At 35.1% G+C, this 288,358-nt stretch overlaps 1 long non-coding RNA gene across 1 annotated transcript; it reads right to left on the bottom strand.

Annotated features, from left to right (window-relative positions):
- Positions 1-264,798: 264,798 nt before the first annotated feature.
- On the bottom strand, positions 264,799-267,278 carry LOC135451147 (uncharacterized). The gene is made up of 3 exons (XR_010441239.1): positions 267,107-267,278; positions 266,868-267,017; positions 264,799-266,119 (listed from the first exon to the last, which is right to left on the bottom strand). It is a non-coding gene; the product is annotated as an uncharacterized LOC135451147 (long non-coding RNA).
- Between the last annotated feature and the right edge of the window lie 21,080 nt (positions 267,279-288,358).

The following is a 288,358-nucleotide window of genomic DNA, read 5'->3' as shown; positions in this document are numbered from 1 at the left end:
AATGAGTTCTTTGAGTTGCTTTCCACCTTTTCATAAATACAACAGCATACACACATGCACAGAGGTGTGCATGCAGACAAAAAACCCCAACCCGTATGAACTCTTTGTTATTTAAATATGGTGACTCCTATATGGTTCTGAACAAGTATTTTTGTATTTTCTAGATGTTTTAAACTACTGTTTGAATTACTTAGTGTTCTTCCACATAATATGAATTTACTTTTGGTAAATTGTAATTCAGTAAGTAAGCATACCTCAATTAGCTTCAATGTTCACATTCACTTAGTTAATCAAATGAATCTTATATATATTTGCTATAAAATGGAATTTAATTACATGACATCAAGTTTTCAGAATTCATAATAGTAATAAAATAATATATTTGAACAAGGAGAGTTTTTAAAAAATGCAACAACATTGGCAGAAACCAAAACCTTTTTTACAAAAAATATAATTTAAATGGAAAAGACCCACTTAAAATAACTGAGAGGAAGAAATTACCCTCAAAAAATTTTCCATCCTCAGGATTATCCACTACAATAAACTGAGGGTGTATGTGCTCAAGCTTCTTTGAATCCTTTAGGTAAATATAAAGGCAATTTGGCTAAAGATTTAAAGAAAATGCTTAAAAAGGCTTCCTAGGAAGGTAGTCCATTCTCCAAGCCTGCCAGTGTTTAAGAAACATTTGAACAATGCACTTAAAACCATTGCTTTACCTTTTGGTCAGCCCTGAGGTGGTCAGGCAGTTGGATGATCATGGCACATCTCTCCTTGCTGAAATGGTCTATTCTGTCTCATTCTAAGGAGATATTTTGTGTTGCATTAATCAGAATATAGAAAAATTATCACTAGTGATGCCATAAATGCTATATGTTTTAATTAGAAACGTTTTGCTTGCCTTTGAAAAACAACACAAAATACCGAAAAGAAAAAAACTGAGCAGTCTTGCACATTGTTTTTACTGAAGAACTTGAAAGAAAACTGAGATACAAATAGATGCAAATGTTCAAACCAGGCCTGTCATTATTTTCTATCAGACATCTCATTAACTTTGACAATATAACACGCTGCTGAATACTGAGAAACCTGTTATATTTGACTACCACAGATGTCTCTGTAGGTGTCTGTGAAGAACACCCATCAAATCGTCTTTGAGTATTGAACAACGTTTAAGATAACAATTTTTAATTTTAAAAAAATTATTATGTTTATTAATATCAGCATTGTATGATTATAAACTGTTGTTTTAGCATGAAGAATCATTCTTCACATCACACAACTGAGTAAATAAGTGTCATTAACTAATTTTCGGATAATGGGTATATCTGGGCTGTAAAAACCATAGTGAGAATGGCCCTGAACTCAACTCCACTGTAACTCACTTATGAATATTTAAATTCAGAGGAACTCCTGTCTTTAACACATCCTCTGTTGTTCCAGAAATTGAAAGTAAGGTATTCTCAGGTGATCAAAACTCACATCAATCAAAACTTATAGCTCAAGGCAAGCACTTTGAATAAGCCATATAACAAAACAGAATTCTTATTTTTTCAGTAACTAATAAATATATATACATATTCAAATTATACCAGACCTTAAAAAAATCACCCCCTCCTAATTATTCAGCAATGGTTATGATATAGAACAAAATTCAACAACTTTTTTTGCTTTTTTATCCTGCTGAGAACTCTCATCAATGTGGTCTCTCTGTGGGCTGTAGTTTCCTTTAGGACAGACCCACCTACTACAGAATTGGTTGTAGAGTGGATATCTGCTCCTCCATGGTTGTCCATGGGCTACAGGGGACTAAGAGCTTCACCATGGTCTTCTCCAAGGGATGGATGTGAATGTCTGCTCTGATGTCTGGAGAACATTTGATTTCCTTCTTTTCTCACCTTGATGTCTGCTGGGATTTTTCTCACACATCTTTCTTAGACCTCTCTCTCACATACACCACTCAAAATTTCATTTTACCCTTTTTAAAATGTGGTCTCACAAAAGTGCCACCAGCACTGCTGATAGGCTCAGCTTTTGACAGCAGCAGGTTTATTTTGGAGATGCTTAAATTGGTTCTGTCAGACATGGAGGCAGCTCCTGGTGTCTTCTCACAGGAGGCACTTCTGGAGTCATTCTGGAGTCACTGCCCACTACAAAAACCTTACCACAAAAAGCCAATGCAATATTATTCATTGTTATATTTATAATCAACGATTTGGAAAAAAAAAAAAAAACACAAAAGACCTACCTGCACTTCTAAATATTCCATTATGTGATTTCAAACAATTTCTCTATAAAATTTTAATTTGTTATTATCTCTGTGTGAGTCTTGAAGATTGTGATGATGTAGTGTGTTGATCCTGGCTGGATGCCAGGCATCCACCAAAGCTGCTCTTTCACTCCCCTCCACAAGTGGATGGGGGAGAAAAAATAAAATTAAAAGTTCATGAGTTGAGGTGAAAGCAGGGAGTAATGACTCATTGATTACCATAATGGGCAACAGACTTGGTTCAGAGATACTAATTGTAGTTGTTACTTAACAAAATCAGAGTAGGATAATGAGAAATTACATGATCTTAAGAACACTTTCCCACCACCTTTCCTTCTTTCTTAGGCACTATCTTCTCTGCAGCAACTTAGGGAGATGGAGAATGGGGTTTACGGTCAGTTCACCACACATTGTTCTTGCTGCTGCTCAGGGAGAAGAATCCCTCCCCTGCTCCACTGTGGGGTCCTTCCTGTGGGAGTTATTCTTCACAAACTACTGCAACATGAGTCCATCCCACAGACAACAGTTATCCGTGAACTGCTCCAACATGGATCACTCTTCCACAGGATGCAGTCCTTCAAGCCTGCCCTAGTGTGGGTCCTCCACAGAGTCACAAGTTCTATCAGGGAAACTGCTCCAGACTGGGCTCCTCTCTGTAGGCATCTGCAGGTCCCTGCCGGGACCCTGCTCCACCACAGGCTTCTCACAGGTTCACAGCCTCCTCTCAGCCACTCACCTGCTCCAACATGGGCTCCTCCACGGACTGCAGGCAGATCTCTGTATCCCCAGGGCCCTCCATGGGCTGGGGGTTCATCCCTGTATCCCCAGGGACCTCCATGGGCTGGGCGTGGGTCTCTGTATCCCCAGGGCCCTCCATGGGCTGGGGGTGGATCTCTGTGTCCCCAGGGACCTCCATGGGCTGGGGGTGGATCTCTGTGTCCCCAGGGACCTACATGGGCTGGGGGTCCCAGCTGCCTCACCATGGGCTGGCTGCACCAGGGGCTGCAGGGGAATCTCAGCTCTGGCACCTTCAGCACCTCCTGCTCCTCATCTGCACTGACCTTGGTGTCTGCAGGGCTGCTCCTCTCACACTCTCACCCTACTCTTCTGTGGTGGCAATTACAACTGCACAACACCTTATTTTCCTTCTTAAATATGTTATCACAGTAGTGTTGCCACCATTCCTGATTGGCCCAGCCTTGGCCAGCATCACGTTCATCTTTGGAGCTGTCAGGGATTGGTTCTGTCAGACATGGAGGAAGATTGTGGCAGCTTCTTACAGATGCCACCCCTGTGGCCCCCCACTGTCAAAATCTGGCCACATAAACCCAACACAAATAACAATATTTCAGAACTAATCTTCTTACAGTCTTTCCCAGGGGCCTTGTACAATTGGGCTCCTGGAAGTGTGACAGATCAGGTTCCTGCAGAAGTAGATAAAATGGCTTCCTGAACATTTGAATGATTGTGGAATACTATCTCTTCAATATCCATGAGAAAATGGTACTATTATAAAATTACTTTCCTTGCTTCAGGTTAGATTGACATCTAATGCATGTGATCTATGTAAGCCAACTTTTTCTGTAAACATAACAAAAAGAAAAAAAATCAGTTTCCAGTACTCACCTCAGGATTCTACAAGAGAGGGAAATCAGACAGAAAGTGTTACCAGTGCAAAACATTGGATGTTAGAGATAAAAATTAGGAAGTAAGATGTACAAGTAACTCATTCATGCATAGAGATAATAAGAAAACTAAGGTAGAAATGATGCAATTACACATTGTATTTCTTTTCTACAAGTAATAAGACTGAGTAATCTGAATGGTTAAATAATCTATAATTTTACAGTTTACTGGATTCCTCAGTAGCAAGCTAAAGATCTTGGATTAGGTGATTTGGGTATATGATGTGCTATAAAACCTTGGATAACTTTCATTTTGATTGTTCAACTGTTAAAAACCCACATAAATTCTGAAGTTATCTTGACAATTACAGTGTAAGAGCTGGGAATATTGGCTTCAGTTTTAGAAAAATCCTCATATTTAGGGAATGCATTCATGTTAGAGCATTTAAAACACATTTTTCTCCATATTAAGAATGGAAAAGATAAAAAAAAAAAAAGTACTCTATTATTTCCAGCACTGTTGAAACTGTGGATAGAGCAGCAAAAAGGAATTAAGCTGCTTGGACAATTTCAGTGGATGCCTCATTTGCTGTTTTGCTGGAAAAAGTGATACTTTCACAAACAAAATAGTAGCATAAGAATCTAATATGAAAATTGTTTTTCAGGTTCAAAATCCTAATTTTAAAGAGCTGATGCAGTTTTGATACAAAAGTGGAATTCATTCAGACAACAGAGTTTCATAAAACTCTTTCCATGGTATTTCTTTTTCAAATTTAAGTCTCAGAACTATAACAAAGTTAGCTTTCATCGTGTTGGTTCTTATAAATCACCATTTAACACACGTAGCTCTTCTTTTGCAAAGGCATTTACATACTGCTGTTGTGAACTCCTCTCCCAGAGTTCAACTTAATTCTTCATAATTTAAAAAGCCATGACTTTATAAAAGCTTATGAAGTACATGCAAAGCCTACCAAATATGTTTTTGAAAATTTTCCATTTTAAGCTAGGTCCACTGCCTTGTTTGCACAGTAGAACTGCTCATTTAAAGTAAATGTAAGTGATTTTAAGGCATTTATCATTTGAAGCTTCACTACAGATATATCTGAATATTAAACAAGATGTCTTATGACAGTTTCTGTTGACTCTTTAATATGCCTAGGAAATAGAATGAGAAAAAGAAAAGTGGTAAATTAATTTACCAGAATTTTAAAAACTATTACAATACAATGCCAAATAAGAGATGTTTATTTAAAGTGGAAAAGGCTCTGATAGTACGTGAAATGTAAAGTATAGACAGCACTATGTAAAGAGAAAACAATTATTTGATTAGAGAAGAGGCAGCCACCTGGAGGTTTAAGGGTGCAATGTTGAGACTGACTTGATGTACCTGCTAGTTTGTGACCTTAGTATAGGAAGTAGGAAAGTATGAAGGCAATTTTCTAAGTTAGAGAGTTAAGACACAATCTTGACATGAGAAATAATCAAATCCACAAAGAACTGGATAACCTAAGGTAACAAGAAAAAGATATTTGAAACCTAAGGGATTTTAAACAACCTTGCACTCATAGTGATAAGTGAAAAGAGTCCAAATCAAGGATTCTTAAACTATAAATAATTGTAAGGTAAAACATGTTAAATTATCACTACATGAACAGAAACCATCAAAATGTAAAGCTGAAAATAAAGAATGGCATTTAGAAAATTATGAATTAGACATATACTCTCTCACATGTATAAAATGATGCAGATGCTTCATCTGGAATATTTTATTCCAGGGTCAGAAGATGTCAACTTCAAACCAAAGAATAAGAAGAGACTCCTTTGGCCAATCAAGGAAATATAAAACCTGCCACATAATATAAAGGAAGCACAGTTTTTGTAACTCAGCATAATAAAGATGGAATGAACTGTGTTGTTAGTTTGGGTTTTGGGTATGTGTTTGGGGTTTTTTAATTTATTGGGGGTTTTATAGGGTTTTTTCTTTTTTTGGTTGGTTTGGTTTGCGTTTTTTCTTTATCTTTGTTCTTTTCTGTAAAAACTGAAAAGATGAATATTAAAAGAAATTCCATTTTTTTTCATTAAGAACTCTGATCTAAAGACAATCTTATTTTGATTGTGAAGGCTTGTGCAGCTGTGACACACTTTCTTGTGAATGCAGTTTATGGATTTAACAGGTTAGATACTTCTTTTTCATATATTTTTTCCTTGTTAGCACAACAGACCTCTAGACGACCCATTTTTTTCCCCTCTTATTTTTACACACAGTTTATATGCAAGCATCTCATTAAGACTGGTCTAAACTGTCCTATTTTCTTCTGAATGTTTATAGTGTAGTAATAGTCAAGGTTGTTCTCAAATATGTCATTCTGCCTACTTAATTGTTTGAGACAGTCTTTCCTCATTATCTTCTTGGCCTTAAGATCCAAAAGCAGTGACTGGAAACTGTTCAAAAAACTGTTCATTCCATTTATCCTGCAAAGACAGCACAACCATAAGTTATAGCTGAAAGGCAAAATCTTGTTCAGCAAAAAGACAAATTAGGGTGAAAACAAGTATCAGCAGTGAAGGAAACTCCAGTTAAACTTATAAAAGTTTATAGAAATCCCTGAGGGTGTTTTAGTTCCCAAGGAAATGTAGGAATCTTATGTTCACTTGTTTGCTCTTTGTAATTTTTGCATACCCCTAGATCACTGGTTGTTTTCTACATATATCAAGTTATTTAATGAGTTTACATGTCTCACTATTTTTATTTCATTTACATTAAAAACTTCTTTTTGTTTGAAATCAGGCCTTACTGAAATGAAGATGATAGATGTGTGCATGAGATAAAAAAAAAGGTGGGATTTGGTTTTTGAGTTTGTTTTGTTTTGTTTGTTTTGGAATCCTATTTTAGTTGCAAATTGCATGGATTAAAATATTCAAGATTTGGAAATAAACTTTTAATCTGTTTTATCATATTAATTATGTTTATTAATATCAATCTACTCAATGACTATTTTAACAGCTCACTTGGTAACATATGAAAAATTGCAATTACACTTTCTTAAAATTTCTTACAACACCTAAGCAAAAAGTTTTCCGTACACAATACTGTATAAGCTAAAAAAAAAAAAATGTAGAAGAAGCACTTTTTAAAGGCATTGCTCTTTTAATGAGAGGAATTTCTCACAACATTCCTAAATTGACTTTTGCTGAGTATATAGTGTTCCAGCTTTAAGAGAATGGATGGGGATCATGGAGGCATTCAGGTGCTCCCTCAAGCAGTGCACTTCGTTCTTCAGGCCAGCTTTTCCCCAGTGCCTCCTGTCTCTTCCTCCTCTGGGATTGCACTGGAGCACTATGAGAAATGAGGTTTTCTTTGAGTCTTTGATTCAGCATGTCTATTGGCATCTATACTGAATTAAACCCAGGTCCCACTTGACTGATACCAGCATTATATTATTCTGTATCCCTTAGAACAATTAAGCCTACATGCTACTGACTAAAAAGTATCTACAACATCAAGTGATTCCCATAATATTCAAATGAAAATACTGATGAATAACTGGTTCTCTCCAAAACAAAACCTGGGCCACTTGAAATTACATTTCTTTCTGGTAAGATAAAATAGATAAATCTAATCTTGGCTCACATGGTGTGATTTCTGAGGCTGTTCTGTGCTGGGCCAGAGGCTGGAGTCTGTTGATTTTAGTGGGTCCTTTCCAACTCAGTGTAATTTACCATTCTGTGAAACTTGACTTTGCTCCTCTAGAATGATTTCAGGATACCTTACACTTTTGAACAACATTAGATGCCCTCATGCCATACCTATGTCATATAACACATATTCTTGACCTCATTCTATGAAATTAGGATGTAATACGAAATACCTGTAAGTCTTTCTCAGAAAGACAGCATCAGCTGCTGAATAGATTATCCCTGAGCAATGGGATCATGAGACAAATATGTTTGTCCGTGAAAAAGTGGGTAGCATTGGAGATTTAGCCTGGATGGCAAAGTGCTAGCTGTTTTGAACTTCCTTTTCTTGTATACTGTTCTGTTTCTATGTGGAACAACCTCACAGAGCAATGCACATCATCTCCAAGTCTTTGTAAAGGCCACGTACCTTCTGCATCTAAATATTTCCTAAAGCTTCTTCTGGACTAAGATCACTGATTCATGTGTGTGTAAAACTGTCCAGGGAGATATGGACACAGTGGCTTCACCACTACAGCTTAGAAAAAAGGTAGATAGAAAAGAAAGAAAATACTGTAATACAGGATAAATCTTATGGATAGCTCTTTTCTTCCAGATAGTCCCAGAAAAATGTCTAGATTGTTATTGATACTATGGATTTGTGGTAGGGCTTTGCATCTTTTCTGTGGATGACGGAGGAATGGAAATTTCCAGAAAAACAAGTGAGCATGGGAGTAATCAATCTTGCCTAATTTTTTCTTTTATTTATTGTAGTTCTTCTACATTCTATCCATAATCAAAAGAAAGAAACATACAGTTGAATGGAATACTTAGTTCCATCTAAAAAAACTGAGACAGAAAGGATGAATTAACTGAGAGAGGCAACATATTTTCATTAAATGTGAAGAGAGGTTTGATGACTGTTTATGCTACATGTCTGATTTCTAAAACAAAATATCTGAAGCTATGTAAAATGAACCCCATCAAAGGTTAGTTTTCATCTCTTTCCCTCAGTAATTAAGGGAGAGAGATTTACTTGTATTGATTCTATCCAAGATAGCTGAACATTTATTTCTTTTGAGTATATATGTAATTATACAACTTCTTTGCATCAGGAGTATGCAAAGTTTGCATGCTTAAGGACAAGAGGATCACTTCTACCTAATCTGCCTTTTTTTTATATTAAAGTAGGTGACCAAAATCACCCTTCAGGCAGAAGAAAAACATCACACAGTTTATAACACAAGCTATACACAGACTGAGAATAGGGCTTTTAATTTAATCATTGAAACTTTTTCACATTTTACTCTTCAGAAATTTTTCTTTCAGAGACAATTTATTTGTTTAAACACTGCCGTTAATTCAGACATTTTGGTACTTGTATAGGGAAAAATGTGTAAATAAGGATTCCATGGATATATTCACTAAGTAAACACAACCCTGTTTATGTATTTTTGTATAAATCTGTAGCAATCATCTCTTTTCAAAAACAAAAAATTGACTGTGGCCAAAGACATCAGAATGAATAACAGTAAAAATCATACATATATATGAGATTTTACTCAACGCAGTAAATTTATTTCAAATAGTCAAAGAAAAATGCAATTTTTTTAAAAACTTCTTGCAAAGAAGACTAATGCAATGAATTTAAAAGTTCCTTGCTTCCTAGCTATAGTTAAAAATAAGTTTAAATTCGACTTACAAAAGTACTACATTCATTCAATATTCATTGGTTACGTCTAAAGGCAAATATAGACTCTCATTATATTTTTAATGGATTGTGTTTTAACATAGGCATGAATTCTCTAGTCTTCTGTATTTTGTGTGGTAATTTATTATTCTGCAGTTAAAACAAAAATGTTTCCAAATGAACTTTTCACTTTCCCCAAAATCCATGGCACTATGTTACACCTGCACTTCTTTTTATAATTTGTTGCATAATTATTTGTCTTAGTAGAACTGAAAAGAACTACATATTAGCATTTCAAATTGTTTTTTCTCTGTGTTGCACTGTGAAAATATGTGTATTACATGCAAGGAGGGATAGACAGAGGCCATATGCTTCAGCATTTTGAGAGTTGGTGCCGACATTTTGTACAGGCACAAACAGCTTGTCCAGTATGTTAATGTAACAAGTATTTTAAAATTAACAAATAAAACCGACAAACAAACAAACAAACAAACAAACAAAACCAATAACTCCTCTCAGAAATAAAGACATCCAAAATTTACAATCATGTTCTTCTTTATAATATAAAATGCGGACAAAATCACTGAGTCTAAACTTGAGAAATACTTTATTTCCCTTCTAACAAAAAAATATGTAAACCTGAAGTTTGTGAGAGTGATTAATTTTGCAAAAGCCACAATATTCCAAACTACAATTTACAGAATCCTTTATGAACCAATAGCACAAAGAATGATAGCAAAAAGAATATGGAAGTCAAAACAAATCATAAATCCTTATCCACTTATGCTCCATATGAATAAAGAATAATGATACATATTGCATTAAAGCTTCTTTTCATTACACAGACAGCTATTTTTTAAAATTAACTTTACCTCCCTAATTATCTTATGTTTCTTAAGCATAAATATATGTAAGAAAAATCTGGTGCTAAACTGAAAAGCAATGTGTCATATAAATGCCACTATGATACATCAGTGTTCAAAGAAAATGCCATGAGATGTCAGTTTTAGGCATCAGTCTGTTATCTTTTGATCAACACACAGTAGTAACTTTCAAAATAACTATTAGAGATTTGCCATTCATTATACTGTATGCCCATTATGCTATTATAAAGTCAAAGGACTATGGTGCAGAAAAAAGAAGGGAGACAAAAAAGAATATTTACAAACTGCACCAAACTTGGGACTGTTCATAGAGGAGTGAGGTTTTTGCATTTGGCAAAGACCATTTACAAGGATGTTTTCAGTAATACGTTCATGCTAAAATATTTCTAAGAGTTGCTATTCTTGGAATAATTTTAGTCTAATTAAACCAGTTACTTAAATCTTTTTCTTTCTTCTGTATGTTTGAGATATGTTTGCTTATGTTCTGTCACATAGAAGATTTCAGTGTGCTTCAAATCCCTGTGTGACTCAGTAATGAAGTAGTGTATAACCTCTGCACTCACCCTTTGTACAGGGGCAAAATTTACCTCGTATACTTAAAGAATTATTAAATGCTGATGGCACGATGGAAATTAATTTCATATCAGGGCTTTTGGTGAAGACATTGATATCAGGTGAAGAAGGAATTTTACTTTGTGAAAATGACCTTTGACACTGCAATATTATCTGCACTGGTTTATTACGAGAAATAAACAAAGCTGCCTCAGGCAACAGTGTAATCAGTTGCTGCTTTCTTATTCCAGACTGAGCTGTGTTCTTCAATTTATTCCTTGCTTCTTTTGTTGTGTTTGAAGAGGGAATTATATTCTCCAGGTTGATGTAGGATGCGTTTTGCTTTATTCAAAGATGTATAATTTATCAACTCACAATTCCTCACCTGTAAACTATGCACATACATACTCATACATTTTATATGTGCATGTGTGAAGACATCTTTTTAATATATCAATGTAAAATAGGAATAATGCATACAAACAAACTTGCTTAGCTTTTTAATTAATATTAAAGCCAGATGTGCCTTTGTAATTTACTTTGTTGAAGAGGAAGAGAACTTTTTTCCTTTAAGGGACATTAATTTTTTTGCCTTTCCAGATAGAAAAACCCACTTCAAATCTAATGTGGAGATAATTTAATCACTTTTTTCCCCACTCTTTTTAATTAATATGTTTATATTAAATTCAGAAGTAGTAGCTCATATAAAATGTAGATTTCCGTAAATATATTTGTATACAAATTAATATGCTTGTGCAAAAATAAAAATTAAATTAACTTATTGGAGAATACAGAAGTATTGATAATTACATGGTTTCTATGACCCAAACAGCCTCATATTACAGCAGAAACCTCCTTGACTCTTGCCTCTTTGTATTGTACTTTCAGTAAGTCAAAGTCCTGCACAAGGACAAAGTCTAGGCATTGTGAGAATTTTTCCAGTTGCTTAATAGAGCATTTCATTCTTCTTCTTGGTTGAGTGCTCTACAAGAGACTCCTACTAGGATATCTGCCTTGTTGGCCTTCCCCCTGACTCTTACCCATAGGACTCAACCCTCTCATCATTGTCTTTGAGCTCTAGACACTCAAATGTTGGTTGTTGTGTTTACAGTTACATCATCAGTTATATGTAATCACTGTCTAGGGTGTGTGTATCTCATTTATTTCATTAAGCTAATAGAGAAATTAAAAAATTATTCTTGTTGTCAATGCAAAAATGGACACATGTAAACCTCCATCTATCAGTTTCAGCATTGGATGTGCTGAAAACTAGAGCAAAATAAAGTTTGTTAGTGAACATAGATGAAAAGAGCAAATACAGATCTAGTTCAACAAGGTTTAGTTGATGTCCTTTTTTCTTATCCTCTGAAACTTGCAGGGCATTACAGGATAGCTCTTTGGTTTTGACAGAGTTTAAACCAATGTCCACTCATTGAAGATGAGTTTTCTAAAGATCTATAGCAAAGCAAATGTTTACAGCTGCTCCAGGAGTGTTTTCTGTGTCTATTTCAAATCCTGTAAACAAGAAATAGAATGTATTCCAGATTCTCATGAAGAGTGATGAGATCGACCAACTCCTAACCACTCTTTCATTAAAACAGCTTGTGAATATCAAATAGGATTGCCAAAATCATTCAGCAGTGAAATGTTTTTATTAGTGCTTTTAGAAGTCCAAATTGCTTCATTTCCTCAGAGGAAAAAAAAAAATAAAAAAGAAAGTGGCATAACATTCTAAGAGGAATGAAGAATGAAGTATATTTATGGATAATATACAAAACTGAAAATCAGGAAGTGCCATGCACACAAGTTTGAATCCATAATTTTATCTGATGGTAACAGATATAGAGGAATAAAACATGACCAATAATAATTTTTTAAATTAAAATCATATATTAGCTAGCTGACCAAGAAGTTTTAATTTCATATTTAAAAGACAACAAAAAAGACTTGGGAAAAGATATCTATTTTTTTCTAATGTATAACAGACTTACTATTAGTATATTTAGATTAATACTGACAAAGATTATTCTTTGTAGCAGAAGAAAAGGAAGCCACAACATTTTGAATTTTGGTAAGAGCATTTAGAATGATTTTTAATCATTATGATGTTAAGATTTTATTTTCAGATAATTCTGTTCCTCTTTCTAGGGCTTTTTTTATTTTCATAAATCTAAAGGGACTGAAATAGGGTTGAGATTTAAATTTTTAAATGTTATGAATCATACAGTTTTTTCTCACTATAAGACAGATTAAGTCTACACCATCTAACATTCTTTTAGACTTTATTTAGGTGGTGTTTCTTAGTAATGTGTAAAGCTATTGTTCGTAAGACCACAGAATTATGAAGCTTTATTTAGCTTCCTTTTAATAACCTCCAAAATTATTTGAATACAATATTGAAAAGGTCAATATAATTTAAAGCTAAGGAACACCTTAAATAAAAATCATATTCTGATTGATAGCATCATTGTTCAGCTTGAGCTGGTTAAATACCCAAAGTTGCCATCTCCTCATGATGTTTGCAGTACAAACATACTCTAATGGATTATTCCAATCTCTAAAATAATGGTCAGTATTGCCAAATACATAGGAATATACCCCTTTTTCAAAAATATGACAATGGAGGCTGACATGAAATATCACTTTTTAGATGTTGAGAATCTGATGAGTTTATCCACAACACACTGTACAGTGCCTCCACTATTAACAAAGCAATCTGGGAACAATTGAGAAATCTGTTAAAGCAAGGTTGATTAATTGAAATATGTGGCAATAAATGTCCCTGTTGCATTGCAATCATGCTGTTCTATATTACATAAAAGATTACTTCCAAATAATCTCTGTGTTACAGGCATCCATTTAGTATGTAATATCCATTATGAACTTTTGTTATACACTAGAGAGTTCTACAGCGTGCTGAAATTTTAGAGGAAAAAATATAATATTGCCTTTTTTCCCTGGGAGAAATCATTTATTAGTTGCAAAAATGTTCAGTGGCAAAATAGTCTGATCTGAGAGATAAACTGAGATGGGTACCTAGAGATGAGAATACCCAGAAGTGAAAGCAGCAGTGGGCCACTTAAAATTCAAGAACTCAGACATGGCTTCAGTTGTGTGTCATGTGGGGGAATATGCTTCTTCATGAAACTCAAGTTGCTTCAGGACTCGAGTGATACCTATGACGGATGCCTAAAACCACCATTTGAGTCCTGGTTTTGTCTAAACTGTGCAAAACAAATTAGTTCCAGTATACAGTATCACTGCGGCCAGTAACTGATCATGGCCTTTGCACTAATTTTGTAACCACTCAGGGCTGAAATTGGTTTTGTGGAATCTGTGTCAGTTTTTTTTTACCTGACTGCTGCTTTGTTTTACTTAGTTTATCTGCTGCAACTTTTTTTTTTCTGTTCAGATATTTGTGGCTAATTTCTTTTCCATATAATTGGGTCCTAAAACCATGTTTTTTTAAAGAAAGGAGAAAATGGGCCAGCACTTCACACCAGTGACTAAATTAAATGACTCTTGGGCCACATGGATTGTATTTCAGGTTTGGTTTTTAATCTATGAAAATGTGAACAGTAGGTAAAGATGCATAAGTTAAACTTCAGCTACAGGATATTCTGTACAAAACAAAAATGGTGCCTGGAGGCTGTGAAAGCAAATCAGAAGAGAAGACCTCAGACTCTGCAGAGATGATTGGATGAGCAGTAGTCATCAGGAAATCAGGTGACCTATAGAGAATATAAAACCCAGTAAAAATCAACAGCCAGGGTCCCTCTTCATAGGCACCCATCTTGACCTCTCACCACTACTGCATATTAAAGCATATTAAATCATCCTCTCAGTCTCCTCCAGGCTGAACAAGGCAAGCGACCTCAGCTGTTCCTCATATGGGTTCCCTTCTGGACCCCTCACCATCTTCACAAACCTCTTTTGGATGGTCTCTAAAAGCTTTATGTCTTTCTTATATTGTAGCACCCAAAACTGCCCACTGGACTCAAGATGAGGACGCACCAGTGAGGGAAGAGTGGAACAATCACCTCCCTCAGCTGGCAATGTTAGAAGTAAGTGCTTGCTTTATATGAAAGGAATGTTTGCCGTTCATCCATAAAGACGATACAGAGAGTGAAAGAAATAAATCCCAAAAGTACTGACATGCACATATTCCACCCACACAAACACACACCCTCTTGCCCAGCCCTGGGAGGTTCCTCCTGCAGAAGACGTGGCTACTCCAGCTTTGTGCTGCTCCTGATCCTGTGCCAGCACTCCCACCGCAGAGGAGGTGCCCTGAAGGTGCCTCCACACCCCTGTGTGGGGTCCCTGGATGCTGCCCCTGCACTGCCAGACTCCTGTCAGGTGCAGCCTGCTCCTGGTGCCCCACGGGAGAGCTGCGCTGCTTGGCTGCAATGGGAATCTCCTGCCCTTCCCTATGAAAGCAGAATTTTTCCTAATGATACAAGTTTTACCAGATTTTTTTGTCCCACTCTAAAGGGGCATTTCTAGACAAAACCACAAAAAATGAACACGGTTCTATACAGAACCACCCCCCCCTACACTTCAGCTTTTTGATTCCTGAAACAAGAATTGAAAATAAATTGCTTGAAGCATATTCTTGACTTCAATTCAGACCTTAAGAAAAATTGCCTGCTACCAACTTCAGTTCATTAATCATCAGGCAATTTTCTCGGTAAATAGCAGGCAGATGATGTTTAACTTGCTTTAGTAAAAATAAAAAATATAACTTGGGTGAAAATAAAAGTGCCTTTTTCTTTATTCCTAGCTACTGTGGCACTAATGATTTAGATCTAGAAATCATCTTCATTATAGTTACCAGAGACTTCAGCTGAAAAAAAGACTTTGAAACAACCCTTATTAAATGAATTTAGCTTTTTCTTTATTGCATATTGTCTACAAATGTAAATTATGTTTTGAAATGTGGGAGACTGGATTGCACTTAGATAGGTTAATGCTCAAGGGCACGAAATAGTTCTTAGAATTTGAAATCTATTTGCAGTTATTCAAGAACTAATTTGGGAAAATAATGTCTGGTCTGTGACTAGTCACTGGATGTGTTTAATGTTAATGGTTTACTGCTGGGACTATTTAAATGGTCACCTTTCACATAATATTGTCTTAGTTCTCTGATGGAAGCCTTTAATCTTTATAAATGAAGAAAAAATTAATCAAAGAACCCTTGGGACTAGAAGGGGTTGGACTAGGGAGTGATACCTATGTAAAAAACACTGATTGCAAGGGATTATGTTCTACAAGATAGTTTAGAAAATTTAATAATATTTTCTTGTATTCTCTCTTCTCCTATCACAAACAAAACTATATTTTCTATAGCTACCTAAAATATTATCAAAATTAAATACAACTATGTTCCTCTCTGATGGAAAGAAAGATCAAAGGAGGGAGATTTTGCGACTTTTTTCATTCATGGAGAACATTTAGGTTGTTCTGACCTTCAACTCATATTAAAAAATATACAAACAAAGACATATTTTAAAAAAATCATTATAGAAACTATTATAGTTGGCATAAAATCATAAAATCATATAATTACTTGGGTTGGAAGGGACCTTAAAGATCCTCTAATTCTAAACCCCCTGCCATGAGCAGGATACTTTCCACCAGACTAGATTGCTCAGAGACTCATCCAACCTGGTTTCATCCCCCTCTGAGAAACAGGGCATCCACAATTTCTCTGGGTAACCAGTTCCAATGTCTCACCATCATCACAATAAATAATTTTTTGGTAATATCTACTCTAAACCTACTCTCTCACTTAAAAGCAATTCCAGTCCTTGTCCTGTTACTACGTGCCCTTGTAAATAGTCTCTCTTCTTTCTTGTAGGCTTCTCTATGAACTAAATGGAAAAATATTAATGTAACCCCTACAAGATTAGGATTTCACCCTTTTATATGTCTTGTGAGCATGAATGATACAAGAAAACTTTTCACTTTTCACAGTGACATCTTCAAATAAGTAGCATGTTTTTTAAAAATGTGGAGTTACAGTCAGACACACAGAACAATAAAATAATGCAATGGAAATATCTAGGACTAAAACTCTAGACTGAGCCTTAGAAAACTGGATTATTACTTCTAATTTTGACATAGGTTTCTTGCCAAATGTTACTCAGTCCTCAAAGACTGTGCTCACAAAAGGTCATACAGTTGTAATGTAATTGTTACCATTATTCTTCTTCTGAAATATTAACCTCAAGTTAATACCTGATCTCTTCATATGTTTAAGAATAGACTCTTAAAAATCAGAAAAGCTGTAGAAAATTTTGAGAAAAAACACCTTTAGTCCAAGACCTCTTTTCCTCAGGGAAAGGACTTGCATGTCTCACTCTGGTGAGGACTGTGGCAGTTGCTGCACTTTATCAGTGATGGAGGTATTTCATCTCAGAATCAAAGACAATGGAGAGCTGATTCTGACTAGGTACCTTGGCATTGCAGAAATAAAAAAAATAATTGGTTAAGTATTATAATTTAGTTTAAAGCTATTTTAAATTCCTGGTTGGAAGTATTTTGGATGCATTAAATTAGGTTTTACTAGATAAAGAATTGGACTACACTCAGAGCTTCAAATTTGTTTGCATAGGAAAGAATTTACTTTTCACCCAAAGAACTGAAAGGAAGATAATGTCTTTAAAGCTGTTGTTGCAGTTTCTTTTCATAGGAATTGTGCATCATGTAAAATCCCTGCTGTCTAAATATTCATTTAAGAATCAGCATGAAATCCACATATGATGCAAAACAAAGGTTTTCCAAACACTGGTGGCAAAAGTCTGCACAGGTCTTTGCAAGCAGACAGAGCTGTTAGAATTACTAATCAATTCACACTCTAAAAAATATTCAGCATCTAAAAACATATTTAAATCAAATAGAAATCCTTTCATAAATCTGCTAGCTAAACATATGTAATTAGTTTCCATGAAAAAAACACTGCAAAATTAATTTTAATGAAGGAATTGCAGCCGCTAAAATGACATGACTGCATTGGCTGCTTAAGCTAATCTGGCATTGAGTCTAAGGCTTACAAAGTCAACATAACTTTTAGGACATTGTGCTTACTTAACCACATTGTTTGAATGACCTGCTTCAGAAGCAGCTAAGTCAAGATTTATTAGACAATTTCAACAAAGTATACAGAAATATCTCAAAGTATTGCTTACAAGCTTAAATGTGGAGAGAAGAAGCAAACATTTCCACAGACACTACCTTCACCTGAGGAAATTTTTAAATAATGGCTGCATGGCATTTTGGTATAAATTATGCCCTTGTGTGCTGTCAAACAATATTGATGATGTCTTTTTTTAACTTATGCTAAACTATTTTTGCCTTCTATATTGCTGAACTATTTTCTTTTCAGTCTGACTAAATGAATAGTGCATTTTATACATGAGTTTTTTGTATGTGAGTTATCATACTTGATATTGAAACACTGTGTCATTAATATAGTATAAAGAGATTGGTTTGCCCTTGATTTTCTTGCTGCATAGATGGTTTTTGGAAAAAGGAGAAAAGCTGTTTCTAAACTCTCTTTCCCTTCAAAATAAAAGAAATATAATTACATCAAATATTCTCTATTGTATTGTTTTAATTTATTATTTCTATCTTTTAAATTAAAATATTCTTTTAAGACTTTAAAGAAATGTATAAGAATAACAAAATTAATATAAAAGACCTAAAGCAGTATACTAAGAATTTTCATTATACTTCTTGATTGATCTTCAGGCTCTTTGAAAAGCATGAAGAACAAAAGGATTTTAATCCAGTCAGTGGCCTTGTACATTAAATGTATGACACCATAATAGAGTCACCTTGAATCAATAATAAAAACTGCCTCAAAGCATTAAGGAAAACACTCCAAAATTTAATGTCAGCATCTCAGTCAAGTAAAACATTTCAGCAGGTGGAGATAGACTTTTTGGAAATGCAAAAACTGCTGTTAATACTACAACTACTATTATTACTATTGCTGCTGTTGTTGAGTGATAAAGATGTTTTAGGTTCTTTAATACAGGTAGTATGGTGTTCTGGTAAAGTGGTGAAATTATCCAATCTGAGCCATTTGCATCCTATTTACTATATAAATTCTGGACTCTTACTCCAAAGAAAGTACTTAATCTTTCACTTCCTTTGAAAGAATTAGATTAGTGTTCATCACCCACAGGAGCTTTCTCTTTTACTAGCACAGTATGCCACATTAAAAAACATTGTTTTATGTGGCCTCCTCAGTCATTCATATAACCTCTGGTATGGTAACTACAGTGGCTGTTCATGAAGAAAAATAAACTGCAGAGTAACTTCACTGATATTCTTGATTGCATCTGTATGCAGTGAAGAAATCCTCACCACAGGACCAGGCAGGTTTTCTCAGAGTAATAACAAATATACCAGGAAGCAGCCATGATCTGATAAATGCTTCACAGAAAAATCAGTTCTTGGAACAAAATTTGGAAGGTCAGAATTGATCAAGTCTATTCATCATGGTGACTAGTTTGTTTATATCTAACCACAACACTTTATGATGTGGGCTCTATTGACAATCTGACACTGTTGACCAGTATCTTTTAATGCAAAGTATAAGTTTGCCGAGAATTGAGATATTCAGCTTCAGTGATGTGTATCTCTCTTTTCTCCATCCCCACCTGTGCCACTGCTATTTAACTAGATGGAACCTAGGAAAAGAACAGAAAGGTATTTTAAGGATCAACATTAAAGTAGTTGTAAATAACACTCCAGATATCAGGAAGAATTTTTATTCCAAATCCATGTCTCTGTCCGAAATGTGATGCTATTTATTATTGTACACTATACTCTAGACCCAAGTGATATGATTACATGGCAGGTGCACTGTACTAAACACTTTTGACTATAATCAATTTGAATTAAGCTTTATGTGGCCAAATGCAAAGCCCATTAATTTAATAACTTTCTCACAACTAAATAAAAAACCTGCAAACAAATGAACAAAGAAAATTCCAAACACCTGCTTGGAAAAGGAGAAAATTCAGCCCTATAGTAGGCCATCTTTAAGAATTTATTTAAGTCATGTGAGGCAGTCTTGGAAGTCATTATGAGGCCCATGGAACAAACAAAGCAAGCAAAGCTACCAAAACCAAAACCAAACTTCTGCCAGCATTTTGTCCTTTTCTCCCTTTGATTTCCAATATTGGCACTGTATTTTTTCCTGCTTCCATGAAGGGCAAGAATACTCTCCAGTTCTCTTTTGGATCATTAATCTGAAGATTAGATTATAGTGTTTATAGTCCTTCTACCTCTTCAAATCCATTCTGATTAATAAAATTTCACAGTTTATTTCACACCTTTTGGACTATCATGAATGAACGACACTCAAGCTATTCTTAGGATACAGGAAAATGTAATAAAGTTAACACAGCAGGGCCGAAATTAGGCTAACAAGGTCATTATAAGTTCTCTTAGAGTTACACATAGGGGAACTTCCCTCCTGCTACAGGCAAGCCAAGCTTCTGACCATTATTTGGGATATTCTCAGATTTGTTACTCAGATAGCAGATATCTTCTAGAATTTTACTGCTTGTATTAAAACACTTACATGAGTAATGACTTAGTAGTGCCTAGAATCACATTCTTAAGGAAGATATAAGCTCATAAATGCCATTGTATTACTTCTGGCCAGATTTTGTTATGTAATTCTTGGTTTGAAAAAGGTTGGTGTCTAATTCTAGATCACATTAACTTATAAATGTTAGCTCTTGTGACTGTGAAGGTTCTTACAATATCCAAGCCCATTTTAGTCTTTAGCTACTGTGAGTAATGATTTCCAGATTTATCTGCATTTATGTCACAATTGTAAAGGTTGTTGTCTTGGAGTTAGTCTCATGGATACCATCAAGTAACAAAAGAATTTCTGAATCAGCATATTAAGTGCTATGTTCACAGGAAGTGACTATATAGTCACAGTCACAATTTCTTTCCAGCAACAAAAATTTAAAAAAAAATCCACACAAATAAACTCAAACCAAACAAACAAACAAACAAAAGTGGTTGAACCAATAGAATCGTATCCCTTTATTTTCCACAATCTCACTACAAATTCCAATCCTTTGCTTACTTAGCTTTTGCTCTTACAACTAAGACTATTTAATGGGAGGTTATCACTCAACACCTGCAATTATAGGTGCAAATGCAAACACTGCTTCTCTATTTACACCTTACTTCCCACTTCTCCAATCTGTCTAAACTTCATAGCCAAATTTCCTCCTCCTCTCCCTCCCTTTTATCTCAATCAACTGATTTTCATCCCTAATTCTTCTCCCTTTTTGGCAGCAAATACAGGTTTCCTTTTCCCACATACTAACATCTCCATCATTCTAGATCTCCTACACTTCACTTTTGACCCTTGACATATTTTCATGTCTTGCCCTATTTTTTTCTGGTATAAGCAGCCACAATTTTTCAAAAATAGCCCTAATCCACTTCTCATTTTCTTACCCACAATGAACAACTTTTCAAAATTTTTTTTACTTCCTACACGGTTTTAAACAGCTGCCTTTGGAAAGCAAAACTTTTTCCTTCTGTTCAGTTGTTTGTAGTTTATTTAATTGTTTTTACTTCAGTGCTTTCATCTCTTGGTTAAATTTCTATCTTCTTGATGTGTCATTGTAGATATAGAATAATATAAATTAAGTCAGAATTGATAATTGGTAAAACTTCATAGTCTTCAATGTACACATATGTCACATAAATATAGAGTCTCCCAGCAGTGCTGCTCCATAGTGCATTAATTTCTACTGCTACATTCTATTTGTGGAACTTAGATTGCTGATTTTTTTCACTGAGTTTTGTCTTTCCCTTCTATTTACCTCTTTGTTTCTACTGGCCAATTGTTTAGGAGGTCTGAAGTACCTCCTAAACAATTAGTACCCAAGGCAGATAATTTGATCACTAGTGATTTAGAAGAGCTATGGGGAAGCTGGCTAGCACAGTCAGAAGTGCTTACCAGGAAAGGCTTTTCTGATCCTCATTTTCACTGGAAGTAAAAAGTTAATGTAGCATCAGCCAGTTATGATGTTAACAGCTGTACACTTGACTGCGTGCAGGCTGGCATACTGGGAAGGGCAGAAAATATACAAGCACTGAGAATATCTCTAATTCCTTAGTAAGCTCTGCCAATTATCCACCACTACCACCCCTTGTCCTCCACTGCCTGGGTGTCTTCAAAGGTTTTGTTTTAGCGCTGCTGCAGAACTAAAATGTGCATTTTCTGTTTGTCTGGCCTGTGTGAAATTTACTCTAAGAGGTGTTTAATCAATAGCTTGAACTACATGAGAAATAAACCCTACCTTTTATAATGCTCAAGATTCTGCTCAGTTGAAATATCTGAAAGAATAATGACAGATACTTGTAGTAATGTATCTCATTCTGTCTTTTCAGCAGAAAGGATAAAATTTTACATAACTCGTGAAATTTGGATTGTTGCTACTTTCTTATTATTTAGCAATAAGACTTTGAAATGCAGAAGGGATACTTACCTGTTTTTTTCTTTCTTCCTTAGAACCTGACAAACCCACAATACACAAAGGTTTTCATAAGTAGCATTATGAGAAGTATGTGTAAAATGCACTGTGAATGGCAAACTTGGTTTATAAGACAGGGTGGCATTTTTATATTTGCTAAGTCTTGGTTTTACTAGACATGCAATCTTTCTAACATACAAAAGTCTGCAGGGGTATCTGAGAATATATATCAACACTAAGTAGCTCTTACACTTTATGGTACCATAAATGTAAAAGCAGTACTATTACACTTGAGAGTTACTTGCTTTGGTACAGCACTACACAGGAATTAAATAACATAGAGCAAATAAGCAAAGTGATTGTACAAAAAAATGCAATAAACTTGATTTATTCTGTGAAAGTGAAAAAAGCCTAAGGGCTTTTTTCCTTCTTTGCTTATATTAGGTAGGTCCACATTACTGAGCTTCAATAACATCTTGGCTTCATCTTCTGTTACATGGACCATGTAAGGTTCCCTGTGGTGAGTGAGAGAATCCAGAGTGAATAAGGTGATGATAAGATCTTGACATAAATTTTTGAGGGTATTTGTTTGACACTACCAAGAGGATCTAGGGTATATGTGTAATAATTGTGAGTTCAAGTACACAGTGTGAAACCCTTACACCATCAACCTTTCTATGATTCTGTGGATGCATAGAGGAAGAAGGCATGTATGCATGTAAAAGAAATTATTTAAGTACAGAAATAAGTGGAGAAGCCTCTTGGCATAATAAAATATGTTTCAAATTCCTTAGTTTTTGATTTCTGAAGCCGTTATTGGAGGATCCCCCTGATGTATGTGAGATAAATATGCCTTGATGATAGATTAACGGCCAATTTCCTTTTTCTAACTATAGGAGAACAGGAGTAGATAAAATACCTGAAATTTAGTGGTTGAATTCAAAACAGACAAATCAAACCTCATGTGCTTAAATTAGCTGTTTTTTCTTCACTTTGCTGTGTCAGAAGCCTTGTAACTCTGAACCACAGGAACAGCGTGCACAAAGCCCTGTTGTCCTACTGTAGCCTTGATAAATACAAGAAAAAGTTAGACTTCAGTAACGTGAAGGACACATTTACAAGAATACATCAACAACATCAACATTACCTGCTAATGTAAAACCAATTGACAATTATGTCCTTGTTCTGTTGATTCATTAAGTAGTTCAGAGGCTTCCAAAACTTCACTTTAAAAAAAATCTGCATGACATGGCAATAATTGACAGTTTTTAAAGAAGGAAAAGAAAAATGACAATATTATTATCTGAATAAATGAGATATAAAATAATCTAGATAAGATGCTCAACTGGTTTAAAAGCAAAGGGAATGCAGAATGCACAAGTGGTTTTTTGGGTTTTTTTTCACTGCTTTAATCTGAATGTCATTCACTTCAAATTAGAAAATCATTTGAGGCATTGGAGTGTTTGTACAAGTTTGTTTTTCATTAGGTCACTAATTTCAGATGAAATCTAAAGAAAATGTAGTGGCCTTAATGTTATTCAGTGTGATTTCAACTGGGCAATAGTTTAATAATCAATAATTTACACAGTGTACTAATGTACAATATTAAATGTCACTGTAATGGCAAGTTAAATTTAATTTACTTTTCCTGCATGGCCTGCATTGTGGATGCAATTGGGGTTACCTTCAGTTATTTTCCAGTCACTTATATTTTCCATTTTTATTCCTGCCCTTTCTTTTTCCATAAAGCCTTTTATCCTGTCTTAAAACCTCATTTATTACCTAATTGATTAATCAGATCCACAATGCATTAAAACCCTGAAAAAAGGAAACCTAGTCCAAATACTGTGCAAGTTTTCCAAATAAGATGAAATCCATTGCCTGATTTAGGCATAATTGGGCTTGGGTACAAACCAGTCCATAACTTTGTAACTAGACAGTGTTATCACAAGAATTTATAAAAATAAGAAACTTGACAAAGGAGAAATCTTCACTTCAAGGTAAGTTTAAAATCTAATAGCTATCAAATCAAAGTAAGGTATAAGAAATGGGTTTTATTATTATTTCAGTCTTTGATATCACTCCAAATCCTGAAAAATGGTGGATATTTAAAGTTAAAATTAAAATGCACTCTAACTATTCTTTAATTGAAAAAAGACCAAAATTTTCAATCCTTGCTTTACATACAAATATTGCAAGTGCTTCTCGCTGTGTTGAGATGTGGGAGTATGTGTATTTATATATACATATATATCTGTGTATATGTATGCATGAGGAATGCCAAGCTGAATTTCCTTGGTGAACAAAATCTGATTCTCCCAATGAGTAGAGGAACAGGAGGAATATATTCAGAAGGTGGAGAACATGGGAAGATTGCTATTGAGGTCTGAAAATCATAACATTAAAGGGGTTAATTTTTTACTAGAATATCAGACGGGAACATACTAGTAAAATTTAAAGGCATATGGGATGCTGGCTTAGCTTCTAAAGTGAATTTTTCAGAAAACAGGAGCTCTTACGTCGAAGTACATCAGCATTTTCTTTGTACACTGCGGTAAAAATAATAATGGCATGAAAAGTTAGATTCTTTCAGTGCATCAAGTTTTAAATCTCACAAGGGCAAAGACATTAAACTGTCAGTGTAAGTGGGGGAAAAAAAAGAAGTTAAAAAATAGAAATTCACAAAATGTGTTGTATAACTAAGAAAGGAAAATACAAGTCTGATTTCATAATATTGTTTCACAGAGATTTCCATCTTAGAATTTATTCCCCCTTTTAGTGTTGTCTTGAAATGGTATTTTATTTATAAACCACTCATCTACATATGCAATATTTTTTGTTGACAAGTCAGCTTCTCTCAGTCCTACCTTGTTGCTGTATCTGATTTCACACATAGAAGTAACAGAGCATCTGGGACATTGGGAGAGAAACACTGAACATCTTGGACAAGGGGTTACCCATCTTTAAAAATGTGACATTTACTATGTGATTGTGTGACTGCTATAGTAATGTAGTAACTCACTGAATACTTGACATGTACAAAACTGCTATTCTGTAACACAGATTTGTATGGTTTTTTCTGATGAGATATTTCACGGTAAAGGGAATGATTTTTAATTAAGCAATTCACAGTCTTCTGAAGTTGCATAATAGTTTTCAGATGAAGGCATCTATTTGTCATTTGGCTCTATAAGGGTTTTTTAATATAGCTTGTATTTACCCCAGCTCCCAGACTTAATCGGTTTGTTAAAGTATTGGCATGATGTTTTGGAGAAATACCTCAATTTTAACAGAAAATTTCAAAGAACACTGAAAATGTTTTTGCTTACCTTTGGTTGTTGTTCCTTCGGTCAGAGTTTTGCCACACAGGCTTGTCAGTATCAGTATCTTATTTTTCACTCAAAACCTCAAAAGATAGTGTTAATTGAAGCAATCCAACCACTGGGTTGTTGTTACTAGAAACACACAACATCTCCTAGAAATAACAGTTTGCTTAAAAAACTTAATGGTGAAAAGTTGTAACCATAATGTCTATCTACAACTTTTTGAAATAAAATTTTCAGGAAAAGAATTAACCTGCTCTCAGCTTTAATCATATAAATTATATTTCAGCATATCTGAAGCCCATTTCTGTGCATTTTTTTCCTTGTTAATGTATTTTTGTTTGTTATTAGAACTAATATTTAACAGGTTTTAACAATGGCTTTTCAAGTTTCATACTTTTTGTGCATTAAAAATTTTGAAGTGTACTGGTGCTCAGGCCAATCTTCACATAATTATCAAAGTGCAGCCTAGCAGGACATTACTTGTGCTGAAAGGTTGGTTAAATTTATATGCTATGTAGTTTCCTCATCATGGGATCTTTCCACAGCAAAAGTAGATAATATTTTAAGCACTATTTTGAATTGCATTTCAGCTCTTACCTTTTTAAGTTTTCATTTTATTAATAAATTTAAGTACTTAAGAAATTAAAAAATGAAGAGTTGTGAAGACTAGAGAGCAACAGTCCATGTATTCCACGTTTACTTTATTATTAATCATTCATAGAAATGAGAAGACTGCAACACATGCCAGTATTACTCAATCAATTTTTTAAAAAAAAATAATAAATAAATACCTTTGTTGATCCTTCACTCATTAGAGAAATTTCCTTACTGCTTTCCTATTTTCAGGTTTAGAGAAACAATTGCAGAATGCATGCTTTATAGTATTGATGAAAAAGGTGAGATAATTGGAGTGTTGAAATCCAGGGCTATAAGCATATCATGTCTCAAGAGTCTTGACTAGAAGTATGCTCCTTTTCTTTCTTTCAGGTACTCTGGTACCACATTATATACCTTTATATTAGGCTGGGGATGATAAAAGGAATTTCAATTGATGTAAGCCTATTTAAGTAGTTCTAAAGTCCACTGTTTGCGAAGAGTATTTAAAATATTTTAAAATATTTTAAGCTCATAGAGATTTTTGTCTCCTAGAAGATTATTTATTCAGTCATATATCATCCACTACAATTTAAGGTCGTCTTCAAGGTAAAAATACAAAAGTCATATATTAATATATTATTATATATTAATTTAAAATTATTAATATATATTAATAATTTGAAAATGTGTCAGTGAAATGATGCAATATTTAATATTGTAGATGTATTATTAATGATTTATATTTAACCTAACAGATACTTGCATCACATGTAAAACTTAAGCATTTAAACATAATGAAAAAAAGCAAACATACACAAAGAGAATTTCCCGCAGAAGAAAAAGAAGAAAAATTCTCTGTATTGAAAAGAAAATTCTGCTTATCTTGTTGAAAGTTTTGTTTTCCTTCTCTTTATGTTTTTTCTGGCATAGTTGCAATATACTAGGTGGGATTTAAGCACTTATATACATATTTAGGTTCCAGAAAATCTCTGTGAAAATAAACAGCACTTGTTTAATTTTGAAGTACTCTGAAGTCAAGACCTATGCTCTGTGTTTGTGCAAAATTTCTGTGTTTTCAGTACTTCTTTTTCCCCCTTAAGTTATACTTTAGCTTCAGTAGTCCAACATTGAGTTGATCTCCCAGTATGCACACACTCCAAGAAGAACTATGACTAACCATAGTTACACACTCTTGCTTTTTAAAAAGCTGATGATGATTCTTGCTCTTTTTATGGAATATCTTCATGGGCCAAATATCCACTTAGAGAGTGACAGACCTGTAAGAGTCCAAATTTGCATGACATTATTCTATAATCATCAGCCTGTGAACTTCTCTGTCATTATGTCACTCTACATTTCTATTGCAGCTATGAAACACTGAAAAATAAAATAAAAATACCTCATGGCAAAAGACAGTGCAGAGAAAGGGACTTGTCTCAGTAATTCAGAAATGAAGCCTAGGAGCAGCAAAGAGCAGGTCTTGACTTTCAGTCACTATTTCCAAGACACTTAATAGATACTGATTTATTTTCTATGCTCATAATTATTGTAGTGTAGATGTAATTTATTTCTTTATCTATTTCTGCAGATTTTAATGTTTCAACCTCTCCAGCTTCACAGCTACAAGGTATCTTCAGCATATTGCTCAGTGTATTTTGTCCCTGTTAACAAGACCTATAGCAGTGTCCAGCAGAAATCCATTTCTTGACTTTACCAGAGACATTGGAACAGAACAGGCCATTGGATACAATCGATGCCTCAGTTAATATGCAAAAGGACTAGCTCATGCTCTGAGAAAAAGTTTTAGCACAAACATGCAGCTGATACTTCGGGACTGTACAGAAATATGTACTTACTAGCAACAATGCATAGTTATCCATAAACAGAGCTCATTGTGAGACAAAATCCAGCTGTCCATCTCTGTCAAAACCAAAACCTTTCTGGCTTTGTGTATAACTCCATTTTCACACCCCTAAGCCTTCAATTTCAATTCATCCTGACAATTTAAAATTAGTTTATTATCCTTACAAACGTTAAAAACATCTACAAAAAACATTCCTCTGTATTTAATAGGAAAAGACAAACATTTCACAGAGCAGTTGATCTCATATTAGTTTCTCCTAAGTAAAGAATATTAAAATCAACTTGAGGTACTTAGTTTAGATGGCTATTTTGAAGGAGTATTCTGGTTCAGAATTTTAAACAAGCAAAGCAATTTTCATGTGTAACTACAGTTTTCCCCTGCTGATAATACATTTAACTAAATTTTTGAGTCATATATTCCTTGTGTTTTAGGTAGTTCCACTTGGCAGATTGGACAGCAATTTTTTTTTTATATGTTGTGTTATATTTTTGTAGGTTTTAGGCTCCTGACTTCGGTTTTGATATTCAGAAGTCAAATACTTGCTGCACTTATATTGAAACCTTACCTTTAGAACCAAATTTTAGGATGGTTCCTATTCGGATCTTAAATTAATAATTATTAAGATCTTATAGCTGTAATTACAGATTGGTTTTTTACATATCAGCATAACTATTCCCCTGGTTGTGAAGTTTAAAGTCCAGGCTAGATGTTCCAGACTGGATGATCATGGTTAAAAACTGCATGATTTTGAGGCTCAGAATGCTGATAACACTGATAACACTTTTCACAACTAGGATGATTTAATTAAGGTAAATAAGTACAGGATTAAGTCCAAGATTTTCAAAGGTTTTGGCTGATTATACAGTTGAGTATGCTGTGAAGCTTCAACTCTATCTGGAAGGAGTTGTTTGCTTTCCTTGAAGCAACAAATATTGTAAAGCTGTAAATACCACTACTATGATAAAAATCCTCATCTTAGAAATTCAGTTATTCTACTAATATAGGTTATTTTAATAACTCTAAGCTCCAAAGTCTACAAAATCCTTATGTTGGACATTTTTCAAATCCAAGATATTTTTTCAAATCCAAGAAAAGACACACAGAGATCTTGTGTACACCTACATTGTTAAATCTGTTGGATCAACACAGAATCTGAAAGTATTTAGGTATTTATTAACCATACAAAGATTAGACATAAAGTTTGAGTTGATTGCAAGTGAGCTGATTGCAAGAAAGTTAATTGTGAATTTTAGGTCCTGACTTAAAACCTTTATTCTGTAGTCTTGTATTTTAGGTGAAGAGAAGATGCAAAGGGTTGTGGAAAATTTTTGGGTTGAAAAGCTCTCGGAGTTCTAGACTTCTACGAAGCGTTTCTAATAGGAGTCACTAAAAAAATAAAATATTTAATTAATATTAAAGAAATACATTCTTCCATGGAAAAAAATCCCATAAGAACTATATTTCATTAAATACTGTCTGAAGAGGAAATCCCAATCAACCAAAGAAACCTAACTCTGACCTAAAAGCCATATTTTAGAGATGGTTATAGAAAGTTTCATATTATTTCCAAAGAGACTGGATTTTTTCATAATACAATACTGACTTACCATTTAATTAAAAGCCAGTGTTAAGTTTTCACAGAATTTGGTATTTGGCTGACATAGACGACCTGACAGCATAAGCAATGAATGTGCTTTGTATAGGGAAACTGAAACCTCCACAGTGTGTGTTTTTGTATGCTGAAATGGGATTGCTTCAAACAGTCAGACTGTGGGGAAGCTGAACCATTTGGCTCATCTCATATCTGCTTCAGCATTATTCCGTGCTTTCTGCTCAGACTCTTACTGTGAGCCAAATGGTTGCTGTGTCAGGTCCAAGCACAAACATTTTCTCTTCAGGACACTTCAGCTGCCGATCCAGCACAGAGGAGTTGTTCCATTCTCTTCCCTTGTGGGCACACTGATGCCAGAGGAGGGCTGAGAGAGGAGCTGGTCCATGTTAATTGTCCACTGAGCACGTGTTCCCAGCACAAATGAAAACAGCAGCCAGCTCCTGCTCCTTCTGCAGCATGGCCCTTCCTGTAGCAGCCTCATGGGGTGGGCAGTGCTGGCAACATGAGCAGTGATAGACACAAAGAGACCTGCAACACTTATTCATCATAAATTTATAAATGAAGAATGAAAAGACAAGGAAAGGAAAAAAATACATACAACTGAAGGGGAAAACTTGTGTCATTTTAAGTATTCCTTGATAGTTCCTCTTTTCCTAATTATTTTTTATCATAGAATAGTTTGGGTCCAAAAGGACCCAAGTCATCTATTCCAACATCACCTGCTGTAATTAGGGACATCTTTGGCTGGACCAGATTGTTCAGACCCCATTCCATCCTAACCTTGAATGTTTCTTGATGCAGGGCATTTGTGTTTGGACTATCTCAGCTCCTGATTGAAACTTAAGCTGCCTTATTAAAAACTGCTATTAATAAAAAACATTTTAATTTAAAGCTGCTGTATATAAGTTTCTCATATTTGATACACTTGAAAGTCCTTATTGTATCCCTTTCACTGTCACTAAAAAAGCAAAATAGCCTTTAATCTTACCAACAGATATCAGAAAAGAGGACTGTTTGTGGATCAAACACCTGCAGACAAAATCTAGGAGCTGCAACCAATTAATTTGACTGGTGTTTCCTTTGCATCCTTTAGTTTGTTGGTAATCAGAAGCTTTCTCTTATATCTCCCAAGAATTATTAATTTTCTTGTCAGATATTTGTGCTGCAACAACTCTGATTAATGTAGATTCCAAAAAGAGTGTTTGATAAGTAATCATAAGTCTTCCCTACTTTGATGTCCAAAACCCATGGTATAAGGGATTCATATTCATGTTAGGAATTTATATTAATTTTCAAAATGCAGTCCAGTATTTATCACTAGTCACAAAAAACCCCACAATTATAGGTGCTACAGAGACACCCTTCATTCCAAGAAAAGCTAAGAACATTTGTGCTTATGTTGGCATTTTGCCTGAAAAGTGAGAGAGTGAATTTATCAAAGGCTATGTCCTGGCCAAGCACAGAGATGTAATTGAGGAGGAGTGTTTAGACAACATAATCTGCCACTTTCCTTCTGGTGGTTGTAAAGGTAGAGCAAGGTGTTAATCATAAATAGCCTGTTAACATACAGCAACCTTTTTACAGAATCCCATGTGAATTTGTGAAGGATCTGACCTGACGTTTTCTCTGAAAATTACCATTCAGCTATGAAAATAATTTTAGATGGCAGCCTTCTGACTGCCACAGGCTCTCAGAGGAGCACGAACTGGATCCAGATTTCCATGCCAGTTTGGAATTATCTCACCACTGGTGCCTAGCTGTAAACCTCTAGAGGAACTGGCTGTGTGCCTGCTTGCAGTCCCAATGAGAAGTTTGTGTTCATAAATTCAAAATGCTAACTCTCACAGCTCGCTGGAATTACCACAGCCACCTCATTTTAAGTTAGAAAATTCTTACTAATTCTGAGTTTCTATGTACTTGGACAATTAAGTACATCTCCTAATGACGCAGCCAATTGTGAAGATCTGGCAGTTTTCTAAATGGTATTTCCAAATTGTCAGGATTACCAGAAAGGGCATGGCTGGGGAATGCCTGGATTTTAAAAAGAGCAGGTATGAAATTTGTAAAGATACTGTTTCAGAGATTTGAAAAGAGAGGGCTATGGAACAAGAGGACTTTGAAACCAGACCTTTGAGTTGTCTATGTACCTCTACTTAAAAGGAATAGGGAGAGATAGACATCGTTTGCTCATGAATCCCCTAGGCCTAAGGTAGAAGTCTAAAACAACTCTGCTAATTTGCATTCTTAAATTTCTTATTTCTTTTGGCTGACTTTCAACAGATGTGGATACATCTTGTAGACTGCAGGTGCAATGACTCCCGCCAGTGCAGCTACAAGCCTTCCCTGGGATTCTGCTGAGTAACTGAGTAACAGGTGCCTGTAACACCACAGCCACCTGATTTTTCCAACAGCAGATTTTAGCCAGGCTCTGAAAGCTGGCACTGGAGATTGCTACAAGGCTATCATGATCCCAGTCCTTTTATAAAAAGCAGCCAATGGGAATTTTAGAGTTTGATGTACTCTAGTATAATTTATATACATTTAGCCATATCTTTATTTGCACATTTTGTGGTTATTAGCTTTATTTAATTAGATTCATTGTGAAAAACCCAAACTGATGCCTACTGAACAGTGTTATGGGGCAGCTCTTAATAGGGTGCAGTCAGAAACCATTCTGCCAAAACCTTATTGTATGGCTTGGTATCATAAAATGTTCAAGTACTAAATAAAAATAATGCCTTCATTTTATTTAATGTTCTATTCTAACAGTTTCATTCAAATATTACATGTTAACTATTTTCTGGGTAATTGTCCATATTCAAGACAGAGACACCAAAATTTTCCTTTTTTTAAAATTTGATTTTACCTGCAAAAATACAACCTTGGCAAGGTACTTCATATAGTCAATCCTTGAAACAAAAGAATGGTATAAAGCTTCACAGGTATCTTTTTTTAAAATGCAAAATAAATGTCATTCCAGAATATTGATTAGCCTCAGAAAAATACATGCAAGGGCATGCTGTTATTCTCTCTCCCCTTAAATAGTTAAAGCAGCTGCAGAAGACACTTATTTTGAACAGTTAAATGGATGCAAAGTGAATTTTGATTCACTGAATTACTGTATATCAGTAGGGCACAACAAATCTTTTGAAGCCAAAGAGGTAGTTTTGAACAGCAATTTATTTTAATATATTGAGTATTTTAATAGAGAAAAGGTTACTTTATCCACCTGACACTGCAATAACTATTTGCACAGAAAACAGAGATAATACAATGGTACTTTTTTGATATTAACATGAGGGGAGGAAAAGGTGTAAAGAGTAATAAATTAAATATCAGCAGTGCCTGCCACAGTATTACTTAAAAGAGTAGTCACGTCCCTCTCACTTTTTTCTTTGGCTTTCAGTGTCCTTCCTGCAACAGCTGTGAGTGATGGTAGTACCAAGACTACTACTTTACTTTCTTTCCTGTTTGATACTTGCTATGCAATCTATAGGGATTTATTGATGTGTGAAATAGGGTGTCAGATCACCTTAGAGGAAGAATATGAAAATGGAGACGGACTTAAACAACTGTTGTGTATAATCCTGCATGCATACTGTGAAGTTCTTTGTGCACCTCTTAGACTGAGGTCTCAAAAAACCCATTTTCTGCTTAGCAGCCTAAGGAATCATTACTATAAAAGAGCTTTCCTTCTATTTCTCTCAGGCTTTTTTCTTACAGGGTGCACATTTGTTCTTATCCTTTTTTTGGCTTGCTGAAGTCTCAGGCTATCCAAGAAATGACCACTTCTCCTTAACCCTGTCAGAAAAGTTAGTAAGCTTTGCTAAATCTGTCAGAAAAGCACATCCTCATCCTGACAGAGAACCTTTTTCTCAAGGGAACCTTCTTCAGCTTTAGTCTGTGGTGCACTTGTAGAAAATGGTATATAAAAATGCCTGTGAAGATAAGTCAGTGGCACAAAATTTATTCTTCAAAACCTTCAGCCTTGAAATATAATTATGCAATTATTCTTCTCTGAACCTAATATTTTTATATACATTTGCATGTCTGTAAATACAGTTTGTATGTGCTATATTTCTCAGTTTTTTTCACTGCTGTCTGATATATTGTTTGAATTACTCTCTCTGCAGTGAGGAAGAATATTTCCTTATGATTTTGAAAGAGAGAGACAGAAGAGAAAAGTTAGGATACCAAAGTCTCACAGTAAATATTATGGGGGTTCAATCATTAATATGGGAAAAAGAAAAAAAAAAGAATATGCCTTATTTAATTTTCTAATAAAAACTTCCTGAACTATGGCAAGTTCCATGCTTGTTTTCCTTCCGACCTCAAAATATTTGTCAATTCATGTGTTCAGATTTCCCACATCATCACACTATGGATGGTATCACTGAATACGCTCTACTACTTTTTTACTCTTCCAGGAAGGCAGAAGTAGTCATCTTCAGCATTCTGATATATATATACACCTACATAGTCTCAAAATTTGGAAGAGATGACAGAAATAGAATTAAGAATTTATGAATTGTTCCAGCACCCTTTCTAATTGTTTTTTGCTTACATAGGACTAATATATAAGAGCCACATATGGTCCTGGTCAGGTTACAATATGTGTTACAGTTATATAAGTAATGATCTGACATTACATCACTTAATTTTATGTATAGACATAGGCATAACTTTAAGCAGTGTTTAAGTAAATAGTGGGAACATGTGCCAATGTCCTTTTAGTATCTTCCCATTCCAATATGACCATCTGCATACCATATTTAAGAACAGCTTTTAAAACAATTGCAATTTTTTAAAATTGAATATAATAACAGTGAAAATCTCTTGATTTTGAGAGGTGAAGGAGAAAGGAAGAAACAGACTGCTTGCTTTCAATACAACCTAGAGAAATTCTGCCTGGTGCTTTTGCATGGCTGCTGAGTTACTGGGAGGTAACTATCCCATTGCCTTCATGCCATTTGAATAGGAAGAAAGAGAAGAAACCAAAGGGGTAGTGAAAAAGATAAAGAGAACAATTTATCTTTACTGGATTTCTTTTTAGTTATTATTATTTTAAATTTAAATAAACAGACTTACGACTTAAAATGACAATGAATTAAATTCCACAACCAAGCCACCTCTCATTTTCTGAGAATAAATGGGATTGCTGTGGAAATGTGTAAAATGACATCTCCAAAATATGAGCTATAGAAGAAATAAATACAATTTTCCAATTGTGTTTTATTTTGTAAAATAAAAAAAAAATTCAGATTTAAAGAAATTTTAAGACACTATATTTATAGGAGTAATTTTATTTATAAAACTGTGATCTTCATATAATGCTTTGTATATGGTCAACACTTGGACAAATGCAGTCCTGAGAAAAGATACGGGAGGGGGTTTTGCAGAAATTGTGTGGAAAACAGGATTGATAACTTAGGCAGATAGGTGCATTTCACTATCTTCCACTTCGAGAAAGCTGTTTGTTTCAGGTTTTGGAGTTTGTTTTTCTTGTGTTTTGTGTTGCCTTTTTTCATCTAACAATCCAAATTATATTTTGAGGGCACTAATAAATTAAAAAAAAAATCCTCTGTCTACTCTTTTGGTATGCTGGAAAAAAAAAAATCCCTAACATCCGTAACATTTCCAAAATAACCATTCCTAATGGAATTGTAAGATGTATATCTGTATAGCTACTAACACTGAGAATCTCAGACAGGTGTCCAGGGTATGGGGATGAGACATTCAGGGATGCACTGGTTTTTTTTAATTACTGAAGAGTGAGTTATATAGAGAACTGTAAAGGCTCAAACCCCAATATAAAGCATTGCCCTGGATAAAAGCAAACATTGAAAAATTCTGTTTACAAACAGATTATACTTTTTCCTTTGCATCCGAAATAGACTCCTTCTAAAATCCGTATGAGAATTAATCCTGGCCAGTGCCAGTTCTCTCCCTATCATACCTGGAAAACTCTTGGAAGAAGACTGAATGCCCCAATGAATTCCATGCCAGAAACAGATAAAATATTCCTGTTCCCTGTTCCATAAATAAGCATTATAAACTAGTGTATGCAAATTTCCAGGAGTAACTCCCTTACTAATAGTATAGACCCAATTAAAGATGTTGAAATTAATGAAAAATGCAAACATAGGCACTCAGAAAAATGTCTACTTGCTAACCACTGCTGCTGTGTTGTACCAGATAGTCCCAGTATCTCTTAACAGCAGCTGACTAGAACAGCCTGTATTTCCAAAACTTTAAAAGTCTAATTTAAAAAAAAAAATTTCCCAAGGCTTAGAGCTTATTTCACCTTCTGTGAAACTTTGTTAGGGCTTGGTTGGAGTGAGTAGGAATGGTGTTTTTTGGTTTTTTTTAAGATTTTTTCCCCATAAAAATGTCCAAGACAACCAAAAATCATACTTTATATTGTTTTGTCTTGGTTCAGTTGCCAGGAATAAAGTGACTACCTGAGTCCTCCTGATCATTTTCTGCTTAATACCCAGAAAGACCTTTATATTCTCCCCATCCACTTTTGAGAATTAGCCTGCTAAAAAGTGAGTCTGCTAAAAGCAATAATTCAAAGGCAAAGGTTTGATGGTTAGGGCATTGCCATATCATTTGACAGATATTTAGTAAGAACAGCAAATTGTTCATTTGTACCCAGAAAACTAACCCTTAGCTAGATTGTCTTTGACCTCTTGTGGCGCAGTTCCCATCTCCTGCGGTGTCCTGGCAACACAGGCCTCCTGAAATTTCTTTGTAGATTGTGAGCTGATCATGCAGGAATTGAAATGGTGATGCCAGGCATACACTTTGCATGTTCTAATGAGTTTTGCTCTATTCCTCAGGCCAGCTGGCTGTGCAAGCTTTAGATAATGTACAGAAGCCAAAAAAGCTCAGATTAATAAAAAAATAGCTGCAACTCAAACCAGACGTATTTTAAGGATTTTTAAGGCTTCAAAAGCCTGTAAAGATAATTTTCACCTAGTGAATATGAATAGCAAAACCAAAACTAGGGACTTGTATAAATACTGCATAGCTTTCCCTTACTTTGGGAGCATTTCATGCAAATAAAATTAAAAGGCTTTCTCACTTGGCCTAGCAGAGCTCAGGCTAGGTGTTAAGCAGAGCTGCAGTTTACTCTCAGTTCCCTCATCCTGAAGCAAGAGTAGTGGGTTGCAGTATGATAATGAGTAAACTGAATTAAAAAGATTGCATTTGATTACATTTGGTAGTAATAGGCATAGGAAGTACATAAAAAGGAGCTATAGATTTTTTTTCCCAAGAGCATTGGAGGCTGAAATGGGCTATATCTTGCACTTGCACATGTAAAGCCTTTTTTCTGCTGTTGAGTATAAAGAAATATCATTAATTTAACATGTAAAAGTTGCTCTCAAAGGTAATGCTAGAAAGTCAGCCAATTTTTTACAGCTCTGGGGACTTTCTGACCCACCAAAAGGCCAAAACCATGCAAGTTTATGTGCCACACCAGTGAGACATAGTACTGGAAGTTTCCTCCTGAGATTATTTTCACATAACTCTAGCTAGACACAAGCCTAACAGCATGAGGACATGTCACCTTTTTTTTTTATTGTAGTAAACACAGACATATTTTGTCTGGTCCTTGAAGGTATCTAAGAAATCAAAAATATCTTAGATCATCAGTGTATGTCCATAGAAATAGAATTAACAATAGTAAAGGTGATATTTTAAATGCCTTAAAATTCTCCACCCCATTCTGTGGACTCCCTGCTGCCCCTACCCACAACTGAAAGTGAGCCCCTTTTAGGGCAAGGAGAGCATGTAGACATGACATTTTATCCTACTTATGGAAAAACATAAAATCGTAAAAAATGTGAGCTTCTCAAAGTCAAGCAATCAGTGTGATTGCCTTGTTGGATTTCATACCATTTTTTGCCAATTCTAGCACTGTCATTTGAGTGTCATTTGGCTTTCCCAGGACAATCAATGATGAGCCTTTGAGTCAGCCTAAATGGACTTGCCTCAAGGTACACATACCAGGAACACACAGAGGTAATTCAGCCTGTATGGAACTCTGATTGCTCAGAAAATGTTAGGGGAAAATGCAGCTGTTCTGAAACAGCCACCTCTGAAAACTATTCACAGCAGTCTAGCATCACATTAAACTTTTCTCCTAGGATGTCTGTTGCATCAGTGTTTTTGTCAGAATGGAAAACTCAGTTTATGGGTTAAATGCATTTTTATAAGTACTCAGTGATATGAAAACATGTAATTCTCTGTAGTGTAAGCTGGCTGTGCCCTGGGGGCAAGGTACTGCCTGCAGTGGATGCTTGGTTCAGCAGGGAAGGTGCTCCTGACAAGGGGGCAGGGCAGGCACTGAGAGGCAGCTGGGAGAGGAGCTCCAAGCCCTGAGCATGGAGCACATTTGTCGTGAGAAGCCAATCTCACCTGTCAGGGTGCAGATCAGTGAAGTGCATGGACAGACACACATGTGATTGCAGCACAGCTGAATTGCAGCTCAGGTATGGGCTAAGGGTGACAGGTTTGCTTAGAAAGAGCTCCTAAGGAAAATAAGGCCTTGATGAGGCTCCCAATTTTCATCACAATGCTGAAGTACCTCCTCAGGGAGGGAGGGAGGGAGGGAGGGAGGGAGGAAGGAAGGAAGGAAGGAAGGAAGGAAGGAAGGAAGGAAGGAAGGAAGGAAGGAAGGAAGGAAGGAAGGAAGGAAGGAAGGAAGGAAGGAAGGAAGGAAGGAAGGAAGGAAGGAAGGAAGGAAGGAAGGAAGGAAGGAAGGAAGGAAGGAAGGAAGGAAGGAAGGAAGGAAATTTCAGTCATTGGAGCAGGTATTTCCCTGCAGCCTGTGGAGAGTATTTCCTCAAGGAACTGTGACCCAAAGAAACACTATGCTGAATCAAATTGTCTTGACAGGAGCTGTAGCCCACAGGGGATCCCTGTTTGAGCTGGTAATTTTCCCAAGGGTTTTGGCCAGTGGTGAGAACCTACACTGGAGCAGATGAAAAAAACAAGGAGGAAGGAGCACCAGAGAGGAACTTTTAGGGACCAACCTTAAACCATATTCTCCATTTATCCTGCCCCTCTCAGGAGAAGGTAGGTAAAAGAGTGAAGGAGTAAAGATGAGCACCGAAAAAATGTGGTAGTTAGAGATGTTCTCCCAATTTAGTCTTCACTGTCCAAATCTATTTCAATGGAAAAAAATTAAATTAATTCCTCATGTTGAGGAATTAATTTAATTTCTAAATTATTATTAATTATTAAAATAATTCCTCATGTTGAGTGTCTTTTTCCTGTGACACTAGTTAGTGAATGATCTGCCATTCTGTATCTTGACCTATAAACTTCCTCTCTCAGTCATTCTATTGAGAGTGAGGAGTGAGAAAGTGACTTGGTGACCATCTGGCAGCTAGTAAAAATCATGGTGTCATTTAATTAAAAATTTATAGAATCAGAATGATTTGGAAGGAACCTTTAAAAATCACCTAGTCCTGTCATGGGCAGGAATATTTCCAGTAGCTCAGGTTGCTCAAAGCACTGTCCAGTGTGACTTTAAATACTTGTAAATGCTGGGTCATCCACAACTACTCTAGACAGCCTATTCCACTGTCTTATTACTCTTGCTGTAAAAAAATTCCTTATGTTCAAATGAAGCTTGCTGTCTTTACTTTAAAAGCCCTATTCTGTCTTTTCATTACATACCTTTACAGAAATTTTCTGCATTTCTTAGACACTCCCTTTAAGTATTGAAAGTCTGAAAGTAAGTCTTTGAGGTCCTCTTCCCCAGGATGAACTACCACAGCTCTCTCAGCCTTTCTCTGTTAGAAAGATGTGGCAGCCCTCTGGTCATACTCGTGGTTCTGCTCTGGATCTCCTTTAGCATGTCCATGTCTTTTCTGTACAGAGCTTCCAGAGCTGGATGCAGCACTTCTGGTGGTGTGTCTCAAGAGCAGAGTAGAGGGAGAGCACCTCCCTCATGGCATCTCCTTCTCAGGAAGCTGCAGAGAGAAATGAGGTCATTCATCAGCCTCCTTGTCCTCTTGGAGCTGGACAAACTCCAAGTCCTTAGCTACTCCTCATAGGACTTTCCTTCTCCTTGGTCTTGTTGGACTTCATGACATTTACATGAACCTATTTCTCTAGCCTGTCAAGGTCCCTCTGCATGGCATCTCTTCCCTCAAACCTACCAACTGTTCCAATCTGTTGCTGTCTACAGACTTTCTGAGCATTTACTTGGACCCACTGCCTATGTCACTGATGAAAATATTTAATAGCTTTGGTCTCAGTATGGAGCCTTGTGAGATACCACTCACTGCTAGAGTTCAGTCTGGACATTGAGCAAGTAATTGCAGGTCTTCTGAAATGGTCATCCAGTAAATATTTCATTGATCTGGAATCATATTTAGACAGATAGAATGCCATGACCATTTTGAAATTCATGTTTCTTGACATTTGTTTTGTGCATAAAATGTTCTTGACCTTTCCATCTATGTTAGAAAATCTAGGCCTAAAGATTTTATTGTGCTTTCTGTGCACAGCTGGAGTCACTACTGAGATTGAAACACCCATACTTTAAAGGAAAATAAAATAAAATTACAGTTCTGTGTTTCTTATTTCTTCCAGTATAGAAATGTGACACATTGGGGCTTACTGTAATACTAACAAGAGAATTGTGATGGGTTGACCTAGTCTGGTCTATTGCTACCCTTCTCAGCAGGATGCAGGGAATAAAATAAGATGGAAAAAAAACCTTGTGAGTTAAGATAAAGACACTTCAATAAAGCAAAAGCAGACATCAAGTGTGAAAGCAAAGGAAAGCAAAACATTTATTCTCTAGATTTATTCTCTGCTTCCCATAGGCAGGTGATGTCCGTCTGCTTCCCAGGAAATAGCACTTCAGTACCCATAGCAGTTTTGCTGGAAGATAACCAACACAATGACTAATGCTGCCCATTCCACACAGCAACACTCACCACCACTCATCTGATTTTTTTTCTGAGACAACGCATGATATGGAATATCTCTTTGGTCAGTTTGGGTCAGCTGTCCTACCTATGTCTCCTCCCAAAACTTGCTCACTCCCAGGGTACTGGTGAGGGGGGAATGTTGGAGAGATGGCTTCGTGCTGTGCCAACACTGCTTAGCAGGACGCAAAACACTGGTATGTTACCAACACTTTTCTAACTACCAATTCAAAGCACAGCACTATGAGGGATGCTCTGGGGAAAATTAAAACCTCATAATTAAATCATCTCAGCCAGACCAAACAGAAGATTTCAGCCAGGCATAGTAGCATTTTCCATTTCTGATCTTGTGCAGAAAACTGAGATGCAAAACAAAATAATAATATGATCAAATTTTATGTGTTTTATTTTTCTCTTCATAAACAACTTTTGAAATGCCAGTGCTTTACCCCAAACCTTTTTCAAAATTTGACTGTTTTCCAAGAACTCCTCAAAACACATATTTTATCTATTTACTTTTTACCAGACATTCACAACTTATCTGCCAGCTGAAGACTTAGAGATGACTTATTTCTTTTTACTTTGGTCCATAGACTGCTGTATTTCAACTTTGATCCATAGGCTGCTCTGTTTCAACTGTAGCAATATTTGGTATTGTGCTTCAAGAATATAGATATTCAAGAATGCTTCAAGAGCAGATATTACTTTTGACTTAAATCAGATGTACAAGATTTGTTTAAGATACATAAATTTAAAGAAAAATTTAACTCTCTTCATAATTTCTTCTTCAGCAGTAAGTCGACGATTCATTCATTCACCTCTATTATACATTGGATAAAGAGCTGGTTTATCTTTGGTTGTTATAATGCAGTTTGCTTGTGCAGTTGAGGAATTACAATCAGGGAGAGAAAGAAATGATTGACATGAATACATCTCATTATTCTGCTGAGAACTTGTTTTGACATATCAGTCAATGTAAATCATCAGTGTTACAGTATCACTGATTACAATTTACTTCTCTTTGATCACATCAGCAATGTCTTGTCAAGATAACATATAACATGTATTTTCCAGAAGATCTTAACTGTTTTAATAATGTGTCTCACCTCCTCCTACTGAAAACCATACAGACCACCTAACTGTAATTTGGGTTACTAACTGAAGTGTATTGCAAGAAAAAGTAAGTTTAGTTATCCTTTTGAAAGCTATTTGCTTACTTAATCTGAAATCTGGAAATAAGTGAAAACCCAGAATAATCCAATATGCCTTTGGGCTATCTAAATGCTAATAACCTGGAAGACCCAGTAAGTTTGCAGATGACACACACCTGAAGGATGGGATGCCATCCAAAGGGACGTGGACAAGCTCAAGAAGTGGGCTCTTTTGAGCCCTTCAAGTATTCAAGGCAAGGTTCGGTGATGCTTTGAAGATGTCCCTGCTCATTGCAGGATGTTTGGAATAGATGACCTCTAAAGGCTCCTTCCTATCCAAACTTTTCAGATTCTATTATTCTACAAAAATGACAGGTGTAGGTACAGTGTTGCACACTCAAGGTCTTGGCCATGAAATACCTGCTAGGTCAGAGTGGGATAAAATGAATGAGATTCCAGGGTTCTGCATGGGCAAGAGTGAATCAATGTTTAAGACAAACAATCATGTAAAAATTACCTTTCTGCCTTGCTCACAGTTTTCCAGAAAAGCGCTTACTCTGCATCAGCTTGAAATTATGGAATGCATTAACTTTCAGGGCTAAAGGAAAAAGAATTTTTAATTCCCTATTATTTCTAGATTTTTTCTAGGAGCCAGAACACTTAAGTAAGCATTATAGCAAGAACCGGAGTGTCAGGCAACCTCCATGACCTATCGTTGTGTTCTTTGCCTTACCATGAACCAGGCACCACAGAAGTGTGATGTATGACCCCTCACAGAATATGTGTCCATGACTGAGAAATCTGTATGGGAATAGGATAATTAGAGCTATGGATTTGAAAATCAGGAGACTGAAATGGAATTTGATCCTTATCATACTCCTGAGGCAATAGATCTTACAACTGAGATACTGGATTTTAAGGAAAATAATTGATATTTGAAAGGATCAAGAAAAACAATATGTATTTTTGAGAACAGTGATAGACATTCACTCTGTTTTGAGCAACAGGTCCACAGCTGTTCTATAGTCTATACATCTCTTCTTCAAAAAAACTTCCAGCATTTCCGAAACAGATCAGAAATACACCCATACTTATTTTTTATTCTGGGCTAACTTTAGACAGTGAACAGGATTTTACTTGGGATTTCCCTCATGCTATGTATTGTAGCTTTCATTAAGAATTCTGGACACATATGACTTAAAGTTGAAGCATGTATCATGGCGAGTACATTTAAAAGGCCTTGAACTGTTTTTTGCATATGATCCATTTTGAGAGAAAATGGGAAAATAACAGCTTATTACTGTACTTCCAACTGCAGAGCTGAAGGAAGAGTTCTAAAAATATTAAGCTTGAGCTATAAGTTTTTTTATAAGTTTTATAAGTTTTTCGATCAAATCCATTCTATGGAATCTGGAGATGGGGAATTCAGTAAAATTTGTTATGTTTTATAGCTCAGGCTATTATATTTTGAGGTTCCAAATAGAATGAGAATCACAGGAATATTTATCATAAGTGGAAGATTATTCTTCTACCACAAATAAAATTAATACAATAATTGAGTTTAGATTTTTTATGACAAATGATATGTCTTCACCCTCTCCCAAATGGTAACCCATATCAACTCAAGGCTAACCAGGGCTGATAACAAGGCAGAGTGTTTTTCCAAACTTTGCTAAGTTTTGAAATAAAAAATACTAATTTTAAAAAATCCTGTATTTTTATGAGATATACACAAGGGTGTGTCTAGGGGGGGTTTGGAGTTTTTTGGTTTTGGTTTGTTTTTTTTTTTTTGAGATTTCTTACATAAACAAAAGAGAAACACAAATTCAAAACTATCAGAAATACCATTATTATGTCATTCATTTGAAATCTGAGATGTCATCCTAGGAGATTTTTGTGTTACACACTTTATCACTTATCTAATTTGTGTTATTTTCTTTTGAGCATATTCTGGTATAAGAAAAACCTGTTTTGTAGTCTTGCTCTTATTAAATCTTACACCAGTTGAATTTTCCACTGCACCATTCCATGTTTTCAGTTATATTACATCCAGATTATTGTATTGGGGAAAAGGAAACACATCCTATGCCCAGAGCCGAAAATTAGACTAATTAAAAATTTACTAATCCATATGGTCTAATTACTGCAAAAATGTCTCATTAATTGCTCTATTCTCATTTCAATACATAACTCTCAATTATGTTTGGATGTTATCCTCAACCTTCCTCTACTCCTTTAGTAAGCTGAAGGTATATTTTTAAAAAGTCAGCACCATCCTGAGGACTTTTCTGGAATGAAGCACATGATGTTGGGATGGCTTTCTCCTCAGTACCAGGTTTGTTTAGGGTTATCTGAATGTTTGCTGAGACAACATGTTTCCCTTCTCTTGCTATCCTGATAGTTCTTGAAAAATGTAAATACACACCTCCATCCCATCACTCCTCTGACCAACCATGCTAGAGGAAGAATAAATCCACTGAACTGGCCTGTTTAAGGAGGAGTTAGGACATGAAGAAACCATTCAAATAGAAAAAGTGAGACAAGCTGCAATTTTCCTCAATCTGGTTTATGACTCCTTAGATATTAGGATTTCAAGAATCTTTAAATACCTAGTAATGAAAATAAAGTGGATTTATTTCTTTCAATAAACAACATAACCAGTTCTTTTAAAGAAAAGTAGTAATCTTTAATGCAATAGCATTAGTGTAAAATTGGAAGTCTTTCATTTTGCTTCTGAAAAACACATTTAAGTCTGTAGAAGATAATGTTACCTGCTGGTTTATTGACTTAATTAAATGGTGCTGTTTTAATGGATGAACAGAAAACCTCTTGGCGTTTCCTTGAATGTTATTTTTCTGATTTATTAGGAAGCAATTTGTGAAAAACTATTAGCATTTTATTAAATGAATGTCTTTCAAAGTTCCTATCTTCCCTTCTACCACTTCCATTACTTTTTTTTTTTATTTTATTTTACTTTTTACCCTTTAAATGATGAGTAAAAACAAGCTCTAAAAAATGGGAGGTGGAAGGGTTGAGAAACAAAAAACCCACTGAATCACCTAAATAATCTCCTAACATGAAGATTCATTCCAAGAAATATCTGAGGGTAACAAGAAAAATTTTATGTCTTTGGGATGCCATTTCATTGTTCAAGTCTCACTAACACACCAAGTCTTGTACATGGCAATCTCCACAAGCCAAAATGCACAGGTGAGCAATGCACAACTATTGCCTTTTGGTCACTGTTCACATGAAAGAAAGGTTTGTTTCCTCTATGTCTTCTTTTTTAATCACTTTTCTCAAAACAAAAATTACTCCAATATTTGTTGATATGGAGAAGACAGGTTTCTATTCCTGTTTTGTATATATATGCAGACCAAAGAGACCTATGTTTGAATGTGACAGCCTGGTCAGAGAGTAAGAAAAAATGGGATTCGTTTTCTCACAGTGGACTTGTGAGACTTTTTAGGGAGTTGTAGAGAAATAACTTGTTAGTATAAACAGCCTGCAGGTGGTGTTTTCCTACTCTGTTTTACTGTCCTTCTCAAGGACTGTTTCTGAGAAAGATGTTTTTGTTAATTAGCCAATCAAGTAGAATGTATTGAACCTATCTGTAAAAGAAGAGAATTTTTGCATTAAAGTTTTTGTTCTGCAAACCAGCCTTCTGGTGAATTTGTGTCATTTCTTGCTCAACGGTGACACCTATGCAAAGAGGAAATGGATGGACTGCTAACAACTGAAAAGTTACTCTACTATGTAAAAAATAAAATGCCATTAATTCCTAATTTGGTAATCTTATGAAATCTCAACAACTACTTTCTCCCCAAGTACCTTTACAATGGTGCATTACTGTGCTGCGCCTGAAACAACCAGCAGCCCTGGTAACCCAGTCAACCAGGACAAGGGACAGTAGACCACAACATAACATCATGGAAATGTGAGGAGAAAAATAAGCGCTTTGCATTGTGCTGAAACTCCTTTTTTTTCATTTAAAACTGTCCTATGTATGCTGTCCTATGTACCTGAGAAGTAGTTTTAATCCTTTTTTGCCCTGAAAAGTTTCTGCCCTGGTCAAGCTGTTTTCCACTTGAGCTGACACAGAAGAACAGGCCATTTCATTTCTCCAGCTTTCTTGGAAGCCCTGTTTAGGCACTGAAAAGATGCTAGAAGGTCATCTTTCAGCTTTCTCAAAGATAAACAGATACACTTCTCTTAGCCTGCCTTCCCAGGAGAGGTATCCAATCCTCTGAACATCTTCATGGGCCTATTAAGTCCAACAAGTCCATGTACTCCTTTTTTCAGGGGCCCCAGACCTGGATGTAGTATTTCAGATGGGGTCTCATTACAGTAAAGCAGATTTATAGTCTCATTCTCTATATTGATGCAGAAGGGTTATTAGCTGGTTTTGTTTCTGTTAGATTTGCCAATATGTGCCACAGAAGTGAGGTTGTTTGGTAAAAAGGAGCTTACTGAACTAATCTGAACTAATATTAGCAACACTAGTAAAATTTTTTTTGAAGCTGTATTTATTTGAAAATTTGTCTGTCTTTACAGTTAGCAAAATTCCCATAATTAATATTATTAAATATGTAGTTTATTTTTATTCCTACTATACCCAAATTATTTCTTGTCAAGATAAATCAGGCCATTGAAATCTGGTGATACATTTAAATTTTGTCTTGAGATATTATTCAGTGAATCAAAAGCCTGATGATTAGAATTAAACCCTCAAAATTAAAAAATTATCTCTTCTATTACACTTTATATAATGGGACCAACTTTCCAATCTATCGGAATTGCTTCTAGCAATTGTAGCACACCTGACATTTAAGGACTTAAAATTATATCAGACTGCTTTTTCACACAATAAGAAAAGAAATCAAATTATCTTTAAAACGTCTTTGTTCCTTTATATAGAATTATCTTTCACATTATTGCCGTATTGCCTTCCATTTGAAATCCCTCTGTTGAGGCATTAGATGTATTTCTCTTCTTTCTGGTCATTTGCTCTCTTGAAGCTTTAACAGCTTAGAGAAATTTCTTTCTCTGAGATCTAATCAAAAACACAATAATGAAGCTTAAGCTCTAAAAAATTATAGAGATGGAAAAGAGAGCAAGGTCTTTAACCCATGTCTCCATCAGTTCACCTAGGTTGTTCTTTTCCCTTGCAAAGCCTCAAAGAGTGCTCTTTCAAACCTAAATTTGACAGTCTTCCACCTGGCTTCTTTCTCGTATTGTGAACAAAAGCTATGGGATAACTTTTGTACTCCCTTCAAAAACTCAATTGCTTGCTAAATTGTTTTCTAGGCATCAAGTCAAAATTCTTTTAGATTTGAGTTATATGCAGGAATAAAGCTTTCCTGAAAGTCATTTGAGTGATGCTAGAAACTTCATGCAAACAAAGCAAATACCAAAGAATTATTTATCCCTGAGGATTTTGTAGTCTCATTTAGTCTCATTTCTCCAAGTCAGGAGCAAATCTTTCTACTTCTACAATAATAAATCACCACATTTATGGGTGTTCGCTAACTCAGCAATGGAAATTAGTCCTTATTGCTATCCTAACAAAAATATTTCCTGTTTATGAGTTTTTATATGATGACTCATATTTACCAAAATATGGTAATTAGTGGACTATTCCAGATGTGAACCTCGCATACATAATTAATTAATACCTTATTTGTGCATCTTGACCAAAGAATTACTAACCCTTGTCTTCTCATGCCTGCATAATGCAACAGTTCCTACCTAGCGTTATTTAAAAAAGCATACATAGCATATTCTGTGCATGGAAATTGCAGGAAAAGTTGAACGGAATTAGAAAATTTTAATTATATATTGGATTGTTTACATTCCAGATTCTTAAATTTTTGACTCTAGAGATTTAAAGATTCTGGAAAGAATGACATGAGAAATGTGAACATAGTTTTCAAATCAGGCAAGAGTATCAGCCAATGATAATGTCTAGTAAGTAATATGACTGATGTACATTTCAATCAAAATCCCAAGTCAAATAATTTGTGGACAAATCTGAAAGAGCCATATTAAAGTTTTGAAAACTCCTCAGTTCATAAACTTACAGGGTATATCAATGGTAAGTCCTGATCAGCCAGTGCATAGTGATCACAAGAACACAAATCTTTGAAAATACCTCAGCATAGTTATGCAGAAACAATAGGAACAACACCACAGGGAGAAAAATGTTAACCAAACCAATCTTAGTAGATGTTATTCCTTTATCCTAATTTTGAATGTGTAAAGGTTGCATCAATTCCTTTCTTATATCTGGGCTCTTCCAGTAAAAAATACAGGAGGTTTCAAAAGATAGTTTATTCTTACAGTATAAGATATCTATTTTATTATTATATTAGCCATCCTCTAGAGATGCCATTTTCTTTCTGTTGACTACTGAGGCAGCATAAAATATTAGATTAGACTCTGTAAGGCATTTCAGAGGGCCAAATTTATGGGAAATTAATTCTGCCTCTTGGGTATAAAACATACACCACAAAATACCTAGAAGAAAGGCTATAATGAAAATGGGTTGGACAACAGAAGGAGTCTATTGAAGAGCAATTATTTAGAAAGGCAAGGGGGAGAAAGAAGTAAACTAAAACAACCCACCCAAAAAGAAACCAAACCACAACTTCCTGCACTGTCCCATCACCACCAGTAAATCCTAAAATATTTGATGATATTCTCAGATTTTTTTTCCTTCTTCTTCAATCAGTTGTACTGATTAAAAAATTGAGGCATCTAAGCTTCAAATCACATAAGCATAGAATCGTTCAGATTTGAAATGACTTGTGAATGTCTGATTTCTGCTTAGATTAAAGTCAGCTCAGAGATCAGACCATGCTGCTCTGATATTTTAGGTCTTGAAAACCTTGAAGGACAGACATTTCTGGGCAACCTGTGGCATCTGCCTGGCTCTCTGAAGAGCCACTGGGGTAAAAATATAAAGATATCAGTTCTGTGTGGTGGTAGTATGCAGTGCTAAAGTATGGTAAATAGTTTTTATTTAATTTATGTATATTCAAAAATGAAGGCTTTTTCTGGCTTGAGTAAACTAAAAAACAATATATTTCCTAAGATTTTAAGTCAATGACCATAATTACAAATCAAGGCCTGCTCTTTTCAAGGTGAAGTGGAAAAAAAAAAAAGGTAATTTGAAGAAAATGTCATTTTAGAGCAGAAAAATAAATCATGTAGATGTAGAAATATAAAAAGCTTCTTCTGGCACAAGAAAGGAACTGACTGATTTTATACCAAGTAAGATAAAAGTTGTTAAGCGAAATGTGATTCAATGAGAGAATTTAGGAAAAAACATGAAAAAGCTTTTATTTTTTTCTCTATTCAGGATGTGTTTATATTTTTCCTTTTGTATTGCTTATTCAGTTTTCAATTTATTCAAAATGAGTAAAAAATAGAGGCACATTATATTTATATCTAAATTGGTATTAGGCTAAAATAGGTTAATTATGAAGAGATATGAGTGGAGAATCCTTTTGCATACATAAATGTTATTAATATAATAGAACCAGTATATAGAATATAGCAGATAAAAATTCATCTGAATGTCAACAATCACATATTTTAATGCATATGATACTTCTCTGAGAAATTCTTACCTTGATTAATCTTATATTTAAAATTTAAAAATAAATTAAATGGCATCACAGCTAAAATCTAATGAAGCCATAATTATAATAATTGAGCATATTTCTTTGCTGGAAAGTTAAACCATATTTCTTTGACCACATTGTAAAGATTTCCTTTGAATAGACTTCCTTCTCTTTCAAGTTCATGTATTGAATTTCCCACTGTCCCTGCTGCCTACAAACAAGCAACTGCCTTTCTCTGAACTCACACATTATCGCTATTTAATGCATAGTGTTTAAATAATTCTCTCAATTCTCAATTTGTAATGAAAACTACAAGGACATAAAAATGAATAAAAAACCCACCATAAATCTGTCAGAGCTCATTTTTCCTATAAATTAGACATAACTAATGATGGCATAACTAATGCTTGGTGTAGAATAAAGTTTACTATTTTAAAGTCATTATAATTCTTACAATTTTAATTGAAAACTGTGGAAATGAAGTGGAAAATGCATACAGAATGATTAATGAAAAAAGTACAATTGTTAGATATATATTATGTGGAATATTTAACTGCTTCACACTCATCTCCCTCACAGTATGTCATTGCCAGTTTGGGAGATAAGCAGGGGAATAGTCAATATTAATGACATCCAATCATATATATCATGCTGCAATTTCATTTCAAGTCATAAAGAAAGTGTAGAAGTTTTAAAAAGTACCTTTTGATTAGAACCTCTTTGGAATTGTGCCATTTTTAGATAATTCTTCTGCAATGGGTTCTTGCCATAATACCTATGATTATAACAATAATTAAGAGTTTTGAGTTCATAATAATGCCAAGAGTAAGTTAGCTGATATTAGGCAGCAGTAGAACAATAGCTCTATTTAACCTCCATGACCAAGCCTGGAAATAAAAGCATCTCAAGTTATGAATAGAAATCCGTATGTAGCATATTTTTAATTGTATGTATTGATTCTGAAAAACAGATTTTGCATGGGGATATATTAGCTATTTAGTTTTGATAACACTAATAATAATAGCAATACTGTAACATCAGTCATAGCAAATGTCTGAAGAGTTTTAGCTGTAAGGATAACCAAATATGTGAGAAGATGGATCAACATCTTTGAAATCACTGAGAACTGTAAGACAGTAGTGCCCATATAAATAGCTTCAGTCTGATTTTGTCAATATTTGCTCTTTACAAAGACCAAAAAAACCTCATTAACTTTCTCCAATAATTTGTCAAATAGATTAGCTCAATGTCCTTCCCTTGAGCCACAAGCTTTTCCACTTTGTTTTGTGACTTCTGGGGCAAGGGGAAATAAGAGAAATGCTTGTTGGGACCTGACCACCAGGCAAGATCAACACACACAATACCATCTCCTTTAACCTACCCATGAATTTGTGAGCCTGAAGAATCAGTCCTTCTCTCTGGGTTGCAGGAGTCATGTTCTGAAGGCTCCTTTGACTGGGACTATAATTTAAGCGATTGGCAACTCATGCTCTGTCTGTGTTTCTAATTGAATTCTGTGCTGATAGTCGGTTAATCTTGGCTGGAAAAGACCTAATACAGGGGGTCTTTCAGGAGACTTAAAAATGTGAGTACTTAATTTCCAGGTCCGAAATTACTTCAGGGTAGATGTAGATACTCAAGTAGGTATCTCTTCAAAGGTAATTGTTCTACTAAGGGTTCCAGTCATATAATTTAAAGTGACAAAGTAATATCAAAGTCTTAATCAGCCAAGAAGTTTAGAAAAGGATTTTCTAAATTATTTTATTGGAGTATGTCTATATTCACCTGTGCTGGACTGCACTTGTTTAAATTTTAATTTAACCTTGTTGAAGTGAGTCTGGCTGGGGTGGAGTTCCTTTCCCTGCAGCAGTCCTTTCTCAGTGCTGTGCTTTGCACTGATAGCTGGAAAGGCATTATTAATAAGCACACCAGTGCTTTGGCTGCTGCTGGGCAGCTCTGGCACAGCATCTACAACATTTCCCCTCAGCAGTAGGTTGGAGATGGGCAAAACCTTGGGAGAGGACACAGCTGGGACAGCTGATCCAAATTACCAAAGGGATATTCCAAAGGAATATTAACCAAAGGGACACTGGTCAGCAGCAAAAGCTAAGAAAAAAGAGTGGGGAACCATCATTATGGTGTTTGTCTTCCACAGCAACCACTGTGTGTTCTGAAGTCCTGCTTCCAAGAAGTGCCCAAACATCAACTCTTAATGAGAATTAAAGTACAATAAAAATACAATCTTCTGTTTTTCTTTGCTTCTTTGTGCAGCCCTTTCTTTCACTTTTTAAAACTGCCATTATCTTGGCCCACAAGTTTTTTTCCATCTGTTTTTCTTCTCTCCTATCTTACTGTGGAAGGGAATGAGAGAGACTTGGTGGTCAGCAAACCTTCAACCAAGGTCAACCCACCACATCTGGCTTTTACACACAAGTTATTTCAACTTTGTTTTTATTTTGGGGTTTGTTGTAGGGATGGTGATTTTTTCATTTATATAGCTAAATTTTTGAAAAGCCTTTAATACCACATAAAGCTGTGCCTGGAACAGTGTTCCGGATACTAGAAACCTTGGTATCATCACCTTAATAATTTGCAAAAATTATATCATTAGTACTTACTATTTTTTCATAAATATTCTACTTCAATACTGAAAATTACACAGATCCCTCAGTCTGATACTGAGGGATCAGTATCAAAATATTTGACAATGACTTTTTGTAAACTAGGACTATAATATCTTTGGTTTTGATTAGTCACTTGGTACTGCAGTGCTACTACTTTTTCAAGCTATGATAGATTAGTAAGCAATGACCCTTTTGGAAACACTTTGAAAAAGAAGATAGCATTTAACTATAATTTGGTTAATAAAATTACCAACTGAGCCAGTGAAAATGTCAATTGTGAAAAGGAGCACATGAAAGGTTTTTGTAGCAGTCACAGTATTAGCTGAGACTGAGATAGATAGAAAGCATGGAATAAATTTCCTTATGAATTTGTGTTGAATATCTGTTACTTCCCCAGGAAGCTTATCCAGTTATTACTGTAAAATAAAATCTACCAACTTTCTTCTTACCAGCAAAAATTGTGTATGCAGTAAGCTTTAATTAAGTTGCTAAGGTTTTATGAAACCATTTTTTTCTTTCTTTTTAATTCTCCTTATGCACTCCACAAACCCCAGAGGAAAACAAGTGTTTATAGAGATGAATCCCCTGTAGAGAGTGTCAGCTGTCACACTCACAGGCTTCCCTTCCTTTAATGAGACCATAAAATCTTTTCTGCTGCAGAAAGCCTTGCTTACATAAACTAGTTATTTTCTGAATGGGACTTTTGTAAAGGTTCTCAGTTGGTCAGATAGACATTAAAGTTTCTTAGAGGGGCTTAATGGGTGTTTAAGTATGATCCCAACATTAGATTTCAAATTTTTTTTTCTTGCTAATACAAAAGATTCTTGTTTATTACAAAAAAATTCTTCCGATCTGTTGATTTAAGGACTCATCTCAGAAGGTTTAAAATGCCTATTGTACAATTCAAAATGTCATAATTTTAATTTTCATAATCTAGCTATTTTCTGGATCGCAGTTAGAAGTGTACAAAAATCAGTATTTATCTTTAGAATGTTACCAGTGACTACTCATTAACTAATCCTTTTTCATGACTTACATTGTTTTATGTTTCTCCTTGATAATTATATATATGACTTAAAAACCCAACCAAGAAAAAATAAGGCACCACCATTTCAGTAGTAAGGATCAAGGATGTGGTTTGTCTGTGAATGAAGGCTAAATTTTTTCCAGAACACTTTATATGTCATAAAAAAGATTAAGTAATTTTTCAGTTTGGATGGATATCCTATTAGAAAGCATGATAAGAAAAGACTTGGTATATCTCTGATGAAATCTTTCCATTGTAGATGTCTTAGAAAACCCTTGGACAAGAGATGAAGTTCGGCTCATCTAACTCTGACTGCAGTATCTATGGCTGCATCTGACACAGTCATCTAGAAGGCTGTTATGCTCTGTGGAGAGCGATAAGTGTTTCTACTGCACAATCCATTTTTTCTTGTAAGAAAAAAACAAGTGAACCATCCATCTCAAAATTCCTGTTTGTCTCCATCTCCTGTGATAGACACTACAGCACACGTGCTTCTGCTATAGGTGCTGGAAGCTCAGTGGCTGATTTTTGCATGCAGCTGTTTTATATCATATAGGATTTCAGTTGTTTTACATTGTATTGGATTTCATAATTTATAAACTTTAATGCGGAAAATTCAAAATAATGTGCATGGTGAAAATATTTTTATTGCCTTTACAAGAATGATTGCAAATCATATTTTAGTGCTCAATAAAAATACACCAAAGATATTTCTTTGAAAAGTAGAGAAAAATTCTTAGCTATATAAAAATTAAAAAAAAAAACAAACAAACAAATAAAAACCAAACAGAACTGAATAAAGCATTCCATAAATTCATGACACCATGGTCTTTTTCCAGTTCTGATGTGTAGTATTTATAGATCATATTCGAATTTTAAAAAATAGAACCCACTGATAACTGACCATGATTTCAGGAATGATCATGAATATTGAAAGTTCTTAATGTGAGAAAAAGACTGAATATATTGCTTTGCCTCTAACTGTGAGAAAAAGTGATTGCTGAGAGTGAAGGATAATGAATTAAACTAGTATCAGTGACAGCATAGGAAAGATAAATTTGAAATAGTCCTTGAACTTGTGTTTGCTTTCTTTTTGCTATTTATTTTATTTTTATGGCAGAACTATGAAACTTCCAGGTAGAAATTTGTAGAAAATTTCTATTGGAGTTAGCTTGCTTTCCCACCCATATCCACACCCACTTCCTAGTCATAAATCTCCTTGCCTCAGAATGTCATATAGACAAACACTAAGAAAGAAAACCTAAAACATGATGGATACATCATCTGTTTCAATTATCTGGATGCAAACTTCTCTTCAGTTGCTGGTAGAGATTCCCATGAAACTAAGATATACTAGGCAAGAACTTCTGTGTAACTTGTTCTATAATTTTCTTAATGCTTCCACTGCTGGCAACTGTCATGAATAGAAGACTAAAATATAAGGACAGTTTTTCTAATTTAGTATTGTACTCATTATCTTATGAAAAGCAAACAAACAAAAAAATTGCAAGTGAACTCCTACTGTGAAGTGTAGAGGTGCAAGTCAGTGAAGAAGATATTTCTCTACTTCCAAAATCTCCATCCAGATCTTAAGTGTTACTGAAAAAAAATTCCAAATGTTCTACAGAATCTATTATTTAGCATCTAGTAAACTAAGAATCCACAACATTTTGCAAAATATAACTTCTGTGTTATACGTGTGAAAATTCTTTGTTATATAAGGACAAAACTCAATAAGGACAAAACTCGCTTGTCCTAGAGTTACAATTGTGATGCAGCCGAATATAAGGATGTGCATATTTTTATAGCCAGGGCATTTAGTCACCAATTCCCTGAGTGATCCAAAAACTCCCCAGCTAGTTTCTGCTTAGATGAGAAAATGGACAGGCTTAAGAACTGCTAGGACTTAAATCCAAGCAGACTTCACAATAAACTGTTTGACTAGTAATTGCATGAGGCCTCCAGGTGGTTCTTTGTACAATCCCCATGTACCTTCCTTCCTGCTGTGCACGGATCAACAGATAATTAGTACTGCTTAACTGTGTTCTTTAATATCTTAGAAAATCTGCAGAAAACCTGGTCGTCCAGGAGACTTCCATAGTAATTTCTACCATACAATTGGCCAAATTATACAAATGTAATTTTGTTTTAAATATGCAGTAGAAGGGTGTTCCTGAAGATAAAGGATTGTCATGTAAATCAGCTATTTTTAATGCAGTTTAGACAGATTATGTTTTGTACATATCCTAAGACAACAATAATTCATGCATGCTATCATAATTGGACAGGTTTTGTGGGTTTTGTTCAACATCTACTCATCTTCTGACTGAATAAACACATGATGCTGATTTACTTTTGAAATATTGTTATTAGGAGTTTTTTCTTCTGTATGTTATTGTTGACTGGGAAAGTCAAATCTGCATGAACTTGTCTCCCTCCTAGGAACCCTCTAGTGCTCATTTGAATTTTGTGTTCTTTGTGATCCTATTATCTAGTCCTATCCTTGCAATGAAGATCCTTTGCTTCCCCTCCTGTTTTATGTTCTTCTTTGCTTCTCCCTCTTGTTTCATGATCTTTGCTTTCCTCTGTTCTTCTAATCATTGATTCTAACTGAAGATTTTATAAAAATTTTGTAGGAAAGACAGAATTGCAGTTGTTGTCTTCAGGACAAAGATAAACCTTCTCCTGGCTTAAACTTATTTTGAGTTAATTTTCAATAGTACTGCACAAACACACTCAATCATTTGTTAGAGGATAAAAATTAAATAAATACTTAATACGCAAGACTGCATTTAATTGAGGGAATTATTTTTTCTCAGATAGTTTATCATGCAACAAGGTTTTAAAAAATCTATCAGCAACATAATCTAAGATCAGCATTTTCAGTCTGAAATGGACATATTTTCCCTGTCAGGAATTTCAGTTTGGTTTAGGAAGAAAAAAATCACTGTTTATTTCAACATCAGAATGATGTGTTCTCTTTCCTTTGTGCTAAAATCTCTCTCTCTGAAAATTTCTCATTCTTCTCAAAGAATGCCAGAACTGCAGTTTTCACACAAATAACCTTTTCCTTACACCTTCAGGGCCATAGACATTAAAGCAGAGGAGCTATTGAGGGTTTTATGCTTAATCAGAACACTTTCTTCTCACTGAGATTATCAACTTCAATCTCCAGAGAGTAAGAGAATTGATCACCTGCTTAAGAGATGAAGGAAATAGCAAGAAATATAAAGTCATCTGGGTTTTTCTGAAAAGGTACCTTTCCATTCATTCTCTTTCTCTGAAAAGGCAAAAAGGAAAGACTGACAAGTAGACAACCTAAGTATGCATCATAAAACCTTGTCGAGATTGACCCAAATATATTTAATGGATATAAATTTACTTCTTCAGATGACAGCCAGAGCCTAGGTTATTTTATGTCTGTAGAGCTTGAAGAGGAAGTATGTGAAATATACTTTCCGTATTTGAAAACTGCATCCTTTTACCCCATTTACTTATGATTATGTTCAGCTCTAAGCTTTATTGCTCTATTGTTGCATGAAGTTGTATATAAGAACAAGCATAAAATCATACTGTACTTTGCTTTTTAATGAAATGAACATCCAATAAATGCTTAAGGACACTTCAGATGAGTAAAGCTCTCATGGTTGTGCTTAGGTGCTTGAAGACATGTGTTAGCTGCATTATAATAACTTTCTGTAAGAAGAGAACCTTAGACCTAATTTTACTGTTCCTTGGAAGTGAAGTTCTTGGTCATTGCAAGCTTATGCATACATTCTTATTCTTTACATTGTTAAAGAGGTGATAACCATAGTGTATTGAATACTGCTTGAACATTAGCTAACCAAAGTTCATGACCTACAATGTAATAATTTAAATTGTGAGTGCAATGGATTTCTCTCTGTCCTAAATACAGATTGTGCCTTCCTATTTTGGCAAAACAAACAAAAAAAAGTTATTTTAGATAAAACAAAAAGAAAATGAAAAAAAAAGTTCCAGTAAGCAAAACAAAAATCAAACCAAACAAAACTAAATCATTTTAATCTTTCTTTCCAGCAGTTTCACAAGAACCAAATAGAATCTTGTATAATGTCCTTTTTATTAATTATCTAAGTCATCCCTTTATATAAACTCTTATAATCTATAATAAAAAATTAAACTAATATCAGTTCATAGTGGAGGAAGTTAACTGAACCATATTTGACCCCTTCTCTATGGAAATTCATTCATTTACAATTACTTCAATATCTCAGCTACCACAGCTTCCTTCAGATTTCTTTTTCCCCCTAAACCTACAGACCTTACTGCTTACTGTTAATGTGTTTCACAGCACAAATATTCCCATGGAACCCTGTTATTATTCCTGCTAATTCCCCACTTGCAAACAGCAGAGTGCTCAAAGGATGGATGCTGCTCCCCTTGGCACAAATCTATTATTCTACATAGACATGAAAAACCATGCTGTCCTTTGCTACTCCGATAAGAGCTATCTGCTGATCAGACTACTGCAGGTCAGGTGTGTCCTTATTCAGTAAGTTACCAGAACAAGGTAATCCCCTGGCAACTAATGACCCAAAAGATATATTCTCTGAAATTTGTACTTTCATTTAGGTAAATCTGTTATATGTGTTAGTCACTGCAGGACCTGTTTGGTGGCTTGTTTTCTTCTCTGCCAAGCCACATGAGAGCAAGAAGATAAGGAATATGGGAAGTGTATCTTCAGGTGAGAATCAAAACCCAGCCTGTCAAGACAGCTGTAACTGTGAATGCAGTCTACCTCAAAGATAGTTTAGTAGCTGAATAGCAGTAAGTGACTTGAAAATAACACCTAGCAGATAATGGTACATGAGCTTGAAAAGTATCCCATCAAACTGTGGGAAATTTTGAAGAAATTTAGGTAGAATACAGAGCCCAAGAAACCTAAATTAATTCTTCACAAACAGAGGCAGATCAAACAATAACTTCTGCAGTAGGACCTCAGCTCCACCCCACTAGGACTGAAAATAAAAAACTCCTTCTGCATGCCTAGAAACTGTCAGCAAATTTATCAGGAGCCATGTCATTGCCAAGGGTTGGAGAGAACTCATTCATTTTGTGCTACTCATCCAAAATGCAACAGGCAGCACCAGGATTTGACCTACAGCATGAACTTGATTCAGGATTGCAGTAATAGCTCAGGTAACAAAAGTTGCTGAGGTTTATAGCTGACTCTGAGGTCCCTAAAACTATTCAAGGTCAGGTTGGATGGGGCTCTCAGCAACCTGATCTAGTAGAAAATGTCCCTGCTCATGGCAGGGGGGATTCTACTAGACATCTGAATATAAGAAAAATTCATTCTGGTGATGACTTGAAGGAATGTGCATAAGATAAGTATGCACACTGGAGTATTACTCTTAAAAAAAAAGTGTCAGAAAGGAGCTAAGTTCTTAAAATTTATTTTTTCTACATGGAAATTAACATGTAAATTAGAACCACTTCTCCCCTGAAAAAAAAGAAAAAGACCCAAAAAGCTAAAGCATCCCACAATGTTCATTGTTAATTAATTTGACACAAGTTAGTTACATTTTTTATGAGACTGTTATACTGTTGTACAATGCAACTGTCAAGGACCAATCTGACCCTGAAAATACAATGAACTCTCAATAGTTTCAAACCTTCCTCACAAAGCTGTTCTTTTCTGTGTCCTCTTAAAACTCAGCTTCTCTTGTGCTAATTAGAGGGTGGGAGGGTTAACAAGACTGTGTTTTTCCTATAGTGCTTCTACATGCTCTTAAAGACTTGCAAAACATTTTAATTTAAATCCAGGATTTTTTCCCTCAGATTTCTTCTAACAGCTACAACTATTTTTAGGTATTATACTGAAGACTGTTATTTCTGTGAACATTTCAGCCTTTTTAGTAATGTATATACAGCTGTGATCTACACATTGACACTGGTTACAGATACACACCATGAAGCATGAAGCATTGCTGAAAGACAATAAAAATTGCTGTGCCAGTTTGTTTGTTCTTTAAACTTTTGAGTCTCTCCAGATGGAGAGTGTTTCTTATGACTGCATGTTGCAAAATAAAATAAAATCAAAAAAAGCTAACTTCTGAAAAAATCTGTTAAAATAGGACAATTAAATATAAAAATATATTTTGCATATTTTGGAAACACTATATGTATTTTTCTAGAGAGGATAGAATTTTAGTGAGAGACTCATAAAATCTAGAAAGAGTTTTCGGAGTACATACTTTGCGACAGGAATAATTGCTTTGTGAAGTCATCTTTCACAGATCTTTTCACAGCTTTTTATTTTAGTGTTCCCTTAAAAAATGACTAGTAGGTACCTCTACAATTTCAAAATATATATCAAAGGGTACTGGAAAAAAGTATAGTTTCACCATCATTTGAGACTTGGTGAAATACAATGTAGGTGGTGGGTGAGAATGCAAAAAAATCTACTAGGATGTCTTCACTTTCCTCAAGAGCTTTTAAAGCTCTATTGGAACAGTTACTAGCTGTTGGATCTTCTTATTAGATATTATAAGTGAAGATTCAGAAATACCTTGGTTCCTAATAAATTCTGTGCTGTTGACCACAGCAGGTGTTCTGCAACTATTTTTAGCCACCTGTAAGGGCATAGTTTAAACACATCTTAGTACTTTCTTCACAGCCTTCACATGGACAATACTTTATTAATAATGACAGCGATGCCATACAAAGGAATTTTATATGACCAAATGTTGTGAAGAGACTGATGTTTCAGTGAAGGTTTCTCTTGAGTGTCTGGAGTTGAAAGATTTCACTGTATCCCCTCACTAAAATTGCCTATGCCTCAGCAGAATATTACTAACTTTAATATGACAATGTCACATCCTGAACTTTTGGAGAGGGAATGACACTTGAGACAGGGAGTGAAAGATTATTTCTACTTCATTCATGCTGTTGAAGCAAAGACTGTGGTCCTGGAAAGTGAAAGGATATGAGCACAGAAAAATCATACTTGGGACTGAGAGAATTCAGTGTGACATGGCAAAAAAATGTTTCCATGGCTATTCTGGTAGTGATGACACTAATTTTTATAGTCTTTTTACTCTGCAGTACTGAATGAGGGGTCTGATTTGGTCACATAATATGATTCACCAAGATTTTCTGATCTACAGAAAGGAGTAATGTCTAAAGGCATCTAGTCTAAACCAAGTGGAATTATTGATATGCCAAAGATGATGTTCTTAGTTCATTGACTGTAGAAATATGTAGCTAAATGTACAAATTTAGGTAAAGTATTTTAGATATATTTTAATTTAAAGACATGAATGAAGTGAAAGTAAAGTGATAGCTATCTACAAAATAATGTGTATATATGTAACCCATCTCTGTGGAAGCATTAGAATTTTTTCTCTAAGAATATTTTTTTCTGTGAAAAATTAATTTTAAATGTATAGAATCCTTTAGCTTGAAATACAATAGCCTAAATTAATTCTTTTTCTTGTATTATTTTGTGGAAAATCTGTTTGCTTGTTGGTTTGGGCTTTTTTTTTATGTTCATAGCTTAGTAGTGTTTTTGGCTCATCATCCAGGGAGGCTTTTTCATGTATTTCAAAAGCCTAACAGTAAAAACCTTGCCAAACATTCTCTTAACTATGGTCACTGCTGTTGATGTGCCAAGGCACCCAGCCAGTACAAGTCCCAATTATTTTTCTTCCCCAGGCAATAAACATTTTCACTAGCCTCCCTACTCTCTTCCAATTCATACAGTGAGCCATGCAAACCCATCAAAGGTGAAGTGAAGGAAATGCTCACCAATTGCAGGCATTTGTCCAGGCAGTTGATAGCAGAGGCAGAGCCTGGACACAGCCAAGTAACACTACACAAAATCAAGCCCACTTTTAACTCATTGCCTTCCTCTCATAAGACACAAAAGCTGAGTCTCTTGGTGAGATAAAGACTTGGGTGCAGGATGGTCAAAGATCGGGAAATGTAAAATGAATGAGCGGAGGATCAAGAGGAAGGGAAGAGGAAGGAAGGAAGGAAGGAAGGAAGGAAGGAAGGAAGGAAGGAAGGAAGGAAGGAAGGAAGGAAGGATGGTTTTAACTAAGAAAGCCCTAATTTATCTAATTTCATGTCATTATCTGCCAACAGATTTCTCTGTTTAGATGAATTAGCAACTGAATCTTGGAGCTTACTGATGATTAGAGGGATCAAGGACCTCTTCTATGAGAAAATAGGTATCAATAAACTTTAATTTGACTTTTTGAGGGACATCTCAAAAAAAAGTTAAGGTTGTGAGAGCAGACTGTTTTGCAGTTTGGTCTGTTTCTCTGTGGTCTTGATTCCTTTTTTTTCCAAAATGACTTGTAATTAAAAGTTTCTTTTCATTGATTTAAATGGAATATATTAAGTTCTCTGACCCTTTCCTTTATTAATAAAGCCTATTATAAGAAATAAAATGTCCGTATTAATTGACTTATTTACTATTTTGCAGGGAAAAAACCCCAAACATTCCTCTCTTTGCAAATTACCCACAGTTCAACATACTTTTGGTAAAAGATTTTCTTTTTTTTCTTTTTTTTTTTTTTTTTTTTTTTTTTGTTTCATGGAAAGATCTCTAATTCACTATGCAGAAATTGGCTTTATTATTGCCAGGATCCACTACCAAATTTTTTGTTTTATTTATTGTTTAAATAAGATCTAAGATGGGCAGTTTGACTTAATCTTTTCATATATTTAAAGAAAATGAGTCCTTATAGGCAAAATATTTGGCTTTAGAAATTTAAAATTAATGTTTTTCTTTGTAATATTTAAAAGTTTTCATGGCTTCTCTTTAAGACAGACCGATATACTCTGTCCTTATAGGAAGGTAAAATACTAAATTTCTGTTAATCAAAAAGACCAGGATGTGAGCAAAGCATTTAGACCATTTTTGCTGCTATTTTCATTAAAAGCATGGGTTTTTTACCTTTTCACATTTTTTTTCCTAATATCCTTTTGGATTCTCATGTACTGCTAAATATGTAGCAGTGCAAGCACTAGGAAATAGAATGTTAAGAAAAGGTGAAGTCCAACTACTTGGAAACTGTGCTGTTAATTAACAACTACAAGGACAATGTGTGCAAATTGAAATGGGTCCCAGGCTTCTTACCTTGGAAAAGTCCCATGAAGTACAGATGTGAAGGGAACACATCTATTATGGATTCAGGTAGACAAAATTGTTGTGCCTGATACAACTGTCCAGAATATAGATGAATTCTATTCACTTCATTCTGCTCATAAAATGCTTTGCTATGTTGACATTTGGAACCCCGGAGGATAGCCACACTTCAGTGAGCTGATGTTAGATATTGGTTCAGCTGTATCAGTTCTGCCGGAACCTATTTACTAGCTAACAAAATCTAAATTACATTTGGAAGCTTATTTGAAGAAAGCAATCCTTGTGCTTCATTGCCCTAGTTTAATGCACTGCTGATTCACTACACTTGTCTATCCATGTAATTCTTTAGAGAAACTTATTTTTAGCAACCACCAACAAAAGTATACAAAAGAAAATCAAAATTTTTTTCTGTTTTCTATTAGAAGTGTTACTCATGTAATAGAAATTAAAATATTAGCACTGCTTTCATTATATGAACCCATTAAAATTTCACTTGAAAATTTAAAACATACCCTGCCTGCCTGACAGCTGCTGCTTTGGAGGAGCACAGGTGTCCCAGAAGTCCCATGTCACTTCTGCCAGTCATTTGTGAAAGACTGATATCCTATGCTCACTCAAAAATAGATAAATTCAGATTTTAAGGAAATGGGTCAAGCTTTTGCTCAGAGAAAGATTGAGGAGGTTTAGTTAGCTGACACTTCAGTTGGTAAACTAAATAGCTCTTCTGTCTCCACTGACCATAAAGACTAGATTTCAAATAGCTATCCATTAGCTCATTTGCATGTGTTTACATTTACATTGCTAAGTTATATGATAAAAGCTGATCTGCACACCAACACATAAATCCAAAGAGACAATGGCAGACGGGGGGGGCAAACAATACCTTGCCCTGGCTAGGACAGGCCCAGCACAGGAAAACCATCACAAGTCCAGAGGAGGACAGGGCTCCAATATCAGGGAGAACCTCAAATTAAAATCTCAGAGGAAAGAGCACCATATACTGGCTGAACACCATGTACTGGCTCTTCCCAGGGCCGTCTCAGACAATTCAGTCCAAGTGTGAAACCCATCAAGATAAGTCAACACTAAAGCTCCTGTAAAACTGACTGTGAGTGAGGCGGGGGTGCTGTCAGGGGATATGGGATGCAAAGGAGGAACAAATAAGGACTGAAATGCCAGGGACTTCTTCTGGGATTCTTCAGGAAGGAAATAAAAGAGAGAAAAGGAAATAATTTAGGTGATTTGGACAGGAAAAAAGATGGGGAAATGGAGGAATAAGACCATTATAGGGGCTTGTCAGAAACAAAAAAAAGTACATGTTTTCCCTGTTCTTGTTCATCAGTGTCTGTACAGTTTTGCATTTCTGACTCCTAGCCTGGGTGAGCTCTGTGTGCAGCAACTTGTTGGGGGCTTTGGGTCACAAGGTGTTCATGGTGCTGCATCTAGAACTAGAGTGAGTGTCTGGGTATTGTGGGCCCTGGGTAAGTGACTGAACAGACCAGGGTAAGTTAAACCAGGTGCCAGACACCAGGGTTGGACAGGCATTCTATTTTTTGCAAGAGTAGGAGTCTCAGTTAACACGCCTCTATCTGAAATTTCTGTTTAATCAATGAAGATACTTGGGAAAATTAAGAATAAGACACAAGGATAAGCTTAAAAAGCAGGCTGAATCATTACCAAAGGAGAAAAGCCCTGCTTTTCCATCTCTTCAAGCATCAGATATGCTGAGTTCACAAAAGTCTGTGAGCACCAACAGGCAATTTCTGGTCAGCCATTAAACTGAAAATATGAAGTCTTTGCTTGCAGTAGTTAGGAGGTAAACTTGAAAAAATGTTGTGTAACTTACAGGATTCATTGAATAAGAGAAATAACAAAATGTCCCTTCAACAATCTTGACATAATTCTTTAAATTTCAGAAAAAATTTAAGTAATTTTAATTAAGAAATGACTAACCAAATTAGTGTCTTGTAATTCATATCCTAATAGCAGGAATCAGATGCTCCTAAATCTTGATGAGTGTTATTGTCAGTGCCTGGAGCTACCACAGATAGACAGTGTATATTAATACCACATTCACTTAAATTGGATACCAGCACTGTCTGCCACAGGGACCACCTAAGGCAAAAAGCTTACTTACATACCCCTATTTCTATAAATATTTATGTAGTCATATACTTGCTCTGTGTTATTTAGTAGCTCACACAAGGAGGGAGACATTTCACTTTATTAATGTCCTCCTTTCATCTGGGATAGTATTCATTTTCCTCATAGTAGCTGGTACAATGCTGTGTTTCTTGGCTTTAGGATGAGAAGAATGTTGATGACACCCTGATGTTTTGGTTGTTGCTAAGCAGTGATTACCCTCAGTCAAGGATTTTTCAGTGCCTCTGCTAGTGAGGACTCGCACAAAAATCTGGGAGGGAGCATGGCAAGGACAGATGATACAAACTGGCAAAATGTATATTCCTTACTATGGAACATCATGCCCAACACAGAAATTGTGGGAATTACCCAGAAGGAGGCACATAACTTTTTGGAAATGAGCTGGGTATTGGTCAGTGGGTTGTGAGCAATGGTATTGTTCATCACTATTTCTTTTGAGTTCTGTTACTCTGTCCCCATCTCCTTATCATGACTATTATTATTATAATAATTATTATTGATAAAATGTTTAGTATTAATGATACATAGTATTAGTAATAATATCATTATAATAATTATTATTATAACTAATTTTTTGTTCAGTTGTTAAGCTGTTCTTATCTCAACCCACAAAGTTTATCTTTTCTTTCCAATTCTTTTCCCAGTTTGTTGGGTGTTACTTAGTTGTCATTTGGGGTTAAACTTAACAATTAAGAAAACCAATAAGATATTGTAGAAATCAAATATTTCTTAACTAGAAACAGACTCACAGAATCAGAAAATTGTTTGTGTTGAAGGTGATGCTCATCAATCACCTAGTGCAACCTCCTGACCATGGGCAGGGACAGCTCCTACTAGACCAGATTGCTCTCAGCCCCATCCAAACTGGCCTTGAACACTTCAGGGACAGGGCACCCACAGTTTCTCTGGGCAACCTGTAAGCACTGTTCCAATGTCTCACAAACCTCACAGTAACAGATCTTCCTTATGTCCAGGCTGAACCTACTCTCTTTCAGTTCAAAACCACTGCCTTTGTTCTATCACTATAGGCCTTTATGACTTCTGTCTCCATCTGTCAGCCAAACAAACACACAAGCTATACCTCCAATACAAAGTTCGAGTTAGTCCCCAACACCAAGAGAGGATTTTTAACAGTGTAAACTTCCCAGTACCTCAGAGCTGCTATTTTCTCTGGAGTCCACTCAAAGATTTCCACATTCTTAAATATGTCAACATAATGTCAAAAAGTCTTTAAATTGACTTAAATACTTCTTGCCAAGGATTTCACTTCACCTGGCTAGAGAAAACATGCATTTTAGAAAGGAAGATTTTAAGCTTTGTTCATAAAAGTCCACTTGCAGTCATTGTGAACTCAGGCTTTTGTTTGTTTGTTAAACCCCACAAATTGATAGGAAAGTTCAAAAATTTTAAGAAGCATGTACAGAACTGAAATATCATTTCAGGAAATTGTATTAAACATGGATTCAAGTGAGGACAGGGGTTGCATACTTTCCTTTTTGTCTGAAAAGTGAAGCCCAAATTATAAGATAAAGTTTTCTGTAGATGCATCTGTGATAAACTGCTTATAACCTTGGATATGTTATGCAAAAAGAGAACACAAATTTTTGTCAAAATCCATGTTAGGGAAGTTAATTAGGTAATGTCCCCGCACTGCTACTGAAATGCAAAGCAGCATGTAAATTCAGAGCATTATTTTTATTTGCATTATTATATTACTCTTTTATCAGGTGCTTTTTCAGCAAAATTTGTCAAACTTTTGTTTAGACACATGCCCAAGAAATCTTTGAAACAAGCTGTTATACGTTTGAAGTACATAATTAAGATTAAACATTACAGATGACAAAACAGGGTGGTAAAATCTGCACTTCTCACATAGATTTCAGAGTTTGCTTATAAAAGCCATATATAATTTTCCATATGCTGTTGTGACACTTAAAGTGAAGGCAAAAATCACACAGAGAGCTTTGGGATTTGTTGATCAAAGCAATTGCTTCCAGTTTGAAATGCATAATGAGACAACCCTTTAACTGTAACTCACCACATGATTGGAAAAGGAAGTGTAATGAGGAACAAAGATCCACAGCAAATTCCTTTAGATTGGATAGAGAAGCACGCCCATGCCCCAGTGCTTCTGTAATGGCAAGCCACAGAATCACCCACTTCCTCAGGATTAGCCTTGGAAAGACTATCTAAAATCAGAGTGAATCACCTAGAAGTTCATGTTATTAGAGGCGAAAAGTACTATAAAATGCATACTAAGTAAATACACTGTGTGAAATGCAGGCATATTGAAGTTGTGAACACTTAGAAGCCTCTTATGAGAGACTTCCCACATGTCACATATCAAAGAGTCAAAAATCCCTCAACCCATAGAGATATAAGCAAATAAAAAATTATGTTCTACTGCATGTTTTGATTTCTCTTCTCAGCTTATTAAAGATTAATTTGTGTAGTTAAACTTTGCTTACATGAACCATTTAACTACAAAATCTCATCTGAAATAGTCATAATTTTATTCATTTTAGTAAATGTAACCATGATTGCCACATACTTCACAGTCTGAAGACTTGTTTATAATGCATTCAATAATAAAATTATGCTACTATGAAAAATTTTAACTCCTTACAGTTAATTAAATATTACTCAGCATGTTTTACACAAAATCCAGAAATCTGTAAATATAAAATTAGTTCATAAAATTTGGGGGGGGAGGTGTATTAAATTTCAATCTATAGCCTGAAATAACTGCATCTTGTGTAAGAAAGCCAAATTTTGAATTTGTTTTGTTTAATGAGAATGATCGTTGTGCTATGGGTCTTGTAATACAGCAATAATTCAAGATGTGTAGTCAACAATTTTAATTTTACTCCTTTGTCACCACAGAAGACAATTATGACTGTAAATATATGTAGAGAAATAGACAAGTATTAATAGTTTTAGAACACTATTGAATAGTTCAATATATTGGATGTTTTCATTCTCTATAAATCCATAAGCCATAATAATTAATCATTACATTCACAAAGTGATCAATGTCATTAGTCTGATAATAAATCTAAACAGTCTAGGCACAGTGTATGTTAACAAGATGACTGTCTCAGACAGTTCACAATTAAAATCAACTTAGAATATAATTTTGGAGAATATAATAACATGGCACAAAGTACAGACGTATCACCTCATGAAATGAGTCCCATTGTAGTGGTTAACCTTGGCTGGCATTCTGACCCTCCTCTCTCCCCCAGTTACTCTCTTCCTCCCTATCCTTGAAAAGGTAGGGAGAAAATAGGAGGGATGATGATAAGGATGAGGAAATGCTGACCTATTTCTAATCATCACAAATGGAGCAAATTCAGGGAAAATTAATTAATTAATTGCCAGTTAAAAAAAAAGGAAGGATATAGGGTAGGATAAATTTGTGGTTATTTTGCTAACACTTTTCTCTGCCTCTCTTTTCTTCTCCCAGTTTTGCCATGCTTCAGCACAGGGTCCTTGACAGAGATTGCAGTCCTTCAGGAGCAGACTTCTCCAGTGTGGGTGCCTCACAGTGCAGAGCTACAATTCTGGCCAGAAAACTGACTTCAGCATGTGCTTCTCTCCACAAGCTGCAGGTCTTGCCAGGATCCTGCTCTGGTGTGGGATCCTCACTGGGCTGAAGGATGGATTGGTACTCCACTGTGGTCCTCTAACTGGGGCAGGGGCACAACCTGCTTTGCCATTGTCTTCTCCACAGACTTTAGGGAATCTCTGCTTCCATACCCAGAGCACCTCCTCCTCCTTCTTCTTCACTGATCTTGGTGTTTGCTGAGCTGTGGGAGCTCAGCACATCACTTTGGATGTTCAGAGTTACCGAGAGAACCCTTGGGGGACTCAGAGGTCCTGGAATGTTGCCAAAAGCACCTGGTGGCTTGACTTTGACCCTTCTAGGGCTGTGCCACCTGTGTGTGGGGATATGGGAATCACTCGGGTTTGAATGGTGTAGGGATGACATATTTACAGGGTGAAATGTAGATTTTAGGGTTTTGGTACAGGGGGGTAATGGAGACAAGATGGAGGAATCAGGGCCTGCCTCGTGGTTCTTCTTTCTTCTTCTTGTCATCCATCTTCTGTGGTGACGTTGGCACTTGTGGATTGGTTCATGGTGAAGGTGCACTTACTAACATAGGTGAAAGGTATTGAGGAGAAAAGGTAAATATGCTGCACATAGTTTTTACTATAAAAAGACACGACCGCCCTGTGGGTGGGCAGAGTGCTTTGGCTCCCTTGCTGGTCAGATTCCAGCTGGGCAGAGAGAAAAACTCTGTAGATAAGAAATAATACGTAAGTCCGAAGACCGAATAACTGAAGAGTCCAGTCTCGTCCTTTGAAGCGCAGGCTGCCCCAGAACCATCCTACACTTGTCTGGCAGAGACAGACAGCCGGCCGGACACTGAGCTGCTCCTCTCACATTTCCCTCCTCTCTCACAGCTGCTCCACAGTGGTTTTTTAAGCTTTCTTAAATATGTTATGCCAGAAGAACTTACAACATTGTTGGTTGTCTCTGGCCAGCAGTGGATCCCTCTTGAAGCCAGTTCAAACTGTCTTGGTGTAACGTGGCAGCAGCTCCTGTTCTCGCAGGAGCCACCCCTCCAATCTGCCCCTCTTCCAAAACCTTGCCACATAAAAGCAGCAGACTTCATTCTATCCATATATAAGGTGCTAAACTCCCAGGTCATGTTTCTGTTTGACTACTAAAATGTAATAATGATTTTCTTGTCTTTGGGAAGAGGCTCAGTAAGCCAGCTTATCTTGTAAAGGCACAAAATGTAAATGCGGACATAGTATTGATCCACTGGGAACTTAGGAAGCAAATTCATTCAATATGTAACATATGTAATGTGTTTAACCATGTTGGAAGAAGTATTTTAAAATCATTATTTTTAACTAAATTTGGAGAATTTTTTTGTCTTAGAGATATTATAACTAAGGGCCTAATTGTGCTGGCAATTTTCCTGTGAGGTTCAGCATGACTATCAAAAGTGTTCTCCTGTTTCTGAAACTATAAAATAAAAACTGTCTAAACACAGGGGAAGTAAAGTTGGGGCTTGGCTTGGTGTGGTTTTATATAACCCTCCTTGAGATATCTAAAGGTACAAAGTTTCTAATGAACTCAGGTTTGTTTTGAATCTCTGGCAATGGGTTACATGTTTATGATCCTCAAAATTCAGTTTTTATTAATTTCATTAAGACATAATAAAGTCTTAAGTAACTTAATCTAACTTAGAAATTAGTCTAACAAAAATGTCATTTGAACAACAAGATTGATTGATGTATAGTTCAATAACCTATTTTTAAATTAATGATCTGTGGATGATGAATTTTGTGATTCAAATGCTTGATGGAAAACCTATAAATATTTTATTTCTGTTCTTACATGTTTAGTATAGAAACTTTTCATTGGTCCTTGCTGTTTTCTTGGATACTCTTCTGTTCCCTGATAAAATATATTTCCACAACTTATTATAGTAATGCATAAAAGCTATTATTGATAAACTCATGTTTATGAAACCATCCCATTAGCCTACAGAAATGAAAAAATGTGTTTCATGTACATCATACTTCCAGCCAGCATATAGGAGAAAAAGAGTCTTAAAATTTTCCTCTTTTTTCTTTTGTTTGTAGCTATTTGCATTAAAGAGGAACACTTCAAATAATAAAAAAATTCCAACAACATTGACAAAAACCCCAAACCAAACAAAATACCCTCACCAACACACACAAAAAAATCTATTCTTTGCTAGTAATTACTGAGATTCGTTAATTTCCAGGCAACAAGAGCACAATAGGAAAAAAAATATAATTATATCCCACTACAACTGTGGTTTTTCATCTTTTGTTTTGCAACCAATTGTGGAAATTTTGATTATTTGTATTTACTATCATAGCACAATAAGAAATGTGAAGATTTGAAGGAATAAAAGGCATCTATTAGCACTACATTACCTCAAGTGAAGTTCTGTGATTTCCTTTGACTGGCTGTATAATGTTTGGCTAAGGAAGATTAGCATAATTGATTCTAACTCCCTTGCTGTATTAATAAATTATGGAGCAGAAAAAACCTAATTATTAATGAATGATTACTGAAAATCATCAGGTAACTTGTCTGAAATTGCAATATCCCTGTACTTTAATTGCAATATTCTTCTTTAAGAATATGATTTTAGAGAGAAAAAAATCCAAGTACAGGGCATATTGCACAAATATATCAAGAAGTTTCTAAACACTCTGAAAATTCTGTCCTTGTGAAACATTCAGATTGGAAATTCAGCTCTATCACTCCCCCTTCCCAGCTGGACAGGGGAGAAAAAATAAGATGGAAAACGATTTGTAGGTTTTGACAGAGCAGTCTACTAAAGTAAAAGCAAAACTTTGTGCCTGCACAAATAGGAAAAAAAAAAACAAACTCTGCTTCCCATCAGCAATCAACATCCAGACACTTCCCAGGAAGCAGTTTCAGAATGTGCAGTGTTTGAAATAACGAGTTCACCCCTCTCATTATTGTCTTAGCTTTTATATCTTGCCTTCCCCCAGCTCCTTGTTGAGGAGGAATTTTGGAGAGACAGCGCTGATCCTGTGTCAGCCCTGCTCAGCTGTAGCCAAAGCACTGGGCTGTTACCAATGCAAAGCTCTGTGAGAGCTGCTAAGGACAACGAGCTCCATCCCAGCCAGACCCAATACAGGGAGGCACACAGCTTTTAGGGAGGAGAATCTCATGTATTCCCATTGGTGATATGGTGGAAGACTGAAATTGCCTTGGTAACACTATTGGAAACACCAAATCTGGGTATGGATATAGAAAATAAATATAGGAAAACTGAGACCAGTGAAAAAAATTTAGGCTTTGACACATTGTTGATTGAGAGGTAGCAAGGGTCAGAAAGAGAAAGGATCAAGGCATGTGGGCAAAGAACAAGCATGGAAAAACAAAGAGAAGAGGAAGTAAAAATGGCTGGTGAACTGTAAGCAAGCACATTTTTCTGTTTGAACCCTGCCCCTGATCACAGCAATGTATCCTATATTTTTATTAAATCATGTTGCAAACTGAGGTTTTGTGTGATTTCAGTCATGATATGCATGAAGAGAGGTTTAGGTGTTGGCAACTGGAAATACTGACTGATACAGCCATCTGCTGTATGTATGTGTAATTTGCTAACAAATGACCAGATAATGAACAGGAGACCCACATCTGAAAAAACCCAGCCCTTGATCCAATGACTTTATAAATTATCTGGGTTTTGGGCATGGACATTAAGTAGACTTTAATAATGTCATCCAGATATTTCATGGATCTTTGTCATTGGCTGCCAAATTTGGATAGTTTGTGGTGACAGGAACTGTGCAACCACCAGTGACCCATAGTCCTAATCCGCTGCAAAGACAAACAGCCCTGTGCTGCTGGGTTCATATTCACCTGAGAGCAATTGGTGGTTTTTTGGGTGCTGTTAACCCCCATCACTGCTCTGTGACGAGCCAAGCCAATGCTCTCTCTGTGTATGCACGCACATGTGTTTGAGTATCTGCCTCTGCAGTGTGGGCTCCAATTTGCTGCTTGTCAGACTTGGAAAAGGACCCATCAACAGTCACTTCTTCCTCTAGGAAGGGTGCTAGGGTGGACTGGATTTGATGTAAATAGAATAGGAGGAAGAAAAAACCCTGTGTTCTGAATTTCACTGGGAATCGGCAGTTCCTTAGCATAAATTCTCTGTCTTCTGTGAAGTTATCCTACTTTGAATCACTAGTTCAGTAATTAAAAAAAAAGACATTCAGTTCTAATCTTGACTTTGATACAGTTGCATGCCTGTGTGTGTATATGTAAATAGAGATAGAGAAAAATTAATTTAGAATTCTAAAAATTATATTTATTCATGAAGATTCCTGAGCAGTTTCATACATTTTTTTATCATTACTATCAGAAATTCCCAAATATCTGAGATCTCATAAAACACCATTACTTTCATATTTTCATTTACATTTGTCATATTAATATGTTTTACATATTAATATTTTGTCATATTATCGTGTAAGTTGCCAAAGAAAGGCCATCAAGTTGCATTCTACTGTGAATTACAAAAGGGGATCTGAACCTCTATTATTAAAATGGTCATCCATTTTTTATCCAATTTCCTCACTATCTTTTAACTACTTTTTCTTTATTCATTCCTGGAACATGATCAGACGATACTGCTGAATGAATATTATTCCAGACTTTACATATGAAAAAAAATTTAAAATAATTCAATTCAAGGGGTGTAAGTGGAGTAAAGGGACAGTGGAAAGTAATGACCTCTTTATAGAAGTTACTTTCATCACAGATATTGAAAGGAGAGACTATAAAATTGAAGTCCTACTATTAAGAATATTGCACTTCCCACTTAAATATTTGCAAAATTATATTGGTGTTTGAAATATTATGGGAGTATAAGGAAAGAACTAGCCCATTCACTGATTCTGATTTGAATTTAATCTTGAAAAAATAGCTATCATACTTCACAATTACCAATCCCTGTTTCTTCATTTCTGTAATATAACTTCTAAAATTAATATAATAAAATAAATAATTTCAAGAAATTTTAATTCTGTTGCTGTGAGTATCCAAATGCTCATTAAAAATTAGCACTTCATTTAATTCCTGTTACATGCACATACTCAGTATGCTGTCATGGGTTAGAATGTGGTGGTATAACTCTGGCTGATGCCACATGCCCAGCAAAGCCTCTCTGTCACTCCCCCTTCTCAAACAGACAGAGATAACATAAAAAAGAAGCTGATGAGCCAAGATAAACACAGCAAGAGGTCACTCATCATCCTTCATACTGTCATAGGGATAACAGACTGGGGAAAATAAATTGAATTGATTAGCAATCGAATCAGAGTATTAAAATGAGAAATGAAATCAAATCTTTACAACACCTTACCCCCACAACTCCCTTCTACCTGATCTTAGCTTTATTCCTACTTCTCTCTGTCCTCACTCCCAGCAGAGCACAGGGATGGGAAATGAGGCTTGTGATCAGCTCATCACCCATTGTCTATTTTACTCTGCTGCTGCTTCCTCCTCTGTGTGAGGACTACTTTCTCTGTTCCAGAGAGGGCTCACACCCACGGGAGACAGTCCTCCATGAACTTTTCCAATGTGGGTTGCTCCCACACTATAGTTTACAAAGAGCTTCTCAGGTGACCACCCCTCCATGCTGCTAAAACCTTGCCACACTAACCTACTACCTATCTTTTAAAGTGTATTTGATACCAGATATGCAATGATGTAGATTTATTTATAGATAATTATTTTATTTATCCCTTTTCCAGCAGCACTCTGAATTCCCATGTACTAACGCAGTAGAGAATTGTCAAAAATAGGTATCTGCTTGATACTGATACAAGAAAAAGCTTTGAAGTAAGAAGAAAATTCATGCTTTTGTTTCCTCCTATTTCACGTCATTATGTTGGTAATTTTCTACATAAATTAGGGACAAGATATATTCTATTAGCAGCTGGGAGGAGCCCCACAGTCACTAGCCCTTCTTGTTACAGGTGACTTCAACTCACTAGATGTCTGCTAGAAATTCCATACAGCAGACAGACAACAGTCTAGGAGGCTAAACATCTTCCTAAAATGTTGGAAAATTATCTCCTTGAAAGCAATATCTTTAATTATCAATTTAACTTGTGGAACCAAATAATTTTTTATGCAAAGTTCTCTTTACAAATATTTATAGAATATAGATGTTATGTTAGTGCCACAGGCAAAAGTCTGCATTATTCCCGGCACCCAACACAATGCGCAAAAGGATTTCAAAAGATTGATAGAAAGCCTAAATTTTTAAGAATAAGCAGGAGAACCAGTTTTGTTTGCCTTCATTGCCTTTGGTTATTTTTTGTGATACTTTTATGCAGATCAGTTAGAATTAAACTACTTAATGTTGTCATTGGCAAAATATTTAAGTGGAACTAGAAAAGAATGTTTAAAGCTGGAGACAGAAAAACATTTTTTCAATGTTTTGTTAAGCCCGACTTTAATGATATTCAGGATTGAAGAGAATTTAGGATCAATATTGATTTCCAAAAAATAATTTCATTAGATGACAATAATTATAGTCAAATTGCAACCACCTAAACTCTTAATTACAACCCATAAAAAATATAAATGTATCAGATAAAAATTAGCAAATCTTTATTAGAACCCAAGTCTTCCACTTAAAAAAGGATTTGTGCCTTTTGCATACCAAAGAATCCTGCCTAATGCCAATCAGGTCAACTGATTAGGGAAATTTTTTCCTCCACTTCACAGCTCTTCCTAAAATGGATCTCAACAGTGGAGTTGAATGGATATCCTAATTTACTAGTACCACTTTAGAGAACTGTTAGAATAACACTCTCTATCACTTTGACTTCTGTATTGGAAAATACAAAATATTTCAATTTAAATTATAGTGCTTGTAGTGAAAGTAAACTAGACAAGCTCCTCCATACCGCTGCAGCCAGTGCTGTCCTGGGATTTGTTCTGTCATTTGTTCTTGTTCCTTGATAATGTTAGGTTAGGAAGCTTCTTTTCTTGTTTTTCTAGTCACTCTTTTGCCTCATTAGTATTTCTTTATAAACTATTGGATTCATTAACTTCATTACAGAATGTAAAAACCTGCTTCTTGTATACAACATGAAATTTAACATGAATGGTGTACTTCCACTTCACATTCTTTCCAAGTTAATATGGTGCCAGAACTGTCTCAGTCTAATTTTTTATGAATAAGTTTGGCTCAATATAAAAAACATACTCTTTGATATAGGGTCATCTATTTATAAGTCCATCCTTTCTCAGTTTATCTGTCCAGATGTTTATTTTCTTGTTTTATTTTTGTAGTGATGAAAATATTCAATGTCATCAGATCAGTTTCCCACTGACTCTTTCAATAACATTTGAAAATTGTCAAGTGAGGTTAAAATTTTAAAGAATATCTGTCTTAATTTATGTCATCTGGTGTTCAATGGCTTTTTGTGGTTAGTTTTCTTCAGGAACTGTTAAAATCTCTAAATTACTGAAGGTAAGCATATATATTTACATTGATGCTAAGTGGGCCTCTACTTGTGTATACATAGGCTTACAGGCATATAATACAGAAAAAGTTTCAAAAAACAAGTGAAAAATTAAGAGTGTGATATTACTTAGTAAGATGATGCTTAGAAGAGACGGCTATTTAATTGCATTATATATATATATATATATATATATATATATATATACACACACACACACACATATAAAGGGCTTTGGCCTTTAGAGGACCTTGCTGCTTTCTAATACAGCATGTTTTCTGCCCTCATCCCCAGATGCCACACACCCTTCTCTGAGAGCTTGGGAATATCATTCCCCACTGAAGATTATCATCACAATAAAGAATCTTATTTCAGTGTGCATTTTCTTTTCTGTTTGGTTTGTGTTTGGAGCTAGGATATTTTCTGGTTTATTTTTTATTTTTTTTGTAAAATAATACCGGCACCATCAGCACGCTTCTGTTGCACATGAATGTCTTTAAAACTCTTTATGTCTAAAACAGTAGGAAAAAAATAAAACAAAGTAAAATATTCTAAGCAAAAAACCAAGTTGTTTATCCTACTTATTTATTAGCTTATTTATTGTTCTCTTACATATGAAGTGGCATATTTCCAAAAAAATCTTAAAACTGGCCCTAAGCAATGTGGCATAAAGCTGCTTGATCAAGAACAGGGATCAATTCACGACCTTTTATTTAGCAAGCTTGTCTAGCAGGACCCTTACCCTTATGCCACTACCAAAACTGTTGACGTTGCTTTACTGCCAACTCAATTCTCACAATCTCTGCTTCTCATTCCAAGGTGATCTGGAAAGCGATAGCTCTGCAGAAGACGTGCACTGGTTCCAAACGCACTTCCTCAGTGGAAGATAAGCTTTCACCTTATTCTGAAAACAATGATTGAATACAGGAGAAAAAATTGCCCACACTGCCATTATTTAGGATACATTCTGCACAACTAGATAGGACTGTCATGCAACACAGGGAATATAATTTCATTCCCAATAAACAAATTAATACCTACAAGTACATTTTGGCAAGCAGATACAAATTACTCTACTCACTTCTGTACTATAAACACCTAGAAATGAGAAAACTTACAAAATTCCCTCCATCAGGCAGGCTAGATGGGAATATTCCCAAAGTGATTAATTCATGACTCCTGATCCATGTCAAATCTACTACTACATATATTGTATTAAAAAGTTTTAAAAAAGAAATGGTGGAGTGGGGGGGAGGGGGGGTTGGCATTCTTTTTCTTCTTGCTTTTGAATGTTTATTTTATCTTGAGTTACAGTGGCCGCGACACAGCAAATTGTTATGTCTACTTTCTTCAATTTTCATTTAACTATTAATTGGATTTGGTTCAAATGTTTTAATCCTCTTTGTCTAAACAATGTTTTAATTTTACCGTAATATTTTAAAATATTTTTATGCTTTTATGCATATAAATATATCTAATGATAAAAATAAACAGAGAGAAATATAATTCTGCTGAAAATTAAATATCTTCATATAAATGTATATAATTTAAAAAAACTAGATAATTTTAACTTTTTTGGATTAAATAGAAATAATCTTTATGACATCCAATATGATTATCCTTCAAAAAGTGTATACATTATTTCTAGACATTGAGCAAGATAATTTTTAAGTTTCAAATACCTCTTGATTCTGTATCATTTTGAAACAAATAGAACTATTGAATTTTGGGAAGAAATCAATATAATATTTTTAATTGCTTAAAATCTCAGATTTATTTCTTTTACTTTTTACATGCAATTACTTAATCTAGAATGTGAACATGTTTTTCATAAAGGTGGCTTGCTGTCCTTCAGTGAGGCAATGGCTGTTCTAAGACTTCCATGTAAGGAGAAAAGGTAAAATCTATTTAAAATTTACAGCTGAGCATCTTTCTATAGATAGACTAAAAGACAAATACATTTTCAGAAGATGCCATCTATTATGTTACCTGCTCCTAAGATCATAATCTCTTAGCAGTGGGTTTTGTCTCTGTGCATTTGCAGATGCATAGAGATATGCTCCAAACAATTTATGAAGCTGTGGTCCTTTAGAATTCCTGAAATAATTGACAAGAGGTAAAATATTTATTCTTTTTTCCCCTATAAATCAACCAAAATGTACTTAGTACTGGAGACACATACAAAAAAAAAAGGCTATCTAGATAGACTAGCGGCAAGATAAGATAGAAAAGTGAGCGAAACTTTAGTCAAGTTGTAGCTTCCATATATAATTATAGAAGAACTCACAGAAAATTATATAAAACAAAATAAATTATAAAATAACATCTTAAGTACTAGAAGATAACAAATCCCTGACAACATTTTCAATTTAGCATATTTCTTATGGCAAAATTTAGTGGGGTAAGTTCCATAAGTTTATCAAATATTCAAAGCATTTAAGCACATGAATAATTAAATAGTATCAAAACCCACATAAAATAATTAAATAAATGTAAGAAAATATGTCAGTATTTTCAAACTTTCATGCTTACATTTGCGTCCCTCTATCCTTATTATGTCCTTAAGTAAGAATCTAGGAATCTAGGCCAGAAAAAAAAAAAAAAAAACAAACAAAACAGAAAAATTAAGCCCATAGAAGTATTCAGTTAAACTAAAGGGCATCTAACCTTAATCAGATAAACTTTCACTGAATTCAAAAGGAGTGTCTTAATTATTCTAAAAGTCAAGTTCTTTAACTAATGAATTGCAATTAGTTGTTTGTTTGGTTGGTTGATTGGTTTTCTGTTTGGGTTTTCTTTCGTTTTTCTTTTCCTGTTTTTCACGTTCATTCACTAATAAGACATTCAAAATACACTATCATTTGACTTCATGTATTTCTCTTTCTCTCCCTGTTTTTGTCTATTCCTATGCTCTGCATACTTTTTAATTTTCTTTACAGACATGCTTATAATAACCCCATGCTTATAACCCTTGCAATATAATTTTATTATACCAAAAGTTTCTGTATGCATATTAAAGTAAAATTCATAGGAATTTGAATATTAATAACATAAAGCATCTTATTTTATTGTATAAAAACTGTAAAATCTGAGTAGTTAACTAATATTATCTGTACAAAGAGGTCATATAAAGCTGAATGCTATACTCCACATCTGAAGTGTTTGGGATTTTGAAACTATTTAAATGAACTTGTTAATCATAACGGAAAATCTTTTAGCAGCAATATATTGTCTTAAAAAGCATACGTGATGCAATTGAAACAGTAGTTCCAGTAATATTTAACACTTCTTTATAAAAGAGACTTCCATTAGAATTGCATGTTTATTTTCTCATTCATTTTAAAAATTTTGTAATTTTCCAGTCATTTTCTTGTAACTACATTTTGGTTTTTTCTGCATAAAGACAAACACTTTAATGTTCAGTCCATGCAGAATCAAATGTAGAGGTAGGTACATTAAAATAAAGTGATGGGTTGCATACACTGAAATATCACTTCCCTTCAATGACATTTTGATTTTCTTGAATCAGTAGACCATGAAAGTTCATTTTGACACATACTAGCTCAAAATAAAATCTCCTCCAGCTCTGCAATATTTTTTTTTAAGCATTTAGGCTACTCAAAAGAAAGAGCTCATGCTCTCATTCTATTTTGATGAAAAAAACCCAATTTTGTGCTGAACCACAGGAGGCATAGTGGGACCCAAGCGTCAAACACTATTGGAAATAAGTGATTTGAATTCTTATATGGGAAGGGGCATGTGCAATACAGAAACAGGTCCTAAAAAATTGAAAATGGAAGAAAACTGCTTGAGCTTGAGTACATAATAAGAAATCCACTGAAGTTTGTCATATTCAGTGTCAGCAGGGGGAAAAATAATTTGTTTTTCCAGCTTCAGGATGGTTGGTGGGAAGGAACAGTTGTTGCTCCAAAAAGATGCAAAGACAGTGAGAGGAAGAGCTACGTTGCTTAATTTAAGGTTGTCAAAGGGGACACCTTATCAGTGGTGTATGACAGAATTGAGATAAATAAAGTCATTGAATATTTGGAATCTTTTTATTTATATTGATTTAATTAAATCTTAAAACAAAACTTTGTTTTCTACAGTTATTTTCCAGCAGTAAAACTTGTAATGAAAAGTTTTAATGAGAAGAACAACTCAAGCGAAAACACACAAAGAAAGAAACTCCTTCTGTTATCAGCAAGAAATATTAATATTTTCAATTCTAAAAGGAACCAAACATGTGTTTGAGTTAAATGGTACTGATGAATCAGGATTTAATTATTCATGATTAAATTTGTAATGAGCTTTGTCCTCAGCAAGGAAGTCAAAGGAATTTTGAATGGCTTAGACTCTAGGATTTAGCCTGCAATAATCCATGCTTCCATTTACTAGCCAAAATGAGCCTGACACAAATTACAGAACTTCATGAGCAGAACTGGGGCCTGACAGTTAGGACCCTTGCATTCCAGCTTATAAAAGAAATTCATACCCCTGTAACAGAAGTTTGTTCCATGTACAGAGGTGAAAAAAACAATCAAGTATCGAAACAGGACGACTCCCGTGGCAGGGAGAAATGATGAGGAGGACTCTAGTTTATCAGAGGGCTAATTAATTACTTTACTATACTATATCATTCTATATTATATTACACTATGTTATATTGCATCTAAGCTGAATCTGACAAGTACTCAACTGCACACACTTCCCAGAATCTCATGACTGTCTGCCACCAGTCCCAACACACACACACACACACACACACTTGGCCCTGACAGGCCAAGGAAACAAAACACCATCACTTTGGGTAAACAATCTCCATATTGCATTCTACTTTTGCACAATACAGGAGCAGTAAATTAGACGAGAATTGTTTTCCCTTTCTCTGAGATTCAGAGAATGTGAATCTCAGAAATATTCTTGGGAAGAATTGTGCCTTGCTTTTCTCTGTGAGGAGAAAGGTGGCTACAGTCAAGGTTTTTCATCAGATTTCTGTAGTAATTCCCTAAGGGTATTTTAATAAATCAAATTTTGCTCATTCCAGAACCTGGAGAGCAAAATTAGTAAATGATGACTACAGAAGAACTGGTAAGATTAATTTTCTTAAGCAGATGTCTAGTTTTTAAAGAGTTTAAAACTGTCTAAAAACTAATGGAAAATATACCAAATTCTTGTTTTGTTCCGTGTTTAAGTTTTACCATTCTGAGATTATGGATTGGGTTTTTTGCAAAAACATTAGAGTGAATCTGCAGCTTCCACAGCTTTTCCATGCATCACAAAAGTAATGATTTTCCTTCATAATGTGATGGGCAATTTTAGGTTATAAAAGTTGTTTCCAAAGTCTCTTCAAAATGTCAGCATGAACACAAGGATGTAGCATTTTCTGAATCACATTGTCCAGTTTTTCTTCTTATGAAAGAGCAGAAAACCAAAAAGCAATATGTAAAAAGCATAACCAACAAAATTAGAAAAGAATCAGAAGCTACATGTAACATCTAGGTTCTTGTGCTGGCTCATCCAGCATGATCATGTGCTTGTTGGGAATGTATTAGGTCAGTTTGATTGCTATTTATTTTTCTCCAAATCTCCAAAATACAATGCCATTTTAAAGATTTGTCATGGTCCTTTTTCCTGGCCAGACATCATAATATCAAAAAATCTCCTGGTACCATGTAATTCAGTTAAAAAGATGTCAACTGTGGAACATGGTAAAGAAACTGGGGCGCAGTATGAGAGAATTGAGAACACAATCTGACATCTCAGAAACATTTGCACTTCATTGCAGTTTCAATTAACAAATATCATCACTACTGAAGGTGCTCCAGGTTGATCCAGGTTTATACAACAATTAAGCTGTGTAAATTTTCCAGTCCTTAGTGGTATTTGGTTTGTATTAGAATATAGACTTTCAGTGATGTCTAGATGTTTGCATTCACAATTAATAAATGCTCCCTACATCAAAAGTACTTTAAAATCATAAATCACATTATTTTTAAAAAGAAATACATACATACATATATTTATTAAAATTAAAGTTCTTCCACTAATTTTTGCATTGCAACAGAACTCTAAAGTTGCCACCTCCAATATTTGCAAAACTATAATTCATCTCTTAGAATGTGCATCTCTTTGTGCACAGTGGGGAGAAGGACCACCATAAAATCTGTGATCCAATACAGCAGTTAAATTACACCAAGGTTCAGACTGTTTTTTCTTGGGACTGTCCCATCTTACAGGAGAATCAGTGTATTCTAAAGAGATATCAAGAGTATCAGGACAAAAAATATCACTGAAAAGGTATTCTTTCAGCTTATGTAATTTATGAATAATTAAGGTAAATCCTATAAAGTGCCGCAGACAAGTAACAGAGCACATCCTATATTCTCATTCCAGATCTTTTCCAGTTCTGAAATTTTCCAAACTACTGTGATTTACATCTAATGATTAAGCTATTATTTTTCTAGGCTAGCAGCAAAATAACCAAAACAATGTGAATATTCAGATTTATATATTGAAAGGGAGGCTGTTTTGATACTGCAAATGAGAGTCATCTTATCTAGTTTAAACCAGCAAAACTACAGGAATTTTACATTATATTGTCATATAAATGACTGTGGAAGGATATGAAGAGCTTATTTAGGACAGTTCATCTGTCCTAATTTCTTTTAGGACAAACAGAATCATCATCTTAAAATGCAGCCCTGAGGACTAATTTAGGATGGACATTTCATTGCATCTAAATTTCAACAAAGCCTCAAAGGCAATGCATAAGACCAAATATCATGTTCACTTTATGTGTGCTGAAGAAATATGCTTTCTATGTGGAGCCAAGAACTTACTGATAACCTTGCAAAGTTGCAGCAATTCAGTCACAATAGGTTAAGATTTAGTCCAAATTATGCAACTAATAGAGCTTATTCCAAAGTAACAGAATTGATATGCACACATTTTCTTTCTTCTATGTTTCTTTCTTTCTTCCCTCTTTCTTTCTCTCACTCTTCCACTCTTTCCAGTTTCTTATGTATTGTAAGGTCAGGGACACTAGGCTCCTTTGATAAGAATGGGGTGGAGACTGCAGGAGGTCAGCACTACCTTGAGGTCTTTGATGACAAAAGTCTGAGCAGAGGTTGTTCTCTTGGATTCATTCAGAATACTTTCTAAGTTTTTTAACACAAATGACCTGCTGGTTTAGAGTTTGTCAGACTCAAAAAGCTGTACTCATTAATGAGCAGAGACTAATCATTTGTTTTCAAATATGCCTCAAATAGATCTCAAATCTCCAGTATAACCTCATGCCTGTATTTCCAAGGCCTCTGTCATCTCATGCTTGTTCTCCTTAGTCTCATTGTTGAAATCTCATTTCATGTTGTAGTGTGTTTTTAAGTTTCTCAGTTTGCTCCCCCATTTTACGTATTGTATCCCCCTGTTCTTTGTAAATGGTTCCTCCCTCCCCAGTTTTCCCACCACTGCTCCTCTGGCAGTTGGTTTCCGTAGCAACCCCTGCTTTCAATCAGTCATGTCATATAATTCCTCCTCCCCTGTTCTCCCCTATAAGTAAATGTTTTCTCCTCCCTGGGCCCAGTCAATCACCCCCCTCTCCTCCCAGCATTCGAGAACCTTCTTCTCTCTGGGGATGGTGATTGGCTGTGGTCCCGGGGCCCCTCCCTTACTTTGTATTTATTGGTTACCAATGTATGTCAGTTATGTTCAGCACCTCCCTTTGAGTTTCCCTATTGGTTAGCTAGGCTCCCCTCCCTTCTCCTCCCCTTCCCTTTAAAACCCTGTTTCTCCCCCTGTTCAGGGCCATTTTGCTGTGGATGTCTCCACCATCTGTTGGTCACCTCCATCAATAAACCGACGTTTTCACCCCCAGCGAGTGGTCGCCTCCTATCTTGTCCACAGTGCGCAATTCCGAGCTTGCATCCAGCCCAGCCTGAGGCCGAGACGCCGAGGGGGGCTGGCATTCCTATGCGTAGGGGCGTCGGCCTTCTCACCCCTGCTGCTAGCCGGACCTAGGGCCGCATACGCCCTCGCGCAATTTCAATGTCCCTTAACCCCCTTTTTTGCTCTCTGCTGGACCTGCTCCAGGAGTTCCATGTCTGTCTTGTACTGAGCAGTCCAGAACTGGACGCAGCAGTCCAGATGTGGCCTCATCAGGACTGAGTGGCAGCTCAAGGTCACCTCCCTTGACCTGCTGAAAATGTTCTTCCTCATGCCACCCAGGATACGTCTGGCCTTCTTGGACATAAGTGTTCACTGCTGGGTCATGGATAGCTTCTTATCCACCAGGTCCTTCTCTGCAGAGCTGCTTTTCAGGTCAGCTCTCAGCCTGTGCTGTTGCATGGGGTTTTTCTTCCCAAAGCACAGGACTCTGTATTTACCTTTGCTGAATTTCAGACAGTTCTTCTCTGCTCATCTCTCTCCAACTTGTCCAGGTACTTCTGAAGGGCTGCTCAGCCCCCTGGGGTATCAGCCACTCATCCCAGCTTTGTGTCATCAGTGAACTTGCTGAGGAGGTCTCTGTTCCTTCACCCAAGTCATTGATGCATAAGTTAAAGAATACTGGGCCCAGTATTCAACCTGGTAGGGGACACCACTAGTAACTGGCCTCCAAATGGACCCTGTGTCACTGATTACAACCCTCTGGGATAACAATCTGTTAGAAGATGCATGCATCTATAAAGACTGATGAAGTGCTTTAATAAATGCTTGTTTGAGGTGGCATCCCTTGTTCAGCGTCAAAATTGTTTTACGATTCAAGCAGTGATTACATTAGCAAATAGTGTGGTTCACTGGGGGAGCTATAGAGAAGAGCATTAGAAACTTAACCTATACATTATATGCATTCACAACCATTTTCTTAGGAGTGCTTGTAGTGTATTCACAGTAATGGTAAAGTTCACAGATGCCCTAAAAAGGTGCATTTTTCAGAATAGTTAAATTTTGAAGGAATCTGAAGCATGTAGTAAGAAAACATTGCATAAGCCACAGCACAAGAAAAGACACATAGCTGGTGCCAACTGGGAAATTTGCTTCAGAATTTGCACTCTTGGTAAAACTAAAACAGTAATATTGACCTACTCTGAAGTCTTGGGCAGATAAAATCTGCAATGGTATAATTGCTTGTATTTACATAGGGCTCCTTTTCTTTTTCTGACACATTCCCCCTGCAGTCCCCTGGCTTTCATAAGTTATTTCTTATTTTGAGAGACCACTCCATTGCAACCATATTTTTCTCTGTTGTCAAACAAAACTCACAATCTTTCATAAATTATTATGTATGTTTTGAAAGAAATCTCTTAGATTTCTTTTTAATTTTTCTTAGATTTTTTCATATTCATCAACCATTTTCCATTCATTTAATTTTAATTAATACAGTGAATTTTATATGCCTATTTCTGTCTTCATTTCTAGTCATTAGAGACTCCATAATTTAAAATAAAGAAATAAAATAAATAAATAAATGTACATTATAGGAGAAAAAAATTCTAGAGATTTTTAACAAGAAGCTCATTTAGACTCTACAGCAATTTATCTGAAATACTGTATATCAAATTGCTATCATTTTAAAATCCATTCAGGTACTGCTATTATGTAATGCCACCAGGATATTTTACTATCAAAAAATTTAGACTAATTTTATACAATATAGAATGACTAAATGGAGTAAGATGATTCTGAAGTAGTTATTAACACACTTTCTACAGTAATGAACATCCTTGTGGCTTGTTCTCTGTAGAATTAATCTTGCAATTTCATTCTAATCCAAAGAAATTAATTTTATTATTATCATTGTTCTACATCATGTATGTAAGGTAAATATTTGGTCTTTGTGGTTTACCCCTAGAATCACAGAATCACAGAATGATGAAATCCATCTGGTTGGCTAAGTCACCTAAGATCATCAAGTACAGCCATTAACTACAGAGGAAAAGAGATCCTCCATGACCTTTATTCTGTCTTCACTTTTCCTTTATGCACAATTTGTGTTTCTGATCTAATACATAATGCTATGTGATTTCTCTGGCTTGATGAATCAGGACTTTGGAAATCAAATATATCTGGTATTAGGTAGCATTTTTGTTTTATTTAATTTTTTTTCTATTTAGTTCTTGTGTTTGCCTGCAGGAAGCCAGGAGCTGATTTTGTTAGTAATGGAAAACTCCCACTCTTTTTTCAGCTACTTATTGCCAATCTGAGATAAAGTAATCAAAATAAGTTTGTTTTTTAAACTTTCTGTAATTGACAAAAATTGAGTTTCAATTTCTGGGGGGAAAAAAGAAAAGCATGTTTATGGGAAGTGGAAGCTAGCAGTGGAATTCTGAGGTATAGTTTAATTCTGACTACAGGCTTTCATTTATGATTTTACACTATGGTCCTAATAGTTCCTCATTAATAGGTATATTTTTTAATGAAACTGTAGTATTGCAGTATGACATCTCAGTTTTTAACAGTATGGATCATGATTCACTAAAGTATAACATCACTGGAATAAAACAGTGATTTTTCACACTAGAAATGGATATACTAAATGCTTAAAGATTGAAGTTATCTCTTATATAAATTTAGCAGCTAGAAATTAACAAATAACCCCACCAAAATCAGCACAATGTGACTTAACAACTGTTCCCTGGAACATGCTTTGTGGGCTATAGATACAGAAATCATCCTGTAAAATATTAAGAAAAAACCCCAAAAACATATTTATTGCACTTATTTTCTTGGAAGAGGAAATATTTCCTGCATTAAATAATACACATAGTAATTTAATTACTTCTACCTATGTGCAAGCACTAAAGCATAAGGGGAGAACAGGTAGGGAACAAAGAGTGTAGAGTTGAAAGGAAAATAATTACTTCAGGAATGGAAACACAGGCCAAAATGAGGATTTCTTCCAGTGAACATATATATTGAGCTTATGTGGCAAGCTTTTCACATCAGGAAGACCACAGGGTAATGGAAAGAGACCTGATGCTGGCCAAAGCTGAGCCCATCAGCAATGAGGACAGTGCCTTTTTGATAACATATTTAAGAAGAGGGAAAAATTGCTACAAAACAGCAATTGGAATAAGAGTGGGAATCTGCAAACCCCAAGGTCAGAGAAGATGGAGGGGCAGGAGCTGCTCCAGCTGCAGAAGCAGAGGTTACCCTGCAACCCAGGGTGAAGACCACGGTGAGGCAAGATGTCCTGCAGACCCTGGAGGTCCATGGTGGAACACATCCACATGCAGCCCACAGAAGACCCAGAACGCAGCAGGTGGATGTCCCTGAAGGAGGCAATGAGTCCGCAGGGAGGCTGTGCTGAAGCAGTCAGGACGCCTCAAGAGGAGCTCAGGCTGGAACAGGCTCCTGGAAGGACCTGTGACCCTGTGGAGGACCCATACTGGAGCAGTCCATTCCTGAGGGATTACAGCCCATGGAAAGGACTTACAATGGAGAATTTCCTTGAATACTGTCACTTGCAGAAGGCTCCATGGTGAAGCATGGAAGAGTGTAAAGAAGGAGCAGCAGAGACAATGTGTGATCGAGTGACTGTAACCCCATTCTTTCTTCCCATGCACTGCTCAGAGGGAGGAGGTAGTTAGGACAGAGTGGGAGAACAGGACTGAGAAAGGGGCAGGAGGAAGCTGTTCTAATATTTATGGCTCATGACTGTATTCTGATTTGGTTTCTAAAAATTCAATAAATTTCCTCAAGATGAATCTGTTTTGCCCATAACAGTAACTGGTGAATTATCTCTTCCAGTGCTTATCTTGATGCACAAGACTTTTGTTGTGTTATTCTCTCCCCTGCCTGTAGTGTGTTGTTAAGTTTTTTGTACTACTCCCCCATTTTATGTATTGTATTCCCCTGTTTAATGTAAATGGTTCTGCCCTCCCCCAGTTTAGCCCTGCCAGTTATGTTATCCCCATGGCAACTCCCGCCATTGGAGTTGTCAGTTCTTTTGGTTATATAATTTCCCCTCCCTCTCCTTCCCTTATAAGTAAACTTTTCCTCCTCCCTGGGCACAGTCAATCACCCCCCACTCCTCTCAGTTTTCTAGAACCTTCTTCTCACTGGGGGTTGTGGTCGGCTGTGGTCCCGGGGCCCCTCCCTTACTTTGTGTTTATTGGTTTCCCTATAATGTCAGTTATGTTAAGTTCATCCCCTCACCCTTCCCGATTGGTTCCCTGTAAATCCCACCCATATACACCCCCTTCCTTTATAATCTTGTTTCACCCTCCATTCCTGGCCACTTTCCTGGTTGGTTTCTCCATGTTGGTTCCCCTGAAACAACAATAAACCGACATTAACCCCCGGTGAAGTGTCCTGCTCCATTCCTCGTCTCACCAGCAGCGAGAGCCTGTCTGCAGCCAGCACAGCCCGAGGCCCTCAGACGCCGAGGGGTGCTGGCAAGGAATTGCAGCTGGGCATTGGCCCTTGCCCTCAGCTAGCCGGACACTGACCCTTCGGGCCATGTACTCCTCGCCGCACCTGCCTAGCTAAAGAGGTGAGTGTTAGAGCAGCTTTGGTGGGAACCTTGTGTCCAGCCAGTGTCAAATGATCACAGCACACAGAAATGCTTGCAGACTAGAAAAAAGCCCAGGAGAACCCTGACACTATGTGTGGTTAGAAGAATAGAATAATTTAGGTGGAATAGCTTACAGGACTCAAGTTCTGTGATGGAAGGATCAAAGCCCTTCAAGATAGATATTAAGAAAGATGATGATGAGATTTCCCTCTTTGTGAAGGAGCAGTTCAGATCTAGGTAGCTCCACTGTGAGATGTATGACCTGCAGGTTGAGAGCTTGTGGGTCAGTGTCAGAGGATGAGCAGTATTGGAACAGGTTTTACAGCATCTTCTGTGAGCCAGAGAGAAGTTTGATAAGAGGATCCATGTTTGCCCCTGAAAGAATTTCCTACCAAGGTCATTGACATAGAGACCAAGAAAAAAAGGAGGATAAATAAGAGAAACCTGCAGCTACTTATTCCAATTAGCATTTTGCTTGTCTTTCCTGACCAATGAGTAAACTTATGAGTTTTGTAAGAATGTATAAAAAGCATGCATACTATAATAAAAACAGCTTGAAGCCTTCTGAAAATGGAGTGTGTTGCTTTGTATTGTCTCTGTCTCAACTATGACACAGTATGAGTGATGTTGTGGTAGGAGTTTGTTCTGGACCACTCAACCAGCATGAGAAAGAAGAAAAAGGTTCATGAATATGTAAAGGAATTCTCTGTGTCCCACAGCTAGGATTTAATGGGGGACCTTAGACCCCCTGACAGCTGCTGAATATATTAAGGTAGTATGGGAAGGTGGAAGCAGTGAGTTTTGTTTCAGTTGCCAAATGGAACTAGTGAGAGGATACACAGCTGGATCTGCTATTTACTAAAAAAGGAAGAACTGGTTGGGAATCTGACAGTCAGTGGCAACCTCTTCTGCAATTGTCATGAAACAGTGGAGTTTGATCTTCTCACAGGAGCAAGGAAGAAGCATAGCAAAGACCCCAGACTCCAGATCAAGAGATTTTAGTTTATTCAGGAAAATTTACAGGTGGGTTCCTAGAGGCTTGGTCTGAAGGGCAAGGGAGTTCAAGAGAGCTGTCATGTCTTTAAGGACAGAATCTTCCAAGTGCAAGAAATATCCATCACAATACTTGGCAAACAATATGTCAGGAGATCAGCAGAGAGTAAGCAGGAAGTTCATGACAGCTTTGAAGTAAAAGAACAGTACAGAGTAAATGAAAGTAGTTCAAAGGAGGTTCAAAGGAGGAATTTTGAAATTTACTACGCAGACAAGCTGAAAACAATTGAAAATTTTAGGATGATGCTAGGAAAAATAGCTCAGCTGGAGCTGAGATTTGTAAGGAATGTGAAGGGCAAGATGAAGAGCTGAGTTTGTAGTGAAAAAGAAGGAAAATGTGGATCCTTTGCTGAATGAGGTGAGGGATTTTGTGACAGTAGACACAGTTAGAGATGAAATTATTTGTATCTTTGTCTTCACCAAAAAAATCTTCCAGTCCACATGCAAGTGAAGTTTTGAAGGCAGAAGACAAGTACCAGCAGTAGATATTGATTGACACAAGAACTGCTTGAGAGAATTGGATAGCTACATGTCTTTGGGAAGTGACAGGCTGCCACTTACAAGTGCTGGGAGAGGTGGGTAATGTCTTTGTGAGGCCATTCTCTCATTTTTGAAAACTCATGAAGACTGAGGAAGTCCTTCATGAATGAAGAAATTGCCACAACTTTCACAAAAAGGCCAAAAGGCCATTTGGTATTCTAGTGGCTCATTAGTCATGGTTCTGTGCCTGGGAAAATCATGAAGCAAGCTCTTTCAGGAAATTCTTCTAGACACACAAAGGAGATGAAGACAATTCTGACAGTATGATTTTACTGAGTATGAATCAAAACACTGCCACAGTGAAGTGGACTGAAAACTGTCTGAGTAGCTGAAGAAGAAGCAGAAGAGTGTGATCAGAGCAACTGGAAGCCAGTTACTAGTGTTGTACAAGGTTCATTAATCTTTAACATCTTTGTTAATAAGCTGGATGATGAGGTAGACGGTACCCTCAGGAACTTTGCAGTGACAAAACACTGGAAGGATTTAATACACTGCGATTCAGAAGATTTTTGACAGCCTAGAGAAATGGACCAACAGCCACGTCAGGAAACTAACAAAGGGGAATGCAGGGTCCTTCCTACCCCTGGTCAGGAATGACCCCATGCAGCAATTTATGCTGAAGGCCAACAGGATTTAAAGCAGCTTTGCAAAAAGGAATTTGTGTCCTGGTAGACAGAAAGTTGTCAAAGAAAGTTGAAAGCATCATGGACTTCATTAGGAATACCACTGATTTCAGGTCAAGTGTGTGAGCCTATTGTATTTCTAGATCTTGCATCTAGTTTTGTTGTCCCTTCTCAAAACAAGAATGATAGTGATAAACCCAGGTAAGTGTTGGATAGAGCTACCTAATCAGCCATGACTGAAGAACTTGCCCTTTGAATAGTGGCCAAGGAACTGGGGCTGGTTTAGCCTGCAGAAGAGGCAGTTGCAGGAGTCCCTAACAGCCCCTGGGTACTTGCAGGGCGAAAAACTGAAGAGTACTTGTGCTAGTTTTGGATGGGATACAGTTGTTTTCTTCACACTGGCTGGTATGGGGCTGTGTTTTGGATTTATGCTGAAGACAGTGATGACAGTAAAAAAACCTGATGACAGGTTTTTGTTATTGCTGAGGTGGATTTGCATAGAACCAAAGTCTTTTCTGCTTTTTGTCATACTGGCAAGAGGGCAGGAGATGCACCCGGACTTGGGAGGAGGCACAGCTGGGACAAGTGACTCAAACTGACCTAAGGAATATTCTTTGGCATCAAATGGCAGCACACTCAGTATATAAATCAGGGGAAAGAAGGAAAAAGGAAGGGGCTTTTGGAATTATGGTGTTTGTTGTGCAATGTCACCATTACACATGATGGGGCCCTGCTTTCCTGAATACCTGTGTACCCATGGGAAGCACAGAATTAACTCCTTGTTTTGCTTTGCTTGCATGCATGTTTGGGTTTCCCTTGGATTGTCTTTATCTCAATCCATGAGTTTTTAGCCTTTACCATTCTGATATTCTCCCCAGTCTCAAGGGGGTACTTGGTTACTGGCTGGGGTAAAACCATGACAGTAGTGCAGGAGAAAGGGTGAAAAACAATAGGAATAAACTGAGATGCAAGAAGTTCATTCATGCTCAAGATAAGGTAAAAACCTTTTGTCAAGCCTCCTTTGTGTACACTCCATCCGTGAAGGTTTTCAAGGACTTTATCAAGGCCTGAGCAATGTGGTCTTACTGGAAAACTGACCTTAATTTGAGCGGGAGTTTGGATTAGAGGCGTTTTAAATTCCTTCTAGACTGAACTATTCATGCTCCCATGATTCTGGGAAAGCAGAACTCAACAACTGCAAGCATTTACAGGCTTGTGTCAGTCTGGAACTAGAAAGCCTTGAACACGTGGTGCAGCTAACTCACAAGAGAATAAAGCAGGAGTGAGAAGGATGTAGGATAAAAGGCTATAGCACCCCTTTTATTGTTTTGATTTTTTATTCAATTTAAAAGTCTTGGAGAGAGTGTGCAGTGACAGCAGAATTGGCTCCTAGGTTAGGATTTAAAATATTAGGCTGAACTTCCACTCCAGTCTTGTAGCCATGAAAGCAAATAATTTTTGCAGGAAGTATAGTTTGGCCAGTCTTAGCATCCTTCGAAATTCTGGAATGTTTTTCCCTCAGAGCCTGGAGAAAAGGCATGCATTATGTAGGGGAAGGAAAAAATATCTCATCAAAGATTGATTTGTCTTTCCCAGAAACATCTGTAATCTACATTGAGCTGCAGAGTGATTTGTCCTAACACTATGATTTTTGATTGTGGGATGCTTTTGCAAGCAGACATTAAAGAGGCTGGGCTCTTCATGGAGTTCATGGAGCTGGTTAACAAGAACCAAACAGTAAGTTTCATTTATGCAGTTTGAGGAAACAAAAAAGAATAACGCAGAAATACTAGACTGCATTGCCTGGAAATAGAAGTGGTTTCTTAAATTATGCAAAATTCCTAAGCAAATATAAATGTGGAGATCAAATAAATGTTAAAGAACGCAGGATTAGGAAATGTTCTTTTTAGTATTCTGCATCTTCCATTAACTTCTAACTTTAAAAGATCAATTATTTTTTCTTAAATGCATCAATTTTGAGACCTTACACATTTTACTTTCCCTTTGTGAATGCTGTGCATAATTTGATGAAGGAAAACAGCTGTGTCCATATTATTGTTAACTCTTCATAGGTTGTCTCCTGGCCTTCATGATTCTTAAAAGTGTCATTCCTGATGGAGCTTCAAAATATTGATAATTCTTCACCAGCTAAAAGTTCCATTTCATACAAAAATTTCATCATAAACATGAGCAATCCAGAGAACAAGAATGTTTATACAGTTTTTTAAGTAAATTTATTCAAAATTAAATAGGTTATTTGCTCTTAAACAACTCAGTATGAGATGGTATTCCCTTGATAAGTAATTTACTGTGAATCATTCAGTGACCTACATAATAAGCTTGTCTTCATATACAGCAGCCTATTTTCCTTTTCAGAATATATCATTTTCCTTTTCTGAATATATGTCAGTCTTCAATATTAACTACAAGGACCAGGATATAGTTAAAACTAAAAAAGACACTCAGGGTATGGTTAAAACTAAAGAAGACACTACAGGGTAGTCTTCTGTGGAACTGGTTAAAAAAGTGTTTCTCAAAATTCTTCTTACTGCAAAATGCATTTTCTTCTAAGACAAATACATATTTCCTCTTTTAGCTATGTTTTATTAAATTGCCTGATATCTTCTTAAATCTTCCTATTTCTGAAACTCTATTGCTTAAAACTTTTCACTGGTCTTACTGAGATGCATGAAATAATATGAAAATATCAAGTTTAATTTTAAAATAAGCCAAGAGCAGGTTTCAAAATTGTTTGGGTTTATTTAGATATTAAATATTTTTATAAATTATTATTCTGAATCTACGTTTGAATCTAGTAAAATTCAGTTGATTTTTTGAGAAGAAAAACAATTAAATTTTCAACTTTGGAATAAAAACATAATTAGCACTTGAAATTCCCTTTGAAACTATAATTTCAAAATCTTTTCAGATCTAGTCTAACGGCTGTTAAGTGGGAGTCAAGAATTGCCATGTGATTAATTTACATTGAGGCTCCTTTGTAATCATTTGAAAGAGTGCTTTTTATCTATCTATTTTATACATCTAATACAAAATGAAATTGACTGTTTATGAGAAACGTCTCTTTAACTCTATTGACCATAATGGACAAGTAGAGTGAATAACTTAGAGACAGAGGTTTTCACTTGGTCAAATTGAATTGTTGCTGCTTCCTCACCATATAATCCTGACAAAATTGCTTCATGTTTCCTTCAGCTAAGGTACAGATTTCATCACTGCTTCATTATAATGTTCTTATTAAAAGCTTTCTTTTATTTGGATGGAAAGGCAGTAAAACTACATCATTCGCTTAATGGAGAAGTTTCCAATCTTTTCAGAAATTTGAGGGGAGATAGAAAACACATTACACTTCTAAAAGGTCATCAGGATCCTCTGCAATTAAAATGCAGACCTTTATAATAGGTAATGTGGGAAAATTCTGAACATGATCTCACTGTGTTCATAGGTGTTTTAAGTGCATTAAACGACGTTTTTGGCATTTAGCAATAGCTATGGTTAATGATTGCCTTTATGCATAGTGTTTTTCATTCATATAAAATTCTCAGACCTTTGTCCTGTCAGGCAGCCTCAGGAATGGATTATTCACAGTTTCTAAGAATAACGTTAATTACCCTTACTGGGAACATTTGTTTACCTGAACTCGTCTTATTTCAATTTTTAAAAATTTCTATTCTCATTTGAATGGTACTCCTTTAACATTGTCATTAGATCTTTACTTTTAAAACCATGCAACTTGTGTACTCTTTAATGTTACATAATTTTAGAAATCAAATGTTTGTAGCACAAGGCAGCTATTGTACATTTTCTATGCAAACAGTGGAGAGAAGTAGAGACATCTAGAGAAAATAACTTCTCTCTCACCTGATTATTTAAAGAAGAAATTGTCACCTAAAAATACCTTTCATTCCTTCAAAAATGACAAAAAATGAATTAAAGGAACTTTCCTTTACTAAATGAATGTATATTACTTCATATCATTACATAATTTCATAATGTAATTTAATAATCAGACAGCAGATAGAGCCTCGATTTAGTAGCAGTGAATTGCCTAGAGGCCTTATTGATTATTTATCATAAATCAGAAGCTGGCTTTGTACAATGAGTGCCAACAAAAAATCGTTTTCTTTTTTATGATCGTCATCATTCAATTCTATTTTTTAAATAGAGAGGTGTGGTATTTTATCAGCTATTACATAAGTTGTCTGGTTTCTGTGAATAACATAAGTAGGGAATTTTGTCTAATTTTTATTGTCTAGTTTGTTATAAAATCATAGAATGGTTTGAGTTGGAAAAGACCTTAAAGATCATCTAGTCCCATCCCAGTCATGGAAAGGGATGTCTTTCACTATATGGAGTTGCTCACAGACCCATCCCACCCGGTTTTGAGCACTTTATTGGTTAAGTAAGAAATTATTTTTATTTTCTTTGGAGAAAACTAAAATTCACCTCCAGGGAAAAAAAAAAAAAAAAAAGGAGAATAAAAGAATGGCTCTACATAAATATAGTTTGTTTTTTTTTAAAGTTAAGTAAAACCCCCACCCACAAACAACAGCTTTTTCTTGGAAGTGCCATTACTCAAGGGGAGAAACCTATTGCTCCTTAAGAGAGGAATAAAGGGGAAACACCTGTGGGAATCAGCCCTACAGAGCAAGGTTAGTTAAGGAGGGGGAGGAGGTGCACTGGGTGCTGAGCAGAGATTCCCCTCCAGCCTGTGGATGAGGCCCCGCTGGAGCTGGTTCCTCCCTGCAGGCTGTGGAATGGAGACATATTTCCCACAGAGCCTAGATATGGTCTAAGGAACCATGCATGAAAAAGCCAGACTGGAGGATGTTCCTGACAAAAACTGCAGCTCATGCAGAGGACGCATGGGAAAGCAGAGGAATGGAATGAAGAGGAAGTAGTGAAAGAGAGGAACTGTTATGAATTTAAAGTAACCTCCATTCCACTTTTCCTGCTGCCATTTGGAAGGTTAGAGGAAGAGGTAGAGAAGTTGGAAACGAAGCAGTGATGTTCAGACTGAGGAGTTGGGGGAAAAGAAGTTGCTTAATTTTTTTTAGAATTTCTTTCTCACCATCCTAATCCACTTTAAATTAAATTACTCTTCTTTTATTTGAGTCTGTTTTGTCTAGGGTGGTAACTGGGAACTGACCTTCCCATCTTTTAACTTGAACAGTGAGCTTTTCTATGGGATTTTTCTTCCCTGCATCCCATCAGCGTTTGTCTGTAATTCTCTTTCCGGACTCTGAGATGAGAATTTTAGTAAGTTTCAAAAGAAATAATATAAAACCAGCTCCCAGGGAAAGAACATTTGTTGCAACGTGAATACAGAAAATGGCTAGAAATTGAAAATTACATAAATAAGAATATCTAAGGAACTAACTGGGCTGTCATTGACATCACTAATATAAAAACATAAACTGTACTACTATGCAAACATTTAGAATTCACAAGTGTGTTTAGGTGTACTTTTGAAAGCTACAATAAGAAGAACCCAAGAAAACACTTTCTAACATTTCTGAGATTTCAGAATCAAACTGTTCCTAATACTGAAGTCTTGTTATATAATTTATGCATGCAATAGAAGAAAAAAATCCTGTTATGAAGTGTTTCTCAGCCTGAGAAAATTTTTTCTACTTCTACTACACCCAGGAAACTCAATAAAGGATCCTCACCTTAGAATATAGCCTGGGAGAAAGAAGAATCTTGTTCCCTGAAGTTTCGGTACCTGTGTTGTAATTAATCCAAGCTAATTTTAGCTATACAAAAAAAATATGCAGCAAGTTCAAATACATTGCAGTAGCTGGTGAGAAGAGGTAGGCATCTTCAGAGGACAGTATAAAAGATTTATCTTGGCTTAGTGTAAATTGTCTATATGAGATAATTATCTGTGCTGCCATTCATTATGGAATGACTGACATACAACCACTATCTGTTTTTAAGATGTATCGAGGCAGCACAGCTGAAATGTTAGCATGCAGTTCTACAGACATGAGAAATTTCTTAACTCACTCAGAGGTTAAGTGCAATAAAGTTGGTAATGACAAATTTTTCTGCAGTTTGTTGTAACAGCTATATCCCATCCCTTGGGCTGAAAGAATTACTGTTTTTCCTTGCCCATTCCGTCCTTTTCCTCGCCCATTTAGTCCTTTTCTTTGTTTTTCTGGTGAGACTAGAGTATGAGTTCATAGCACTTTTATGGTAATCATTTCCGGAAGAACTGCTAATGTTTGGAACATTTTCTTAACTCAAAATATCTTTCCTTAATTTATCATGCGGCTCCAGCTGTCAGCATGTTACAATGAGCACTTCCTATTATTATACCAAGCTCCTTTGTCTGCAAAATACAGCTTTTAAAAACCAAGTAACCAATACTGCATAGGTGATTATGGGAGCCATTGTGATCACATATGAACAGAGTAGGAACAGCTGGTCAAATAATGTAGATCATAATATACAAATATCCTCACTAATACACAGCAGGGAGTTAATTGTGCTGTGTGAACCATTATTGTCCATTGTTCCCGAGTACACAGATTGCAACCAGCGATCCAAAAAAGTCTATGAATTCTGGATATTTTTGAAGTTAGTACGAATAATTATTTGCCTAAAATTTGTTCATAGGATGTCAGTCATAATTCGCCATTATCTCTCATTCTTTATTATCTTATGAAGTATAGTGCAGTGTGAACCAATCTGAGAGAAAAAACAATACATACATGATGAGCAATCATACACTAAAAATAACAAATAGTGACTAATAAATGTAAGCAGCTGTGAATGGACCTTATGCAAATACATATGAACAACAAATACATTCACTGACTTGCAATAGTTTGCAAGCAATTCATAGATGGAGAAAAAAGGGCAAAATTGTAATTAATAGTATTTATAATAAATAATTTACTTGGCTATAATTTGGCAATTGCCATTGCAGTTCATAACCATTTTTTATTGAGATCTGCATATTTTGCTCTTTTTATCTTTCATAAATTAGTCCTCTAAGTCTAAGACTCAGTTGAAAGTCCATCAATTTCTAAAGTGATATAAAAAATCTCATTCCACTTGAAATATTCATTCTCTCTTGAAGCATTAGTTTATTATAGTTGTGATTATCTACATTTCTAAAGGATTACCTTTTATATTTATAAAATTTAAATATATGAAGTACAATAACTTGTTCATTTTCCTTTTCAGTGACAGGCTTACAGACAAGTGAGATAATATCTATGCAAAGTGTTGTGGGTTTTGGGCATAATTTTTTTCTGGCATTTACTTTCTGCTGTAAAATGGTAAAATTAATTGAATGTGATTAAAATATACTCACAGGCCTCATTTACCTTCATTTTTTTGAGAGAAGCTCCTGATCTTACTTAGAAATGTCATTTTGTGCTTGGCTAGAAAAATCTATAATAATATATTTTTTTTATTTTGCAGGTATTCAATTTCAGGAATTAAAAGTGTTTGATTGCCATAAATTCAAGAACATATCTAATGTCTTTTATTTTCTGAAAAGCTAAGGTAGACATCCCCTATGCATTAAAAGGTACAAAATATAAAACTGTTGGGCTAAAACTGAAACCACTTGCCTATTCCCTAACTAATCATAATACAGAATATATTTTAGAGAGAAACCAAAAACTTGCATCTGCAGAAAACTGTGTAAGATTTTAGAATTAAAAATAAAAGAACTGGTGTTTTGATTAAAAACATATTTGTAAATACAAATCCATGCTGTTGTAAAATCCAAACCAAACAGCTTGATATGCAGAGTCTTTGTCAAAAAACATATGGAGTCAGTTCATGGAGACCAAGATATGAATCGTCTCAAGATATTTGGTGGATTCTACAGATAGACATCTAGCTCTGACTTGGTCATCACACTCCTTGTTTCAAAGCAACTGGAAAGATAAAACAGTAAGCAGCCAATTATTTATCTGGCCAACTTCAGGATGAGAGTAATTATTCTCTAAAGCTACTCTATTTCCTCTATTGACTATAGAAGAAATTAGCTGATTGAGTAATTCAGAACTAGATCTCTAGAGCAAGGACAACACTGGTTTAGATAAGGCTATGGAACAAACTGGTAATTCAATAATTATCATGAAATTCACCAATCCTTCTACAAAGTTTCATACTTACTTTTGCTCAAATACTCTCTGAAAGGGTGCTTGAAAATAAATAGCACCAGTACTAAACAGCTGTATACAGCAATGCATATAACAATCCTTCATTAAACAATAACAATAAAAATAGCTACACATGGTTTTCCCTAGAAGAAGAATTAAGGAAGGAATTGACTTCAGATGCCAAATCTGTCATGATTAAGACAATTCTGTACTGCTGAGTTTAACATGGTCCCAAAGGCAGGTTAAAGCCTGCATGAAGCTAGTGGGCTCTTGGCTTATTGTATCTTGTCCTTCTATAGAATAGTCTATATGGAGAAGTACACATTTGCCATGGCAAATCATCCAGTTCTGGTTCCCTAGATACCCAGTTTAGGGAAACTTTGGCAATCACATTCTCTACAGTTAGATTTAAATTTAATGTAAATAAAAACAGAATCATTACTTCAGGTCATCTTAGAAGGAGTAATAGAAAAGAGACATGAATAAAAAGCTATGAAGAAATGAGAAGTAACATGGCTGATAACATTAATCAGTTTTTGCATATGCATGTTTATATTTGGATAATTTGTCTTTCTGTTTTTCTATCTTTAATTCTTACCTTATATATTATGAAATACACCCTTTTTAAAATAAAGGACAGTGTCATTTCAAAACAGAAGATTGGGTTTTGCTCTTCCTCGCCCTTCCTCATTTGCTGTCCAGAATAAATGGTTCTCACATAATGCACAGCCACTCAATATTTTTGTTTGATTCTCATTGCTCAAGGTATGGCCTCAAGCCAAATTATTGCAGGCTTTTCAAGTGCTACTGTGAGGGCAGAGTTATTGATTTTGTTACAGACTTTCTTATAGCGATCCCCACTAATGTATGTCAGCACTTCACAAACAATTTATCTTCACAACAATCCAGTCAGGAGTTTGGAAGAGAAGGGCAGGTGGTGGTAACAAATTTTGTTCTCACCTTGGTACAAAATTGAAGCATATTGTGTCTTTCATTTTTGTGCAGTAACTAATGTGAAGTACTCAAAAACATATTTAAAAAAATGAAATTCCTCTTTATAATTCTTCTTATGTTCACGCACAGTATCACTTGAGTTTAGATGTTTTAGTTTTAAAAGCAAAGCCATTTTTCATTTCAATTAAAATGTCAGGTTCTACAAAGTATTTAAAGAGTGTGATGTTATGGTAGTTATGAAATATAATTCCAAATTAAAAGAAGCCTAAGGGAGAGCTAAAGACTTGAGAGAGATGAATAAAAAACAATAAAGAAGTAGGCAAAAAAATCCCTACCTATGCAAAATGGAGAGGAAGCATTCACTTAAGCAACTTTGAAGTTTACTTTGGCAATGCAAAAGGAGCTATAAATCTATTCTTGGTGTTCTATGGTGCCTTTCCTAAATAGATGACTGTAATAATAATTTGACTATAAAAGATCTGAATTGTTTTTCCCTTGAAGTCTGTCTGTCTCATACTTTCTACATTACATTATTCCCTGTACATATTATTTGTGTTTGAGCAATCTGGGGACTATTAAAAAACAAAAAACAAAAAACAAACAAAAAAAAAAACACAAAACAAAACAAAAAAAACCAACAACAACAACAAAAAAACAGAAACAGAAATTAAAATTAAATTGGCATGTTTTATTTAAAGATAATTTGATTTCCAGGAAAACATAAATTTTCATAGATAACATTGAATTGTGGACTAAAAAGTTCTCCAATTAAAATATACTTAGAGAATGTTCTTTAAAACAGGAAGTGTTGCACAGCACCCTCAAATGACAGAAAAAGGACTTCATGTCACAAGTTGTGATTTTAGCTGAAAAGTATTTTTTCTTCACTGAGGAAATGTAGATAAAGCTCAGGTTTGCTCTGGGTATATTAGTTAAATCAAGCTCAGGTTTACTTTTGAGTACTGAGGCAGAGTATGGAGTGTTGTATAGGCTTGCCATTGGTGGGACCTAAGGTAACAAGTTTCCTTTTTTTTTAGCATGATGCATCTGGGACTGCCTTCTATGTGTACATTGGTATTGCACTTGAATCTACACCAGATTAATTTCTCACTGATCAGCTCTCATCCATCAATTTAGCTGTGCACTTAGTAAGAGCTAGTCACCTCACTGGACTACTTCCATGACGTTGCAGCTCAGATTTGTGGCTGTAGGTCTTGATTATGTGACCACTCTGCCAAAAACTGACAGCTAACACCACCATCCAGGTCCAGCTTTAAAACACTGCCTCAATTTTACATCCAAAACATGGGTGAAATAACAAAAATTTCTTCACTCATAACCATTAAGATCATTGGCAAGAATTTTGGTCTAATTTTCACAAGGTTTGTAGCTTCACCCAAGTGAAATGTTTTAAAGAAAGAAAATATGAATAAGGTAATGGAACAAGTCAGAGTACAATATCTAAAATAACTACAGTTAGCTTCTTTGTCTGAAAATGTGGCACCTTCAAGGTTTGGCAGGACTTTGTCACTTTGTCTTGTTGCAATAAATCAAAAACAACAGTAAGGATAATAACAATAATAATAATAATAAACTATCCAAAGTCTAATCTAAGGAAAAAAAAAATCACTGTGTGTGATCAACGGGTTCTACTGAATGGCGCAATGTATTGTTTCTTTCTGCTTCTTTTGCTGGTCATCCTTTTAAGCTTTGCCATATTCCTTGATACTTGTTGTTCTGATTCTCGGTTTTCTTGGTGACTACTCCAAGCTCTGCTCTACAGTCATGCCAAGAGCTGCTCACACTGCTCTCTCCTATATCTAATCACAAGAGCACTGCTAAAGTCCTACCCAAAAAAAGTTATTTCTATTACAGACAATCAACTCCAGTCTACTGTGGATAGAGGATTCTCAAACATTTTCTCCTGTCTCCTACATTGTAAAAAAAAAAAAAAATTCAGCAGCTGCTTCTGTCTCTTCTTTACACAAAATCTAATGCCCTCTTCCTGTACTTTCTGGGCTGCAATTTGTGCTAGCCTTGTGGAAGTTTGAGCCTTACTTTAGAAAGAACACTTACCCCAGGGAGTGTTACCCATAGTTAGATAATCCAAAAAGCATGTTAAAATAAAAACTTTTTCATTTTCACGTTTATTCCATAACTATCTTGCAATAATTTTCTCTCATACATAACAGAACATTATATTGTTATTTTTTATTTAGTGCCCCTTTCCACTTTATGTCAACAGTATACTGTCCTTTCTTGGAGCTCTTTCCCCTTTGGATTTCCTTGGAGAGGTAGAATGTCAGAGTTTTACTTGCATTTTATTGATTACATATCAAGTGTATGAATGCTTAATGGATATTATTCAGCAGGGTCCTTCATTTAAAATGTTGCTGAGAGAAAAATTGCTCACAATACTTTGCTGTGAGCAAGGTGGCTGTTTGCCTGAGCAGTTCCCACACAAGTCTCTTAGGGGTGTGTGTGAGCATGTAAAACATGAGAACATGTATGTTTCATATAATTTTGGTCTTTTTAGTATAGCAAAAAAAACCCCCAAACCCTTTAATTTTTGTTTCTCTGATGAAATCTGGCATCAAATCACTAGGTTAAGATACAAAGCTGTTCAATATGACAGTAATATTTTTTATTAAATTCCCTCATTCTTTTAATCAAAAGCTTTTTAAAGCTTTTAAAAGCTTTTAAAGCTTTCCTCTGTTTTCAGCAAAATATAACCAGGCCCACAGTGTCAGACTACTCCAATATGAAACCTTGTATTTCTTCATTTCTAAGTAGAATGGCAAAGACCACCTTTTAAAACAATTTTAAAGTGAAAATGTAAAACATGAATTTTTCATATTTTCTTCAAACCTATAAAACCTCTTGTCCTTTGCATTTAGATTATAGCTTGCTATTATCAAGACAAAGCAATTTTCAAGGGTGAAGTCTTAACACTAAAATAAAGCTCTGTCTGGAAGCATGGAGACCTCCTTAATCACAGAGATCACCAATCTCCATAATAACGATACTAAAATGTAGGAACAATTTGTTTTCTCATACTCATTACAAAATCTACATTGCTACAATCTTTTCTTCTCAAGAAAGTACAAGTCATTGCATTATAAGCATCATTTTTCTGCAACACTTCAAATGCAAACATACTATAAGCCATTTTTAATTGAACGAGATTTCCTTAACTTTTGTATTTGTCAGAAATATATGTTGAAGATTACTCTTAGTATTTTCAAATAGGAATATGTTCTCACATCACTGTAAGTCACTATGAGCAGTATAAGAAAAACATTCACATTTTGTGTGTGTGCGTTGTTAGGGGATGAGCATTTGCAGACTGTGTGATGTGATATTATAATATTTTTGTTGCAATAGTTTAGTAAAGATGAATCCTCAATTCTGGTACTTTTCTTTTTTCTCTTCAGCTCTGTTTATCTCTTCAGTATAATATTTTCATTTTACGACACTTTTGTATAGTAGTTATCATTCTCTTCTCTGTTAATACTATTAAAAATATTTTCTTACGTTTTCTCCCACTAAGAGCAACAGTATCTCTTTCTCCATGTATCCTTTAGTGTCTACTGATGTTTTTTAAACCCAGACAGGAAAAAAAGTCTTAATCTGGAGGAACTCCCATTTTATGCCTTGACAAGGTGGTGATTTGTCATTCTTTCAGTCAGTAAGGTGATGAATATACTACAGAAGATTATTTTCAGACATTTGGTCTCCAGAGGTGTTGGAATGCCATCTTACCCACTAAAAAATTCTGTTCAAGTTTCCAATGGAGCAAATTGCTTTCTTAAATTCCTTTATTGTTCCATTATTCTCACTTCAATATTTCCTTCTCAGTGACACTCCCTCCTCTTCTCTCAGTACTGTGGTTACAAACAGTGTCCTGTCAGCAGCTGTCCCATGAGGCTCCCAGGCTATGGGGTTCCATTGATCTCCTGAAACTTCTGCTGTTGGACTTAGTCAGGGGACTCCTAACAGGAGCAGACAGACACAGAGCCAGAAACAGGGATGGAGATGGGGACAGAAACTGCATACAAAGCTATGGCTCCTGCTTGAAGTTCATCCAGGTGTCAGGTTTAGTTTGTTCAGCAGCTTTGCAGAAGATATTAGGAAAGAATTTTTTACTGTGAGGGTGGTGCAGCACCAAGACAGCTTTCCCAGAAAAGCTGTGGATACCCAGTCCCTGGAAGCGCTCAAGAGCAGGTCGGATAGGGCTTTGAGCAACCTGGCTTAGTGAAAGGTGTTCCTGTTCATGGCAGAGAGTTTAGGACTAGGTGATCTAAAGCTCCTTTCCAAACCAAACAATCCTATTGTCGGAATCCTGAATGTTGAGAATTTTAAACTTTCTGTGCTATGAGTCTGTGTTTACCTCTTGTCCTATTACAATGGGTCCTGCTATGAGTCTGTCCCCATTTTCTTTATAAGACAGCACTTATTATTGAAAGGTCACAATGAGGTCTCCCTGGAGCCTTCTGTTCTCGTAAACAGCTCCAGCTCTCTCAGACCTTCTTCACAGGAGGGTGTTACTGATCATTTTTGTGGTTCTCCTCCAGAACTGCTCCAACAGGTTCACGTCCCCCGTGCTGAGCTTGTCTCAGAGCTGGATATGGTACTTCATGTAGGGTTTGATCAGAGGGGAACACTGCAGCAGAATCACCCCCCGTGGTTTGCCGGCCATGTGTCTTTTGATGCAGACCAAAATAAAATTGGCTTTCTGGGCTCTAAGCACATATTGCCTCTTTATATCCAATTTTTCATTCACCTGAACCCCCATGTCCTTCCTGGCAAGGATGTGCGCCATTCCTTCATTATTCTTCTTATATTGACACAGGGGATTGCCCTGGTCCAGGTGAAGTACCTTAAACTTAGCCTTGTTTAACCTCATGAGGTTCACATAAACTCATTTCTTGAGTCCTTCTGGATGATAATATTAATAATAACAACAAAAATGTTTTATATATTTTATAACTATATTATAATTGTGACTGTTTGGGCCCTCATAGCTTCAGCCAAATAACCAAAATTCTTATGAGAAAAACAAAAACAATAATCTACATTATTTCAATGCAGATATTTACACAACAGTAGTGACTCTAAGGTGCTGCATAGCTGTTTTAGTTGACGAGGGCAAATACATTGAACAAAACCTGTAAGAGTGTACCTCCCACACAGTTATCTCCAGTATGTTCAGTAATTCACAGTGAAATCCACTGTAGCATTTCCCATAGATTTATTACAGCAACGTTTTGCCCAGTGTGCACATTCCAGTGATCTATTCCCTGAATAAATTTCTCAAGTAATTATTTTTACTTTTCCATTTTGTTCTTTAAAATATTATTCAGTTTTAGAATGCTTGTTTGCTCTGAAAAAATTTAACAAGTAAAAATAGCTTTTGTAAAGACAAAAATCTGTCTACTTCAGTTGAATAATGATTCATATGTATATCCATCTGTGTCTGCCTATGTAGCTAATAGGCAACATCTTATAGTCTAATTCAAATGCATTGTTGTATATCCATTTACGGCAAAACTGAAAAAAGAAATTGTTTTATGTCAGAAATGTAGGCATCTTGCTTAAGCATGTTTGTCCTGTGGAATTATTCATTAAGTATTTGCAATATGTTGGAGACATTACATTCTTTTTTATTTATGCAATACATGTCATTAGTAGATGAACTTGCAGATTTTCTGCCTGGCTCCAATTACTTCACTTTGATAACATAATTAACGATATATATGTCAGCAGATATGGCAAATTAGGATAGTATACAGCAAAAATAAATCTGGATTATCTTAATAAGGAAGCTTACTTTTTTCCTGTTGTTTCTTATATTGCCTGATTCCATCCCAACCAGTTTGAAATACTTTATTCAATTTTAAACCATTATTATGCTTTTATACAATTTTATGCATTTTCGTGCCAGTTTCACACACTTTGTTCAATTTCTAGCCAAATATATAAATTGATAAATGCAATATTTCCTATGCAATATAATGGAAGAGTTACTGTTTTGACAACTGCATACATTTCATGAATAAACATTACCTTGAATATTAGTGAAGTATTACACGCTGTTAGCCTTCTGGAATAACACGCCATCAAACTAAGAACACCAGTTAGGTTTGTAGACACTACAGTCAACCAACAGAAGTAGACAGACATTCGCCTCACTTGCAGAAATGACTGTCTCACAATGGAAAGGAAGTGTGTCATGAAGAGTATTTTTCTAATGATTTATACGTGTTATTTAAGTGAACACAAAATAAAGCTCTGCCGCAAAAGTCTTACCAGTTCTCTCCATAATCAAAAAACTGTGTCTTGAGCTCAAAGACAATTATCAATCATGTTTCATATCTATCAATGTCATAGGATTGAGTGTATAATTGTTGTAATGGCCACTGTGTTGTCAGATCACTTAGAAGTAAAAAAAAAAATTAAAAGAGATACTACAATAAAAATTATTAAAACTTTTTCTCCCTTAAGCTACAAAAGCATTTACAAAAATGTTAAATGTAGAGTTAAATTAGTTAAACCTGAACTATTTGAAAAGTCAAGAATAAGAATCCAAATCCTGCCAACTCCACCAGTATGAGAATTACCAGTAAAATGGATGGTTAAACTTCATCAGAGAGTTACTTGGCTGTATAGAAAGTGTACTGACTTTTAGACCATCTTTCAAATGTTCATACAGACTAGCCTCAAACAGATGAAATTATAGGAACATAATTGTGATGAAAAAGGCTGGAACAAATGAAGTCTGTTTATGAATTAAAAGTGTATATTCTCTTCAACAAGCAGACGTCAAAACAATCATTATTTAACACACTCACTACAATACCTGTAGGCAAAAAGAGATTCACAAATAACATCTTCAAGAAAAATAATCTTGTTATCAAGGGTGACCTCATTTAACATACTTACATTTTTCTCAGCTATTGGATTAATTAGTAATTAGAATGTGTATTATGGAGGGTGTCTTTCTTTTCCTTCTTGAAAGATACAAGACTCATACTAATTACATGCAGAGAGGGAATGCGTGTTTGTTTTTCTTCAGTATAATTTTAGAATTACCTATTGATTGCAAAATATCTTATTCCAATAGCAAGTCATCACAGAATCAGCACATTAAGAAAAAACTCTCCTTTCTAATTGCTTGGTTTGTAAAATACACTGTGCACAACAAGGAGACTAACAAAAACAGATGTACTCTGTCAGCCAAAGGGGAAATATCTGCATAACAAGTTAGCCCAGGAGAGGCTTACTTTAGCATAGAAATGCAATCACTAATGTACATTATCATTCTTCATCACTCTGTTCTCTGCTTAGTGTTTTTGCTTTCATCTTCCAAAATCCTGTGTGCTACTAGAATTGGTATGTAGCATTTTTAGAACACTATATGACACTTCAAATACTTAATGGATCACCCAAATGAGAGATGAGGGGGCTGATATATGCTTTTTAAAGCAGATCCTAACACCTGGGATTTGCCCAACAAAATGTGGAGGCATGTCTGGAGCAGCATAAGCAGATGTAGAAGTCAGCTTTCATCTCTCCAGATGAATTGCAATAAAGGGCAGGGTAGATATTCAATAAAGTGCCACAGAGGCTCTTACAACCTGCCCATGAAGGCAATGGTAATGCAGGTTCTTGTTAACGGATCCCTTGGGGTGGATTGGAACAAAACATTGAATGATCAGTGTTTAGAAATACATATACATCTATATAGTTATGTAGGGCGCTTTTTTAGAATAATTTGGTTGCAATGGGAAGGAGGTATGTAGCCATTTTTGTTAATATTTAGAGAAATAAAGCAATATAAAAACATAAAAAGGACAGTTCCAAAATTGTAAAAGGAAGGGAGAGGGAGAGGGAGAGGGAGAGGGAGAGGGAGAGGGAGAGGGAGAGGGAGAGGGAGAGGGAGAGGGAGAGGGAGAAGGGGAACAAGGCCAAGACTTGACTGATGCAATTTCCATGTCCATTGGTTGAAGTGAAGGTCACACTCTTGATCTGTTAGATACATATGTATCTAAGGAATTTGAAAAAAAATTAAAGGAAAGGCAGAAAGGAACTGCATAGTACTTGTAGAATACTTCAGTTAGGACAATGAAGTTGTATTGGTTCCTTTGCTCTCCTTCTTCCATTTCTTCTCCCTCTCTACTTCTCATCCCTCTTCCTCCTATCATTCTTCACTTCTTTTTTCCTTCTCTCTCTCCCGTGAATTATGAAAGTTATAATGCATCCAAACAAGTGAAAAATTAGGGCCAAGGTCCTCTAGAAAAATACTTTTTGAACATTTTATTTGCATGTTTCCTGAGTCTGAAGATGACAGTTGAAGCAAAATGTAATACTTGAAATTTGTTTAGATTATTTACATACTTTTACATTATTCATCTACTTTAGCATAGGTGAGAAAGTGAGGGGACAGTAAGAAGAGGGGTAGAAAAAATGAAAAGAAAGCAGTATTAATAAAGTACTGCATGTTTGCATTTCCATAAATGCTTGGTGTCGCAAAACTTTTCTAAGAAAGGAAGAATTCCTGCTTATGAGGAGCAGCTTAGGGAGCTGGGGTTATTTAGTCTGCAAAAAGAAAGGCTTGTGCAGAACTTACTGCTCTCTATACCTTAAAGAGTGGTAGAGAAGTGGAGGTTGGTCTCTCCCAAGTAACAAGCAATAGCTCAAAAGGAAACAGCTTCAAGTTGTGCCAGGAGAGGTTTAAATTGGATATCAGGGAAAATTTATTCACTGAAAGAGCCATCATGCAGAGGAACAAGCTGTCCGGGGAAGTTGTTAAGCCACCATCCCTGGAGGCATTTAAAAAATAGATGTGGTGCTTAGGGATGTGGTTTAGTAGTGAACTTGGCAATGTTAGGTTAATGGATGGACTCGATGATATTAAGAGGAATCTGCAACTGACATGAATCCGCAAGTTCTGAAACAATATGAAATTTTCATTTAAGTTGTTAAAATGATTGCAGCCTGTTAGGGAGTGATGAATCCATCTTATGAAAAGGCCAAGAAAACCTCTGGCAGGAGGCTGGCCAGTTTGCTGAGATGGGCTCTAGCATGAAGGACTCAGAGGATGGAGTCCAGACTTTAAAAAGTATGCAAGGACCATAATGGATTTCTAATTTTTTCTAGAGCATCAAATAGCAAAATTTACCTTAGTTAGCCATCTTAGTTGGTGAATATTCCTCTACAATGGGATCTGGTGATATTAACTGCATCTAAGTTCTAATTAACTGCATTTCTATCTACTTTGTTGAATATATAAGCTTTGCTGTGTGTTGGTTCATTTCTTTACAAGAAACAGCTAAAATTCATACTCTAATATAAAAAGAGTAGTTGCTAAATGTATGCTAAATGTGACTATCTTGTTTTAGACATTTTGTTTTATAAAGCCTAGCAGTCAGCTCCTTTCCTTTATTCAGCTGTTTTTTCTTCCAAAACTTTTTGAAGAGATGTTAGAAGGGTTGTGAAGCAGATAATGCACTTCCCATTGACTTAATTGTGAACCTTGAGTAACTATTGCAAACATAAGCGTATTAGTGGAAGACTAAATATATTTATATCATATTCCTCTCTAAATTTCTGCCAATATTTCCATGACTGTTTTTTCTGTTGCTCTTTCCGGAGTCTTGTTTACTCCCTCTAACATGTTTCACATGCCTTCATCTCTATATTTTGTCTATATATATGTGTCTATATTTTCTGATAATTTCCATTTACCCTTTCTCACTTCTATCTCATGTTTCAGCCTAAATTAGTTTCAGGAATCTATGATAATTTTGAATCTTTTGCACATTTCATCCCCCAAAGCTTCATTTAAGCCATGCAAATTAATCCCTTATTTAGGGAATATAAGTCAGAAGTTTAGGTGTCTCGGGATTTCTCTTTAATGAAAAGGAAAAATGCATGTCTAGCCTACATGAAAGGAGAATCAATTTCTGTTGTTCTGATGCCTCTGTAGCATGGGAAATGTGGCAATATTTTTATCTCAAAGAACAGAGGTTAATGTTTTGATTTGCATGGGAAGATCAAGGTGCTTTGTACATTTTATCCAGATATTTGATTTAGCAAATTATCAGAATTGAAATTAGGGTATTAAAGATTGTTTCTTATTTTGCTTTATGCAAATCACCTTTGAAATCTGAAAGAAATGGAGAAAGAATACACCAGTGATAAACACGTAATTAAAATTATTATTTGCTGTAATATTAGGGAATTATTTCAATGGCAGAATTATCATGTGCATGTAGTTAATCTTTTCTGTTTTGTGTAGTAAAAAGCACTCAATGCCTGTGTATTTGTCTTTGTTCTATTCTATTGTGATTTTTCCTCACAGAAGCCCTGATCCAATGACAAGTTTAATAGAAGTGTTCCTGTGACTTCAAAGGATTGACTCAAAGGGAGAGCAAAAAGCCAGCTGAAAATTCTGTGAATAAAAGTACATTATCTTCTCAACATGACCAGCATGAATGTGTCACAGAGAAAGACCATGAATAACTTATGATTCACTGGAAGCAAGAAGAGCAGACTTTGAACTCTACTAATTGCATTTTGTCGAAGTTTGCACTTAGCAGCTATTAAACTTGCAATTGCAGATTTACTTTTCAGGTGTTATTAGATGTGTGAAGATTCACCATTCTTCAAATAACAGAATAAACCCATCAGACTTTAGTACTTATAGCATGTTCATTTCTATAATGCATTATAGTGAGATATATATGTAGAAAAGCAGTAATGTGAAATAAGTTGTTGCAAATGAATGGAAGGAAGAAAAATATATGCAAAAGTTACATTACATGGCTTCATAAGAAGAGAGGGCTACAAAAATATTTTGCCTGTTGTACAGTTCTTTTCAGTTTTCTAATAAGTTGAAATAAAATGAAACCTTCTGCCTTTGAGGAGAAATATATCAGGAAGTTAAAGCATGGAAAATCATGTGCAGATATCAGATGTATCTGCTTTGAATGTTAGAACTTTCTGTTAGAAGATCAAGGTTGATATTTAGATTTGCTCCATATTTTTATCTCAACACTAATAAAATAAATTGCAAAGTTCTTCCCTCAGTTTTGTAAATACGTTTAGCAAAATAGCATCTTAACAATGTCCACATTGGTTTAGACCGTTGCGGACTGTGAGACACAAGATACTTCTATGGATGCTTCTATAAAATGAAAATATTTTTTCCTATAATAGTACATATTTGAATGTTTCTTTTAAAAATATTTTGAAGTCCTTTGGGGGAAAAAAAGTCTTATCCTCCACAGAACTCAAGATCTTTTTCTTTCTGTAAGAGCTTCTTACCCATATTTATAAAAAAAAAACAAAACTCTCCAACCAAGGAAACTTTCTCAGGCGTCAGAAGAGGGTCAGAGAAGAGAAGGGAGAGAGGAGAAAGGAAAACAAGTGGAATGGTAGGGGAAAGGAAAATAAAAGTACTAAATTGTCAGGCTTCCCTCAGGCACATGAGACAAGTATGTATTTACTTCAGAGATGTTCTTACTGAAAGTTTTTAACACCAGATCATTTTCATCATAGATGTGGCTGTTTAGTTACCTTCTAAGTTTGGATCCCCAGCAGGACTGCAAAGAAATAACTGTCAGCCTGGCAAAGAGTCTGTTTGAATCTCAGCATACAAATAAGCATATTATGCTTTTTGTGTGCAAGCCCTTGACACCTGCTTTTTTTTCTGCTATGTGTGATAGATATTTTATGCACAATGTGAATCTCTGCATCATATACAGCTTTATGCTGTCTGTAAAGTGCCCACTGGTATCACTGCTAAGTGCTCTATATATAAAAAGAATGAAGAATATGCAGCCGAACACCTGAAAATTAAGTAGTAAAAGTTAAATTCACTGATAACCTCTTAACACAGTTATTCTAAACCATCTCTTGAGGTAGTTATTGAAATCCATAGAAAATATTTCCATTCAATGTCAGTGCACATATATTTATCTTCTCTTTCTCACACCTTCTTTCAAGCTTACTTAATAAACTTTCCCCTCCCTTTTGGAGCAAATTTTTAAAAATTGAAAATTTATTTGAATTAAGGGATTAAAAAAAATCAATAATATATTTTATTAGTATTTCACAGTTGAACTGAAAATACCCACTACTGCAATGGTCATTTGAAGCTTTAGATAAATACAGTTTTGGTGCAAATATGTTTGCTGGTGTCTTTCAAACAAAACCCAAAAATAAAGGATGTGCTACCTGAGTACCTAAATTGCATAATGACTCTTATATTAAGCAGGACACAGCCAAGAGCAAGGTACTAGAAACTCTGCAATAAAACATAAAACTATACACAAAGTCTCTCTTGTCAGAGGAGAAACCAGCCTCATTCAAATCCTTCTGTCTACAACTGCTGTAAAAATTGATGCTGAGGGAAAAGAATAAATTTCAATAAGACCTGAGTTTTATTTTCTTAAATGTATTTGGAGTCCTCAGCCTATTTCTCCTCAGTGTATTTCTCTTCTATTTTTTGTCCCAGTTTCACCCTGACCAAATCTCAGCAGAAACAACATGACAAAGTGCTCCTTAGATGACCTTTACCTGTCATTTCATAGAATCATTTCATTTTTCTGGCCTCAACGTGCTTCCTACTTCTTTCAGGTAGTGTTCAAGAATTCTTCTTGTATTTGAAAAGACAGCCTTTCCCCCCTCCCCAAAAAAAAAAATGATCATAATGATTTTTATATATCACAATTATTTTTTCCTTATTTTGCCTCTTTACTAGATTCTGTGGAATCACTTGTTGGTATCCTGATTACTGAGAATTTTAGACTTTCTGAGCTGACAGGCACTGACCCACAAGAGAACACTGCGTTTGACAAGACGCCATGGAGAATGCTTGCTAAATTGAATGATAGAACTGGGATTTTGGTTTGTAGTTGGAATAGAAGTGTGAAATATCACATGGCGAAGGACTTTGAGCTTAAGGTTTTAGAGTATAATAATATATATAAAGCTAAGATGGAGGTTTTAGGGTGGTTTCTAGTCCTTCTTCTTAACCTTCACCATCACGGGTTTGGGTGCTATTGTGTAATTGGATAGAAAAGTCATCATTGCTGAGGACTATTGGGTTATTTAACCCAATAACCAACGGGTGGTTGGTTATTGGGTTAAAAACAACAAAAAATTAGGTAAAATTTCTTAATTGGACAGTTTATCCTTAAAAGATTTTGTAGAGACAGAGATATGGCTCAATTTTGTAGATTTTTAGAGTGAAGTGCTGTAGAATTCACACTTAGTAAGACTGTAACATAGATAAGAACTAATAAACACCTGAGTCCAAACAAGAAAGACCGTCTCGAGTATTTAATTATGACTTTGACAGAGGAAAAAAGAAGGGAAGAATCAACAATTACCTATTTAATTTTTTTCAGTCTTTTAAAGTTCTAGTAGATTTTTTTGAGCCATAAGTACTATATCAGCACTTGCTACTTGATATCAAGGCCAATTTAGATGATAAAGAAATGATGACTATTGGTGGACTTATGGTGTTTTTCAGTCCTAAGGTCTACAAGGACATTACTACCAGCTTCTGAATACATTAACCTTAACCTTTGCCAAAATAAATTAAGGATTAATGGGATCCATGACAAAGTATGCCACTAGATTCTTCTGTTTGAGTGTTTTGATCTGCTTAGGATAAAATTTGCAAGGTCCTGTAACAGTTCCTTCCAAGTGAGTCCTGCATACAGCCCTGTAGCCTAGGAAATATGCTGCTGCTTTTGCTTGTAAGAGACTGAGTGCTGAGGTAATCACAGATGCCTCAAGATTTATAGGATTTATCTGAACCTGACCTGCCTGGAACTTTATTAGGCTTCTTTAAATATAACAACTGTTATCTCACAATCAGATGGCTAATAGTTACATAGAGTCACTAAAAAGTCACTAAAAGTGATGAAAACCTATTAGTTTTAGCTTTTATTTAGCTGTGTACAAAAGAATATTTACGAAAATATTACACCAGTAATATAAGAAGCCACCATTGCTGAAAACTTTAAAGGGCTTATTTAATTTTCCTTGGTTATCTAACTTGTCGCTTTGGCTGAACTAGATGTATTTTTAGATGCTTCTTTTGTATTTAATATTAATAAACAACTTTATGATTTAGAGCATGCATATATACACTTTCTAGGAACAAATTATCTTACTGTCCTGTATCTTTACAGGGTTACCCAGAATATGTTAATTTGCAGTAGAAGACAGTCTGTTAATAAAACTGAAAAAACAAAAGACAGAGACTTGGAGAAGTATAATCAGCTTCCAGCTGCTTTTCAAACTAAACTATATGAAATTCAATATATGTAATCATTTCAAATATCCTCTTTTTTATTAAATTACATTCAAAGATAGATAACTGGGGCTCTTCTCAGCATGACTTGAATGAAACATTCCTAGAAATCAAGGTAGGCTTCCACTCTTTTCGTGGTTAATTGCTCAATAAAGCATGAGGATACTTGTTTAAGTGGAAGTCAATAGACTGGAGCGATTGATCCTACTCCTGAACCAGATAAATCTGTTGGTGAAAAGTAGTGAATTTAACTTCACAGACTCTGCTTCTAGACCAATACCTTTGCTTCACCTGTTGAAAAATCTCAGTAATTTGTAACTTTGGTTGGATTAAGCACCAAAAGCCTGTCAAAAGTAAATTGAGAGAACTGAGCCATCCACAGGCAGACATTCCTTTCAGGAGCATATTAATGTCCAATGAAGTGTTTTTGTTAAAATCTGTGAAAGAATCCTGTAAGAAATAATTATGAAACACAGATTAATTAAATCTGGATGAACTGTTAAGAAATAATGCTAGAATTAATATGCAAAAAGCAAGATACTTTTATTTCTAATGTTTCTTAATAATCTTAGAGACAAAAATGGTTCTTGCTATTTTGTTATGAACATTAAATTGTGATGTAAAAATAATAACAGGTTAATTTTGTCAGGATTCAAATTTTTAATTAAAAGCACTTTATTTAGATGGCTTTTGTGTAACCATAAAAAGCACTTAAATATTCTGTCCCAAATCTACGTAATTGTATGAATTGAGCTGATACATACACTCATATAAAAAAGAAAACTATTAAAAAATCTAAAACAGTTGGATAATTACATATCTTGCCATTACATAACATTATTGGCATATCATATGCTTCAGTAATGAATAATTACAAGTCATCATACATTAACTAATCAAAATCAGGATGGAAACAGTTTAATTTAAATATGATTGGATGCCACTGGTGTTGCACATTTTCCTATCAATTTGAGACTTAACAGCAAAAAACTAATGACCTTTGATGTTTATCATGTGGAGATTGGCAATGAAGACAAAATGGTAAGTTTTACTTTAAAAAGGAAGATGTCTGCAATGCTTTATAGAATTTCAGGGAACTAATTTCATTGCTTACTATACCCAATTCTTTTCACTTTCTGTTCACCTGTTCTCCATGGAAAAGATAATTTACTGAGGCAGAAGTCAAGAGGAAAAAAGAGTAAATTAAGCAAGAAAGGAATTAATTGGTATGTAGATAATGAACCAAGGCCCGCTAATGCATTTTTTTATAAGGGCAATAAGATAAACTGTGGCTGAAAGAAGAAACTCATAATGAAAATGCTAGAAATGAATAGAAATCTTACTCATTTATAAAGATGTATTTTAACCTTAGACAAAAAGAAGCCTATTTAATTCAGCTCTGTTAAGTCTTAATTCAAATTCACTTTGAATGTCTTTCTGCTTTATCGGCATGCAATTTGGCATGTATGTCTCAATAATTCTCCTGAAGCTATTTGGAGATTCATATAGACAAAAAGCAAAAGGTTAAGGTTTAAGGTTTTCTTTGACATATTCTCATTCTTGAGTTTTGCTTATTGCTCACTGTGCTTGTCATCAACCCTAGAGTTTTCTTTCCAGCTATCTTGATGCTAAATAAAGAAGCATAGGCATTTTAAAGTGTGATTCAGCCAACCAGTTTTAGACATCTGCATTAAGATGAAACAAAGTATTGTGTATCTGTCTTTTTCTTATCCTTACAATTACTAAGTCCTTTGTATTTAAAAAGAGGCATTTTTAAGTACAAAATTAAAATTCAGAGTATATACCAAGTATGTATAAAATATGAAGCATAAATTTAATCAATCTTATTGATTGCATTCTTTGTGTAGTTATTTTAAAAATAATTGTGTTTTGTCTTAGAACTGGCTTTTATTTTCAAGAAAATATTGTTCAACAAAAGGAAAAAAATAAAGACTAAGCTATATGAATGGAAGGAGAAATAGAGAGTGGTGTATGCAGACTGCTCTGGGATGGAAAAACATGTTTAAATCAAAGAATCTACTTAAGGGGTTATTCAAAGGAGCTTTAACTTACAAAAGACAGTTAAATTAATTCAGAAAGGACTTTACTACCTGAATTTAAATGTCCACCTCTTTATGATCTTAGTTTCTAAAGATGTTGTTGAGTTGTTGCCCAAGCAAAAAACCTGAATTATCTACTTTTCTTGTCAAAGAATTAGATTTCCAGTTTTGAGAGACTGGGCTGCTAATGAATAATGCCTCAAACTATTCATCCATTGGTCAGGTGCCAATTTTGCACAAACACCCACAGGAAAGGAGGTGAGTTTTGGGTTTTTAAATGGCTAGTTAGCATTAGACAGAGAGTGTGAACTGTCTGGAGGCTACAAGACCAGAAGGTGCTTCTTGCCATGCTAATTACCCTCCTTTACCCAACTGCTCAGTTCTAAAAATCCCCTTTCTCCATCTCAGGGGAAGGTCTGCTGGGGCATTCCTGTCTCAGCTGTGCTGACTGAAGGGGCAGCTCTCATGTCTTTAGAGCGTGTCATAAACCATCAAAGTGCCCCCAGACTCATTCCTGAGGCTTTCCACCAGGGGACTAAGAGTTCCATCCCTGTCTAGGGGCAGTACCTGAGCATTCCAGCAGAGACTCCAGAGATTTATTATAGTTTGTGCTTTGTGGGCTTTTTCTCCCACCTCCAACAGACCATGGCTTTGACCAAGGAGCATCTAAGCTGCAACAATCAAGTCTAATCTCTGTGGGTGGTGGTTACAAATCTTTCTAGTCTGAACCTTTCTCTCTCTTTCTTTCTTTTCCTTGTTGTATGTTTTCTTAAGTGTTATTTTTATGCTTTCACATTACTATATTACTATAGATAATAATAACCCCAATGGCTGCAAATATCCATTGCAGCCAAATTGTTCTGAAATAAACCATAAACCATATATATATATATATATATATATATATATATTTACAAACACCAATTATTCACTCTAATCCACTCCAAGGGATCTGTGAACAAGAGTCTGGGCTACCTTTGCCTTTTGGGGTGAACCATAACATCAGTTCATCAGTTCTCATGGCTTACAGTCTTCACTATTGCCCTATGGCTGAGTACATGTTTTTAGACTTTATAAATGATGGAAAGAATGAGTACTTCCAGAATTTAAATACCTCATCCTAAAGTGATCAGGTAAAATAGATCAGTGGATTCTGGAATATAGCTATTAGCTAATTAGGAGGTTTACAGTAAAAAGAAATATTTTCTCTGACCATTTATTTATATCTTTTAAATTGGCCTTTTAAGGGAGGTAGCATAATTAGTTCCAACATAAATATTAAAAGAGTTGATGCTTTGATTAGACAAACTTCACCTGGATGTTTTAATATCTGCTTTAAGAGATGGCCATAGGCATCCATGTTTTGACAGTACTGGAGCCTACTTCATAGTTAAGCTGCTATCATTTTCCTGTCAGCTCCCAGGTCTAACAGAACTGCCCTTTCCATTCTGACAGGATTTGTACAACACACTGCCAGAGAAGGATAAAATCAACAAAAAAGACGATCACGCTGCATGAATGAATTTGTAATCACTCTACAATTAGTGAAGAAATAGGAAAATGCAGTTTCCATTATTCTCTAACAGGCTGCCTTGGATGAGTCATCAAAGAAATATTTGAGAAATCTTTTAAGTCAAATGATCAAATAATGAAAATTATGACAAGTGCTTTTTCTGACAGTATATTTAAATACAATTAATTAAGTCTAATTTATATAGCACATATCAGTGCATAAATAATAAATAACACTGCATGAGCACTAGAGAATCTTGAAACACTGTCTTTTCTCTTTATGCATTTGCCACAAATTTTGAACATGATTTTTCAAACATTTAAGCACATGAGATCTTATTTTCTGCGATCAATGCAAGTCAAAAATTATAAAGTCTTAAGCACACCAAATAAGCACTTTTGCAGAATGTTCTCAGACATTCAGTTTTTCACTTAATTGAAGGAGCCTCAGTGAACTTCATTGACAAAAACTTCACAGACACTGATGTTTTCTCTGATGAATATTAAACTCCTCTATCTTCTCTTATGATTTAAGTCATACTTATTTGTAATCTGACTTTAAAACAGAATGTCCATTTTCTCTTTGTGAAGAGGAATATGCTAAATTACAGAAGTGAACAATTGCAAAAGAATGAGAAAAAACAGCAAAATATCCATATCATAAAACCTTTTAAATATGTACTTGTTTGAGTTTCTCATTTCTCCATTCTATTAAGGTCCTGGGGTTATTAGTTGTTTTCCTAGGTTTAAAGAAAGAGCAATTTGTACTGTTACCAGTCCTATGGAAGAGAGTCATACCCATGTTTCTTAAAGATTCTTCTTCACTTTCTTGGTTTTTCATGTGAGAAATATTCTTTGAATGAGGTCTGAGATAACTTTAAGTGTTAAATATTTCTTTGTACATTTGCCTGCTTTTGTAATTTGTTTTATCTAGCATGACATGTTTTATTCACAACAAAGACACTATTTTACAAAGCTCTTTTTTGAGAATAGAGTAGAATGAAACGGAATGGAGTAGAGTGGAATAGAGCAGGATAGAATAGAATACTGCAATAACTCAGTAGAGACATTTGTATTTACCAATCAGTTGATTTAATTCTACTTTGAAGTTTTTCACCTATTTGTTTTTTGCCCAAGAAAATGTAGCACTTTTTTCAACACCATATATCTTACATACATACAGATGTACATACAGATTTAGTCCATTTTTGACTTTGTAATTTACATGGTTTCAGTAGTACGATTTTAATACAATTATTGTATTTTAATACACTATTGTTTCCACTTTTTTTTAATGCTTCCTGTTTAAGGAGAAATTCTGAGTATTTAGTAAGCAGTTCACTACATATTATGTGTATCCTATTACTTATATTTTATGATAGACTTATATACAGACTCTTCAATGATTTGTAAGGAACAAAGAGTTGAACCATTTGCAGAGTCATCCATTGAGAGTACAAGTTTCTAGTGAGCCCAGCTGGGAACAACCAATAGATATTGTCTATTTTAGAAAGCCTGTTAATCTCAAAGCCAATGTATAGAATGCTCAGAGTCAGATACTAAAGTCAATCCAGAGCTGCATAAATATTCTTTTAACCTAAATATAACATTAATTATAAAAATCCAAACAAAAATATTGTTTTAGGGAGCAACCATCTTTAGCAAACTATTGTGTGATATATTCTTTGAAAAGCCTCTGTTTCTGGGAGAAAAACAGTAAGTGAGCCGAATAATCTACCATGGCTGTAAAAATCAATGTTACTTTTGATACAGATTGACATTCCTCCATGATTAGTTATATGTCATTTTAATCAAAACTCAAGTATTAAGTAGAACTTGTCTGATCTTTGACAGCTTTAAAAAGTAGATGAACTCAGAGAAAATAGCTGAAGGATGATTTACAGAAGTTTCTGGGCCTTGGAAATACACTCAGTTGGCCGCCTTAGCTGTCTAGCACACCACAACCAACTCATGAGTAGGCCATATCTGTGGCATTTAATGATCACAAAATATATTTAGTGTTATTGTTTCCACATGTTGTCTAGATACATTTTGTTCATCTTCTAAGGTATTATTTACTTCATTTGACTTTTCTTCTCTTTCAAGCTATCATGTAAATAAACCACAGAACTCTATTTTTAACAGACACTTAAAACAATTTCACAACATATGCATAACAAATTCCTTTTATTTTCTTCAGAAAAATGTACCTTTTATCCCTCAAATTTCTCAGGTCAAGGAAGAGATGTAACAGGAAACAGAGTCTTTGAAGTCAGACTAGAAAGATCAGAAGTAGATTGATCTGTAAGAGAAAGCAAGGGAGGAAAATAAGAAGAAAAATAAGTGGCAAGTACTCTGTAAAGTCATTCACAGTAAGCTTATAATGTATAGAACAAGTTCTAAAGAGATTTGAGATTCAGTTTTAAAATGAAATCTTGTCTCAGTTGATCAGGTAAGATGTCTGTCACAGTTACAGAAAGAAACTGTCACCTTCTTTTAACAAAAAGGATTTGTCAAGTTTTCAAATGGTTTTATATCCTTAAAAAGAAACAATTATGAGCCAAATAAGAATTCCTGTACAATTCTAATGTCACCTGCATTAGAATTCTTATGATCAGGAAGAATGATGATTTTTACACATGTAAAAATTAATGTCAATGAATTTTCCATCAACACTCAAGGCAGATTCAGAAATGAGATGTGAACAAAGAAATGAGCCATACTGCCTAAAATATATCTCAAGTTTAAAATTAGTTTATTTTAGGCTTTATTCTATATCACATTTACTACAGTTTTAGCAGAGAACAATTTATTTGAATTTAAGAAGTTCTAAAGGACTAAATGTGCTGCATAGTAAAAAACAAAATTGTGAATATAGGATAATACATCTCCTATGTGCTGTACCCTTCTAAAGTTCAGGATAAACTAAAATTAATAATAATATTTTCTAATAATATGTTAGGTTTTGGTTTGTTTTATTTTTCTTGGTTTTGGGATCAGTTTCTCTTTTGTTTTCTTGTTTTGGTTGTTTTTTTTTGTTTTTTTTCAGAAAAACCTACCTTTCTACTGTAAAACATCACACAGTAGTGAGCTATATTATATTTTTTCAGACCAATTGAGACAATAGAATACAAAAACTGTGACATTATATAAATCAGACAACTAAATACCAAGGAAAGCTATTCTTATTTATAGTATATTTGAAAAAAATATTTTTCCTTTCTCTCATACACATAGAGATAAAATCTGGTTCCCTTAACTTCTCCTTATAGCTGAGATACTCAATAGATCTAGTAGACCTCTTTTTAAACTATCCAGAATCTTTGGTCAAACATTGATTCATATCAAAGGCTACAGCTGAGAGACTCGGGAATTTGGAATGGTTGGCATGAATTTCCTACCTGATGTAGGCAATTACAATTATCTGAGCAATACACACATGGATTGCCCAGCTGAAATAGAGTTAAATTTATTTTGATGTAGAGGATCCAGACTCCTATTATTATAGGCAAGGTGTAAGTTTTCCTCGTTAACTCATCATTCCTAAAACTATGAATAATTAAACCAGGAAACTGACCAACAAATATAGCTCATCGGATCAAAGGACAATTAAGGCTGGAAGTGCCATCTTCACATAAATGGAAAATTGAAAAAAAAAAAATGTTACTAGGTCACCTAGTCCAATTATCAGCTCAAAATAGGCATAATATCAAATATCAAAGCCAGATCCAGCTTTAAAGATTATCAGAATAATCAACCACACACAATGATAATTACGGTATTTCCAGTGATGGATATTCCAAAGTCTGTGTAGGAAATTTGTTTCAGTCTTTGACTACTTGCATTACGATTTTTGATCCTAATATCTAACTGGAAGTTTTTTTTGTCTTGAGACTGAAAATTAAAAAACAAAGCAGGAAAAAAAAAAAAAACAGACCCCACAAAAAAAACCCAGAAAAAAACCAAAAACCTGCAAAGCATGATCAAAAAAAACCCAAACCCTGCATCCTTAGGGTTCTACAGTATTGGTTGTGACTCACCTCACAGTAAAATTTCATCATCTCTGTGTCATTTTCATAGCGCACTCAGCATGTAGAGAAAAGTTTCTATGGCTCAGATGTGTGAGAGTTTTTAAATTGAGTGAAAATTCTTTCCAAAGATTTGTAATAATATGGGATCAATTACATCTGTAATCTACATTCACAAATACACCAGGAATAAAATACGTTCTTTCTTTGAATCAAAAGTACATGTGGCTGGCATATCCTTTTCAGCTAATAAATTTGGTTGTCAGTATTCAATATGTGTATTATTGGAGTGAAAACATAACATTCTTTTAAAATGGAAAAAACAATGTAAACATTTCTTAAAAATTTAGCTGTTTCCTGACAGGAATATTATATAGATATAGGGGAAAACAATTATGTTTAATTATTCTGTATATTGTGGAAGATACATTTCACTGGCCCCAGTTAAGTGCTTGATACATGAGAGGTTGTGAACTGTTATAATTTTTTCCACCATGAATGTTTAGGTTGCCATTAAATCCACATCAGTGCCTGATGCTTCACCACATACGTAGGTTAATTAAAGGAAATGTAGAGTTAGAAAAGATGTTCTAGGTCATTAAGTTGACTGGTGTTGCAAGAAGCCAGATTTCATAGGTGTTTTTTAGTAACAGGGTTAAGCTATTTTGCAGGGTGGTAAGAGTCATGGTTTTTCAAATGTTTTTAAAATTTTCAGTGACTTTCCTCTGCTAGTCTGATTACAAGTCTGTTCCTGTACTTCCCTGTCCAAATGGTTAAAATCTTTTGCTAATTTATAACCTTAATATACTTAATTCTATTCTATATGCATTAGTTTTTGAGCCCAACTTGTCTTTATTAGTTAGTTGTTATCTTTCTGTGCCATTTTCCATGGTACGTTTTAGAGATCGTCTTTCTTCTCAGTACTCATTTTGACAGAATAAACCATCCAAGCTCTTTCATTCTACATAAGATGAATTCTCTTCACCCTCTTAACTGTCCAAGGATCTCTCCTCTGTTCTTTCCTTTGTTTGCATTGATCCTTTTTGAAATTTTATGTGAATGGTAAACAAGTTTATAAAGTAGCTTTAATATTTCCTTGCCTCTGTTAAGCAGGTTGTCCTGGTAAATTTTCACGCTGCTTTGTCATCTTAATGTTTAATGATTGTTTTGTATACATACTCTCTTTAAAAATTTCCCCTTGATATAATTTTCTTTGGGTTTTTCCTTCTCAGTTGTACTTTGTTTTGCATTTGTGGGGTTTTTTGATTGGTTGGTGTGGTTCAAGTGGGGGTTTTTGGCTTTGTTTTTGTTTGTTTGTTTTCAGTTTCAGGAAATTATTTTTTTAAAACCTTTAGTTTTATATATATTACTCATCAAGACTGTGGTCTTTCAAATTCCATCTCAAATTATTTTAGTAGGCAGATGATCAAACATTCCTTTAACTGTAACCTTGTACATAAGCTCTGTTTGAAGCCTTCTGAAGGAAGATTTCTATTTTAACATTTTTTCTGTAGATTGATTTTTTTCTTTCTAGAATAAGGAAACTCTGTCCCAGGTTGCAATATTGTAACAATCAGAGTAATAAAGATGAATTCCAATGCTTACTAAATATATACAAAATGATACTAATATTTCAAGTTAAAAATATTTAAGTATTACATCTCAAGTAGGCTGTCTTGAATTGGAAGAAAACTCCCCCCCCCCAAAAAAAAAACAAAACTGTGTGAAGAATATTATCTTCCAAAGGCATGATTCAGAAAAGAGTAATATACAATGCTTATTCTAAGAAAGCATTTTCATAGCATGTTCTACAGCCCTAGCAAAAATTACTTGAAATTTTATTTAATGAGTAGGGAAGTCCAATTATTTCAAAAACTTGTGATGAAAAATATCAAATAATTAATTAGTTTTTTGATCAGAGTGAAGAGCACTCATCAAAGTCTAACAGATAACATGGGGTGAACATAGGGGTATCATGACTGAAAATTTAGGCACCAGATATACACCATCATAGGAAATAAGGAGTTGGTGTAAATGACAAATAAGAAATGATGGATGGTAATCATCTGTAAAAGGCAATGATGACAAGCAATTTGTGTTTGATATATAAAGAGGAACTGAATTGAGTGTTCCTCCAACCTTTTGGCTGAGATTCTCACAGAGACGGATGCCTTAGGGCCTTTTCACAGATTTCACTACCAATTTATTTTAGTGCACGGCAACACTTGATACGTTGCATTCATTTCTCTTATGTCCAGTAAGTTTATAATGGTGTTGCTGCATATGCCACTTGAATTTCTTGTATGAAATGAAAGCTATTCAAACAGTGCGCTAGACACTTTAAAAGTCATGTCACCTTTATTGCTGGGGTTTTTAAAATTTTTTGTTTGCAGAGTATTTAGTGGAATGTAATAATCAATTCCTTGTTTGTGTTTGCATTTAGCCTTTACAATTGGCTCTAAGAATCATCTTCATGCAATAATAACTTCTGAAATTTCCATTATAATTTTGTCAGCTTAATTTGTTAAGTGAAGTGAACTTAAGTTCACTTGTCTTCGAGTACCAATTTTCACCTAGTCCTTGGGTTTCTGCCTAAAGTTGTTTTGACCACTTTTAGTCACTTTTAACTTTAGGACGCTATTAAGAGAATCCTTTTTTTCTGGAACAAAGAATACCATTAAGAATCTACAACTTCAGAAAAATGGAAATCACAAGGTAGCCTCAGTAATGTCAGCATTACTACAGCATGAAGTATGAGTGTCTGGAGATAATACAACATCTTCATGACCATATGAGAAAGAAAAACATTTAGGAGCTTGGAAAAGGGGGAGCTATTAATATGCTGAATCATTATATAATTGCTAAAAGTCCTAATATTTTGTACTTTGCTACTTCAAATAAAAAATAAATTCCTTGGAGACAAAATTTGTTTGACATAGATATTTTATTCCTTTCAGGAATAAAAAAAAATAATCACAAACTCCTTGGCTTTTGCAGCCAGGAATGTGTTGTTTCTGACAAAAATAGTTATGATGTCATAAGGATTTTTTTGCTTCAGATACATTGAGGTGCATAAAAATTTTTCATTTCAGAAACTAATGAACGAATCAAGAGTTAGGGATTTTGTAAATACAGGTTTTTTTTTTGCTCCAGATAGTAATGGATCTAAGCAAAAATTCTTGGGTCTGCCTGAATTTTGTAGACATGAGCTGTGATTATATGTATATTTAATGTGAAATAATAATCTCAGTATTTATTAGGATGATAGGGAGTCCTTTTTACAACAAATACACACACAAACACAGTGTTAAGATTGCTAAAATCTTTGACAGAAAATGACAGCATTATCTGGCATTGTGTGTGTGTGTAAAAATATATTGCATTTCTTGCCAATGATGCTTTTTTTTCAAACATCGTGTTAGGACACGCCTAAGGCTTTGTCCTTGTCTGTCTCTTCCCCTCATCTTACTTCCTCTAAGATGTTTTACTGAAAATTTGGTCATTGATCATCACATATATGGACGCCATCCTCCTTCAAATGACATCTCACATGTTTTTCTATGTTTTGATTAGTGTTACACCTTTGTACACAATTAGCTTTTTATTTGTTGCTAAAACAAATGAAATACATCTTTGCTAGATGAAATATCATTGACTTCTCTGTGTACTTACTAAATATTTAAGAAATGTGAAGCCTGATCAATATTTTACTTGTATACCTCTGTGACTATTTTACAGCCCATTCCATTTCCCAATAAATATTCACTCATTAACTGTATTATATTTAAAGATGTTTAGAATGTGTTTTTCATGCAATTGAGGGTGTTTATATGATTAATTTTGAAAAACCTCATAAGCATTTTTCTCAACAATGCACTTGTTAGGATTAATGTTTATTTGCAAACATCTAAACTTAGATATTGTTGTAGTTGTAGTGGAAAACTTAAATTATGAAACCAAAACCATGACACATATCATTGACAGAGGTATCTTACCTCTGTTTCAGTTTGCATCTTAATTTTTGAGCCTGTTTGAACCAAAGGACAGCAGGGAAGTATTGTCCAGGGCACTGCACTACTGACCATTACCCTGGTGTCCAAAAATTCTTCTGCTTTAGAATAAAATGAATAGTTGTCTGTATTGACTAAAAGGCTGCACTCGGCTTGCCTGCGGAGAGTCTGCTTCCAGTTTAGGTGACCAAGTGCCAGTGAAGGCAGCTGGAAGGTAAGAAACTTCCTGTGGGAGACTTCTGCCTTCTGGAATAAAGATTGCATGTTCAAAAAATTATTTAGAAGACCATAAATGCTAGTAAATGTTTGTGAAAGAGTGAATAAATTGAGCTCTAGACCACTGCTGCTTCTTATGGATACACGTGTGTGTATGTATGTGTCTGTGTGTATGACAGAGAATAATATCTCTGTAGAAAAAAATATCTCTGTAATTAAATACATTTTCTAGGCTTAAGAGGAAAATTTTGTGGCTAACACTTAAGACCTTTTATCTTCTCCATCTTTTAAGCCTTGTTATTTTTCTGGTGTTATCATTCAAATCAAAATTTACTTCAAAATATGGAAAATTACAGTTTTTCTTACTATATTTAAAAACAGCCTTATGTGTCTTTACCTCCTTTGATACTAACATTCCCCTAAATATATTTTTCTGTATATACATTATGTCGATTGTCTTCTTTAAGAAAGAGACCTAGACCTAGAAGGAGGCTCAATATAAGTGCAGAATAAATGTGAACTCAACTTCCTAATCCAGGATACATTTGCATTTGACATAAAATTTCTGAGGATACATAACTTTCTATAAAATGTCTCTAATTATCTCAAAGTAAAAGTACACAATAATATGAGATTTACCTGCAAAACAAAAATTCAGACATTACAAATAAAATGTAGCTATTATAATTGTAATAGAAGATTATAATAGAAGATTTTATTTTGTTGAGAACAATAGTTTAGATTTTGATTAAGAAATAATAATGGAATGAGATTTTTTTTATATAAAATAAAGTGCATGAGTTATGGGCATTTCAGATAAATTTTCAACATGATAAAATCCATTGGTGAAGCAGAATACAGTTTTGCAACTTCTTTCAAGGACAGAAGGAGTCAAGTAAAAATTCTTATTGTTAGGAATTTAGTTAAACCTAATATTGTGGGACATAAAGAGAAACCAAAACAGATTTGGATTTGGTGCCTACAGTGTCATATCAAGTAAATGTATGGTGCTAGCCTAATAATCAATGCCACATCCAGTGGGAAGCAGCAAGAAGTGCAAGGCCAGTGCTTTGTAATGACTCTATAATACTTCAAGGACATAACACTGCGGGAACATTCATTACATTTTGCATAAAAGTCATCCTTTCCTCTTACTGCTTCTTGCATCTGTTAAATTAAAACTGCAAGACTTAAAGGCCACTAGTGATGCATGTCACACGATCATAAGCCCATTTTGAGTTGGGAAGACTTCCAGGGAAGTTTCCTGAGGTCATTATCAGATGTTTTATATACCTGTGTATAAAGAACTGAGTAACAGATACCGGTTTTTGTCGAAGGTGTTCCTGCTGTTCCTGCCCAAATGGCACAGAATGTCTTACATCCCCACACAAGACAGGCATGTCCAAAAGGTACAGTATTGAACCTCTTTTTTGCCAGGACTCCATGTGAGATGCCTCAAATAGGCACACTATTTTATTCAAAACCTAAAGTTCGGCAATATTATGAGGGCTATACTGAAGTGGTTTTTGGGGTTTTTTTTACAGTGTGAAAACACTGTTATGTGCTCTATTCTCCAATGAGTTTCCTCTGGGCTTGTTGCAGTTTTTAAGACTGTAAGGGCTACTGAGACAGGGGATTATATAGAATGTAAAGACACATTCTATAGAATGTAAAGACTTCTGTCTGTGTTTGAGGTCTTGGCAACTAGACTCTTGAAGGGAGCTGTGTAGAAATGGCTGAAAATAGAGTTAAGGGAGAGAGTTAACAGTTAAGGATAAGGGATGATCCAAGATCTTGTACTCAAAATCACAGGTTTATTTACAATGTAGATCTACTCAGGTATTTCTTTGCATAATACTTTGTGATCAAACAGCTTTTAAATGTTGACATTAAGATATGATACTAAGGGGGAAAAAAAGGTTTTAAAGACAAAAGTAACTCCAGACATAAAATATAAATATATATATATATGAGTGTGTATATATATATATATATATATATATATATCAACAGCACTCTGTAAGGATGCAGTGTTTGAAGTAGGAATTGCTGCAAAGAGAGAATAGAGAGCTTGGTAACTTCATTTATTTATGTAAGGGAGGCTCCAAGGACTGACTCCCCCACTAGCACTGTGTTAATAAGAGCACAAACACAGACTGGACAAGCAATATGCCTACTCAGGACTTTCAGGAGCCTTTCTCAGAGATACACATGATATGAAATACAAGAATTCTGTACTTAAGCACCAACCTAATATTTACAGATTTAAAAAGTTCAGATCAGGTTTTAAGGCATGTAGTAGAATCTTAAACCTTATAGTAATTTTCATAGCTATTTAATCTGTCAGTGTAATAGTAGCCTTTCTTAAGCATGCTGGATACCATTCTCTGTAAGTGCTGTTAGCAGGCCCTATGGGTTTTTTCAGGAGTAAGGAAAATGGCATAATTAACTTCACACCAATGCCCAGTGGTCCCAGAGAGTAAAACTGGGGAACACATATCTTCTAAGACATCCTTAAGTGGGAAAAAAATATTCTTTACCACAATTTAGTGACTGGTGAACTATAAAAAATGCTCTTGAAATCTTTATTCTATTCTGATAGCATAGAAATCTACTGGAATCTTACTTTACACTGACTGGCACTAATAGACACTGTCCATTGCCTATGAAGTTTTAACTTTAAAAATTGGAGGAGAATGAACCAAGGAAAGAAACAAACAGAATATCTGTGTCAATATTTTCGTTTTGAGACACACTAACCTGAAACTATTTTTTTTTACAAGGAAAGAGGAGGGAAAATGGTAGTTTCAAATGAAACAAGAGTGTAGGGAAATTAAATATTTTGTTTATTTTGTAATTTAAAAAATTGTCTCTTTTCCAGTGTCTTTTCCAGTCTCTTTTTCATAATTTGTATTAGAAAGATTTTCTAAATCTCCTAGATAAAGAAGAACTAGTCCTCAGAAAGAACTAGTCATTAACTGTATTAATTAGTTGTGGAGAGCTTTAATGTGGAGAGCTTTATTAATAGTTGGTTAGCTGAGAAAGGCCATGCTGACATATTGCCACTGGTCAAGCTGAGAAATCAGCAGTCAGCAAGCTGAAAGGAGATGTCAGCAGCTTGCAATCATGCCTTGTGCAATGGAGAAAGGGAGTAAGATTAGTCCTGATATCTCTAAGATATGTAGAACGTATCAAAGTGGACCATAGAATGAAAGTAGGGTAATGCTGATTTACTAACATCTGAGCTCAAATTTGCTGAGAAGTTAATTACGAACTGTATTTACCCGCTGTGCGATCAATTAAATTGGCCTGTGTGATCAAATGATTCCTGTCTCTTCGTCGCAAAAGTTAGCTATGTTCAATGTGTGCTCTGAGATGCTGAAGTTCATGGTTTAAAAGATGACCTTGTTTGCAGATCTCCTGCTTTTAAGCGAGAAGTCAGTCTATTTAGTTATATTACTAAGGTTCTCGAATAGCTCAAATACTCCATGAGGTCCATCGTGCCTGCTCATTTTGTGCTGAGGTCGATTGTCCTCTGCAGTGCCTATTTCTGTTGACAACTCTATTAGGTTAAAGAGGTTGCCGACTTTTTCAGTGCTTGAAATCTGATGAATCATAGAATATCCTGATTTGGAGGGGCCCTAATCATCGTGACCATGAGACAGTCTGTATTTAACGGAGAAAAATGTTGACTTCGGAGTCAATGGAGATTCTATCCACTGTGGGTATCTAATGCCCGTTTTGTTATTGTGGATTATGGGTATCAGCTGTTTGGGTTGTCTTTACAGGAGGGTTGTTGTCTTGTTTAGGTTGGTTTCTTATGTTTGGGGTTTTCCCATGAAAATTCATGTCTTTAGAAATTCTGGTAGTATACCCGCCAAATTCACCTAGAGTTACTGCACAGCCTAAGATTTATTAAGAGCTTTGTCTTTAGCAGTGAAATCACATTTTTGCTAAAATTTCCTTAGTATAGTTTTCTAGGTGATAGACTCCAGTACTAATTTAGGTATTACAGCATCTTAGATATCTTAATGTAGTCACACATGACATGACATGAAGATTTCTATTGATCATGATGAGGATTTGAAAACCTAGTTCAAATATATGTACTTATTTTTATAAGTTTATTTGGGTATGAGGTCTGGTGCTGAATCCTCCCAAAAAATTAACAAACACACAAAAAATTCCTAAAGAAACCCAGCACATTCAAATCATTAACAAACAACAATCCCACTTAAATTTTATGCTACATTTGAATTATTTTCTATGAATAGAGCTAAAATTACTTATTTCCTTTGTTACATCTTTTTGTGAATACAATTACAAAGTCTAAACAAAATAATATCACATGATAACTGCAGAAGCAGACCCTGAGTTTCCTGAAATCAGTGTAATTTCTCTTTGATAATGTAACTAATTTTCTCAAGAGTGTGTTGCAATTTGTTAACACACTGATTTATTTTCGATTTATTTTCCTTAAGGGAAAGCTCCAGTTTTCAGTTCTGGTAATTTGTCACATAGCCACTACAAGAATAACACCTATAAATTTTCTGAGAGACCTTCTCAGTCTAAGCACAGAAAAGTCATTTAGCAACCATAACTTACACTCAGAGGAGCTGCTATGTCAAAAAAATGCCACAGGTACTTCTCTGAAATACCTGGCTAACAACTCTCCCTAATGGTTGTACAGCATGTAAACAAAAGTGCTCCTGCATACTACATGTTTGTGACAACATAATGCTACATTGTCTCTTGCAATGCTTTGTCATTTCTTTTATTCTTTTGTTTTCCCAGAAATTCAAAAGGTTCAACTGACTTGCCTCATTTCAAAGCAGAAATAAAGGAAAAAATGAGAAATTCTCTCTGTGGAAATCCACATTTTTATGCAGTTTGTGGTAAGAGATGCTAAAACAAAACATATCTTCTTAATGTTGATGTTTATATCCTTCTTCATAAATTATTATCCTTTCAAAATAAAGGTAAACTGAAATCATTATACTGAGATTATACCCTGAAATCAATATAATGAGAGTAATTTATTTCCTTGTGAATCTGCCCTTCAAGCTATCTTTTGTATTGTTGTCTTGCTGCTTTAAAGAAGTAGATAGATGACTATTCTAATAAGAATGTAAACTAATGAAAGCTAAATTAATAAAAATGAAAGGTCTTCTTTTTAGCACTCATTTTTTCCTGATAAAAGTAACAAAATGACAAATGTGATGATTCCCATTCTTTTGGGATTATATTGGAAAGCAAGGAAATTGGTGTGAAAAAATTGAAGAAAGATGTTTCTGCTTGTGATGGGTTGACCCCAGCTGGCAGTCAAACCCCAATACAGGCACTCTCTCTCCCCCTTCCTCCCTGATGCGCTCCAAAAGTCTATGGGAAAAAATAGGAAAGGGAGGGAAAGAAAAAGAAAAAAAAAAAAAGAGAAAACTCATTGGTTGAGATAAAGACAGTTCAATAGAGGAAAGGCAAACCAGCAAAGCAAAAGAAATCACTCATTCCTTCCCATCAATGCCCAGCCTTTGTCTAAACCATTTCCAGCTTGGAAGACACCTCCCTTTACCTGTTTCTTCTTTCTTTACTATTATTGATGAGGGTGATGTTGTGTGGTGTGAATATCCCTTTGGTCAGTTTGGGTCATTTTTGCATGCTGTGTTCTCTCCCAGCCTTTCGCTTACCCTTATTATCAGGACAGAAAGACTGAATGAAAAAGGACACTCAGCCATTAAGTAACTCTTAATGGCTTCCAAAGTTGAGTCATGGTGAAGAGAAAGATACCCTCAGCCCCTGAAACCCAGAAAAACCCATATTCACCATTTATATATGGTCACCAAGTTGGTGTCTGCCATACACTGGACAAATGCAAAAAAACTCCAGGACAAATGTGCATGGATGAAACATGTCCCCATGTCCACAAGCTGGACAAACCACCTGCATCAACAGCTCTTGGTGTTAGTAAGTATGTGGGTATATAAGACAGTGTGTGAGAGTATCCTGAAATAGAATTATCTTCCTCTTATGTTGTGCTTTGCGTAACTGTTGCAAAATAATATCCTACATAAAGACTGAAATAACTTTAGTCAAAATTATGGTGCTCAATAGCAATTGATGCTGTGCTTCCAAATTGTAAGCAAAGAACTGAAAGGATCATAAGAAGTCTTCTGTTACAAAGGTTTTCCAAAGTAGATGTCCCTTTTCTGATACTGATAACTTGTGTAGGTCATTTGATTAAAAAACACTAGAAGAGATGCTATTCTATATTGAGAGATTAAAAAGCAATTAAAATATTTATCATAATTCCCCATATTCTCCTGTGAGTGCTCATGAAGCTTATCCATTACCTTCACCTCCATAGCAATTATCAGTTTGACACTTCTTCCTCAGGCAGAAGGTGAAACTGCATTTACAAATTTCCTGTTCAATAAACAGGAATAGAACAGCTATTTTACATGGTTTGGTTTTTTTCCCCTTCTTGCAAAATACTCATCCTGTTTTCAAGAATAACATTTTTTAGTAAGTAATCATTTAAATTTTTCTTTTAATCTAGTAATGATGCTATCAGCAAGGCTGAACCCAAATGGTTTTAAAGTTAGATATATCTTCTACTGCTTGAAGAAATGCACCCATAACAACTGTAAATAGAACAGTTTTTTCCTGTTCAGTTCTTAGACTGTTCAGGAAACACTCATCCACACTTAGTAGGAGACAATATATTCACATTCTGAAAATCTGCATGGAAATTCAGATTTATCTAATCAAAGCAGGAAAAGAAGTCCTGAAGTAATAAAATTTCTTTGTTGACACAAATGCTCTACATCTTAGTAGATGTAGATAAAGTAGATATAAATTATGGGTATCATGGTAACAACACTCAAACCCCCCACAAAGTTAATATTGCAAACTGAACTTTCAAATTGAAAAGGAAAAATGCAACAGAGCTTGTGATTTATCCAAGATGACTCGTCACATGTATGGTAAGCTTTTTGCTCAGAATTCACTTGTATTATATCAGAGATGTACAGTTCACTCTTGCTCATGAAATATGATCAAAGTATTTCCACACAAACAGATGGTCCAGCTGTCTCCATTTCTAATGCTTGTCTTTCCCTGTCTCATCTCAGCCCAGAAACCAGAATTGAAGAAAAATTCACCTGGCCACTCAGGATAGTAATAGGGTTAGTTACGCATAAAAAGAATTCATAAGCAATTTCATATTTCATGGCAGCTATAAATGCTACAACAAAATAATGTCAGAGAAAATTTGTAGGACTGACAATTTTATCTCAGGAGAGTTGCCCTCTTTATATTCAAAATATTGTGATGGATAAAGCAGGGAATACCACTTCTGTGAATGAAATCAAGGATTTGTTACTACCCTAAATAAAGTATAAGCAACCTAAGAAACCTCTAATTTTTTCTAAGTTACTAGTGTTCCAGTTATACTCTACTGCTCTAACTTAATTAATACAGAAAAGTCATTATAACACATTTAAAATTCATACCCAGTAAAATTTACTAGTACTTTCATCTTTGCTTCAATACTATTGCAACCCTTTCAGTGTCCTCTGATAAGATGGACTTTGTCTTCCTTGTGCAGAGAGATGATTTCTGTGTTATGAAGAGCCCCAAGTCTACACAAGTTTGACATTGGAGGATTGTTTCATCCTCATTCTTATAGTCTGACTGCGATTATTTCTACAACTTTTCCAACTACAACCTTCCTGATGGTCATTGGGATCAAGATAAATTTCAAAGGTTGTCCAAAAGTGTCCCCCAACCTCAACAGACATTGGGGCTATCAGTTACTATGACAATTTTGCTTGGCCAGGCCTTTATTCTGTGTAGTATTCCTTGAACTGAAGGTGAAGCAGGATGGAAAACAGTTATTTCAGTGCTAGGCAGTTGTTAACAGCAGGGTAAAACACATTTTGTCCGAAGTGAACTTTGACTAATCCTGAGACTCTCCATAGTAAAATCAATATGAAGCCTCTCTCCTTGCAATAAAAAACTAAATAGGTAAGTAATATTTCACAAGTTATAAGCCCATGCATAATTCTTCACTCCTGGACTTAAATCTGGAAGGAGAACAGCAGTTTTCTTGGTGAAGAAGCCTAATTTGGAGCAGAGAACAGATTGAATCAGAACCTCAGATGTGCTGACAACAAGGATGCTAATCAATCTGAACCGCTTGAATTAGTACAATTTGTTCTTAACTACAAAAACAATGTATACTTTTTGTCTATGGCATGAAGAGCATTTAAAAAGCTGCTATCTCAAAATATTTAAGCTGAGATTTTTTCAGAAGATTTTTTTTAATGCAAAAGCTGCCCCTTGTTAATTGTCAAGTCCTTTTGTTCACAACATGTGGGGACTAAAGTAATTATAACATGAAAACAGAAAAAAAAATAAGAAAGGAAATCCATTTAATTATTCAATTTCCCTTTATTGAGAAAAAGTAAATAATAATTTAAAATAATGTAGGAAATTAAATATATATTAGTGACAGTCAGACAGAATGATAATAAAGTTCCTACAAACTCATTACTTAAATAATTGGGAAGAAAATCCCATAATAAAAAACTCAGATCAAGATAATCAAGAGTCAGAAACATAAGTATTTTTTCCAGTTGTTAAAAATAATGCTTCAAAACCTCATATCACAATATATCAAGCTTCTTTCATGTTTTTATGGGCTGAGAATTCTTATATCCTTGTTTGGTAATCACTGTCACTTACAGTAGCAGATGTTTGATTTCAGGAGGCAATTTGTTAAATTCTGAGTAGCAAATTACAGTCGTACCGTGCAGCTTGTTAAATGATTAGTATAATCATATACTTATTCTTAGATGTTTCACCTTTTGGAAGAGGTGAAATGTTTTGAATCTATTTTTTAACATGGACATGTAAAGCTGTAACACAGCATAATGAACAGATCAAGCTTATTTTCAAATTATTAGTGATCAATTAATTTCCTAGTCAATGTGATCATGTAAACATTTCTGAACTTTACAGTAAAATACTTCAAAAACGTATATTTATTGCAGGAATGTTGATAAAAATCCCAAGTATTTCTGGAACCATGCTTTATGAAACATGAGTAACTAAAAATAACTGAATAACTGTTTTCTTTAGGAGAATAACTGAAGATAAAAATACATATGTAAAAGTATGACACGTCTGTCCAAATATATCTTTTTTGCAGGTAAAAGACAAGAGGGCTAAGAGGTACCTATGCATCAGGTTTGTAGACACCAATGAATAATCTAGATATTTTCTTATAAGAGCTTCATGGACACATTCATGTAGTTCTAGCAGCTAATTCCTAAAACTGTAGAGCGTGTATTTCTCATCGGAAGTGGCATTTCTTTCTCTCCAGAACCTGTAGGATTCCAGCCCTTCTTAGAACATTAGTGACATAGAAACAGAAAAAAGAGTTTGAAATCATAGGAGATCATTTGAATTTCCTGGCAATACCAACTGTGTTAATTGCATTATTTTTAAAGAGCACAGGGAAAAAATAAGTGCAAATGCACAGAAAGTAGAACTGCTAATCTTCACACAGTGAAACAAATAAATAAATATAACAGACTTATAGCCTTTATCTTGGAGTACCAGTTGCTTTTAAACTCATACCTTCATGTTCCTATTCATTTCCTTTGCATGTATGCATGTATTAGAAGGAGAGGCATAGATATTAGTAAGATTGTGAGAACAGATTTCATAAAAGTAGTATCTTATAAAGCCAATTTAAAAATATTTTAAAAAAATTAGGATTTTATACTTGATTCTTTATCTGGTTCATGTCCCCATGATGTGTAAAATCAATTACTCTGAGCATGAGAGTAACTTATCTCATGTGCCTATTATTAAAATTATTGCACGGTAACTAAAACATGACTTAGAAAAAGTTTATTTCCAGTTTAACTTAAACAAGAAAAAGGCTTAACTACCCTCCCTCCCCATGATTCAACTCACATATATGACTTTCAGCGATGTAAAATTAAAATCTGATGATAATTATGAAGCAGAGGAACAAATCCATCTACAAATTAAAAAATCAGTCAGTCTTGTCAAGTCAGGGAAATCAAAAGAGCATTGAAAATAGAATATCATGTATCTTGCAATAAAATAAGAACAAATATTAATAAAACACATTGATTACAAGACAAAACAACTTAATTGTATGCATTTCATTCTATAAAGAGAAAAATTATTTACTTAGGAAATCAATTGTACTGCTCTTGAGACAAATGCTTGTTGTGACTTAATCAACTTTCAAGTTCTGCACTTCTAATTAGAATTTCCCCAGAACATTCAGAAACATCCTGTGAGCATTCTGTATATCATAATCTTCAAAATTTTTTTTCTCTTTGTAATCTGCTCTGGAAGGCTGCAGAGAGTTTGTGCAGCTATACCATAGAAAAAATTCTAAAAAAATCCCACTTAATTACTAGATATAAGATCAATTTTAAACAAAAAATGTTTGTTTCATCCAAAACTTGCACTTCTCGTAAGTGGGTGAAGCATATGCAGTTTTCACAGAAAAGTAAAGTCAAAAACAGAAGAACATCCTCCTAAAATCCCTCTTATCATCTGTTTTGCAAACTTCCAAATATGTTCAAACTATTTTGCTATGTTTTGTTTTGCTATTATGCACCATATAAGAAAAAAAAACAGCAAAACTTTACTATGTATGTATTGAAATTTCCTTTTTGAGTAATGGCAGAGTACCTATTGAGAGAATCGACAAATCCTTGCTTGATTTTTTTCCCAAAAGAGAAACATCCAGTTAAAGGTTTTTTTCCCTTTGTCTCATCTTGGGGATACTATGATTGCCAAACTCATGTAGGCTATTCAATTTTCATGTTATTATAGAGCATAATTACCTCATTAAAATATAAAAATCTCGACTGAAGTTAAATTAGTAGAACTGTTCTGTTCTCTTTAATTTTTATGTTACTGGTGTTCTTGTGCCAGTGTTCTTGCAGGGCCTTATTTGTCTGAGCTTTGGGTTTGTTTGCTGGGTTTTTTTATTAATTTTTTTGTTTTTCTGATATTTAAACCTCACCTGCTTCACTTCCTTTTGTTATGAATTTTTTTCCAAATGCCATATAGCATGTAAGTCATAATAGATATTTTTACAAAGAGTTTATTGTTTTAAACATTTCATTTTCCTTAGGACCATATTGAAAACCTTTTTGAAACAAAAATAAGTAAATAAACATAATAAGTATAATTATTCATAAAGCTCCTAAACCAGTAGTGGGCATGCCCCAGCACTTAAAAGTTTTTCTGAACTGTCGTTTTTAATTAAAAGTATTTCAAATGGCCCAGAATTACTCAACTTTACTTTCAGATTTGGGGATTCACAGACACAGTGTGCATCACAAACAAAGGTATTCATTGGGTCATGGCACAATCAGTTTATAGAGGACATTCATATACAAGCACCTGCTTTCCTATAAGGTCTTCTATGCTTTATTTTACCAGTCTGTGACTTTATATGGTAATGTCAGTGAGGGCAGATGGAATTATGTCAAACAATGAATTAAAAATGTAATTTATCTGACTACTGATCAAGAAATATTTAACATATACATATTATAAGAAATATACTTCTAAAGAAAAATATGCATTTCAAATCTCAGAGATTTGTAGTTCTCAAGACTTTCACTAGTAAAGCCAAGCTGTCATGAGAAGAGCATTTGCAAATTAAGCAATGTTGGCAAATTATCAGAATTTTCCTCCTTCATAACACAATAGTGTTTCTTTTGTGATTACACCTTAATGAACCTTCCTTGGTATTATTATCTATTTACTCCTCTACTATTATTCTTCATCAATCCACTCTTTCCTAAGTCACATTTTTCCAAATCTGTATTTTCAATATCTCTCTCTCTCTAGTCTCTTGTTTATTTTGGTGCTTTTTTGTTTGGGCTTTTTTGGTTTTTTTTTAACTCACACAACACAATCCAAGAAAAAGAGCAGGGTAACATCTGGTAGCATGTCGAATACTCTATTTAGTAACAGTAGAGAAAGAAAAATATATGTTTCTAAAGATACTGTAAATCCCCAAATTCTTTATAATGCACAAAAGTATCTGTCTTCAAGTTAATGTATTTCACTGAAGTCTCTGTAGAACCACACAAACTTAAAATCTATATAAGTTCAGTATGATTGCACTAACTAATAGAAAAAATAATCACATACAGCAACAGAGCAGAAATTCTCAATAACTGGACTAATTAAAAAATAAAAATAAAAAAGCCTCTACCAGTAGAAGAAGTCAAGAGTCGGGAGAATTTAGGAGGTTTAGGAGGTTATAGTTTGGGAGAACATTTTGTACCCCTTTTGAATTTCCTTCACTTCAATTCTACTAGCAGTTGCTCTTCACAACATGCTTTCAGCCAACACAGATGCAGATCAGTCATTTGTGCATTCTTAAGTTGTCAGAAAGGTCATGAAACTGTAACCAGTATTCCAAGCTGGTTTTGACAGGAACATATTTTTCAGTATTGATTGTTCACATTATTAAGATCTTTTGGATACCTCTTCCTTTGGTCTTAATGTAGGTCCCTTCCAGTTACAGGGGAGATAAAAGAGGTTTAGGAATGGCATGCTAGTTTAATACTCCAAGTATTCCTTACAGTTTTTTTGAAATGATTACCAATGACTTTGATCACCTTAAAACTCACCAGATATAATATTAATAATGCTGGCCTGCTTTGCTATTAAAAACTCCAATTTAAAAATTTCTATGTTCAAAATACTGAATATCCCAGTTTATTGCAGGAAGGAAATTTTGTGATTATATGCTCCTCTTTAGTTCCAAGAAATTAGATCCAAAGAGTTTTTGCAGAATAAAATATGCTAAGAAAATTGGCTGATTATTGCAATAAAATGAAAGCAATTTTATAGCACAACTAAAGAGATAAATTCTTTATGTGTTTATAGAAGGTTAGGGGGAGAGTTAAGTTTTCTTTTCTAGCCAAATCCCCCAGTGATATGGTACTCTGAATAGACCCTTGCTCACCACCCACATGAAAGTTCCCTATAACAATTTTAGCAGTGATGATTAAAGGTAAATTCTGCCCCTAGCTAATTTGATTGCTTACTACCAAGATAAGGAATGTAGTGGAGGGATGGATCTGATAACACTCACCATTTCCATTTTTCAGTTAAATAACTAACTTCCCACAAAGAATATTAGTATTCCTCAAGCCATAAATATTCAGGTATCTGTCTATCCATGAAAAATCCCAGACATCAGATCTTGAAAGCAGGGAGAGATTTAAAAAATATCTAGTATGGGACTACCACAGAGCCAACTACAACCCAAACAGGCAGTGGGCTGTGGCCAAACAGGGCAATGCAGAGAGAACCTGAACCACACCTGATCCTTGGCAGGGGTCATGAATCAACAGACAACTGAAGAGCAATATCTGCAAGTGCTTGAGAGATGTAGCAGGTTATCCATCTATTTGGTTGGCAGCCTTTGCTGATATCTGGCCTTGAAGCCCACCCAGTCACACAACACTGTCAAGCTGCTGTACAACAAGTGGAGAGAGGCAGGGAGGGCAGGGGTGTCAGATGCCTGCCCAGAGCTTTACATGGACACATGAACAGTGCTGTGTCTCCTCCACATGGAGGCTGTGCTATTTCCATTCATGGATGTGGTGACTTGGACAGGTCTCAGATAATTATATCTGTGTGTGTCTGTATGTGTGTGGTTGTAAAACTTTCACCGCTTCTCTGTTGCTTAGTCCACTTAATAAATTTGGTTTAGTAGTACCACATTATTTGGTGTTCCCTTTCCCCAAGTCAGAATAAACTATCACACATATTCCCACTGCCCTGCCTTCAGCTTCTGGGAGTTGCTGTACACTACTGCAATAAATAAGACAGTCCTACAGTTAATTTAGGATGAAACTAGAACTCTTAATGAAATGTTGTCCTATTATCGATTTAATTTAGGCTTAGAGACAGTTTTATACCTGCTGTATAAATGAGTTATACAAATTCCTGGGTTTCTCTGGATAGTTTGACGCATGGCATATCTTCCATTTCTTCAATATCATTCCAGTCAAGTTGGAATGCAGCCTCCCTTTGTGTCAGCATTGTTTTGCTCTGGCAGCCAGAGAAGACTAAGAATTAATAGACATCTCCCACAGATGACCTCCATTTTTAAAAACAAATGTAAATGAAGCAGAATATTGGACTTGTTCATCCTCAGGTCACTTTAGTTATGTCCTCAAATATTCATGATTAAGATGAAAATAGGTTTACATGTGTTAGCATCAACAGGACACTTTCAGTTGGATACTCTGATACTTTGTATGAATTAGGCCATCAGATTTCCCAGGATTAATTCCAGTTTCACACACAATAACTGTGAATGAACTATTTCATGTCAATCATCGGACTTACTGGTGTTTCAAGATGATGTTTGACAACGGGAAGGGAAGATATCCTGATCATTTTCAAGAAGGAGAAGTAAGAGAATTTTAAAAACTACAGGCTGGTCAGTTTATTTTAAATTAACAAATTATTCTGGGAATTATATTCAGATATTTCAAGGACAAAAAGGTGTTTGGGAGAAGTCACCATGAATTTACCAAAGGCAAACTGTGCTAGACCAAGCGGATTTCCTTCAATGGTGAAACAAATGGTTTAGTGGAGAAAGAAAGAAAAGTGGATATCGTCAACTTTGACTTTACCCAGACTTCTGATATGAACACCCATCCTTGCATCAGCCCTGGAGACACACTGATGAGAGATGTCCTGGCCAGATGCACTAGTAACTTAAGTGTGGAGCTGGCTAAATATTTTTGCTCATATAATTCTGATTAGTGGTATAGAATCCTACTGATGACAAGTTATTAACCACCCTAAGAGACTCATATTGATTAACTTTTTATTCATGAGCTGGACAATGGGATGCAATGCACTCCCAGGAAACCTGTGGTTCATACTACAAGGTGGGAGGATGGCTATCTGTCAAAGTTGGGGTGTTGAGGAAGTTGAGTTTCTTATGATTTAAGGGAAAATCTTATTCATCTACCTAATGAGAAGTAGTTTTCCTGGAGGTGCATAGGAAATGGACTAGAAGCAAGAAAGTCAATTTTCATCATTCTAATTGGATATAAGGGGGAAAAAACACATCTTTGATAGCCAGATACTGCCCAGGGAGGATGTGGATATTCTTTCCATGGAAATACTTTAAATTTTACCTTAATCAACCTTGTATAACCTCTATGCCACCCCTGCTTTGATCAGAATATCAGAGTGATGTACCAAATGACCTGCAGATGTTTCTATCTACCTAAATTATCTTATGACTCTGTGATGGTTTTATATAAAACAGCTTTAAGGGGCAAGGAAAGATGCTTTAATTTTTTGACCATTACCAGTCTTTCATAACTTATGGGAAATTATAACTGAATAAAGCTGCCTTTCTTGTAACTTTGTTATTTAGATTTCTCTTCTTGCTTTCAGTGCTAACAGAAACAAAACCATAGTCAAATTTTTGCTTTCTTTCTGCTTTCCATATGGTACAACTGGGCTAATACTTTTCTTTCAAAAGGTAAGTGAAGGTACATTCTTGCAAACGCTGTTAATTGTCTGTTCAACTTTTTTATTACCTTTACTATTCTAGTGACTTTTTCTCCTGATTCCTTCTTAAAGTTTTGTAGTGCTGGCACAAAAACCAGCCAAAACACTTGAATGAAAATTGTACTGTAGTCCAATAAAAGGATAATGCTTTCCTTTTGTTGCTGTTTTTCTACTATAAACTCAAAAACAGGAATATGGTTACTTTTAGACAGGATATTTGCCTGACAGGTGAAGATATATGAGTTACAAAATCTGTTTCAAGATCTTTTTGGGTATTTTAATCGTATTGAAATATAATTAGATACAGAGTCACCAGGACTGTTCTGTAGTTCCTATTCCAGTAAAATATCAAACAGCTAGCCAAGATTTCTCAACAGGATGGAATGTTAGGTCATTGAATTATTATTATTATTCCTTCTTCTTCCAGAAACAACATCACTTGAAATGTGAATAATGAATAACTGCTTTTTAAAATAATTTTTAATATTTGCATGTTAGAGTAGCTGCTTTGTGACAAATGAACTACATTCATCTAAGGTTTGACAGTGTTTTATGCATCTATGTCATTTCCATAGTGTGAAAGGACAAGAAGAAAAAAAGAGAAGGAAATTACACTGTGCAGGTTGAGTGGGAATGAAGGGAAAACCTATGAAAAAAGCCCTAACCACATGGTTTTTAGTTTCTAGTTGTATTTCTCAGACCTTTTTCTCCCACACTGAGAGCCTCAGAGGTGTAACACTAGATGAAGAGAGAAGGCAGTTTTTGAAGTGATAATCAGTATTGCCAAGACATGACACCATCCTTGAGATGAAAAGAATCAGAAATACTGTTTAGCAAAGTACCCATCATATCTGTAGTGATCCTGCAGCTGAGCCAACTTTACACAGTCCCAAAAAGTTATCAGGATTTTATCAGGCCACAAGTAGAGTTTTTTTTACTGAAACTTCTCTAGTTCTAAAAGACTCCATCTTATGCTTATCTTCATGACAGCTCAAAATTTTTCTGCCATCATCATATGTGCATTTCTTCAATCAGGTAACCTCTTTTTCACTATTCTTAGTGCTTGAAAACTGGGGGTTTTTGGTGTTTTTTTTTTCCTTTTTTATATCAAAGAGTTATATGAAGCAATAACTAAAAAACCCACTAGTTTTTAGAACACATCTTTTGAAGAATTGCTGTGATTTGGCAAGATCATGCATTTTAGCATTTCTTGAAGTGATCAATGAAAGTGGTTGCTACAGAAAACTTGATCTTTTCAAGAAACCTATCTTCCAACTCGTCATGTGTTTTCTCACCTAGGAACCTAGCATGTGAATTAGAGCCCGCACATGGCTGTACATGTTATCATCTCTTCTGAGCTGTGTCTTTTAGTCCACAGAAAGGAGTTGCATTCATTTATTGATGCAATGCTCCATGGTCGAGCTCTTCCTTCAGACTTCTAAGGTGGATGATCTGATTATATCTCATTGCATCTTTCCCCACAAGATACTTTGTTATAAGTGTGTTCTTTTACTGACAGTAACAACTTTTTACACTTGTCCTGGGATGTAGTTCCATTTCTTTCTATTTTTTTCATAATTCAAGACTGTCAAATACTGATTTAGAGGGTCCTATTTAATATTTGAAATTTCTCCCCTCTCTCTCCCACCTTGTCAATTCAAATTAATTTGCCATAATTGTTCTACAGAACACTGATGCTTTAATTAGATTTTGGGATGTGTCAGTTAACATAATATTATTTTTAATTAAGCAGATGTTATTTCAGAATTGTTTATAATTTCCCTGTCTAACATATGCTTTCTAGTATGAGATTTAGTATTTGCTCACAAGGCACAGGCAGTTCATCCTGAAATTTCTTGTATCCTTTTTGATGTGCTTTAGAAATTCTGGCTACAATTTGATAAATTGTCAAAGATTGATCCAGAAGCGAACATCATCTATTGTCTGCTCAAGCTGGTGTTATCCTACACGTTCTTTGCCTTCTTAGTATTTATCAAAATATTAATTTCTTAATATTTATCAAAAAAGGAACTTCCTTTCCTGAAGACTTGCCATGCTGCATGTAGTATTCATTTTCCTAATCAAGCCTGCATAAACTTTGGGGATGCCTGAGTGACTCCCAAATGCATGACATTGATCGTCTTTGAAGCAGGACTCTGCCATTTGTTTCATTGGTCCCTTTCTGGGCTCACTTCTGGGGTTCTGGGGTCAGTTTCATTTGTCCTCCCACTTCTGGAATGGTTGTTGTCCTGTTCTGGCATGGTTTCAGAAGCACATCTGCTTTTATATTATCAAAAAGTTTGTTTCGCTAGTAATAAATTTTCAATCTGTGATATTAAATATCATATATTGCTGGTTCTTTGGATGTTGTTACCATAGATTGTTTCTATAATTAATTGTTCGCTGCTATACTATTGATCACAACTACTATTGATTGCTAGTAAGAATTTGTAATAGCTTGATATACACATGCATTTTATTAATCATAGATATAATTGCTAATGATTTTTGTGGCAACACAGCACAGAAATTTATATGATAAAGTCTCCATGTTCTTTTGTATTATAGAATCTTACTGACCCTTTCTCTTGATCTCTTATACACCCAAATTCCAGGCAAAGCTTTAGGTCATGACAGGCCAGATTAACATCTACAAAGCATGGTAATTAAAGACACAACACTGCTGGATGATTCCTCTGTTTCAAGAATACACAGGAAAAAAAATCATATCCCTGAAAACATACCCATCTCCCACTAGTTTAGATATCCTAGCCTGTCATGAGAAGTGGCTTTACTAGCCAGTAAGGGAGGGCAATGTTGAGCAATACTCTGCAGAGTCAGATCAGGCCTGGACAGCAGGTCCTACTTAACCAGCCAGGTCTTCTTCTATGAGAAGGTGACCTTCAGCTCCTGATGAGGATTGGTGTATGAGTTTATATCATGTTCTTCTATGCCGTGGTGTCTGTACTGTTCATTTTAAAGCTTTTTTGATAGCTTTGGGGCCCTTGGAAGGATCACAATATTCTTAAACACAGAATTTCCAAACCACTTAAGAGTTTGTCTTTTTCTTGTCTTAGTATGTAGTCCTTTGATCTTTACTTTTTCATGCTGGTATGTGTCCAAAGTCTCATTCTAGTTGGTAATCCATGAGCAAAAAAGGCAAACCACAGAACTTTTTCATATAACACAAGATGGAATTATTCTGACCAAACATAAAGATGCACATTGAACTTTTCACTCCAACTTTCTCGGCACATAATAGAGACAAAGCCAGAACCATAATCTCTCTTATCATGAGACAGACCCTATAGTCCTTTGTTATTTCACCATGTAAACTAATTTCTTTTAAATATAAACCAAACTAAAGCTTTTCAAAAGCTGAGCACTCCTTGCTGCAGCGAGTTACTACTCATAACAAACCTTAAAGAGTTTTCTCATGGCTGAGAGCGTATTAGATGCTAAGTAACAGTTACTGGTCCTCTCAGAGATTTAGCTGACAATGTTGTCATGCACATATATGATGAATTTATTTCTTAAATACACCCTTAAACATTTAAAACTAACTACCTGTTAGATGTTAATGCAACACAAATTTCGCAAACAGGTGGAAGATATATAGACCTTGACAGATTTTCTCTCCATCAATGCAAAGGCAGACTAAAAATTTCTCTAGTTTTTCCTCCACCAATGCCATACATTCTTAAAGAAAAATGATACTGGAAAATTTTTAAATATAAAAAGCATGCAGTTATTTAGCATTCAAGAAAAATGTGGGAAAAAAATTAAATTTCACCCTAAAAACCTCTGTAAAATAAATCTGCTTTTGAATGTCCAAGAGTGGTTACATAGAAATCTCTTGGTCAAAACAGACGTTTGAGTTATATACATTCCCACGTCACATTCACTCATTGTAAGCAAACTAAGAACATTTCCCGGTACCTGGGAAAAAGCTTCCTTCTTCAGAGTTAAAATTCTTAGATATGACTTAGTTTCAGTGAAGCAGCTGCTTTGTCTCATACACTAAAATTAGGCATTTATATTCATAACTTACTTTTTTGAGCCCTTATGTGAATCATTAAAGACTCAGGGCTCCTGACTTATGCCATATTATTCATGGTATGAACAATATCAGAAAATCACTGCAACCTACTTAGTGTTGTGCTGAGTTAGGGCTTCTTGGGCATCAACATCAGCTGCATGTAGCAGATGATCTTAGCACTTCACCAAATCAACAGCAATCCTCCTTGTCCTGGCAGTTTTCTTGATGAGTTCTGGAAGTATCTGTACCTGTGAACAATCAATGAACTTGCTTTCTTCTTGCTAAAGTGTCAAAATAGCAGATTTCATCATGTACAGGCTTCTGCCTTAACAGTAAATACATTTATAGAAAGTCCCCAGAACTATTTTGCAGTTAAATGAAAATATATGATTAACGAAAATCTAGTAGACCTGATGAAACATAGTACTGTTTTACATTGGAAAATTCTGACTGAGATAAGATCAAGAGTTCCCTACATATGAAATGAAATAATTTGTGAAAGGGAACATCAGTTCCTGTCAAAGCTGAACCAACCCAATCAGTCCTTATTGAAATAGGCAGATATTTAAGGGATCACTTAGAAATATACAGTCTAAAAAGACATGTATAACAAAAGGAACAATCCAATCTGGATGTGTAAAGGAAAATGTAATCCTGTAAAAACTTTGACAGAATCCAATCTGCATTATTTGAGCTTCATTTTCAGAAGGGTTATATACTCAAAATCTTTTCTGAGTTGTAATTTCCAAACATCCTTCAAAAGCTTGTTCTATGTATAAAAAATTATTTAGTTATGAGTATTAAGCAATAATTGATGTGAACATGTTTCAAAGAGTATTAAAGGATATTTTGACAAAATATAATTCTTGTCGGAATTTCTATGAAGTCAACAGTATTTTTTTAATATGAAATATCAAAGTTTGCCTATCCTTCACTGAATGACACATAACATCCTAACACAAACTTGCTATTTGTATCTTGAGAGAAGATTTGAGGCCAGTACCTGAAAAAGTGGCCTAGTTGCATCCTGATTCTGTCACTACCAAGTGTTTGATCTTTGCTACTGGTAACTTTACATAATTTCTGTAACTGCAGCTGCTTGTGCATTCTTTGCTGATGAAGTGTTCTATACTACTGAAAGACAGATCTGCAAAAGTGTTCAAATTGCTTCTAGTTTTTGTTATTCTAGTTTGGTAGCTGGTACAGCAGCCAAATGAGCAAAAATGCAGTGCATACAGAACTTTGAGGCTTCTTGAAAACTGACAGACTCTACATTGCTATTTTCAGGTAGCGCTACCTAGCTTTGCTCAGACTTTTGCCTTGTTAAAGTTCTGGGAATACTCAAGAGTTCTCTCTAATGTGGTTTTAAGATTCTATATAATTATATATATATATATATATATATATATAGGTAAATCTAATAGCTAATTAATTTACTGTGAGCAAACAGATTTCATAGCAAATGAATTTACTCTCCCTGCTGCTTTCTCAAGCTAGATATCAGGTACAAACAAAGATGACAGACGATGAACAACATACTGATTCTTTAAATACTGAAAAGTAGTGCCACATGAACAAAGCCTTCAGGGAAACCATCACGAAGTTTGTCAAAGAGTTGGTTTTGTTGCCAAGATACCTACTCCAGCTTCACTATTACTGAGAATTATACTGTCAAAGCAGGGGAAAATTCACATTTTTCAAGATGTCAAGCAAAACACTTTCCCACTAGACAGTTTATGCTTGAATAAAAATACAGTAAATGTAACTCTTCACTGATTTCTGCTTGTTCTGTATACATAGTCAATGCTAAAACCTGTTTACAGGAATTGTGAGAAGATATAAAAAGGACTTTTTTTACCTCAATCCAAATACTTTTTCAAAGGGAATATTTGCTTTAAAATATTCTTAAAAGATGCTGCTTTAAATTTCTGCAAAAATCTCTGAGTGAGTATAGTGTTCAGTTCACTGTTTTCTTGAGGCTCAAGGGCTGCTAGGATATAAACCCATACTTTATGAGTTTTATATTTTAAGTATACATGAAACATTTTCTAATAACAGTCTTTTCCCTTTTCAGCTTTTGAAGAGCTCCATAAAGATAATATTAACAAAAGGACTTTTATAATTTAATACTAACAAGGTTTTTGGTTTTGCCTTACCTCAAAAACAGTGCAAAAATAAAGAAACATCCTGACAGTTTGGAAAATATTACTGGAATTTATAGAATGAACTTGGACAAAATTTATAGACTAGTACCTTTGTGTACCTGGCAAACTCAGTATCCAGAGACAGAACAACTCACTTGGCTTTTCAAGTAAACTTTCTAAAATCAGTATTCTCAATGTTTCCTATGAATAGTTTTGCAAATGACATTCAGGAAAAACTTTTTGCTCAGCTGTGTTTTTTAAAGTCTACTTAAAATGCATCTAAAGCACTCTACTTTGAGCCATCATAGATCTTCTGAAATCCTGAAAGGTCATTGTTTCCACCACGGTTGTCATTAAGACTTGACAATTTTGAAATGGACTTGTTTTGGCGGTGTTTATAATGACATAATTCTGTGCACTATGAGCTCCAGATATTTTAGGACTTGATTTAACATGTTTTTGTGTGAAACAAAACAGAAAGAATTTTGAAGGTGCTTAAATTTCAGCAAAAATGTGAAATCTTTTCAGAGGTATCAAATTTTACTGTGTGATTGCATACTAAATATTTTTTTTATATGTGTTTTTCAAGATGTTTTAAAATGTATGTGTGTGTGTGTTAAGAGATTTGACATACAGTGGGTGTGTCTCAAAAAGTTCACTTTGTTTAATGGATTGATATATCTTTATAAGCAGCGATGTAACTTACTGTGCTGGGTTTAGCTGGGGTAAGTATTGTTTTCTTTATAGTAGCTAGTAAGGAGACATGTTTTGGAATTTTCCGGTGTTGTTAATTTTGTGGTTGTTGAGAGGTACCTACAGAAACCCAAGGCCTTTTCTGCTCCTCACCCCTTCCCACCAGTGAGGAGGCTGGGGGTGCACAAGATGTTGGGAAGGGACACAGCTGGAGTAGCTGACCCCAGCACACACAAGGGATATTCCATTCCACATGGCAGCATGCTCTACATATAAAGAGAAGGTGAGAAGAATGCAGGTGGGGGATGTTTGCTTTGATGTCATTATCTTACTGAATAAATTCTCTGAAAAGTTGCCCTGCTCAAAAACAAAAACCCAAACACACCACGAGTTATAAATGTCCCTTTTCTATGCCACTTGGGAACTACAATGAACCAATTCCATGTGCCACATAGCTGGATGGAGAAGAAACTTCCTATAAATTCAATATATTAAAAATGTGATTAACGGTCAAAAGGTTAATAGCTTCTTCCCTTCAAGGAACTCAGCCAGAGTAATAAGGCTACTACGGAATTTCATTCTCTAACTTCATCAGTGATAAACCACAACAGACTTATATATCAGTCTTACTCATTTATTAAATCTAAAAGGTTGTAGATGTAAAATGACCACCTTAGCACCTAAACTAGTGGTCTGGAAATGGTGGAATACAGCAAAGACTGGTGAACTCCAGGCAGCCAAAATACTTTTCTGACATTGAAAAAGCAAGCAAACAAGCAAACAACAAAACAGTAAAAAAAAAAGAGCCAAAGAAAAGGTAAGTAGTATAAAGATCAGGAGTTATAGGTTTTCAAGTGCAACTTATCTTACATCCAGGAACCAAATTTTTGCCTAATAGCTTTCTGATACACAGCTGTTTTGGTCTGATCTTGCTTCTTATGTCCAAAATCTAAATTAATATCATTTATGGACAGAAAATGTGTTATATCTGAAATCACTTTGCCTGGAAATCCAAATAAGAGGGAAACAATGAATAAATTTGTTATGTTTTTCCACATAGTCCCTGAAGTTTATTTGCCACTGCTTTCAGTCCAGGATGCTTCATGCTGTAGACCAATGCATAAGGAGTGAGGTGGGCTAAAGTATATCCAGTGCTAATTCAAATCAGTTTTAATTTCCATAAAATTCAAAATAATTGTGTCACCCTATACAGAAGACTTCAGTACAACTGATTGCAAGTGTAGTCAGAAAGCATTACATTATCTTTAAAAAGTAAAAGCAATAAAAATGTTAATTATTAGAATGATAAATATATAAATAATGAATGTTATTTGCAAGTTTTTTAATATTTCTTCCTTCTAATTTTGTGGTTGTGCTAATTTGCATATATGACCCAGGATCCAGAAATCTGAGGAAATGAGTAGACCAGCAAAGTATATTATTGAGCTTATGTGAAAAGAAAGCAAGGACAAAAGCAAGCCAATCATGAGTAATAAAACCAAGAGGGCATTTTGAAAGACTACAGATGAAAATCACACCTTAAACTTTGGTGAGCCTCAATGGCAACATGGGGAAACAGTCTGAAGGAATGATAGGATGAACTTTTTTGACGAACAGATGGATTGCTCCATAAATTGCTGCATTTCTGGAGTTAATTACAAATGACATGTAATCATTGTCTACTGCATCTCTTAAGTAACTCTTTAAACCCTAAATAAGTCTTCAGAAGTAGTTCAAGCAGTTCAAATAGTAGGACTTTTGAAGACAAAAGATTTCATTCAGTCAACGGACAATATAAAATATTTACAAATGAAAGCTACTGAAAAATTTTTTTTCCTGTAAAAATGTGGAAGTCACAGCATGTGCTGCTATTTGGTCATAAAAACAAATAAAACAAGGAAAGATATATATTACATAACAAAGAAGAAGGGAAAATGAATACAAAGGAAAGAAATAAGAAGTGGCTAAGATTCCTGGGGAAATCAGGTTTTATCACTGGCATTTTTCAGGTGTTACCAATTCTATCGAACAAGGAAAAATAACTTTCTTATATGATAATCAAATAAGAGCATCTTCATGCATATGAGTTCTTCTCCTTTCTTCCCTTAAGCTAGACTATATTTTTTTTCATATACACATATGTGATATCTAATATTTTGAAGCTTTCTGTGCTTTCTCAGATAAAATCACAAAACTCTAACTGAACTTATTTCCATTTTCTCTCATTTTGCTTATTTTTCTTAGCACAAAGCATCATCACTATCATTGAGAAATAGGTATAATTTTTTCTTTTGCAATTTTAACTTTGTTGAAATTCCAGATCGTGTGTTATTCTGCGTACAAGATAACATGGAAACATGCTCAGAAACACTCTTGTTTACTTACCCCTTGTCACTGTGGGGGAAAGAAAAACATGACACGTGGGACAAATGGGAGATGTTCTATATCAGCAAAACTTTGCACATGTCCTGCCACACCCTCATATACACATGCACACATACATAACAAATTCCTGTTCATTGAGACAAGCCCCAGTAACAACACCAGTACGTGATCATGGCCCAGAATGGAGAAACATAATATGTCCGGTTTATCTCCCTGAAAGGTTGTGGTGGTTCTTGTCCGCCCAGGGAACGCCAAATGTCCGGTTTATCTCTCCGAAAGGTTGTGGTGGTTCTTGTCCGCCCAGGGAACGCCAAATGTCCGGTTATCTCGGCTGTTTGAGGGGCCTGGAAAGGCCCGGGGTGGCCTTGGGGCAGCCCGCGTATCGAAGGACGAGAAGAGGCTTCAGTTCTTCTTTCGGTTTTTATGTTTATTAATTGTTTATCTAAAAGATGTTCTTTCAGCCGAACAGAGATCTGCTCAGCAGTCAGCCATGAGCACACTGTCTGCCCTCCCGGGCAGCCACGTATCTTTATACCCATTGTTACGTGTACAATATTTATCATTTTTCCCCAATACCATTTATTCTTATAACTCAGTGCACTCTCAGTAATAACCAATCCAAAGGTGCCACCGTGGCCAAAGAAGATGGAGGAGAAGAGGAAGAAGAAGAAGGACAGGACACGCCCCAATTCCTCCATCTTACTCCTCTAAACCCCCCTGTACATAAATCCTAAACCCTGTGTCTCACCCTCTAATTAACTAATCCCTTCACCATTCACCCTGTGAAGCCCTCATCCTTGTCGTCTCCTGTGTAGGGTTAAAGTCCAGCTACCAGACACTTCTGGCAACATTCCAGGACTCCCGAGCCCCCCAAGGTGGTCTCGGTGGCTCAGCATCTCAGGACTAAGATCTTGAGATCCGACAATAATATTCACTCCTTCCAGTGTCTGTGTTAGATCTGGACAGGACTAAGCATTGACTCCTCGAGATTTTTACTTCTGTAAGTATTGGATGTCTGTGTGATGATGTTTTCCCAGTCTCTGTCACTGTGGGTTTGTATCCAGGTGTTGACACAGGCTGTCAACCAAATAATTTCATTCCAATATCAGGGTGCATCTTTCCTTCCACGATACTGCCACTACAGATCTTTAGTGAAGATACAATGGTTCAAGGAAAATGCTGTAGCTATAGCTCTGTGATAGTCTGAGGAATTCACACTGTAGTTTTAGAAACTGTTTTATATTTCCAAACTCGTGACAAGATTAATAGAGGTTTTCTCAGTCTTTTACTAAGCCATTAGGCCCACCCACGTTGCTTTGATGAAGGTTCAATTTTATATTTCAGTCATATCTTTGGTAGAGCTTTTGCAGAATTACCTATAAACATGGTTATATGTGGCTTTAGATTCTGCAGAAAGCATGTAGATTTTATACTTTAATCATGGATACATTGACATCTTGTGGCAAGCTAATGCAGGTAATCTCTACACAATTATATCAGAACTTGCATAGTTAAAGGGATAGATGTTTATAGAGTTTAGTAGAGCTTATCAGTTTGCCTGTTTGGACTTTTTTCTTCATTTAGACCATATTGTCATCTTTTTTCAGGGGATAACTGTAGAAACATGCTTTGGATGATGGTATATTTAACCTTCAGTAACTGAGTGTTATTAACTCAATAACACTCACTAGTAGTTCCCTCAGAGTAGTTGTCCATTCGATCAGAATGAGTACTTGATTATGATAATATGTAAACTAAGGAGTTCTTTAATAAGGGAAGAAAAAACAAACAAGCAAACAACAACAAACAAACAAAACCACAAACAAACAAAAAATCACAGACAAACAAAAAGTCCTTCACACAACTTAATTAGTAAGGGCAAAAGGAATGAAACTCAGCGCATTAAAATCAGATATCTATTTCTGAGGTAGCCTCTCTGGGGGGTTTCAATCGGCTTAATATGAATATTAATTGCAATTTCTTTACTCTCTGCAGTATTTTGCCTGGGTTCCATCATTACTTCAGCTGATCTCATCTTTCACAGGCATACTTGCCATCCTTATGAAGGTATTTCAGTGAAGCTTCAGTAACATCTAAGCATCCCCTCCTTTTAATTTTTTTTGATAGTTATCAGACCATTATGTCCATTTTAGAGGGATTATTCTTTTGAATTATTAGAGATATTTCCTTGAGGATAATGACATTACAAAGGCCATTTTTTGACTAAGACAGTTCTAGTTTTTAATTTTCTTTCATAAACATGCATGAAAAAATAATCCATAATTCACTTCTACAGCCTCTCAAGTAAAAACTACACCTGTCTTGTCTTCAAAAGAAATTCATGCCAACTTGGTTTTAGCAATAATATTAAAACGATATATTTTATATGTGTTTAAAGATGGAACTATTTTATTTCTAAAGGCTTCTTGCAGAAACATGTCATTACTGAACTCTGATGAGGAACCCAAAATTTTGAAATTCTGCTTTTTAATCTGTTGAAGTCTTTATGTAAGCATTCTTATGAAAAATAATTTGGAAGTTTTTCAAAAGCCAGGTATAGTTATTAGGAGAATTTTATGAACCAAGTAACTCTAAATGACATGATATTTCTTTCCATTAACTATCAGTGATAAAAATGTTTTAAAAATATGTTTTCTCTTCTTTAACTTCTTTCCTAATTTATCAGTTGCATGTAAATTAGGAAATGACCACTAAAGGCATTTTAAAAGGGCAACATTTTCCCATTTCCCCTAGGTTTATGCTATTTTTTCCTTTTGTCAGAAATATGGCTTGCTTATTATTATAGAATCTCCCATTTCAACATTCTCTCCTTGGGAATGAAGATTGGTCTCTAAATCCTTGGAAAATAAACACATTAGTAATGATTCAGCATGAATGAATAAGAAAATTAGAAGATCATTCCACTGAAACAATAGAAGAGTTGCTATCTGTAATTGCTGTTTCAGATTATGTCTGGAACTTTTCACATAATTCCCTTGAAGCTGCCTTAAATTATTTTCTTCCTTCACATTTCAGAGCAGCTGAATCTCTTTGCTATTAATGCTGTCTATGCAAATGTCCAAACTTCACTCTGTAACTTTGTAAGTTCCCTACTTATTCTTCAATTAAGAAGAGATGTCAAAAATATTCTTAATTAATTAAAAAATCTTCTCAAATTTTCCCATCATCCTTCCACATATTTTTTTGAGTAACAGTATAATCTAAGCGAAAAAATCTTAATTCAAATCAAACGACATGAAAAGAAATAACACGTTAAAAACTTAAAATTTCAAAGTGCTTTCAGTCATAGTGAAAGGAAACTAAGCCATATATGATGAAAAGCAAGAAATATTATTTTACTGCAGAAGCTCAGGGAGTAAAAATCTTGGTCCACGTAAAAGCATTAATAGAACAAGAATTGCATTGTCTTTTTTACCTCAGGTAGAAGGTAAACCAGTTTTTCCCATCTGTGATGGCAGTGCAGCAGAATTCATGGATGCAGTTGCAAGATTCAATTTATGAATGAATCTGCAGTGTTACTTCAGGCAATGAAGTATTTTAACTTTTGGATGTTCTTGCTAAGGAAGGGCAGAGCTAAAAACCTGGAGAGTGTACTTGAATTAAAAGTACTAAGAGATTAAACCTAACTGACACTACACAAAAGCTTTTATTTCCAGGTTCTAGTAAGCATACTGTTCATTTTGAGTAATCCATTTAGCACATAATCCACAGGCATATCTGGCCTATGTCCATTATTCTGATTTATGTGCATGCTGCTCCTTTACCTGAAAATCAGTGATTATATCTACATCTACCTATATCTGTATCTATATCTCTGTCAATATCCATGGCTGTACCTAGATCTAATTTATCTGTATCTATAGCTATATCTAGATCTACATATAGATATATATTATATTTTTAAAGAAAGCGGTAATAGATTCTTCTCAATGCAGGACAATGAGTATTGTTAGAGAAATGGAACATCTCCAATGAGGAAAAGCTGAGACAGCTTGTGTTTTCCAGTCTAGAGAAGAGAAAGTTGCCTGGTGGCCTTGCACTACCTGGAAAGCCTACAAGAAAGATGGACAGGTAGTTTTTACAAGGGCATTTAGTGAAGGGGAAAGGGATACCAGCTTTAAACTGAAAGAGGGTAGGGGTTGATAAGATATTAGGAAGAGCTTATTTCCTGTGAAAATGGTGAGACATTGGAAAAGGTTGCTGAAAAAAACAGTGGGAGTGTTCAAGCCCAGGTTGGATGGGGCTTTGAATAATCTGCTCTAATGGAAAGTGTCCCTGCCCATTGTGGGAGCAGTTGGAACTACATTGTCTTTTAAATTCCTTCCAACCCAAACTATAATATGATTATATGATTAACCTTTGTACATAGATAACATTTACCAAAAAACCCCTGATAGTTCTTTTTTTTTTTTCCTTCTTCCTTTCTTGTCAGTAAATATCTGGCAGGGGAAATGTGTGTGTGTTTGATTGTTTGTTTGCTTGATATATCATTGTTCTTTAGTCATTCAAATAAATCTGGGAAGAACATCTTAGTTCTTAGTACTTAGTAATTACAAAGTAAAGTAATAGTACTTAGTACTTAGTACTTAGTAATTACAAAGTCTTAGTACTTAGTAATTACAAAGTAAAGTCAGATGCCAGGAACACTCTACTACCTGCCCCTCCTCAGTTTTTACTTTTTCCTTTAAAAATAAATTGCTTTAAGACCAGTCTTTTCTAATACGTAAACATACTTTGAAAGATCTATTGCTTTCCTCTGCTCTGTTGTAGGGTTTTCTTGTCCCTGTTTAACATTTGTTCTTTGACAGAAGAGTAACTAACTCCTTGGTGCTTCAGATGCTAATGGGAGAGACAGAGGAGTGGACACAAAGAGAGAGTGCCATCTCTCTAATTCCCAAAGTAATTTATTGCTTTTCCAGTCCTTTCAGGAAATGCATAATGCCCAAAAATAGTTGTTTCCTTATTTTTTAGTGATATGCTTGCACAATGAAACAAACATAAAAAATATACTCAAGCCCAGAAACTGCTGCGTGGGAATTGCTTTTCTTAGATTTATCAGTTGTTATGAAAGCTAATTAGATTCTTCTTTTCACTTAAAATGGATATATTAACTGTCCATTTCCTTTCTTTAGCGCTTTGTCTCTGATAAAGATTTGATTGATTGATTAATTTCTCATCAATCTCAGTCTGTTCTAGATTGAATTCTGCATTAAATACAAATTAAAGCTTCATCTATCACAGGTTATGAGGTTAAGAAGTTGTTACATTTATTAATGAGCTGAACTAGATTGTTATCCTTGTTATCCTCTCTACAGTTAAGAGGGGGAAAGGAGAATTTAATGGCAAATATACCATGACTACTTTTTTCTGCTACTGACTTCTCTTTACTCAGTGTTTCTTTTCTCTGGAAAAATTCTTCTTTTTCTTTCTTGTGATATGTTTGGCAAAAGCTCTGCTTAAATTAAATTTTTCAGTTAATTCTAGTGCAAGTAAGAGAGAAACTGTTGCCTACCTTAAAAAGGGAGAGTTCAGGTAAAGCACAGCCCAGATTGACCTTTTACTGCCCAAATTTGGTTTGGTGGTGGAACCAGACTTGATGAGAAGAGCTGTTGAGAGGATTGCATTTGTAGCTGTTTAATGTTTAACCCATTTGATGATTAAATAAAACAGGTCAGCCACTAGTAGAAAAGTAGAAATTGAGTAGGATTCATGTGTCCCAATGTTCATGGGGGAAAATACCTTAACATGCAATTTTATGTCCTTTTCCTAGGCAGAACTGTTCTGTTTCTCTCTTTTTTAGAAGGAACATCTGCTAAGAGCAGTAGTAGGTTTTATGTGTGTGTGTGTCTATATACATATATACATATGTGTGTGTTTGGTTAGTATAACTGAACAATCTTCCTTCTTCTGAACTAAGTAGAGACTTGTTAGGTAAAATATTTCACCTGTTCCAACTTTGGTTTGATACAATTAAGATTCTTGATTACAATTAAGGTTCTTTTCTGGCTATTGCAGAACAAAGACTTTTGATTAACTATTATAGGAAGAGAACTAAGCATGATGTGTAGTACCTTGAAGTATCATAATAACAGGAAAAGCAGAAACTTTGATCACATCACGTTCAGTTATATATCTCTATTAATAATATCCCAGACACTGATAGAGTCACACTGCAAAAAATAGATGGTTTATTCCATCACACTACATTTACAGGCTACATTTATAGTCATTAATCTTAATGGATAGTAATGTGACATTATTGTAGTTGAAATAAAGGAAATAAGTGCAGAATAAACAAAATAGAGAATTTATCCTTTGAAGAGGAGGTCTGATTTTAGAAAAAAGTGGATTGTTTTCTTTTTTTATGTGTTTACCTGACGGAACAGTTATTATCTTCCTCAACAAAAGCTATCAAATCCAGTAGAAAGTCAAAGGGGGCATAGTTCTAGTTGTTCAAAACATTGATGGCTAATAAATAGATCTACCTTCAGTACAGCCTATGTGCATGCTTTCAAATCTTATTTTGTGTGACAACTACAAGATTAAGGTCATTAAAACCAAGGAAAAGTCCTGCAAAATTTACTTCTGAAGTTTACTGTTGGCATGAATTACAGGATCAGCAGCCACTTTAATGAGTTTACAGCTTCTCTGAGGCAACAGCAGCATCCAGAGGCCAGTTAGGCTCAGCCGAGTTGTGTTCCTTGTGGATTGTTCATGTAGAATAGAATAGTGTTTTTAAGTATTCTCAGTTTTTATACTATGTGAAAGTTGCAAATAGGATTTAAGATGGCAATACCAGCAGCTTTAGAATGTCTTCACATAAATTATTTCTAGATTTTAACCTTTACTTTCCTCTGTGGTACATATAACATTGACAGAAGTGAAAGAAATCATTCAGGACAGCTTTGTGACTTTCAGCCTTGCTTCATTATGTGTCTGTTTATTGACACAAACACAGGTGAGCAACAATACATTCAGCCCATTGTTTGGTATACATAACCTGTGGGGTCTTCAGGCTGAATCCCATACATAGATGCTGTATAAGATGCAGTCTCCACCTATTAGACATCTGCCAGGTGAACTTGAAAAGTTATTTACAGGTTATCAATACTGACTGTAGATAGAATTGCAATAGTCACCACAGAACATTAATGATGTTTAATGGTTTCGCCGCAGAGTGGAGAGAAATTTCTTCCTTCCAAACCTGCAAAAGAAGCATAGAAATATCCTATTCTGCATAGAAAAAAATCTGAATATTAACTATGCACAAGACTCATTATGGGATTAAAGAATTTAGCTCATGTTTCAAAATCTTGTTAAGAATGTTACTCCAGGTAAATGGAAGTGGCTGAAGCATTATTAGTGATTCCTTTTCTTTGCTTTAGCAGTATTTAATCTTCAGATTTTTTTTCTCCAACTTCATATATGCAAGTTTATATATACAACATCTATGAGCTGCATACCTTCTCTGCAAAATACAGTTATCCATAGTATATTTTTGGACATGTCTTAGAAAAATTGTTTTCACATGTCAAACACACAACTTTTGCAGAGTGTGTTTGATTCACTATAATAAGATCTATGGCAATGACAGTCTATGTGTTTTATACTTGCAGAAGTAGGATTCTTTCACACACAGAAGGATATGGTGAGAATTTTAATGCTAGAAAGATGAAATCTGAAATAAAACTTCATAAAAACTCATTTAGTGAGAATATTGTGAATGCATTCTTATCTATGGACTACAATAATCATATTAATTTGTATAGTATTGAATGAAGAAACAGTATAGTGAAGGGTCATGAGAACCAGGAGCCACGTGCACTAGGCAGACATGAGATATGGCAACATTTTGTCATGGTCACTTTCAGCAAATCACTCCAGTCCTCTTACATGTCAGGATAGGCGTGATGCTCTGTAGTTAGAAGCATGATGCTCTGTAGAACCAAACCAAGATTTAAGACAAAAGAATTTTGGAATATACACAATAATTACACAACAATTGCAATTTACAAATGTAGATATGCAATCATATTGAATTGATCATAAAATTTTGTCTTTTCAATAAGACCTGTTGCTTCCCTTTAAGAACTTTCTGCCCATACTTAATTATATTTTCCTCCATTGTGTAATGATCTTAGTTAAAACATTATGTAACAGAGTCTAAACAGTTAAATATTTTTAGGGGTCTGTGAGTAAGTGATGCTCTGCTGTGTGCAATTAAGATTTATGGAGAGTAGGACTGATGAGTAAAGGACAGTGGGAGACTTTTTTGGGAAGGAACTAAATGGAGAAAAGAGACTCATGCTGGGGGTCTTTCCAATTGACAAAATAATTGTGGAAAAGTTGAGTTTAAAAAGCTTTTGTAGTTGTAAATAGTTCTTTATGTATTAAGATATTTAATATCTTAGCCTTTTGTACTTTTATTTCCTTCATTTTCAGGTACCTGAGTTGGAGAGTTTTATAGCTACTTTAATTTCTTAAAATATGAGAATAGGTTTGTTGCATGGAGACATAGGCCAGTTTGCCCACATTTAGCTTGCGTGAGCCAAATAGCACAGACCAAGTAGTAAATTAATGGGTAAATCACAACATTCTAGCAGAGATCAAAGACAAGGTTTTACTCAATCATTAGTACTTTGCTAATTAGTATTGAAACATTTGGGGTTTTTTCTCTTCAGCTTTAGATTGCTCAAACTTCACCATTTCACGATCACCAATTCTCTCACTGTCTTGGTAACTTTTCCATGTCAAGTGCACATTATGTCTTAATATTGTCAGTAAAAAAGAGAAAGGGAAAGAAGCTAGAAAATCTGTATGATAATTTAGATGTGAAGTAAACAAAATCAGGAATGTTTATATAATATCCACGTCACGAAAAGTTTTAATGAGATTACTGGTGTTTGTTTTAAAACATAAGTACTCTTACTGAAACATCTCTAGGATAAAATTATTCTTCTGTTTAGCAGTATCTAAATCTGCTGTATTTATTTATCTGGAAAATTGGCTTATCCAACACAGAAAGATCTATATATAACTTAGCTTCAGCCATCTTTGGTGTACCCCATATTACTACCCATAAAAATTTCTTTTAGATGTAATTTAAACATAGATATTAATTCTTTATGACCTTAATGACATTTGCCTTCAAAATAATTTTTATCTCTCTCATGCCACAACACAAAGAGAATGTTGCTATGAGCAGGATACAAATCCTCTAAGGGAAAACAGTCTCTTTGCTTGATCACCCTTACAAGGAACAAACTATTTTTTTGATGTTTAAACAGAGTTTCTTGAAATTCAATTTTTGCCCTTTACCTCCCTTCTTTTTACTGAATGAATACCAATGAGAAGAGTCTGGCTCTGCTTCCTTAACTTCCCTCCAAGAAGTATTTCACGTTCTGTTAAGTTCCCATAAGTCTGCTCTTCTCCATCCAGAACAATTCCAAGTCTCTCAGATTTTTCTGATGCATCAGAATCTCTAATACATTAAAATGATCACCAATATTTTTTAAGGCAATTCAATGTATCTTCTAATTAATAAAACCAATGTAATTTTCAGATACTTACCAATGATTACTATTGGTGGAATTACTAGCTCTTCAAAGGGTTTAATAATATCTATCAAAATCAAATAAGTAATAATATTCAGGTAAAAATATTAATTATAAATGTATTCTATAGTAAGTATGTCAATACTATAGCAAATATGTCATATGTATACTGAAAAAAGTATATAAAAGTATAAAATGTAAGTGCATTAAAAAATTCCTCTTGAGGTATAATTTATTGACAACATGCACTAGATTTTAGTTGCATTTTATTCTGGTGGATCTGAAAGTTTTTATTGTATTCTTATCTGAATGGAACTTTCCACAAATTATTGTTTGTGGAAAGTTCCATTAAAATCATTAGAATCAAATTTTTATTATTCTGCAATAACATGAAATATGGATGAACTTAGAAATTTTCCATCAGAATTTCTGGTTGAAATTGGCAATTTTTTTCGGTAAATAATAACTCCAAAGGGTGAAATGTTCCTGTCTATGGGGGCAATGTAGCTCTTACCAGTACCACACAGTAACAAATGACAAGCTACTAGTCTAATGTGTCTGAAATGAGTCAAGACAGACCAGAAGATTTTATTTTGAATTTATCAACAATGTCAGTTATATTACAAAATAATAATTTGGAAATGCACAATAAAATGCATTAAATTACATAATTGTTTGAATAAAATACAGTTTAATACATTTTGAATCTTTATAAAGCTGCCTTTGTAATGAAGCTACTGTTTAATTAAGGAAAATGTATTGCGCTCGTATTTTTTTTACTCCACTTACATTCTTCCTGGTTTTATTTTCTTGGGTATTTTCTTCTCCCTTTTGATGAAATATGTGCATTACATGAACAATTCATCTTCTCTGTTTTCCAGTCGACAAGAAAAATTGCCCCAGTGTAATCATTGCCAAATTACTACTGTTTATTAAACTGTTTAAATTATTCTCTATAATTCCTGCTATCTCTTTCTCCCCTCCCCAGATTTATACCTAATGCGCTTTGTTGCACAATACGGAAAAACATCCTGGAACACTTGGCTGTCTTCCACATAGGCAGGTTTTCATTTGACCAAAAAACTGACCCTTAGTCTGGCCTTGACAACCATTCTGCCCAATTAAAATTAGTCTGCAATTGATTTTGATGTTTCTTCTTCTTCTCTGGGAGATCTTGTAACTAATATTTCCTAGTATTTTGTCATTTTTCAGCAATTCTTTGAATGCTTTCCTTTATGGTTTTTTTATGTTTTTCTTTGAGTTAATCTTTTGTACAATTTTTTTTCTACTTCGTCAGCACCATCAAGTGGCAGTCACTTCACTTATATATTCCTATAGATTATGCCACCAAATGCCTTCTCCTCATTTATCTTGCTTGCTCTTCATACATTTTCATAATTTTTAGGTTTAGTATCTTCTCCAGATGAACCCTCTTCAGCTTCTCCTAGTATGAAACCAACAATTTTCATAGATAGCTACTCACATACACACTGAGAATTCACCCTGTGATTCATTCAGAAAAAAAAAATCAATATTAACTTTTTCTTTACTTCTTTGCTTTGTGTGCTTCAAAGTAAGCACTCTGAAAACCTTGGCATTTTACCTATTGTAATGTCTGAATTACTGTGCTTTTTACTCTCCATTGTCACCAGATGTGTGATGTACCACAGATGGATTTACATTCAGAAAAGAACAAGAATGCTGAAATTAGTGTTTTTTATTCTGTACACTCACAAATCTCACAGCAAAGGGAAGCCCTGGGACCACCCTGCAGGGCAGCAGCAGGGAAGACCCAGGCCTAGCAGGTCATCTACTCATGGCTGGGGCTTCCAGTGTTTTTCCAAAGAGGGTTTGCATCATCTGTGGAGGAGGCATTCAATGATGAAGCAATTTATGGATATACAAAATATAGGCACTAAAAATTGCCTATTTTATACTTATTCCACACATCTGTGCATAGCAATATTATCTGGGTTTTGTCCTTATGCCTGCCAAGCCCTCAAGCAGTTGGGCATCCATCTGCAAGATTTTGCTAGAGAGCTGAGTTAAGCAGTCAACATGACCTATTCCTTTTCATCTTTTTTTTTTTTCAAATTACAGTACATCAATGTAACCCTTAAACTGGGTTTTTGCCTAAAGTCAATTTTTATTACTAATTACTAAAATTACTAAATTTTCTGATTCTTTTCCAGTAAATTATAAATTAAATATTCACTTTCAAAATGCCAGAGATGTTCAGAACATTTAATTCTCCTTCTTTAATCTGCTCTTTAAAATTGAGGTCATACTTATTGGCAGAAAGATTGATAGTTTTATTATCATCTACAAAGTACTCTTCTTTCTTTCCTCAAATTCATCTACTGTTTTCACACCTTAAAATAATCTATTGTGTTGCAGACATTACGTTTTGTTTTCCCCACGTCTTCATAGGCTTTCAATTCTGCCATTTTGAATTTTAACAACTTAGATAGAGTAGAGGAAAATATAAATGTTCACAAAATAAAGCCTTTCTAACTGTAGAGCTTCTTATACACAGGCACAAAAACTAGTTTAGAAGACTCCAAACCAGCGTTCATTTATCTACATATACACATATGAATGCTTATCTGTATGCATGACTTCATCCCTTTTTTTTTTTCCTTTCTTTTATAAAGAACAACAAACGAAAGTATTACAATTAGTGTAAAAATATTTTGAAAGTATGTTTGGGTTTTGGTTTGTTTTTTTTTCGAATTTAACATATGCTATGATCTGTTTTGTAATAATAAAATACATCACCTTACTGTGCTGGAAACCGAAAGACACTAATTTTTCCTGTGACTAAACCCATCCCTTCTATTGATCATAAGATTTTTAGAAAACCTTGAAAACCTTCTAAATGCCAGTGTTAAATGTGATTTTATTCTTGTATTTGAATAGAAAATTCATTCATATGTTCCTACATTCCGTTCCAAGTGTGTTTTTACTGTCAATGCAGCATAAAATGGGTCTATACAATAACTTTCTTGGGAATCTATTCTATATTCGGTCCACACTTTTCATTCTAACAGAACTTAATTTTCATTTGGCTTGTGAGAGTATTCATCCATTTTTCAATTCTAAGAAAGCTTGGATATTAAGATACAATTTCTATTACCTTTGTCTATAACTATAAAAGAAGCTAGCATATCTATGAAATAGTAATGTTTCATTTTGATCCACTGCTTCTATTACTCCATTCAAGAAGTATCACAATATATGTAGTTTGCAGTTTTGTATTTCTGAAAGAAATATGCATTGCTACTATTGCTACTATTGCAAAATCAAAATTAAAGAGAAAAAACTCATATAGAGTATATTAGACAAAAAGAAACTAGAAGGTCTGTGATGAAGTGCTGTAATTTTAGGTACGTTTTTATTAGTCATTTTCAAATATTACCTCCAAGTACTAAAGAGCATGTTTTTCTAATCACAGAGGATGTTATACTGCAAGGAACATTACTGAATTCTATGATGTGTATATATGCAGAAAAATGTCCTACATCCCTGCAAGTTCATTTTATTCTGATCATCATATTATTAAAAAAAGTGTGACTGTAGAGAAGGGGGAGAAAGTTCACTACTAGTAAAATGGCTAAGATAACTTTGAGAAATAATGAAAAATAATTTTACAGATATTACTTGACTGAAAGATTGAAAACTATATGAACAGATCTGACTTTTGGTTTAGCTCTCCAATCAATTTTTTTTTAAAACAGTATGAACAATGCCACTATACTTTTTATTGTTCTTTGAAATATAAAGAATGGTATGCCATATAATTGATGCAGTGATATACTTGAAGCAAAAGTATATAGCTTGTACTTCAACATTTCATTGTGGATATTCTTTTGCTGTTCTCCAATTATCATTACTGTTTTTACATCTTCAGTCACTCTCATATATGTCCTTATAGAGTGCTACTGTTCTATTTACAAAATAAAAAAAAGGGAAAATACTCTTAAAAAGTCAAGACAGTTTCCCATTTTTTTCCAAGTGTATAGAGGTTACACAGTCACACAGGTTCTGTCAGTGTTTCATGTGCAATTCTGCTGATCTATACTATCTGCTTACACAAATATATCCTTTGCATATTTATATCCTTTATAATCATTTTTTGAAATCTCTTGAATTATCCAACCAAATTTTAACTCATCCTGCAGCAGGGCTCTTATATAAGTATCTGATTTTCTTCAGTACTTTTCTATGCTGAAGAATCAAACATTCACTGTCTCCAGAAGGGATCAAGAGGCATCGGATTTGACACTTGAGGAAATGGTTTAGGGGTCATTGTGGTCGTGTTAGGCTGATGAATCTGTGGTTCCCTTTCCTTTTCTTTGTGTTTTGAAGTTCCTAAGTGAGAATTATTTATGAAAAATACTTTAATGACCAGGGAAAAGATTTCTAAAATTCTGTATCAGTAAAAATCTGAGTAAAAACAAGAGTAGCTTGGGATTTTCATTGAGTTAGATGAATATGGATTTGAGCTGCTTGCATTAATCTGCCTCAGAGCAGCAATATTAATAGATGAATATTATATTATGAACATGGAAAGATGTCATTAAAAAGAGCATCCTTAAATTAGGGAAAGTTTGTAACACCGAAAAATAAAGCATATGATTTTCCATTTTGTGGTCTTCAGTGGAAATCAGCTCTAAATGTAGATTTAATACTAAGCTGACATTTATGTATCTAAAAGGCTGATGTCCAAATCTGATAAAGTTACTCAAGGATATTTCTATTGCTAAAGAACAAAAATAGCTTCTTATACATAATAACCTGATTGACTGGGCTTTGCTTGTCCTAAGATTGAATTAATTTCCTTTTCAAAGTATGTATTTCTCCTCAGAGATTATAATAAGGACTTGGAGTGACTGGCTCAGGCTTTGAGATAACTCTTGAAGGTATTTTATTTAAGGCAGATGAATCATGCATCTTTTTAGGAGAAAAAAACACAAAGCACAGGTAAGCAGTGAACACACTCAGTACTTGAGAAAATCAGTCAGCTACTTATTTACAGACAAAAATTTACTTCTGAGCTTCTGTCATTGCAAATGCCCGGTGTCATTTATTTAGGCCAAGATTTAAGTCAGAGATTTTCAAGTTACATTTACTCAGAAAGGAAATGTTTGGTATTTCCTGGGTATATACCCTAGCTATAATATATGCAAGGGAAAGGAGGGTAAAACATTGGCTTTACTTACAGTGTACTCCAATTTTTTTGGACATAGACAAGCAAATTAGTAAAAAATATTTAAAAATTAGAGGAATACTTAATGTATTGATACAGCAAGGGATCATGAAGTTCAAAAAGGCCAAGTGCAAGGTCCTACATATGGATGGGACAATCTCAAGCACAAACCAAAGCCGGCAGGGGAATGGATTGAGAGCAGCCCTGAGGAGAACTGAGAGGTGTTAGTGGATGAAAAGCTGGACGTGATCAGACAATGAGTGCCCAGAAGGCCAATAATATCATGGGCTGCATCAAAAGAAGTGTGGCCAGAAGTTTGAGTGAGGTGATTCTTCCCCTCTACTCTCGTAAGATCCCGCCTGGAGTGCTGCATCTGCTTCTGGGATACCCAACATAAGAAGAACATGGACCAGTTTGAACCTAGCCCAGAAGAAAACCACTAAGCTGATCACAGAGCTGGAGAACCTCTCTGATGCTGAGGGAGTTAGTGCTGCCTAGCCTGGATAAGAGAAGGCTTCTGAACACCTTCTAGCAGCCTTCCAGTACCTGAAGGGGGGCTACAAGACACCTGGAAAGGGATTTTTACAAGGGGCAATGACTTCAAACTGAAAGAGGGCAGATTGAGGTTAAATATCACAAAGAAATCCTTTTCTGTGGAGGCAATGAGATACTGGAACAGGTTTCCCAGAGAAATGGTGGATGTCCCATCCTTGAAAGTACCCAAGGACCGATACACTGGGGGTTTGAACGACTTGGTCTGCTGGATGGTGTTTCTGCCCCCTGCAGGAGACTTCAAACTAGATGATCTTAAAGGTGCTTTCTAAACCTGATGATTCTGTGATTTTGCAAAAATAGAAGACTTAAAAATCTGAACCTGTCTTGTAAGAATTGTGTATCAGTGAACAGGTTATACAGAACAGAATTCATACACCAGTTATTTAATTGTGGGTAAGCACTCAGAAAAGAAGAGTGAAACAGAAAAAATGTCCTTCATCCCCATTCTGTTTCTAGATCAGATTTTTCCCTATTTAGCTAAATCTAATTCAGAAACTATATGCTGTGGGGTACTTTTTGCTATCTTTCATATCTCTGGTCCTGTCTTTTGCTGTTGTCCCCTCCTTTGCCCCATTTTCTCTTTTCTGAACCTGCTAACATTTAAGGACAGCATAATCCTCTTCTAAATTATTGTCCAGATAATTCTAATATGTGCTCAGAAATGACATGCTCTGGGCAGGCACAGTTCTTTAGTTGCCAGATGAGCTTTAGTAAGACATCTATAGATTTCACATCCATCTAGAGCAATGCAAATACTGCTGGGAATTTGGGGTTTTTTTAGATTTTTATGTTCATACACAAATAGGAGAGAGTAGCTTTAAATGTTTTGTATTTTTTAATGGAACTGGCTGAAAGTATTTAAAAAGTGTATTCTAGCACTCAAAGAATTACAAACATTGAGATCTCAAGATTATTAGAACAATTTTTTTACATCTTCAGTTTAGAAACAAAACACTTAAAAAATTAAAGCTTGTAATCTACCAAAATAAACCGCAATATTCTACTGACAACTCCATTTTACTTTACTGCTAATAATGAATTTTTGTGCTAGCCATGGAAAGGAACAGACACACGGAGACTGCAAGACTAAGGATTTTTATGTTCTATCTGTAGTTTTCAAGTGTAATGCAGGAAAATTGTTTTTAAAGGTAGATTAGTTTCAAGCAAGTTATAGTAAGTTTTAGGCAATAAAGAACTACAGGGAAAACTGATAACCAATATCCTTGTAATTCCTCTGAGTTTAAATTTTAGCAGTACCCTGTGAAGGTTGAACTTCAAATAGTGTTTGAAACTGTTAAAGGAAGCTACACTTATTCACATCATTGGTGGATGCTACATCAGAAGTAAAACATCTGCTTATGAAATGTTTTCAATTCATCTATAACATGAATTTACTTCATGCAATTTATAGGCATTCAAAGTGACATTCTTTTTAGCTAATCTAAGATTCTTAATCCCTGTGCCCTTTGTAGATAATATAGACATTCCTCTAACCTATTTAAGGATTATTCTTGTGTTCTGATTTATATGTAAGGATTTTGTTTAATTAATTATACCTTGGAGATGATAACAGCGGTCAGTTAAGCTAATACCCCTTGTATAATGTCTTTGATATCCAAATGCTTAGGATCTTAGAAGTGGATTCAATTTTAAGAAACTGATACCAAATAAAAGTAACAGACACTTGGAAACTGAAGACAATCAGTGAGACAATTTGGAAAGAGGGAAAGAACTGAGTAGAATTAAGATGTGTTTGAGAAACACTCTGAATTGCCAATTATCTGTGCTTTTCAGAATTGTGGCCTACAGGGACTGTATTACGCAAATGGGCACCCCCAGCAGATGTCTGTACAGTTAGATGTTAAAACTCCAGACATTCTCTCTCAGCTGGTTCTTCTAAAGCTAACAGCCCAATAAGAAAACGGGACATAATATGATTTTGTGAATGTCTCATCCAGCATTCCAAAAGTAACAGGAGAAGATTATTGAGTGAAGAGAAGGAATAAAGAAATGAAGTAAGGAAGGGAGAGAAAATAGGGAAATTAGGAAAAAAAGAAGCACAAAGACAGTTGGGGATTTTGGCCATAGATTATTACATACTTTATAAGGCAGAAAATTAAGGAATTACGCTAACAAATGGAGACTAAACTCTTTTTTTTCTTAAGCTCAGTGAATTGCTTTTGGTTGTAATGAACTCAAACCAGGTACCACCTAAAGTCCCCCAGGCTTCAGTTGCTGCTTTAAATCCACTCAAAGGTTTACATTAGACATTAGAAGTGCAGACACTTAGAGGATTTGTACTTGAACAAATATGTCTTTGTTTATTTAAAAGACTCATCTGTCTGAGTAGTTGCCTTTGACACCTTATCTCTGAGCCCAGATTTCAACACTCCTTTATGTTCACAACAGCATCATGTCTTCTTTGCTGTTTTTTGACAAATCTTTTAAGAATTTTATCACTCTTTAGCAACAGAATGAAGATGAGCAAAAATGTATCAATAACTAGCTGTAAAGCTACCCATGCAAGACATGTATTAATTGATGCTGTGTCACTGTTGCTGAATCAGACTTCCATCTTAATGATAGGTCTTGCTCTGCTGATATACGGTGTAACTATTTTGATTGATTTTATATGAATACAGTTACAGAATACTTCAATAACTTTTGCTCAGTTACTATTCCTTTTTACTTAAAAATTTCAGTCTTAAAAACAAATCCTATTGAAGATCAAGCAAATGTATACTGAAAAGTTCACAAGAATCTTACTTGTGTACCTCAGGATTGTTTGAGATAATATGATACAGAAGCACCACGTACAAAACTGTTCATAAAATCATAGGACATTTGGTTGTTGGAAGAATATTACTCCTTGTTAAGGAAATAGAAACTATTATAATTACCCCTCTCTTTCCATTTTTCTAACACAGTCTAATAATGAGAATCAGGCTACAGGAGTTGCAATCATAACCTAGTCCTCACTAGATTATGGATTTGGGTTATCTAGAATAAGAATAGAAATCACAAACGTTAACTGCTTTTTCAGGTATTTTGTAGAAAGCTTCTTTTTTGGTCAGTGAAAAATGGCAACAAGCTAAATACACAAAACTGAAATAAGGATTTTATCTGTTAATTAGATGATTCCATGTTCAAACTTAAGAGTTGATCTTAAACTTTGCTTTTAACTAAAAAGGTAGTATGCTAGCATATTTAACCTTAAAACATTGTGTTCTAAAGATAAAGTTGAAAAATCTTCCAGTTAATATTGTTGACGTGTTGGCATAGTATTGAGAGACAGAAAATGGATGTAACAATAACTATGAAAAATTGAACAATAGAACGTTAAGCCAAACTCAAATACTTGTTAATACTGCTTTGCTAGAAAAAGGATAACACCAAATTGTTTATACTAATCTGTCTATTCTTTGAAAATTTGTGTCTTCTTTTATATAGTAATTTACCTTAGACCCGGGGTTTTTTTTGATTGGTTATTTTATTAAATATTTTGATAAAATGAAAATATTAGCCTTCACATTTGAATATGAGTCATGAAAACACTGATCTAAAATTTGTATAATAGATTGAGCATCCCAATGGGAATGAAATATTCCCACAAAGTCAATGGAAATAACAATGCCTCCAGTATACCTGTGTTACAGTTTGAGAAGTAGAGTGAAGATTGTTTCACAGCTGACATTTTGGAAGAGATTGAGTAAATTCTGGGAATAAGGAGTTCTTACAGCACTCAAAATTAAAAAGGCCAAAAGTACAAACCTTAGCATTGTTTTACATTTTTTTTTTCTGGATTTCCAACATGAGACAAATGCTGCAGTGACAGATGCTTCTGCTGCTTCTTCCACTCCCCTTGCAGCAGCTGCACAGCCTCTCACAGCTGCCCTGCCTCTTGACATAGTACCCACTGTACATCAGCTGCAGAGGAGGCACAGCCTGTTTCCAGTTTGAGCTGTCAAAAAAGACAAAACAGAAGGGAAACCATTCTGAAGAAAAAGGGCACACATTTTGTTTGTGTTTCATCGGTCAATCTAAACACCTATGAAAATGTTGATAGTGGATGAGTCAGGCCCATGCATCCATGTCAGCCTCAAATAGTGATCTTCATGGATGAATCCTTCTTAGAGAGTCATAATATTCCCAATTAATTGTATTTATTATATTTTGATATTTAATATCTGGTGGCTATGGTTGTCTTCAGGAAGGACTGCAGCTAAGTTCATTTCACTGGCAGAAACAATGGCACAATATGCATTAACAGACAGGAGACCTAATATCCTTTTTAACATTTTACATTATTTATTTCTTCAGTCTAAAGCAGCCTTGGGAATCTGCTATTAAATATAGATTAAACAAAATATACTTGTGTTTGTCACTGAATTTAAAACAAGGTGAAATAGTAGGAGATAGGGACCAGGAGCAGGTTTTTTTAACATGGCCATTGTTTACAAATTCTATTTTGTAGATGCACCATATGTCTTAGGTTTGAAATTATTGTGTTAAGCAGAAGACCTAGATATTTACAAATAGGTAAATTTTTTGAAGTGTAAAATGCTAAAACTCAAAAATTAACTAGCTATTTCTCCTTTTTCTGCCCCACTACTGGTCCTTGAAATACCAAGTGGAACTAGTGAGGAGGCAGAAATGAAAAAATAGCTCTGTTTCAAAGTTTTCTTATCAGTTAAGGAAAAGAAAGCATTCTGCACCCAACCCAGAATTCCTAGGTGAATAATTTGATAATTTGGAACAGATTTTGGTTTTAATCTCAGCACATGGAGAAAACCATACCACAATTTTATTTTTTATTAAATAGACAATTCCAGAGCATAATAGTCTTTTGGTCCTCCGTGCTGCAGTGAGTTCCTTTCTCTAACTGCAGTTTCTTAAACATTGCAATATTGTGCAAAAAGAAATAAGTAGCAATCCATATTTTCATCAACTTCCTTTACCATTTCATACTAAGCTGTTTGTCATATTAATGATTAGACTCACCATTAACATCACATTCCCAGTGTTCAAGAACTGTTTTTTATTAGTTCCTATGTAAGAGGATTGGAGCAGATGTGAAGTATCTCCTGAGTAGGCTGATGAGGTTTTGGTGACTAAAATGTGGTTCTTTGGAGAATTTCTTCTCTCTGAAGACCTAGCAAATGCTACTACACTGTGGATTTTTACACTTATGTTATCCATATCCAATCTTTTCTCAGAAGGAAATAAGTAGGCATATTCTCAAAGATATTATCAGTCTGATTATCTTGTAGCGTCCAGAGAACAACCTTATTAAAATTTAAAAATCTCAAGGAAGAAATAGTGCTATGCTGCCTTTTTGGCAAATTCACCCATTTCATGTGTCAGATAGACATCTAAAATTTCATGTGTTATGTACTATCCCAACTGGAAGAAGCAAAGCTTTGTGTGAGACCTTAAACTTGTGGGGATGTGTCCTCCAGTTTGACCACTTGCTCACAAAGTTGAGTGTTGTAGTGTGTTGTTAAGTTTCTTGTGTTATTCCCCCAATTTATGTATTGCCCCCCCCATTAAATGTAAAATAGTTCTGTCCTCCCCAGTTTTCCCGCCATTAGCTCCTATGTCAGTTATGTTACTATGGTTACCCCTGCCCTCAGTCTGTGTCTGTCACCCAAGTTATATAATTTCTCCTCCCCATTTTTCCCTTTTTAGTAAATCTTTTCTCCTCCCTGGGCCCAGTCACCCAATCACCCCCCACTCCTCCAGGTTTTCCAGAACCTTTGTTTCCCTGGAGGTGTTGGTTGGCTGTGGTCCCGGGACCCCTCCCTTACCCTTTATTTATTGGTTTCCCTGGAATGTCAGTTCTGTGAACTTCATCCCCTCACCTTTCCCGATTGGTTCCACCTGTACCCACACCCCCTCCTTTATAATCCTGTTTCACCCCCCTATTCGGGGCCACTTTCCCGGCTGGTTTCCCCATGTTGGATTCCCCTATACCATCAATAAACCGACGTTAACCCCCGGTGAAGTGGTCAGCTCCGTTCCTCGCCAATACCAGCGGTGTGAGCCAGTCCGCAGCCAGCGCAGCCCGAGGCCATCAGACACCGAGGGGTGCTGGCGAGTAATTGCAGAGGGGCGTCGGCCTTCGCCCTCAGCTAGCCGGACTTCGAACTTCGGGCCACATACGCCTCCCCGCAGTTGAGTATTTATGTCACACCAAGTTCCATCTGCTAATGCAGTAATATCCACCAACATACGCCTTGCAAAACAGGTGGAGGAGTAAAAAAGATGAACGAACAAAGAAGCAGGTGATTCATGGAGCTTTATTTCTATTACAAAATGTTTTCAGTTTGGAGTTTTGAAACAGTGGAGTGGGAAGAGGTTTTTTCTGTTTTTTATTTTTTTTTCTAGTCTGAGAAGAAAGAATCTTGTTAACTATTTCTTCTCCCTTATTTTGGGTGTTCTCTTTTCTTAGTCTTTAATTAGTTGTTATTTTTATTGCTTTTTTAAAGCCTTTTTCTATTTTACAATTCTCTAAGCATTGTATAAAACCAAATACGCTTTGCAATTAGTGATTACTCTTTTGGGCAGAATTAGTGCAACTCATTCAAAAAACACTATTCAAAAGCCAAGTCTCAAGTGCTACAATTCATCACAGGGAAATCAACAAGGCCCTAGGCAGAAGGTAGTGATGTCACTGTTATTTCTGGCCTTTGGCAAGACCAAGTGATTAATTATTTATGGTATTGAGGATAGTGAGCATTACTATTCTAACTTTGCTGAATCAGTCAGAAAACAGACCACATCAAAAGTCTCAGTTTCCCTGTCTTACTCCATGTTCCTCTCACTGGGATCAAGCGAGATTCATTGCTTCACTCTGTTGTGGATGCATTGAGCAATCATGTTCCACTGGCCAGGAACTGTATGGTGAACAGAAACATCTCAGGCCATCCCTGTATCTCTCTATTTTGTTCTCATCCTCTTTAGGAAACATAGTTTCAAGGAAACCAGCAGAAAGCTTGTTTGTCAGAAAAGAGCAAGAAATTTCAGATGAGACAAGGAAGCTGAGAGGTAATGCAGATAATTGTTAAAACATCAGTGAAAGAAGCAGCAGATCAAGACACATATTGATAGCTTTATTTTTTGTAAATAAAGAAGAAGATAACAGTTTGCCCCCAGCAGCTCACTCCCTTATTCAGGTGTATTACATTCAACAAAGCTTTGCTCTGTGGACAGATCTGTCACTAAGATTTCAAGAGCCGCAACAACTTCAAGTATAGCCAGCTCAAAATGTGGGACAAATGGTCTGCATTGAATGCAGGTGAACTGAAAACTAGGAATTACACTACAGGTTTAGTCACATAAATGCTGAAGTTAATGAAAAAACACACACTATTAAATGATAAGTCTTACGTTTTAACCTTCTTGCAGTTCTCCATCTATACTAAAGCCTGCTATAGCCTTGTGATATAATTTCTTTAAAACAAGAATTCCCGTTTTATTGATTCATGAGATTAAATTTGGAAAATTATTGAAAAATTATTTTCAGAATAAATTCCCACAACTTTTCTTCTTTATTGACATTGGAGAAATAATGGGTTTTTGCAGTACATAAAATGAATAGCTATACTGAAAGACACCAAGTCCTATTATCCTGATTGTGTGTAATAATTCTTTTCAATTCATGTAAACATATTTGACATTCAAGTTTATTATTACTTGAATTCTTGATTCATTTATATGTGTGATGTGACATATCACTATTTTTGGTTTTTTTCTTAACTATCAATCTGGTAAACTTGGTCCACTAACTGATGTGTAGAAGTAATGAAGAATTTTCCCCCCTTATTTCCTTGTTTCTCTTTCACAACCTATAATAATTTTTAATTTCAGGAATTATGAATTCATATTAATCTTATCTCATAGAGAATTCATCATATACATCCAAAATATCTTTTTTTCCTCTAATTAATATCTTCAGGTTTGTTAAATTACTTTTAAGAGAAGTTGCCTTGAATGAAAAATGGAGTTAAAGAATAACACAGGAAAATAGACTCACAGAGCTATTAGCCTATTACGTTATGAATAACTCTTGCCTCTTACTTTTTTTGTGCTGCCAACAATTAAGCATTTGCTTTTATAGAACTCTTGGATATTTGTAAGATTTTTTTTTCAGATTAATATAAACCAACAATAGACCATATCTATATTGCTGAATGAATTGGAGCAACATTCCTAGCTTTGAAGATAAATAATATAGAACCTAACATATTTACAATGTTTAAAATGTAAAACTATTAATGTTTAAAATATTTTTTCCCTCTTCTTTTTTAAATATTTTTTATTCTTTTCTTCAAAAGGTCCACAACAAAATTTGGGAATAAGTTAACAGTCAGAAAACTAGTACTTAATCGCATTCCTCGTTATTTTTTTTTAACTATGGCAATGTAGTTTTAAATGTACAAATGAAGTTTTGAAGTCCATCACTGCAGTAAGAACAGTTAAAAATGTTTTTCTCTATATATCTGTAACTTTAATCAATGTAATTTTCTTCTCATTTGCTCCTTTTATCATAGATTATTTTAGTTTTGATTAGTTTGAAAATGTAATATTAGAACTCGCTGTTGTAATCGTAAAAATGTCTTTGCTATTTGTCCTAATTTTTTGCCTAATTTTACAGGTATGGTGAACAGGACAATTTTCAGTACAGATCACTACTAAAGCTTCTTATTATCACTAAATTTCTCTGTTCTTTCCCTTTGCTTCCTGTGTTACTAATCTGTAAGAAGGCAATATATTTTACATCTAATAATTCCTCAGCAATTTAATTTTCTGATGTTGTATGATAGTGACTTTAAAAGTCAAAAGTTTTTGAAAATCCAAGCTCATTCTATCACACTCAGGCTTATTTGAATGCTTAGTGACTACTTTAGTAAAGTCTGAAAGACTATTAAAACCCAACTAATTTATATAAAAACTTCTGTTTCTTAATTTATAACCAAATTCCGGTTTGCATTATATCATAAACCAGTTTTCCTTTTTTTCCCTGCAAGTCTGTTCTTCACATCCACAAAAAACCTTTCCTAAAATTTATTTTCTTTCTTCCTCCCTATCATCTAAAAGTAATGAAAATTTAGGTGATAGTTAAAATACAGTTAACAGTTTGGTAATTCCATATTTGATTTATTTTAGAACTTTTGTTTGAAATAACTTAGTTCCATGCCTTTTATTGATATGCTTTAAAAATATACTATTAGTGTGTGGTATTTTATTATATCCTACCCTATAAAGACTGCAATGTGGAATAAGAATCTGCCTAAACTCATTTTCTGTGAACGTCAATACAAATCATCTAGCATTTCTATTACATTTTATCTTTCCTTTAATTGCCTATTTTTGAGATGATCATCTGTCAATCCTAACACCTCTCTTCAAAACCATCTATTTCTGATGTGCTAGAAGATTTTAATATTAGTTTTAATGCTTTTTATTGTTAGTTGCTCATTAATTCTTTTTTGTATAGCCTTATGGCCTTGCAATTCTTTGACAGAATTTATGTTCCGCTTATGAAAGAGAATTTTCTAGTTAGTCTAATCTCCTTCACTAAGCATGTAACTGCTTCAACTTTTCCTTTTCTTTCTTTCTCTTTCCTTCTTTCTTTCTTTCTTTCTTTCTTTCTTTCTTTCTTTCTTTCTTTCTTTCTTTCTTTCTTTCTTTCTTTCTCTCTCTTTCTTTCTTTCTTTCTTTCTTTCTTTCTTTCTTTCTTTCTTTCTTTCTTTCTTTCTTTTCTTTCTTCTTTCTTCTTCCTTTCCTTCCTTCCTTCCTTCCTTCCTTCCTTCCTTCCTTCCTTCCTTCCTTCCTTCCTTCCTTCCTTCCTTCCTTCCTTCCTTCCTTCCTTCCTTCCTTCCTTCCTTCCTTCCTTCCTTCCTTCCTTCTCAGCCCTTGAAGTCGTTGCGACCCAATTACTTTAACAATCTCTAGACTGTCTCTTGAAATTGCTTTAATTTCTCAACTTATTCTATTGAATCTCTATTTCTGTTCTTATCTGTGTTAACTAAATCCTAAAGAAGATTCCTTTATTAGGCTTAAGGATTCTCTGAAATAAATGCCTAAATTCTCAGCAGGCAATAAACAGTGTTATACTTCAAGAAAATTGTTGAAACTTGAAGGAGCATAAATAACAAAGTACTGTGATCTAAGTGCATCTGAAATGAAGCAGCTTTTAAAAAGGGTCAACAAATTATTCTGAGCACTATTACCTAAAAACAGGATAGAAATATATAGTCAGAAATTAATTGCAACCAAAAAATGTTGGAGCACAGCAGATGAGAGTTTGTCCTTGTTGCAATCAACACTTATTAGCTATGCTTATGGCAAGCAGAAATACCTTGGCAGATGGCAACTCCATTGTACATCACAAATATGGAATGCAATTACTAATATTTACATTTCAGTACTCGCAATTCCTTCCTATCTTGTGCAGATGGAGAAAACTATTAGTTCCCATTCTTTCTCTCTCAATTTAGGGACTTCAAGTTAAAAACTGTTTTAACAAAATTTATATGACTTAAAGCATTTAAATTTGATAAAATGTCTAAATCAAACGAAACTATCTTTGCCCAGAGTTTTAAGCTAGCACATTTTTCCTTACTATTAGTCATGTAAGCTGCTCTGATTTTCACTGGGTGGCTGCCCAAGGAAGGCCTCAGCTGTTTGTGGTAACATTGCAGGATCTCACAAGAGCATTCATAGTCAGAGAGCATGTGGCACACAGTGTAGCGGCAGAGATTTCTTCCTGACTTCTGGAGATCCCTTGATACATTATTTGATTAATAAGTGACCAACCTTGTGTCTTACTGAAACTTCTTTCAGGTTTTCACTGAAGTATTAATAAAGTAAAGCAGTTTTTTTTCTGTAATGTCAACAAAAACTGAAATAGTGAATAACAGTTGTCTCTCAGATATGTCAAGAGACAGCAGGACATGGGACACTTTTTTACCTATTATATAGAGTAATTATCATATTTTGAAACAACCTTGATTATTTTTATCTTAGGAAGTTATTTTGCAGACAAAAATTTCAAGTATTCTTATAAATAATGCATTTAAATATTTTCTTTCAATCTTCCTAATATAAGATTTGCAATTAGACTCAAGTATCTGATAAAGTCTTTTTCATTCACAGTTCTGCAAGAGGCCAAGGTCATGCCACATTTATTGCTTAGATTCATGTTCTACATCTGAATTTCACAATATAGCAGAAATTACCACAAAATACGAAAAAATTGGTGTGACGAAATGTCTTTCAAACTGATATCCAGAAACTTTAACAATATAGGAAGAGATTAAATACGTTTATTATTCTTTTCATAGATTTTGTTAAAAGAAAAAGAAATTAAAATCTTTTGGTTTACATGGAAGAGGAATGAAAATATTTTCTACTGTATTTATTTTAGAAATATAAATATGAAATATGAAGATAATTCCAAGGTCTGCTACCTGAGAAGAGAGAACAATGCCCTGCTCTATTAATACATTATTTTTTAAAAAAGAAAATAAAGTATTTCACAAGACATGTAAATGCACTATGAAATTTTAATTCCTCTTTCTCCTCCTTAAGGTTATGTGGAAATATTGTTAATTGTATTGTGTTCCTGTGAAACATATCACTCATGTCAAAAAGATAAAACATGATAATGTGCAATTGACATCCAGGCTAAACAAAAATTCTATTGAGAGCTTTTGTCTTTTCTCAGGTCATTGAAATATTCAATATAACTTAATAAATTTCCTCTAGGAATAGACTTGAACTGGAAATCACAGGATAAAATCATGATTCATGGACTTCTACCAAAATTCATGAAACTATTTTTTTTGTCGTCTCCTGAATTCATAATTTCAAAAATAAGCTTCTTATTTACAAAGTCTCACTTCTTATGCTTTAGAAAATACTCTTTTTTGAGTAATTGCCCTACCCCTATATTCCTACTGCATTCGAAACTTGGGATATCTGTTATTTCAATAAATTAGAATGGGGTTTGATGCTCCTTACATATAATTTGAACTATTGATACTATGAGAAGAAATTTGCTTGCCAGTTTAGGCAACATTTGCCTAGGCAAATTCAGAATAGGGCCTAAATGTAGTTTCTGTGATGTTTCAGGGCAACTCCATTTGTGTAAGCCCCTGGGGGCCCATTATATCCTTGGAAAGATCTATGGGCTTAGAATATTCAAAGGAGTAAATTCTAGTGTAAAAGAACAAGTTCCTTTCAGGGAACATGCACATTGTGGGTCTTTGAGCTGCTCTTTCTGTCTGCTGATCATCAGCTGACTCTGTGTTATATATTTTCTTGGAGAGATTATTTTCAGTAGAGGTGCTAAAAAGGAAAAAAAAAAAAAAGACAATCAGCTTTTAATCCAAGTAGCTTGTCAAGTGCTTCAGATTCTCTTTCAGGGCTGTAACTGTGGGTCAAAATGCTCCAAAGGGAAAAGTCATGCAAGAATTGTGGCCTGAATGTGGGAAAAAATTTTAATACCGTTTCATGATTTTAAGGCCTTTAGCTTTGGCACTTTTGCTCTTCAAGTACAGTAGACAGTTCCAAGTTTTTCCCTTACTATTTTTTTTCATTTCACAAATTACAGAAAGTGAAAACTTTAATGCTTTCTGAGCATCAGTGAACTGAATTGCATAAAACTCCCATAAGGAAAGAACATCCATCAAGGTTGATGACATTTATTATGCCAGAATTTGATAGGTGAATCTAGAGCTTCCCAATCCAAAATCTGTTGGTGAAGAAGGAAAAAAGTTAAATATAAGTAAGATTTAATTTCATTTATATCAGCACTGTATATTTAGTTGTCCCATTTTACCACACACAAAATATGTTTATTGTATACAACATCACTGGTAGTCATCAAATTTCCCGCCTTGGGACCAGCTTAGAAAAATCCATACAGAGAAATATTTGGCTTTCAATGGACTTTGATGTACTTCTGGGCTGAATTCAGAGTGTAGTCTGTAAAATATACATAGTTTCAAAATTCTGATGCTTCAATTATCTGATGGTGCAATATGCCATCTTTTGCCATCTTTCCATTTTTGAAATATCAGTAACACAAATCTTAAATCTTTAGAATTTTATTGGAGTTAGCTGAATAAGAATCTTATAGAGGTATGATGCAAGTCAATAAAAGCTTCCATAGCATTAGGACCGTGTCCAAAGCTGGTGTCTGAATTATTGGAACCCTATCTCCCATCAGTTTCTGAGTCCAGCATGTTCTCCAGCAGTGGCTAGAGTTGCCTCAAATTCCCTTGTGTTGGAGCCAACCTGAAACCACACTAGTTGTGAAAAGTCTCTGATTTGGACACTAAGGCACAATAAGTTATGTAACTTACCACTGCCTGTCTATTAGGTTTTCAGCCAATAGTCAATTACCTTTTTCTTCAATAGGGAAACATATTTAAATGATACATTATCAATTTCTAAAGCACTACCAAATAACTCTCCTGCATGGTTTAGTTGTTTTTATTTTACTTCTCCTAAATTTATATACATTGGGTTTTGGACATGCCATATATTTAAGTAGGCACAGTAAAATATAACTTCTATATTTCTCTTTTCACTGGTGAACATGGACCAAGACTTTCGTGTTGCTACATATTTTTTGCAGGTTCTGAATCATGCTAGAAATTTGCATTTGTTCCTTTCATTTATAAACTTGCTATAATTTTTTTCCAAGAAAAAATAGTTATAATTTTATGATGATCATGATTTTTAAGACTTTCTAATTTGTTATTCTCATAGTACTAGTTTTTAGGTCAGTGACATGGACAGAAACAGGATATGATATTAATATCCAACTTTCTCTAGCAAAAGATAGAATGGAGGAAGTATTGACATTTTCATTTGATATCAACTTTCTTATTTAAAATGCACAGTGCAGGAATATTAGCTATCTTGCTGTTGCTTTTGTGGAATTTTTATAATTACAAGGGAAACATGATGCATTACTGGGATATTTTAAAACACTTTTTCTAATTACATATTTATACAGAGTGATTTCTATATCCCTTAGGCTTTAATTAGTTTCTTTGCTATTACTTCCAGGTTTTTAATAAGATTCTGAATTTGCTGAAGCTTCTGCTGGAGGTGATTGTGTAAGTAAATGTTTGACCTTTTTTCCTCCCAAAAATGTAAGAATAAGCAAAAGTAAATAAGTATCTCACTTTCTTGACTTTGTTGTTCATTTTGCAGAAGGGTAGTGTGAGGTAATTTACAATGGGTTCAATACTGTTTTGAAAGGAGTCCAAGAGACTTACTTCTGACAGTCCCACCCAGGTGATAGTATGAAATTGTTTTCCTGTAGTGCTGATTTGCACTTCCATAGGAGAAATCTATCAATGAGATGGTATTCCTCCTGTCACATCTGGTTGAAACTGAGAAATCTGACTTTATGCACTGCTGTGCACTTGCCTGAGGAAAAATTTAAAAAGCAAATGTTTTCACTATTATCTTCCACAGCCATGTCTGTGCTCTTCATCTCATTCTTATCTCAAATCACAAAAGATGTTATTTTAAGTTCAGAATGTTAGAAGAAGAAAAAGGAAAGCAGGAAGATAAAGAAGGAAAAGAAAGAAAAATAAAACTGAAAAAAAGAAAAACATGAAAAAGAAAAGAAAAGAAAAGCAAAAGAAAAGAAAAGAAAAGAAAAGAAAAGAAAAGAAAAGAAAAGAAAAGAAAAGAAAAGAAAAGAAAAGAAAAAGAAAAGAAAAGAAAAAAGAAAAGAAAAAAGAAAAGAAAAAAGAAAAGAAAAAAGAAAAAAAAGGAAAAGAGAAAAAGAGATAGAAAAAGAAAAAGAAAAAGAAAAAGAAAAAGAAAAAGAAAAAGAAAAAGAAAAAGAAAAAGAAAAAGAAAAAGAAAAAGAAAAAGAAAAGTGAAAGAAAAGTGAAAGAAAAAGAGGAGTTACTGATTATGGTGATGTAAGGCATTTTTTTCAGCAAGAGAACTGATTAATTTTGGATCTTCATCCCACCTCCAGCAATCTTTTCTGTTTTAGCAACACAATTTGGTGTCCCTTACCTGTCAACAAATATACTAATAGCATCACAAACTATTTTATTAAAATTATATGAGCATATCCTATTTAAAAAATATAAGTTTACCATTAACTTGAATTAATTCAGTGGTTTGGTTAAGCATGGTCCATAAAAACACATACACTAAGACCACTCAAACTGACTTGATAAAGGAGCACTGAAATTGTCTTCTCTAGGCAAAAACTTCTCAGTCTGTTTTCATTGTCATCTCACTCATTTCACCCCACACCCAATATAGTAATTGAATCCTTCTTAAATATTTTTTTCTCTTTGAGGGACCACCATCTTTTCTTAGGCGTTAAGTTATGTTCTGTGATGTGTCCGTTGTCAAGCTGCCTGAAGCCAACTGTGTTTGGCCTGTGGAAATTCCTGGCAACCTCTCACAGAAGCCACCCTTGCTACCAACCCATAACTCCTTCAGGAAATGGTCTGCACCAACAGTTTTATCTTTTAGCTGAATACCAAGAAGTAAGAGGCAAAGGTGTAAGTGTTTGGATCCTTAAATACCAAAAACATATAGGAATGCATCATTATATTTACTTCACCTGTAAGATTGATCCAAAATGAGCAATTACATTTTCAGGCCTCTAATTTCAACTACTTGAGCTCTCCACGTGATCCACTGAATCCTAAGAGAGCCATTTGAGTGTATCTACCAACCTGACCAGTCCAAGAATTCTACCAAAGATTAGTTACCTTAACCAGTCACTACTGGTAGGATAAATAGGTTCCTCCATTGTGGCCTTATGTTAAAATGTCTTCCTCAAATTAAATTATGTCCTCATTACAGGGCTCTTTTTTTCCCCCTCTATTCTCTTAGAATACAAAAATACGCCTGAGAGATATTGTTGTTATTAATTACTGCCAACAGAGATTAAAACCTTTTGGGTTCTAATCACTGTTGACAATAATTAATAACATCAAGAATTTATGGAGAGAAACATTTGATAGTTGTGCAATAAATGCAATACTGACCACATATACACCACTTATTTGCAAATATGCTATTGAGACAAAATATCTGAATGTATTCCTGAGTGCATCCTTTTTAGCTATGTACCATTAAGAGGTCTCTTTCCAAAAAGTGAAGTTCTCTGCTAATTTCATTTCAAAGCAGCATAACATTTCTCTGTTTCATTACTAATTCTTCTGTGTATACTTTTCTTATCTTTATTAATCACAAGTAACTTTCGTAGATTTACAACTTTGGTCTCCAAGTAATATACGCAGATAGATTTAAAAACAGGTACTGAAATACAAGAAAACTATGTATTTAAAAGCTACTGAATATCTGTCTTCAGCATTCTCAGTGTTTGGTCTGCTTCACTGCAAATTATTATGCATTTTGTACATGACATATAATGTGGTACGGAGGTTAAAAATCAACATTCGAGTCAGCCAAGGGAGACACAACTTGTTAAACAATGTTCCTGGAAAAGTAATTATTTTAAGGAAAATAATTATTTATGCAAATAAAGCCAAATATCTGAATCAAAATTAATTTATATTCTGTTTTCCCGTAAAGGAAAAAACTTTAAAGGAGACTTCATTGATTTTTTGGTTTTGGCAATAACACAAAATCGCAAATGGTGCTGATAATTCTTAAGTCTACCTTGGGAATTATGTGTAATGTATTTTCATTCCTTTTGCAGTACATAATTAATTATTGTCAGAAAAATTGATCAGGATTCTGTTTTAATTACTATATGGATCTTTTTGTTTAGGCATACTCTTCAAAAGAAAGCTTCTAAAGCATTATCTGAGATATTTAGTTTTATTCAGACTCCCCAGAGCGGGTAGGGGAAGGTACAATTCATTGTAGGTGGTGCACAAGTAGAATAGTATTACTATATTGTAATTTTAGCTATTTTAGAATTATGCAGATTGCCTAGTTGTGTAAGCTCCTTCCATAGTCACTTGGGAGGGACAAGTACCTCCAGGGGCTTTTAGCCAATCACCTGAAATACCTGGTGTAAAAATCTCTTTGTGATATCTTGCTTTTCAGATACAACTAAATTTACACATTATTCTCAAGCATCTGATGAAGTCTGCCAAAGAGAAACTATCAGGAAGCAGGTCACGTTGGGTTTATCGCTATCACTGTACTTAAAAATATTTTAGCCAAAGCAATAAAATTAACTTTTCCTTTGTTTTTTTTCTTTTTCCCTGAAAGGACATTACTCTTAATTAAATGTTAAATAGGTATGGATTGCCTCTGCTCTCTGGAAGCAACAATTAAAAAAAAATAAAAGAAAAAGAGAAACTGAACAGGCCACAGATTTTTTTCTTACAAATAGTCAGGTGTTCCTTCAATAAACCAGAGGACTTAAGTTAAGAAGAAACAACCCATGTTTCTTTGTTACACCATCCAAAACATTATACATAGTTTGTCATATCTGAAGAGTATTTATCAACATCTCTTTAAAAGATCATAAGGAGCAGAAACCCCTTAAACCATGTATTGATTTATTTGCTAGTCTTCGCACTTAGTTTTTTCATCCCTCAGTGCCTATCAAAAATGTTGGCATCTCTATCCAACAGAAGCATATTTTAATGAACCAGTTTATGCGAGCAGTTTAAAATAAGTACTGTGCTATGAACTTAATACATGGTGTAGCTTTTCACTTAATGGCTTCTGGGAATGTCGTTACTTCCCCTTGATGCAACTGAGTTTATTATGTAGTCAAATGGCTAGCACAAATTTTTTTCAGTGAATAGACTACACAAATTCATCTTCTACTCCTCCTTCATATAACTTAGTATTTTTTCTCTGTTTGATACTTTTAATTCTCCAAGACCAATAAAAGTGATTTTTTTTTAATATATACCCTATATATTCAAATCTGGATCCTTCCTTTCTTCTAGTGGAAAGAAATATTTCTGGTATATTTAGGCTTTTTACCTTGATAGAAATACACTGAACATATTACCAGGTTTATTTTCACTATTATTTGGAACTGTTAAATTAATGTAGTAAAAAAAACCTAGAACTGAACATAGACATGAAGGGATGATAAAGAAGTGAATAAAAACAACTAAATTATTCTCCTGTCAATGTAAGGCAGTGAAAATATGAAGTGGCAGGTAAAGACCACTATGTCAGTTTCTTACAGTTTTTTAAGAAACTGTATATACATAATTTTTAAATCCTATCAAAAGTTCACCCCTCATTGACTTAAACAGGCTAAAGACAAGAGTAAGAATTCTGACCAGCTTGTTTGTTTGTTTATTTGTTTGTGTGTTTTTTAACCTGTTTCACACCATACACACCTTAGACCTACCTAACATTTTATGTGTTGTTTGTTGCTGTCCTTTTCACCCAGGTTAACATTGATCAACTGCTAGATTCTCAAATCCAGCCACTGGCTCACTCCTTTCCAACAGGATGAGAGAAATAGATGAAAAAGTTCATAGACTGACATAAAGGTAGAAAGAACGCTTACCAATTTCCATCACAGGCAAGACTTTGAAAAAAAAGAAGATTTATTGCCAATTAACATAGAGTCAGGTGGTGAGAAAAAAAGGGAAAAAACTAAAATACCTGCCTGCCACCCTCGCCCTTTTTACACAGATGGAACTTCACTCATTTATTGCCATGTCCTCAATCTCCTTCCCTGCTTTTGCTGCGTCCCAGGTAGTGCAAGAAGGATGAGAGGTGTTGGATTATGGTTAGTTTGTAACACTTCCTCTCTGCCTTTCCTTCCTCTTCATTCTTTCCCCTTGCTCTGGGGTGGGTCCTTCCCACAGATTGCTGTCCTTTGGGATGACTCTGCTCCATGATGGGTTCTCTGCATGGACTGCAGTTGCTGTCAGAAATTTGCTCCAGAATGGGCCCTTCATGGTCTGCAGTGTGGTTATTTCTTTCAGTGTGGTCCTCTTCATGTATTGGAGGGAAATACCTGCTCTACTTTGGTCCTTTCCGTGGGCTGTTGGAGAATATCTACATTTCTTGGAGTCCCTCCCCCCCTCCTTTTGCTCTTACCTTGCTGTTCAGAGGGTTGTTTCTCTGTCTGCTGGGCAGCATTTTTCCTTTTTCTTTTTGCATTACAATAGAAATGTACCACCTTCACTATGACATTCAGTTGTGCCATGCACTGGGTCCCTTGGAGCCCTCTGGAACCACCTGTGCTCAGCCCTGGGCATGTCCTGATAAACCCGATACATCAAAATATTGAAAAATAATTTTTTATCACACAAGAAAATTCTCTCTATATAATTGCAAATCTGTACTGCAACAGTGTTCAGTGCTACCAAATAGTCTACTTGGAAAAGCTAATCTCAGCTTTCAGTACTGACCACACTCCACAGGGCCTTACCCCAACCTCATGGCCACTAAAGACCACTGAAGAGAAACAGAAGATAACCCAGCATGTTGGTCCTCTAACACCTCTGAAAACTGTGCACTTCTGGTGAAGAGAAAGGAAACCAAGTAATACACATGCAGGTGCTACAGACCTTTCAGGCATGTACAGAAGAAATGTAAGCTTTGAATTAATTAAATTAAAAGGTTATTCTTGGAATAATAAGGCTAAATAAGTTAATCTGATTCATTAAACAAAAAAACCCCCATGAATTGTTTTTAAACACATCTGATAGACTCAGGCATATTTATAAAGAGAACATTGTACATAATATGGCATCAATAATCGTTTCCTGGTGAATGCACCCAGAGATGTCATTTAATAAGTTAATGTGAAAAAAATGCAGCTTCTAATTAATGTTACTGCTTAGATAACTAGGCAAATAAGATCACAGAAATAACCAAAATTTTTATGCATAATTTAGTTTATATATTTTCTGTGGTGCCCTCTCTTCACTTGCATCTTTCAAAGGTCACAGATTTGTCGTTTTTAAGGTGCTACAATTTCCTTTATAAATGTAAAATCTTTATTTGAACATAAGCAGCAACTTCCTGATGTTTAACCTTTAATTCTTTGCTCTTTTCATTCCAGTCACCTAGCAAATACAGTAGGCATTTTTGTTCTACTGCTGAGTAATGCATACTTTCTGACATATCAAAATTGTTTCTTTCAAGTTTGTCCATTAGTGGTGTGAATCTAATAACCATGCAACACATTGACTCATCTCACTTCCTTGAATATCAGATCTGGCAGCCTTATTCTTTGCAAAATACAATTTCACAAGAAAGAAAACATGGCACAAGTGTTTGCAGTCTGCAACTCAAATTTCATCACCCTTAAGTAAATACTTTGCCTTCTAGAGAAGAAAATATTTGTAATTGGTATTCTTTCTGAGGTAGAAAGTAATTTAATTGCACTAACTGAATTAGAATGGAATAAACTGCAAGACCCCATTCCAATACACTTATTTCTTTGAGATTTTTATGGGAGCTACAAATTCTGTCTAATCAAGGACTGAATTACGTGTCCAGAATGTTGTTCCAAATTTAAAAGTATTGTCAAATTTGTCTTATATTTCACTACTGAAGAATTAATCCTCTTACAATGGGTCAATACTTTGAAGTATCCTAATGCTCAGTAAAATGCCAAGTAAAGTTAGCAGATGGTTAGGGATTATTATTAGTACTAGTATTAGTATTGTTCATCATCATATCATCATTGTCATTATCGTCATTATCGTCATTATCGTCATTATCATTAGTGTTGGTATTAGATGAAGAATGAATCCACCTAGATGATGACTTTAAAATAAGGAACCTTTGCAGGTTTTAAGGTTTTCCTGTTTACCAGATGGACAATTTAACCCCCTTAGAATATTTTTATTCTCAGACTATAACTATTATTTTTCATACATCACAAAGAAAATGCTGAAAGAACAAATAAAGAAGTATAAAATCACAAAATCATAGAAGAATGGAATCTAGTCCACCCTCCGCTACAATGGTTACAGAAATCTTCAACTAGACCACGTTGCTCAAAGTTCCATCCAACTTAGCCTTGAAAACTGCCAATAATAGGGCTTCCACAACTTCTCTGGGCTACCTGTCCTAGTGTTTCATTGTACTTATGGTAAAATATTTCCTTCTTTTGTCTAGTCTCAACCAACCCTCTCTGAGTTTCAATCCATTGTCCTACCACTGTCAGTCCTTCTAAAACCTGTCACCATCATCTCTATAAGCCCACTTTAGGCACTGGAAGGCTGCTCTAAGGTCTCCTTGGAGCCCTCTCTTCTCCAGCTTTAATAAGAAAAATTTCCTCAACTTTCTTCCCAGAAGGATGACCAGAGGGTGGGCTGGCACACTGTGTATAGAGAAGAAGTCTGGCAGATGGAAGATACTGAAGTCAGGGTTTCTACATGTCTTGAATTAACACTCTGATTGCTAATAGAAGCTGAAACCTGTACCAGTGCATCTATTTTCTTCTCACTTTCAGATGTATAAATAGACAGGTAGATATAGATAGACAGAAAAGACATCTATTGTATGTACAAATCCCATCTCCATTTCGCTGTCATTTATCTCTTAAGCACTATAAAACTGAGTCATGATTTCTTAGCCTTGATTGGTTTAAAGACAAATCTTGAAAGCAAACCCTACTTTTTAGAAAATTAAAGACTCGAGGAATACCAGAATATAATCTTATCCTCTTTACTGAATGAGATGTATAATTTTCAATAGCACATAGCTCCGTCATACAAATGTTTGAAAAGTGTAAACTTATAATGATCAGTGAGAAAAAAATAAATACCTTCCATGAAAAAGATACTGCCATTCCAGAACATTGTTGATCATCTTTGTCAGATACAAGACATTCTGTCAAAATGTTGCTATTTCTACTGAAAAGTTCTCAAAGTTCTTTTATTCATGTCTCTGCTTAAATTGTCTCTAGTCTTTAGTCAAGGGATGCATTGTCTGTTGGTGGATAGAAGTGGAAAAGCACATGCAAACACCAGCTATAATTGTGATTTTGTTTTAAACTTGGACAAATTTGGCATGCACAACTGTTATGCCCTTTGGAAGAACTGCAAAAATTGGTACATCTAAACTACCCCTTTATAATGGAGAATATTATTGCACTTAGTAAGACAAAATTCTCATTTGTATGGTGAAACAAGGGAGAGCTGACAAAATGTCAGCAAAAAAGGCAATGATAAAATTATAAAATAAAGTTAATTACAACTGGCAGCACATGAAAGAAAATAAAGAATCACAAAATTAATCAAGATGAGAGGAAAAACTGGAGTTCATCTAGGACTTTAGGAAAAGTCTTTCTTGCTAACTAAACATTAGTCAATTTAATGATACTGGAAAACAAATGACAGATTTAATTAATTAAGGAATGAATTAACAAGAGTGCTTAACTTGAAAATCAAGAGAATTATTTATCTGAGTCTATTTTGAAAGAGTATTTCACAAAAGAATTTAGATAAATACAAAAAGAATAAGAGGAAAAAATTTCTATGTGATTTTTTTAGGTTCAGAAAACCTAAAGCTAAAGGATCTAAATACGAAGAAATTCCATCTTGTAAGATAATTATCATAAAGAAGAGAGTCAATCTTTTCCATCCACTGGAAAGCAATAAGAAAGTAATTTATTATGCAGCACAGGATATCAAGGTATTAAGACTCTATTTCCCCACTTCCACAACTACATAGGTAATTAAATATTGGGATAAGCTAAAGATCAAAAAACTTACAGAAGTTCATTGAGGAAGTTAATGCTTCTTATAACCCTATTGAACTAACAAAGGAACTATATGGATTAGGATAAAGAAATTAAAAAATGGCTATTTACAAATGCATTTATTGTTAGCTACATTTCCCTAAATTTCAGCTTTCTAGAAGATAAAACTGTAAGAGAATTGTGTAGAATTTCTGTAGACCAAGCAAGAAAAAAAAAAAAAAAGAAGTTAAAATGGGCCAAATTAACTTCAGAAGTGAACATTTTGTCTCCAGTACCTAAAGAGAAATGTTTTCTTTATGGGATTTTTTTAATCTCTTTGTTTTTTTTTAATTGTGTATTTGTTAGTGTACAGATTAATATTGCAGACAAACAGAACAAATGGAAGACTAAATGATTTTAAAATTTGTGTTGTTTCACTTGTCAGACATTTTGAACTGGTAAGTTCAGAAATATCTTCATTTGGGCTTTATCACAGGATCCTGCTTTTCAGTAGATCCACTGAGAATCAGTATCCATAAAATAAGACCGTGCAATAATTGCAACATCTTTTCTGGGATTTGTCTTGGCTAATTGTATGTATCTAATTGGATATTTCTATGCTCCCTAATGTTACATTTATATTATTTATTTGAAAACACAGTATTGAAAACTGTTATTTTAGTTTCTGTTACTATTCTGATATGAAGTACTTCTCTTAATCAGACACAAGAGCAGTGGCTCTGTGTTTTATTTCTAATAGCCCAATTTTCCAGGAAAATGAAGAGCCAAAGAGAGTGTTCTGATTGCATGTCTATTTTCATTCATTTGAAAAGATTCTTTGATACTGTTTTCTTCCTAAAAATTTGTTGCAAACTCAATGACAGTAGGCACCACTAAAAATTTATAATTGTAAATCAAGACCTACTGTAATTTCAGATCTTTACTGAAGTTGAGTAAAATGTTCTTCAAAACTGCAGTAGGCATATATTTTATTGCAAATGTTGTTTGGTTGTCAGGTTTTTTAGGAGGGTGGGATTTTTTTTTATTTTGCCTATAAAGTTTGCAGAAGTAATCATTCTTAAATAGGAGAAAATCATCTGGCATTACTTTTAGATACATATAATTCTAGTCTGGAAACAATGTGAGGCATTCAGGAAAAAAATTGCAGAAATGTTGTAAACCATAAATATACATATGTATATTTCCTTTTTGTCACTTCAGAAAAGACCTACATGAATGTGGTATAATTCAGGGGAGATTTTTTTAAATTCTCAGAAATAACAGTTAATGCTATTGAGTTAATGATCCACAAGTGATTGAGCAAGCCAGGCTGTTATTGTTCATGCTGAAAAGACCTACTCAGTAAGTAACTTGTAGTTATTTACCTGGTAGGGTAGCTTGCTTGTTGTAGTAAGTAACTTGATATATCAAAAACATACCAGCTTGAGTTTACAGGCTTTTAATATTATTTCTCTAAATTTTGATTAGTCTATAAAAGGAACACAGATATTTTTAAACCAGTGTTCATTATTATTGAGGGAATTTTATCCTCTTTCTGCAGTTTTATTAATTGATTAGAAGCTCTATTCTACATAAATAATTTAAACACATAAAGAAAGTGGACTGAAATATTTCAGGCAACTGAATTTAAGCTTATAATATCATCAACTCGAACTAACTTGCTGCTTAAGCAGAGAAGGAAAATATTCAGATGTCTAATAAGCCTCTTGCTCTTAGAGGAGTAAGGCTCTCCCATCAGATATTGAGACACACTAAGTGCAGAAATTAGGTGTACCAGTGCCTTAGCCAGTGCCCATGCCTTATAACTGCATGTTCCACACTGCACTCATGGTTGGGCTTGTTGTTTTTCCATTGAGTTTTCAATCTTTGTATTCAGTAATACAGACTAAACATGAACCACTGCCAGCATGGATTTCTTTGTTAAAAACTGAAAAGGATGTGAATCCAACTTGACATGAATAAAGAGAATTTTCCCATTACCTGGATCAAGGTTTTAATTACCATATTATTAAACACATTTGCTGTTGTCCTTCGCCAGCAAGTCCGGAGAGTTCATTGTGTATATCCAAAAGTCTTGGTAAAACCCTTGATTCAATGAATAGTTTTAGGATTTGAATCATGGCTTCAGAGGCCTTTTTCTTTCAGGGTAGCATAATACAGCTGATGGATTTCAGCCACTCCTTTTCCAAAAGAATAATAATGGATCAAAACCTAAAATAAGATACATTGTATGGTTACAAGTGGAAGAAAGGTGAGGAGATAGGCCAAGGAGGTCAGTGCACCAATAAACCAGACATAGCTTATAATAAAACCCTGAATGCTTTGTTAAGTTTATTATTTTACTTTGTAGAATATTGTTATTTATGTTTTTGTCTGTTTAATAGAGACTTCAGAAACTCATTAAATATTGTTATTTATGTTATTTATTAATTGTCTGTTTAATACAGACTTCGGAAACTCATTAAATTCACCATTAGGTATACAATTTTTTTTTAATTTAAGCATCTATCTAAATCAAAAATCAAATGTGAATTTACACTTCAAATAATGAAAAAAACCCTATAATTTTTTGTTTGTTTGCTTTTATTTTGTAGGGTTAAAATATGTACAGCAAACAATATTCTAGTCTGATAGAAGGATAAGTCACAGTTTCCGAGAAAGCATTGGACATAACTTTCAGGAAGCAAATCTGCATGAATCCATAATTGCTAACATCTCTTTGTCATTCTTTTCAATTAAATGAGTGTGTGGCAGTTTTGTTGTTTAGCGGTTTTCATATGAACATTTAAACTGTATGAGATTGGGGATATTTTTTTTTTTTCAATACAAATAAGAAAAAAATGTGTCTAAGGTCACAAGATTGAAGATTAACTTTTAACAGTGGCTTTTTGAAATACTCGGGTGTTACTTAAGACATTTAAGTAATCAATACAATTTTTTAAAGTATTCTGGGATCATGAAGTTCTCCAAATTCTGTTCTTAAAAATGTGTGGTTTCATTAACCTATCCTTGAGGAAATTTTAATATTTCAGAGGATACACACCAAATAATTGTACATCATTACACCTGACTTTTTGGTTGAGTATTGCCAAAAGTGTACACAAAATTTATTTTGAACAAACCTACTATATCAATTTCTGTTCTTAATAATAAAAAACAGTTTCACACATATTTATAAATATGCTCCATTTCAACCAGGGTAAATGAAATTTATAATTTTCATTACTTGCAAAAAATTTGAGTGTTTTTGCTCCAAACTTGATTAAAATTGGTGGGTATATGTTTTCTTAATTGTATAGCACAAATTTGCTCATCCAGAGAATACAGTATATTATGGCAGTTTTCACAATTGATTAAATATGTCAGGTGGTTTGGATTAGTCTTCATCCATTTCCTTTTAAGTTGGTACAAATCCAAATTACATTTATGCACTCAGAAATGTTACTTCTTATCTGATATCCTATTCTCTTTGAGGAGAAAACTTGCTGTCCAAACACCTGTTGCTGATATGCACTGCATATGAACTGCAGGAGTGCTGACGTGGAAAGTGGCGCAGTAGCACTGACAGATCTTGGAGGTAGATAAAACGTGATTTCCAATAGTCTACATTAAAAATAGAGGAGCAACAGGGCAGACAGGAAAGGATGTCAGTCTCTGGTTGAATTTTTGAAATATGTTTGGTAAGCACAGAAAAGCTTTAATATTTCCATGCATGTTAAGTTATTGCCAAAAGGGGTATTTCCTTTATTTAAATAATTTGTAAACTTTTAACAAGACAAAACCAAACCAAAGAAACCCTACAAGTTGCACTTTCAGTGGAAAAGTTGCTCTGTTGGCTCTACATTAGATTGCCACCTACTTTTGGATGTGGCTTTATGTTGTTTACACCTTTCAAAGGTTGCAAATTTTGTCATTATGTACATATTTTTCACCACTGAAGCAGAAAAGAAAATAGGAGCATCATGCAATCAAAAAAATGGAGAAAAGACATTCTTCAGCAGGACTTTTGTTCCTTTCACAACAGAAATGCAAGCATACATAAAGCAGAATTGAAAAAAGCAGAAAAGCTCTTAATGTAGTCCATAATTCATTACCACAATCAAAATACTTATTTCTTTTATAAGAAATTGCTAGCCCTTTTCACAGAAGACTACTATTTTACAGAGACAATTACAGAGGCAGAAGGAAATACTGGGACTGAAAAGAAAATATTCACACATAAACCTTAAAATGCATTTAATTACCAAAAATGACAGGTAAGAAATTTGAGGTGTCATTACTGTTTGTTATATAGATAGTTATTAAATCCTAGGTTTACAAAGTTGGCTTTTTTAGATAAACTAATTGCTCACTATATTAATAAAATTAGTTTTGATTTCCTGAATAGGGAATTCAGAAAAGGCTTTTATGCTAAATACTTGTATATTTTCAGACTAAATAGCTCTGGTATGTAAATGTAATTCTAAAAATTGCAGAACAGCTACCTGCACCACCATCCTGCATATTTATTAGTGAAACTGTAAAGCAACATTCCATAGTAAAATTATATTCTTAAAGTTCTATTTGCAATTTAAATTACCTTAACTAGAATGGTAAAATTGCTGGAACTTTGTTCCTCTTTGATACAATAGTGAATAAAAATTCATCTACCCTAGATGATTTATGTTGACATTTTAACTTCTTGTTCAAAGGAAAAAGCCAGAAATACTTTTCTTGGGAAGTTTTTAAATAGGAGCTGCCAATATATTTCTTGACATCAGCATGCAATTTTATTTTATTAGTCAATCTACTGTGACGGTGTTCACAGGGGTCTTAGATTGAGGGAAGAGACGAGGATTTGACTCCATGTTTCAGAAGGCTTGATTTATTATTTTATCATATCTATTACATTAAAACTATACTAAAAGAATAGAAGATTTCATCAGAAGGCTAGCTAAGCTAGGAATAGAAAGGAATGAATGATCACAAAGGCAGCTGTCTCAGACTCTCTGTCTGAGCCAGCTGGGCTGTGATTGGCCATTAATTAGAAACAACTCTATGAGGCCAATCACAGATCCACCTGTTGCATTCCACAGCAGCAGATCATCAATGTTTACATTTTGTTCCTGAGGCCTCCCTGCTTCTCAGGAGGAAAAATCCTAAGGAAAGGATTTTTCATGAAAGATGTCGAAGACAATCTACCACAAAATATCATTGTGGCAGATACAGGGAACTGTCTGAGTATCCCCAAACATTCTGCAACCTCTGCCTGCCTAGATGAAGTCTGCATTATACAAAGTGATAAAGCCATTTAGGAAACAGTATCAAACAGAGGTTCAACTTGATCAGAAGAAATATGGGTGCATCTTATGTGAAAATATAGCAATAAAATAGTAACATTTTCTGAAAGTTACATTTTCCCTTATCAGTTTTTCTTCAGACAGTCATGCCTTCAGATAGGATTGAACTCTCAGACATGACTGTCTGACAATGAAAAGGTGCGATAAAAAGCTGTTTGTTGATTTTTGTTTTTTTTTTTTTTTTAATTAACTACTGACTTTACTGTTGTGTCTTTTATGAATTTTCATTGTGCATTGCATTTTAATAGGAATTCCAGAAATATATCTAGGAATATATATAGAATAAAACATTCACCACTGTAGGGTTGGAAGTTCAATATTAGAAAGCAAGAAAAAATTGGTTTAATTTGGGAAAACAAAGCTATGATTTGAATCTTTCTGCTCTTGCTATTTATTGATTCAAGCCTAATTACTTTCGAACTACTGACATCTGACTCAGATATCACCTTTGCTATATTCATATACTGAGAGATAAGTTCATCCATCTTGCTTGGAAGCATAGAATCTTGAAAGTCTTTATTAGCATTACTCAACCATGAGCAGAAAACAAAACTAAAAATGTGTTTCTTTCTAATATTTTGATCTTTTTTTAGGCTCTTTGCTTACATTCTTGGGCTGCTTTTAAGTTATTAGGCTGCTACTGGAAGCAGCCTTAATTCCAGTAAAGTACTGGCTAAAATATCTGAACACAGTGCAAACACACAGAGAAGTCTGTTTACATGTTTTTCACCACTGAAGCAGAAAAGAAAATAGGAGGTTCATTCAATCAAAGGCTGATGATATGCCTTTCATTTGCAGTAATGACAATAATCAGCATAAACCACTTGAGATACACATTACTGGATTTTCTTTTCTGACTTTCGCTGGTGGTAATTCTTGAATAAGTTACAATTTTTTCTCCAATTCTATAAAATATTAAAAGAAAACAAAACAAAGGCAAAAAAACAAAACCAAAAACAAAGCCAAACCAAAGCAGGAAAAAAATCAATCACATGAGAAAAAAAACCCACACAATATTTCTGATTCAAGTTGTGTTGTAATTAATTAAGCCTCAGGTTCATTCTGTTATGCCTGCACAGTTCTCTTGCCTAAAAATAACAGGAACACTTGTGAATTTATTTCTGAATTCCTCTATGGGAAAAGGAAGAATATGTTGTATTCTACCCCACTTGTCTGCAAAATATGGACTAGCCTGATGACAAATGGAATCAGGAATAAAGAAAAGGATCATAGTTACTATTTTCTCCTCTAGTTTTTTTTCCTTTCTCTTCCCTCAACCCTCCTCTCCTTTGAGTAACTGTTGACAGTGGGAATAAGGATGAGGTTCATTTCACATATCTTAAGTCATCTAGCATAAATCATTTTATTCTTCTCTGAAATCAATGAAGAAGTGTTGACACCTCTGCAGGTGAGTCATTGCACCTTTCCAGCAGCTTTTCTTATACCAGATGAATCACCTTCCTGATTTCCTCTTTTAAGGGACTACAGAGAATTCCGCTCCAAGTTCTCTTTTGCATCAAAAATACTTCTATTTAGAAATAGTGGTGTAAACCCTAGCCAAGCAAAGAATTTCTTAGTGATTTTTCTTCTGTATTAACCTTATTTACTCTTGTGCTTTGCTGCTTAAGTTATGTGGATTAGGCAATATCTTTAGTTTGATTGTTCAAGATAGGTTTATCACAGATGCTATGTTCTGTTTCATATTGATATGGAAAATGAACTTCATTTTGCTTCAGCAGAAATCATACAAAATAACAGAAGCCAAATCACTAAGAAATGAGTATGCAATGCAAACACAGAATTTATTTTTGTGCTTAGAATGATATGTAACTCTGAAAATTCAACTCTATTTTTTGGTAATATTCACAGAACGTGGTTAAAATTCTCAGGATTCACCTGTCTCTGAGCAAATGCCTACTAAAAACATTACTTGATAATTTATGAAATGGTTGATTATAGAAATAGAAATTCAGTAAATATAAAACCACAATAAAAATTTAATGGTTTTGGCATATTAGACATGAATACTTGAAAGATGAAAGAGATAAGTGAATGAAGAGTGAGTTTTTAAATGTATGATTACTTTGTGTACTGATAATTTGTTTGAAGTATTCTGATTGGATTTACTGGTGTTTTCCTTCCTTAGGCCAAGGCTTTTTAATTTCATTAGAGTCCTGTCAGTCTATTCTTCCAGCCTGTCTAGATACCTTTTTTGCCTACTCCACTCTCAAGTTTGGAACAATTTGTAAATTTTAGTTTGAGTATTCCCAGCACAGGAAGGACCGACTGGAGCAAATCCAGAGGAGGGATTAAAGGGCTGAAACACATCTATTAATAAAAACTGAGAGAATTGGTACTGGTTTTAGGGTGACATTATTACAACCTTTCAGCGCCTGAAGAGTGCCTACCAGAAAAATGGAAAGAGATTTTTTGCAAGGGGACCATGGGTTCAGAGTGAAGGAGGGTAGGTTTAGATTAGATATTAGGAAGAAATTCTTTCCTGTGAGGGCAGTGGGGCACAGGAACAAGTTTCCCGGAGAAGTTTTGGGTGCCCAATCCCTGGAAGTGTTCAAGGCCAGGCTGGATGGGGCTTTGAGCAATCTGGTCTCATGGGAGAGGTCCCAGCCTGCAAAAGAGGGATTGGAGCTAGCTGATCTTTATTGTTCCTTCCAATCCAAACCATTTTATTCTCATCTTTTTCTATAGACCAGAAAAGGAAAAGGTTGAAGGCAATAAGAATGGTAACAATCTCAAGAGTATGGTAGATTTGGATTTTTGCAAGCTTTTATTATTCCTTTATTTTATAAGGGACTCTGGGATTTATTTACTTATTTCATATTAATTAAAGTTTTATATGATGGCTTAATATGTAAATACATTAACAGACTTTATATATCCAGCTAAATTATTTGATACCTTATAAAAAATCATTGCAAACTGTGTCTGAATCATATACTTGATATATGGTATAAAAGAAGTGTAAACAGAATATGCTTGTGTTCCTATTAAAACAAATTAACCAAATAAATAAATCAAAGCAAAAAAAAAAATCAACATTTATTTGAACATATTTTTTTAACAAGTTCCAGAAAAAACTATTTTCTGTTTAATTTATCCCAATTATAAAGAATTTGCATTGCAATATTATGCAGGCCTACAATCACACATCTGGTAACATATTATAAATTGTAAAAATACAGGCTTACCGGTTAGTGTTTCCTTCTGGAACAAAGAGGGGAGTTTGATAAGAACAGGTTTTATTAGATTTTTTGTTCAAATAACATCCTTGCTGAGAAATTTCCTCTTGAAATTCTTTTAAAGAAATATGGCAATGTATTCCTGTGACTGTGATGGATATTAGATATAGAAATAAGCAAGACAAAGATATAATAGCTGGATACAAACTTAATTAACTCTCTCTCCTCTTTAAGATCATAGATTTTATTTTTGTTCGATCTTTTAATGCATGTACTAATGTCTTCTAAAAACTTGTGTTATTCACTAGTCTTCATTTAATAGTTCTGATGAAACAGCTCAAAACATTAATTTCATTTTAACAGCAATTCAAATAATCCATTTCAATTAATACAATCTCACCATTAGTAGTAGTAAAGGCTAAGAAAAACATTGAAAATTTCTAATATAATTTTGAAAATAATGACTCCAAAGTCCTATTTCAGTTAATAGATGTTTATAATTATCTTTTAATATGTGTTCTTGACAAATTTTAGTCATGAAAGACTGTAAAAGGGCTCAGATGGGACAATTTCAGTGCTCTTTTTATCATACCTTTTGATACAGACATGAATTCATATTGTAGAAAATAAATTTCCTGCTTCTTGTCAGTGAAAGCTAGAATCTTTCTAAGAATCTAGCTAAACCTTTATGCAAAGAAATTTAAAACCTACTTTGATCTAGTGGCCAAATAATACAGAACAACTTTTCCTATTCAACATAACCCCCTGATTTATAACGCAGGTAACTGTGCCTAGAGACAAGGACAGCACGGGGGAAAAAAGGTGGGGGAAAAAAGGTTCTTTGGACATGCTGCTTTTCTATGAATATTGCCAGTGATATGCTCCATGAGGGCCTAGGAAGCACAGACCAAATTTACAGCCACTAATTCTTTCCTCTACCAAAGAATAGTTCTTGAATATTTCATAGGAACATATTTGTTCAGCTGGGGCTACGTAAAGATTTCACCAAAACATTGCCCTCAATTTCCTCTTTTTAATTCTCTAGGGTAGATTTTTCTCACTAAAAACTTTGATGACATTCTCATCTCATCAAGTCTGCTGTGTTTGATTTCACTAGATACACAAAGAGCTAGTGTTCTTAGTTTCCTAGCTAAATAACATTTTGTATAAGCAATGAATCTAAATTCAAACACTAAATATTGCAATCTGGACAGGAGTTAGACACCTCCCAACTTTGAGATATTTTTCCTCTCTGTCCTATTTCCAGATAAACAAAACTTCTAGCTTTCAAGATATCAATTGTATATTTGGATCAAAAGTAAAGAAATCTGATATGTACATTGTATATTTATCTTGTCCTATGAAATCCTCACCACACAAAAAAAAATCTAGAGTAATACAGGAAATATACCATTTGAAAAAAAATCAACTCAGTTAAAGAAAAAATTGTTGCATGAAGAAAAACCATATACTTTCTGCTTGTACTTTATACTTCTACTTTTATTTTTCTAAAAAATAGGATAAATAGGTGGAGGAAAGGGGAAAATTATTATTAATATGTTTGGTTTTCTCTTAAAATGTGTATCTGTATCAGGTGCAGAGTCACTATTGCCCTCAGAATTTCAGACTTGAGTGAAGACAAAACTCAAAACACTTTTCCTGAGCCCTCTTCTGTCCAGGCTCGACTTCAGCCCTGATACTGACACCACATCAAAGCAGCCCAGGGAAATGGGGGGCTGTGGTCAGTACACAACTGTTCCTGTCCGCCATTCCTTAGTTGTCCTACTCCTTCCCTGCACCATCATGTGTTCTTCCCACCTGCTGTGACATTGCCCTGCAGACAATTTTTGCTTCTGCATAAGATGTATTTTTTCACACTCTCCTCTCACATTTACCTTTCCTAGATATGTAATCAAATATGTAATCATAATTGACAAGTTCAGGTCTATCCTGCATAGAGTCTGGCTTGAGAAGGCTCTGTCTGTCCACAGGTATAAACTGGGAGAGGAATTGGCTGGAGAGCAGCCCTGTAGAAAGGGGTCTGGTGTTGCTGTTGGCAGCAGGATCAATGTCAGTCAGCCGTGTGTCCTGACATCCAAGAGGTGAACCACACCCTGGGATGCATCAAAACAGCATCACCAGCCTGCCAAAAGTGGTGGTTTTCCTTCTGTGACCTCATTGCTGTGGCCTCACTTTGACTACTTTATTTAATTCAGTGCCCCAAGATTTAGGATGGGTATGAAGTTGCTTGAGGCCAGGGTAGGGCATATGAAGTTGAATGAGGCCAGGGTAGGGCAGTAAAAATGGTAAAAGGGGTGGAAAAAATGTCCAGTGAGGAGTATCTCGTGACTTTGGACTTGTCTGTTTTGGAAAGAACAAGCCTGAGGGGAGACATAATTTCTCTCTAGGGCTTCCTGAGGAGGGAAAGAGGAAAGAGATCTCTCTGGGATCCAGTGATAGAACATGTGAAAATGTTCAAAGCTGCACCAGGGGAGATTGAGGCTGGACATTACCATGTATTTCTTAACTATGAGGGTGGTCGAACAATGGTACAGGCTTTCTAGAGAGACGACCAATGACTGAAACCTGTAGCTGTTTAAGAGGCATTTGGAAAACATGCTTTAACTGCTGGTAAGCCATGAAGTGGTCAGACAGTTAGACTAGGTGATCATTGTAGGTCCCTTCCTCCTGAAAAACTCAACTCTTCTCTCTTGTCTTGTCTTGTCTTCTCTTCTCTTCTCTTCTCTTCTCTTCTCTTCTCTTCTCTTCTCTTCTCTTCTCTTCTCTTCTCTTCTCTTCTCTTCTCTTCTCTTCTCTTCTCTTCTCTTCTCTTCTCTTCTCTTCTCTTCTCTTCTCTTCTCTTCTCTTCTCTTCTCTCTCTCCTCTCCTCTCCTCTCCTCTCCCTCTCTCCTTCCTCTCCTCTCCTCTCCTCTTCCTCTTCGTTCATTCCTCCTCCTCTCCTCTCCTCTCTCTCTCCTCTCTCTCTTCTCTTCTCTTCTCTTCTCTTCTCTTCTCTTCTCTTCTCTTCTCTTCTCTTCTCTTCTCTTCTCTTCTCTTCTCTTCTCTTCTCTTCTCTTCTCTTCTCTTCTCTTCTCTTCTCTCTGCAAAATCTAGACTTAAAATGACAAGATGAATTCTGTTTCACTGTGGTGTGTCTCAGCACAGTAATGAACTATTTTTGCAAAATGTTCAGACACCACGCAGATTAGCTGTGCTCTGCAAGCTTAAGTCATTGCAAAGGAATTATTAGAACAGCTAGAAAACTAGTGAGAAATAAAGGATAAAGATAGGATAATTCATCTAAACTTCAGCATTTTTTTAATACATTCCATTTTCAAAATGAATAATCTTGTGAAATATTCTCATCATAATAGAGCTCTCTCTTTAAGAAATAGGTGCTTAAAAGCCAGAGCACTTGAAACTCCTGATCTAACTAGGAGCAAATAGCTGAGGATTCACAGTATTATGCTTTGAGAAATAAAATCTAGTCTGAACCAAGATGAAAAAAAACCAATTTAAATTAAAATAACCTCCCAGGTGATGGGAGAAGACAAAGAAATTCAAATTTGGAAGGCTGTTATCACTCAAATGTGAATAATAAATCATATTTTGGCTATACTAATTTTTAAATCCTCTTATTATTCATATCCTGCCATAGTCATATTTGTTTGAGTAGTTAAGTTTGTTTTTCAGAGGACTGATTCTTACTGTAGACTTAGAATGTCCATCCTTAAGAAAAGTATCCTTTTCACTATGTAATCAAAACCAAATGGAATTTTTATTCTTCTGTAGTGTCAAGTTCCTGGGTTTTGCACTGTACATTGTTTAGCTTTAGTTGGAACAGTCTGTAAGATTTAAAGGGTGAAATGTTCTAAAATTTTTCAGTACAATGTCTATTTTAGAATCACTGGTTGAAGAAGTGAAGGTAGTGGACAACCAAATCTTTCAGGTAAATGTACTGCAAGAACCTGGAATAATTACAAAATAAAATTCATCAAAAACTGAAAGTAAAAATTCCACTAGAAAATTCTATTCCAATTCCTAAATCTCCGGATTAAAATGCATCAGAACTTAGCCTTTAATTGGTCTGTATTGGAAAGAAATATGAGGACAAGGAGTCTGAATAATATTATGCTATTATGATAGTTCATTTATAAAAGTTCTAGGTATTTCATTTTATTTTATTATTCCCTTTGGAACGTTTATTTTCTGATCATTTCTAAGACAGATCTAAGCATATGATTTGTTAGCTCAATTATACAAACATTACATTCACTTTTAAAAATGCTGTCTGAAAATTCATAATTGCAACATAAAACTTACTAGCATCTGTCAGATATCTAATATGAGTATACAACCATGACTTGCAGAAGTTAGAAATTCTGACACACTATTACTAAAGGAATACACATTACTAAAAGAATAAAAGACTTCATAGTAAACTTTCTTTAAAATCTTGCCTGGCGTTTTGTGGTATTCAAACTCTTAGATTCTTTACAAAATAATCTGAAGAAATAAAGTAATATGCTTTTTTATAAGTTAGAGAAATTTTCCTCTTCATTTTTTCTTAATGTGGTGGATGTCTGGTACCCACCAAAGCCTCTCTGTTTCTTCTACAAGTGGGAGAGAAAATATAACAAAGGGTTTTCAGTTCAAGATAAGGACAGAGAGATCACTTGCCAAACACTGTCATGAGCAAAACCCCTCATATTTGGGATAATAATTGAATTTATAAATTCAATTTATAAAATCAGAACTCTATAATGAGAGTAAAATAAATCGTAAAAACACCTTCTCTCCACCCTTCCCTCCCCTGAGGTCTCTCTCTTCTCCCAGTGGCTCAGGGAGACAGGGAATGGGAGTTATGGTCGGATCATCACATACTGTTCTTTCTGCTGCCCAGGGAGAGGAGTCCTCCCCCTGCTCCACTGTGAGGTGCCTCCCATGGGATACAGTTCTCCATGAACTTCTCCAGTGAACCAGTTCTCCACAAACCCGACTCCAGTGTGAGTCCATCCCATGGGCAGCAGTTCTCCACAAACTGTTGCAATGTTGGTCACTTTTCCACAGTTCCTGTCCTTCAAGAGCAGTCTGCTCCAGTGTGGGTCCCTCACAGAATTACAAGTCCTGCCAGGGAAACTGCTCTAGTGTGGGCTCCTCTCTTCATGGGTCTGCAGGTTCCTGCTAGGAGCCTACTCCAGCACGGGTTTCCTATGGGGTCACAGCCTCCTCTCAGGCTCTGAGGAGCACAGGTGTTCTCCATGGGCTGTAGGTGGGTCTCTGTATCCCCAGGAACCTCCATGGGCTGGGGGTGGATCTCTGTATCCCCAGGGACCTCCATGGGCTGGGGGTGGATCTCTGTGTCCCCAGGGCCCTCCATGGGCTGGGGGTGGATCTTGTGTCCCCAGGGCCCTCCATGGGCTGGGGGTGCATCCCTGTATCCCCAGGGCCCTCCATGGGCTGGGGGTGGATCTCTGTGTCCCCAGGGACCTCCATGGGCTGGGGGTGGATCTCTGTGTCCCCATGGACCTCCATGGGCTGGGGGTGGATCTGATCTCTGTGTCCCCAGGGCCCTCCATGGGCTGGGGGTGGATCTCTGTGTCCCCAGGGACCTCCATGGGCTGGGGGTGGATCTCTGTGTCCCCATGGACCTCCATGGGCTGCAGGGTCCCAGCTGCCTCACCATGGGCTGGCTGCACCAGGGGCTGCAGGGGAATCTCAGCTCTGGCACCTGCAGCACCTCCTGCTCCTCATCTGCACTGACCTTGGTGTCTGCAGGGCTGCTCCTCTCACGTGTTCTCACCCTGCTCTTCTCTGGCCACAATTACAGCCACATAACAACTTTTTTTATTTTACTTCTTAAATATGTTATCACAGGGGTATTACTATCATTGATAATTCCCTCAGCCTTGGCCAGCAGTGAGTCCATCCTGGAGTCAGCTGGAATTGGCTCTTCCAGACATGAGGGAAACTTCTGGCATCTTCTCACAGAAGCCAGCCCCATAGACCCACCTCTACCAAAACCTGATACACAAACCCTTAGTAAGAACTCAACTGAGATACATTTAATTAAACAAATTTGAAGTAAAAAGCAAAGCGACAAAAGGCACAATGAACCTAAGATATAATGGTCCTGTGAAAATGTAAAGCAGAGGGTTTTTTTATTACAAATCCTAAAATTTAAAAAGAAAATTCCATATGCTTTGTCTAGTTCTGCCTAGGAGGAATTAATATTTTCTTTTTTAAAAAAGTTCATTATTTAATTATAAAAATATAACAATTCATGGTTCTGTAATGCCTGTATCTGTCATCTAACCAAATTTTTTTTCTAGTTAATAAAGTCTAGCTATTTAAGAATATTATGCAATATTGCCCATATAAAATAATGAAATAATGAGATTGAGTATTATTTATTATGCACATTAGGCCCTGAGATAAAGAATAAAAGACAAATTAAGCTTTCTGCAAATGAAACATATTTCTACTTCAATTTTAGAAAAAAATGTTGTTTCCATTTTTTTTTTTACTATGTAAGTTTTAATATATAATCCATTATTAAGTCAAATAATGGTAAATTTTTGAGGTGAAAAAAACAGATGATTCAATGTGTTCAAGACAACAGCAAAAAAAAAAAAAAAAGACTAATTTCAAAATAAACCACAGTGTATTCCCTGTGTGAGTAAAAGGTCTATAATGCTGAATCGTTTTATCTACTGAATACAAAGTAACTCACAGTATCTCTCTGGGAGTATGTGTAGGGCATTCAAGGAAATTAGGATCATGCTAAAGTTTTCAAGAGAGACTTCCACAATCAAGCAGTAATGTTAGCAGTTCAAGCTTTTATTTCCTAATTTGCCTGAAACATACAATCTCTGATATTTACTGGAGAGTTGCCTCTTTTTCTACATATTATATTGAGATATATTGGGGAATTTATGAGCCATAAATAAAACAATTAAATCAGCCAGCTCACTGTAGTGATCTGCTTATTAGAAATAAATCAACTCCATGATTGAGCAAAACTGAAGTAGCACTTCTATGAAAAGTCATAAAAAATATAGAATAACAATTTGAATATATCCTTGGAGTCTGTTGACTAGTAAGTTTATCATAGCTATATACTATGTTACTAACTATACTACATATATAATTGCACATAAACTTTATTATTTGTTAAAATCTGTAAATAGATTGATCATTTATCACTTCCCTTTCCTTTTTCTTGGATGAGGATATGAAGAACTGAAGTTGAAGGCAAAACGGTGTGGGATATCTTACAGATACGTGACATGTATGTATATAGGTAAAATGCTCTCAGAAATGCAAGACACCACTAGACCAAGCAGCAGTAAGATGGAGTGGATGATAAGTTAAACATTGGAAACCCCTTCATAAATAACCTTGTACTCTGAGCCCCAATTGCATAGGCTGAATTTGGCTTCCAGGTGGCTGAAGGATAAGCACGAGGCAGTGTACTTGTGCCTAATATTATCACGTAGAGGGCAAGTTAGAAGGCACTTGTATACGCATGTAACTGGTCACTTAGTATTTTATAAAAGAAATGCTTTTGACAATTTCTTCGCAGCCTAACATTAATAAAGAGTTATAATTCTTTTAAATTAAGACAGGAAAAAGTCTGCTCCACTATTATTTTGATTTTCACTGCAAAATCACAGCAAAAGATCACTTTCTAATTCTTGTTTTACTACATGAGGATTGGTTTTACTTCCTCTTCCATTTCACCTTCTCCTTCCCCTCCAATCCTTTATACTTGTACCGAATTTCATTCACATATACCACTAGAACTGGATACACATAGCCAATGCCTTCTATATCAGTTCAAAAAGTAAGACTGAAATTTTTACATTTAATATTAAATATTAACCAAATCATTTTTTTAATGTAAGACTTAATTCTGAATATCAAACAATTGTGTGAGTAACAATGAAGAGAGCAAAAGGTTTTTTTTACACAACCACTTGACAAAATGATGCCAACTGAAGCATAAAGACATAATGGAAATATTAATTGTTCATCTCATTTAAATAATGGGTGACCATATGAAACATGAAATGTATTACTGATGCAGCTAGTTTTGCTTCATGTAGTATAAATCCCTTCATATGCAGTAAATTGTTCCATTCCCTTCATGATTTTTAAACATAATTAGTCATACACCGAACTCTTTCTCCAGAGCAAAGAAATACCTTATTGTCTTTGATGATAATTCCGGTGTCTTCTCTTGGACCACATGTGACAAAAAGTAATCTGAGGTTCAATTTTTTTTCTTGAAACAATGTCACAAAATTTCTCTTTATATAAAATGTGTTTTCATACAAAATAATCACCTTGTTTGTTGGTCTAAAACTATTTGATTTTAACATGTAACTAACTAGTTTTTCAGAATATTTTTTCATCTAAATGACAAATTTGTCAGTCTTACAGAAACAAATTACAGATTTTATTACTTGTGGGTACAAGAGAATATAAGGTATGCTTAATTCTGTATACCTTTAGAATTTAAATATGCAAATATGTATAATTTGTGTATTGTTTTGAATTTAGAATTGGTAGTGGCAAGTCTCAGAGGTATGATGAAATGTCTCATAAAAAGAAAGACTGGACATTTATTTTGTATTTTATTTTCTTGTTGAAATAAAAACTATTTTATAGTGGTTTTTTGTATGCAGCCTATGTTGTGCATTTCTTCATTTTAAAGATATTTGGGAGATACAAATGTCTATGTGAAAGTCTTTCTTGCAGATACTACCTCCACTGAAAGCCTGAGTTAGTAAACAATCTTTAGGGTGCTTCTCCAGGTCAAGAAATCTGATTTTTATTGAATTAATTCTAGAATGGAAAGATAATAAAAAGTGATGTCTGCTAAAATGCTAAAAACCTGTGACATTGAAAGCAAAGGCTCAATAATTCAGTCAGTAAATAATAGTATTTACAAGATTTCATTATTTTCATATGTGCCATAGTTATTTCACTAGATTTGCTAAAGGGAAATTTCAATTATTATCTGATCATTTGAAAGTTGAATTTTACTCCTTTTTCATTTTAATGACATATTCAAGGAAAAGGTTAGTGCAATTTTTTTCTCCCAGTGTTATCAATCCGGATGCTATCTTCTTCTTTAATCAAAATTGTAAAAGTCAAGAGCTCCCACCTTTATTGAAGCAATTAATCAATATTTTTTTTAAGGAAATATATGAGCCTGCTCCTTTTTTTCATCATTTTTGTCATTTTTGTTGGATTATTAATTTCAGAATGCACATGAAACATAGATATGCCTTACTGTCTCTGATTAGCCTTCTTTTATTGAAATAAACCCCATATTTAGCACACTCAGCTCAAAGATGTCCTGCAAAGAAGGTGGAGCCATCTTCTCTCCAGTGGTGACCAGTGACGGGACCAGACAATGGGCACAAAATGGAACATGAAATATTATCTTAAACATCAGGAAACACATTTTTATTGTGATGGTGAGTGGGCATGAGAACATTGTGCCCAAAGGGGATGTGCAGCCTCCACCCTCTGCCAGCTTGCCCAAGGTGGTCATGCTTGAGCAGGGGTGTTGAATTTCAAATTCCAGAATTTCCTCCCAACCTTGACCATTCCGTGATTCTGCAAACTCAAACACAATGGAAGTAGGTGCTTTATGAATGTACTTTAACTCTGATGTTTTGATTTCCAGAACTGGAGAGGATTTTGCATATTAAAAGGGGGAAGGAATGGGAAGTGAAAGCAGGACACGGGGGAGGGGAAGCAGAAGAAGAAGGGAAAGGGAAGAAGAAGAGGAATAGAAGGGCAGGGAAGGGAAAATCATCATCATGTAGCAAAATGGGTCTAAGGAAGATATGCTTTTGGCACTAAAAACTTGAACATGGAAGTGATTTTGGGTTGCTTGTCTTAATTTTAAAGAAATGTAACTTCTCAGTAGTTGTTGACTGGCAAGAAGTTTTTATAAGTATTCATCTCTAGATATTTATATATCTGTTTCTATACGTAGACATGTACATTCATGTATATATAATATATAAATACACACATTCATTTGCATACATAAATAATCTTAAGGAAAACCCTTACAGTTTTCTAAAGATGCTTGTAGCATTAAAACTCCCAGCTTTTAAAAAAATCACAATATTCCATAAATAACCTGCTAAATCTGAAGACACTTAGTATCTGAACCTGAAGAACAATTTATGTCTTCTCACATCAATCAGACTCTTTAGGAAGCCTTTAGTCCAACTGTCATAACTTCACTTTGGAGTAGTTGAGTGCTCTAATGCTGCATTTATAGGATATTATGTAAATGCTCAGCAGAATCCTGAAGAGTGTAAATTATTTACTGTAGACAGATATAAGGATCTGATACAAATCTCTTAGATCTTTTGAAGAACTAATTTGTTAGCTGTATACAAGTAAGGATTTAGTCATCTTTAAATCACTGATTTTTTATTATCAGTTAAATTGAGAAAGTTGTTCAAGATTGCAGCCTGTATTTGCATGAAATTTTTGTTTTCAAACAACGAACTTAGGCAGTGAAGCACATGAAAGAAACAATCTTGACACTCATCAGCCTATATTCTCCATAAATAGTTCCATGTTTGGGAGAATAACATCAATCCTGAAATACAGGATGTTTCACAAGAAGAAGCCATGCTCTGCAGCATAGAAAAGGGAAAATCTACTTCTTATAAAACTAGACCTTACTCAGGCAAAGAAGGCAACGGCAGGGGATGCTGGAAAGAAAGAAACAGAGATGGAGCCTGATCTGCAGTTCATGTGAAGTCCTCAGGCGCTTTTTTATCTTGGAGTTTATGCTGCAGATGCCTTATAAGGGAGTAGTAATAAACAACATTGTCTCTGTCTCTATGCTATATATAGTACAAAATATTTGTTTTCTCAAACATGCAATATAACTCAATGAGAAGATATTGACATCATTTTCAGGAAAATTGTAAAATTGTCAACTGAGTGTGAGATACACAATTGCAAAAATGAAATGAAAAAGATAAACACCAATTGCCCCACTATTTTCAAGCATTTGTGAAGCTCAGAAGTCACACTCAAGACTGTTGGGTTTTTATCTTTAAGGAATTTATTATTTCCCAGATATTATTATTATTCTCCTCTCCTCTTAGAAGTCGAAAAATAACAGAATCAAAATGCACCTAAAAAGACCCCAAGGACTGAGCTGATTGCTTTTGTTGCATGAAAAATAAAATAAAAACCCACAACAAATGTCCATACACAATTGGCAGGAAATTTCTTTTTTGCCAAGAGGTTGATTCAATGCCAATATATAGAAAGTGAATACAAGAAAAATTTAAAACAAAATAAAAAAAATAAACAAGAAATAAGGTAAAAGGCAGTATTTATCATTTATGCACCATTTAATTATAATCATATGATTATCTGTCCTGTCTTTAATTATCACTCTCTCATATTACTTTGTTGCTATTTTTCTTGCAATTTGTTTTACTTGAAAAATCTAATTATGTGTCACTTATTTCATTAGAATTGGTGTGCAATTATCACTGATCCTCAGTGAACTCAGTGGCTAATGATAATATCAGGAAATATTTGTTTTTTCCATTCCAAGGAAGCAAACACTATTTATTGATGACTCTCACATTTTTTTCAGAATTTCCAAATGTAGTGACAGGAAAATATTGAGCTGCTTTTTCATTCAAAATGAAAGATAGTATGTTTTGTCATTGACCTATGTCCAGCATTTATGACACTTCAGCAAAATATCACATGTTTATTTATCGTCGTCATTGGCTGTCAATCTTTTTCTAAGTTCCTTGCCATTCCATAAGATAATTACTACTGGGACATTATTAAATGCTATTAACAGTAGAATATATTTTAAAATTGCTTAATTTTCTACACAATGGTAAATAGCATATTATCATTTCAAAACCAATTTTTTGGTTTTTTATATTTTAGTATGTTTCACAGTGTTCTGTAGCCAGCATTAAACATGACCTTTAATCAAAATTCATAGACGCTGTATTAAATACAGCTGGAATAATAATATTTCTAAAGGAGAATGATAAGCACAATTAGATGGCAAAATGTAGGTGATTAGATTTCTCAAAGTACCTAATTCTATTGATTAAGTCAAGGCATTTTCTTCTATAAAATCTTACTTTATGCCTTATTAGGAAGCTGCAGCTCTAAGACGCTGAGGAACAGAAGCAGGTAAACCATGCATAATTGCCCAGTTTACAACAATGTAGCCTTAATTTCTGTTAATATTACAATCAATTTGATTGAAAATTAAAATTATCAAAAAAGGACAAGGCAACAGTAATTCTGTTATTTATAATTATTCTTAATTTTTCTTAACAGTTATTCTATTAATAGTAATAGAATTTTACAAGTTTTTAAACAAGGAAACACTGCATACTTTTCTCAGAGCAAAAACTATTCACTGTATTTTTTTCCCATTTCTCCATGAAAAATCAAATGAAGTTCAGAAAACTAAACAAATCACAGAATCATAGAATGATTGAGATTGTACTGGACTTCATGATTAGAGTGTGGAGCCATCCTGTTCCAGTAAGGCCACCTAAAACCAGTTGCCCAGTCTTGTGTTTAAATGGCATTTGAATATCTCCAAGGTGAGAGACTCCATGACCTTTTTGAACAGCCTTTGCCAGTGTTCAGAAACCACCACACAAAGTAAAAATGTTTTCTGATGTTCAAAGGGAGCCTTTTATGTTTCAGTTGGTGCCTCTTGAGCTGTCTCTGTGCGTTACTGAAAACTGCCCAGTATCTTCTTTGAACCCTCCCTTCAGGCAGTTGTATAAATTAAAAAAATCTTTCTGGAGTTTTCTCCTCTCCAGTCCCAGCCTTTCCTCATAAGTGATGCCCCAATTCTTTCATCTTAGCAGCCTTTTGTTGGACTCTTATGTCCACATCTTACACCCCCTGCTCTGGTGACTCCATGGCAGAGCCAGTCTCCATTTGCCCACAGCTCTGCTTTGCCTGGCCATGTGCATGTGCCCCACCAAGCCAGGCACACCTCCAGACCTGTCTCGTTTGGTGTCACCCTGTCCCCAGCCCCTGTAAGGAGCTTATGCCAGGGCTAGGCATGCCCTGGTGCTCCCTGGCTGCCCTCCTCCTGGCTGGGTGCTGGAGTGTGAGTCCTGCCTGCCAGGCCCTGCCAGGATATTCCAAGGGGACATCCTCACCCCATGAGGAAGATTCTGCATCCTGTGAGGATTTCTGCAGCTGTGCTTGAGAAGTTGAGTGCTCACAGCTGAGGACATAACAAAGCCATCATTTAGTCTCCTTGCATGTGTACCCTGAAGTACTCTCTGTTTTCAGGAATTCTTTCACTACTTAATACAAAGAATTACTTTTTTTCTCAGCGTGAGTAGAAGGACTGTAGCTGATAGACGGCAGAACTTTTCTTAGCATTAAATATAAAAAAGAAGTATTCCATGCTTTTGCTCTAAGGTGATGTCAAGCTGCCTGTTAACAACGGTTTATAAAGTAGCTACTATGTACTTGTCACGTTTCAGAAGTCAGATTCAATGCCAGGAAATTTTTCACAAGATGTTAAGTATTACCAGCTGTAATGAATTTTAAAAGAGCAGGATTTTGAACATGTAACTTACAGTATAGTAATACAGACAGACCCTAGAGTTATAAAAATCAATGGTTAGAGTTCATGTTACCTATTTGTAATAGATGAATACATATAACTTCTCTTAGGTGGGTATTTCTAATATAAAGACATTAATATTCTGAAACATTCCATTACCCATAGGGCAAAGATGACTCTAAAAACCAGTGAACACATCTGTATGTGGAAAAAAGATGTAGATGGTGTGATAAATGCAACATGGCACTGCATATATTCAGTACAATTTATACTTTATATAGACCAAAATGCATGCACATAAGGGATGAGGCATGTGTTTGTATAAATTGGATGCACACAATTGGATACACATATATATATATATATATATATATATACATATATGCATGTATGTAGAGTTTAGATTATCTCTCTTTGTGAGAAGTCTGATGTGGATGGGTCCAGATTCAAATCCACAAGGCTTCTAAATTCAGGAACATGTTCGAACAGAAACTTGAAGCAGTATCTCTCAGCAATATATCAAAATAAAATAAAACAGAAATTAAAAATAGCATATAAACAATATCATCACCACCTACCTTAAGGGTGCAAGACAATATTCTATTATAGGCTTGTTTTCCTAGACTTTCTCATTTGCTCTTAGAAATACAAAAACCAAAAATGAAACAGGCATTTGTGAGTTTTTTTTTGTTTTACTGGGATTTCATCTGGCATCTGCCTTAACTGTTTGCTCTTCTCATCAGAGTTGCTGTGATGTGTTTCACTAATATCATTATTATATTATAAAGAAAATTAAGAAAATCAGAACCACATTGAATACATATAATAAAAAGACAGTATTGCATAGATTGTTTACAGTTTTATGCAATAACTTGTTAGATATGGAGTATTTTACTTTGGATGATAAGGCACAGCCTTTAATTCCATTTCTTCTGTCTTTCAAACAATGTATCTTTCCTCCACAAGACCTGCATCTGTGTAGTATGTTCTAATGAGTACCAACCTTTTCTTTGGAGAAAAATGATATAATTCTTGGAAATAATTGAATTGATGTTTTGGCTAGCTGGTCAGAAATAGTAAGCAGATCCTCCCTGTCCTACACATATCCCTCCTGGTCAGTGCAAAAATTAACCCTCCTCTTGGAAGAAGGACACCTCCATGTGATGGAGTGTTAGAATTCACATCTAAAAAGTTAAATTAATGCTAAATTTATGCTTAATTATGACATTAATTAAATAAAATTAATGTCATAATTAAGCATAAATTTTGTTTCCCGTGAAAAATTAAAGTTACACTCAAAAGAATCAAAGAGACCAAAAATTTAAAACTATATGGGAAAAGTTTAATAAAGCTTCTTTTTTCTTAAAAAAATTAAAGTATTAAAAATCCAGTTCTAATACATTATAGATATTTTGAAATACTCTTTGTAATGTCTTTGTTAATATTGATGCCATGCAGAGAAAATTGTCAGAATTGCAAAATAAAAGCAAAAAAATTCCAAAAGCCTTCCTGAGGTTTTGTATAAGTTTCAATGAATGTTCCTATAAGTATAGAAGTCAGTGAATAGATGCAGAAAAAAATAGACATGAGCACAAAAAATAATAATAAAAAAAAAATAATAGAAACTTTGATATTCAGTAGTTAAGTTCAGACTACCTTGATCTTTATCAGAAGATTTTTCTAAGTCCTCTGACACCCATATTTCAGTGGTGATGTGACATGTGTTATGTTTCCTGGGTGGAAGGTGTTGAGTCAATGATCAAAATTTGAGAACACTTGATGTGGCATCTATCATCTTGAGCTGCAGCCTACTAAATAGACTGGAAGAAAAGCTTTTATGTTTTTCACACCTTTTATTCCCCCACTAAGGGGTCAGAAAATGCTTCTGAGTCTTAACACTGTGCCGGTGTTTTTTCAGAATCAATCCCAGCTACTGTGTAACAGCCACATCTCCTTTGGGGAATCAATATCTTAAGAGTTACTCAGAGCAAAAGTTAGGTCTATATTATAGGTCAAGCCACGCTGACAGGTTGACAAGGTAGAGAATGTCATTTATCCTTTATGGCAGAAGCAGGAACAGAGCTCTGTTCTGATCAATCCACTAACAGGATAAGAAAGTGTCTCAAAGTGACATGCTGTGTCCATTGAACTTAAACAGCACCAATCTGCTGTTCATTTAAACCTTGCCTTTGGCAATTTTCTGGAAATGTCTGTTGAACACTTCAGATAGTTCTTATATTTCTTTCTGCAAGGGCCTGTCTAGAGTTTTGTCCTTGGAAAAAAGTTTATGTGTCCCAGCACTTAAAATGAAGACCCAAATTTTACATCAAAAGACTGTCCAATGGAAAAATCTTTGATGGAAAAGCAACTGATGCACATGCCATGTTATATAAATATAATCTTGAAACAGTACACATTCAATTCAATAACTATTCAGAAGTGTGTGTGTGTGTCTGTGTTTGTGTATGTGTGTGTGTGTCTACGAATGTAGCAATATTTTAATGTGAATTTTCCAGTTAAGTCTGGTATTATTTAATTAGATTTCTTACTACCAAGTATCTTTAGGATCTAACATAAATTACCTTTCTATTTTCATTATTTTATTCCCATTCCTTCTTACAAATTTATAAAACATTTGGCAGCATTTACAATACAATGGAATTAGACTAAATTTTCCTCCTTCCACAGGTGATGGCTAGACAGAAGAAACTAAAGTACCCACATTTTAACTTGATATGGTGTTACATGTTTAAAATTATTCCATTATTTTAAGCCATCAACTCCAGCTATATAAATTCAATATTTCAAATATTCCTTAATAGCTAAAAAGTGCATGCATATCTGCAAGTACATGTGTGCACACTGGTTTGAGAAGAAAAGAGAAGGCAAGAGATAATTATCCTACTTCTCAGACATTTCTTTGAGTAGTCATTGTTTTTTTTAAACATTCGGATAACTTTTAAATGATAAAAAAATGGTTGGGATAGCAGGATAGAAGGGTGAGTGTGTCTACATGATCTCCCCACAGCAAACAAAACCATCTGGAGGGCATTTGCAAAAACTCATCATGTTAAAGAGGAAGAAAAACATCAGCCTAAAATAAATGCTGATCATCAGCTGGACTCAACAACAGTAACCAGGACATACCAAAGAGACTTTTGAAGCAAAGGAGAAATCAGTCTGTCAGAAACAGAAAAGAAGCATGAACATTTCTAGCACGGAGATGGAGGCCTTGGAAAGGAACTCTTTCCCTGCTGTTCTGTGTTCCCAGGAAATCTGACAACTGCTCAGGCTTGGTAGAACAGCCTCCCCAAGGATTATTGAGAGTAGCCTGGTCTCACTTAGCAGAATGATGAGCCCCAAGTGTTTCATTGTGCAAAAGTAATGTTATAGTTTGCATGTTTCATTACTGATCTTGAAAATATGGTTCACTGTCAGTTAAATAGCCTGACATTAATAAATTCATTAATCACTTTGGTCAGGAGTTCACCCTAAAGCATTCAAATTGAGTATGTTCTCCTTGGGATATTAGAAAATTTCTGACATTTTGCTTATCAAGTAATATGGAGATATGTACAGTCATGTAATTTAATATAGATTGAGAAATAAGATATAAGAGTAGCTCAGCTTAAGTAAAAGCAAGGTATGCAAATTAACACTGATTAGCTGAAGTCTCAAATCTTGATGGTAGGAAGCAATAATTAGGGGAGGAGAGTGAATAAAAAGTATTCCATGACAGACCATTGTGGACTGCTTCAATCTTACCTGCTAAACAAGACATCTCTTACTTAGGTCTGGCACATGAAAATCTAATGACCCACTAAAAAGGGGAGCAAAAGATGAGGTTTTGCTCAGTATCTACTTGATATGTATTCTATGTCTCAGCAAAGACAGTGCACTAGATTGGACTGCCCAGGGAAGTGGTGGAGTCACCGTGCAATCACCAAAGGCTGGATGTGGCACTTATCTTTATGGTCTGATTGACAAGGCAGAGGTTGGTGAAAGGCTGGAGTCAGCGATCTTGGGCAGCTTTTCCCAACCTCAATGGCTCTGGGAAACTGGGATATCAGGAAGGACATGTAGCATAAAATCCTAGAGCTGAAATTTTTCTAACTTTAATTCTGCGGTGGAATAAAAATATTCACAAGACCACTCTACCCAACACTTTTATATGAGAACATACTTTCAGCAATACATAATCAGGACCTGGTATCCTCTACAGGGCTGCTTTCTCAATGTCTTCACAGACATTCTTCTTCCTCCACTTTCCCATAAGGTAATTATTTGATCAAATCTACACTAATACCAGTTTTAGAGTTAATGCTTTAATGCCTTGTTAATGCATGTAAAAAATACATGTAAAAGCATACAAAGGAGAACAGAGCACATATAAAAATATTGATTTATTGATTTAATCATCATGTGGATTTATTCCTATTGACTATAAAGACAGCCTTAGTGTTCATCTGCCTTTAGTCGTACCAATTGTTTATGACTTCTATTTTGAGATTGCAGACTGTTTCAACACTGATTTTTAATCTATTATCTCCATCAATCCTAATGTTAAAGGCAAGTGTGAGATCAGTAAAAATATTACTGGTAATCATGATGGAAAAAAAAAATTAAAAATGAAAAACTTTCCTAAGCATCAAAAATATTTATTTAGAATCTGGACAGCAGCTTGTGTTGGTGCTTATCTGAGCTATTACATTCATTCTGAGACCTTCTTTAGTTTCATTCATCTTTCTTTGAGTTTTTGAGCTACTGGATGAAAATGCAGTTGTACAAAGATTGTACTTGTTTACATGTGAAAACAGAATGTTCCAGGAAAAATATAGAGCTATTTTCCTTCTATGTATATAAGGATAAATATATGTATATATAGCATGCCTTTAAGCGGAGTCATGATTTGAGCAAGAACCTGCTCTTAACTTTAAACTCCTGTTTCTAATGAATTAAACCATTAAATTAGTGAAATATTTTATGATAATCATCTGATATTGTTTCCATATTTAATTAGAAGCATGTATTTACAGAATTTACTAATCTTCATTAAAAATATTTTGTTTTCTTTGTATATGAAATAGTTCTTTTAAAAATTTTGTTGTTGGGATAACTGCTAAGATCTCATTAGCTTGGTGCAGATCACTGTAATTTTTTTCTTGATCTGTGCTTTACATAAACATTATCACATTCAAATATGAACACAATGCTACTATTATTCCTGTTGTTATTTCTTATATATGTATATCAATTCCCACAAATTTTATGGATCAGTTTGTGAAGTAAAATTAAAAAACCATATTAGACAAAAAATTACTTAATATAATTTGGTTGGCTGAAATTCTACTTTTTAGATTATACTGGGGAACAGTTTTACTATTAACACTATATGAACGAAAAGCTAACTTCCTTAGAAAACTCAGTTATCACCTCTTATCTTTGTAAATGGAACTGTTCTGAAGATTAAGAAATTAAACTACTGTTTTCTTATTCCTCTCTTTTTCTTTCTTTTTCTTTCCTGATTTTTATGAATAAAACTGGAATTTTCTTTTAGGGAAAAATCAATGTAAATTACATGTCTTTTATGCTGGAAGGTTATTTTATAGTTTATAATCCAGGACAGTACAGGTAAAGGGGCATACATTGACTGTACATTTACACATGTATTTTGTATAAACTCTTTAGTGAATCAGCATTTTCAAAGACAAACAATTAATTGGTCAAGAGCATTTCAACAAGATTTTAAAATAATGGTTTTTTAAATTAATAAAAATTCTTATGAATATTTGTACATTTTAAAATTTTCAATGATAGAAATTATTTTAAAAGTCAAACAGATTAAAACACCAACTCAGAAAATATTTTATAAAAAAATTGAGTCTTTCTTTCATTATAACATAGAGATAAGCATTGTGAGAACACAGTAAAGGTATTTAAAACTTCAACAAATAAGGGTCATATGTTCAAGAGCAAACTTGTGTCTTCTAATTCCCAAGTGGAGGGACATTTAAAATTCAGTCCCATCAACAATTACAAATCTGGTGTTAGCACCCATGAGGGAAAAGCTAGCATTTCAATACGCTCAATGTAATTAGACAAAATTGCCTTTTACTGCAATTCATAGGGAGAAATTGTTCCCTCAAATACAGACAACAGTTTGCCAGACTGCTTGGTGTAACTATCATTGTTAATTTCTGGATATTAAGAGACATATGGACTGCACTGCTGAGAGAAGTCAGATGAACTTATAGAAGGGGTCTGGGGCATATTTAAGGACATTAAAAGGGCAAGATATTGCAAGTAAATTCTGTAATAAACATTTATTCGATTCAACCTCTATTCTTTGTTATCCCAAAATGCTTATTTTATCTTTATTAGGTAGTTAAACATGTAGAAAAATATAAACTATAAATCACCTTGGGAACCATACACCAAAACTTGAGTCATTAAAAAATAGACAATAGTCATTTTGCTGCTGATTTTTATGTGTAAGCCTAACTGCAGACACTGCATGCCATTCTGAAAATGACATTTCACTGATGAGAGAAAGCATGCTTTGTTTTTAATAAAGCAATTTTATTTCTTGAACAAAAGAAGGATCTGAGAAAAGTAGAACATTAGTTGCTTACAAATATAATGTTCAAGTTTGTTTAATTGAGTTGTGTAATGCTTTCTGTATCCCAGTGCGCAGGACAAGATTCTTTCTCTTCTAAAAAATTTATCTTAAAAACCATTTTGTCCCTGCTCTGTCAAAGATGTCATGAAGGATGTGTAAATACACGGTGAAATAGAGTACCAGATTAAAAAGAGCTCATAAAGCTCAATTCAAATCCCCCTGAAATGAGCTGGAAGACAGCCCTATGATATCAGAGGGAAATTATGCTTCTAAAGAAGATTAGAATCATTATGACTAAATGTTTATAATGCTTATTCCTAAAGGACTTTTGCTAAAGATCCCCCAAACCTCTACCTCATAGACAGGAATTTCAGTGTTTTTAAGATGTTTCATCATGCTAAGCATTATGTTTACTGTATTAGGCAAAATAAATATGTCATATTTTAACTCAAAGAAACTAATTTCTAACCTAGAACCCTGGATAACTTAGAAACCAAGAATAAATAATTTTTATGGAAGGAGGAAAATATCATACTGTCAAAATTAAAAATGTAGGGTTTTTTTTTAATTGGACTGTAAAATAATGGCCTAACTATTTTATCCATTTTTCTAAACCTGCAGTATAGATTTAGTACAAATGCGAATCTTTGGGGATAAGACATTTCTTATGTTTGTATCCAATCACTTTTAAATGTGTATTGAGAAAAATGCCAGGAGAAAAACCACAACAAAACAGCCCAACTACAAAACAAAGAAACAAAAACCCCAAAAAACCCCCACATCACCATAAAAATAAACGTGTAGTAACATTGAGATAAAAATGAAGAACTGTGAACTAAATGAAAATTTGCTGTAGTATACTACTCAGAAAATAGATTTTTCAGTTAATAAGTTACACATCTAAAACCTTAATTACAACTTTCCCTCAATAAGCAAAGAATATTAAAAAGAATTACTGGAAAAAGCTCTAAAGGAGTTGTGAAAGGGAACTTAGCTCAAATTCTCCTGAAATGCTCTATCTGCTACAATTACCTTTCTATAAAAATATGAGAGTCATTCTAAAAACTCTATAATAAACTCTATACTCTCCATATTTTTCTATACTTCTGACTTTCTATACTTCTTGACACTGAACAGTGAAAAAGAAGCTTACCAAAAAATACTCTGGTAAAACCTTTACCACTTTATACTTAAAAATAAATTAGTACCTGATGCAATTTTTAAGGAAAAAATCACCATGTAACATTCTATGTATTTTTGTTATGGATAGGAAAAAACTATTCTGTAATATGGCATATGATATTCTAGAATGCATATGTATGAGCTCCTTTTTCCTAAGAGGCTTTAATTTGATGCAGCTTCCTATCTGAATATATATTGAAGTTGCAATTTTTGCATATTTGTCAATAATTTCTTTTTCTTATTTCCAACCAACCATTTTCTCCTGAAAAAACTATAGAGATTAAGGTTTTAGGATGTTTGAATGTTTGTGCTATATGCCGCAAAGTTCTGAAAATGGCCATACTCTTAATGTTTCACCAGAATATTCTGTTTCCTGAATTCTTATTTCAATTTTGACCTCTGTTTCTACTTGTGTTGTTCTCTCATCTTTTAAGTGGTGAATAATGTTATTCCTTATCAGGAGATATATAAAAATCTTTCTGATCTCCTTCCCCCCTCTTTCTGATCGATTGAATTGGATGAGTCTGTAAATATAAAAATAAGCGATCATTACTTCTTATGAGTGAATAACAAGTGAATAACAAGTGAATACCAACTAAATAATGAAGTACTCTCCATCCCTACTTTATTTATACCCAAAACAGAAGCTAGAAGTGTGGTACAACAAAAAGAACTACCATACAGCCATTATTCCCATTTTATAAATAAGGTTCAGAAGTATTTATGGGATCTGAAAGAATATATATGGCAGAGGTACAAATAGTTTTAGGAGATATTCCATGACTCTGAAAAGGTAAAACAGACCTTGGCCTGATGTTTTTACATTCCTGCTGGCATTTTCCATGCAATTCCTAGGCATGGGTCCATAGTTGCTGTCGGTCAGAGACCTTTGTCAAAATCTAATATTGATGCATCTACTGATGGTATGTGTCTCAGCATGTTTACCAGTATGGAAATCAGTTATTATGTGATCACAGTCAGAGAACAGGCTCAGGGCATTTTTTAGTTTAATGGAGCAGGAATAACTCATGCAACCCTCTTCTTCTTCAGGCTTCTCCAGGCAGAATCTTAACACTCATTTCATTTTAAAAATGATGCTCTAGCACAGAGGAAATAGATGCAATATTTCATAGAATCATATGCAGCCAAAAGTTATCTTTAGCTCCACTATTTCTAATACAATTGATAATGCAATTTCCTTCCACAACACCAGATGCTTAGTAAGAATTATGTAGCAATTCATATTCTTTCCCACTGAAATAAGTCAAATATAGTGGGATTTACCTCATCTACCTTTAAATTTTTATAATGTAGACATCTACATCTGAGCTTGTCAGCTAGAGGTTTTATTCCTTGAATAAAAAGGGGCACTCCTAGAACATGCTTCATCTCATCCTAGAATAGATACCTAAAAGGGTTAGAAGAACTTCATTTTGGAAGTAATATATACCTCCTTGAATTATATAGTGAATCTGGGTGATGAGTCAATATGAAGATATGTACATAGCTAAAACTGGGAAGACCTTAGAAACAACTTAATGCTACGTAAAAATATTCTGACAGAATCCTTACCCAAGCTATATTATTTGAGTCTTTGCATTTAATTGATCTCATTTTAATTTTTCTTTCTCAAAAATAAATAGGAAGCCCCAGCATACCCTACTGTCTTTAGCAGAGGCATGTTAGGACTAAACATGGCAACTTTCTAAATATGTGGTCAATTTATAAGCACTTCTTTTTATCCAGAATATTGAATCAGCAAAATACCTAATTGAAAATAAAGCTAATATTTATATTGCATGTGTCTAGAATATAAAAGATTTTTCTATGAATCAAGGTTTCAATGTACTTAATATAATATTTTCTCCCTGTACTTTTCTTTATTTTGTCATATGCATGTCAGTTTGAAAAAGCTTCTCTTTTAAATTGAAATGGCTTCTTTTAATCCATTAATTTTACTGTGTCTTCTCATACTTGGATGACACAAATTTGTAAAAAAAGCTGTCTGGAAGAAAGGACCAGATAGATGCTCAGTTACACATGTAAATCACAGCTATGTCTGCCAAAATTAAAATAAAAAAATTAGGGTCCATTACCATTTCCCTGTGTTCTTACCTCATCTTGACCTGATTTGCCTTTCTGCTAATACTCATCAGAATCCTCTGCTTTGTGTTAAATAGGATTGAAATTGCAGAGAAGAGAGTTGGCATTTTAAATGACAGTCAGGCCCTCTCTATCCATGCCATTGTGACAAATTTTTATAGGAATGTTATAGATACAGAACTAGTGATTAGCACCATTGCTATGCACTCCTGTATCTCTGCAACAGAGAGCAATCATCAAATTCACATTATCTGGGAACTTGGGAGTTAGTAGAAGCTGACCATGCCAGCTGGAAGAGGCTTAAAACATGTGTTATGCTATTAAGTGGTATTACAATGTACCAATAATGGATTACAAAAAAACCTCTTACAGACCTTGTTACTCAAAGTATAGATGTACTGTGCACATTTATTACCCATGGCAATGTAGTTTACTGAAAGAAAAATGATGAATGTGTTAAGCATACAATTATGCAGAGGCAAAAACTGGATGGAATCAATTTACTCAACAAAAATAAATGCATAAAAATTCTAATGAGAACAGGACTGTTAACACTACAATTTAAGAATGTGTTTTGAGTGTTTTGTCTCATGTTTTACTGGAAATGGATTTTCACTTCTGACATTGATGCTGGTCCCACAAATCACTTTTGCGTTGTGGCTGCACATAACACAATTTACTTAAGGACACCCCAGTGTGTAATGGGCAGATGAAAGAAAACATCATCAAAAATCATATCAAAAACTTTCAATTTAACTTAGGAAACAGGTATGAAAATTATTGAATCTAGAAATTTTGAGCTCTTCCATCCCCCAACTGTTTTAAACTACTTTTTGCTGACATTCTTGTTTCATACCACTATGGAAAACTAAATTTCTAAATAGAAAAGAAAATCCTCCTCTCAGGTTATCATCCATCCAACACTGTTATATCGGCAGAAATAATAAGATTCTTTGCAGTGTAACTAAATAGCTTTATAAATGTCATATTTATTCATCTGTCCACAGTTCTAATACACCTGTCATTTTAGTTTTCAGTTAGCCAATGACAATAATGAAATTTTCTTCAGGAAAAGCAAGTGTCTCTGCTGTAATTTGTGTACATAAATGAACTAGATGTGAGCAGCTAGTGAAAAAATTGCTGATAGCTGGGAGTCATTCTAGATAATGTGGACATACAGCCAGACCATGCAGAACTGCATAAAGACCAAAAATAGTGTTTATGACATTGCAGCAGCATGGAAAATTAATTTTAATGTAGGCAAGTATAAAGTGGTTGGGAAAAAAAGCAAACATATAACATGGTCACCATGAACTGGCTATTTTCCCCAAGGTAAAACCTTGCAGTAAAGAAAAACTAGAGCCTGTTCTGTAGTAGTCAAAAAATAAAAGCAAATGTGTAAATTCCTGTTTCAAACACATCTTAAATATGGCCATGAAGAAAGATGATCAAAGTCAGAAAACAATTCTCACTTGAGGTATGAGTGCTAAAACTTTTTTGATTGGAAAGAGATAAGTGAAGAGAATAAGAAAGAAATCTACAATCCTAAGTCTGATGAAAGGACAATACACATAAGTCAACAGTACATTCAAATATATTAAATAAGGAACATCAAATTAAACTGGTAACATCTAAGTGGAGAACTGAAGGCTGAATCTTTCCAGAGAACAAAACCCAATGACAAAGGCTCACTGTAAATGCTTAAAGTTTATATCCACTCAAGGCTTGACAAAAAGAAATGGTATCCAGATGGGATAGCTGGACTCATAGGTAAATACATTGAAGGTCACAAAGGTGAAAACAACTCAGACCTAGAAGAGCAATTAAGAAAATCATTGTGTTTGTATGTTATGCTATCAGTTCTTTTTGTGGGTCCTTTCACAATAGGATAACACAAAGCTGGATTGCATGTCTAAGACAATACAGATGCCCTCGTTCTTATCTGCATTCACCTCTTGCATGAATTCATGGAGGAAAAATTCTACTAATATGAAGTCACCACCTCTGAATCACTGAGTGTCTGAAGCACGATTTACAACACCCTGAGAGAGAATGCTGTTCAATACTGTTCCTCATCTTCTCTGTCCTGCTGATCTTTCCAGCACTTTGTGCTGCTAACCCTCCTAGACAGAATTCTGGTCATTGTGGATTTTTCACCTGAAAGATGAATATAACTTTTTTTAATGTTTGTATGAAATTACAGAGATTTGGGAGAATGAAATAAAAAATGGAGGAATAAATCACATTTTATATAGGTACACACATCAAAGAATCTGGAAGATTTTTCACTGTTCTTGGAAGAAAAAATGTTATTGCAGCCAATGAGAAAATTTATATCCACTGTGTTTTAAAGAGTTTGTGTTTTGGATAATCCTATGTAATGAGTTGTCATTGTGACAATCTTGCACTTCCAAATAGTAAATGCAAATCTGCCTTAAAAATTTCTATTTAAAAATAAGAAGGATTCTAAAGACTTATTTATTAGTTTCATTTTGTCCTCCAAAATTGCTGCAAGAGATACAAATTCCACTTTATTGGAGACCTGAACTTTTGGGGACTAAAAATGCAGAGAATAGTTAAAATTTTAAGATGGGTAAAATGATGTCACAGGTCACCTTTATCACATGGCAATCCTAATTTAAAATTGTGTACACACAAATATATATATATATATATATATATTTATAAAAGAAAAATGTAAATAAGAAATAATGATAGTAGATAGGATCTGTCACTACTGTCTACATTTTTTTATAAAATCATAGAATGATTAAGGTTGAAAGCAACGTTAAAGATCATCTAGATCAAATCCCCTTGCCATGGGCAGGGAGCCTTCCACCAGACCAGGTTACTAAGTGACTCATCCAGCTTGGTCTTGGACATTTCCAGAAATGGGGAGTCCACAAACTCTCTGGGCAGCAGTGTCTCATGACCTTCACTGTAAACATTTTCTTCCCAATATCTAATTTAAGCAAACCCTCCTTTAAGTTGCAGCTGTTCTTCCTTGTCTTATCATTAGCTGCCTTTGTGAGGAGATCAGTGCCTGCCCCTCCTCTTCCCCTCATGATGAAGTTATAGACTGCAATGAGCTTTTGCCTCAGTCTTCTCCCCTCTTCTCCAGGTTGAACAAGCAGACGGACTTGAACTGTTCTTCATATGGCTTCCCCTCAAGGTTCTTCAACCCTCGTTTGGATACTGTACAATAGCTATATGTCTTTTTCTATATTATGGCACCCAAAACTGCGCACAGGGCTCAAAATGAGGCTGTTCTGGTTCAGAGCAGAATAGGAAAATTCCCTCCCTAGCCCAGCCGGTGATGCTGTGCCTGATCCACCCCAGGACAAGGCTGGCCCTTCTGGCTGCAGGGCACAATGACTCATATTCAACTTTTCATTGACCAGGACCCCCAGGTTCTTTTCCTCTCTTCTACTCTCCATCATGTCGTTCCCCAATCTGTACATAACATCCAGGGTTACTCCACCCCAGGTGCACAATCCAGCACTTGCCCTTGTTAAAGTTTGTATGATTGGTGCTTGCCCAGCTCCCTACTTTGTCAAGGTCTCTCTGCAGGGCCACACTGCCCTCAAGGGAGCCAACACCTCCCCCCAGTTTTGTATCATCTGCAAACTTGCTTAGTATCCATTCCAGTCCAGTGTCCAAGTCATCTGTGAAGCTGTTGAAGAGCACAGGGCTGAGGATGGAGCTCTGAGGAACCCCATTAGTGATAGTTTGATGTCACCCCCTTAAGTTAACCCTTTGTGTCCAACCCATCAGTCAGTTTCTCACCCAGCATAAGTTTATTCAGCAGTTTGCTGGGCATTTTGTCCAGAAGGATCCTGTAAGAGATGAAATTGAAAGCTTTACTGAAATTTGAAAAGATTGACTTTCCTTGATCAACTAGGTGGGTTCCCTTGGAGTAAAAGGAAGCCTGGTTCAAGAAGCATGAAAGAAGCCATGCCGGCTGTGACCTGTGATTACAGCACACTTAATGTGGTTTTCAATAATACTTCCCAGCATAATTTTCTCCATAATTTTGCCATCACTGAAGCGAGACTGGCAGACCTGTAGTTTCCAATGCTATCCTTCTTGCCTCTTTTGAAAACTGGGGCAAAAATTTCCTACCTTCCAATCTTCTAGGACCTCTCCAGATTTCCAAGACCATTAAAAAATCACAGAGGGACACCTCATAATGACATTAGCCAGCTCTCTATGTATTCCCATATGTGAATCCGATAAGGACTCATAGATTTATAGCGATCCAGGTGGACCAGCAGATAGACACAAGTTCAAGGCCAACTGTGAGTTTATCATTCTCACCACTCATGGCCCTCCAGCTCAGGGCACTGAGACCCCCTTGGTCTGTCAGGTGGAGTGAAGATGGAGGCAAAGAATGAGCTAAACATCTCCACCTTGTCCCTGTCCCTGTCTCCAAGGTCACCATCCTCATCCTGTAACAGGTCAATGTAATTTCTGCTAGGTTGCTAAGCCATTATCCATCATTTTTAAAAAATAATGGCAGTCAGAATAGAAGTCTCAGTCAATCTTCATTTTCTAAGTATATTGTGATAAACTAGTTTTTTTTCCAAATTTAAATTTAAATTTATGTTTACTTATTTGTTTGATTCTACATAATAGCTATAATTCTTTTATATATCTGTACATATCTGTCTGTACACTGACTCTAGTTGAGGTCTCACTGATATCTTGCTTAAAGGTACTAATATTTCTGCTTAGCTGGAAGTATTTGGTTACTGATTTGGGAGACCACAGTTACTTTTTTTACAGCTTTATTCCATTATTGATTTACTATCATTCTTATAAATGGATAGATACCTGGGCTTTTTAAAATTAATTTCTTATTTCCAGTTTGTTTGCAGGCCCAAGACTTCCCTACAGATTCTTGTTCTGTCTAAATGAATAGATTTTCACTTTGTTCTCATAAATTCCCCCATGCCCTATTACTTCACTCTCTAAGGCTATTAATTTATTTATGTGTAATATTTCACTTCTTCCCTCCATTCAAAATGACTGCCAACTTTGTGATATCATCTAATTTCATTACCTCACTTTAACCTTTGAGCCAAGGGCAGAACACAAAATTGAGATACTGTGACTGTTCCTAATCCTCAATAAATTCCAAGTATGACTTCTCTACAGCTTAATATTTTCTCTTTGGTAAAAAAAACACCTATTGTCACATGATACTGTATGCTCTATGTAAGTTCACGTCATGTGTATTTGATTCCTCAAGGCTTATTCCCTGAGGAATCCTATTCCTTAAATATTTGTTCTAAAAACGTACATGATTTAAGGACAAGCAAATTCAGAGTTATACATATGTATATATTTCAATTTTTGTTCTCTTTATACATATTGATATTTATTAAATCACTTTTCATATTTATTCATGGAGTGTGGTGCATTAGTTGTCCTGAGTTCTTTCCTCTATCCTGCCATTTTTTCATGGACACATTTTTATTTTAGATGCATTTTTTTTCAAATTTGCATATCGTTGTATATAATGTCCAGGTGGCAATCCTGTTTGTTCCAGTTGTCAAATATGGCAAAAATATTAAGTAATCTTTATATACATAGTTTTGAGTAATAGTCAAAGTATATTTAGCCCATGTTTTACTCATGAAGTAACTTTACTTCTGTGTGCCTGTTTTTCAAAAAAACTTCAATAGATTATTCTATAATACCTTGTGCATCACTATTTAGCCTTCAGCAAACTTTCATGATCAATTTAGAAACTCCAGATATTTATAACTGAAATCACAACTCAAGTTCTGTACAAGTGTATGATTGCACTATCTTAATTTAAGTCAGTGTTCTCTCACAATGCTGTAACTGCTTGACCCAAAGGGGAAGGGGTGATGGTTCTGGAACACCTCCTCCGCACAGAGTAACTGAATGGTGATGCTTTCTCCACCTGAACTTGGCCTTCTGTTACATTTTTACTTCAAGTATCTGAAATAAATTGAGTCTTTTGATGTAGTCCCAGGTTGCTTACTCTGATGCAAAACCAAAGCCCCTCAGGTCTCTAATGTAAGTGCTGAAAACCCAATAACTTAGCAAGAAATATGTGGAGATGCTGACTGAGGGAATCTATTTTTAAACTCATCATGCAATTAATTCAAATTTCTTCCAAATTCTAATTTCAAAGTTCTGTATAAGATTTTTGCCTTTATATCTTGGACAGATTCTAATAAAGAATACAACAGTGAAATTTCAGGATGCTAAATTTTCACCACCATGTGCTAATCATACAAAAGCACGGTACTAGAAGCACATTTTTGCCTATCACTTCCTAATAAGGATGTTTGTGTTTGATAGAAGATATTTTCTTTTCCATGTTCTGTATAGGAAGATAAAGCTCTCTATTTTCCTTTTTGTTTTTTATATACTAGAATTTTTCTTTTCATTACTTAAAAAGAATGTGTTACACTCTATTATATAAGACCTAATAATAATAATAGATGCATATTAATGTAAAAATGACTGTGATAATGCTGAGGGTTAATATCATGAGAAAATATTAAAACTAGTAAAATATACTGAATCAAACTAGAGCAAAATGCTCATAAGCATAGAAAATTCAGTGATTAATAGTCAGCAGGATTCTAGCTTTCTATGTCACTGCTTGGATTTTATGTGGTGTTACTAAGCAACAAAGGTTACTCTTCAGCAACACTTAGATGCAGTATTTGCAGCTTCAATCAAATCAGCTGCTAAGTGAACAGTATTTTTTTTGTAATATGTTTGTCAGTGATAGACAAGCAGTAAATGAAAATCAAATATATGTTAATTTATCTTATATAGCATAATTGTAACAAGTCTCCTTTTAGCTGTTTAATAGACTTTTCTAATGTACATATCTGTATACATAATTTATCTTATGGTGAACATTCTTGGTAACAGGCATAATTCAGGCAATATTTTAGTTTTTCTATCAAGTTCCAAATAGTATTTAATGCAATGTTCTAAAAATTGCTATTAAAGCTGTTATATTGATATCAAGACAAGAATAGTCCACATAAGAATATGAAGTCAGAACTATTTTATATTGCTGTTACATAATAATTATTTTTAAATAACCAGAAGCCCGTAAGATATTGTGCATCACTTTTTAATTTTATCTTCTACTTCTCCCAGCAGTACTAACAGAGAATACTAGACAAAGTAACATGACAGGTTGTTGAAAGATCTGTCAGTTCTGCTGCTTTTGAAATTCCGGTTGTTTTAAAATCAAAAAGAGCTGCCCAAAGAAAACTTCTCTATTCTGGGCAGCAGACTGCAAAACAACAATTTGTATCAGCTACTTGCTAGTAGAACAAAGTTTGCTTTAGAAAAAGAATGATGCCTTTAAATTTGAAAGGTCATAGGGGTGAACATTTTTTATTATAATGTGTGCCACCATATGGATGGTTTTGTTCTCATATTTTAATGATTCTGCAGAGGTAATTGTGAAATTACTATTAAAAAAATAAAAAACCACCAAACCAACTCTCCCTCTATATAGATTCTTAAGCTGTATCAATTTAAACTTTATTCTGATTGATTTTATGAAATGCCTAATAGCCGAAAAAAAATGGACAAGAATAGGAAGGCATGAGGAGCAAAGAAGTTCTATGTGCCATGCTTATGTGTTAAAAATAGTAAAGGTGGTAAATTAACTTTCTCTGCTTTCGGAAGTTGGGTTTTTTTCATAGATAGTATAGAAAGGATTGTAACGGTACCGCTGCTTTTGTTGGTAGGCTAATTTTTTAGAGAACTTCTCATTAAAAGATTCCTTAGTCTTTGCCTTCCTAATATAATTTAAATAATCTACATTGCTTTAAGGAAACAGAAAAAGGGGAAGGAATGCAGAAGAATACAGCTCTATCATATTTGCATACAGATTAGTTTGAAATGCATGTCAGTCGATGAAGCTCAAAAACCAAGCCTTTAAAATATTGTCCAATGAGAATCTTGATGTAGCCCTTCATGTACTGTAGACAGCAAGATAGCAGTTGAACATGTTAGTGAATGCAATATATTTTCTACTTAAAGGATATGTTGCTGGTTTGTATTTTTATGGCATTACTTAGGGATGTCATTTGTGTCCTTATTGATCCTGAGGTTGTGTGATGCAATTTATTGCAGAAGAGAGAGAATACTGCAGAGATATAGCAAACCAACAAGCCTAAATAAAAAAATGTGAACAGGGAAATACTGAGATTCTCAAATTGTTAGATTACAAAGGTAGTCTAAATTAGGAGTCAAGGAACTGCTTAACTGCATAAGCTTTTAGAGGCAAGGTAGCTTATCTGTAGTTTTGGTAGTGTGAGCTTGAGGACTTATTTTCTTACACAGGCCTATCTTACTTTATTGAGAGGCAGAGTCTCTAATCACACTATAGAGACTGCAAATAGTTTAGTGCAATTTTCTAAATGCAGTGGCAATACAATAAGGTTGGTATGATTTCATTGGAATAAAAAGGTTCTCAAGCTCATATTCGGAAACCCATATTCTGACCCCTTCACATAACTTGTGTATATACTCTCTGTTAATTTAATGAATGCAGGAAATTAATGACAAAAGGATCCAATCTCAATCTCAGTGCATCTGGTGAAATTTTTGTTGTTATGAGCATTCTCAGTCTACAGAAAATATCTTGGGCTTTAAATATTGCATTAACATTACCATTTGGATGCTTACAATTTTGCAGCCCTGGAAATAATTTTCAAGCTGTGATCAATTAACACAAAAGAAATCCTAATAATTTTTTTTTCCTGTAGCAAGTAATAAATCATATCTTAAAAATATTTTGCTAGTATTATACCTCCCTCTACTGGTAAAATATTATTTTCCTTATGATTAATTTTGAAAGCACATCATAATTAAAAAAGAATGCAATATGGTAGCTCATTTCAAAAATAACGTCCAATGATGAATATTTTAAAGAGGAAAACAATAATTGGGTTTAAGCATTGCTTCAAATTTGGATAAAGCAGGAAGTTCAGACAAGGGTTATTGATTTACTCTAGGGAGATGGAACTACAGGGAAAATAGAATGATATTTTCAGCGCAGGGGTCAACTGGACTACTCACAGTAATTTCTCTTAAAAACAGAACATAAACTATGTAAGTACGTTTGTAGCCTAAAAAGGTTAATACTCTATTACAATAAAGGAAAATACCAGGAAGCACAGGTTGTCCCCTGGTGCCCCCTAACAGTGTGACACAATTAAAGCTTGTGAAATAATATTAGAAGTACTGATCATTAAAACTAGGATATGTCTGTCAAAATTGAAAATATTCACCCCTCTGTTATAATGGTTAGAAAAACTCTAAACAAGTGCAGTATGGATAATAAGTATAGTAAATATGTATTCAGAAAAGAAACCCTCAACATTGTGAAATAGATTGAAATCAAATAACTCAATAATACTTTGTACATTATTGACCAGTAAAATTGGACTCAAAAAGGAGTTTTCATTCTCCCTATGTTTTTGCTCTAGTTCTCCAAATACACACAGGAGAAAAACTGTAGCGCACACCTCTTCTATTTTTTTAGGGCATAGAAGAGCCCATTTTTCTGTATAAAATTTTCCAGCTAAATCACTGGAAATGAAGTACCTGAAATCCTAACTAAGTTTTTCTTAGGATTTGCAGCATAGAGACTGCTATAGGTGATACATTTTTGCCCTTATTTAAAGCATATGTAGAGGAATTGTTTGGGTATATCTAGCTTATATATAATATCTTCAGGATGACAGACCTCATTCTGAAGCCAGTAAGTTTCATTTCTTCAACACAAATATTTCTTCCTCCCAGGAGAGTGCTGTAAAAAGCAGAAACCTCGCAGAGGATGATCTAAGTTCCATTTAAGGTAAATGTGTGATTTTGCAATTTTGAGTAAATATTTTGGTCAACACAGTGCATGAACTGAACCTTTTGTTACAGAATGTTCTCACTCTTCAGAATTTCTCTGTGTCATGGTAGTGAAGATGTGATGAAGATTATGTGACAAGGAATATATTTCACTCTGTGTTTTTCCAGAAATTGAACAAAATAAAATAAAACCTTAGTAATTTTCCCAAGACAGTGAAATTATTAAAAAAAAAATTTAAAACCCCCAGAAGTAGGTAGAGAAGAAGGAAGAGAAAGATTGATAATAAAACAAAGGAAGGAAGTGGGGTGGAAGGGAGAGAAAGAAAGGGACAGAGGCAATAGACCCAAACAGAAACACAGAATGTTCTATTGTTCTATATGAATATCAGGAAACTCTTTTTTTTTTTTTTTTTTTTTCTTTTTCTGGGGGTGTCCAGGCACTGCCACAGGTTGTCCAGAGGGTTGTAGAGTCACCATCCTCACAGATCTTCAAAAGCTCTCTGCACAGGGTCCTCAGCTAATGCTCCAAGGTGACCCTGCTTTGAGCTTGTGATTGATCAAGAGGAAGGGAGGAAGTGGCGGAAGGAAGTGGCGGAAGGAAGTGGCGGAAGGAAGTGGCGGAAGGAAGTGGCGGAAGGAAGTGGCGGAAGGAAGGAAGGAAGGAAGTGGCGGAAGGAAGTGGCGGAAGGAAGTGGCGGAAGGAAGTGGCGGAAGGAAGTGGCGGAAGGAAGGAAGGAAGGAAGGAAGGAAGGAAGGAAGTGGCGGAAGGAAGGAAGGAAGGAAGGAAGGAAGGAAGGAAGGAAGGAAGGAAGGAAGGAAGGAAGGAAGGAAGGAAGGAAGGAAGGAAGGAAGGAAGGAAGGAAGGAAGGAAGGAAGGGGCGGAAGGAAGGAAGGAAGGAGGAAGGAAGGAAGGAAGGAAGGAAGGAAGGAGGAAGGAAGGAAGGAAGGAAGGAAGGAAGGAAGGAAGGAAGGAAGGAGGAAGGAAGGAAGGAAGGAAGGAAGGAAGGAAGGAAGGAAGGAAGGAAGGAAGGAAGGAAGGAAGAAAGGAAGGAAGTGGCGGAAGGAAGTGGCGGAAGGAAGGAAGTGGCAGAAGGAAGTGGCGGAAGGAAGTGGCGGAAGGAAGTGGCGGAAGGAAGGAAGTGGCGGAAGGAAGGAAGTGGCGGAAGGAAGGAAGTGGCGGAAGGAAGGAAGGAAGTGGCGGAAGGAAGGAAGGAAGTGGCGGAAGGAAGGAAGTGGCGGAAGGAAGGAAGGAAGGAAGTGGCGGAAGGAAGTGGCGGAAGGAAGTGGCGGAAGTGGCGGAAGTGGCGGAAGTGGCGGAAGTGGCGGAAGTGGCGGAAGTGGCGGAAGTGGCGGAAGTGGCGGAAGGAAGGAAGGAAGGAAGGAAGGAAGGAAGGAAGGAAGGAAGGAAGGAAGGAAGGAAGGAAGGAAGGAAGGAAGGAAGGAAGGAAGGAAGGAAGTGGCGGAAGGAAGTGGCGGAAGGAAGTGGCGGAAGGAAGGAAGGAAGGAAGTGGCGGAAGGAAGTGGCGGAAGGAAGTGGCGGAAGGAAGTGGCGGAAGGAAGGAAGGAAGTGGCGGAAGGAAGGGGCGGAAGGAAGTGGCGGAAGGAAGGAAGGAAGGAAGGAAGTGGCGGAAGGAAGGAAGTGGCGGAAGGAAGGAAGTGGCGGAAGGAAGGAAGGAAGTGGCGGAAGGAAGGAAGTGGCGGAAGGAAGGAAGTGGCGGAAGGAAGGAAGTGGCGGAAGGAAGGAAGTGGCGGAAGGAAGTGGCGGAAGGAAGTGGCGGAAGGAAGTGGCGGAAGGAAGGAAGGAAGGAAGGAAGGAAGTGGCGGAAGGAAGGAAGGAAGGAAGTGGCGGAAGGAAGGAAGGAAGGAAGGAAGGAAGGAAGGAAGGAAGGAAGGAAGGAAGTGGCGGAAGGAAGGAAGGAAGGAAGGAAGTGGCGGAAGGAAGGAAGGAAGGAAGGAAGGAAGGAAGGAAGGAAGGAAGGAAGGAAGGAAGGAAGGAAGGAAGGAAGGAAGGAAGGAAGGAAGGAAGGAAGGAAGGAAGGAAGGAAGGAAGGAAGGAAGGAAGGAAGGAAGGAAGGAAGGAAGGAAGGAAGGAAGGAAGGAAGGAAGGAAGGAAGGAAGGAAGGAAGGAAGGAAGGAAGGAAGGAAGGAAGGAAGGAAGGAAGGAAGGAAGGAGAATGGTTTTCACATAAAAGAAAGACAAACAAAAAACTGTGCTGCCCCACCTTTGGATGAATATAACATGATATTTAACCATGTGATCAGATGAATGTCCTTTCTATACTATCAGTGTCAGGGTAAATTGATTCACTGCTCATAGTGTGCACTGTCAGCATCTATTGTTATCTTTTATTTTCTTGCTTGTCACTTAGATTAATAACATTAGAGGTTCTATATGCTAGCAGCTTTCCTTCCCATGTCAGTCACAGAGGAATTTGCTCTGCTCTGTTCTGCTCTCTTCTGTAGATTTCTTTGTAGTACTTCTTTCAGTAGTTTAAATTGGCAGTGAGAGCACATTGTATTTCCTTCTGATTACTTACACGAGTTCAATATTTGTAAAAGCATGATGATGCAGTCACTGAATACATGTAATTGCTTTCATTTTCACTGTTTTTCTGTTTGTGCTTTTTTTCACTCAAACTTGACAGAATGTAGTTGACAGCTAATTGAAAACCCCAGAAAAAGAAAGAATACTTTTGTGTGTACAACACTGAATGGATCTTCCTTTTACTTTCAATATTAAACTGCAATTAAGCAAACACAATTAGAGAAAATAATGCATACTGCTACTGCAAATAAGTCCTACATATTATAAACTATGATATCATACTAAAAGTAGAGCCAGAAGAGATGATAATTGATTTTGATGAAATGGGAATCTGGTTGGAGGTACTTCTAGTAAACTAGTGCTCCTGTTGTTAATATTTTAATTCATTGCACTGAAATCTAGAACTTGCTAACAAAATGTCAGATGATGTAAATCTTCGAGATTTTGTTAAAACAGAAGAGGATTAGAATCCTATGGAGTATGAACTGTAAGAACAGTGATCTAAGGCAAATGGGAAAAATACCATAATAGAAAGTGCAAGATCATGAATTTTGGGGCTAAGAAGCAGAATTTCTCCTATCAGCTAGGAGCTCAGCAGCTGCAGATATCATTGAAGCATAAACCTGCATGAGTGAGCTTATTCACAAAGGAGAAGAATAATGTGACCTCAGATAACGAGTTGCTTCCATTTGAAAGAGAAAAATATTAAAGCCTTACTACAAAGGACCACTGAGCATGTCCCAGTGACAGTCTGTGAAGTACTATGTTTAATTCTAGTAGTACAAGTTTAAAGAAAATAATAACTAGAAAATAGCAGGCAGTGATGTGGAGGAAATTATTTGTGACCTACTGAAAATAATAGCTATATTAGCACATTCTGGGTTTGTTTACCATTTTTTAACCTATAACAACTACTCATTAAATTGTTAGTTAGATAAAAGGGCGCAGGTAGAAGATTATTGATTATCCAGATCAATAGCTGAATTTCTGGTTGGTGTCATCACCAGGACTTAGAATTGCTAGACTTTTTTTGATGCATGCAGCCTAGCTGGGAGAGACCAGATCCACATATCTAGAAAAGGCAGGTGCATCTTCCCCAGTAAATTGGCCAACATAGTTTTCTTACCTATGCAAAACTTTAAAGAAAAATTTACTAAGTCCAGCCACCTCAAGAGCATATTTACCAATGCAGTTATTTTGAACTACAAATAGGAGGAAGTGGAACTCTATGCCCTGAGTGTTATGAGGTTGTAACATTGAGAAAAACCTGTTGGGAAAACTCACATTACTGGAAGATCACAACAGTGGGCTACAAAGTGTTTCAGAAGGATAGGAAAGGAAGAGAAGGTGGAATTGCACTTTATGTAAAACAGAAAATTGAGTGTATGAGGGTGAGCTATGGAGGACACAGAAGTTCTGTTGAATTCCTGTCAAGATTACAGGATCATCAAAAAGCTGAAATCTTATGACCTTCCATTCAGGATGATGAGGACAACAAAACCATAATTTGGCCACTCAAAGAAGTTTAGTGTCAATAGAACATGCTTCTCATTGATGGAGAACTTTTATTACTTTTACTTGTTGAGGAAACAATGTGGTGTTGCACAACTTGCCCATCAGATTTCTGCAAGTCACTGAGGACTGCTTCCTGCTGCAGATGCAGGACATTCCAGCTAGGAACAGCATATTGCTAGATTTACTATTCACAAACTGAGACAATTTACTTGACTATGTTGGTAGTCGTGGATACACCTACCATAACACTGTGAATCCTTTGGATCCATTTAAGATCCTGCAGAGTAAATTTTACATCAAGAGTAGGACAAAGACCCTGAATTTCGGAAGAGCCAAAATCAGTATGTTCAGAGCCCAGCCACCAGAAATTACTAAGGAAACAACCATGTAGGGCAAACGAGTTTGTGAGTGCTGTGAGTTTTTCAAAAACAGCCTTCTGAATGGCTGAAGAAGGGCAAGAACCATTCATCCCTCAAAAAGGGAAAAAAAGAAAGCAGAACAAAAGAAGAAAGCAGAACAAGGGTCAACTATGACATTTTGGATATGCCTAAAAGCAAAAAAGAGGCATGCTAGCTGTGGAAAGGAAGCTAAATAGACAAGAAGGACTAAAAGAGCCTTGATAAAACATGTAGCAGTGCAGTCAGGAAGGCTAAGGTTCAGCTAGAAATTAAACTAGACAAGAGAGGTGTCAAGAAGGAAGGGTTCCTCAGACACATGAGCAATTAGCAGAAGCACTGGGAAGATGTAGGGCCCACTGTTACACAGGGCAGGGAAACTATTTATTAATGCTGATGAGTCAGAAGTTCTCTGTACCTTATTTGCCTCCGTCTTTATTGTCACAGGGTCAAGTAGCTATGACATCATGTGTTGAACCCCCAGTAGTGGAGGAAGGGTTGGTCTTCAGGCTCTTCCAAGGTCTCAGCCCACATAAATCTATGGGCATGGATGTAATTCACTCCAAGGCATTAAGAGAAATATATGAAAATGTTGCAAAGCCACTATCTATAATATTTGAAAATATTATAGATTTTCAGTGGACAATTAGGTATATCCCTTGTAACTGGAAGAGGCCAAATGACACACTCAGCTTCAAGCAGGGCCCTAAAGAGAAACTACTGGACTACTAGTCTTACTCCAGTCCCTGGTAAAGTAATGGGATGAGTCCTCCTAGAAATTAGTACAAACCAAACTAAGCAGGTAGCTGGGAAAAGTCAGAACAGACTTATGAAAATTATGCAAACCATTGCATAGTAATTGGATCCCTATCTGCAACAAAAAAGGACATTTTCTGTTTGGATGGTGTCACAGACATCTTTTCATAAAAATCCTTTCTTTAGGATTTTCCCTTCTGGGAAGTTGAGGCCCCAGAAAAAGAATGTAAACAATGGTTATGTGGAATGCAACAGGTGCACCTGTGATTGGCCTGTGTTGGATGTGTACAATTAATGGCCAATCAAGGACCGAGCTCTCTCTGGGACAGAGTTGGAGAAAGCTCATTTGTTATTAATTCTTTTCTATTCTTAGCTTAGATAGCCTTCTGAGAACCTTTCTTTCTATTCTTTTTAGTATAGTTATAATGTAGTATATATATAATCAAATAATAAATCAAGCCTTCTGAACATGAGGTCGACATTCTCGTCTCCTCTCTTCGCCTGCAAACCTTGTGACCACCATCACAAGATGGAGGTGTTCTTATTTACTTGCTCTCCAGGAAAGCAAGTAAAGACGTGTCTAGTTTGACCACAGTCGTCTCCTGAATGAAATGGCAAGATGCTGGTTGGATGGGTGTCAGATGGGAAGGAAATTAGCTAACAGGCAGCACTCAGAGAGTAGTTTTTACTCAGCCTATCACAAATGCAGTCTCACAGAAATCCATACTGGGCCTCTTGGTCTTCAAAATGTTCATAAAACGTCGAGATGATAGAACAGAAAGCATCCTCACCAGCTTTGCTGGCAACACTAAAATGAGTAATGATTTGGACAAGTTTGAACGGAGAGCCATGTTATAGAAAGACCTGGATGGGCTGGAAGAGTGGACTAGCAAGCATTGTATGACGCTTAATGAAGACAAATCCCTGCACATGAAGGCCAGGTTCCAGGTAGCTGGAAGCAGTTAGATAAGAACAACCTGATCCAATTGGACAAGATGCTAGAGATTCTCATCTAACCTCCTTTTCCCATGGAAGTTTGGGTTAGGTGTTCTTTTGAGGTCCCATCCAACCTGTTCTGTGTTTTTTTTATCTGTAAGGTAGGTCCACAGTAACTGAGATGAGAAATAACTTCTGGGAGATTTAGAATTACTTGTGATTTAGGTAACAAATTGACCTAATTGATGTCCCTGGAAAGCTCCAGAAGAGACTGCATAAAAACAACTACTTTTCAAATGAATACAGATCAGTAAAAGAAATATGAGACATTGCACATGAAGATTTGTTGTATGGAAATAATTTGTCAGAAATGTTTACAGTATGGATACATTTATCTGTTCAGTCTCTCTAGCATGTCTTTGTAGTCAATGAAAAACAGGAACAAAACAAAGAAACAAACAAAAAACATTACAAGGAAAGAACTAATTTGCATAATATAAGCAAAATATAAACAGAAGTAAATTTTCTTAATGCTACGTTCAGCACTCTATTGGTTTCTGTCAAATCACAGAAATTATAGAAAACTGAACTAGGAGACCTGTCAAAATAAAGCATAAGCTAAATTATTCCAGTCAGTAGCAGATAATCTACTACAGTTCTGTAAATTCTTCTGTGAAGGAGACAAAAGTCTAAATTAACCTAATTTATCTCTCTTTTTGCAATATATTTACAGAGAGCTAATGTATAGAAGATGATGAAAAAGCATAAAAGATATAAACCAAGGATTATGAAAGGATGCAAAAGAATGTGAAAGGATATAAATGAAAAATCCCCACCAAACCATCAAGCAGATAAACCCCAACCTGAAGTCAAGCAAAAAACCCAAAAAAATAAAAAAAACCCAACCAAAATAAAGAAAACCACACCAACAAACAAACAAAAAAATCCCAAAAGAACAAAAAAAATCAAAACCAAAACCAAAAACAAAACTAAAACCGAAAACAAAAACTAAGAAAACCCAACAAAGAAGCCAAACAAATCCCCAAAATTATCACTTCATTTTCCTTACAGTTAAATCCCAAGCCATAGGAGTCCTACAACATTCCCTAATTGCACTAATTCTTTATCTTAAAATTTTAGGAGTTCTATTGAAGAGGTTGGGAAAATAAATGTCATAAGTTGAAGGTGACAAAATTACAGAAGTTAGGAGGTTCTAGAGGGGTATTTTGAACTAGATGATAAATAGGATTTGATCAGTCTTCCTAATTTAAAGAAATAATCTGTTCTTACTTAAATAATTGCATCAGCTTTAAAGAACTTCAAAAGAGAAGTTCATTTTTATAATTTATTTAGATCATCTTGAAGATTTGTAATTAACTAATTTCAAAAATTATGATTTCATACTAATGATAGTGGTATATGTTTCCAGAATTACAGTTTCTTAAAGTAAAACTTTACCAGCTCAAGCTGAATGAGAACTATTCTGAAAATGTAGTTACAGTAAAAGTTAATAAACATTTACAATCAAATTTTTACAGAACATATTAAAATCAATAAAAGAGAAAAACATTACAAGGTGTACTGTTACCTTGGACCCATTTATTTGATTATCTCCTTTTACATGTAACAGTTTTGAAAAGCAGTTCAAGACAGAGACCTATCAGATTTGTTAAATAATATCACTCTTGCACTGACTGTCAAAACCAGTAATGAAAAACTAAGAAAACCACCACAGATTACTTAATTGATGAAAAATGAGCATCAAAGGTTGTGGAACTAATTCTAAAATATTAAATATGAAAATAAAAATATACACAGTTTGTGACCATGTTCACAGGGATTCTTGGAAGAGGCAAGAGACGAGAATGTTGACTCCATGATCAGAAAGCTTGATTTATTACTTTATGATATATTTATATTACATTATAACTATACTAAAAAGAAAAGGAAGGAAAAGGTTTCCTCAGAAGGCTAGCTAAGCTAAGAATAGAAAAGGCAAGAATGATAACAAAAGCCAGTTCTCTTGGACTCTGTCCAAGATAGCTCCGTCTTGATTAGCCAATGATTATAAACATTCAAGATGGCCCAGTCAAAAATCCACCTGTTGCATTCCACAGCAGCAGATAACCATTTTTTACATTCTTTTTCTGGGGCCTCAGCTTCCCAGAAGGGAAAATCCTAAATAAAGGATTTTTAGTGAAAAAGATGTCTGTGACAACAGTTTGATATTCTTATTTCACATTCACCAGAAATATTAAATTTTATATTACTATACTATAAAATTATATCAGATTGCAATTCTGTGGTATTATATTATTATATAGCATAATTATAATTCAATGTTTTAACACTATAATTATAATTAAAAAGCTCATCGCATTGTCACTTCAGACTAAAATAAAAGTACTTAAGCACTTAGAAAACTAGGCAAGGTCCATTCCATAAAGTAAATATTAATTCTTTATTACGTAGCTTAACTCTACATGCAGAGTATAGGCAAAGTTGGGCCTTTCAGAGAGAGAAGTATCACACCAAACTAAACAAAATCTTCCTAAAATAAATCAACATAAAACTATGAGATTAGGAGAAAATATCTCAGGCTTTCTTAAATTTGCAATAAATAATCCTGAACATTCAATAATGAAGCAATATGTGTAGAAAAGTTTTACTCCATCAATGTATGTTCAGCCTAGCTGATCAAGTTGCTCAAGGGATTGGATAAGACTTAAATTCATCATCAGGCTTAATAACCTGTTGATAATTGAATTTCTCAATGTTTCAAAATTAAATGTTCCTGTACACTTGTAGGCATAAAAATATAAGATATTTTAAAGTCACATAATTCATTGTCTTGGAATTTAGGTGATAATAATTTATTTATATTAAAAAATCATATTTATAAATAAAAAAAAATATCAGCATTAACTCACTTTTGCACTCCTTTCTACTTTTAACAGAGGGAATGAAGCAATTAATACTATGCAGTAAGGATAACATTAGACACATTTCACATTTAAGAAAGGCAAATAATAAATTTTAGAAATTTGAGCTTACATAAAAAAATATTTCCATGAATCCCAAACTTTGTGTAATTCCATTGATACTAATTGGTGCATTAAAAATTATTTTAAATAGTGGTGTTGGTGTTTTGATGATTGCACAAAAATACAGTCTTCAAGCTATAGGAAAAAAAGATTATTTTTTCTGTTAAAAATTCAATTAATATCATAAATCTCTAATGGTCTCAAGGAACATGTTGACTTTTAATGGACAATCTCTGAAGGCCTTTCATTGTTTTTTATTCCCTCTTTAAGTATAAATCAGCATAGGTATTTGGTAATTAAAGAGGTCTGGTCATTTGCTGAGGGTAGTAGGAGTCAGTCTAGGTTCAGACATCATGGAACAACATAGTTCTTATTTTAGCTCACCTAGGGAAGGACTGCCCAGTGCAAGGAATAGGAGCTGTTGACTGACTTCAAAATAATGCATTGATCATAAATAGCATGCCTGTATGGCAGTATAACTGCAAACATTCACTCAATACTGGAAAAATATGGCCAGGAGTTATTTATCATTTAGGGGGTTTCCAACGTTTTAAGAAAGATGAAGGTATAAATGAAAATAAAGTTTGCTTATTCTCACTCAGAATATTCTGTACATTATTCTGAATAATTACAGAGATTTTTATTCATTATAATTGCAGAATGCCTCAAGATTAAATTCTGAATTTCTTCCAATAACATGCACATTTGATAGTATTAGGAGTTTGAGATTTAATGGTCTTGGGAAGCTTAAGTTTTATTAAACTTTTATTAAGTACTATTAATTGTACTTGAATAACTGAAAACAATTGCAGCTTTGCTGAAGTAACACAGAGGAAAACCATGCAATAAATTGAAAAATAAGCCAATAACTGAAATTAGATTTCACTTTAAAATATTTTAACTTGAAATAAAACAAAACCACTGTTGACAGTTTACATTTACTTGTCCAACAGATTATTCTTCCCATCTTCAGCTCAATATTTTCTGCACAGATAGTTCTCTATATTTCTAGGAGATATTAGGCTTAGCCCAGAGTTTTTATTCTTTTTGCTATAGTTTTGTTTCCACTTTCCATGAACCAGTGCTTTTTCAATAAGGAATAGAACTCTAAGTCATCATACAAATTGATGTGGTAGTAGTATCCTAATACTACTAGTTTTATCAAATATTTTCCTACCTGTTATGGTAAAAAAAAAAAAAAAAAGAAGGCTCTTTCAGAATGTTAGAGATCTTTATTAGCTTGTTTGGGTTTTTTTCCCCCAGAAAGTATTGTGGTTTAACCCCAGTCAGTAGCGAAGCACCACAGAGTTGCTTGCTCAGTCTCCTCTTGTGAGATGGGAGAGAGGATGGGAAGGGTAGAAGTTAGAAAAATAATGGGTTAAAGTAAAGAAAGTATAATAGGCAAATGAAAAACCACAGGTGCAAGCAAAGCAGATAATGGAATTCATTCACCACTTGTCATGGGCAAGCAGGATTTCAGCCATCTCCAGAATCCTCACGTGTAATGTTGACTTGGGTGGAAAAACACCATCACTCCAAATGCCCTCCCTTCCTTCTTCTTTCCCCTGCTTTATATCCTGAGCATGACACAATAGGTTATGGAATATTGCCTTGGTCAGCTGGTGTCAGCTGTCCTCTCTGTGACCTTTCCCAAATTCTTGTGGACCCCAGGCTCTAGTGGAGTTTACGTGTATTATTCTATTGTACAAATGTTGCAGCTTGTGAAAAGGCTAAATTATTTACTAATATGATTATTACAATATCCTTTGAAAACAAAGACTACATCTTCACAAACATCTATCTGCCATTCAGCACAATGTGTTTCTTACCAATAGCATATGTGAAAGATAATTTCAGACTTTGGAAATAAAAAGTTTATTTTCAGCTGGTACATACATAAGAACACAGTGTACACAATTAACAAAGAAACACTCTATACAATCTGCAAGTCATGGACAGTTTCAATGTTCTTTATTTTTTTATTTTACCAGATCCACCAAACAGCGCTACACTGACACTTTGTTTCATGTGTGAGTATCACAGTTTAGAAAGTGTAAAAAAAATAGTTTACTGTGATTAGATTCCTCAAAAGTAAGGAAAGAAAGACATACTTAATTTGAAAAATATATGTTTAATTTGTTCCACTCTTTTTTCCAATTTCCCTTGGTTTGTGGCAGTTCTTATGGTGAGCATCAGAAGTTTTGAAGTAGGCTTTTTACCCTGGACTGCAAAAAACCATCACTGAAACCTTTGAAAAATAGACTTGTACAGAAGTAATTTATTCTCAGTTGAAATGGGCAGGTTTCAGATTCTTCTCCTTTTCTACTTTACTTTATAATTCATTCATCACAGTGTCCATGCTTCATCTCAGAAGACTTCATACTGAAAATAACTTCAAAATCAACATGTGCGTACTTGTTCTAGCTTTGTCAGAGCAGAAATGTGTCAACAGGAAAAATCTTAGAAAGAAGTGGCTTGATCCACTCTGGTTCCTCCATATAACAGTAATTAACTTCAAATGATATGACTATAAAAGATTTATAGACTTTAAACTTGTGACTATTGGCCCATCATGAAAAAGTAATTGCTACCATAAGTCACAAAGCTGAATAAGGATGCACTGATCTGTCATGGAGTGTTTTTCTGGGCTTAGTAAATGAACGTCTGAGATACATGAAACATTCGAAAAACAGAATATCAGCCTGAGAATAGCTGATTTCTTTCCAGAGAATTCCTGGAGTAATGTCCCTGTTTTTCTAAGGACAAATTACAGATCTAGTTTTTGAAATTGCCTCAAAACAGTATTACCACCAGGAGTCAATAATAGAACACTGATGTTCTGCTTTTGCTCAGAGATGTAGAAATTTTTGTCAACTGGGAAGAAAAAAAAATGAAAGAAAAAAAATGTGTCAGGCATATAGATATAGTCAAATATATATTCATAAAAAGTTTTTGGAAAAAATTGAATAAATGCACAAATATGTTTGTACGTATATCATTATTTTTTGAGTGAACTATTCATTGACCTTAGAACATTTATGTATTTGTGACTATTCAGTCAGTCTAAATCAGCAAGATGTATGACTATGTTGTAATATTAAAACATTAAACTGTGCTACCAAGAGGACACATCTTAAAGGCCACTAAAAACATCCAAAAACCAAACCAATCCAAACCTAAAATAAAACAAAGAAAAACCCACAAAAAACACAGTCAATCTGAAAAAAATATCACCTCCTCTTGGAAAAGCTTGCTATTTTAGTAGCAAGGATGGCATTTTTGTTTATATCTGAGCTTCTGTCTTGTTGACAGGTATATATTGTGAATATATTGTGAGTTTCAGGGTTTCAAAATGTCTGCAATATGAACTATAAGACTAACTGTAAATCATATTAGAAACAGTCCCCAATACAAATCAATCTGCTCAATATTTCTAAAACAGGGTGTTTGGTTTATCACTAGCAGATTTATTTCACAATGAACTTGGAAAACAGTAAAAATAATTTCACTGACAAACACCAACCAACTTATATCCATAGTTTAATGAGTCTTCTTTCCATCAATCCTCACATTGCTACAGTTCTGATTTGTGTACACACAGACATATGTATTTGTCTTCTTTTGTATTAATGTGCACTATTTAGCAATAACAGAATCATGGCAACATGTTTTAAAAAAAAAAGATAGGTCAAAATTATGGTTGAAAACAACCAGCTGAGTAGAAAAGAAATTGAATTTATTGTATTGCTGAAGTGTTCCTCTGCTTTTCTCTTTCTGCTTTTATCAATTGCCTCTGCATGCTGTTCCAGCAGTGCAACTGCTGGCAAGTGGTTTGTCATATTACCTAACCTAGAAATTAAGGCACTTTATAATACCAGAAAAACCCCAACAGGAGCCACCTTATAAATAGTATGGAAAGGTTAAACAATTTTTATTACCATAAATTCCACAGTGGTGTCACTAAGAAACCCTGGTGATGAGCACAGGATAGAAGAAAAACTGTTTTTACAGCTTGCTTGTACGAATTGGAACACAACTGAATTGTAAGTTCCCTTGGGTTATGAATAAATCTCTTTGGCAATTTTAGGGAAGATCACTGATATTTCCTTGCAACATGTTTTTTAATGGAAAAGAGAGTTTAGGCAAAAATAATAATAATAGAATAATAATTCTGATCACAATTTTAAAAATCACTTTTTGTATAAATAAAAGACCAAAATACTCAAGTACTAACTTCACAAGGAAATATGATAACCAAGTAAATAACGGAATTAAATTCTTGCAAATGTCTAAAAGTAATATTTAGCTGTTGAAGTATTCAAAGTTACATTTTGAAGTTTCTGATACCATTAAAAATCAGCATTTGAAAATACTACCTAACAACTTATAAAATATCAGAATTTTTCTAACTTGAAAAGGGAATTCAGTTTTTAATGGTCTCTGACAGCTCAATATGTATCTATTAATAAGGTATGTACTGCCTTCAGAAATATGAAGTATGATCTGATTTACTGAAGCTTTTGTCTATCACGAAGGGAGTTGGGTAGTATCACTGTATTTTTCGCTTCACACTAGCACTGTAATTAATTTAAAATTAAATGCTTCTACACTTGTCAAAAAGTATTTGCTTTAACATCATAATTAGTTTACAAATTTCTGTCAAATCAAACATATGTAAAATTAGGATTCTACATTATGAAGCCTAAAGTTTGCCTGTTTTCATCAAATACCTCTGTGAGAAGTATTTTGTCATTCAATTTCTTTGTTCACAATATACATGAAGACCAAGTGTACTATGTTTGAAAGAATTGCTTAGGAGGCCGTTTGGTGTATTCAATCTGTGACATACTAAATTTTCTGGAATTGTTTACAAGGATGGTATTTTCTCTTCCTTTGAGCAACTGTACCTGTTCAGCAGGAAGAGATTAATACAATGTTAGGATCGAAAGGGAGCAAGCACGAAACTGGCAGTGTGCACGGACTTTTGGAGGTCCCCACGGAATGACAGCTCTGCCTTTGGCAAATTCTGAAGTCAAGCCTCAGCTTCGACAGTGAGGCTGTGCTGAAATCCAGGAAAACTGAACTTGCTGAAAAGGAAGCTAGGCTAGAGTGAGGACTTTATCAATTACTGGTAAAGAAAACATTTTCAAATCTTTTAGTTGCTGCCCACAGATATTTTCTTACATAAATGTGTGAGGCATTCTGTAATGAAATGCATTACATACACCTATTCTGCTCAGGTTACCCAGCTATTGTCTCCAAACTTCCAGGGAAACATGCGAGGGCAGATGCTTTTTGTTCTCTGTCTAACTCTGAGTAGCTTTTAGCTCTTCACACACATATGCTTTTCTGTTGAGGGCAGGAAGAGCTCTTTATGAGATATGTGGCATCGGGTCACCACATGCTTTAGCTCTCACAGAATTCTTTCCTGAGTTTCTCTCTGCCTCTCCTTCATCCTCACACTTTTCCCATGTTCCAGCATGGATCCTCTCCATGTCCTTCAGCATAGCTCCTCCATGGTCCATTGTTCTACTAGAAAAGCTGCCCCTGTATGGTTTTCTCTCCATAGCTCACAGTTCCTGAAAGGAATCTGCTCCAGAATGGAGTTGGAACCAGGCTGGAACCTGGACTGCAGTGTGGATATCAGTTCCATTGTGAGCTCTCCAAAAGCTGCAAGGGAATCACTGTCTCAGTGCCTGGAGCAACTAATTTTTTCATTTACCTGCGCTGGTATCTTGTGTTTATTGTGATCTTAGTGACTCAGGAATTATAGGATTGTTGGAAAGAAAGACATTTTTTGTGAAGAAGACACACAGACCTTTCTTCAAAAGCTGAAAACTTCCAGTTAAGTATACAATTTATTGGGGTTAAACTTAATTATGTAAATCAGTTAAATAATGTGGCAAATGGACTGCTGGAATATGGGGAGCAGAAAAGGATGTCTGCAACAGGAATGGCAGTGAATCCATTAGCCTTCACAGAGGAAGGGAAAGGCAGTTGAATATCATCTGTGGAAAACTGAGTAGTTCCCTGGGGCAAGATATAGATAAAATTATCTGTAGTAAAATTAATACCTCTGCTGAGCCTATAAATATTACCATATTCTTAATATTGTAGAACTTTGTTTTAGATATGTAGGCACTAAAAAAAAGAAAGAGAGAAAACTTTCCTGGATCCCATATTAAACAAAGTGGTGCTGATATCGATATTTAAGGCATGTTAGAATAAAGTGACACAGAATACTGGATTTCTTTTAATATTTCTGCCTTTTGTTCCCTCAAATCCTCTTTGCTCTAATCTCTAATAATCCAAATTTCATTGTTCCATTCTTTTCAGACACTTTAGTGTAAGAAGCTGACTTGTCAGCAGTAAATGCAGTTTCCATGTATGATAAGTGAATGTATAGTGAGCTATAACATACAATAAAGTACAAAAATCAATAAATATGTAGTACTCCAAGTCTGTCTATTAATTGCCAGCAGAGTGACAGATTGATGCTTGTTAAAATTTATTCAATTCATGCTGTAAGATCTCAAAGTGCTGAGTAGAAAAAATGCCAAATAGAAATACCCAAGTCAGCATAAAACATTATCAGTAAGTTTTCAAAAAGATAGAAATACAAGTCAGCAGAATAAAAACTACATTTCTGTATGATTTTGATCTTTTTAAGATAAGAATACTCCAATGCAATTTAATAGGACACTGTATTAAATAACATCAGTAGTTAACTTGTCTACCAAGTGTACAGTTTAAGCCCTAAAAACTTCTATGAAGTAGTAAAAGCAGGTACCAGCCACCCAGTGCCAGGTCTCATGAGAGGTGCAGAAGAAAGTGGGGCAGCGCTTCTGGCCCCTGCAGGGAGTTCAAACTGAAAGTGGCCAAGTGTAACAGGGTTGCTGCCTGCTTTGCTCACCCATAGATTTATGCTGCAAACCTGGTGGTTGTCCCAGCTAGGAAGTGGCCATGCAAAACTACCTGGAAGCTTGAGATCTCCAGGGAGTTGGAAGTATAACATCTTTCAAAAGAACTACCATTTTATAAAAGTACAAGTTGACAGGAGCCTGCTGAAAGAAAAGCAATGCTGTCATTTCTACCCAAACTGATCTCAAAAGGACTGAAATAGCTCTCCAGACCTCAGGCTGCCTGGGGTTCCAGCATCAGGAAGCCTCTCTAACACCTAAACACAGTGGTGGATGTCACAGTGTCAAGTGTGCCCAGCTAGAAGTACTTTTCAAATGAGTGGCTATGTTACAAGAGGCACACAACAGGCAGCTCTGTATCTCAGAATGTGAGTGATGGATCAATGCTGCTGACTGTGTGCTGTCCCAGGCTGAGCCATGGCCTGGCCTCAAGGCAGTGCAAGGGGAAGTTAAACATGAACTCAACCTTGAGCTGGCTGACACAAGTAACCCTCAAGAAGAGTTACTACTTGGGCAAAAGGAAGAACCTTCCTCTAAGGAATGACTAGATAAAAATTACAATGCTCTGAGGTTGAAGAATGAAGGAATGAATAACAGAGGAGAATTCAGGAGAAGCTGACCATGAGAACTTGATCCAGCAACCCACCCACATTAAAACCAGTGCCACCAAAGTTTGTAAAGTAACCAGAGATTTCTTGTTGTGACCCACCAATGTACCCATTACCATCCAGTCAATATCTCTAGAGAATTTTTTTCATTCCTACCAGTTCATGTGGGGTCAAATAATACTGTGATGGAGAAATTTAGTGTCAGAAGTATTGATTAATATTTTCAGTTTGAGCTTATGAAGTCAAATTCTGCAATTCTTTAGCTTTTTTGAAATTCAAAAATTCTCTAATAACAATAATAATAATAAAATATATATCATGGGAATGTTAAAAGCTTTCCAATCATGTATGTAGACACATTTTTTACCTAGGAGACCTTCCATATAATTATAAATTGATAATTTTATGTGGTTAATTGTATTCTTTATTGTATATTGATGCACGTGAAAATAATGACATAGGGTGGTTTGGGTAGAAAGAGACAGTAAAGATCACCTTGTGGCAGTCCCTCTGCCTAGTAAACAGCAAGGATACATTCCAATAGATCATGCTGCTCAGAGCCCCCTTCAAACTGGCCTTAAAATCAACGAAAATTTTTAATTTTAAAATTCTTTCTTCCTTCAAATATAGTGGGACACCTTGTCTTGTTTAAGAATCACAATATTCACAATGCTTTTGGTATTGGCTTATATGAAAGTGAATGAATAAATAAGAAATGGCAACAAAACTTAGTGATATCTATATTACCTCTTTATGGAATATATGTTTCTTTTGTGATGGACCAGACTAATCCATCACCAGACTGTCAGCTCTTATCACAGCTACTCTGATGATGTATTAATGTAGCACATCATCATAGTGCTGTCACTCTGATAATTTAGTAGTGTGCTACATCATCAGATTGATGAAGAAAAAAACCTGTGCCTAAGACAGAAATCACAGAGAAGTTTTGTTGAATTCTCCCAAGCTCTGTTTGCATGCACACTTGAACAGGTCTATGGAGACAAGTGTTATAATAGTTTAATGCTCCCCTACCCTACCTGCTTTCTATTTCTATCTTCTGTTTTATTCTCTTTCATTTCCACTCCATTTATTCTTCCAGATTATCTTTCCTTTTGAAGTTTTCGGCCCCTATTGCTTCAACCTACTGCCCTTTCCGTCTTTATCCTGATGTAGGATAACACAGGTCTAGGGTAGGCTATGGTCTTCCCTGCTATCCACCTGTCTCCTTTCCTTTCCTGTTCTGCTTTTGCATCATTACTTACATTATTTCTATATTTATTACTCTGGCTCTGCTCCTTCTGTCATGCTAGATAATCCCTATTCTACCTTTCTGGCGCCTATTCTACCTTTCTGAAAGTGATGACCTCTGGCTTAAAAATATATATTTCATTTGGATTCTGTAATTGCCATAATATGTAGATTTTAGTGTCTTTCCCTTCATTATCTCCTACATATTTTCAAATGAGGTGAGATGAGGCAGGGTGAGGCAGAGAAGAAAGGCAAGGCAAGGCAAGGAACCTAGATGTCTTTACAGTTGGTCACTAATTGAAATAGGATATGAGCTGAGAAAAATATGTTCTGTAGAAGGACAGCTTGTCCCCCTGTATTTTCTTTTGATTTGTCTTGTCAGTGAACAGCAATTTAACTGCCATCCTTATTAAGAGCTCATAGTTCTCTAAACAGAAAGCAACAGGTCTGTAATAAAAAGTTGAAATATTGTCTCATGCCTTGGATACCATGTAATAGTCACAAATCAAGAAGTTTTTAAAAATTTTTTTATTGTTTGTTTTTTTTTATTTAAAAGATTTCATCTTGATCTCTTAAACATTAAGAACATCTTCAAATTTAATTTGCTTTGTAAGTGCGGAATTGCATATCTCCATGACAAAATCCTGATGCTACAAACGTGAACATAGACTTTTCTCATATTCCTAACCATGACTTTCACCCTAGGAGGAAAAAAACTGGATGTTCCAATATGCTTTAGGAGATGAGTATTCAACACTCCTGTATAGAGCAAATAATGTTCTGAAGCATAATCTTACACAGGATCTCCAGGGGCAAGTAGTGTAGTGGATATAAAATGGAATTATGACTTCCTAATGTTTTTGGTCATTTCTATAAATTCTTCATTGGAAGATCTAAAATGATCCAGTGGTCACTGTATTTCCTGGATGGTTTAGGGGGTTTTGGATGTTTATTCAAGTGGTCTGGTGGTGAATATTTCCTGGGTGGTTTAGGGAGTTTTGGGTTTTTGTTCCTCCATTTTAAGTATGTACTTTTGTAAGATTTTCGACATTCCATTGCTCATGGAGAAATAAATTTCTCTATTTTAGTATTACACGGGTTTTGGCTGGGATAAATTTCTTCATAGTACCTAGTATGGGGATAAATTTTGAACTTGTGCAGACAACAGAACTGTTGATGCAGGAATGCTTTAGTTGTTGCTGTGTTTACACAGTGTCAAGACATTTTGAGCCCCTCACCTCATCCCAGCAGTGAGGAGGCTGGAGATGCATAAAGAGCTGGGAGGGGATGCAGTCAGCACAGCTGACCCCCACTGACCAAATAGATATTCCACAATATATGGCATCACGGGCACCAGTTAAAGCTGGTGGAAGAATTTTCAGAGTGCCTCCTTTAAAAACAATCTCCAAGCTCTTTCCCAGAGATGTCTGCTGGGAGGGATCCTGGACCACCCTGGGAGGTGATGGCAGAAGCGCTGCACATGCACAGAGGCACAGTCCTGGCGTGCAGATACACCACAGTCATAACAAAATGAAAAATGTTACTTTCCTGACTGTTAGTCATGCATAAATTAGCGCCATAATTCTTGCCAATCTCCTGGACGGCAGAAAATATGGAATCTGTCCTTTCAAATAAGACTGGAATAAGTCTTTTGTGCCTCACTCTCTTAATTATTTCAAAGGAATAGTAATTTTAGTAGGGAAATACAGAATATCCAGACTAAAAGATATGATGCTAAAAGACTTAGAAATAAATTTCATTATTTAAAAGTGGGAGGGGAGAAGTAGTAGTACAGAAAATGTAAGTGTATATAACATTTCACCTATAAAACGAAAACTATATGAGAAAAAAAAGCACATAAAACCTAGATACAGTCTTTTGGGCCATGCTTGGTGAGGCGTGAACTGTTCACTGACATTGAAGAACTTATTGAGGAAAGCTGTAAATAACAGTGTAGTACATCTTGATGGCTTGTTCTGATGTTCTTGCTAGAGCTCACTCTCTGCATTCTATGCCCAAACTGATGGGTAGGGAAAGTCAAAACCTGAAATCATACACTCAGGGGGCAGTGGGTTAAGTCACAGCAAATGTTCCCTTTGGCTTCCTTTCAAAGGTTTCAATAAAGTGGAGTAATAATTTTTAGAATATCTTAAGTTTGTTGGCTCTGTATCAGACTTCTCATTCTGTACCAGACTTTTCTCTTTTTAAAAATAAAAAGTTGACAAGATTTCTCTTTGTCTTGAAGTACTGCTCCTAAAGATAGCACAGTGTTTTGTGCATTGCCAGAAATTTGAAACTTGAATACATTCTTTACATCCTTTCATTTTCCAGGGAACCTTTGCGGAAATGATTCTCCTGAATATTTCTGAGCCATTGTTTGAGCTCTGATTATCAGCTGACATATTGCCCAATATTAAGCAGTGAGCTCAGAAATGGTTAGAAGTAAAAAAAACAATTTAACCTTCAAGGCATTAAAATGCAAAACTGTTTTTTGAATGGTAGTGTTTAGGCACAAATTCATTACATTTGTCTCTAGAAATGAAAATGTGCAAAAGTTAAGGTATCATATTATCTATATGATTATATGCCTTTAGGTTTTTATATCTTCTCTTTCCTTTTCCTTTGATAATGTGGGCAGATTTACAGAGATTGTAGAAGCCTAAATGAATTAATTCTATTGTTTCTTTTCACTGCAGTAAAGGAAGCCCTAATAATAGTCTATGATCTTTTACATTATTCTTATTATTCTTTTAGAAAATACTGTGTTATTCTAGGAAATGGGTTTTGTTTTTATTTTTTATTTCATTTATGAACTTATATTTTTAACCATTTTTAACTTCAGTGTGCAGCAACATATTAGTCATAAGCAGTCAACAGGAAGACTTGAAAAAAGGGTATATTAGTAGATTCAAAATTAAACATAAGCTCTTTATAGGGGAGAAAGACAATAAATATAAAATTTATAGTTCTAGAAAAAAAGCAGAAAGAAAATTGCTTCCATTTGAAATTGTATAAATGAGAGTGTAAGTCACGGTACAGAATATATAAATAGGACCAAATTCTGGTTGTGGTACTTTTCCTGATGGTCCTATATCCAATAGCATTGATGTGAAACACCAGGGGGCACATCTTAACAGAAAATATAGAGTATCCTGACATGATGCAGCCTTAATACATATAGTTAAACAACAATAAGGGAATTCAGTGTAATTTAGCTACTTCCACTGTGAAGTTGAGAATACAAACAAGACTTGGACTAACTGCATTTTACATTGTAGGATTTTGGAATCCCAAATGGCAGTTCAGGGCAGTCAACCTGCTGAACCCTTCAGTGGTCAGTCAGCAAATTTACTATGGCTGAATGAAGATACTAATTAAAAAGTGCTGAGGAAATGGACAAGGTGCAAATTATGCTGCTTGAGCACTATATCAAAAACTGCAGAGACATGTTTCTTTTTGCTTTTAATTTACAAGTCTAAAAGTAGATCTATATTTTCTTAAAATTTTATTTTAAAAATATCTTAATTGAACATACATAGAAACACAATATCCAAACAGTGAGAAAATTATTGTAGATAAGCAATTACTTTATTTTAGAGAATTTTAAACTCCTCTTTAACTCTGGTTTAAAAAAACAAACAACCAAACAAGCAAACCAAAACCAATAAAACAAATCTTGTAGAAATCAGGACAATAATCAAAATCACTCGGTTCAGTTAGATGGGTTCTTCCAGTTGAGTTTGCTTGCTCCTGGAATATGTTAAGCTTATTTTCTAGTTGCTCTCCTGAATGTGCACTTCAAAGCACAGAGATGATGCTTGAAATGAATGCTCAATGAATTAGGAAGAACATCTTTACCATGCAAGTGATGGAGCACTGGAACAGGCTGCCCAGAGAGGCTGTGGATTTTCACTCACTGAGGATACTCAAGAACCATCTAGTCACAATCCTGTACAATGCACTCTGGGAAGAGCATGATTGAGCTGGGACGCTGGATGAGATGACCCACTCCATTCCCTCCCCTCCTGATCCAGCTTGTGGTTCTGTGATTCTGCATGATTGCCCATAACTACTGCCCAGAGGAAGTGAAAAAATAACCTTGGTCTTGAGAAGCACTAGGGAAGCCAGTTTTTTTGCTCAGGGATGGTAGACATATATCTGTGACATTTTGCTGGCTGCTCATTCCTCTAAGCATCTGTCTGCTGAAAGATGTAAATCTTGCCATGGTGAGAGTTGTGTGATTGGGTGAGTTCTTAATTCACATCATAAACATTGAGATAAACAATTTTTTAAAGGAGCATATCTGGTTTGATGGCAGGTATTTAGGGTGGAGGATTCCTCTCAATTAGTTTTCACATTAGAGCAAGGTATATATTATAAAAGTAGAAGTGAGTGCCTGCCTATTATTAATTTCCTCCTTTTTAATGCTTCGTTTTTGGGTCTGACTGGGGAGGAGTGAACTTTCTCTACAGCTGCCCTCATAGTGGCATGCTTTGTGTTTGTAGTAAACCAGCTAAGATAAGATACCACAGTTTTGACTTAAGACACTAGAGTTTTGGCTTAAGACACCAGAGTTTTGGCTACTGCTGCACACCATCAAGGCTGTCTCTCCAACTTGCTAGCGTCACCAAAGGCCAGCAGAGCAGGGTGGGCAGAAAGGTTCAAGGAGTGGCTGTGAGGGAGCTCTGGTAGTAATGTCAGTCTGGGAGAGTTGACCCAGACTGACCAAATGGATATTCCATGCTATATGATGTCATGCTCAGCAACAAAAAATAAGAGAAAGGAGGAAAAGAGGGACATTTGTTTTTAAGGTGTTTATCTCCCAAAGCAGCTGCCATGGGTACTGTGGTCCTACTTCTCAGGATGTGTCAGGACATCACCATCTGATGGGAAGCAAAAAATGAGTTTACTTTTTTTTGTTTTACTTCTCCATGCAGCCTTTTCTTCTCTTCATTAAACTTTTTTTATTTACATCAAAGATTTTTGATCTTATTTTTCTCCACCTGCCCTGCTGAAGCCAAGGTTAATCCACTACAGTGTCTTAAGGTAAACTGAAACTCAAATATTTTTTTTCTCTCTATTAGCTATGAGAGGGAGCTAGGATAATATAGTCAGCTATAATACACACACACACACACACACACACACACGTATATATGTATATATATGAGATTTCACCGGATTAATACTTTCATTTTTTTCTTTAAAATTCAAAATATTTTTAAAAGAAGACAAATTTTAAAAATAAATTATAAGAGGAAAAAGACCCCAAACAAGAAGGACCAATTTAACAATTCAAATGAAGTTATTAGGATAATTACTTTTAAATTCTAGATCTTACATCAAAAGATATCTATTCTTCCTGTTTTTATTAGGGCAGCTCAACTTATGTGTCTCATAGGGACTGATACAGTTTTTCAGTAATAGAGACTGTTGCTACATATACAATAACAAAATCCTCTAAGGAGAGAGTTAAGAGGTACATGTTCCCAGTATATTTTTCTATCCATAATTATGCAAGTCTTTTCTTGAAAAAGTTATCATCTGCAGAAAACTCATTGATATTGTCAATGTTTTTCCAAGTGATTTCTGCATGACAGGACATTACCCACATTTCTGTTTGCGTGGCTATTTTATTTTTCTCATGCAAGATATTTTCAAACCAGAACAGCACCTATAACATTTAATTTAATGAAATAATAAAACAGCTTAGAAGAAAATGAAGAAAATGTTTTTATTTATTATTTAAAATACTACATGCTATATAAAAACGTCGGGGGAAGTTGTTTAGTTTTTGAAGTAATACCATGCCTCTGATAAAATACAGTATGTTCTCTAAGAGAAAATATTAAGGGTTTTAAATGATGGTGATGTACATCCTTGTAAAGTAATTTTTCTTGGATCCTTACATTTTTTTTCTTTTCTTTTTTTTTTTTCATTCTGTAGGAGAATAAACAAAACACCAGTGTGTACCAGTTTGGGCTGGGATAGAGTTATTTCTTAGCGGATGCTATGGTGCTGTGGTTTGGGTTTGTTCTGAGAACAGGACACCAACGTTGTACTCATTACTGAGCAGCACCTGCCCAGTGCCAAGGCTGTCTCTGTGTCCCACACAGCCCTGCCAGTGAAGAGCCTGAAGGTGCCCAAGAAGCCCGGAGGGGACGCAGCCAGGACAGCTGACCCCAATGGAATATCCAAGGAATATTGCACAGCACTCAGTGCCATGCTCAGCAGTGAAAGGTGGGAAAGAAGGAGGAAGGGGACACACTGGGAGAGGTGGAGCTTGTCTTCCCAAGTAGCCATTGCACTTGAGGGAGCTGCTTTCCTGGAGATGCTGAGCACCTGTCTGCCCTTGGGAAGCAGTGAATGAGTTCCTTGCTTTGCTTTGCTTGTGGACCCAACTTCTGTTTGGCCTATTAAACTGTTTTTATTTCAACCATATTTATGGAATTTACCTTTGCCATTCTCTGCCCCGTCTAATGGTGGACACTTGAGTCACTGTCATGTTAATGTTTTAGATTTGCTCTTTCACTTCGTATGTTTTGCATATTTGGGCCCAAATTTCTAAAATTGTCAATGTAGCTATAAGACTAGCCCTTCATTTCATATTCAGCTGAATTTATTGGCCTTAACTGTTATGGATTTAAGCCACTTATTATTTGCTTGCATATAGGGTACCTGTGTCTGGGTTGCCACGTAAAGCACCTATAAAATAATCATGCCTTCCTATAGCAATAGGTAGAGGTCAGACATGAAACACCTGAAAATTTCAAATTATGAAAATTTATCGACAAGATTTAAGCACCTAAATTTCTACACTAGATTGTATTTATACATTTAAATTACAAAAACTTGAAATTAATTGTCATCATTTGTATTAGTTTCTTTTACTGAAAAATAATAATTAGATGGTTCTTCCCACTGTTATCTCCAAGCAATAATTTGAATTGAAGAACAAATACATATGTATGAAAATATTCACCTGTGAGATCTTCAAATGTCAGCAATAGATAAATATTCATGCTATTGCTCTCTCTTTTCTAAAGAATGACACCAGAAACTAAAACACATTTATTTTTAATGGAATACATGCTCTAAATTACTCTAGTTCAAGAAATGGAACTTTCAAGAGTATGGTTATTATCCTTTAAGCCTCTAATTGCTCAAGGTTATGACATTATGGTAATTATTTTGTAATTGTCGTTTTTCCAGTATTTCAGGCACTGCCATTGAAAAACTGCTTGTTTTCCTTGTTTTCATGAATGCAATACTTATTCAGATAGAGGTTTATGTGACCCGTTTAAATTCAAAATAAATTATAATTAGAACATATTTGCTTAGAAATAGGAAGTCACATAGCTGTGATAATGTTTCATTGTTTATTGTATGTAATAAATAAATGATAGCTCTTACATGCAAAAATTGGAAATAACTTTAATGTAAATCCATGTCTATTTCTCATGGTAATGTGATAGATCTCTTCATTGTTGAAAAGTTTTAGACCATCTGTGTTTTAGAAACAATTTTTTGGCAGCACTTGACATTCTAAAGGTAATTTAAGAATTACTTTATCATTAAATATGATGTTTAGATCTTTGGAAAAATATGTATTGGAAAAATATGATTTTTAAAAGTTTAACTTGTTGTCTCATATTCCTGCTCATATACTGAAAAGTACTGAAAAGTTGCTCATTACATATAAAACATTCCAAGATATAAAAAAGATAAATTTTTCTTTTTTAAAATTTGAAGTAATTTAATGTTTTATAAATTAAATTTCAGTCAGAAGGAGGTATATAGATAGTATACACGCTCTTGTCTCCTAACTACATTGTTGTGAATCCTGACCATTTCACAGATTCAATAACATTGAGATTGTTCACTTTTTGGGTTCTTTTCAGAATTCTTTGTGTTTTTCTTCATGTAAGATAAGATAAAAATATTTGAAAGTCCTAAACTGTGATTCTGCAAGGTGCTTATGTGATGTGGTAGTAGAAAATTATTGCAAGCAAATTAGTTGCTAAGTCATCATTCTCAGATACTTTTCAAGATGCATTAAGAATCCCATCTTTTATTGAAACATGTAGCATCAGGGCTACTATCAATTTCTGTAAAAATAAAATACTTTCAAGCATTTTGAGGAGAGAAGTGAAAGCAAAAAAGAAAAAGAAATAACTACTTTGCCAAGCAAAAGTAATGCATATTTATTCCTTTTCAAAAATTTACAGAATTCTGTGTTAAATCCCTAATAAGAAAACTTACCAGAACTTTAAAGGAAAGGTTTTGCAACTTATTCAAACAAGTGGAAATAAGTTTTGCAAATACAGTAAGTAAGTTAACACTGATAAGTTTGCAGAACCTGTCTGAAACTAGAACTCTGCTGTATTCTTGTATGTTTCTTGAACTGAGATTGTGGCTTCCCTTCTCCAGTTTTCTTTTAAAAACATCTATGTACATTTACATAATTTCTTTAGCATAGTTCTTTCCTAAAGAAATTTAAATCTCTTGTCGTTTAACAGCAGATAACTTAAATGGATTTCAGCTCAATTTCCCTCTTTCTTTTACATAATATAAATGTATTTGCCCCTTCTTAATTATACTTTTCATATAAATTCCAATTAGACCTAAAAAACTGAGTTGAGATAAACTTTCTAAATATTTTGCCTAACATTAAAATGTGCTTAAAATTACTAAAAATCAGTAGTAACATAACCACTACAGATTGAAAAAGCAGCAAGGATCTCAATAGTATTGAGAGGATGAATTAAATAATTATTGTATAATGGAAAATATTTCAGGTAATTCCTTTTTCTACCTCTTAATTTTTAAATTGAATTTTGGAATTACTTCTATCTTAATATTATTACAAATTATTTTACAAAAATCAAATATTGCTAATAGATTCCAGGTTTTTATTTGTTTCTGTCAAAGTACTACAAAGTGCTTTCACATTCTATTTCTTTTAGTCTATCTATTAAAGCATTTTGAGTAACCAGTAGTCAGTGATTCTATCAAAGCAGAGGATTAAATCTTCAAACTACAGCAATCTTAAAGTCTAGAATAAGATAATAAAATAAAATGTCAATAGTAGGACAGACTAAATATTTCTTACAGATGATAAAATTGAGAAAAATAATGTAGTGTATTGAAAATGACAAAAAAATATCCCAAGTTGGAATATTGCTCTGAAATCCATTTTTTAATATGTAATACTGTTAAAGGAGAGTACACCACTCAGGATTTGACAGCCCAAGAGAGATGAGGCTCCATAGCCCCAGGTCCCAGCCACAGAGAGGTTGAGAATGCCCAGCAGACACAAGTACACAAACCACACACACATGCACACACAGGCAGAGGTATATACACATTTATTTACATGCATAGGTGGGCAGCAGCCCCAGTCCTCACACAGTCATTTTAGGGGCATGAAAGCAAACAGCAGCAATGGGCTCGGCCATTCAGCCTGACCTTCAATGGGCTTCAGCCTGACCTCCTCTTCACTCTCTGGCTCATCTGCTCTCACTCCAGCTGCTGGGAGCCCAGACTCCCATAAATGCACATATATGAGAGGCTCTTACTGGGGAACAGCTGAAAGCAGAGATCAGCTCACACCCTCACACACACAGGACCAGGAGTCCTCTCCCAGGTTAGAGTTTGAAAGGAATTTAATGGGAAGACACGACAGATGTCTCTGATCAGGCACAGGGCATAGCCAGACAAGCTCATGAACCAGCTCCTCCCTTTTATCCCTTTATCCTTCTGTTTCCCACAATTGTTAGTCCCCAAGTCATCTAACCCTCTCCCTTTTAGTGCCATTTGTACCTCCTCTAAGTAGGTCTTATTTACTTACTTACAAAATGAGTCTAGTGCAATCTCAAAATGCTCTTCCACTGTATCTTATAATGGTCCCCATAGCCCCTGAGTAGCACCCCCCCATCAGTCTGTAAAGTGTTCTTGAGAATGTCTCCCCTCCCCTTGACTCCTCCTGATGGATTTCACACTTGGATATTTAGGCTGAGGCTATTATGTTAGGTTTCCAGCTTGCCATTGTGCTTCCCTGTATTCTCTGGACTTGTGAAGATGGACCTTTGGTGGGCTGATGATCCCTGTGGCAGGCCTGGGAAGAGCCAGGTAGCGTATGTTTGGGGCTCCTCATCTGCCATAATCTATCTGTACTCCTTTGTGGGTGTGGGGATAATATTTTTAAACCACAAAATTACCAAATACCTTTCTAGAAAGTTTAATTTTCAATTTTACTTTAAATAAATAAAATAAAAAAACATTAATGTTTTTTGACCCATTCTGGACATTAATGGATATTTTGGAATATTTTACAGAAGTTGAATTTATTATGAAGATTCCTTTGGGCACTAAAGTGAATGGCAGCAGAGACAGTAATTAATAGACAGTATACCACCACTTTTGACAGTCTGAAGCATGACTCAAACATTGCTAGAAGCCTCTAGCACTGTGAGAAATAAATCACATCAAGTAAAAGAAAAGCCAGTGGAAGGAGCTGTCGAAAAAATATGTGCTGAGGCTTATTTCAATTAGAGTCACCCAGATGAAAGTGAGAAAGGTTGGATTGATTGCAATTCAAAGAGATAGGAACTTAACTTCAGTCTCCAGTGAAGCATTAAAAGATAACTGAAAAGCACATTTTTAAGAGAAACATCTGTGATAGAACCACCATGGATTCAATTTCAGCACTTCAGCTTGTATTTCTAAGGTGATAAACTGAATATAACCTTAAAAAACTAAACTGAGTTTAAAAACTTCACAGGAAATATGTGGGTTGACACAGATTAGTCTGATAGGTGAAGGATGTCTATAGCTCTTGGTGTGCTCATTGGGCAATAATTGCATCAGAAGTTGAACCCAAACAGCAGTTTTGATCTGATGCATTTTGCAGACCTACAACATCAGTAATATTGTATTTTATGGAGCCACATTTGAGAAAGTATTGATGTCAATAAAAAAAAAGAGTTAGAAAAATAGCTGGGATCAAAATGTTAGTACCAGTCAAGGACATTTTATGATCATGAACAGAAAGAACTATTTTTTTGCATTTAATTAATTAGACACTTATATGATAGAAGTCATGATAATGAACAGACTTGAACTTATACTCTGTTCAGCTCTGTTTATAAAATAAGTGCACATGAAACAAATCCCATTGAGATCTACGCCTCTAGCAACCCAAGGCTTGCTTCTTTCTGTGGCATGATTACTTATTCCTAGCTAGTTATTGAAGGAAGCCTTTAAAACCTGAGAGCTCCTTTTCCTTTAGGGAAGAAAAAGTTAAAAAAAAAAAAAAGAGTTAAAGAAAGAAGGAAGACATCTTTCCAAAGGCATCACAAATGCAAAGTATATTGAGTAGGTCTGAAGATATGTATAAATTTACATGGGACCTGTTGAAGAAAAATGACAGTGTAAAACTTTTGTTGGAAAATATTACATATTAGTCACTACCCAATCTGATCTAGCATTCTTAAAAAAAAAAAAAGTGTATTTAATGTTTAGGCAATTCTCCTTAAAAAAGGATGAAACATGTAGATAATGCCATTAACCCAAATAGGTCTTACTTACAGGGAAAATAGGCAATAGGTCTTACTTACAGTCACCTTAGTCCAATATTGATGGTCTGACACCCTGAGCATGCACAGGACACATGGGCCAGCATGGGAAAGCTGTAGGCATGGACCTGCATGTGCAAACAGACTGTGGGACTGACGGTACCATTGCTGGTCTTTATCTTTAAAGGGTGTGTTTAGAACAGTTTTCTAAGGAATGCTGTCTAGCAGTCAAATCAGAAAGTTGCTGGGTCTGCATTTCCAGTTGTCAGTCAAACCTTTCAGGTGAGACAGGTGACTGGCCATGTTAGTAATTCAATGTATTTCAAATAAAATCAGTTTCATTTAAACTGCCAGAGAAAGGACATGTAACTCTACTTGAGAGAATACAAAACAGTACATGCATGTATCTTTTGTGGCAAGCATCAGATAGGATAAGATATGAAAGGAAAATATCCACCTTTAATATTCCACTTACCCCAACTTATTTGTCTAGTGCTTAAGGTGCTTACGAGAGAGAAAGGTAATATTTGGCATGTGTATTTAATTCAATATCTGTCAAGAGCAGAAAATTAACAAACAAGCAAAAGATTTCAGGAAAACAGACTTTGTCCAAGTGCATATCCTGAACATATGTTTGAAGAGTTTCACTCTCCAAGGACTTTTTTTCCAAGGACTATTTTTTAATCTTTGCCACAGGTGTGACTCTTAATCACTTGGATGGGAGAAAGTGAGGTTCTTTGTACTGTCATATTTAATTAGAGTGAGCTGCAGATTAATATTTAAAGTAAGATGCTAAGGGGAGCCTGGAGATGTGAAAAGATTTAGCAGCTTGTTTCTTTCTTAATGAATTCTCTAACCTCTGAGGCACTTCACAAAAGACATAAATTTTATTGGTTCTTTGTTTAGTTTGTTTGTTGAATACATGAAAACTCCTTCTTTTGGAAAAATAAACACACGAAGAAAATTTTAAATAAGGATCAAGTACACACTGGCCAGAATTATGAGTTTTAAACTAGATTTAGCAGGGGGTGGGGTTTTGAGCAACAAAGACCCAAGCCCTCCTGATATTCTAGGAATCAACAGGGGAAAAACCATAGTGCAATGCTTCAAAGGAATTAGGACACGTTCTTCTAAGAGGTTGACATATGAGTCCCAACTCTATATCAATGCATGGCTAAAAACCAGGAGCTGATAGCCACTGTCCATCTAGAAACATGACCCGTCTGCTGTCAATGAAAAAAGTGCCAGAATGAATTGAATTACTGAAACACTGCAATGAGCAGCTATAAACCATTCAGAAGAGATAGGGAAGGAAGGAGGGACAGGAGTGTTTTTGCAGAAAAATTGACTGACTGCACAGAATAATCTTTCAAAAATAATAATGAACAGGTTGACAGACTATGGGTGAAAATCAGGGGCCAAGACAGCAAAGGAAACCTCACATTTGGAGTTTGTTTCAAGCAACCCAGCAAAAGGGGGCCTGAGAGATGAGGAAGATCTTACTTCATTTACTTAGAACAAAACAATTACATTACCTTCATGTATTTTTTTTGTGTGTGTTACTGAAAAGCACACTGTCAATAGATGTCAATATAATATCAAACATATGGTCTTGAAGGTAAATGAAAGCTGTAAATCTAAGAGCTAAATATCTAGTGTTGAAAACATCAGGAAATGTTCCTAGACCAGCCATTCTTCCTAAGTATATGCGTAGTTTTGGTATAAGTAACATACAAAACTTCAAAGATTGAAAATATGTGGTTTAGATGTAAGTAAATTATCCACAGAACAGTACACTTCTCTTTTTTTTATAAACAAAAGTTAAATTTTAATGGGAAGAAATATGAATTCTTATCCTTTTCTTTAAATGTAGCTACCTGTAATTTTTTTTTCTGAAATGACAAGAATTTAATTAATAATGTAGTGGCAAATCAGAACAGTACCTGACAGACGGCAGCAGATCTTCTGCCTAGAATCTAGTTCTCTTGCTTGCAATAGCAAAATGGGGGGAAAAAGTCCTAAACTTTTAATTTGCAAAATGAAAATGTGCAAGGGACAGATGAAGCAGACTAACTGTTACTAGCCTTCATCTGTACTAACTAGATAGAGGTTTATAGTATGAGACTGGAAAGTGGCCTTATGGGGTTTTGCAGGACCAGGAAGCAAAGACAGATTATAGCAAAATGACATGATAAAAAGTTGCAGCTTTTGCTGAAGTCATGTCTACAGATTCCTTCTTTAACATTAAGGGAAATTAATCACCACAGGGCATGGTATTTCTGATTCCCTACTAGGCAGCAGCAGTATTCCAGGACGAGATAATATGGTAAAAATGGGGGTTAGATAGATAGCAGAGACCTACTTTATGATGATTTATATAAAGCATTTAGTCACATTTTCCTCTTCCTTTTATATAGTACCAAAAATAAATATACTTTAGAGTTTCATGATATTTTAGGATTGTGGGGTTTATGGTCGGCTTTTTCTCTTTTTTTGTTTGTTTGTTGGAGTGGGTGGTTTTTTGGTTTTGTTTGGGGTTTTTTGGCTTTTTTTTCTTCTCTTTCATTCTTTTTTTTTTTTTTTCCTGAGCATCCGGCCTTCATTCTGTGATGCTCAGAAACAGAAAAAATCAAGTAATGCATGGTACAGTGAAGAGTCATGCAGCAGTACAAAAACCAGTTCACCAAGAGGGTTGAATCATGTAAAATATGTAACATAAATTATGGGACTTTCAGCCCAATTCATCCTGAGTACCGACATTCTTATAGTAATTTTTACACTCCCTGACTGTTAAAAAAAAAGTAATTTTTCATTTAAGGATCTTAAGGATGGAAGTCACAGAAGACTGAGAATTCCAATTTGCATCACTATGTACTAGGTTGTGTTGCTAAATGCAATGATGGAAAACATTTTAAAACAAGCCATGAAACACTGTAAGTGGAAATAAAAGAGAACTCACAAGCAGGAAAATATCTTGCTGCAACTTGAATTACACTGGTCTATTTGGGGATAATTGAATACATGTTTATCACAACTGCCTTTTTAAAATTTTCTTTGGAGAAAATATGCATCTGAACATACACTATGTAGCTGCTAGCAATTTCAAGAATATATGTTCTTTCAACTGTAATATTCACATCAATGTCTGCAGAACAATCCCTTCTGTTCATTTCCATGGAATAAGCAGTGTAGGCATAAAAATCAGCATCAAGTGCTGGATGTTAAGTTAACGTCTCTAGCCAACCTCTACACCTATAAATGAATAGGAAGGTTTTTGCCAACAAAAAATATCCCTTACTTATCTGTATCGTTCAACTAATTCAGCAAGAACATTAGGATTTTTTCATTTGATTGCTTTGAATGCTTTTTTCTCTCAATTTATTTCTGTATTATGTGTTTTGACCTGGGTCTGTGCATTCAAATTATTTTAGTTGTCCATATGCTTGGTACGCTAAATATCTGTTCTGTGATGAATTTGCAGTATTTCCTCATGAAATTCAAGCTGAGAAATTGTTCTTTGTATTCAGCTGAATGCCTGCTGCCTGGTGAAGTGGACATTAGACTTGGTTGATGTGTTGGATTCCTCCAGGCTATAACGTTCATTTTTCACTTGTAAGAGATACCCTTGCTTCTACAGTAAGGACCCTCACTATACTATTCTTTGTAGCCTTACTTCCATGTTACTAAGAAGAAAGCACACAGACATACAATCTGTGAACCACAGTGCCATAAGATTCTTCTGCAAGGGAACATACTTCATTCCTCATAGAATTCCATTTCATTTCATTTCATTTCATTTCATAGCAATAGATAATGGGTAGATTCATAAAATATGTAAGCAGGAGCAAAAAATCTCAGTTCCTAAACTTTTTCAGTTTTACAAGGTTGAGTCAGAATTTAAATGTTTCATTAATATAAGGCACTGAATAGTTGATTATACTGTGCCAACACCCAAAAATATTCTACATGTATTGCTGCTGCCAAAATCCTATATGCTTAGAATAAAACACTGAGCCAGTCAAATGTAAGTGTGAACCATGCTTTAGGAGTTTTTTACATTTACATGTTACTAGCCTGAGCTTTCTTCAACAAATTACCAGCAATGAATATCAGACAACAATAGTTTTATAGTTCTCACTGTGTACATGCATATATCCAAAGTCTTATTTCTGTACTCTCATCCTGCATAATACTATTTATATAAGTACTGCCTCTTCAAAAGTTATTTTTGTAGCCTAATTATTGCAATTTCTCACAGGAAAAGTTCATCTGCCAATGCAGTTGCTCAAACTGACTTTCAAATCAGAGGTTGTCATACATGCAAAATTTCCTTTCCATACTTAATTGGGAATTATTAAGTCTATATTTTTATGGTTTGTAGGGAAAAAAATGGTTTCTCTTATCTTCTATTTTCTTAGGACAAGTCTGCATATATATTTCAAGACTTTTTTTTCATGCTATAAATAACAGTTCTACCTCTGTTTCACAATACCACCTGTCAAAAATGAATGCTTTTGTAGTCAGATGTAGACAAAACAAACCTATTGAAAATGCAATTTTAAAATTTTCTTCTTCCAATTTTCATGACAATTAATACCATTTTAATATAAATTCTATGTTTTCTCAGCATAAGTAATAAGGAGAGAAAAATTCTGTCAGAGAATATCATATTTTGTACCATTAACAGAAATTTCTAAAGCATTTATTATCTTTCCTTTATTAATGTGCAAAAATGTTCCTCAATATTGTCATGTTTAGACTTGAGCTTCTCAGACATTGAAATGTTTTCAAAGTTTTTCAGCTTCTGTGGGGGTTTTTTGAGAGCCCTTGAAATTGCTTAGATTTGGAAATACTTGTTCTGTCTCCTCAGTTAGCTTAGTCTTCTTACATGCTAGAGATGACTCACATAAGGCAATATATTTTAGTAGCCAGAATGAATCTTAGACATTGACTTACATCCTGAAGAAATCATTGTGTGTTCCTTCAGATTTTGTAAATAAATTCAGCTAAAAACTTGTTATACCCAAGGCAACAAACAAATCAAACCAAAACAAATGTAACCCATTTAAAACCCAGACATAAATTTACTAATACTAAAAGATTGGTGGGGGAGGAATCTTTCACATGTCTCGAGTCTGGAGACAAATTTGTTTAAATGTCTCTCATGTAAGCATGTATTCTTAAGGTCAATATCTAGTCTTTATTTAGAGTCAGTAGAGAACAAACAAGTATTTTTAGTTACATTTAATCTTTTCTTTAAAGCAGACTTTAAATAAGCTGTGTGACTCATGGTCTAAAGTGTCTATTTTTTTCTTGTTGAGAGGGAAAGCTTTTTTCAGAATATTTATTTGACATTTCCACTTCTTACTATTACCCTGTGAGGACACACTTTTTGTCTCTTTGAATGTGTGTGATCTATGTTATTAATAATAATAAAAATATTTGGTGTAATTTAATTTTTATATAATACTATAAAAATATAAAATGTTTGTCTTGGTCAGTTGTTTTGGGCTGATTGCAAGAAGAATTCCTCCTAGTTATAAATGAATCTATTTATAAAGTTTATGTCCTGGTTCTGGCTAGGACAAGGATAATTTTTGCAGTATCTGCTAAGGAGGGGGAATGGCTAGGACACAGAGGCTGGTCTATACCACTTTTTGTCTTTGCTAGAGGTGGGAGGAGCAGAGTCTCTTTCCTGGAGAAGGAATTCTGGTTGTGTTCCTGTGGCGGAGGAAGAGATCAGGGTAACCCTGGTTCTGAGCATTTCACATGTGAAGCACTCCCCTCTCTCTTGTACATTTTTCTTATTAGTAGTGTAATTGTTGCTGTTTGTTTTCTGATCTCATTGCTGTTTCTGTAAATTGTTGTTATCTCAAGGTGATACCTTTACCTTTTGTTCCTCCATTTCTCTCCTCCATCCCACCACAGGTGGCAAGGGGAGGGCAGGAGTGAACCTGCGGCAGTGTGGTTTGAAGAGTACCATTCCTGAACCATGACAGCTCATTTCAATGTGGGACACAGACCCAATCATTTTATAATAGAAAAGAAGCACTGAAGTTAAATAAAATTTTCTAATATACATAGTAATGGTTTGGGGGTTTTTGCATCAGCTGTCAAAATGTTTCCATCTTAAGAACTGAGTCTTATGATGAAATGAAAAAACCCAGAAGTCTCAAATTTTAGGTTTAAATGAGAAAAATATTTTTGCAGAGATAGTTCAAGTGATACCTTTTTAATATTTACTTTTGTATATTTCTTTCTGAATCTGTGCAAAAGATCCATGTTTTCAAGAAAAAATGAACCACAGGAAGTAACAAATTCCTCCGCAGGATGAAAGGGAAAATCTTTCCAAATGTAGCTCTTCTCCCTGTGAAGCTGTTTTCATTTTCCCTGAAAATCAAAGTCAGCATAGATTAACAATATTCATAAGTTTCCATTTGCTCTCCTTCATAAGCTTGGTTTGATAAAAAACAATGCCTCACTAGCTTAGGTTTACAACAACCTTTAAGTTAAGCAGTTATTAAATCAGCTTTGTTAATAGGGTTTAATAAAGTGTTGACAGCAGTATATTTTAAAATACAGTCTAGATTCACTTGTATTTACTCCAGCTTTTATATCAACATATCTGTCTGAAACTTGTGTAGTACCTTGGGTGTGAATCATTGCTTCATTATGCAGCTTAAAAAAAAAAAAAAAAAAAAAAAACCCAAAAAAAACCAACAAAAAGAAAAAACAGCAAAAAGCTGCTGATTTTGGGCCTTTCTTGCAACAAATCAGATTTATTTAACCAAACTGGGGAATTTTCCTTTTGCAGTCATTGATATAGGTAGCTTTTTTCCAAGGGCATATAGCCTCTTTTTCCTTAGAAAATTCATGAATTACAACATTGTTTCCATCTGGAATTCATGGCAGTAAACGTTGTAACACAGCTGTTACAGCTCAGAGCAAATAATACTCTGTATCTATATACACTTATCTTTACATTTTATTTCAGCTTCTGTGCAACACAGGGATGTTAAACAACCCTTGCTCTCATAGCCATAGAAAGAAACAATAACTATAAAACAAGCCACTGTTTCAAATATCAAACTGAATTCCTCTGGTAATAAATTTTTAAGTAAGAAAAGACATTACTCACCAGAAAAATCTTCAGTGAAATTATTTTAATAAATATAGGTTCTCATGCTTCAGAGATTTGGGGCGGCTGTTTGTGAACATTTCCATTAGATCTTAACTCCATAAACAAAGGATGATCATTATATCATGTTGAGGGGGCAAAAGACAATACCTAGAAGTAAAGTAATACACTGAATTTGATTTGTATTTCCAAGACTGACTAGTAAAGCTCTCCATAATGAAGATTTTGCAGGAGCATACCAGGATTGCTACTGATGAAGAACAGCAGTAATAATATTCCATTTAAAAATAAACAATTAAACTTGTAATAAGACAACTTATATCTCCAGATTCCATCAACAATATTGAATAGAGGTGAAACACAACTGTGTAAAAGCATGTCTAGTAGGTAAGTATCTGAAGCCCTCTTGTAAGCCTGAAGAGTCTGACACAGATTTTAGAGGAGACTGAAGTCTTTGGGCTTTACTAGCACACAGCCAGGTGGCTTACTCTAATGAGCTTCAAGTATGATGAGATTCACATGATGAAACCAATGAAATTGGAGTTTGCTTTAATTTGAGTATCCTGATAGCATAAACTTATAACCAACAGGCACCACATCTAGACACTTCAGTTTAGGAGTATATGACCTGGAATTGAATTCCATCCTTGATTTTTGTAAACTTATATTTTGGGGTTTTTTGTTTTGTTTTGTTTTTTTTTTTTTCCCAAATATTATCCACCTTTGTGTGTTCAGAAGGTTTTAATGTTATTCATGTGCTTGTATCGAAAGTAGCCTCTGGGGGATGTTCTAATTAAGTTGTCTAAGTCCATCAAGTTTGCACAATTAGGTGTGTGACCTAGTCTAAATATTAATGTAGAGTTTCAGATGAGCACTTCTGAGGATAGTATTGGCTGATAGTCACCTTCATCTTAGCCTGACCCTCTGTGCCAACTTGACCTTCCAACAGTAAGTGGCATTTAGAAGTAATAATCACCACCACTGAGTAAATTGCACCCACAAAGTAATTCTAGTTCTTCTATACTTGTAACATAAGCAGAATTACCAGCTGAAGCAAACAATGGGTTACTTTCCTACAAACAAGCTTTCAAAAAAGTGTTTCATCTAAATGCTTTGATAAAATACCTTTCCCCAAGACTCACAGGCCCTGATCTATCATGATTAAGCATCTCCTTGAGATTTTCAGTGAATTCTAATAAGCTCTCTTTGCTTTGATAGTAAAGACATTTCATGGACATGAGGGAAAATAATGTAGTTTAAAATATGTCAAGACTGAATATTCAGTCCTTGTTTGTTTCTCTGAGATGGCAAGCAATATAATCAAATGTTCTATGCCTTACTGGCACTTGAACACACTCTTTTTATCTGGAAGTGCACCTGTGATATAAAGTTAACCATAAACAATATTCATCCCTTTCTTCTCTAAGTGCCAACTTATTAGTTAAAAGCCTACTGCCATATGGTGAAGCAGTACTGACTGAGAAAGAAAAAGAAGGGGGAAAAAAAGCAATTAAAGCAAGCTTCTAAAGAAAGATCTTTCAGAAGAAAAGTTTATGTGATGCTGAGTAACAAATACTGGCATCCAAATTTGGTATCCGAGTTAAAAAAAAAAATGCTATTGTGAATAAGGAGAAGATTAATAAGCAAAAAAAAACAAGGAGTAATTATGACCTCTCATGGTGTCCATTCTCACAGTTTGCAATATAGCAACAAAGATTTTCCCCCATAAATTGAATGCCAGAAATGGCATTGTATTTTGAATGAGACAAAACTGACAATTGGATTAGTCTGCTCAGCTTGACTAAACCATTATGGTAACTTTCAAATTTCAAATTAATCCCTATTTAGGTGTCATGGCTTAAACTGAGATCCTTGCTGCTATATTCTGAAAGAATTAATTGCTGAAACTTATTTTACTTTACTTAATTGGAGTTGCAATTGTATTGATGAATTAGCTTACTTGCACCTGTACCTGCGATTATTTAGGGCACCTACCTCTTTAATCTAAATTAGGTGGAAAATCTAGAACTGAGCTACATATGTCAGTGTGGCCATGCACACTAAGTGGATTCAAGTTGCACACCTAAGTTACCAAACTTGATTGAAGGCTACTGTCTGTATTACAGTGCCAGTAACATATGCTACTGAGAAATACTGAGGTATTTCTCAGCTTGAAAATACCTAGCTAGGGTGTCTATTTAAAAATGAATAGTTGAACAACAGCACACTTGAACAATAGATGCAATGTTGATGTCTAGTGAATTGGGCAAACTAATGTAGCTTGGCCAAAAACATCAAAAATCAGGAGGAAGTCAGTTACTTCTCAACTACACAATTTGGAGGAAAATAATTTGCTTCTGTTAAAACAAATACCAGCTTCTATATTGTTTTGTATATATTTATTTTCGTTTTTTTGTTAAGCTACATGGGTCTTAATTCTAACCATACTAAACTTGATAAAATATTTAAAAAACACTCTGTTGAGCTGCTTTCTTAGATTTGGTCCAAGTAATCATGGAAATCTTAGAAATCACAAAAAGGCTTGAGTTGGAAGGGACCTTAAAAATCATCTAGTTTCAACCCCACCATCCTGGGAAGGGATGCTCCCCACTAGAACAGGTTGCAGTCCTTGTTTCATGAGAGCACAATCATCTGGCTTATCACCCACTCTCAGTTTGTGTCATCAGTTGGCTTGGGGGGGGTACAGTCTGTCCCACCACCCAGTCCATTGATGAAGATGATGAATAGGACTGCACCAGTACTTCTGGGGTACAGTGCTGGTTACTGGCTTTCAGTAACACCTCATGTTGCTGGTCACCATCCTCTGGGCACAGCCACTCAGGCAGTTTACAGTCTGCCTCCCTGTCTGCTCATCCAGCCCATACACCAACAGCTTGTCTGTGAGAACCCCATGAGAGCTGGAGTCAAAGGCCTCAGTGAAGTTTGGATAGACCATTCACTCTCTTCTCTCATCTATCAGGGCAGCTATTTCATCATGTAAGTTCATCAAGCCAAGCCTGATTTCCCCTTGGTGAATACATGCTAACTATTCCTAATGATTTTCTTGGGATTCATGTGCCTGGAAATGATTTCCAGGGTTAGCTGCTCCCAGGGATGGAGGTGGGACTAATTGAGCTGTATTTCTCCAGTTCTTTCTTCTTCACTTTCTTTAAGGTAAGAGTTAAACTTCCTTTCCTTCAGTCTGCAGGCACTTCTCCCAGTCACCATGATTGATCAAATATTATTGAGGTTGTCCTTGCAATGTCATCACCTCCCTCAGCACTCACATGTGCTTCCCGTAAGGGTCTAGGTATTTGTGCATGTCCAGTTTGCTTCAGTTAACAAACATTCTATTTAAATATGAATCCACTCTAATTCTTCATTCTCAGTGCTCAGAAGAAATCTGAAAGGATTGACACTGATGTAATATTGAAATTTATTAAGTATGAAGATTTTTGAATTTTTCTCTCAGGGAGGAGAATTTAGAAAACTTATTAACTTGCTAGGCAACCTGTAAATTTACCTGTAAATCTTCCAGGAATACTTGGTAATCTTTCCCTGTCTAATGAGACTATGCATCAATTATTAAAATAGTATTATCTAAATTTTGATATCATAAAAAGGAGCAAACAGAGAAGTATAAAATTTGGTCTTTGGATCAAGAAGCTTCTTTTGAGTTCCTGTGGCTCTATGCATTAAGAGAAAAGTAGAAAGTTCAGAAGAGAGGGATAAAAGAAATATCCCAAATTCTCTGTGATCTGAATGAAATGAAGGCAACACAGGGTTGAAAGAGGAAACTGTTTATCTGTTGTGGAAGTGTCAGCTATTCTCTCATGGATGTCTATACAGTCAGTGGAAAGAAACAAATATTTCAAGGGTGTAAGTGATCTAACCTACTTTTAGATATATCCCTTGAGATAAATCATGACCTTTGAAAACTTTTTTTTCTCTCAACTGGTTATAAAAAGATCCAAGGATGGCTAGCTTAGGTCTGGAGATATTTTTCTTGTACTTTTAAAGTTAGATAACTAATCCCATCTGGTTTTTTTACTTCCAGTGAGAAAACTCCCGAGCTGAGATAAAGACAGCTTAATAACTGGAGCAAAAACCTTGCATGCAAGCAAAGCAGAAAAAGGAATTCATCCATCACTTCCCATATGCAAGCAGGTGTTCAACCACCTCCAGAAAAGCATGGAAAAAATAATCCTCTGGCAGGACCTCCTTAGAGCCATCCACCACTTAGTGGGGGCTTATAAAAAAGGGAGAGTGACTTCTTACATGGGCAGATAGTGACAGGACAAGGGGGAAGAGGTTTGATTTAAAAGAGGATAAATTCAAATTAGAGGTTAGGAAGAAATATTTTCTCTAATTTAGATTAGAGGTTAGGGAGGTAGTGGAGCAGGTTATCCAGAGAAATGGTGTATGCCTCATCCTTGCAATTGTCCAGGGCCAAGCTGGCTGGGGCCCTGAGCAACCTGATCTAGTGAGCTGCCCATGGCAAGAGGCTGGGAACTGATGACCCCTGAGCATCGCTGCACTGAGCTTAATCTGCTGATGCACAACATTGTACAGGGAAACAGATTTAAATATCATAACATCTTCTAGTCTTGGTCCTCACATCATAGCTGCAGATAAGCACTGAACCTGCAATTCATTATTCCGGACCTTATTTCATAATCACTGAAACTAGACTGTTGCTAATCCACTGCATATTCTATATTGATCTTATTCTTGCCTTCAAAATGTCTAAGCAGTCTGACTAAAAACCAAAGAAAAGAAAGCAAACAGACAAATCTTCCTTTAAAGTTTTTGTGCAGGTAAAAAGTCAAGAACTCCATCTCATTTGTTTAAAAAAAAAGGAAAAATAAAAAGAAAAAATGGAAGAATAAAAGATTTATATTTACCTCAAATCGGGATATTTGTTTTCAGAAATCTGATTTTAGGGTTCTGCAGTATGGAAATCTCAATCTTCCTTCATGTAAAAAGAGGTAAACTTTTATAGATGAACCATGAACCATCGCTTTTGGTTTTTGAGATAGAATTAACCGTTTTCTCTTTTAATGAACTGAAAAAGAACAGAAGAATAAAAACAATATTTTATACTATATATATGACCTAAGGCAACTGAACTCATATTAAATGAACTTACCTGCACGTACCTAAGTAATTTTCACTATAGAATTTAGTGCTTTCTTTTAAACTCCTGCTGAACCCTTGATTTTCTATCCTACTTATCTGTCATTTCAGTCCCTGTCTGCGTTCTTCACCACGTGAATTACTTTTTTCCATGACAGAGTCACTACAAAGGGAGAAGCTCTACCCAATTTAGATAAAAGCTGTTCAGTGTCACTTGGCATCAGATTACAAGCTGGTGCTTTATCAGCATTTATATATGGATATAGATGATTCATGTTCCCAAATACTTTAAGACAGGGCTTTTTAACATTGATGTCTTGACTTTATGTATTCATTTCACCAAGTTGCCCTTAATGCACTATTACTTTATGTTTAGTATGGATTGCCTACAACAAGGCGTTTTCTACATCTAGACCTAAAAGTCTTTTCAATAGATTGGAAAATAGGATGGGAATATCAGAAGAGGTAAAATCAGGTGTGCTAAGACTATGGCAAGCCACACTTGGTGCTTTCTTTTCTTGCTGTGCTCTTGGTTTTATTTAAATGATCTTATTTGGCCAACTCATTTTTTTTGAGGACAGACAAATCATATCTTTTTATACTTGATTGCAGTTATTTCACTTAACAAAAAATGTATAAAATATGTGTGTACAGTCAGCTGATCCATTTAGATTTATAGTAAAGTTTTTATATATATGTGTTATGCTTGTACATTTATTCCAGCTAAGTCATTAGGCTTCTTCTCGAGGAAAAAACTGAAAATTAATTATCTTCACCTCAAATAGCACAGTCAGTTTGATAAGTGTATGAGGACACGAAAATTGTCTTCTAACCAAGAGGACAAGAACAAAGACTTTTCATAATTTAAATGATCAAATGATCATTGATTTAAATTTAAATGATCAAATGTATAAAAAACCTTCCCTTTGGTAATCTTTTGTTTTTGCATTTGTTTTATTTTGTTGAATTATCTTCTGCTTCCATAAAAGAAGAACAATGGACAGATTTTATCCCTGGGCTAGTAAAATTTCATGAATTTTCATATTTCTGCCTTATACAGTCTTCCAAGGAAAAAATGCAGGAATCTAAAACCCAAATGCTGCAAATAAGCTATTCATCAAATTTCTCAACCAGAAACTAATCTCACTTTTTTTTCCAAGAGATAACTAGTCACTAAAGGGTGAAAGGTCTCTGCTGTTCACCTGCTGTATGAAACAGAATGGGATTACCAGGGATTGTGAAAACAAACTATAATTCTAAGTAATAATCTTTCTAAATAATAATATTTCAGCATGTTTTTTTCATCTGAATAGCTTTTAGTGCTCTTCCTCAAAATCATCCTTTGAGCCCAGATTCACAGAATCTGTTGAGTTGGAAGGGACACATGAGGATTAATGAGTCCAGCTCCCAGCCCTGCACAGCGCCCTCACCAAGAATCACACCGTGTGCCTGACAGCATGGTCCAAACACTTCTTGAACTCTGATAGTCTGCTGCTGTGACCATTCTCCTGGGAAGCCTGTTCCACCATGCCCAACCACCATGAGTGAAGATCCATGAGTTGGGCCTGTTCCACAGTGCCCAAACACCATGAGCGAAGATCATTTTTCTAATATGCAACCCAAACCTCCTCTGACACAGCTTCAGGCCATCCCTCAGTCCTGTCAGTGGTCAGGAGAGTGACGAGAGCAGTGCCTGCCTCTCCCCTTCCCTTCACAAGGAAGATATAAACACAATGAGGTCTCCCCTCAGTCTCCTCTTCTCCAGGCTGAACAGACCCAGTGACCTCAGCCACTCCTCACACAATTTCCCCTCAAGGCCCTTCTCCATCTTTCCTGCCCTCCTTTGGGTGCTCTCTAACAGCTTTACACCCTTCTTACACTGTGACTGTCAGAGCTGTCCCCAGCACTCGAGATGAGGACGCCCCAGTGCAGAGCAGAGCAGGACAATCCACTCCCCTGCCCATCTGGCAATGCTGTCCCTGATGCCCCCCAGGACAGGGTTGGTCATCCTGGATTCCAGGGAACTCCTGATCCGTGTTCAGCCTTCCACTGACCAGGACTCCCAGGTCCCTTTCAGCAGAACTTCTTTCCAGCATCTCAATCCCCAGTCTGTACATGCAGGGTTGCTCCATCCCAGGTGCAGAATCTGGGACTTTCCCTACTTTTATTTCATATGGGTGGTTTGACTGAAGTGATATTTGGTTATCACCACCACTTAACATGCCAACATTTTTTTTCTCTTGCCTGGATCTATGTATTTTAAGCAACCTGTCAGATAAAATCAATAAAAATATGGAATAGCCAGCTGATATAAATTAAAATAAATGGCAATAAAATAAGGGTAAATTGAGTACTCAATTACAGTTCCAGGATCTGAGTATTGGTCTTTCCATTACATTTCAGTTATAAAAATGAATTCTTATATTTAGCAAATATGTAATAATTATCAGAACATGAATTATAACTAGAATTCCGTATTTTTTCCTCTGGGAGCTAAAATTGAAATTTGACCACAGGATGACTCAGTAGTTCAATTAGCTATTAATTCCAAAATTTTATTATAATAACTCTTCTGTACATATATTTCACTGAGAAAGAAAATTAGTGTCCTATATTCATAGAAATCTGTTAGATTATAATAAATTTGGCTAATGAACTCAGCTGATAACTGCAGGCCATTGAAGGTTAAAAAATAATTTTCAGTCTATTGGCAATACTTTACTAATTTTTTTTATATACTTAACATAAGATTTTTTGATACTGTAACATTTTGAAAATATGACATTATCAAAACTAGAGGGAAAATAGTAGATGAGACCATTAGATCACATGAAAGGAACAACAGAAATGTGAATATATGGACCAATAATTTCTAAAAATGCTCTATGAAATTACTTTCTAAAACTGCAAGGGAAAAAAATTCTCATTCACAATTCCTGTGTACATCTCAGCTTCCACTGCTAAATGAAAGATACTGATTATGCTGTATTTTTCTAAGTCAGAGAAATATTTATAATTTTAAAAATATTTTCCTATGAAATTAAAATCCTGACAGCTGCCTTTATCCAGCTTGACAGTTTTTCTTGCAGGTGCAGGGATTTCTAAAAGCTTTATTTAGGAAATAGAACTTGAGGAAAAAAAAATCTGTATAAGTTTTGAAATTATGTATTTTTTACTTATCATATATATTATTAAAATATTCATACATGCTGAAATGTTTAAAAAATTACCATTATGTCAGTGTCTTCTATTCCTCCCTAAAGAAACCTTTGGAGAGAAGTTTATAAGTGACTTTAAAAATATATTTATTTCCCTCACATTTGCAGTGAAATTCACTAAGCTGATACTCTAACTCAGCTGTGTGGAAGCAATACATGAATCTCAATCTCTGGAACACATTTACAACTCCCTTGTTTTTTAAACAGAGGGAAGACCAGAGATTTGTGCTTTAAAAGATACAGTGGCAAACAGGCTTTACCTCAATTTAACAGCTGAAAATAAATTAGTGTTCCCTATGAAGTGAAAAGACTGGAGAACTGGACATGAAGAGTTCACATGTATTGCTGTTTCATATTTCAAGTGGCAATGCCTGTGATATGCCATATGTTGGCGAGGTTGAATACAAAGCACACCCAAAATAATGAGAAGAAATGTGTCAGGTTATAATTTCCTTCATAGTCTGGAGAAGTATGAACCCATCTTGCTTGAATGAGATTACCCATACATATAAAGGAAAAAGTCCTTCATAGTATTATTTAAGCTTATTTCTGATGTCTTTGGGCAGAAAGAACAATTTTATGTAAATAATATTTTCCTTTGTTGAATACAGAGGGCTCCTGAGTGACTAGCTTTACAGTCAGATGAATATGAGTCCCAGCAGTTTGGAAAATTCTTGTTTATTCTTTTTGAAGTATTCTGCATTGTGGAACTGAGTGGCACTGTCAATTTTTACAGTGAAAATAAACTGCTGGCAATTTTGGCTTTACTGTAAAAAATACTGAAGTCCACCATTGCATTTAGACTAATCTAAAATTTGAGGAAAACGTTGCCGAGTAAAAATCAGGAGATAATTTAATTCTAATGTCAAGGAAAGAAACTACTCTTAAGATTTTTGAAATAAGCCTTGGTAAAACTAAAAACAGGAAAAACATCTTCCATAATTTTATGGCTGAACTTGAGCAATTAACTTGAGAAATTGCTGCTAAAAATATAAGTTCTAAGTTATTCCTGGAAAGTTAACATAAGTTTATTACTCAAAAAGTTATTTCTCTGTGATATCAAAGGTATGAGTATTTATGTAAAAATTAAAATGGAAGATAAGCAACAAATAAATAGAATCATTTAACCTTACAAAGGAACTTTTAACTTTCTATGAGATGAAGACATCTTTTCTTTTCACAAGAGTCAATAACTATCAAGATTTCAACAAAAAATGTTTTCGTTGTTCCTTACCAGAGATTTGTGCCTATTATACAACAATCCCTATTATATTGGTTAAATTACACTTTTTTTATTATGTTGGTAAGTTTTGAAGGAATGAGATCTTTATACATCACATGCACTCTTTGTGCTATCATCACATATCAAACGCTTTTCACAGTAAGTTAAGGTACAAAGTATTTTGCTTTGTTGCTATAGCAATATATTGCAAAACTATTCACTTCTGTGTTCACTTATATTATTAAAGTGAATTTTCTTTAACATTTTATAATGTTTTTCACTTTAAATGAATAAAATAGTTTCAAAATACTACAAAAAATTTCCAAGATATCTCAGTTTCAGACATCAACAGAATAATTATAAACTCAACTTTTGTCCACAGAAATCCAGGAGAGCTTTGAAAGCAATTTCAGTTTTACAAAAGTTCAGTAGTTTACAAAAGTTCTTGAATGGCAAGAGACCATTCAAATTCACTGCTTGGTTAAAAACTAACAAACAAAACCAAGAAAAAAAGCATGTGACTGAAAAGACTCAATATTTTTGTTTTTTGAACAAATTTTCCTTCCTAGACAACAGCACATCTGATTTCAAACCTCTTTTCTACTGTAATGTCACATACATAGATAATATATCAGTCTGTCGCATACATAGATAATACATTAGTAAGGATTTGGATTTGTGCTTTAAACTGGGCTACATGAACAACTGGTGGTGCAGACAACATGATACAAGGTCTACATATTTCTCAAAACACTTAAGTTCAAAAATTTTATGAATGGGGGCAGTTCTGTGAAAGAATTGCTGGGATTTAACAGTGACCTGGATAGCCATTATGTCTAAAAGTAGTTCAACACAACAGAACCTCTTTATAATATATTTTGTGAAATTAAGCTTGAGAAAAAGTTCTCTTTAAAGCATTTTTATCATACTAATAGAAATTGGAGTTAACTTTACTTTATTTCCATGGAAGAAAATGTTGCAGACCAATAAAAGTTTCCATGTCTTTTCCATGGCACGTCTAGGCAATCATTATTTCTTCTTCTTTTAATTTTGCGAAAATCTTTATCTCTGGTACTTTTTTTCTCACCAAATTTCCTGTTATGTCACTTCTATATATTTAAGTAATCCACAGAAACAGTACTATAGGTTTCTGTAACCTTATGTCATGTCACCTGGAGCAAAAAAGTCTCCTTTTGCTCCAGTGAGTCAAAGAATCATTGACCAGCACCGGTCAGTATTTCAGAAGGATGCTCAGAGTTCCTGAGAAATTGCACCTACTTTGAACACTTGAAGAGTTTGGTCTGTGTCTACAAAACATAGTGTTATTTTTATTTCTGATAACTTGATCTGATTGTTGAACTTCCATATATAACTGTGAGTATTGAATGTGTTTTTCTGCAGTGTAGGCTCTTGTGCACTGGCAAGGTGCCTGTTCCTTCTTGATTCCAAGAAGAAGGGCACAAACACGAGTTAGAGAAAAAAAATAGACAAGAAAATAAAATAGAAAGATTATAAATCTTGTATCCCTTCTGATGATGAAAACCATGAGACAGTACAATATTAGGCTAAACACTGTTGTATAGGTCTACCCATGGAGGGGTTCTCCAGCTACAGGGTCTGGCTCCCAGTTCAGAATCCTCTGTTACAGCAATTGTTCCTAGAATGAGGATTCATCTTTGAAGGGTCCCTTGGAGAATAAAATTAAATATCACCTCACTATGAAAGCTATAGTTTCTGAGCAGATTCATGTAAGTATTAATGTACACAAGGTGATAATCTCTCTGTATGTTTTTGGTTGAATACATGTTTATCTTTAGGTACACTGAGTAACTGTGCAATAACCATACCTGCATTATTAAATATAATATTGATTAGATACACTGAGATTAAGTAGGAGTCACATGGTATCCATCATACAGAGATATAAACCTGGATTACCCACTATATGCATCAATAACTTAATGCAAAATAGTCTTTCTGGCTGACAACTACACTGCAACTAGATTCAGAAGGGTGAATTTGGTATCCCAGAAAGTATAAGAAACCTTTTCACCCTAGGTAAGTGTTTATAAGATGTTTCTTGTACACATCATCTAGTTTCTTCTAAGAGGTAAATCTAAACTGTGATTAATTTCTTAAACTAGGTGTAAAACAACTTCTCAGATAATGCCTGTTGCCACAACTATTTTAGCAACACAATATTAAAATGTATTATGACTGTGATGGTATTAGTAGTCACTTTTGTTTGTAATAAGGGAAATAACTGGGAAAGATAAAAACAAAAACAAAACCTGTACAACCACTCTGAGGTTGCATCAGTTCACTTAATAATATTGTAATTGCACTTATCTACACAATCTGAGTAACTGGAAAATAATGAGAAGAAAAAGCATTTCAGCAATATTAATACAACATCTAAAAGTGAAGCCAAGCAGAGCCAAAATAAAGGAAGAAAACAAGCATAAACAATATGTTATTCAAATGAGAGAGAAGGAAATCCCCACTATGAATTTAAAATAAAGTACAAGAGGTCAAGTAAAAAAAAAATCTAACATCCATAAGATAAAAAAGGAGCAGAGATATCTGGTAAATGCCAAAAAATCCTGCAGAGAAGACTCAAAGAGCATCTAGTAAAACATAATACTTTTACAAGACAGGAAAAACCAGACCAAATTTTGGCCCTCAAAAGAAGATATTAACTGCATATGAAATAACCTGGTTTTGTTTTGGGTACTGGCAGTGAAGAAATGAAACAGGAAGGAGGATTCTTTACTTTGCATCTCTTTGTTCCACAGTTCTCAAGTCTGACAATCTGAGCCCCTGGGTCTAGGAATTGTCAAGGATCATACCCATCTCTGCTAAATCAATGTCATTGCCATGGTATTGTATACTGATAAAAAATTAGTATATTTTTCATCATTAATAATTCTTTGAATGTGTAACTGCAATGCTTAATAATGATTAAGAACTAAGCACCAGCAATACTGAAAATTTGAAAGAAAATCTGATTTTCTGTCTTTAACACAGCCACACTAAATTTCCAGTTTACTAAGTATAGATACATCTGTACATTCATTAGCAATATAGATCAACTCCTGCAAGTGTTCTGCAAGATAGATAATACAAATCAAATATCAATCTTAAAATAAACCATGCAGCCAGCAAAAAAGAACTTGACATAAGTTTCAAAAAGCTTTTTCCATCAGGAGGATTGAAAACTACTTTTTTGGTCAGAATTCTCTCTATGAATATAGAATGATTGAGATCATAAGAGTGTGTGTTTACCACATTTCACATTACAAACAGTTTGTAGTTACTAACATTACTAACATTTTAAATGACAGAAGGTTTACAATAGTAAAACACAAATTTGCAAGTGGGAGAAATTAGATAAAGATGTAATGCAAGGAAAAAAATCAAATCAGAAAGAAAAGTGAAATTTCCCCCACAAAAGTAAAAGTTTTAAATGATTTTAAGATGGTTTATGTTAAATTAGTCATTATCAGGCACTGCTTGTTGAACTGGCAGGAGATGTCATGGTTACTTTCACTTTATTACCAAAATAGATACAGAGATAACTTGGATGTGCCATCTTCTTTATTGACAACACCAGCAGTGTTTAAAGCACAGACATTACCTCAGAAAATATCAAATAGTGTAGCATGTAGTCATATCTCTGTAAAAAAATGTGATGTTTTATATCCAACCATTTTAAAATCGGACATTAAGTGAGCTTCAAATATTTTTCTGTGCATGGGGTTTTTTCAATAAGAAAAACCATGTCATACCACTCACCTTTTTGTCTTCAAATCATTCTTCATTATAGTTTTCTACTTGCACATTTTTAAAGCAGATGGCAGATTACAACACCCAGGACTGTTCTTGCATGATAATATCCTTCTGTAGAACTTTGATAATAAACCTATTTGTTCACAATTGTAAACATTGCATAACTCATTGTCACTATATACTAGATCATTTTTGGAGATTATGTTGCAGCTATTTAATTATGACATTACTTATGAAATAAGTCATATGCTATTCATTTCTAACATAAATATTGAAATTTAAATTAAAAGGTTGGCTTAAAATAGAGGATGGTTGAGAAATGGAAATTTCTAAGGGGATTACACATTTTCTAACAGTTTATGGTAAATTCTATTGATGTTCAACTTGAAAATTTTGTTTTCTAGATTTTTTGGTAAATCTGTTAGTACTGTAGGGCTATTCTGAAATAACTACAAAATTTAAAACTGATTCTTTAAATTCTGTTTCTGAAAGAGAGAATAGACTTTTCAATATCTTACCTTATTGATACATTTTAGTATATGCAATAATATGTGATAATTATTTTATGTATATTTTAATGTATCAATAGTTGTTTTCTATTAGATATTAAGTAGAAACAGTTGTATTTATCACCTGTACTGTTGCAGTCAAAATTATATATAGAGAAAATAGAATTCATGTCTAGAACAAGACAAATATTGTTTGCCTAATGAAATTCTAAGTTACGAAATTGAAATGGATCAAAGAGTGACCATTAGTCTAGTCGCAGTCACAATTTTAGCTTAAGTTAATACAGGAAAAACTTTTGTACAATACACTAAAAAGTGTTAAACAGAAGTCTTTATTGCACCTGCCCCTCTGCAACAGGGTTGTGCTCATTCTCTGTGATGGTCCTTGGGTCTTCAGGTTGACAGTGATGATTTCCAGTGAGCAAAAGGTGCTGAATTCCCCCCATCACTCACCTCCATCCTTCCCTCCTTGCTGGGAAGTGGTCAACAGTGTGGAGAGAGCACAACAATCATTCCCAAAGTCCTGCAGTCCCTTTGAAACCATTTTTCAGTATTTTCTTCTTGCAGTCTGTTTCATCCTTCTCTGGTTTTCTCAATGTTTAGAATTCACTGGCTGGGTCTGCTTGCCTTTACCATCTGTCATGATTCAGCCACAAAAGAACCACAGAGATATTCACTCCTCCCCTATGCCACCTCCCTGCCCTCAGTGAGGAAGAAAATCAAGAAAAAAAAAAAAAAAAGGTTGAGACAAAAACAATTTTATCACAAACTATAACACAATAATGGTAGTAATGAAAATGAAAAAGACAACCAGCATCACCCAAGAGAAGTGATGCACAATGCAACTGCTCACCACCATCTCACTGATGTCATGCCTGTCCCAAAGCAGCAAAATATTTCCTGGCCAAATGTCCCCAGCTTATGTGCTGAACACAACATTCTGGGGTATAGGATATCCCTTTGTCCAGGCTGGGTCAGCTGTCCTGGCTGTGCTCTCTCCTGGCTTCTTATGTATGTGCACACTGTCAGAATATGAGAAAATGAAAAGTCCTTGATTTAGGGTAAACACTACTCTAACCCACCTAAAATTGTGTGTTTTGCTCTCATCCTAAATAAAAAACACAATGCTGTATCAGGTAGCAAGAAGGAATTTACCTCTATCCCAGCCAAAACCAGGACAACATCACTGTAGGGGGTTTGTCTGCCCTCAAATCCCCACTGCAAAATCCCTGGATCTGGCCCAGCTCCCTCACAGCCACCTTTCTGCCCCTATTTCCTTTGCTGGACTAGATTTCTTGTTGACCTTCAGCCTGGCCTCATGCCCACAGCCCTCTCCAGCCATTCTGGGGCTGTGTGACTCTGGTTCCCCCCACTAGGCCTGATCCCAACACCTCCCACAGGCTAATGCCCTGCCTGGCCTGACCTCAGAGGCACCTGGTGCCCTGTACCCTTCCCAGCAGAGGTGCCTGATGGTGCCCTAGGCTGCGGTACCCTGTAACAACAGACTGCTGTTTGCTAAATAGTGACAGCTGTGGAGTGTCATTAACCTTATTCACAGATGGGAAGCCAGAACATGCTAAATCACAATCAACAGATAATTAAAAAAAAAACACTAAAGCTGGTTTAGATTAAAAAAAAACAAACCTACATTTAAAACACCTAGTGTTTACTTATATTTGCAACTGGATTGTTTAAATAATATAAATGCATTTTCTATGTCTTAGAGAAGTATGCCATGACGATTGCCATGGGTTTATATTTTATATATTCATTATTCCTATATATATATATATATATTTCTATATCTCTTTGATTTCTTTTCAATAGAATCTCTAATAATTTTAAGAGGAAATAAAAGCCTACAGTTTTTCTTGACCCAGTACAAGTCACTAATTCTCATTATTGCATTACTACCCTTAGTGAGCACAATTAGTGCATTACTAAGTTGCCTTGAACTAAAGGTTCAAGTCTGTTTCATTCAGGTTATCCTAAAAGAGCACATTTAAAAACATCCCTTTCTCCTTCCCAGGCTCTGCTTTCATTCCCCTCAGCAGTGCAATGAGACAGGGAATGGAGGTTATGGTCATGTTTTTTCTCTTGCTGCTCAGAAAAAGGAGTCATTCCCCTACTACACCATGGTGTCCCTCCTGCAGGAGAATGCTCTCCACAAACTACTCCAACGTGGACTCAAGGTGCAAACTGCTGCAGCATGGGTCACTCTTCCAGGGCGTGCAGTCCTTCAGGCACAGCCTGCTTCAAAATGGGTCACCCACAGGGTCACAAGTCCTACCAGAAACCCATTACAGTGTGGGCTCCTCTCTGTATGAGTCCACAGGTCCTTGCCAGTAATCTGTTCCAGCACAGAGCAGATTTCTCATGGGATCACAGCTCTCTTTTGAGCACCCACTTGCTTCAGTGGTGGATTTCCAGATCCCCATGGATCCCCATGGGTTTCAGGGGTACAGCTGCTTCCCCAGGGGCTGCATCATTGTTGCAGAGGAAGCTTAGCTCAGGTGCTTGCAGAATCTCTCCCTCCTCCTTCACTGACCTTAGTGTCTGCAGAATTGTTCCTCTGACACGTTCTTATTTCATTCTTCTCTGGCTGTAATTACATCTGCACAGTAAGTTTTTTCTTATATCGTCCCATGGCTAACAGGTCAATCCTAATAAAACTAACCATCTGTCAATCAAGTCAGAAAAGAGAGCATACAGTTCAATCATCAGCCAGAAAATTTTATGGAATACGTCCTAAGCAACACAACAAAAACTTGATCTCATATTTACTGAAACAGCTTTTCCATTTTTTGAAACTTTAAGATCTTTTAAAAATTCCAAGTATAATTAATATATGCATAAAATGCATATAACCATATACATAACACTACATATATAACTGTGTAACAAAACTGTATATTGAAATGTAGTTTATGTAGTAATACTCATGCCTAGTGCTGCAAAAACCAGGATGATACAAGCTGCCTCACAGACAAGAATATCTAAATAGGCGACATCTTTTCTCTCCAGATCATGTCTCTACCCAAAGAGATTTGCAAGCCTCCCCAAACTTTTGTGCTTATCAGCAAAGTGAAAAATGTTAATGACATCAACTGATAATAGCTAAAGAGATTATGATAGGTAGCTCAGAATACATTTCCATACATTCTTAAAAATAAATCAAATCTCCCTTCATCTAGATTCAAATAAGGCAAACTTCAATATATCTAACTATGTATGCTTGGGTCTGACTGGGATGGAGTCAATTTTCTTCCCAACAGCCCAGAAAGAGCTGTGTTTTAGATTTAGATTTTTGACTAAAGTACTGATGATAACAGATTTATGTTGTATTTATTGCTGGACTTTGCTTTCATGGTATCAAGCTTTTCATTCTGCTGCTACTGAAAGAACAGTGAGGATGTGGGCAAGAGGTTGGGAGTCAACATAATAGTGAAAGTAGACAAACAGTGAAAAGAAAATCATTTCAGAGCATGGAACATAATTTTCAGCAATAAAATTGGGGAAGTATAATTTACAAAGCAGCTGTTGCTCAGAGATATTCTGGGCATTGACCTCCTCGTGGAAGGAGGTGAGCAGCTACAATTAAATTGCTTGGTTTTGGGGAGTGTTGTTTTGCCCACGTTTTGACTTTCTTTGGTTTCATTTGTTTTTTTTCTCTTTTTCCTTGCCTGTTAAATGTTCTTTATCTCTGGCAGTGAAATTGCAGGTTTTGCTCTTCTGCTTCACTCCCCCATCTTGCTGGGGAGGACAGAGAGTGAGTGTTTCTGTGGGTGCTCAGTTTTCGGCTGGGGTCAAGCCACCGAAGTTTTGTTTAGAAGCCAACATGGATCTTGGGAATTTTTTGATAATTTAGATTTGATTTGAATATGTTAGTCTTCCTTCATAGTTGCTGTAACAGTTTAGCAGCTAGTTGGCAGGTAGCTGCTTGCTGTTGCTTGTCACAGTTTTGACTTGATAGCTTTTGATACCGATTCCTTTGTTCCTTCACCTGCTCTGTGGTGTGCTCTCTTCTCTTGTTTTCCTCCAGCCTGGCTGTGTTCAGCTTTTTCTGTTTGTTCTGGATTTTTATCATTTTGCCTGGCAAATACTGTGGTAGAAACACTTGGTCTTTTACCTAATATGATGTTTGGGCTGTGCACTGCTGCCATCTCAGTTCTCCAGGAGAGAACTTGTGGAGATTTAACTCAGAAAAAACAAAAACACAAACAAAAGCAAATTCATAAAAATATGTATTTATACACCTTTGCTTTTCATCAGTGGGTTACTGAGAAGATATTATGTTTTTCTTCTTCAACAACTCATAATCAGAACTCCAACAGAGCAGATGAAGGATATATGAAAGTGTCAGTGGAAGAACTCCAGGAATCCTTACTTCATTTTTATTTGGTTTTACTTGTTTTGTATTTGAAATATTTAATATTTGGAAATATGTCATAATTTTAATACAGAAAACATATTTATTATTTCTTAAAATATATTACATATAACAAATAAACAAGTAGAATTTTCTTACCATATGATAGTTGATCTCAAAATATTTTAACTCTAGAAATTTAATGTCAACTATTAAATAAGTAATAACATTTAAATAAGCTCCTTCAGGATGTCAGAAGAAAAATTAGCAGGAAACAATGCTCTTAAACAGAAAGAACACCAATAACTCTGTTCTTTCTGAGGATCCAGTTTATTTTCTATAATCTTTTTAACAATAAAATCAGCCATAATGCTAAATTGGCAATTAAAACAAAGCAACTAAAGTCTTATTTTTCACTTAACTGAATCATATGAAATCCTCAATTGAAGAAGAAACAGATTAAGTTTTTTTTATATGAGTTGTTCAGAATTTTGTCTTGGTTAGCTTTTTTTTGCTGAGTCTATTTTGAACTGCTTACAAACTCAGAAGCTAAACAGTGCTGAGTAAAATATTCTTATTTCTGAGTTGTAGTATTAGTGTAACTGTTGACTGTAGATTACCTTCAAGTCTTCACTTCTAGTGCTCCTAGTCAGTCATATTGATCTTTCCAGGGAAGCTGTCTTCATGTTCTTGTGAAATATCAGATCAGTTGGGACTCCCTATCATTCCTCAGTGCTGCTCCTGTGGCTTTTCTTTCAAGCACACTCCTAACATGCAGTTGCAGCACACCCGTGAGGGTGCTATCCTGTCTCAGGCATGCTGAGCAGTACTATCCTCCAAGAGTCTCATCTCTATTAGCAGTTACATTGGCAAGATCTGAATTACACAATTCTGAGAGCTAAAGCCTGAGAATGGTAGTTCTGAGTGGATGTATGTGCCAGAGTTTTGGGCTAGGGATGTAGCTTTAGTTTATATCAAGGAAGACCAAGAAATAAATCTCTGCGTAACAGCCCACTTGACTTTTTTCATTTTATACAGTCTGCAGTTTCATGTGACATCATTTCTGAATTTTAAAATATTCTACAAATGTCATATGTCTCAGTGATTTTAACTGCTGTTGTTGAAATGCTTATGACATTAGGTAACCATCTGATTATCTTTCTCTTGCCCCTTTATCATTACTTCTCACTGCCATGCCCAAAAATATGGGTACAGTTTGTCATCTTCTGTTGCTGATAGAAGAACAGAGAGAATTTGGAGAAGGCTTTCTAATTCAATTAGCAACTGATGCATTTCCATGACATACTTTGGGAGATATTGTGAATATAACATCCTGCAGTCCAACCAAAGTAGCTCATTCCTGCTACCTGACAGAAATTGATGTTTGCCATTTTGCTTGTAGCAATAAAAAAAAGTTTTAAAAAATCAATCAGTTTGAGAAACCATGTATTGATCATCAAAACTAGGTTATCTTTTGACTGGGAAGTAAATCACTTGTACTGGCTCTCGTTGGGATGGAACTAGCTTTCTTCATAGCATCCCATATAATGCAGTTTTTTGGGTTGCTGATGAAAAGAGTGGGTAAGACTTCAGTGTTTTGGTACTGCTAAATAATGCTTAGAACAGATCAAGGCTTTGTAAGTTAAAATTTTACCCTTTTTCCCTTTTTTGGTGTTTTTTTGTGGTTTTGGTTTTTAATGTGTTTTTATTTTAATTTTTGTTTTGTTTTTTGTTTGTTTGGATTTTTGGCTTTGTTTGTTTTGGGTATTTTATGTAGTTTTTGTATGTTTTTTCCTTTGTTTTGCTTTTTTGGGGGGGATTCTATTTTTCCCCACTGTTTGTCCTGCACCAGAACTAGTGTGAAAGTGAGCAAGAAATTATGGGGGAGCATGGATGGCACAGCTGACCCAAAACTGGCCCCTAGTAGTAGAGTAAAAAGCAGTGGCACTGTCCTCCAAGGTGGCTGGGCATCAGTCTGCTTGTGAAAAGTGGTGAATGATTTGCTTTGTATCACCTGTTGTTTTCCTCTATCCTTCACTTTTTAAACTGTCTCTGTGCTGACCCATGATATTTCAAGTTTTCCTTCACTTCTCTCTTCCATCCTGCTTTAAGAGGAGGAGAGTGAGAGGCACTGTGGGGATGTTTAGATACTGGATGGGGATAATTGATCATGTCAGTTAGGAAAATTTTCAAAATTGTTACTGAAAACATTGGCCCTTGAAATAATTTTTTTTTGTTGCAGATTTTGTCACTGAAATATGTAACTGATTGGAATTTTCTATTTAGTATAATTATTACTATGTTTGTTGTAATATCTGCAATTTATAGCAATCTTTTTTTTTAAAGGCAAGCTCATTAGTATCTTGATTGTAATAGAAGCAAAAATTAGCAATTTTTTGAGAATTCCATAAGCAAGGATGCTACAGCCAATCACCATCATTAATTTTAGATTACTTCAGTTTCAACCCTGTTTTTCTTTTCCTGTTTTGTTATAAAAATTCTCTTTGTTATTTTATTAATCTATTTTACTAGATGCTGGCTTCACTATTTGCTTAGGAAATTGAGATTTGTAAATTATAGATCAGTTCTTGCATTCAGTTTGCACTCCAGCTGCATTATTTTGAAGTGTAGCAAAATTTGTTGATCAACTGAACAACAAAATATGGGAAATCAGTTTAAATAAAAGTGATGGAAATATCAATATCAAGGGATAAGAAAAATTATGTATTTTCCTGTCAGTATTAGCAAACTAGCTGGTAGGGAGATTGGGAGATTTTTGTTACTGTTATTTGGTATGTCTGCATATCGTAATTGCTTCTAGATTTTTCATTCCTTTAGGAGATCTTACATGAACAGAAACATTTTCTATAAAACATTTTTTCTGTGAAATTAATGCATTTCTTCAGTAATTAGATATGCCAAGTATTAAAAAAAACCCACAGAAGATATGGAAAAAAATCCACAAAGAAAAATAATGCTAGAATATGTCTGTTCTGCGCAAGAAACAAGACCTGGCAGGGTAAATCCTAAACAAAGCAGAGCACAGCACTTATACACATTGGCTTCTGTGCAGAGTCTGAGTTCATGTGCTCAGCCCATGCATAGAAATGAAGCAACACAGCTGGAGCCACTGCCTGGAAAAAGCCTGTTATCAGAAGCCTGGCATAAGTGATGGAATGTCACAAGCAAGGAGCATGTGTTTTTCATTTTAATGACAACGATTGTGTAGTAAGAGCATCTGGTGCCTG

The sequence above is a fragment of the Zonotrichia leucophrys genome, chromosome 1 (assembly GCF_028769735.1).
Source record: "Zonotrichia leucophrys gambelii isolate GWCS_2022_RI chromosome 1, RI_Zleu_2.0, whole genome shotgun sequence".
Taxonomy (NCBI): Eukaryota; Metazoa; Chordata; class Aves; order Passeriformes; family Passerellidae; genus Zonotrichia; species Zonotrichia leucophrys.
This window is presented reverse-complemented; position numbering and strand designations above follow the sequence as displayed.